This window comes from Rattus norvegicus, chromosome 4, assembly GCF_036323735.1.
Source record: "Rattus norvegicus strain BN/NHsdMcwi chromosome 4, GRCr8, whole genome shotgun sequence".
Taxonomy (NCBI): Eukaryota; Metazoa; Chordata; class Mammalia; order Rodentia; family Muridae; genus Rattus; species Rattus norvegicus.
Window position 1 is genome coordinate 78066940 of NC_086022.1, and position 260655 is coordinate 78327594.

The 260655-nt window shown below is 46.0% G+C and overlaps 7 protein-coding genes, 1 long non-coding RNA gene, 1 other non-coding gene and 1 pseudogene across 25 annotated transcripts; 8 read left to right on the plus strand and 2 right to left on the minus strand.

The window, feature by feature from the left end:
- Nucleotides 1-67204: 67204 nt before the first annotated feature.
- On the minus strand, nucleotides 67205-86252 carry Pdia4 (protein disulfide isomerase family A, member 4). Its single transcript, NM_053849.2, has 10 exons — nucleotides 85949-86252; nucleotides 81056-81230; nucleotides 80055-80260; nucleotides 78583-78721; nucleotides 75884-76089; nucleotides 75610-75768; nucleotides 73900-74051; nucleotides 70319-70475; nucleotides 69397-69630; nucleotides 67205-67947 (listed from the first exon to the last, which is right to left on the minus strand). Exons 1-10 carry the CDS (start codon nucleotides 86034-86036, stop codon nucleotides 67532-67534), a joined length of 1932 nt encoding a protein of 643 aa, NP_446301.2. The 5' UTR covers nucleotides 86037-86252; the 3' UTR covers nucleotides 67205-67531.
- Nucleotides 86253-89233: 2981 nt separating this feature from the next.
- Zfp786 (zinc finger protein 786) lies at nucleotides 89234-104949 on the minus strand. 3 transcript variants are annotated; one of them, XM_006236413.5, is made up of 5 exons: nucleotides 104812-104949; nucleotides 103188-103337; nucleotides 101565-101691; nucleotides 97397-97552; nucleotides 89234-94245 (listed from the first exon to the last, which is right to left on the minus strand). In XM_006236413.5, exons 3-5 carry the CDS (start codon nucleotides 101596-101598, stop codon nucleotides 92207-92209), a joined length of 2229 nt encoding a protein of 742 aa, XP_006236475.1. In that variant the 5' UTR covers nucleotides 101599-101691; nucleotides 103188-103337; nucleotides 104812-104949; the 3' UTR covers nucleotides 89234-92206. The 3 variants fall into 3 exon arrangements, with proteins under 3 accessions (XP_006236475.1, XP_006236476.1, NP_001121066.1); XM_006236414.5 differs by lacking the exons at nucleotides 103188-103337; nucleotides 104812-104949 and adding an exon at nucleotides 104452-104769; NM_001127594.1 differs by lacking the exon at nucleotides 103188-103337 and having other exon boundaries at nucleotides 91817-94245; nucleotides 104812-104863.
- Nucleotides 104672-106121, plus strand: LOC134486577 (uncharacterized). Of its 2 annotated transcripts, XR_010065791.1 has the most exons (3): nucleotides 104672-104898; nucleotides 105062-105266; nucleotides 106007-106121. It is a non-coding gene; the product is annotated as an uncharacterized LOC134486577 (long non-coding RNA). The 2 variants fall into 2 exon arrangements; XR_010065792.1 differs by lacking the exon at nucleotides 104672-104898 and having other exon boundaries at nucleotides 104950-105266.
- A 7559-nt stretch (nucleotides 106122-113680) lies between these two features.
- Nucleotides 113681-147428, plus strand: Zfp398 (zinc finger protein 398). Of its 5 annotated transcripts, none has more exons than XM_063286507.1 (6): nucleotides 113681-116524; nucleotides 118176-118571; nucleotides 130272-130398; nucleotides 130737-130850; nucleotides 134512-134625; nucleotides 137798-147428. In XM_063286507.1, exons 1-6 carry the CDS (start codon nucleotides 116510-116512, stop codon nucleotides 138952-138954), a joined length of 1923 nt encoding a protein of 640 aa, XP_063142577.1. In that variant the 5' UTR covers nucleotides 113681-116509; the 3' UTR covers nucleotides 138955-147428. The 5 variants fall into 5 exon arrangements, with proteins under 5 accessions (XP_063142577.1, XP_008761126.1, NP_001102700.1 ...); NM_001109230.1 differs by having other exon boundaries at nucleotides 113687-113940; nucleotides 137798-140248; XM_008762905.4 differs by lacking the exon at nucleotides 113681-116524 and adding an exon at nucleotides 118776-118925 and having other exon boundaries at nucleotides 118445-118571.
- Nucleotides 147429-149000: 1572 nt separating this feature from the next.
- On the plus strand, nucleotides 149001-174254 carry Zfp282 (zinc finger protein 282). The gene is made up of 8 exons (NM_001106592.2): nucleotides 149001-149209; nucleotides 151382-151801; nucleotides 160621-160747; nucleotides 161303-161422; nucleotides 162310-162429; nucleotides 164048-164161; nucleotides 164810-164923; nucleotides 171832-174254. Exons 1-8 carry the CDS (start codon nucleotides 149045-149047, stop codon nucleotides 172650-172652), a joined length of 2001 nt encoding a protein of 666 aa, NP_001100062.1. The 5' UTR covers nucleotides 149001-149044; the 3' UTR covers nucleotides 172653-174254.
- Nucleotides 174255-187642: 13388 nt separating this feature from the next.
- Zfp212 (Zinc finger protein 212) lies at nucleotides 187643-200078 on the plus strand. Of its 3 annotated transcripts, none has more exons than XM_006236446.5 (5): nucleotides 187643-187810; nucleotides 193931-194320; nucleotides 194445-194571; nucleotides 196355-196435; nucleotides 198144-200078. In XM_006236446.5, exons 1-5 carry the CDS (start codon nucleotides 187787-187789, stop codon nucleotides 198995-198997), a joined length of 1476 nt encoding a protein of 491 aa, XP_006236508.1. In that variant the 5' UTR covers nucleotides 187643-187786; the 3' UTR covers nucleotides 198998-200078. The 3 variants fall into 3 exon arrangements, with proteins under 3 accessions (XP_006236508.1, NP_001094309.1, XP_038964581.1); NM_001100839.1 differs by having other exon boundaries at nucleotides 187670-187810; nucleotides 198141-200078; XM_039108653.2 differs by lacking the exon at nucleotides 187643-187810 and adding an exon at nucleotides 187870-188305 and having other exon boundaries at nucleotides 198141-200078.
- A 7188-nt stretch (nucleotides 200079-207266) lies between these two features.
- Nucleotides 207267-231239, plus strand: Zfp956 (zinc finger protein 956). 8 transcript variants are annotated; one of them, XM_063286025.1, is made up of 8 exons: nucleotides 207267-207958; nucleotides 213131-213256; nucleotides 214634-214748; nucleotides 219202-219567; nucleotides 221723-222076; nucleotides 223385-223511; nucleotides 228346-228453; nucleotides 229200-231239. In XM_063286025.1, exons 4-8 carry the CDS (start codon nucleotides 219544-219546, stop codon nucleotides 230306-230308), a joined length of 1722 nt encoding a protein of 573 aa, XP_063142095.1. In that variant the 5' UTR covers nucleotides 207267-207958; nucleotides 213131-213256; nucleotides 214634-214748; nucleotides 219202-219543; the 3' UTR covers nucleotides 230309-231239. The 8 variants fall into 8 exon arrangements, with proteins under 8 accessions (XP_063142095.1, XP_063142093.1, XP_063142094.1 ...); XM_063286023.1 differs by lacking the exon at nucleotides 207267-207958 and adding an exon at nucleotides 216633-216837 and having other exon boundaries at nucleotides 210914-214327; XM_063286024.1 differs by lacking the exon at nucleotides 207267-207958 and adding an exon at nucleotides 216633-216837 and having other exon boundaries at nucleotides 210914-213256.
- On the plus strand, nucleotides 208170-210744 carry LOC103692140 (ATP synthase subunit delta, mitochondrial pseudogene; annotated as a pseudogene).
- On the plus strand, nucleotides 210099-216624 carry Znf783 (zinc finger protein 783). Its single transcript, XM_063286997.1, is given in 8 exon segments — nucleotides 210099-210149; nucleotides 210751-210934; nucleotides 211346-211474; nucleotides 213131-213256; nucleotides 215780-216037; nucleotides 216040-216228; nucleotides 216231-216483; nucleotides 216485-216624. Coding segments are annotated over 8 exon segments (1296 nt in total). The 3' UTR covers nucleotides 216591-216624.
- A 12975-nt stretch (nucleotides 231240-244214) lies between the features above and the next one.
- On the plus strand, nucleotides 244215-244286 carry Trnac-gca1 (transfer RNA cysteine (anticodon GCA) 1). The gene has a single exon. It is a non-coding gene; the product is annotated as a tRNA-Cys (tRNA).
- The last annotated feature ends 16369 nt before the right edge of the window (nucleotides 244287-260655 follow it).

The following is a 260655-nucleotide window of genomic DNA, read 5'->3' on the forward strand; positions in this document are numbered from 1 at the left end:
GAACGACAAGACTTTGAAACAAGAGAAAAAAAAGAAAAGAAAGAAATGGCACACGACAGAGGATGATGACCAGTCTCTTGCTAAATACAAATTGTCAAGCCTGGATAACAAAACTGGATAACTTAGGCTTGACTGGATTAAACTTTGTTCATCCGTGACAAGAGAATTATCGCCTTGGAGTTAAGTCGAACTGGTGGCGAGAAAGAAGGATGGGAAATGTTTGCTAAGGTGTGAGTGTCAAAACAAAAATCTGTAATCAATAAGTCCGGTGTGATTTCCTTTTCTGGAATGACTTTAATCTGGTTTTGGAAGGATATGTTTCTGTGCTGATGGCTTTTAGAGAATATGTGACATGTGTTTTCGAGGTGATCTTTTTCTTACACAGAGAGAGCGCGGTCTTAGGTGGTATGATGGGGCTGGGGGCGGGGGGTGGGGGAATAAGGTTCTCGGAGCCAGCTCCTTAGAGTTTGCTCTATCCACCAAATGCGGACATGTGGAAAGGTGGATATGTGGACATGGCTGAAACGGTTGGAGCCTGTTTAATGAAGCGTGCTCCATCCTCTGATGAGTCTGTCTGTCTGTGTCTCTGTGTGAATGTATGTATTTATATTTATGTGTGAAGCTGTTGGAATTTCTGGCTTTGTACACAGTGTGTGTGAGGGTGTGTGTGTGTGTGTGTGTGTGTGTGCGTGCGTGTGTGTCTGTCTGCCTGTGTGTTTGCCTGTGTGTTTGCCTGTGTGTGTGCCTCTGTGTGTGCCTCTGTGTGTGTGTGTGTGTGTGTGTGTGTGTGTGTGTGTATGATTTCTCCCTCTCTCCTTTGCTCTTTCTTTCCCTTTTCCAGGGTTAAGAGAACCCTCAGCTGGTCAGAGGGAATGCACATGCTTCCCCCACTCCCCTCCCTCTCCCTCTGCCCCTCCCCCTCCCCGTATAAATGAAAGTTTATCCCGCAGGGAAAAGTGGAAAGTAGGGCCCACACCCCTCCATCCCAGCCAATTCCACACTCAGCCTTCCTCCTTTAACCCTGTGGTGTCCCGAGCTGGCCTTAGACAGACTGTAAAGACAGAGTTGACTGGGTCCATAGAGGTGGGATGGTGGGTGGAGTGGTGGAGTAGTGGAAGGCTTGAGACTGGGGTTGAGGGGTGTGGGGTGGGGCTATGTTGTGTTGGGGGAATCTCTGCAAGCACCAGGGGCCCTGCCAGGCAATAGAGGAATCTGCTTCAACAGGACTCAGGAGCTGGCCTTGGTTCACACCTCCCTGGTCTTGACACCAGGCAACTCATTTTAGGCCTATTTAAGCACAGCAGAACTTTGGGAAAATGCTTCCTGATGATCATTCACACAGTCACGGGTATACCACAATGCTTCAGGCGTGTTTACATAGAAGCTCTTTACAAAGTACCTGTGACCTCTTTCTTAAAATTGGGTACCTCTGGCTGGGAAACAGTGCTCAAGGGCCCAGGGCAACAGTGCCACCCCTCCTGTGGGTGGAAGGACCCTTTCACCGGGGCCACCACCAGACAACGGAAAACAGGGACATGTGCACAACCCATCTCAACAGTGGCAACGTCACATTGAGGAAATAGAGACTAGATCCTTTTACTGTCGGTGGTCTCCACGAGGTGAGGAAGTTGTTTGAGAGCCACTGGACTAGGAAGACCGATTGAGGTGGACATAGAGGTCCGAGGGAGTCAGGTATGGCCCGGCCCTATACACAACAGGGCACAGAGGTCACCTAGCCTCTGCTCCATTTGCCCAGGACGTGTGACATCTCCATTAAGGATGGTTTCTCCTGACTTGGAACCAGTGTTCAAGATAAAGCTCTTGGGAGGGAGAGCCCAAGATGAATGAGTTGGTGGTGGGGTACGGGCGGGGAGGGCTGGGGGTAACACCACGGTGAGGGGATGGGGAGGGCTCAGGTGTGGTCAGGCCCTTCAGATACACAGGCCACCCTCGGGGCTAGGAACTAAGCCCATCCCCAGCCTTCTGGGCAGAGAACAGGGATCCATCCCTTCCCAGGAGGAGACAACCCTCTGTGCACACTTAAGCATCTGGACTCCCAAAAGCTTCTCTGGGAGCTCAAAGACTTCAGACCATCTTCTACAGGATGGCCTTAGGACTCTGACCTCTGCTCTGACCAGACCTCCTCCTTCCATCTACTCATTATTCATCCACCCACTCATCTATTCATCCATCCATCACCACCGCCACCACCAGCAACCACAGCAGCTGCAGCACACACAGGCACACAAACCTTCCCCCACGACCCTCCACCCCCTCCCACACACATCCATCTCCCAAAGAAACTGCACTCCTTCCAAGAAAGTTGTAACCACGTGTCCCTGTGACTTGAAGTTCACCTGGAACCAGAGATCAAGCTCCAGTGGGAAATGCAGGAAAGGACCTAGGTCAGAAGGTGTTTGGTAAATAGCTGGATGCTTGCCTGGTAATGGCCAATCCCAAGTGTTTCCCCTCCCTCCCACAAACCCGAAGCCTCCCACTGCCCTGAATTCTCCAGGCCCCGCAGCCCACCGATATAACCACCGCTGGGCAAGGCTTCTGCAGAGCAGTAGACACACAACAGGTTTCTTCCTCCATCCACAGCAGCGCACATCTGCACTGCCAGTGACTCCTGATGGCTGGTTAAACTGAAAATACACCCAGAGAATTCTAGCCAAGGCCTCATTGTCTGAAAGGAAACAAAACAAACTAATGAATGAGCAAACACACACACGCAAACACACACGCAAACACACACGCAAACACACACGCACAAACACACACACACACACACTCACACTCACAAGCCCGCACGGACACAAAGGCATGCATGTAAGCAGGAAGCAAGAAGAAAACCCTCAGAATTGAGCTTAGTAGTCAAAGGTGAGCAAAACCTATAGGTTTGCAACCTAACTCAATCCCCTGATAGCTGCAGTGGACTCAGGACTCTTTTGGTAGTCGTGCTGTTTTATAAACATGATCGGCCATTCTACGAACTTCCTGTAGGTGATGTGACAATGATCCTGGGCAAGGTAAGGTTCAAACACCTGCCTGGGAGTAGACTTGCAATAATGGTATTAGCTAGCCTGCTGGTGGGGTTGCTAGGTTGCTTCCTTGCTTGCTTGCTTGCTTGCTTGCTTGCTTGCTTGCTTGCTTGCTTGCTTGCTTGCTTGCTTGCTTCCTTGCTTCCTTGCTTCCTTGCTTCCTTGCTTCCTTGCTTCCTTGCTTCCTTGCTTGCTTGCTTCCTTGCTTCCTTGCTTGCTTGCTTGCTTGCTTGCTTCCTTGCTTGCTTGCCTGATGGCTAGCTTGCTATCTTCCCTCCTTCCTTCCTTTCTTCCTTCCTTCCTTCCTTCCTTTCCTTCTTTATTGCTTTCTTTCTTTCTTTCCTTCTCCCTTCCTTCATTCCTTCCTTTCTAAATTTCCTTCCTCCCTCGTTTCTTTCTTCCTTCCTTTCTTCTTTTTCCAGAAGGAAAGAAAAAAAGAAAGGAAAGAAGGAAGAAGAAAAGAAAGAGAGAGAGAGAGAGAGAAAGAAAGGAAAGAGGAACGAAGGAAGGAACTATTGAGGAAGAGGAAAAACTGGGGAGGGGGTGCAGTGTCTGAAAAGTGTTTAATAAAGGTTGGAGGGGAAGAGGCGCGGCGTGCGTTTGAATGCAAGCCCAAATGAAGCAAAGGGCAAGGTCAAGGGCGAGGGCGAGGCAAAAGGAGAGGTTGTGGCAAAGGGGGCGATGGGGAGAGCCAAAGAGTGTATGTTGTGGTCGGGACGCTGGGCCTCTTCCCCGCAGTAGGCGCCAGGGAGCTTGCAGGTAACGGGTCGGGGGCGGGCGTGGTGTGGCAGGAGAAGGCGCGAGGTTTTCGTGATCTGTTTGCAGCGCGTTTGTTTGTTGGTGGGGCAAAGGGAGGCGAGGCGAGCTACCGGTAAGGGCGCGAGGGTCCCGGTGTTGTGTGTTGGTGTGTGTTGTGGCGCGCGTTGGTCGGTTTTGTGTCCAGAGGCTGTTGTTAGGTATGGAGGGAGTGGAGGAGGAGGGTGTTGTTGGTGCCAGTGTGTGTATGCAGTGTTGGTGTTGGTGTTTGAGGGTGTGTGAGGAGCAAGTGGGCACGGTGTGTGAATAAGAGTGGAAAGAAGAGGAGGAAGAGGAGCTTGAGCGCAGGCCGGTGTTTTTGTCAAGTGTGAGGAAAGAGCGAGGAGCGTAGGGTGAAAAAAATGTGTAGCCCAGGCTGGCCTCGAACTCGTGATCCTCCTGCCTCTGCCTCCTTCAGCAAATCCTACCGGCGTGCGCCACCACAACCGGCGAGAGATCGCCGACACAACGGCCTACTCGAACGTCACCCACCGTGACGAAACACCACCCGACACGCCTCCACACTCACACCCGCCCACTGCCCAGCCAACAGCGCCCCAACCTCACCCCACACCGCGCTCACTCGCAACGCACGCCGACGCGCGCACACACGCACACACACACACACACACACGCGCAGCCACAACGACAACGACAACGACGACGACGACGACAACGACAACAACACCTCCTTACCCACGACCACAACAATGCTCCCTACGCCCGCCGAACCCTCTTCCCTCTCTCACTCACTCACTCCCTGCCTGCCTCGCACCGCATTCCGGCGCGACGCCGACACCTGGCGGTCGCGCCCGAAACTGACACTCGCCGCCGACCCGGACCCCGGAACACCCTCTTGCAGCCCCTTGCCGCCCCTTGCCGCCGCTTGCACCCCGGACCCGCGGACCACCGGACCACCGGACCGCGAGCCCACCCTTGTGTGGGTGTATCCTGAAGAAGCACGGCGCCAGGGCCTTTGGCCCCAGGATGCCTTCTTACTACCGACCTGCCTTCTCACGCCTCTCCTTGCTAGCTAGAGCCCTCAGAGTCCTGACAGGCCGCTGTCCTTGGGCATGCATGCCAAGACGCTGGCTGCCTACAGCCTGCTGGGATTTCCCTCCTGGCTGATGGCCGCTCCGTTGGGACAGAGGCCTGCGGATCAACAGGAAGAGGACCGTTCTTGAGACGATGCTGTTGAGATGAATTCATGATCTGAGGCCATTCCTGATGTGATCTATGCGGTTTTAGGAAGTTACCTGGATTTAAAGAATGTGGGGGAAGTTAGGCTAGTTGACAGAAAGTCTAAAAAGTCCGGATCGAGACCGGAACGTGCCCCTTCCTCATAGAACAACAAACAGCAAGAGACGCAGAGTTGAGAGAAGGAGTCCAGTGAGCTCCCCTCGGGCCTTAAAAGCACAGACTCGTAGTAGCAACAAAAGTAGGCCTGGGACAAGTTCATGCTCCGAGAGGACATCCCTTCAAGGTTGGGCTCCGATTCCTGCATCTTGGGATCTAGGCCCGTGGCCACAGGTGCCTGTCGGTGTGCACCGCCAAGAGACACCACACCGCTAGGAAAGAAGAGTTCATCAATCACTCTCTTGGGAGTGTTTGGGACAGAGGAGAGGTGATTATCCAGATTACCTGAACGACAAGACTTTGAAACAAGAGAAAAAAAAGAAAAGAAAGAAATGGCACACGACAGAGGATGATGACCAGTCTCTTGCTAAATACAAATTGTCAAGCCTGGATAACAAAACTGGATAACTTAGGCTTGACTGGATTAAACTTTGTTCATCCGTGACAAGAGAATTATCGCCTTGGAGTTAAGTCGAACTGGTGGCGAGAAAGAAGGATGGGAAATGTTTGCTAAGGTGTGAGTGTCAAAACAAAAATCTGTAATCAATAAGTCCGGTGTGATTTCCTTTTCTGGAATGACTTTAATCTGGTTTTGGAAGGATATGTTTCTGTGCTGATGGCTTTTAGAGAATATGTGACATGTGTTTTCGAGGTGATCTTTTTCTTACACAGAGAGAGCGCGGTCTTAGGTGGTATGATGGGGCTGGGGGTGGGGGTGGGGGAATAAGGTTCTCGGAGCCAGCTCCTTAGAGTTTGCTCTATCCACCAAATGCGGACATGTGGAAAGGTGGATATGTGGACATGGCTGAAACGGTTGGAGCCTGTTTAATGAAGCGTGCTCCATCCTCTGATGAGTCTGTCTGTCTGTGTCTCTGTGTGAATGTATGTATTTATATTTATGTGTGAAGCTGTTGGAATTTCTGGCTTTGTACACAGTGTGTGTGAGGGTGTGTGTGTGTGCGTGCGTGTGTGTCTGTCTGCCTGTGTGTTTGCCTGTGTGTGTGCCTGTGTGTGAGCCTATGTGTGTGTGTGTGTGTGTGTGTGTGTGTGTGTGTGTGTATGATTTCTCCCTCTCTCCTTTGCTCTTTCTTTCCCTTTTCCAGGGTTAAGAGAACCCTCAGCTGGTCAGAGGGAATGCACATGCTTCCCCCACTCCCCTCCCTCTCCCTCTGCCCCTCCCCCTCCCCGTATAAATGAAAGTTTATCCCGCAGGGAAAAGTGGAAAGTAGGGCCCACACCCCTCCATCCCAGCCAATGCCACACTCAGCCTTCCTCCTTTAACCCTGTGGTGTCCCGAGCTGGCCTTAGACAGACTGTAAAGACAGAGTTGACTGGGTCCATAGAGGTGGGATGGTGGGTGGAGTGGTGGAGTAGTGGAAGGCTTGAGACTGGGGTTGAGGGGTGTGGGGTGGGGCTATGTTGTGTTGGGGGAATCTCTGCAAGCACCAGGGGCCCTGCCAGGCAATAGAGGAATCTGCTTCAACAGGACTCAGGAGCTGGCCTTGGTTCACACCTCCCTGGTCTTGACACCAGGCAACTCATTTTAGGCCTATTTAAGCACAGCAGAACTTTGGGAAAATGCTTCCTGATGATCATTCACACAGTCACGGGTATACCACAATGCTTCAGGCGTGTTTACATAGAAGCTCTTTACAAAGTACCTGTGACCTCTTTCTTAAAATTGGGTACCTCTGGCTGGGAAACAGTGCTCAAGGGCCCAGGGCAACAGTGCCACCCCTCCTGTGGGTGGAAGGACCCTTTCACCGGGGCCACCACCAGACAACGGAAAACAGGGACATGTGCACAACCCATCTCAACAGTGGCAACGTCACATTGAGGAAATAGAGACTAGATCCTTTTACTGTCGGTGGTCTCCACGAGGTGAGGAAGTTGTTTGAGAGCCACTGGACTAGGAAGACCGATTGAGGTGGACATAGAGGTCCGAGGGAGTCAGGTATGGCCCGGCCCTATACACAACAGGGCACAGAGGTCACCTAGCCTCTGCTCCATTTGCCCAGGACGTGTGACATCTCCATTAAGGATGGTTTCTCCTGACTTGGAACCAGTGTTCAAGATAAAGCTCTTGGGAGGGAGAGCCCAAGATGAATGAGTTGGTGGTGGGGTACGGGCGGGGAGGGCTGGGGGTAACACCACGGTGAGGGGATGGGGAGGGCTCAGGTGTGGTCAGGCCCTTCAGATACACAGGCCACCCTCGGGGCTAGGAACTAAGCCCATCCCCAGCCTTCTGGGCAGAGAACAGGGATCCATCCCTTCCCAGGGGGAGACAACCCTCTGTGCACACTTAAGCATCTGGACTCCCAAAAGCTTCTCTGGGAGCTCAAAGACTTCAGACCATCTTCTACAGGATGGCCTTAGGACTCTGACCTCTGCTCTGACCAGACCTCCTCCTTCCATCTACTCATTATTCATCCACCCACTCATCTATTCATCCATCCATCACCACCGCCACCACCAGCAACCACAGCAGCTGCAGCACACACAGGCACACAAACCTTCCCCCACGACCCTCCACCCCCTCCCACACACATCCATCTCCCAAAGAAACTGCACTCCTTCCAAGAAAGTTGTAACCACGTGTCCCTGTGACTTGAAGTTCACCTGGAACCAGAGATCAAGCTCCAGTGGGAAATGCAGGAAAGGACCTAGGTCAGAAGGTGTTTGGTAAATAGCTGGATGCTTGCCTGGTAATGGCCAATCCCAAGTGTTTCCCCTCCCTCCCACAAACCCGAAGCCTCCCACTGCCCTGAATTCTCCAGGCCCCGCAGCCCACCGATATAACCACCGCTGGGCAAGGCTTCTGCAGAGCAGTAGACACACAACAGGTTTCTTCCTCCATCCACAGCAGCGCACATCTGCACTGCCAGTGACTCCTGATGGCTGGTTAAACTGAAAATACACCCAGAGAATGCTAGCCAAGGCCTCATTGTCTGAAAGGAAACAAAACAAACTAATGAATGAGCAAACACACACACGCAAACACACACGCAAACACACACGCAAACACACACGCACAAACACACACACACACACACTCACACTCACAAGCCCGCACGGACACAAAGGCATGCATGTAAGCAGGAAGCAAGAAGAAAACCCTCAGAATTGAGCTTAGTAGTCAAAGGTGAGCAAAACCTATAGGTTTGCAACCTAACTCAATCCCCTGATAGCTGCAGTGGACTCAGGACTCTTTTGGTAGTCGTGCTGTTTTATAAACATGATCGGCCATTCTACCAACTTCCTGTAGGTGATGTGACAATGATCCTGGGCAAGGTAAGGTTCAAACACCTGCCTCGGAGTAGACTTGCAATAATGGTATTAGCTAGCCTGCTGGTGGGCTTGCTAGGTTGCTTGCTTGCTTGCTTGCTTGCTTGCTTGCTTGCTTGCTTGCTTGCTTGCTTGCTTGCTTCCTTGCTTCCTTGCTTCCTTGCTTCCTTGCTTCCTTGCTTCCTTGCTTCCTTGCTTGCTTGCTTCCTTGCTTCCTTGCTTGCTTGCTTGCTTGCTTGCTTCCTTGCTTGCTTGCCTGATGGCTAGCTTGCTATCTTCCCTCCTTCCTTCCTTTCTTCCTTCCTTCCTTCCTTCCTTTCCTTCTTTATTGCTTTCTTTCTTTCTTTCCTTCTCCCTTCCTTCATTCCTTCCTTTCTAAATTTCCTTCCTCCCTCGTTTCTTTCTTCCTTCCTTTCTTCTTTTTCCAGAAGGAAAGAATAAAAGAAAGGAAAGAAGGAAGAAGAAAAGAAAGAGAGAGAGAGAGAGAGAAAGAAAGGAAAGAGGAACGAAGGAAGGAACTATTGAGGAAGAGGAAAAACTGGGGAGGGGGTGCAGTGTCTGAAAAGTGTTTAATAAAGGTTGGAGGGGAAGAGGCGCGGCGTGCGTTTGAATGCAAGCCCAAATGAAGCAAAGGGCAAGGTCAAGGGCGAGGGCGAGGCAAAAGGAGAGGTTGTGGCAAAGGGGGCGATGGGGAGAGCCAAAGAGTGTATGTTGTGGTCGGGACGCTGGGCCTCTTCCCCGCAGAAGGCGCCAGGGAGCTTGCAGGTAACGGGTCGGGGGCGGGCGTGGTGTGGCAGGAGAAGGCGCGAGGTTTTCGTGATCTGTTTGCAGCGCGTTTGTTTGTTGGTGGGGCAAAGGGAGGCGAGGCGAGCTACCGGTAAGGGCGCGAGGGTCCCGGTGTTGTGTGTTGGTGTGTGTTGTGGCGCGCGTTTGTCGGTTTTGTGTCCAGAGGCTGTTGTTAGGTATGGAGGGAGTGGAGGAGGAGGGTGTTGTTGGTGCCAGTGTGTGTATGCAGTGTTGGTGTTGGTGTTTGAGGGTGTGTGAGGAGCAAGTGGGCACGGTGTGTGAATAAGAGTGGAAAGAAGAGGAGGAAGAGGAGCTTGAGCGCAGGCCGGTGTTTTTGTCAAGTGTGAGGAAAGAGCGAGGAGCGTAGGGTGAAAAAAATGTGTAGCCCAGGCTGGCCTCGAACTCGTGATCCTCCTGCCTCTGCCTCCTTCAGCAAATCCTACCGGCGTGCGCCACCACAACCGGCGAGAGATCGCCGACACAACGGCCTACTCGAAGCTCACTCACCGTGACGAAACACCACCCGACACGCCTCCACACTCACACCCGCCCACTGCCCAGCCAACAGCGCCCCAACCTCACCCCACACCGCGCTCACTCGCAACGCACGCCGACGCGCACACACACACACACACACACACACACACACACACGCAGCAACAACGACAACGACAACGACGACGACGACGACAACGACAACAACACCTCCTTACCCACGACCACAACAATGCTCCCTACGCCCGCTGAACCCTCTTCCCTCTCTCACTCACTCACTCCCTGCCTGCCTCGCACCGCATTCCGGCGCGACGCCGACACCTGGCGGTCGCGCCCGAAACTGACACTCGCCGCCGACCCGGACCCCGGAACACCCTCTTGACGCCCCTTGCCGCCCCTTGCCGCCGCTTGCCCCCCGGACCCGCGGACCACCGGACCACCGGACCGCGAGCCCACCCTTGTGTGGGTGTATCCTGAAAAAGCACGGCGCCAGGGCCTTTGGCCCCAGGATGCCTTCTTACTACCGACCTGCCTTCTCACGCCTCTCCTTGCTAGCTAGAGCCCTCAGAGTCCTGACAGGCCGCTGTCCTTGGGCATGCATGCCAAGACGCTGGCTGCCTACAGCCTGCTGGGATTTCCCTCCTGGCTGATGGCCGCTCCGTTGGGACAGAGGCCTGCGGATCAACAGGAAGAGGACCGTTCTTGAGACGATGCTGTTGAGATGAATTCATGATCTGAGGCCATTCCTGATGTGATCTATGCGGTTTTAGGAAGTTACCTGGATTTAAAGAATGTGGGGGAAGTTAGGCTAGTTGACAGAAAGTCTAAAAAGTCCGGATCGAGACCGGAACGTGCCCCTTCCTCATAGAACAACAAACAGCAAGAGACGCAGAGTTGAGAGAAGGAGTCCAGTGAGCTCCCCTCGGGCCTTAAAAGCACAGACTCGTAGTAGCAACAAAAGTAGGCCTGGGACAAGTTCATGCTCCGAGAGGACATCCCTTCAAGGTTGGGCTCCGATTCCTGCATCTTGGGATCTAGGCCCGTGGCCACAGGTGCCTGTCGGTGTGCACCGCCAAGAGACACCACACCGCTAGGAAAGAAGAGTTCATCAATCACTCTCTTGGGAGTGTTTGGGACAGAGGAGAGGTGATTATCCAGATTACCTGAACGACAAGACTTTGAAACAAGAGAAAAAAAAGAAAAGAAAGAAATGGCACACGACAGAGGATGATGACCAGTCTCTTGCTAAATACAAATTGTCAAGCCTGGATAACAAAACTGGATAACTTAGGCTTGACTGGATTAAACTTTGTTCATCCGTGACAAGAGAATTATCGCCTTGGAGTTAAGTCGAACTGGTGGCGAGAAAGAAGGATGGGAAATGTTTGCTAAGGTGTGAGTGTCAAAACAAAAATCTGTAATCAATAAGTCCGGTGTGATTTCCTTTTCTGGAATGACTTTAATCTGGTTTTGGAAGGATATGTTTCTGTGCTGATGGCTTTTAGAGAATATGTGACATGTGTTTTCGAGGTGATCTTTTTCTTACACAGAGAGAGCGCGGTCTTAGGTGGTATGATGGGGCTGGGGGTGGGGGTGGGGGAATAAGGTTCTCGGAGCCAGCTCCTTAGAGTTTGCTCTATCCACCAAATGCGGACATGTGGAAAGGTGGATATGTGGACATGGCTGAAACGGTTGGAGCCTGTTTAATGAAGCGTGCTCCATCCTCTGATGAGTCTGTCTGTCTGTGTCTCTGTGTGAATGTATGTATTTATATTTATGTGTGAAGCTGTTGGAATTTCTGGCTTTGTACACAGTGTGTGTGAGGGTGTGTGTGTGTGTGTGTGTGTGCGTGCGTGTGTGTCTGTCTGCCTGTGTGTTTGCCTGTGTGTTTGCCTGTGTGTGTGCGTGTGTGTGTGTGTGTGTGTGTGTGTGTGTGTGTGTGTGTGTGTATGATTTCTCCCTCTCTCCTTTGCTCTTTCTTTCCCTTTTCCAGGGTTAAGAGAACCCTCAGCTGGTCAGAGGGAATGCACATGCTTCCCCCACTCCCCTCCCTCTCCCTCTGCCCCTCCCCCTCCCCGTATAAATGAAAGTTTATCCCGCAGGGAAAAGTGGAAAGTAGGGCCCACACCCCTCCATCCCAGCCAATTCCACACTCAGCCTTCCTCCTTTAACCCTGTGGTGTCCCGAGCTGGCCTTAGACAGACTGTAAAGACAGAGTTGACTGGGTCCATAGAGGTGGGATGGTGGGTGGAGTGGTGGAGTAGTGGAAGGCTTGAGACTGGGGTTGAGGGGTGTGGGGTGGGGCTATGTTGTGTTGGGGGAATCTCTGCAAGCACCAGGGGCCCTGCCAGGCAATAGAGGAATCTGCTTCAACAGGACTCAGGAGCTGGCCTTGGTTCACACCTCCCTGGTCTTGACACCAGGCAACTCATTTTAGGCCTATTTAAGCACAGCAGAACTTTGGGAAAATGCTTCCTGATGATCATTCACACAGTCACGGGTATACCACAATGCTTCAGGCGTGTTTACATAGAAGCTCTTTACAAAGTACCTGTGACCTCTTTCTTAAAATTGGGTACCTCTGGCTGGGAAACAGTGCTCAAGGGCCCAGGGCAACAGTGCCACCCCTCCTGTGGGTGGAAGGACCCTTTCACCGGGGCCACCACCAGACAACGGAAAACAGGGACATGTGCACAACCCATCTCAACAGTGGCAACGTCACATTGAGGAAATAGAGACTAGATCCTTTTACTGTCGGTGGTCTCCACGAGATGAGGAAGTTGTTTGAGAGCCACTGGACTAGGAAGACCGATTGAGGTGGACATAGAGGTCCGAGGGAGTCAGGTATGGCCCGGCCCTATACACAACAGGGCACAGAGGTCACCTAGCCTCTGCTCCATTTGCCCAGGACGTGTGACATCTCCATTAAGGATGGTTTCTCCTGACTTGGAACCAGTGTTCAAGATAAAGCTCTTGGGAGGGAGAGCCCAAGATGAATGAGTTGGTGGTGGGGTACGGGCGGGGAGGGCTGGGGGTAACACCACGGTGAGGGGATGGGGAGGGCTCAGGTGTGGTCAGGCCCTTCAGATACACAGGCCACCCTCGGGGCTAGGAACTAAGCCCATCCCCAGCCTTCTGGGCAGAGAACAGGGATCCATCCCTTCCCAGGGGGAGACAACCCTCTGTGCACACTTAAGCATCTGGACTCCCAAAAGCTTCTCTGGGAGCTCAAAGACTTCAGACCATCTTCTACAGGATGGCCTTAGGACTCTGACCTCTGCTCTGACCAGACCTCCTCCTTCCATCTACTCATTATTCATCCACCCACTCATCTATTCATCCATCCATCACCACCGCCACCACCAGCAACCACAGCAGCTGCAGCACACACAGGCACACAAACCTTCCCCCACGACCCTCCACCCCCTCCCACACACATCCATCTCCCAAAGAAACTGCACTCCTTCCAAGAAAGTTGTAACCACGTGTCCCTGTGACTTGAAGTTCACCTGGAACCAGAGATCAAGCTCCAGTGGGAAATGCAGGAAAGGACCTAGGTCAGAAGGTGTTTGGTAAATAGCTGGATGCTTGCCTGGTAATGGCCAATCCCAAGTGTTTCCCCTCCCTCCCACAAACCCGAAGCCTCCCACTGCCCTGAATTCTCCAGGCCCCGCAGCCCACCGATATAACCACCGCTGGGCAAGGCTTCTGCAGAGCAGTAGACACACAACAGGTTTCTTCCTCCATCCACAGCAGCGCACATCTGCACTGCCAGTGACTCCTGATGGCTGGTTAAACTGAAAATACACCCAGAGAATTCTAGCCAAGGCCTCATTGTCTGAAAGGAAACAAAACAAACTAATGAATGAGCAAACACACACACGCAAACACACACGCAAACACACACGCACAAACACACACACACACTCACACTCACAAGCCCGCACGGACACAAAGGCATGCATGTAAGCAGGAAGCAAGAAGAAAACCCTCAGAATTGAGCTTAGTAGTCAAAGGTGAGCAAAACCTATAGGTTTGCAACCTAACTCAATCCCCTGATAGCTGCAGTGGACTCAGGACTCTTTTGGTAGTCGTGCTGTTTTATAAACATGATCGGCCATTCTACCAACTTCCTGTAGGTGATGTGACAATGATCCTGGGCAAGGTAAGGTTCAAACACCTGCCTCGGAGTAGACTTGCAATAATGGTATTAGCTAGCCTGCTGGTGGGCTTGCTAGGTTGCTTGCTTGCTTGCTTGCTTGCTTGCTTGCTTGCTTGCTTGCTTGCTTGCTTGCTTCCTTGCTTCCTTGCTTCCTTGCTTCCTTGCTTCCTTGCTTCCTTGCTTCCTTGCTTCCTTGCTTGCTTGCTTCCTTGCTTCCTTGCTTGCTTGCTTGCTTGCTTGCTTCCTTGCTTGCTTGCCTGATGGCTAGCTTGCTATCTTCCCTCCTTCCTTCCTTTCTTCCTTCCTTCCTTCCTTCCTTTCCTTCTTTATTGCTTTCTTTCTTTCTTTCCTTCTCCCTTCCTTCATTCCTTCCTTTCTAAATTTCCTTCCTCCCTCGTTTCTTTCTTCCTTCCTTTCTTCTTTTTCCAGAAGGAAAGAATAAAAGAAAGGAAAGAAGGAAGAAGAAAAGAAAGAGAGAGAGAGAGAGAAAGAAAGGAAAGAGGAACGAAGGAAGGAACTATTGAGGAAGAGGAAAAACTGGGGAGGGGGTGCAGTGTCTGAAAAGTGTTTAATAAAGGTTGGAGGGGAAGAGGCGCGGCGTGCGTTTGAATGCAAGCCCAAATGAAGCAAAGGGCAAGGTCAAGGGCGAGGGCGAGGCAAAAGGAGAGGTTGTGGCAAAGGGGGCGATGGGGAGAGCCAAAGAGTGTATGTTGTGGTCGGGACGCTGGGCCTCTTCCCCGCAGAAGGCGCCAGGGAGCTTGCAGGTAACGGGTCGGGGGCGGGCGTGGTGTGGCAGGAGAAGGCGCGAGGTTTTCGTGATCTGTTTGCAGCGCGTTTGTTTGTTGGTGGGGCAAAGGGAGGCGAGGCGAGCTACCGGTAAGGGCGCGAGGGTCCCGGTGTTGTGTGTTGGTGTGTGTTGTGGCGCGCGTTTGTCGGTTTTGTGTCCAGAGGCTGTTGTTAGGTATGGAGGGAGTGGAGGAGGAGGGTGTTGTTGGTGCCAGTGTGTGTATGCAGTGTTGGTGTTGGTGTTTGAGGGTGTGTGAGGAGCAAGTGGGCACGGTGTGTGAATAAGAGTGGAAAGAAGAGGAGGAAGAGGAGCTTGAGCGCAGGCCGGTGTTTTTGTCAAGTGTGAGGAAAGAGCGAGGAGCGTAGGGTGAAAAAAATGTGTAGCCCAGGCTGGCCTCGAACTCGTGATCCTCCTGCCTCTGCCTCCTTCAGCAAATCCTACCGGCGTGCGCCACCACAACCGGCGAGAGATCGCCGACACAACGGCCTACTCGAAGCTCACTCACCGTGACGAAACACCACCCGACACGCCTCCACACTCACACCCGCCCACTGCCCAGCCAACAGCGCCCCAACCTCACCCCACACCGCGCTCACTCGCAACGCACGCCGACGCGCACACACACACACACACACACACACACACACACACGCAGCAACAACGACAACGACAACGACGACGACGACGACAACGACAACAACACCTCCTTACCCACGACCACAACAATGCTCCCTACGCCCGCTGAACCCTCTTCCCTCTCTCACTCACTCACTCCCTGCCTGCCTCGCACCGCATTCCGGCGCGACGCCGACACCTGGCGGTCGCGCCCGAAACTGACACTCGCCGCCGACCCGGACCCCGGAACACCCTCTTGACGCCCCTTGCCGCCCCTTGCCGCCGCTTGCCCCCCGGACCCGCGGACCACCGGACCACCGGACCGCGAGCCCACCCTTGTGTGGGTGTATCCTGAAAAAGCACGGCGCCAGGGCCTTTGGCCCCAGGATGCCTTCTTACTACCGACCTGCCTTCTCACGCCTCTCCTTGCTAGCTAGAGCCCTCAGAGTCCTGACAGGCCGCTGTCCTTGGGCATGCATGCCAAGACGCTGGCTGCCTACAGCCTGCTGGGATTTCCCTCCTGGCTGATGGCCGCTCCGTTGGGACAGAGGCCTGCGGATCAACAGGAAGAGGACCGTTCTTGAGACGATGCTGTTGAGATGAATTCATGATCTGAGGCCATTCCTGATGTGATCTATGCGGTTTTAGGAAGTTACCTGGATTTAAAGAATGTGGGGGAAGTTAGGCTAGTTGACAGAAAGTCTAAAAAGTCCGGATCGAGACCGGAACGTGCCCCTTCCTCATAGAACAACAAACAGCAAGAGACGCAGAGTTGAGAGAAGGAGTCCAGTGAGCTCCCCTCGGGCCTTAAAAGCACAGACTCGTAGTAGCAACAAAAGTAGGCCTGGGACAAGTTCATGCTCCGAGAGGACATCCCTTCAAGGTTGGGCTCCGATTCCTGCATCTTGGGATCTAGGCCCGTGGCCACAGGTGCCTGTCGGTGTGCACCGCCAAGAGACACCACACCGCTAGGAAAGAAGAGTTCATCAATCACTCTCTTGGGAGTGTTTGGGACAGAGGAGAGGTGATTATCCAGATTACCTGAACGACAAGACTTTGAAACAAGAGAAAAAAAAGAAAAGAAAGAAATGGCACACGACAGAGGATGATGACCAGTCTCTTGCTAAATACAAATTGTCAAGCCTGGATAACAAAACTGGATAACTTAGGCTTGACTGGATTAAACTTTGTTCATCCGTGACAAGAGAATTATCGCCTTGGAGTTAAGTCGAACTGGTGGCGAGAAAGAAGGATGGGAAATGTTTGCTAAGGTGTGAGTGTCAAAACAAAAATCTGTAATCAATAAGTCCGGTGTGATTTCCTTTTCTGGAATGACTTTAATCTGGTTTTGGAAGGATATGTTTCTGTGCTGATGGCTTTTAGAGAATATGTGACATGTGTTTTCGAGGTGATCTTTTTCTTACACAGAGAGAGCGCGGTCTTAGGTGGTATGATGGGGCTGGGGGTGGGGGTGGGGGAATAAGGTTCTCGGAGCCAGCTCCTTAGAGTTTGCTCTATCCACCAAATGCGGACATGTGGAAAGGTGGATATGTGGACATGGCTGAAACGGTTGGAGCCTGTTTAATGAAGCGTGCTCCATCCTCTGATGAGTCTGTCTGTCTGTGTCTCTGTGTGAATGTATGTATTTATATTTATGTGTGAAGCTGTTGGAATTTCTGGCTTTGTACACAGTGTGTGTGAGGGTGTGTGTGTGTGTGTGTGTGTGCGTGCGTGTGTGTCTGTCTGCCTGTGTGTTTGCCTGTGTGTTTGCCTGTGTGTGTGCGTGTGTGTGTGTGTGTGTGTGTGTGTGTGTGTGTGTGTGTGTGTATGATTTCTCCCTCTCTCCTTTGCTCTTTCTTTCCCTTTTCCAGGGTTAAGAGAACCCTCAGCTGGTCAGAGGGAATGCACATGCTTCCCCCACTCCCCTCCCTCTCCCTCTGCCCCTCCCCCTCCCCGTATAAATGAAAGTTTATCCCGCAGGGAAAAGTGGAAAGTAGGGCCCACACCCCTCCATCCCAGCCAATTCCACACTCAGCCTTCCTCCTTTAACCCTGTGGTGTCCCGAGCTGGCCTTAGACAGACTGTAAAGACAGAGTTGACTGGGTCCATAGAGGTGGGATGGTGGGTGGAGTGGTGGAGTAGTGGAAGGCTTGAGACTGGGGTTGAGGGGTGTGGGGTGGGGCTATGTTGTGTTGGGGGAATCTCTGCAAGCACCAGGGGCCCTGCCAGGCAATAGAGGAATCTGCTTCAACAGGACTCAGGAGCTGGCCTTGGTTCACACCTCCCTGGTCTTGACACCAGGCAACTCATTTTAGGCCTATTTAAGCACAGCAGAACTTTGGGAAAATGCTTCCTGATGATCATTCACACAGTCACGGGTATACCACAATGCTTCAGGCGTGTTTACATAGAAGCTCTTTACAAAGTACCTGTGACCTCTTTCTTAAAATTGGGTACCTCTGGCTGGGAAACAGTGCTCAAGGGCCCAGGGCAACAGTGCCACCCCTCCTGTGGGTGGAAGGACCCTTTCACCGGGGCCACCACCAGACAACGGAAAACAGGGACATGTGCACAACCCATCTCAACAGTGGCAACGTCACATTGAGGAAATAGAGACTAGATCCTTTTACTGTCGGTGGTCTCCACGAGATGAGGAAGTTGTTTGAGAGCCACTGGACTAGGAAGACCGATTGAGGTGGACATAGAGGTCCGAGGGAGTCAGGTATGGCCCGGCCCTATACACAACAGGGCACAGAGGTCACCTAGCCTCTGCTCCATTTGCCCAGGACGTGTGACATCTCCATTAAGGATGGTTTCTCCTGACTTGGAACCAGTGTTCAAGATAAAGCTCTTGGGAGGGAGAGCCCAAGATGAATGAGTTGGTGGTGGGGTACGGGCGGGGAGGGCTGGGGGTAACACCACGGTGAGGGGATGGGGAGGGCTCAGGTGTGGTCAGGCCCTTCAGATACACAGGCCACCCTCGGGGCTAGGAACTAAGCCCATCCCCAGCCTTCTGGGCAGAGAACAGGGATCCATCCCTTCCCAGGGGGAGACAACCCTCTGTGCACACTTAAGCATCTGGACTCCCAAAAGCTTCTCTGGGAGCTCAAAGACTTCAGACCATCTTCTACAGGATGGCCTTAGGACTCTGACCTCTGCTCTGACCAGACCTCCTCCTTCCATCTACTCATTATTCATCCACCCACTCATCTATTCATCCATCCATCACCACCGCCACCACCAGCAACCACAGCAGCTGCAGCACACACAGGCACACAAACCTTCCCCCACGACCCTCCACCCCCTCCCACACACATCCATCTCCCAAAGAAACTGCACTCCTTCCAAGAAAGTTGTAACCACGTGTCCCTGTGACTTGAAGTTCACCTGGAACCAGAGATCAAGCTCCAGTGGGAAATGCAGGAAAGGACCTAGGTCAGAAGGTGTTTGGTAAATAGCTGGATGCTTGCCTGGTAATGGCCAATCCCAAGTGTTTCCCCTCCCTCCCACAAACCCGAAGCCTCCCACTGCCCTGAATTCTCCAGGCCCCGCAGCCCACCGATATAACCACCGCTGGGCAAGGCTTCTGCAGAGCAGTAGACACACAACAGGTTTCTTCCTCCATCCACAGCAGCGCACATCTGCACTGCCAGTGACTCCTGATGGCTGGTTAAACTGAAAATACACCCAGAGAATTCTAGCCAAGGCCTCATTGTCTGAAAGGAAACAAAACAAACTAATGAATGAGCAAACACACACACGCAAACACACACGCAAACACACACGCACAAACACACACACACACTCACACTCACAAGCCCGCACGGACACAAAGGCATGCATGTAAGCAGGAAGCAAGAAGAAAACCCTCAGAATTGAGCTTAGTAGTCAAAGGTGAGCAAAACCTATAGGTTTGCAACCTAACTCAATCCCCTGATAGCTGCAGTGGACTCAGGACTCTTTTGGTAGTCGTGCTGTTTTATAAACATGATCGGCCATTCTACCAACTTCCTGTAGGTGATGTGACAATGATCCTGGGCAAGGTAAGGTTCAAACACCTGCCTCGGAGTAGACTTGCAATAATGGTATTAGCTAGCCTGCTGGTGGGCTTGCTAGGTTGCTTGCTTGCTTGCTTCCTTGCTTGCTTGCTTGCTTGCTTGCTTGCTTGCTTGCTTGCTTGCTTGCTGGCTTGCTTGCTTGCTTCCTTGCTTCCTTGCTTCCTTGCTTCCTTGCTTCCTTGCTTCCTTGCTTCCTTGCTTGCTTGCCTGATGGCTAGCTTGCTATCTTCCTTCCTTCCTTCCTTCCATCCTTCCTTCCTTCCTTCCTTTCCTTCTTTGTTGCTTTCTTTCTTTCTTTCCTTCTCCCTTCCTTCATTCCTTCCTTTCTAAATTTCCTTCCTCCCTCGTTTCTTTCTTCCTTCCTTTCTTCTTTTTCCAGAAGGAAAGAAAAAAAGAAAGGAAAGAAGGAAGAAGAAAAGAAAGAAAGAGAGAGAGAGAGAAAGAAAGGAAAGAGGAACGAAGGAAGGAACTATTGAGGAAGAGGAAAAACTGGGGAGGGGGTGCAGTGTCTGAAAAGTGTTTAATAAAGGTTGGAGGGGAAGAGGCGCGGCGTGCGTTTGAATGCAAGCCCAAATGAAGCAAAGGGCAAGGTCAAGGGCGAGGGCGAGGCAAAAGGAGAGGTTGTGGCAAAGGGGGCGATGGGGAGAGCCAAAGAGTGTATGTTGTGGTCGGGACGCTGGGCCTCTTCCCCGCAGAAGGCGCCAGGGAGCTTGCAGGTAACGGGTCGGGGGCGGGCGTGGTGTGGCAGGAGAAGGCGCGAGGTTTTCGTGATCTGTTTGCAGCGCGTTTGTTTGTTGGTGGGGCAAAGGGAGGCGAGGCGAGCTACCGGTAAGGGCGCGAGGGTCCCGGTGTTGTGTGTTGGTGTGTGTTGTGGCGCGCGTTTGTCGGTTTTGTGTCCGGAGGCTGTTGTTAGGTATGGAGGGAGTGGAGGAGGAGGGTGTTGTTGGTGCCAGTGTGTGTATGCAGTGTTGGTGTTGGTGTTTGAGGGTGTGTGAGGAGCAAGTGGGCACGGTGTGTGAATAAGAGTGGAAAGAAGAGGAGGAAGAGGAGCTTGAGCGCAGGCCGGTGTTTTTGTCAAGTGTGAGGAAAGAGCGAGGAGCGTAGGGTGAAAAAAATGTGTAGCCCAGGCTGGCCTCGAACTCGTGATCCTCCTGCCTCTGCCTCCTTCAGCAAATCCTACCGGCGTGCGCCACCACAACCGGCGAGAGATCGCCGACACAACGGCCTACTCGAACCTCACCCACCGTGACGAAACACCACCCGACACGCCTCCACACTCACACCCGCCCACTGCCCAGCCAACAGCGCCCCAACCTCACCCCACACCGCGCTCACTCGCAACGCACGCCGACGCGCGCGCGCACACACACACACACACACACACACACACACGCGCAGCCACAACGACAACGACAACGACGACGACGACGACAACGACAACGACAACAACACCTCCTTACCCACGACCACAACAATGCTCCCTACGCCCGCCGAACCCTCTTCCCTCTCTCACTCACTCACTCCCTGCCTGCCTCGCACCGCATTCCGGCGCGACGCCGACACCTGGCGGTCGCGCCCGAAACTGACACTCGCCGCCGACCCGGACCCCGGAACACCCTCTTGCAGCCCCTTGCCGCCCCTTGCCGCCGCTTGCCCCCCGGACCCGCGGACCACCGGACCACCGGACCGCGAGCCCACCCTTGTGTGGGTGTATCCTGAAGAAGCACGGCGCCAGGGCCTTTGGCCCCAGGATGCCTTCTTACTACCGACCTGCCTTCTCACGCCTCTCCTTGCTAGCTAGAGCCCTCAGAGTCCTGACAGGCCGCTGTCCTTGGGCATGCATGCCAAGACGCTGGCTGCCTACAGCCTGCTGGGATTTCCCTCCTGGCTGATGGCCGCTCCGTTGGGACAGAGGCCTGCGGATCAACAGGAAGAGGACCGTTCTTGAGACGATGCTGTTGAGATGAATTCATGATCTGAGGCCATTCCTGATGTGATCTATGCGGTTTTAGGAAGTTACCTGGATTTAAAGAATGTGGGGGAAGTTAGGCTAGTTGACAGAAAGTCTAAAAAGTCCGGATCGAGACCGGAACGTGCCCCTTCCTCATAGAACAACAAACAGCAAGAGACGCAGAGTTGAGAGAAGGAGTCCAGTGAGCTCCCCTCGGGCCTTAAAAGCACAGACTCGTAGTAGCAACAAAAGTAGGCCTGGGACAAGTTCATGCTCCGAGAGGACATCCCTTCAAGGTTGGGCTCCGATTCCTGCATCTTGGGATCTAGGCCCGTGGCCACAGGTGCCTGTCGGTGTGCACCGCCAAGAGACACCACACCGCTAGGAAAGAAGAGTTCATCAATCACTCTCTTGGGAGTGTTTGGGACAGAGGAGAGGTGATTATCCAGATTACCTGAACGACAAGACTTTGAAACAAGAGAAAAAAAAGAAAAGAAAGAAATGGCACACGACAGAGGATGATGACCAGTCTCTTGCTAAATACAAATTGTCAAGCCTGGATAACAAAACTGGATAACTTAGGCTTGACTGGATTAAACTTTGTTCATCCGTGACAAGAGAATTATCGCCTTGGAGTTAAGTCGAACTGGTGGCGAGAAAGAAGGATGGGAAATGTTTGCTAAGGTGTGAGTGTCAAAACAAAAATCTGTAATCAATAAGTCCGGTGTGATTTCCTTTTCTGGAATGACTTTAATCTGGTTTTGGAAGGATATGTTTCTGTGCTGATGGCTTTTAGAGAATATGTGACATGTGTTTTCGAGGTGATCTTTTTCTTACACAGAGAGAGCGCGGTCTTAGGTGGTATGATGGGGCTGGGGGCGCGGGGGGGGGGGGAATAAGGTTCTCGGAGCCAGCTCCTTAGAGTTTGCTCTATCCACCAAATGCGGACATGTGGAAAGGTGGATATGTGGACATGGCTGAAACGGTTGGAGCCTGTTTAATGAAGCGTGCTCCATCCTCTGATGAGTCTGTCTGTCTGTGTCTCTGTGTGAATGTATGTATTTATATTTATGTGTGAAGCTGTTGGAATTTCTGGCTTTGTACACAGTGTGTGTGAGGGTGTGTGTGTGTGCGTGCGTGTGTGTCTGTCTGCCTGTGTGTTTGCCTGTGTGTGTGCCTGTGTGTGTGCCTATGTGTGTGTGTGTGTGTGTGTGTGTGTGTGTGTGTGTATGATTTCTCCCTCTCTCCTTTGCTCTTTCTTTCCCTTTTCCAGGGTTAAGAGAACCCTCAGCTGGTCAGAGGGAATGCACATGCTTCCCCCACTCCCCTCCCTCTCCCTCTGCCCCTCCCCCTCCCCGTATAAATGAAAGTTTATCCCGCAGGGAAAAGTGGAAAGTAGGGCCCACACCCCTCCATCCCAGCCAATTCCACACTCAGCCTTCCTCCTTTAACCCTGTGGTGTCCCGAGCTGGCCTTAGACAGACTGTAAAGACAGAGTTGACTGGGTCCATAGAGGTGGGATGGTGGGTGGAGTGGTGGAGTAGTGGAAGGCTTGAGACTGGGGTTGAGGGGTGTGGGGTGGGGCTATGTTGTGTTGGGGGAATCTCTGCAAGCACCAGGGGCCCTGCCAGGCAATAGAGGAATCTGCTTCAACAGGACTCAGGAGCTGGCCTTGGTTCACACCTCCCTGGTCTTGACACCAGGCAACTCATTTTAGGCCTATTTAAGCACAGCAGAACTTTGGGAAAATGCTTCCTGATGATCATTCACACAGTCACGGGTATACCACAATGCTTCAGGCGTGTTTACATAGAAGCTCTTTACAAAGTACCTGTGACCTCTTTCTTAAAATTGGGTACCTCTGGCTGGGAAACAGTGCTCAAGGGCCCAGGGCAACAGTGCCACCCCTCCTGTGGGTGGAAGGACCCTTTCACCGGGGCCACCACCAGACAACGGAAAACAGGGACATGTGCACAACCCATCTCAACAGTGGCAACGTCACATTGAGGAAATAGAGACTAGATCCTTTTACTGTCGGTGGTCTCCACGAGATGAGGAAGTTGTTTGAGAGCCACTGGACTAGGAAGACCGATTGAGGTGGACATAGAGGTCCGAGGGAGTCAGGTATGGCCCGGCCCTATACACAACAGGGCACAGAGGTCACCTAGCCTCTGCTCCATTTGCCCAGGACGTGTGACATCTCCATTAAGGATGGTTTCTCCTGACTTGGAACCAGTGTTCAAGATAAAGCTCTTGGGAGGGAGAGCCCAAGATGAATGAGTTGGTGGTGGGGTACGGGCGGGGAGGGCTGGGGGTAACACCACGGTGAGGGGATGGGGAGGGCTCAGGTGTGGTCAGGCCCTTCAGATACACAGGCCACCCTCGGGGCTAGGAACTAAGCCCATCCCCAGCCTTCTGGGCAGAGAACAGGGATCCATCCCTTCCCAGGGGGAGACAACCCTCTGTGCACACTTAAGCATCTGGACTCCCAAAAGCTTCTCTGGGAGCTCAAAGACTTCAGACCATCTTCTACAGGATGGCCTTAGGACTCTGACCTCTGCTCTGACCAGACCTCCTCCTTCCATCTACTCATTATTCATCCACCCACTCATCTATTCATCCATCCATCACCACCGCCACCACCAGCAACCACAGCAGCTGCAGCACACACAGGCACACAAACCTTCCCCCACGACCCTCCACCCCCTCCCACACACATCCATCTCCCAAAGAAACTGCACTCCTTCCAAGAAAGTTGTAACCACGTGTCCCCTGTGACTTGAAGTTCACCTGGAACCAGAGATCAAGCTCCAGTGGGAAATGCAGGAAAGGACCTAGGTCAGAAGGTGTTTGGTAAATAGCTGGATGCTTGCCTGGTAATGGCCAATCCCAAGTGTTTCCCCTCCCTCCCACAAACCCGAAGCCTCCCACTGCCCTGAATTCTCCAGGCCCCGCAGCCCACCGATATAACCACCGCTGGGCAAGGCTTCTGCAGAGCAGTAGACACACAACAGGTTTCTTCCTCCATCCACAGCAGCGCACATCTGCACTGCCAGTGACTCCTGATGGCTGGTTAAACTGAAAATACACCCAGAGAATGCTAGCCAAGGCCTCATTGTCTGAAAGGAAACAAAACAAACTAATGAATGAGCAAACACACACACGCAAACACACACGCACAAACACACACACACTCACACTCACAAGCCCGCACGGACACAAAGGCATGCATGTAAGCAGGAAGCAAGAAGAAAACCCTCAGAATTGAGCTTAGTAGTCAAAGGTGAGCAAAACCTATAGGTTTGCAACCTAACTCAATCCCCTGATAGCTGCAGTGGACTCAGGACTCTTTTGGTAGTCGTGCTGTTTTATAAACATGATCGGCCATTCTACCAACTTCCTGTAGGTGATGTGACAATGATCCTGGGCAAGGTAAGGTTCAAACACCTGCCTCGGAGTAGACTTGCAATAATGGTATTAGCTAGCCTGCTGGTGGGCTTGCTAGGTTGCTTGCTTGCTTCCTTGCTTGCTTGCTTGCTTGCTTGCTTGCTTGCTTGCTTGCTTGCTTGCTTGCTTGCTTGCTTGCTTGCTTGCTTCCTTGCTTCCTTGCTTCCTTGCTTCCTTGCTTCCTTGCTTTTTTGCTTCCTTGCTTCCTTGCTTCCTTGCTTCCTTGCCTGATGGCTAGCTTGCTTTCTTCCTTTCTTCCTTTCTTCCTTCCTTCCTTCCTTTCCTTCTTTATTGCTTTCTTTCTTTCTTTCCTTCTCCCTTCCTTCATTCCTTCCTTTCTAAATTTCCTTCCTCCCTCGTTTCTTTCTTCCTTCCTTTCTTCTTTTTCCAGAAGGAAAGAAAAAAAGAAAGGAAAGAAGGAAGAAGAAAAGAAAGAAAGAGAGAGAGAGAGAAAGAAAGGAAAGAGGAACGAAGGAAGGAACTATTGAGGAAGAGGAAAAACTGGGGAGGGGGTGCAGTGTCTGAAAAGTGTTTAATAAAGGTTGGAGGGGAAGAGGCGCGGCGTGCGTTTGAATGCAAGCCCAAATGAAGCAAAGGGCAAGGTCAAGGGCGAGGGCGAGGGAAAAGGAGAGGTTGTGGCAAAGGGGGCGATGGGGAGAGCCAAAGAGTGTATGTTGTGGTCGGGACGCTGGGCCTCTTCCCCGCAGTAGGCGCCAGGGAGCTTGCAGGTAACCGGTCGGGGGCGGGCGTGGTGTGGCAGGAGAAGGCGCGAGGTTTTCGTGATCTGTTTGCAGCGCGTTTGTTTGTTGGTGGGGCAAAGGGAGGCGAGGCGAGCTACCGGTAAGGGCGCGAGGGTCCCGGTGTTGTGTGTTGGTGTGTGTTGTGGCGCGCGTTTGTCGGTTTTGTGTCCAGAGGCTGTTGTTAGGTATGGAGGGAGTGGAGGAGGAGGGTGTTGTTGGTGCCAGTGTGTGTATGCAGTGTTGGTGTTGGTGTTTGAGGGTGTGTGAGGAGCAAGTGGGCACGGTGTGTGAATAAGAGTGGAAAGAAGAGGAGGAAGAGGAGCTTGAGCGCAGGCCGGTGTTTTTGTCAAGTGTGAGGAAAGAGCGAGGAGCGTAGGGTGAAAAAAATGTGTAGCCCAGGCTGGCCTCGAACTCGTGATCCTCCTGCCTCTGCCTCCTTCAGCAAATCCTACCGGCGTGCGCCACCACAACCGGCGAGAGATCGCCGACACAACGGCCTACTCGAACCTCACCCACCGTGACGAAACACCACCCGACACGCCTCCACACTCACACCCGCCCACTGCCCAGCCAACAGCGCCCCAACCTCACCCCACACCGCGCTCACTCGCAACGCACGCCGACGCGCGCGCACACACACACACACACACACACACACACACACGCGCAGCCACAACGACAACGACAACGACGACGACGACGACAACGACAACAACACCTCCTTACCCACGACCACAACAATGCTCCCTACGCCCGCCGAACCCTCTTCCCTCTCTCACTCACTCACTCCCTGCCTGCCTCGCACCGCATTCCGGCGCGACGCCGACACCTGGCGGTCGCGCCCGAAACTGACACTCGCCGCCGACCCGGACCCCGGAACACCCTCTTGCAGCCCCTTGCCGCCCCTTGCCGCCGCTTGCCCCCCGGACCCGCGGACCACCGGACCACCGGACCGCGAGCCCACCCTTGTGTGGGTGTATCCTGAAGAAGCACGGCGCCAGGGCCTTTGGCCCCAGGATGCCTTCTTACTACCGACCTGCCTTCTCACGCCTCTCCTTGCTAGCTAGAGCCCTCAGAGTCCTGACAGGCCGCTGTCCTTGGGCATGCATGCCAAGACGCTGGCTGCCTACAGCCTGCTGGGATTTCCCTCCTGGCTGATGGCCGCTCCGTTGGGACAGAGGCCTGCGGATCAACAGGAAGAGGACCGTTCTTGAGACGATGCTGTTGAGATGAATTCATGATCTGAGGCCATTCCTGATGTGATCTATGCGGTTTTAGGAAGTTACCTGGATTTAAAGAATGTGGGGGAAGTTAGGCTAGTTGACAGAAAGTCTAAAAAGTCCGGATCGAGACCGGAACGTGCCCCTTCCTCATAGAACAACAAACAGCAAGAGACGCAGAGTTGAGAGAAGGAGTCCAGTGAGCTCCCCTCGGGCCTTAAAAGCACAGACTCGTAGTAGCAACAAAAGTAGGCCTGGGACAAGTTCATGCTCCGAGAGGACATCCCTTCAAGGTTGGGCTCCGATTCCTGCATCTTGGGATCTAGGCCCGTGGCCACAGGTGCCTGTCGGTGTGCACCGCCAAGAGACACCACACCGCTAGGAAAGAAGAGTTCATCAATCACTCTCTTGGGAGTGTTTGGGACAGAGGAGAGGTGATTATCCAGATTACCTGAACGACAAGACTTTGAAACAAGAGAAAAAAAAGAAAAGAAAGAAATGGCACACGACAGAGGATGATGACCAGTCTCTTGCTAAATACAAATTGTCAAGCCTGGATAACAAAACTGGATAACTTAGGCTTGACTGGATTAAACTTTGTTCATCCGTGACAAGAGAATTATCGCCTTGGAGTTAAGTCGAACTGGTGGCGAGAAAGAAGGATGGGAAATGTTTGCTAAGGTGTGAGTGTCAAAACAAAAATCTGTAATCAATAAGTCCGGTGTGATTTCCTTTTCTGGAATGACTTTAATCTGGTTTTGGAAGGATATGTTTCTGTGCTGATGGCTTTTAGAGAATATGTGACATGTGTTTTCGAGGTGATCTTTTTCTTACACAGAGAGAGCGCGGTCTTAGGTGGTATGATGGGGCTGGGGGCGCGGGGGGGGGGGGAATAAGGTTCTCGGAGCCAGCTCCTTAGAGTTTGCTCTATCCACCAAATGCGGACATGTGGAAAGGTGGATATGTGGACATGGCTGAAACGGTTGGAGCCTGTTTAATGAAGCGTGCTCCATCCTCTGATGAGTCTGTCTGTCTGTGTCTCTGTGTGAATGTATGTATTTATATTTATGTGTGAAGCTGTTGGAATTTCTGGCTTTGTACACAGTGTGTGTGAGGGTGTGTGTGTGTGCGTGCGTGTGTGTCTGTCTGCCTGTGTGTTTGCCTGTGTGTGTGCCTGTGTGTGTGCCTATGTGTGTGTGTGTGTGTGTGTGTGTGTGTGTGTGTGTGTATGATTTCTCCCTCTCTCCTTTGCTCTTTCTTTCCCTTTTCCAGGGTTAAGAGAACCCTCAGCTGGTCAGAGGGAATGCACATGCTTCCCCCACTCCCCTCCCTCTCCCTCTGCCCCTCCCCCTCCCCGTATAAATGAAAGTTTATCCCGCAGGGAAAAGTGGAAAGTAGGGCCCACACCCCTCCATCCCAGCCAATTCCACACTCAGCCTTCCTCCTTTAACCCTGTGGTGTCCCGAGCTGGCCTTAGACAGACTGTAAAGACAGAGTTGACTGGGTCCATAGAGGTGGGATGGTGGGTGGAGTGGTGGAGTAGTGGAAGGCTTGAGACTGGGGTTGAGGGGTGTGGGGTGGGGCTATGTTGTGTTGGGGGAATCTCTGCAAGCACCAGGGGCCCTGCCAGGCAATAGAGGAATCTGCTTCAACAGGACTCAGGAGCTGGCCTTGGTTCACACCTCCCTGGTCTTGACACCAGGCAACTCATTTTAGGCCTATTTAAGCACAGCAGAACTTTGGGAAAATGCTTCCTGATGATCATTCACACAGTCACGGGTATACCACAATGCTTCAGGCGTGTTTACATAGAAGCTCTTTACAAAGTACCTGTGACCTCTTTCTTAAAATTGGGTACCTCTGGCTGGGAAACAGTGCTCAAGGGCCCAGGGCAACAGTGCCACCCCTCCTGTGGGTGGAAGGACCCTTTCACCGGGGCCACCACCAGACAACGGAAAACAGGGACATGTGCACAACCCATCTCAACAGTGGCAACGTCACATTGAGGAAATAGAGACTAGATCCTTTTACTGTCGGTGGTCTCCACGAGATGAGGAAGTTGTTTGAGAGCCACTGGACTAGGAAGACCGATTGAGGTGGACATAGAGGTCCGAGGGAGTCAGGTATGGCCCGGCCCTATACACAACAGGGCACAGAGGTCACCTAGCCTCTGCTCCATTTGCCCAGGACGTGTGACATCTCCATTAAGGATGGTTTCTCCTGACTTGGAACCAGTGTTCAAGATAAAGCTCTTGGGAGGGAGAGCCCAAGATGAATGAGTTGGTGGTGGGGTACGGGCGGGGAGGGCTGGGGGTAACACCACGGTGAGGGGATGGGGAGGGCTCAGGTGTGGTCAGGCCCTTCAGATACACAGGCCACCCTCGGGGCTAGGAACTAAGCCCATCCCCAGCCTTCTGGGCAGAGAACAGGGATCCATCCCTTCCCAGGGGGAGACAACCCTCTGTGCACACTTAAGCATCTGGACTCCCAAAAGCTTCTCTGGGAGCTCAAAGACTTCAGACCATCTTCTACAGGATGGCCTTAGGACTCTGACCTCTGCTCTGACCAGACCTCCTCCTTCCATCTACTCATTATTCATCCACCCACTCATCTATTCATCCATCCATCACCACCGCCACCACCAGCAACCACAGCAGCTGCAGCACACACAGGCACACAAACCTTCCCCCACGACCCTCCACCCCCTCCCACACACATCCATCTCCCAAAGAAACTGCACTCCTTCCAAGAAAGTTGTAACCACGTGTCCCCTGTGACTTGAAGTTCACCTGGAACCAGAGATCAAGCTCCAGTGGGAAATGCAGGAAAGGACCTAGGTCAGAAGGTGTTTGGTAAATAGCTGGATGCTTGCCTGGTAATGGCCAATCCCAAGTGTTTCCCCTCCCTCCCACAAACCCGAAGCCTCCCACTGCCCTGAATTCTCCAGGCCCCGCAGCCCACCGATATAACCACCGCTGGGCAAGGCTTCTGCAGAGCAGTAGACACACAACAGGTTTCTTCCTCCATCCACAGCAGCGCACATCTGCACTGCCAGTGACTCCTGATGGCTGGTTAAACTGAAAATACACCCAGAGAATGCTAGCCAAGGCCTCATTGTCTGAAAGGAAACAAAACAAACTAATGAATGAGCAAACACACACACGCAAACACACACGCACAAACACACACACACTCACACTCACAAGCCCGCACGGACACAAAGGCATGCATGTAAGCAGGAAGCAAGAAGAAAACCCTCAGAATTGAGCTTAGTAGTCAAAGGTGAGCAAAACCTATAGGTTTGCAACCTAACTCAATCCCCTGATAGCTGCAGTGGACTCAGGACTCTTTTGGTAGTCGTGCTGTTTTATAAACATGATCGGCCATTCTACCAACTTCCTGTAGGTGATGTGACAATGATCCTGGGCAAGGTAAGGTTCAAACACCTGCCTCGGAGTAGACTTGCAATAATGGTATTAGCTAGCCTGCTGGTGGGCTTGCTAGGTTGCTTGCTTGCTTCCTTGCTTGCTTGCTTGCTTGCTTGCTTGCTTGCTTGCTTGCTTGCTTGCTTGCTTGCTTGCTTGCTTGCTTCCTTGCTTCCTTGCTTCCTTGCTTCCTTGCTTCCTTGCTTTTTTGCTTCCTTGCTTCCTTGCTTCCTTGCTTCCTTGCCTGATGGCTAGCTTGCTTTCTTCCTTTCTTCCTTTCTTCCTTCCTTCCTTCCTTTCCTTCTTTATTGCTTTCTTTCTTTCTTTCCTTCTCCCTTCCTTCATTCCTTCCTTTCTAAATTTCCTTCCTCCCTCGTTTCTTTCTTCCTTCCTTTCTTCTTTTTCCAGAAGGAAAGAAAAAAAGAAAGGAAAGAAGGAAGAAGAAAAGAAAGAAAGAGAGAGAGAGAGAAAGAAAGGAAAGAGGAACGAAGGAAGGAACTATTGAGGAAGAGGAAAAACTGGGGAGGGGGTGCAGTGTCTGAAAAGTGTTTAATAAAGGTTGGAGGGGAAGAGGCGCGGCGTGCGTTTGAATGCAAGCCCAAATGAAGCAAAGGGCAAGGTCAAGGGCGAGGGCGAGGGAAAAGGAGAGGTTGTGGCAAAGGGGGCGATGGGGAGAGCCAAAGAGTGTATGTTGTGGTCGGGACGCTGGGCCTCTTCCCCGCAGTAGGCGCCAGGGAGCTTGCAGGTAACCGGTCGGGGGCGGGCGTGGTGTGGCAGGAGAAGGCGCGAGGTTTTCGTGATCTGTTTGCAGCGCGTTTGTTTGTTGGTGGGGCAAAGTGAGGCGAGGCGAGCTACCGGTAAGGGCGCGAGGGTCCCGGTGTTGTGTGTTGGTGTGTGTTGTGGCGCGCGTTTGTCGGTTTTGTGTCCAGAGGCTGTTGTTAGGTATGGAGGGAGTGGAGGAGGAGGGTGTTGTTGGTGCCAGTGTGTGTATGCAGTGTTGGTGTTGGTGTTTGAGGGTGTGTGAGGAGCAAGTGGGCACGGTGTGTGAATAAGAGTGGAAAGAAGAGGAGGAAGAGGAGCTTGAGCGCAGGCCGGTGTTTTTGTCAAGTGTGAGGAAAGAGCGAGGAGCGTAGGGTGAAAAAAATGTGTAGCCCAGGCTGGCCTCGAACTCGTGATCCTCCTGCCTCTGCCTCCTTCAGCAAATCCTACCGGCGTGCGCCACCACAACCGGCGAGAGATCGCCGACACAACGGCCTACTCGAACCTCACCCACCGTGACGAAACACCACCCGACACGCCTCCACACTCACACCCGCCCACTGCCCAGCCAACAGCGCCCCAACCTCACCCCACACCGCGCTCACTCGCAACGCACGCCGACGCGCGCGCACACACACACACACACACACACACACACACGCGCAGCCACAACGACAACGACAACGACGACGACGACGACAACGACAACAACACCTCCTTACCCACGACCACAACAATGCTCCCTACGCCCGCCGAACCCTCTTCCCTCTCTCACTCACTCACTCCCTGCCTGCCTCGCACCGCATTCCGGCGCGACGCCGACACCTGGCGGTCGCGCCCGAAACTGACACTCGCCGCCGACCCGGACCCCGGAACACCCTCTTGCAGCCCCTTGCCGCCCCTTGCCGCCGCTTGCCCCCCGGACCCGCGGACCACCGGACCACCGGACCGCGAGCCCACCCTTGTGTGGGTGTATCCTGAAGAAGCACGGCGCCAGGGCCTTTGGCCCCAGGATGCCTTCTTACTACCGACCTGCCTTCTCACGCCTCTCCTTGCTAGCTAGAGCCCTCAGAGTCCTGACAGGCCGCTGTCCTTGGGCATGCATGCCAAGACGCTGGCTGCCTACAGCCTGCTGGGATTTCCCTCCTGGCTGATGGCCGCTCCGTTGGGACAGAGGCCTGCGGATCAACAGGAAGAGGACCGTTCTTGAGACGATGCTGTTGAGATGAATTCATGATCTGAGGCCATTCCTGATGTGATCTATGCGGTTTTAGGAAGTTACCTGGATTTAAAGAATGTGGGGGAAGTTAGGCTAGTTGACAGAAAGTCTAAAAAGTCCGGATCGAGACCGGAACGTGCCCCTTCCTCATAGAACAACAAACAGCAAGAGACGCAGAGTTGAGAGAAGGAGTCCAGTGAGCTCCCCTCGGGCCTTAAAAGCACAGACTCGTAGTAGCAACAAAAGTAGGCCTGGGACAAGTTCATGCTCCGAGAGGACATCCCTTCAAGGTTGGGCTCCGATTCCTGCATCTTGGGATCTAGGCCCGTGGCCACAGGTGCCTGTCGGTGTGCACCGCCAAGAGACACCACACCGCTAGGAAAGAAGAGTTCATCAATCACTCTCTTGGGAGTGTTTGGGACAGAGGAGAGGTGATTATCCAGATTACCTGAACGACAAGACTTTGAAACAAGAGAAAAAAAAGAAAAGAAAGAAATGGCACACGACAGAGGATGATGACCAGTCTCTTGCTAAATACAAATTGTCAAGCCTGGATAACAAAACTGGATAACTTAGGCTTGACTGGATTAAACTTTGTTCATCCGTGACAAGAGAATTATCGCCTTGGAGTTAAGTCGAACTGGTGGCGAGAAAGAAGGATGGGAAATGTTTGCTAAGGTGTGAGTGTCAAAACAAAAATCTGTAATCAATAAGTCCGGTGTGATTTCCTTTTCTGGAATGACTTTAATCTGGTTTTGGAAGGATATGTTTCTGTGCTGATGGCTTTTAGAGAATATGTGACATGTGTTTTCGAGGTGATCTTTTTCTTACACAGAGAGAGCGCGGTCTTAGGTGGTATGATGGGGCTGGGGGCGCGGGGGGGGGGGGGGAATAAGGTTCTCGGAGCCAGCTCCTTAGAGTTTGCTCTATCCACCAAATGCGGACATGTGGAAAGGTGGATATGTGGACATGGCTGAAACGGTTGGAGCCTGTTTAATGAAGCGTGCTCCATCCTCTGATGAGTCTGTCTGTCTGTGTCTCTGTGTGAATGTATGTATTTATATTTATGTGTGAAGCTGTTGGAATTTCTGGCTTTGTACACAGTGTGTGTGAGGGTGTGTGTGTGTGCGTGCGTGTGTGTCTGTCTGCCTGTGTGTTTGCCTGTGTGTGTGCCTGTGTGTGTGCCTATGTGTGTGTGTGTGTGTGTGTGTGTGTGTGTGTGTGTGTGTGTATGATTTCTCCCTCTCTCCTTTGCTCTTTCTTTCCCTTTTCCAGGGTTAAGAGAACCCTCAGCTGGTCAGAGGGAATGCACATGCTTCCCCCACTCCCCTCCCTCTCCCTCTGCCCCTCCCCCTCCCCGTATAAATGAAAGTTTATCCCGCAGGGAAAAGTGGAAAGTAGGGCCCACACCCCTCCATCCCAGCCAATTCCACACTCAGCCTTCCTCCTTTAACCCTGTGGTGTCCCGAGCTGGCCTTAGACAGACTGTAAAGACAGAGTTGACTGGGTCCATAGAGGTGGGATGGTGGGTGGAGTGGTGGAGTAGTGGAAGGCTTGAGACTGGGGTTGAGGGGTGTGGGGTGGGGCTATGTTGTGTTGGGGGAATCTCTGCAAGCACCAGGGGCCCTGCCAGGCAATAGAGGAATCTGCTTCAACAGGACTCAGGAGCTGGCCTTGGTTCACACCTCCCTGGTCTTGACACCAGGCAACTCATTTTAGGCCTATTTAAGCACAGCAGAACTTTGGGAAAATGCTTCCTGATGATCATTCACACAGTCACGGGTATACCACAATGCTTCAGGCGTGTTTACATAGAAGCTCTTTACAAAGTACCTGTGACCTCTTTCTTAAAATTGGGTACCTCTGGCTGGGAAACAGTGCTCAAGGGCCCAGGGCAACAGTGCCACCCCTCCTGTGGGTGGAAGGACCCTTTCACCGGGGCCACCACCAGACAACGGAAAACAGGGACATGTGCACAACCCATCTCAACAGTGGCAACGTCACATTGAGGAAATAGAGACTAGATCCTTTTACTGTCGGTGGTCTCCACGAGATGAGGAAGTTGTTTGAGAGCCACTGGACTAGGAAGACCGATTGAGGTGGACATAGAGGTCCGAGGGAGTCAGGTATGGCCCGGCCCTATACACAACAGGGCACAGAGGTCACCTAGCCTCTGCTCCATTTGCCCAGGACGTGTGACATCTCCATTAAGGATGGTTTCTCCTGACTTGGAACCAGTGTTCAAGATAAAGCTCTTGGGAGGGAGAGCCCAAGATGAATGAGTTGGTGGTGGGGTACGGGCGGGGAGGGCTGGGGGTAACACCACGGTGAGGGGATGGGGAGGGCTCAGGTGTGGTCAGGCCCTTCAGATACACAGGCCACCCTCGGGGCTAGGAACTAAGCCCATCCCCAGCCTTCTGGGCAGAGAACAGGGATCCATCCCTTCCCAGGGGGAGACAACCCTCTGTGCACACTTAAGCATCTGGACTCCCAAAAGCTTCTCTGGGAGCTCAAAGACTTCAGACCATCTTCTACAGGATGGCCTTAGGACTCTGACCTCTGCTCTGACCAGACCTCCTCCTTCCATCTACTCATTATTCATCCACCCACTCATCTATTCATCCATCCATCACCACCGCCACCACCAGCAACCACAGCAGCTGCAGCACACACAGGCACACAAACCTTCCCCCACGACCCTCCACCCCCTCCCACACACATCCATCTCCCAAAGAAACTGCACTCCTTCCAAGAAAGTTGTAACCACGTGTCCCCTGTGACTTGAAGTTCACCTGGAACCAGAGATCAAGCTCCAGTGGGAAATGCAGGAAAGGACCTAGGTCAGAAGGTGTTTGGTAAATAGCTGGATGCTTGCCTGGTAATGGCCAATCCCAAGTGTTTCCCCTCCCTCCCACAAACCCGAAGCCTCCCACTGCCCTGAATTCTCCAGGCCCCGCAGCCCACCGATATAACCACCGCTGGGCAAGGCTTCTGCAGAGCAGTAGACACACAACAGGTTTCTTCCTCCATCCACAGCAGCGCACATCTGCACTGCCAGTGACTCCTGATGGCTGGTTAAACTGAAAATACACCCAGAGAATGCTAGCCAAGGCCTCATTGTCTGAAAGGAAACAAAACAAACTAATGAATGAGCAAACACACACACGCAAACACACACGCACAAACACACACACACTCACACTCACAAGCCCGCACGGACACAAAGGCATGCATGTAAGCAGGAAGCAAGAAGAAAACCCTCAGAATTGAGCTTAGTAGTCAAAGGTGAGCAAAACCTATAGGTTTGCAACCTAACTCAATCCCCTGATAGCTGCAGTGGACTCAGGACTCTTTTGGTAGTCGTGCTGTTTTATAAACATGATCGGCCATTCTACCAACTTCCTGTAGGTGATGTGACAATGATCCTGGGCAAGGTAAGGTTCAAACACCTGCCTCGGAGTAGACTTGCAATAATGGTATTAGCTAGCCTGCTGGTGGGCTTGCTAGGTTGCTTGCTTGCTTCCTTGCTTGCTTGCTTGCTTGCTTGCTTGCTTGCTTGCTTGCTTGCTTGCTTGCTTGCTTGCTTGCTTCCTTGCTTCCTTGCTTCCTTGCTTCCTTGCTTCCTTGCTTTTTTGCTTCCTTGCTTCCTTGCTTCCTTGCTTCCTTGCCTGATGGCTAGCTTGCTTTCTTCCTTTCTTCCTTTCTTCCTTCCTTCCTTCCTTTCCTTCTTTATTGCTTTCTTTCTTTCTTTCCTTCTCCCTTCCTTCATTCCTTCCTTTCTAAATTTCCTTCCTCCCTCGTTTCTTTCTTCCTTCCTTTCTTCTTTTTCCAGAAGGAAAGAAAAAAAGAAAGGAAAGAAGGAAGAAGAAAAGAAAGAAAGAGAGAGAGAGAGAAAGAAAGGAAAGAGGAACGAAGGAAGGAACTATTGAGGAAGAGGAAAAACTGGGGAGGGGGTGCAGTGTCTGAAAAGTGTTTAATAAAGGTTGGAGGGGAAGAGGCGCGGCGTGCGTTTGAATGCAAGCCCAAATGAAGCAAAGGGCAAGGTCAAGGGCGAGGGCGAGGGAAAAGGAGAGGTTGTGGCAAAGGGGGCGATGGGGAGAGCCAAAGAGTGTATGTTGTGGTCGGGACGCTGGGCCTCTTCCCCGCAGTAGGCGCCAGGGAGCTTGCAGGTAACCGGTCGGGGGCGGGCGTGGTGTGGCAGGAGAAGGCGCGAGGTTTTCGTGATCTGTTTGCAGCGCGTTTGTTTGTTGGTGGGGCAAAGGGAGGCGAGGCGAGCTACCGGTAAGGGCGCGAGGGTCCCGGTGTTGTGTGTTGGTGTGTGTTGTGGCGCGCGTTTGTCGGTTTTGTGTCCAGAGGCTGTTGTTAGGTATGGAGGGAGTGGAGGAGGAGGGTGTTGTTGGTGCCAGTGTGTGTATGCAGTGTTGGTGTTGGTGTTTGAGGGTGTGTGAGGAGCAAGTGGGCACGGTGTGTGAATAAGAGTGGAAAGAAGAGGAGGAAGAGGAGCTTGAGCGCAGGCCGGTGTTTTTGTCAAGTGTGAGGAAAGAGCGAGGAGCGTAGGGTGAAAAAAATGTGTAGCCCAGGCTGGCCTCGAACTCGTGATCCTCCTGCCTCTGCCTCCTTCAGCAAATCCTACCGGCGTGCGCCACCACAACCGGCGAGAGATCGCCGACACAACGGCCTACTCGAACCTCACCCACCGTGACGAAACACCACCCGACACGCCTCCACACTCACACCCGCCCACTGCCCAGCCAACAGCGCCCCAACCTCACCCCACACCGCGCTCACTCGCAACGCACGCCGACGCGCGCGCACACACACACACACACACACACACACACACACGCGCAGCCACAACGACAACGACAACGACGACGACGACGACAACGACAACAACACCTCCTTACCCACGACCACAACAATGCTCCCTACGCCCGCCGAACCCTCTTCCCTCTCTCACTCACTCACTCCCTGCCTGCCTCGCACCGCATTCCGGCGCGACGCCGACACCTGGCGGTCGCGCCCGAAACTGACACTCGCCGCCGACCCGGACCCCGGAACACCCTCTTGCAGCCCCTTGCCGCCCCTTGCCGCCGCTTGCCCCCCGGACCCGCGGACCACCGGACCACCGGACCGCGAGCCCACCCTTGTGTGGGTGTATCCTGAAGAAGCACGGCGCCAGGGCCTTTGGCCCCAGGATGCCTTCTTACTACCGACCTGCCTTCTCACGCCTCTCCTTGCTAGCTAGAGCCCTCAGAGTCCTGACAGGCCGCTGTCCTTGGGCATGCATGCCAAGACGCTGGCTGCCTACAGCCTGCTGGGATTTCCCTCCTGGCTGATGGCCGCTCCGTTGGGACAGAGGCCTGCGGATCAACAGGAAGAGGACCGTTCTTGAGACGATGCTGTTGAGATGAATTCATGATCTGAGGCCATTCCTGATGTGATCTATGCGGTTTTAGGAAGTTACCTGGATTTAAAGAATGTGGGGGAAGTTAGGCTAGTTGACAGAAAGTCTAAAAAGTCCGGATCGAGACCGGAACGTGCCCCTTCCTCATAGAACAACAAACAGCAAGAGACGCAGAGTTGAGAGAAGGAGTCCAGTGAGCTCCCCTCGGGCCTTAAAAGCACAGACTCGTAGTAGCAACAAAAGTAGGCCTGGGACAAGTTCATGCTCCGAGAGGACATCCCTTCAAGGTTGGGCTCCGATTCCTGCATCTTGGGATCTAGGCCCGTGGCCACAGGTGCCTGTCGGTGTGCACCGCCAAGAGACACCACACCGCTAGGAAAGAAGAGTTCATCAATCACTCTCTTGGGAGTGTTTGGGACAGAGGAGAGGTGATTATCCAGATTACCTGAACGACAAGACTTTGAAACAAGAGAAAAAAAAGAAAAGAAAGAAATGGCACACGACAGAGGATGATGACCAGTCTCTTGCTAAATACAAATTGTCAAGCCTGGATAACAAAACTGGATAACTTAGGCTTGACTGGATTAAACTTTGTTCATCCGTGACAAGAGAATTATCGCCTTGGAGTTAAGTCGAACTGGTGGCGAGAAAGAAGGATGGGAAATGTTTGCTAAGGTGTGAGTGTCAAAACAAAAATCTGTAATCAATAAGTCCGGTGTGATTTCCTTTTCTGGAATGACTTTAATCTGGTTTTGGAAGGATATGTTTCTGTGCTGATGGCTTTTAGAGAATATGTGACATGTGTTTTCGAGGTGATCTTTTTCTTACACAGAGAGAGCGCGGTCTTAGGTGGTATGATGGGGCTGGGGGCGCGGGGGGGGGGGGAATAAGGTTCTCGGAGCCAGCTCCTTAGAGTTTGCTCTATCCACCAAATGCGGACATGTGGAAAGGTGGATATGTGGACATGGCTGAAACGGTTGGAGCCTGTTTAATGAAGCGTGCTCCATCCTCTGATGAGTCTGTCTGTCTGTGTCTCTGTGTGAATGTATGTATTTATATTTATGTGTGAAGCTGTTGGAATTTCTGGCTTTGTACACAGTGTGTGTGAGGGTGTGTGTGTGTGCGTGCGTGTGTGTCTGTCTGCCTGTGTGTTTGCCTGTGTGTGTGCCTGTGTGTGTGCCTATGTGTGTGTGTGTGTGTGTGTGTGTGTGTGTGTGTGTGTGTGTGTATGATTTCTCCCTCTCTCCTTTGCTCTTTCTTTCCCTTTTCCAGGGTTAAGAGAACCCTCAGCTGGTCAGAGGGAATGCACATGCTTCCCCCACTCCCCTCCCTCTCCCTCTGCCCCTCCCCCTCCCCGTATAAATGAAAGTTTATCCCGCAGGGAAAAGTGGAAAGTAGGGCCCACACCCCTCCATCCCAGCCAATTCCACACTCAGCCTTCCTCCTTTAACCCTGTGGTGTCCCGAGCTGGCCTTAGACAGACTGTAAAGACAGAGTTGACTGGGTCCATAGAGGTGGGATGGTGGGTGGAGTGGTGGAGTAGTGGAAGGCTTGAGACTGGGGTTGAGGGGTGTGGGGTGGGGCTATGTTGTGTTGGGGGAATCTCTGCAAGCACCAGGGGCCCTGCCAGGCAATAGAGGAATCTGCTTCAACAGGACTCAGGAGCTGGCCTTGGTTCACACCTCCCTGGTCTTGACACCAGGCAACTCATTTTAGGCCTATTTAAGCACAGCAGAACTTTGGGAAAATGCTTCCTGATGATCATTCACACAGTCACGGGTATACCACAATGCTTCAGGCGTGTTTACATAGAAGCTCTTTACAAAGTACCTGTGACCTCTTTCTTAAAATTGGGTACCTCTGGCTGGGAAACAGTGCTCAAGGGCCCAGGGCAACAGTGCCACCCCTCCTGTGGGTGGAAGGACCCTTTCACCGGGGCCACCACCAGACAACGGAAAACAGGGACATGTGCACAACCCATCTCAACAGTGGCAACGTCACATTGAGGAAATAGAGACTAGATCCTTTTACTGTCGGTGGTCTCCACGAGATGAGGAAGTTGTTTGAGAGCCACTGGACTAGGAAGACCGATTGAGGTGGACATAGAGGTCCGAGGGAGTCAGGTATGGCCCGGCCCTATACACAACAGGGCACAGAGGTCACCTAGCCTCTGCTCCATTTGCCCAGGACGTGTGACATCTCCATTAAGGATGGTTTCTCCTGACTTGGAACCAGTGTTCAAGATAAAGCTCTTGGGAGGGAGAGCCCAAGATGAATGAGTTGGTGGTGGGGTACGGGCGGGGAGGGCTGGGGGTAACACCACGGTGAGGGGATGGGGAGGGCTCAGGTGTGGTCAGGCCCTTCAGATACACAGGCCACCCTCGGGGCTAGGAACTAAGCCCATCCCCAGCCTTCTGGGCAGAGAACAGGGATCCATCCCTTCCCAGGGGGAGACAACCCTCTGTGCACACTTAAGCATCTGGACTCCCAAAAGCTTCTCTGGGAGCTCAAAGACTTCAGACCATCTTCTACAGGATGGCCTTAGGACTCTGACCTCTGCTCTGACCAGACCTCCTCCTTCCATCTACTCATTATTCATCCACCCACTCATCTATTCATCCATCCATCACCACCGCCACCACCAGCAACCACAGCAGCTGCAGCACACACAGGCACACAAACCTTCCCCCACGACCCTCCACCCCCTCCCACACACATCCATCTCCCAAAGAAACTGCACTCCTTCCAAGAAAGTTGTAACCACGTGTCCCCTGTGACTTGAAGTTCACCTGGAACCAGAGATCAAGCTCCAGTGGGAAATGCAGGAAAGGACCTAGGTCAGAAGGTGTTTGGTAAATAGCTGGATGCTTGCCTGGTAATGGCCAATCCCAAGTGTTTCCCCTCCCTCCCACAAACCCGAAGCCTCCCACTGCCCTGAATTCTCCAGGCCCCGCAGCCCACCGATATAACCACCGCTGGGCAAGGCTTCTGCAGAGCAGTAGACACACAACAGGTTTCTTCCTCCATCCACAGCAGCGCACATCTGCACTGCCAGTGACTCCTGATGGCTGGTTAAACTGAAAATACACCCAGAGAATGCTAGCCAAGGCCTCATTGTCTGAAAGGAAACAAAACAAACTAATGAATGAGCAAACACACACACGCAAACACACACGCACAAACACACACACACTCACACTCACAAGCCCGCACGGACACAAAGGCATGCATGTAAGCAGGAAGCAAGAAGAAAACCCTCAGAATTGAGCTTAGTAGTCAAAGGTGAGCAAAACCTATAGGTTTGCAACCTAACTCAATCCCCTGATAGCTGCAGTGGACTCAGGACTCTTTTGGTAGTCGTGCTGTTTTATAAACATGATCGGCCATTCTACCAACTTCCTGTAGGTGATGTGACAATGATCCTGGGCAAGGTAAGGTTCAAACACCTGCCTCGGAGTAGACTTGCAATAATGGTATTAGCTAGCCTGCTGGTGGGCTTGCTAGGTTGCTTGCTTGCTTCCTTGCTTGCTTGCTTGCTTGCTTGCTTGCTTGCTTGCTTGCTTGCTTGCTTGCTTGCTTGCTTGCTTGCTTGCTTCCTTGCTTCCTTGCTTCCTTGCTTCCTTGCTTCCTTGCTTTTTTGCTTCCTTGCTTCCTTGCTTCCTTGCTTCCTTGCCTGATGGCTAGCTTGCTTTCTTCCTTTCTTCCTTTCTTCCTTCCTTCCTTCCTTTCCTTCTTTATTGCTTTCTTTCTTTCTTTCCTTCTCCCTTCCTTCATTCCTTCCTTTCTAAATTTCCTTCCTCCCTCGTTTCTTTCTTCCTTCCTTTCTTCTTTTTCCAGAAGGAAAGAAAAAAAGAAAGGAAAGAAGGAAGAAGAAAAGAAAGAAAGAGAGAGAGAGAGAAAGAAAGGAAAGAGGAACGAAGGAAGGAACTATTGAGGAAGAGGAAAAACTGGGGAGGGGGTGCAGTGTCTGAAAAGTGTTTAATAAAGGTTGGAGGGGAAGAGGCGCGGCGTGCGTTTGAATGCAAGCCCAAATGAAGCAAAGGGCAAGGTCAAGGGCGAGGGCGAGGGAAAAGGAGAGGTTGTGGCAAAGGGGGCGATGGGGAGAGCCAAAGAGTGTATGTTGTGGTCGGGACGCTGGGCCTCTTCCCCGCAGTAGGCGCCAGGGAGCTTGCAGGTAACCGGTCGGGGGCGGGCGTGGTGTGGCAGGAGAAGGCGCGAGGTTTTCGTGATCTGTTTGCAGCGCGTTTGTTTGTTGGTGGGGCAAAGGGAGGCGAGGCGAGCTACCGGTAAGGGCGCGAGGGTCCCGGTGTTGTGTGTTGGTGTGTGTTGTGGCGCGCGTTTGTCGGTTTTGTGTCCAGAGGCTGTTGTTAGGTATGGAGGGAGTGGAGGAGGAGGGTGTTGTTGGTGCCAGTGTGTGTATGCAGTGTTGGTGTTGGTGTTTGAGGGTGTGTGAGGAGCAAGTGGGCACGGTGTGTGAATAAGAGTGGAAAGAAGAGGAGGAAGAGGAGCTTGAGCGCAGGCCGGTGTTTTTGTCAAGTGTGAGGAAAGAGCGAGGAGCGTAGGGTGAAAAAAATGTGTAGCCCAGGCTGGCCTCGAACTCGTGATCCTCCTGCCTCTGCCTCCTTCAGCAAATCCTACCGGCGTGCGCCACCACAACCGGCGAGAGGTCGCCGACACAACGGCCTACTCGAACCTCACCCACCGTGACGAAACACCACCCGACACGCCTCCACACTCACACCCGCCCACTGCCCAGCCAACAGCGCCCCAACCTCACCCCACACCGCGCTCACTCGCAACGCACGCCGACGCGCGCGCACACACACACACACACACACACACACACACACGCGCAGCCACAACGACAACGACAACGACGACGACGACGACAACGACAACAACACCTCCTTACCCACGACCACAACAATGCTCCCTACGCCCGCCGAACCCTCTTCCCTCTCTCACTCACTCACTCCCTGCCTGCCTCGCACCGCATTCCGGCGCGACGCCGACACCTGGCGGTCGCGCCCGAAACTGACACTCGCCGCCGACCCGGACCCCGGAACACCCTCTTGCAGCCCCTTGCCGCCCCTTGCCGCCGCTTGCCCCCCGGACCCGCGGACCACCGGACCACCGGACCGCGAGCCCACCCTTGTGTGGGTGTATCCTGAAGAAGCACGGCGCCAGGGCCTTTGGCCCCAGGATGCCTTCTTACTACCGACCTGCCTTCTCACGCCTCTCCTTGCTAGCTAGAGCCCTCAGAGTCCTGACAGGCCGCTGTCCTTGGGCATGCATGCCAAGACGCTGGCTGCCTACAGCCTGCTGGGATTTCCCTCCTGGCTGATGGCCGCTCCGTTGGGACAGAGGCCTGCGGATCAACAGGAAGAGGACCGTTCTTGAGACGATGCTGTTGAGATGAATTCATGATCTGAGGCCATTCCTGATGTGATCTATGCGGTTTTAGGAAGTTACCTGGATTTAAAGAATGTGGGGGAAGTTAGGCTAGTTGACAGAAAGTCTAAAAAGTCCGGATCGAGACCGGAACGTGCCCCTTCCTCATAGAACAACAAACAGCAAGAGACGCAGAGTTGAGAGAAGGAGTCCAGTGAGCTCCCCTCGGGCCTTAAAAGCACAGACTCGTAGTAGCAACAAAAGTAGGCCTGGGACAAGTTCATGCTCCGAGAGGACATCCCTTCAAGGTTGGGCTCCGATTCCTGCATCTTGGGATCTAGGCCCGTGGCCACAGGTGCCTGTCGGTGTGCACCGCCAAGAGACACCACACCGCTAGGAAAGAAGAGTTCATCAATCACTCTCTTGGGAGTGTTTGGGACAGAGGAGAGGTGATTATCCAGATTACCTGAACGACAAGACTTTGAAACAAGAGAAAAAAAAGAAAAGAAAGAAATGGCACACGACAGAGGATGATGACCAGTCTCTTGCTAAATACAAATTGTCAAGCCTGGATAACAAAACTGGATAACTTAGGCTTGACTGGATTAAACTTTGTTCATCCGTGACAAGAGAATTATCGCCTTGGAGTTAAGTCGAACTGGTGGCGAGAAAGAAGGATGGGAAATGTTTGCTAAGGTGTGAGTGTCAAAACAAAAATCTGTAATCAATAAGTCCGGTGTGATTTCCTTTTCTGGAATGACTTTAATCTGGTTTTGGAAGGATATGTTTCTGTGCTGATGGCTTTTAGAGAATATGTGACATGTGTTTTCGAGGTGATCTTTTTCTTACACAGAGAGAGCGCGGTCTTAGGTGGTATGATGGGGCTGGGGGCGCGGGGGGGGGGGGGAATAAGGTTCTCGGAGCCAGCTCCTTAGAGTTTGCTCTATCCACCAAATGCGGACATGTGGAAAGGTGGATATGTGGACATGGCTGAAACGGTTGGAGCCTGTTTAATGAAGCGTGCTCCATCCTCTGATGAGTCTGTCTGTCTGTGTCTCTGTGTGAATGTATGTATTTATATTTATGTGTGAAGCTGTTGGAATTTCTGGCTTTGTACACAGTGTGTGTGAGGGTGTGTGTGTGTGCGTGCGTGTGTGTCTGTCTGCCTGTGTGTTTGCCTGTGTGTGTGCCTGTGTGTGTGCCTATGTGTGTGTGTGTGTGTGTGTGTGTGTGTGTGTGTGTGTGTATGATTTCTCCCTCTCTCCTTTGCTCTTTCTTTCCCTTTTCCAGGGTTAAGAGAACCCTCAGCTGGTCAGAGGGAATGCACATGCTTCCCCCACTCCCCTCCCTCTCCCTCTGCCCCTCCCCCTCCCCGTATAAATGAAAGTTTATCCCGCAGGGAAAAGTGGAAAGTAGGGCCCACACCCCTCCATCCCAGCCAATTCCACACTCAGCCTTCCTCCTTTAACCCTGTGGTGTCCGAGCTGGCCTTAGACAGACTGTAAAGACAGAGTTGACTGGGTCCATAGAGGTGGGATGGTGGGTGGAGTGGTGGAGTAGTGGAAGGCTTGAGACTGGGGTTGAGGGGTGTGGGGTGGGGCTATGTTGTGTTGGGGGAATCTCTGCAAGCACCAGGGGCCCTGCCAGGCAATAGAGGAATCTGCTTCAACAGGACTCAGGAGCTGGCCTTGGTTCACACCTCCCTGGTCTTGACACCAGGCAACTCATTTTAGGCCTATTTAAGCACAGCAGAACTTTGGGAAAATGCTTCCTGATGATCATTCACACAGTCACGGGTATACCACAATGCTTCAGGCGTGTTTACATAGAAGCTCTTTACAAAGTACCTGTGACCTCTTTCTTAAAATTGGGTACCTCTGGCTGGGAAACAGTGCTCAAGGGCCCAGGGCAACAGTGCCACCCCTCCTGTGGGTGGAAGGACCCTTTCACCGGGGCCACCACCAGACAACGGAAAACAGGGACATGTGCACAACCCATCTCAACAGTGGCAACGTCACATTGAGGAAATAGAGACTAGATCCTTTTACTGTCGGTGGTCTCCACGAGGTGAGGAAGTTGTTTGAGAGCCACTGGACTAGGAAGACCGATTGAGGTGGACATAGAGGTCCGAGGGAGTCAGGTATGGCCCGGCCCTATACACAACAGGGCACAGAGGTCACCTAGCCTCTGCTCCATTTGCCCAGGACGTGTGACATCTCCATTAAGGATGGTTTCTCCTGACTTGGAACCAGTGTTCAAGATAAAGCTCTTGGGAGGGAGAGCCCAAGATGAATGAGTTGGTGGTGGGGTACGGGCGGGGAGGGCTGGGGGTAACACCACGGTGAGGGGATGGGGAGGGCTCAGGTGTGGTCAGGCCCTTCAGATACACAGGCCACCCTCGGGGCTAGGAACTAAGCCCATCCCCAGCCTTCTGGGCAGAGAACAGGGATCCATCCCTTCCCAGGGGGAGACAACCCTCTGTGCACACTTAAGCATCTGGACTCCCAAAAGCTTCTCTGGGAGCTCAAAGACTTCAGACCATCTTCTAAAGGATGGCCTTAGGACTCTGACCTCTGCTCTGACCAGACCTCCTCCTTCCATCTACTCATTATTCATCCACCCACTCATCTATTCATCCATCCATCACCACCGCCACCACCAGCAACCACAGCAGCTGCAGCACACACAGGCACACAAACCTTCCCCCACGACCCTCCACCCCCTCCCACACACATCCATCTCCCAAAGAAACTGCACTCCTTCCAAGAAAGTTGTAACCACGTGTCCCTGTGACTTGAAGTTCACCTGGAACCAGAGATCAAGCTCCAGTGGGAAATGCAGGAAAGGACCTAGGTCAGAAGGTGTTTGGTAAATAGCTGGATGCTTGCCTGGTAATGGCCAATCCCAAGTGTTTCCCCTCCCTCCCACAAACCCGAAGCCTCCCACTGCCCTGAATTCTCCAGGCCCCGCAGCCCACCGATATAACCACCGCTGGGCAAGGCTTCTGCAGAGCAGTAGACACACAACAGGTTTCTTCCTCCATCCACAGCAGCGCACATCTGCACTGCCAGTGACTCCTGATGGCTGGTTAAACTGAAAATACACCCAGAGAATGCTAGCCAAGGCCTCATTGTCTGAAAGGAAACAAAACAAACTAATGAATGAGCAAACACACACACGCAAACACACACGCAAACACACACGCACAAACACACACACACTCACACTCACAAGCCCGCACGGACACAAAGGCATGCATGTAAGCAGGAAGCAGGAAGAAAACCCTCAGAATTGAGCTTAGTAGTCAAAGGTGAGCAAAACCTATAGGTTTGCAACCTAACTCAATCCCCTGATAGCTGCAGTGGACTCAGGACTCTTTTGGTAGTCGTGCTGTTTTATAAACATGATCGGCCATTCTACCAACTTCCTGTAGGTGATGTGACAATGATCCTGGGCAAGGTAAGGTTCAAACACCTGCCTCGGAGTAGACTTGCAATAATGGTATTAGCTAGCCTGCTGGTGGGCTTGCTAGGTTGCTTGCTTGCTTGCTTCCTTGCTTGCTTGCTTGCTTGCTTGCTTGCTTGCTTGCTTGCTTGCTTGCTTGCTTGCTTCCTTGCTTCCTTGCTTCCTTGCTTCCTTGCTTCCTTGCTTCCTTGCTTCCTTGCTTCCTTGCTTCCTTGCTTCCTTGCTTCCTTGCTTGCTTGCCTGATGGCTAGCTTGCTATCTTCCTTCCTTCCTTCCTTCCTTCCTTCCTTCCTTCCTTCCTTCCTTCCTTTCCTTCTTTGTTGCTTTCTTTCTTTCTTTCCTTCTCCCTTCCTTCATTCCTTCCTTTCTAAATTTCCTTCCTCCCTCGTTTCTTTCTTCCTTCCTTTCTTCTTTTTCCAGAAGGAAAGAAAAAAAGAAAGGAAAGAAGGAAGAAGAAAAGAAAGAAAGAGAGAGAGAGAGAAAGAAAGGAAAGAGGAACGAAGGAAGGAACTATTGAGGAAGAGGAAAAACTGGGGAGGGGGTGCAGTGTCTGAAAAGTGTTTAATAAAGGTTGGAGGGGAAGAGGCGCGGCGTGCGTTTGAATGCAAGCCCAAATGAAGCAAAGGGCAAGGTCAAGGGCGAGGGCGAGGGAAAAGGAGAGGTTGTGGCAAAGGGGGCGATGGGGAGAGCCAAAGAGTGTATGTTGTGGTCGGGACGCTGGGCCTCTTCCCCGCAGTAGGCGCCAGGGAGCTTGCAGGTAACCGGTCGGGGGCGGGCGTGGTGTGGCAGGAGAAGGCGCGAGGTTTTCGTGATCTGTTTGCAGCGCGTTTGTTTGTTGGTGGGGCAAAGGGAGGCGAGGCGAGCTACCGGTAAGGGCGCGAGGGTCCCGGTGTTGTGTGTTGGTGTGTGTTGTGGCGCGCGTTGGTCGGTTTTGTGTCCAGAGGCTGTTGTTAGGTATGGAGGGAGTGGAGGAGGAGGGTGTTGTTGGTGCCAGTGTGTGTATGCAGTGTTGGTGTTGGTGTTTGAGGGTGTGTGAGGAGCAAGTGGGCACGGTGTGTGAATAAGAGTGGAAAGAAGAGGAGGAAGAGGAGCTTGAGCGCAGGCCGGTGTTTTTGTCAAGTGTGAGGAAAGAGCGAGGAGCGTAGGGTGAAAAAAATGTGTAGCCCAGGCTGGCCTCGAACTCGTGATCCTCCTGCCTCTGCCTCCTTCAGCAAATCCTACCGGCGTGCGCCACCACAACCGGCGAGAGATCGCCGACACAACGACCTACTCGAACCTCACCCACCGTGACGAAACACCACCCGACACGCCTCTACACTCACACCCGCTCACTACCCAGCCAACAGCGCCCCAACCTCACCCCACACCGCGCTCACTCGCAACGCACGCCGACGCACACACACACACACGCAACCACAACGACAACGATAACAACGCCTCCTTACCCACGACCACAACAAAGCTCTCTAAGCCCGCCTAACCCTCTTCCCTCACTCACTCACTTATTTCCTGCCTTGCACCACCGACCTGACACTCGAACCAGTTGGCGCACCGGCCATGCCCTGTAATAAGTTGGCTTGCTCTCAGAGCATGGCCTTCGCTAGCTGGCTGCTGTCCCTCCACAGCAAGACCAAAACCTCATTCTCCATGGCCTTCGTCTACATCGGCACTATTCCTTCCGGGAGCTCAAGCCTTCCCTGACGGTTCTTCTCCCCTCCTCAAGTCGTCTGGGAGGCTCAGCTTCAGCGCGAGCAGTTGGTCCTCCAACCCAGTGCATCCCTGTATCTGTTGTTTCAGGATTACCTCTCCTGACCTAGTGGATGCGGCCTGGGTTGCCTGGCTGCACCGCTGAGGGTTTCAGGGTACCAGGAAGTTTTTGGGTGGCAGGGAGACAGAGGGGGTGTCCAGGACCATAACCACCCAGCTAGGTACGACCAGACAAGACCAGACCAGCAAGCACCCGGTGACACCCTGTGGAAGACATTACTCACTCTCCCCCTACTCCCCTAACCTACATTTTCAAAACCACGACACTCTCCTCACAGATATCCCCAAGTTATGCATGAGGTGAGAAGACCATAGACAACGCAGGGGCTTCTTCCCAACCCGGCCCTGCTTCATGACAGAAGCACACCGGAAACACCTTCTTCTTCTGACTGACACATCCCTGGCACCATGCTTTTCTCTGCTGAACACCTCCATTTCAGCTGACCCTCCACCAAAGACTTTTAGACTGAGAAGTATTGGACAGAATTGTGATATCACCATTTTCGGCAAGAATAGAAATCAGAAGTTCAAGGATAGTCAGGAACTAGGAGAAAGAGAAAGCAGAAAGACAGCGAGAGACACCACCAGACACCCACACGGACACACAGACAGGCACACAGACAGACAGATTGACAGACGGACAGACTAGAGACAGAGAAAGACACAGCAAAGACATACAGGGCTAGAGAGTAGTAAAGAAAAGCAACAGAATGAGAAATGAGAGATAGAGACAGGCAAGGACAGGCAGATAGAGACAGAGACCGAGAGAGACACAGAGACAGTGATTTGGCAAAGAGTGAAGGGTTTGGGGGTGACCAGTGCAGGCAGAAGGCAGAGGCTGGGGACATCATCTAAAAGTCTATTCTAACTGGGTCTATCGTGCCTCTGTAAGATACAGTCTGGCGAAAACTGTGCAGACTGAGACCTTAAATCAAAACCAAAGCAAAGCAAACAGAACCTGGTGAAATATAAATATGAGAGTTGCAGAAAGGTGAAGAGTCACAGGAAGAGCTGGAAGAAAGGAGGTTCGAGAATCTGGTGGCTTGTGATGAGGAGATGGCTGAGGAGGAAGAAAGAGGAGCAGGGTTGAAAGGAAGAGGAGAGGAAGAGAGAGCACTAGGCAGAAAGGCTGGTCTGCTGCCTTTGCCTCTTCCCTCTTCTGCTCCTTCTCAGAGAAGGATGGCCTGGAAACTGGGAAGACACACAACTCTGATCTTCTTTCTTCCCTTTCTGGAAGGCCTGGACTTTGGGCCACAAGACCACCCTACACACAGTCAGTCTCCAGGGCCAGGAGCCATCACCTACACTTTGACCCACAGAGACCCCACAGTGGAGCCCAACGCCCAGGCAGACCTGGACTGGCTGTGCCAGCCTTGCAGAAGAGCTGCAGTGGGCAAGCGAGCCTTCTGGAATCGACCCCCCGGACCCCCAGACCCTGGCCACCAGGCCCACAGGCCCACCAGTCTCCAGCACTCCCCCACCCCACCCCCCCAAACTCCCAACCCTCCACCCCCTCCACCCCAGCTCACATTGTTCTGGCCTTTAGCGAGTGTATGCCTGCATACTGCCCAGCATCCAGGCAGTGGGTTTGAAAAGTGTGAAGAAATGCAGAGGACTGTAGGAGGAAAACATGTATCCCAGCAGGCTGGTCTAGAATGTTGTGCTATCCTGCCCCTCTACAACTTACTAGTTTCTCAGGAGTTTCCTGCTCTTAGCCGACTTTTTTCCAGTTTTCGAGGCCAGAGTTGGAGTACCTAGGATATGTGTGGTCATTTTTTTTCTGTCTTTGCCTTCATGTTCATCTTCCTGACTGGTCCCTTTCTGCAGCTAGTTTGTCAGTACCAAAGCTGATCCCTCTAGTGTCTGGTTGAACTCTGGCCTTTAGAGTGTTTTCCTGAGTGGTCACAGCTGTATCTGTCTCCAGGGAAGAGAGAGGTCCCCAAATCTTCAAAGGAGCAGTATCTGATGATACCCAGAGAAGAAAAATCAGGAAGACACATCAGGATGCAGTAGTTTTAGGCTTAGAAATCATGAATGAATACCTGCCCTGACCTTGCTGCAGGGAAAGCTGCCATGTGCCTGACAGCCCAGTGTGTTTTCCTGTGCTGTGGAAGAGGTGGAACTAGAGATGGGATGGTGGTGAGAAACAGGCCCACATGAGGAACGTGAGCAGCCACCTGAGGATCATGGTGCTCTCTGGGCCCTGGCCACTGCCAATGGCCGTGTTGGGTCCTAGGCTCCACATCATCTGGATCTGTGTTGATATCTGTGACCCAGGTTGCCACAGAAGGCCATTCAGATACCTGTGATCGGGGTTGTCATCTGAAGTCATGGTGATGTCCAGTCTCAGTTGCCCGCTGGAGGCCATGTTTGGGTCTGTGGTTTTACTGGAACAAGTGTCTGCATTGATATCCCAGGCTCATGTCACCACCAAATGCCTTATGGATTTCTGTGATCTGAGTTGCTGTCTGAAGCCATGTTGAAGTCAGAGCACAAAGTTGAGCTGTCTGGGACCCCTCTATGCCCATTGCATATGGAGACCAGGTATAGTCTTTTCTGGAGTGTCCTGGGAGTGGTGGCCCCATGCCTCAATGGCTTTTGGAGAGTTGATTGCCCCTCACAGGCGTTGTATAAGTAGGGGAGTCTCATGGGAGACCTGGGTTGATCAATTCAGCTGCCATCCAGGCCCAGGTCAAGAACCTTGAATTGCCCTGTCTATGAGTGTGTGAAGGTTGGGTTCTGCAAAACAATAGTGGCAGGATCTCCATGACAACTGGACAACAGGATAACCAAGAGGAGTCTCAGTAAGGGTCCATTATTGATGGTATAGCAGATGCAGAGGCCTTGAACCAGAACAATGATTCGTTGCACTGGGCATTTGCAAGTTAGGCTGTTTGTGCTGAACGGTGTACTGAGTTACACACCAAAGCTCCCAATGCCACTGTTACTAACACACATGTGACATTAGAGAGTCGACAAACACAGAGTAGTACAGGACCAGAGTGGTACAGGACCAGAGTGGTACAGGACCAGAATGGTACAGGATCAGTACAGAACTGGAGATGTGACAGCTATGACTTGTTGTGGTAATTGTTTTTAAAATGGGGTCTTTTATCCCGCACTAGTGCTGGCACCGTAGGGCCACATGGCATCTGCAGGATGCCTTCATGTCAGCGGTGGCCGGTTCTAGTGTGGCACTACACCACGTTACTATCCTCTAGCCCCAGGGAAGTCTCTTGGCCCCCATTGCTAGCTGCTCTCTCCTAACTGTCTCTCTGCCAGCAAGGAACTCTCTGGTCCCAGCTACCTGATAAAATCAGGACACTAGAGGTCCAGCAGCAGCTGACCTATCTCAGCTCCCTGTCTTGAACTCTGCCTGCATGCCCAGCAACTGCCCACTGGTGGTTAAAGTATAAACTCCCAACAACCTGTTAAAATCAAGACTGGATAAGCTATAATTTAGGAATCAGATTTATATATTAAATTCTCAATCCACGATACATCCACACAATAAACTTACAACCAATTGATAAAGATATAAACTACCCACCTTGATAAGATAAATTGACCTACAGAAATCCATTCCTTAAGAAATATAACTACCTATGGCCATTTAAGGCCACCCGGATCTGGGTAGTCGTCCTCTGTCTCCATCTTGATTCTTCTTTCTTCTTCTCTCCCGCCTTACAAAAACTTTGTCCCTGCCTTACTTTTTACTGTCCAATCATGGGCCTTGACCTAACTTGTGCCAGCCCTCACCTGCATACAAACATCAACCTGCAATGACTGGTATGAGAGAAGGCTGCAATTAATAAACAAGCAGGTCGTTGTCCAAAGGGGCCAGCAAGATAGCTTGTCTGTTCGTTGTTTATTTTAATTTTTAATTTTCTTTTGGGGGGAGGTAACAAGGGTGAAGAGGTGGATATGGAAGGACTGGAAATAAGTGGGACAGGGGTATATGACATGACTCCCCAAAGAATCAATAAAAAAGTGTTCAAAAAATGGTTAAAAGCAAAAATAAAAACTCACAAAATGTTAGAAACAGAGGAAAGCAGAAGTGACAAATGCAAAATAATTTTAACAGTGAAGATGGAAATTTAAGAAATTGAACAAAACAAAAAGTCAAGAGAATAGAAAGGAGATAAGTTCATTATATTTTTTCCTTCTAGTGGGTCTCTATGCACAGCAGTATCTGTTTTAGCTTATACATTGTATTTGTCTAGATATCACAGTGATCTTTTTGCCACTTCCTTCATGGGACTGGGATTAAAAACATGTCCACAAAATCCTTGTTTCCTTCTTTAATTTTATGTGTATACTAACTTACTTGAATTCTTTTTTTTTTTTCTTGAATTCCTTTTTAAATTAAGTAGTGTGTGTGTGTGCGGGGGTGGGGTGGGTGGGTGGTTTCTATGTCTGTCTTTCAGCTTATATTAATGTATAGTTAAAGGACTGGGAGGAATTTTTTTTCCTCCACCATTGGTATCTTGGTGTTAGCACTCTGGTTGTTATGCTACACTACTTGTCCATTAATTGCTGAGCCATGTGCTAGCCTCTGACTTTAGAATAGAACTTCTCTAAACAATAGGACTACTATTCCAGAAGAGTGCTAAGAATATCATATTAATAATTTTAGGAAAATGTCAAAATTTTGTGCTTTATATATCTTTGTCTGGTTTTCATTGCTTATTTTTTATTGTTTGTTAAACATGGATGGCTTCTGAAGGAAACGGCAAGAAAGTTCGTACTTTTTCTCCTCTGGTAGAGTTCCTATTTCAGCTGAGTGAGAAGCTTTGACCACAAGTTCATTTTTGTCCCCTGTACTGTTGAGTTGACAAAAGCCAGTATCTTCCCAAGCTGCCATGCTAACTCCGTTTCTCTCATTCTCAAGTAAATGCGTTTCTCAGTCGTCACATGCTCAGCTTCCTCTTGATTTAAAATTTACTTTCTTATTTCATCACTTTTAATACTCTCAGGATTCCTGCAATTGTAGCGGTGCGGGGGCGCCGCGGCGTGCTATTTTGCATATAAATTACCCAGGATGCTTTGAGCCAGAAGGTATCCGGAAGCCCTGTAAGTTCATTGAATTGGAAATATATTTTTCTTATAAATTAAATAATTTTCCGTGTTTTTATTCTTACGTGTGAGGCTCATATTTGGAATACGTACACATATTTTTAAGTTTGTTTCCGTAATCCACCATGACTTATAAAGGATCAATATTGTAAAGCTTATATATCTACAACCACAAGAACAACTTTCGGTTGGTCCGCGAGTAGTGGTGTTTACAACTAATTGATCACAACCAGTTACAGATTTCTTTGTTCCTTCTCCACTCCCACTGCTTCACTTGACCAGCCTTTTGTTGGATGAGCTGTTAATACCGGTTCCATCCTGTCCGTGGACAACCAAACATTTTTTTTTTTTTTTTTTTTTTGGTTCTTTTTTTTCGGAGCTGGGGACCGAACCCAGGGCCTTGCGCTTCCTAGGTAAGCGCTCTAGCACTGAGCTAAATCCCCAGCCCCAACATTTTTTAATCACTTTAAGAAATACTTATAACATCACTATCTGCCAGAATAATTAATTATAAGCATATCATCTACCGCGTTGAAAAGGAAATATTTATGTCAGATCCTCCTGTTTACTGAAAGCCTTAGGTTTATGTGTCAGAATGACCCATATTCATGCACCTCCCTGTCCCCAGTGTCAAAGAGAGGGCAAAACAGAGCAAACTGTAGAGCAAAATTTGCAGGTTGTAAAGTCATGTGCATATTGGTTTGCTTTCACTCCACATAGGAAATCAGTGTGTCTTCTGCATAAGTCTATTTTGAAGCAAAGTTAAAAAGATGAGGGAGGAAATGTGCAAGGCTGTTAACCTAGAAATAATTCTCCTTTCTCAATAGCAGGGAAACTGTGGTTTCCTTCTTTATTTCTTGGACTCTGATTCATGACCTTGGCGTCTTCCAAGCTTTTCTTTTAAAATGTTAACATCCTGAGACTGAAACAAAATTCCACTTCTGTTCTGAAATGATTGGCTTTTGCAAATCAGAATTCTTGTTTCAAGCTATTTTGTGTGCAACAATAGCAGGATATCTACTGTGCAACATTTGGGACATAATTATACTAAACATACTATTATTAACTGAAATGCAGACTCAGCTGGTGTGTAGTCTGAATGTGACCCTTTTTACCTTTGTGCATAGGAATCTTAGTCGCCAGTGGGAGAGTGTTGTGTATTGGGAGGAGTCCTGGGTATTTAGACTTTGAGACTTCTATTTCCTTGGATTGCTAGTGACTGTATTAAAAGAGCTCCAAGCAAAAGGTTCCCTCTCTTTTACCGTGCGAGCACACAGACTCCATCTACCTTTTGTCTTTCCAGCAGCTGCTCTGTGAGAACCCAGAAAACACATATCAGATGTTGTGCTTTCATTTAGTACTAGAAAGTTATATTCACATAAATTATCCAATCTAGATATTCTGCTAAAGTGACATAAGACACACACACACACACACACACACACACACACACACACACACACACACACGGTATGCATCTTGTATTTTATCTGTTGCCCCTGTCTTAGTCTGGGTATGGATGGTGTCACATACCTTTGATCCAGCCTTTGGGGTGCAGAAGCAGACTGATCTCTGAATTTCAGGTCTGATCTGCATAGCAATTTCCTTCTTAGCAAGGGCAACCAATTAAATCAACACAAAGTTCTTTACTTTTCAGAGTTAGCATATTATATTTTGGGGTGACTGGATAATGTTATTGCAATGGCCACTCAATGTTTTATGGACATCATTATTTGATTTGTTATCAAGTCTAAAGGGATTATGCACTCCCAACTGTTATAAATTAGGCACTTTGCCAACTCTCAGCTACTCAGTGACAGCAGCGAAAGTCACAATCTGCTACCTGACAAGTGTCTGGAGTTTCCACTGTCCTAGAAGTTGCATATTTTCCCTATGCAGGCAGGTATCTCCCACCCTAAGTGTCTCTGTTTGTCTTTGTCTTTCTCTGTCTACCCCCACCCCTCTGTGTCCACACAAGGAGATGGCCTTTCGCTCTCCCTCTCTCTCCAATTATCCTGTTGCGTTAGATTTGTTGTATAGCGTGACCTCTTAGTGACACACCTTGGACCTGGATGGCTAAAGGTACCTTTTCACCACTTTATCTTAACACCAACACCTGAAAATTTCATTGCTCTTAATATTTTAGTGTTCCCTCTAACACACACACACACACACACACACACACACACACACACACACACGCACACTGGCAGTAAAAAGAGCTATTGAAGAAGAGGTTGTTACATATTGTGAGTTACCAGTGTAGTCTCTCAGAATCATAGTTTCTCATTTGTCCTACTAACCTCACTAGATTGCAAATAAGATTAGATTATGGAAGTAATCTAATTACATAAATATTAGATTATGGAAGTAACACGAAGGTATTCTATACCTGATAAAGAAAAATACAGTTATAAAGATTTTTCTTACTTTAGCTGGCACAATTATTTTCTCACAATCATCATCCTTTGTTAATTGTTAATTGATCATACAGCCATTAGCCAGCTTTCCTTTTGATATAATCTAGGAGGTTTTGTTCTCTGTCAGCTAGAGAATTATAAGGCAGGAAATGTCCTTAGCCCCACAGTGGTATCATAGAAATCTCAAATACCTCAGACAGCAGCAAACAAAATAAACAGTTGACAAAAGGAGTTTGTTAAAGTTAAGAAGCCACAGACACACAGCAGACACACACAGCAGAAAAAGGGCTGTTGCTGTTGTTTTGGTTTGGGGGGAAGGTACTGTTTTGTTTTGTTTTATTAGTCTCTGAAGACTTAATTTGGGTTAATCAGTTTAAAGAAAGATGTCCTCAGGATTGCTACTGGTGGAAGACAAGTGCTTAAAAGGCCTTTGCTTTAAGTTGCCAGGCTTTTGTCTTAGTCAGGAGGAGGAGGGAAAAGCAGGCCATCTTGGAAATTCACCACCTTTATTAGCTAGCCATGGCTCCTTACCCTATCTGTCTGTCTGCCCACTAGGAAGTCTGTGGAACTTAATCTTGTTTAAGTCTTATTAAATATCAGCCTTTGACCCTACTGATACTACTTTAAAATTCTTAAATGTCTGCAAAGCTTTTCATTTTGCTCTTTACTTTTCCTAAATGATTCAACCATTGTAGAAACTAAATGAAGCAACTCTTACCTTAAAAAGTGAGCAGGAAGCTACTCATAGTCACCCAGTCTCCTACCTTAGCTATCTTGGGACATGTAATGTCTTTGTCAATTGTTGCTATTGTATGTCTGTTTACTAATCTTGGTCTGTGGTTGGTTTCAACAAATTCCTTTTGTTATCTGTCTTATAGCTGAACAATCATGGAGTATTTTCATGTATGCCTCAACGATATCATAAATATAATGCCATGACTAGTGCAATTTTAAGATTAGAAAAATTGTCCCCCGCTCCCAAAAAAAGAAAAAAAAAGATTAGAAGAAAGACACGTTTCAAAAGAAGACTAGTCAAGTGCAGTAGTGAGAAGGGGGGAAAGTGTAGAACAGGAGTTCAATCTGTAACTGACTGTGAACAATCAATTGAGATAACTCACTACCTTCGGACCAGCCAGGATCTCTCTACTCATTCTGAGCTAATTAAAGCCCAATTTATTCATTACCTTTCAGTTATGGTAATTTCTCTGTTGGGAGGGAATTGTGTATGTAATTTACATTCAAAATATAAATGTTATGTTCATATGTAAAACTCTAGAAGTATTTGGTCATTAATATATTTGGTGACTATTAACCATAAAGACTTGAAACCGATGATTTTGCTGAGCATCTTGGGAAAGACATGCAAATTTAGCATTCCGTCACTAGGGCGTTTCTCCTGGCCTGTGAAAGGTTCAGCGTCGTGCATTCCCAGATGACGTAGGGCAGATGGCCTCCTTTGTTGCTGTGGGTCTGCCAGGATCGGTCTTCCACTGGGGAGGAAGCTTCACTGGGCAGACCCTCGAGCTTTTTGCTCTAACTCCTTCAGCAGAACTGTGTGCCCTAAAACTAACCACTTTCCCGCGTGGGTAGTCTGCTTCCAGAATTACCACTACCTGCCCCTCCCCAAGCCCCATGTGACCAAACCCAAATAAAACAGGCCCCACCAAACCAGAGCAAGGCTAAATACCCGGGCACCTTGGATGCTTCTGAGGATTTAAGAGTTGATAAGGTCAGAAGGCAGAAACAAGACAGAAGCCAAGGCAAATGGAATCAATTGGGGGCGTGGGGGCGACCCAGAGAGGGACAGGGACAGAGAGATACAGAGAGAGAAAGAGCTCTAAAAGATCGGAGGTTCATCTGGATGCAAAAATTAGCCAACTGGACAGTAGGGGAATTTTGGAGCGAAGACAGAGTTGTAATGAAACAGGCTGAAAATTGTCAGATTGCATCGGTCATTCCAAATGGCAACACCATAAACGAAGAAGGTTAGGGACTCCTGTCTTATAACGAAGACTCTGTTGTTACAAATGTCCTTTTCCCAGAAATGTCCCTGGGACTCTTCAAACACCTACCTCAGCCCGAAACGGAAAACAGTGTTTCTTAGTCCAGTTAGGTGATGTCAGCAAACTTGTCCCATTTCCTGGAGACACAACATCCTTCATCTATCTTTACTTCCCTCCCAGGCTCTGCTCTCCGCTGACCCTCCTGAAACTTTCTAAGACCCTTCATGGTGCTCTGCAGTCAACGCTACTGTTTGCTTAATAAACCTCACTGTTCCGAAGCAGTCACAAATAAACCCTTCGCCTGAAGGGTGGTCTCTGCCTCTCTTGAACCCCCACCCTATCTAAAAACTCAACAAAATCGACAGGGAAAATATGAATGAATTTATAAAAATGATTTATTCAGGTGGGGCATTGTGACAGTCTCCATTGGTCCAGCATCCGAGGGAGGGAGAGAAATAGAGAGAGAGAGAGAGAGAGAGAGAGAGAAAGAGAGAGAGAGAGGGGCAGGCAGATCTCTGTGAGTTTGAGGCCAGTGTAGGGATTTTCAGGCCATCCAGGACTTTTTAATGAGAGCTTGTTTCAAAATAATAATACTAATGCATTATTTTATTTATTTATTTATTTATTTATTTATTTATTTATTTATTTAAGATCCATGTAGTAACAGGTAACCTGTTCTTTGCTGGGCTGCTGGGCTTTCCCTGGTAGTGGTAATGAAGCCCGCCATACCCATCTTCTTCCCTTATGTCTAATCTGTAACGCCCTATCCTCACCAGCATCTAAATTCTAGGGAGGCACGGTCACTGAATCTTCTTCCTTTGCCCAACACAATTTTTCGCTTGCAAAATCAGTGTGTTAACAGAGACTTGGGAGAGTAGGGGCTGAGGGAGTCAAAAAAAAAAAAATGAGCAAGTTTCTCTACTAGAACTCCTTCAAAGCTTCTCCAGCCTTGGGAATCAGCTTCTCTGAGGGCAGGATCTTTTGCCTGTTGCCCCATGAAATCCCCAAGAGAATGTCTCATTGCAAAAACAGGTAATGCTTTTAAATGGAGCAGTCTCACCTGGACAGTGGTTGTGTGTGCATTTAATCCCAGCACTTGGGGACAGAGACAGGCAGTCCTCTGAGTTTGAGGCCAGCCTTGTCACCACAGGGAGACTCTGGGACTGCGGGGCAGTTTCTACCCCATTTCCCTAAGTCCAAGCTTGATAAACCATCTCCCCACCAGTATCAGCATTTTAATAGAAGGAGCAGGGAGCAGAACCTGAGGGGCTGGGGCCATTAGAATGTCAGATCCAATTTGCTTCTGATGAAAAATCTTCTTCATTGTGCAAACAGCTCTCTGAGGACCTTGGGAAAGCAGAATTGCAGATTATATGGTACAGGCAGGTGTTCAATAAACATGTTGAAGGAATGAATGCATAAGTGAGGTTAAGGGATGTATTCATTATTTTTTCTTTTGTTGCTATGATAAACTACCATGGCTAACACAGATTACAAAAGAATGGTTTATTTTGGCCTATGTTATAGGGGGCTAAGAGTAGTCCCTCATGGCTGGTTCATTCACACTGCTTTGTGGGTGAAGCTTGAAAACATTATGCTATGAAAACCTGATACAAAGGACATGTGTTGAATGAAATTGTGTGCATTTCTGTGAAATATCCAGCATAAGCAAAGCAGAATGGAGATTGGTGGCAGAAATGGCAATTGTATAGCACTGAAAATTTACTGAATAAATGTTCCTGAGTTGTATGCCTAAAAACTCTTCATTTGGGACTGGCAAGATGGCTTAGCAGGTAAAAGTGAAAGCCCAATGACTTGAGCTCAATAATCCAACAAAAGAAGAGAGACTCCTGACATATTTCCTGGGGTACTGGCTGGTTTTATGTGTCAACCTGACACAAGCTGAAGTTGTCACAGAGAAAGGAACCTCAGTTGAGGAAATGCCTCCATGAGATCCAGCTTTAAGGCATTTTCTCAATTAGTGATCAAGGGTTTGAGGGCCCAATGTGAGAGGTGCCATCCCTAGGTTGAGAGTCTTGGGTTCTATAATAGAGCAAGCCAGTAAGTAACATCTTTCCATGGCCTCTGCATCAACTCCTGCTTCCTGCCCTGTGTGAGTTCTGGTCCTGACTTCCTTTGCTGATGAACAGCAATGTGGAAGTGTAGGCTGAATAAACCCTTTCCTCCCCAACTTACTTCTTGGTCACGATGTTTGTGCAGGAATAAAATCCTGACTAAGACAAATTGGTACCAGCATAATGGGATATTCCTGTGACATCTTTTTTTTTTTTTTTTTTTTGGTTCTTTTTTTTTCGGAGCTGAGGACCGAACCCAGGGCCTTGCGCTTCCTAGGCAAGCGCTCTACCACTGAGCTAAATCCCCAGCCCCTCCTGTGACATCTTGACCATACTTTGGGGAGGACTGTGGAAGGATTTTGGAACTTTGAGCTAGAAAAGCTATTGGAATGTTAAGAGCTCTGTGTGTGTGTGTGTGTGTGTGTGTGTGTGTGTGTGTGTGTGTGTGTGTGTGTGTGTGTGTGTGTGTGTGTGTGTGTGTGTGTAGGGGGGTGTTGAGGATTTAGCTCAGTGGTAGAGCGCTTGCCTAGCAAGCGCAAGGCCCTGGGTTCGGTCCCTAGCTCTGAAAAAAAAAAAAAAAGAAAGAAAAAAAATATCCAATTTAAAAAAAAAAAAAAAAGAGCTCTGAGGGATGTTCTGTAGGAGCTAGGACGATAATGTTGAGAACAGTGCAGAAGATGTAGGCCTGGCTCATGAAATTTCAGAGGAAAGATTAAAGACTCTTATCAGGGTTGTTGCTATCTTGATTGTGACGGTTCTGTGGTTTTGGTTAGCTGGGGCTGAACAAAATTAGTTGTGATTAAGAAGAGACCAGCATTGGGGTTGGGGATTTAGCTCAGTGGTAGAGCGCTTGCCTAGGAAGCGCAAGGCCCTGGGTTCGGTCCCTAGCTCCGAAAAAAAAGAACCAAAAAAAAAAAGAAGAGACCAGCATCATGGAGGTGAAATCTTCTGGGAAGTGTTTTCTGAGAGCACAAAGAGTCTGTGTTCCAGAGATAGCTGTGGCTGGACTTGGTAATGTGTCAGGGTCACCAGGTGGTACTGGTTTTGAAGGCATAAAGGGGTCATGAAGAGTTGCTGAGTGAGGCCTGGCACTGTGAAGGCCATTGGTGAAGGTACAGCCTCAGTTGCAATTGATGGCCCAGGACTCAAGGGGTCATGCAAAGGAGTTGAGTCTTGGCACCATAAAGAGAGCCTATGAGAAGCTATTGGTGAAGCCTAGTTACAGCAGAAGACAGCGGTGTTTTGGAGATGCCAGTACCATGAGATGACCAAGAACAGCAGCAGCAGTGGAGAACAGACATCTGGAGCCTAGAAGACAAGGTGTGTGCTACAAAGGGCAGAGCTGGAGAAGTGACCCGACATCTGGAGCCTAGAAGACAAGGTGTGTGCTACAAAGGGCAGAGCTGGAGAAGTGACCCAAGTCCTTCTGGAGCCCAGAAGATCATGCATGAGTGGATTCCAGACATTGGATGGTTAGAGTTTGATTTTTTTTTTAAATATGACTGTGCCCTGATATTTTTCCCTCTTGAAGGAGTAAAGTATTTTAGTGAAGCCCACAGTTAAGAGACTTTGAATTGTAAAAAGACTGAATTTTAAAAGAGATTGGATATTTTAAAGGGATTGAATTTTTAATATGTAAGAATTTATAAAGACTATGGGACTTTTAAAGTTATTTTGATCTTGGGGATGAATCAGAAAATAAGGGTTGAGGTTTAAGAGTGATGTGTTTGTGTGTCAACTTGACAAGGGGTCAATTATACTGGCTGGTTTTATGTGTCAACTTGACACAAGCTGAAGTTGTCACAGAGAAAGGAGCCTCAGTTGAGGAAATGCCTCCATGAGACCCAGCTGTAAAGCATTTTCTCAACTAATGATCAAGGTGGGAGGACCCAGCCCATTGTGGGTGGTGCCACCCCTGGACTGGTAGTCTTAGGTTCTATAAGAAAGCAAGCTGAGCAAGCCAGGGGGAAGCAAGCTAGTAAGTAACATCCCTCCATGGCCTCTGCATCAGCTCCTGCTTCCTGCCCTGTGTGAGTTCCAGTCCTGACTTCCTTTGTTGCTGAGCAACAACATGATAAGCTGAATAAACCCCTTCCTCCCCAACTTGCTTCTTGGTCATGATGTCTGTATTCAGGAATAGAAACCCTGACTCAGACACCTGTGGTATCCACAGAGTGCTGTAGCATGTTTTCACTCACACACATACCATATACCCCTACAACAACAGTAATTAAATCATTTTTAATTTTTTACCTTTTTTAAAGATTTAATTATTTTATTTAATTATTTTATATAATTATTTAATTTTTTTAATGTATATGAGTACACTGCCGCTGTCTCCAGACCAGATGAGGACATTGGACCTCATTACAGATGGTTGTGAGCCACCATATGGTTCCTGGGAGTTGAACTCAGGACCTCTGGAAGAGCAACCAGTACTCTTAACCACCAAGCCATCTCTCCACCCCTTTTATCTATTTTTCAGTTGTTGGGTTTTTTTTGAGACAGGGTCTCCCTGTGTGATAGCCCTGGTTGTCCTGGGCTCACTTTATAGACCAGGCTGGCCTTGATTTCACAGAGATCTGCCTACCTTTGCCTCCTGAAAGCAAGGACTAAAAAAAGGTACGTGCCACCACACCTGACCCTTAATGTCAATTTTTAATCACTGGTCAATTTCATCTCAATTTTTCTTTGAAAAATTCTATCACCTGGCTGGGAGGTTTCCTCAGTTAGAAAGTGGTGGCATATTGGATAGGTCTCTAACAAATACTCGATTTCAGTTGAGTATGGTCTCTAGTGCCCACCCTACATCCTATCGGTCATCTTATCTATCCATCTTTAACATCTGTTCTTTGGAGTTCTGGAAGTCCTGCCCTGATGGACGCTACATTGTTGCAGGAAGCCAATCTCTCTGGCTCCTAGTCGGGGTTTTCCTACCAGGAAGGTACAACAGTACAAACCAGACCTGCACTCAAATTCTAGCTCTCCTCTGACCAGACAAGCCCTGAGCTACATTAGTCTCACTCCTCTCTGGCTTCAGCCTGGAAGATGAACGAATACCACAGAGCCTCTCTACCAGATCACTTAGCCCTTCTCCAACACCAGGTCTGGCTTTTGCTAAGTGTCCTACGTTGTTTCTCTCTCTCCTGCTGATTGTATTTCTTCCCTGCCAAAAATCATTAGTAGTTCTCCACTTGAGGTCAAACTTCAGACTTGTAGTAGAAGTATGAAGATGACTTAGAAATTAGGATTTGTACTTTAAAATTGTCTTTCTTGGACCAATGAGCTAGTTCAGTGGTTAAGAGAATTTGCCGCTCTTCCAGAAGACCCAAGTTAAGATCCTAGAACCCACACCAGGTGGCTATAATACTAGCTCCAGTGTGTTCAACACCCTTTTCTGGCCTCAGTGAGCACCCACACTAATGTGTACATAAACACATGTACACACCTAAGTAAAAATAAAGTCTTTTAAAAATGTGCGTGTGTGTGTGTGTGTGTGTGTGTGTGTGTGTGTGTGTGTGTGTGTGTGTGAACTGTGACATGTGTGCCTGTGCCTGGTACCTGCTGAAGTCATTGGACCCCTGAAACTGGGGCATGGATGGTTGTGAGCCACCATGTGGGTGCTGGGAACAGAACCTGAATCCTCTGGAAAAGCAACAAGCACTTTAAACAGCTGAGCCATTTCTCCAGCCCCCCAAGCAAAATCTTTAAAACAAAGTTGTCTTCCTCAACTCTAGCTCTCAATAGGAAATAGCACGCTAGTAGTGAAAATGTCCTCCCCCACATTGATTGGCCTTTGGCTCCAGGAGTGTTGATATCAGTCTGTGCCCTGCTCTAAGTAACTCTACTGTATAAAACAGCAGTTTTTTAAAAGATTTATTTATGTATATGAGTGTTCTATCTGCATGTACACCTGAATGCTAGAAAAGGGCATCAGGTCCTATTACAGATGGTTGTGAACCACCATGTGGTTGCTGGGAATTGAAATCAGGAACTCTGGAAGAGCAGCTGGTGCTCTTAATCACTTAGCATTTCTCCAGGACCCTGTGGAAGGCATTTTTATCAGTTACTGTATGAATATGCCGGGTGTGGTGCACATGAGCCATGGCATGCCTGCAGAAGTCAGAGGACAACTTGCGAGAGTCAGTTCTCTCCTTCCACTGTGAGGATCCTGGGATCAAACTCAGATTGATACCAGGTTTGTCAGCAAGTAATTTTACCTGATAGGCCATCTCCTTGTGACTTCATTTTGAAGATTGTGTGCCTGTATAGGATAGCACTATCTGCCTAGCACTACCCACATGGCACAAACTAACAAATGACTTACTTCTGGGAGTAGAAAGAGTGCCATCTTATAAGTTTAGTGGAGGTGAATTTGGACTAGAGGAGAACATTAAGTGTACATATCATATCAGGGAAACCAGGCCCAAGAGCTTACTGGACACACCAGACTAAGGGAAGAGCTTAACTCTTCTACCTGGAACTCATAGAGATGGAAGTACCTAGCACTGTGATGCCAACAGTCCCCACAAACCTGTGTGTTTGTGGTGTGTCCCAAGAAATAACAACCTGGGCCTGGAGAGATGTATCACAGTTAAGTGATAACTGAGTTAACTGCTCTTCCAGAGGACTTAGGTTTGATTCCAAGCATCCAAGTGACAGCTTAAAATTGTCCTGTACCCTCTTCTAGCCTTTGTTGGTGCCAGACATACACATGGCACACAGATAAACATGCAGGCAAAGCACCCACACACACAAAATAAAAAATAAATCTGCCAGTGTTGATTTTGACATGGCCTACTGAAACTGGTGTCTCTCCAGTCTCTAGCTCAGCTGCTTGGTCCATGCTGTCCATACACCGACCTGTTCCTTTACCTAAAGTAGGACTGGGTGGGTCCTGCCCTTTCCCTTCTGCAGCTTGCTCACAAACCTGCCACACGTTGCAGTCACTGCAGCTGCTCCAGGGTATTTGACCACACTGTGAACCCTGAGACTGCGGTATTTACTGGGGGAAAAGACTTTCTAGCTACATGGCTTAGCCCTTAGCACACACCTTTTATCCCTCTGACTGGAATACAAATACACCCTAAGTACACACCTTTAATCTCAAACAATGAAGGTAAAGTTAGTTTGTAGAAGGATGCACCCATGTTTGAAAGTGATGTGTAATTGAGTGGCAAAGTGACAGGTTAGAGAAAGATTTCACAGAATAAGCTATGGCCAACTCTCACATGGAGAGGAAAAAGAAGCTATTTAAGGGACATAAACAGAGACAGGTTGCAGAGTACAAGCTAGACACAGATGAAGACAGAACAAGCCAGAGAATGAGGAGACAGAATAGAACGAATACCTAAGAGTTTGAGGTCAAGCAGAGCAATTCAGGAGAAGCTGAGAGAGAGGGAGAGGGGGAGGGGGAGGGGGGAAGGGAGAGAGAGAAAGAGAGAGGGAGAGTGTGTTAGTTTGTTTGGAGAGGTGTTTGAGCTAGAACAGCTGAGTTGAATCAGCCAGCCAGAGTTCAGACAGAACAAGAAAGGGTGAACTTATTTAGCAGCAAGTTTCAGAGGCTGAAAACATATTAGGCCTAGATTAGATTAGTACTAGGCCTAGGTTAGCAGAGAGACAGTAAGCCTTGAAGACAACCATTACTTCAGGTGAATAAGACACTTTTACAGATTCTTCAGATCACACATACATTGCATTCTTCTCATTTCCCAGCTTTGGTTTGGAGGCCTCTTCAAAGCTGCTTTCTCTGTTACTCTTTGTAGCCGTTCTTCAACCCACATATATACATGTATACAGCTATCTATAAATTTAATGTGATGTGTAATGTATAGTCTGAAAGTTCTAATTAGCAATGAAGATTGGAAATAAAGAATCTGCATTCACCATGGCCAGGGCTACCAAAGAATGCAGGACTATCTAGCTAACTGCTGTCCTTGAACCTATGTACCTTGAAAATGTGTTATACATTATGACACTGTGGAAAGAAACAAGCATATCCATGTTCATGCTTCTGTCATAGCACACTCACAAGGGAAAAGGATGCTTGTGTGTGTGTGTGTGTATACATATACTCACCAGAACAAGGGGCTCTGAATCAACTAAGCAAGGTCCATAGGAGCTCAGAGACTGAAGCAGCAAGCACATGATCTACAAGGGTCTGCACCAAGTCCTCTGTGTATATATTATACATTAGCTTAGTCATTTTTGGACTCCTGACTGTGAGAACAAGTGGGTCTCTGACTCTTGTGCCTGCTCTAGGGATTCTTTTCCTCCTGGTGGGTTGCTATGTCCAACCTCAGTATGACAGTTTTTGCTTCATCCTTTATTTTGTTACTGTAGAATTTTAGCAGACCCATTGTTTCTGCCATGAATTCGAGTGATGGCACCTAGGCTTTGAAGTAACCTTTTGTAAATAGTGATTGTTGTCTTAGGTTTTATGGAGTTGCTTTTCCTGAAAGATTAACACACCCTTTGTGTAACTTAGTCTGGAACATTTCTGGTGAACCAGGAAATCTTGTATGGCTGAGAATTCCTTAGGTAATGTTTCCTTCAGACAATTCCTAGATCAGGTAAGAGATTTTGGTATGTGGAAACTGACTTGCCTTTTGTTTAACAATAAAGAGCCTCTGTAGGCTAGAGTGATGATGGCTCAGTGGTTAAGAACATTGACTGCTTTTCCAGAGAGGTCCTGAGTTCAATTCCTAGCGTGGCTCACAACCACCTATAATGGGATCTGATACTCTCTTCTAGTCTGTCTGAAGATTATGTATTCATAATAAATAAATTAAAAAAAAAAAGGCCTGCAAGGCAGTTAGTTCATCAGAGGCTGATCTGCCCTGCTGCTGAGAAGCAGTGTCTCTCCCTGATCATGCTGTGTACCTCAGAATCTCTTAGAAGCTGGCTTTTTGTTTTTTGAGACAGGATTTCTCTATGTAGCCCTGGCTATCTTAGAACTCACTCTGTAGACTGGGCTGGCCTTGAACTCAGTTCCGCCTGCCTGTGCTGGGATTAAAGGTGTGAGCCACCACACCCAGCTTTCTATCAGTTATTGGGGTTATCTTATCTGCCCCTCCCCCCCAACACTATTAGCAGCCTACTACAACTTTTCTACCACCCCAAAGTTTCTAAGTTGTGTCAGATGATTTTATTTTAGCAGCGGAACTGGTTGGAGGAACCAGCAGTGGCCATACTCATTACTACCCGACATCCTGGTGTGTCAGAAGCTGGAATGGCTATGTCTGTCCAGCATGAGATACTGTTCAGTCTGGACACAAACATGGCTCTAACATCAGGCAGAAATACCATGCTAGCCAGTTGTCGGGGGTGGGGGTGGGGGTGGGGAGTGAGCCTGACTTGGTGTCATCAGCAGGGAGAAATCAGAAACAAACATACTGAGAGTCACCTACTTTTAAGCTAAAAGTTGTCTGAACAAGAAAATAAAAGGCAAACAACATGGTTTGGCAAAGACTTTTAAACTTTAAATTAAAAAAAAAAAAAAAGATTCTTAAACAGAAGATCCAAAACTTACTTGTTTGAAGAAATATTAAAGCAAATAGTTAAAAAAAAGACCCAAAATGATAAAAATAGATGTATCCTCCATAAAAATCTGATCTAAACTATCAAGTCATTCATGGCTATTCAGTATCAGAGCATGAGGTGGCATTAATAAAATATAACAAAAAAGGGTCAAGATCCTGCCATTTCAGTGACGGCTTGCTTGCTTGGTGGCCAAAGCTGTCCACTACAGTGTCTGATCCCTCCACCTTCTGCACACAGCCAGGCCTTAAAGCTCTTCCTTGGTCCTGCTCCTCTTTGTGGCATGTTCATCGATAAACTTGCTCAAATGCTCCAGATCTCTGTTGCCACCCTCAAACTTAATTGGGTTCTTTTTGTCCCCACTGGGGGCAAAATAGATGGTGGGGAAGCCCTCCACCTTGTATCGGTCGTTGGTGATGTCATTGGCAGTAGCATCCATCTTGGCGATGACCAAGTCCTTCTGGCCCTTGTACTTCTTGCCTAGGCTGGTGTAGACAGGCTCCAGCTGCTTGCAGTGCCCACACCACGGTGCATAGAATTCAATGAGGACGTCCTTTTTGGGGTCCATCACAATGGCATCAAAGGTCTTCCCCACTACCACCCTGACTGGTCCCTTGTTGTTCTTGGGAACTGGCTGTGATTTGATAACTGGCTTTAGTTTTCCTGCCAAACACAAAGAGAGGAGGAGACGTCAGTACACACCACACCATGGATCCTGCTACTCTGTAAGAACAAGGCACAGAGGTGATTTGAATTACTGGCTACCAGAAGTTATTAGTCCCACTCACGGTGGGGAATTAGTCCCTGTAAAACTGGAGAGATGGCTCAGCGATTAAGAGCACCCGACTACTCTTCCAGAGGTCCTGAGTTCAATTCCCAGCAACCACATGGTGGCTCACAACCATCTGTAAAGAGATCTGATGCCCTCTTCTGGTGTATCTGAAGACAGCTACAGTGTACTTATATATAATAAATAAACAAATCTTAAAAAAAAAAAAAAAAAACCTTCCCCAACAATGGGCAATATTCTATAATAAAACTATCTTCTATTCTCCCAGTCCCTACAAAGTCCAGTCTAACAGAGACACTGACCGATGCAGGAGAGCTACTGAGAGCTCTAGGACTGAGTCCAAAAACCCTGTGGGGAAAACATCAACTTTGTGATGCCAAAATTGAATACCCAAAATGGATAAGGGCTGTGGTATACTACCAAGTGGCCAGCAATGAGAATTAGGTGCTTTGCTCAGCCAGAACAATAAAGACCTGGAATCCCATAGCAAGTGTTCCTTGTGTTCAAAAGCTTGTTACAAAGAACTCTGAAAAGTTTCCAAGTCATACTTGCCCCTTTTCCTAAAAATAAAAGCAAAACCTATTAACTAAACCAAAAACAAATGAAAGGAATCATGAGGCACAGTGACACATAACTACAATGACAGCACTTTAGAGCTCAAGGCAGAAAAATCACAAGTTTGAGGCCAACAAAAGATACAGTGAGGCCCTGTCTCAAAAAGCAAAAACGATCAAAGAACAGAGAATCTGTCTTCATTCTCCCAAGCCTGAGGGAAAGGAGAGGGAAAACCTAGAGTGAGACTCCTGAGTACAAGTGGTGGGCAACAGAGAGGCTCTAAGTCAAGTTCTGAAGTCAGAGGCTTTAGCTGTACCCGACTCTGCATTATCGGGGATGGATCTGAAGGTGCCTCCTGGAATCCTCGTCTCACCATAGGCTGATGCTACTGAACGAGCCCTCATCTGGCTTTTGCTTTCAAAGCAAATACTAGAAGACTTGCCAAAACAAGGAAAAACTATCCTCCCAAATGTTCAAAATAACATTTAAATTGTCTCAGTTCCTCAGAGTTTGGGGGGGCATATTGGTCCTTCTTCAGGTTAAGTCAGAGAATGAGTTAGAGAGGACTTAGGAGTGGGAGGGGAGTAACAGGGACCTACTGCGCCTTTTCTGTAGGCTATGGAGAGATTAGGTGTCTCGGTGTCTTCCTCTATTGTGTGCAACCTTCTTTTTTAATCATTCATTCTTGACAAAGAGTTCTTTGCTGGCTTGGAAGTTCCAGGAAGTCACCTGTCTTTGTGATACAGACATGTGTGGCCCCAACTTACCTTTTTTGAAAGCCATGACAAATTCTCGGAGAGCATCTGAATCAAACTCCTCTGGCTCCATGGCAAACTTCTTCCCACTCTCATCTAGGATGGCTGCATTGACGTCCTCTCCACTCTCACTCAGTCCCAGGTCCTTCACCTCTGTGGCATAGTCTTCTTCATCAGCAATGGCGAATGTGTACTCAGGGAAGTCCTTGGCCACCTCTAGGACTTTGTTACGCCAAAACTGAGTAGCTGAAACAGACACAGGCTGAGGGCTAAGTGGCTGGGCAGAGTAACTTTCGTGCCCTGGACTGTGAGACTCAAGATTCTGACACTAATGTTCTCTGACAAGACCCAGAGGGACCTCAACTGGACAGAAAAGGATTTCTGGTATTGTGATACTGTGTGAGCAGGTGGCTTAAGGAAAGAAATCCAACTAAGTCCCAGCAGAGCTGGGTGCTGGCAACCCAGCTCTGTCTGAAGAGAGAAGCTAGTTCAGCATCAGATCTGCTATATCATCTCTAAGACAGTTCTAGACTCTTTTTAACCATCTATTTTCTTCATTGTTTATTTTGCTTTCATTTTTATTATACTATAAGTAATATAAATATGCTATTTATATTATACACTATAAGAGTACACGTGTGGAGATCAGGGAACAATTTGTAGGAGCTGGTTCTCAGTCTACCATGTAGGTCCTGGGGATTGACCTCTGGCCCTGAGGATTGGCCATGTTTTCACCTGTTGAGCAACTCTCTAACCCTAGTTTTGACTCTTAACTCCCCTTTTGCTAAATCAGGAAGGAAAAAGCGTACTATACAATTCAGAACTCAAAATCTTATGCTATAGGCAAAAATATGCCCACTGACTTTAAGAGCCCTAGAGCAAGATTTCTAAAAGTGATAGCCCCCACCCTAGAAAGGCATTGAGGGTCTCTCACCAGTTCTGTAATCAAAGCTGAAGTCCACACTGTAGTATACAACCACCAGGGGGCGCTTGCTGTACCGCTTAGCATCGTTAGAAGTCTTCCTGTGGCCCACTAGGGGCAAGGCATGTTTCACCACATAGTCCTTAATGGCTGATGCCTCTGTGGAGCCCTGTTTCAAAGAGGGCATAGATGAGAGCAAGCACAATGAAAAGGCGCTTTAGCTAACATGCCTTCAGCGTCACTGTCAGGCACAGGTGTTTGTTTTGAAATGTTCAGGAGGGCCAGGTGAGCTCACTTGCCCCCCAGCCAACACACCTTCTTCTGACTGGAACTCCAAAGCCCAATGAGAAAAAACTGCAGGGTCTTAGACAGTAATCACACATGGACTGACAGCAGGTCTTTCTACATTCAGATAAGGAGCTCCACAGGAGCCCTGAAATCTATTTTACAGAGGTCAAGGTGAGATAAAACTCCAGCTAAAAAGTGGCCAGGCAAACCTCTGCAGCTGGCCACAAGAAGCCACACCTTTAATCCTCAGATTGTACTAGAGAGCAGCGAAGCCTCACATTACAATTTAGAGCCAGACAAAGCTACACGGTTGGCAAACTGCTCAACCACCGAGACCACCTCTTTTCCCTGGGGCTTAGCACACTGGTGTTTCAGACACAAACAGCTATACTTAACTAGGCTCAACACTGAACTCCTTTAATGATGGCTCATACGGTTCTTCCGGTGAGATGTTTTATCAGTGTCAAAGGAACCCAAGCTTACATGGCACCTAAAATATGTGTCAGAGTGACAGTTTCTAAGGGGACACAACTCAAGTTTTGGAGACTGGAGGTCCCTAGGGCTCACACTTAAGACTAAATCAACTCCTTTCCAGATACTGTCTCACAACCACCAATGTAGGTACAGCCACTGTATAGCTGAAGAAACTTGCACAAGCTTATTAACCTGCTTTCTCAGAGTTCTACACTTGTCACACAGCAGAGACAACACAATGAGCCCAGGGTCCCTGTATAGATGGGGAAGTCAGGGAGCCGATGGCAAAGCAACCAGGAAGCTGCAACAAGGCATAAGTTTTAGATCCAGGTGGTGAAGGACCAAATGACGTCTTTTGTCTTTTTTTTTTTTTTTTTCCAGAGCTGAGGATTGAACCCAGGGCCTTGATGCTTGCTAAGCAAGCGCTCTACCACTGAGCTAAATTCCCAACCCCCCAAATGAAGTCTTTAATCACATCCCCATCACCTGAGACAGGGTTCACTCAGGAAGCAAAACCAAGAGCAGGGAAGCAGCAATGGGCTGCAAACTACACGGAACTTAACCTTGTAACCTTTCTGGGCTAAGCATCCCTTTAAGAATGTGCTGAACTGCTAGGAGCAGTGTGGTCTCCAGGCCCTGCATTTCAGAGGCAGAGGAATCTCTGTGAATTTGAGGCCAGCCTGTTCTATACAGTGAGTTCCAGAAAAGCCAGATACACATATTGAGACTATTTTGAGAAAAATTTTAAAAGATAACATACCAAGGTACTCCTGGCAAGCCTCTGGGGATAAACTACTATCCTATCCTTATGTCTCCTTCAATGCCTGCCCTTAGATCTATATTAAAATCTTTCCTTTTAAAATAAAATTTCAACTTCACCTCAAAATCCCAAAAACCAACCAACCAACCAACCAGCGACCTGGGCCCTATCCTGGGAGCACAAACATATGAGAGTAGTGTGTGACCATGAGGGTCTACAGTCTTGCACAGGAAAGAAACCAATGGGTCTGCAGACCATGCCAGGAATGAGAAGGATAAGGACCAAATACACTGTGATCTTTCTGAGGTTGTGTGGTGCTTTGAGGAAGAAGTGCCCCCATGGGCTCATGTATTTGAACGCTTGGCCACCAGGGAGTGACACTACTTGAGAGGGATTAGTCCTGGCCTTGTAGGAGGAGGAAGTTTATCACTGCGGCTTTGGGGTTTCAAAAGCTCAAGCCAGGCCTAGTGTCTGATTTTGTCTGTGGTCTTTGGATACAGATGTAGAACTCTAAGCTTCTTCTCCAGCACACCTGCATGCTGCCATGCTTCCTGCAAAGATGAAAATGGACTAAACCTCTGAAACTATAAGCCAGCCCCAATTTTAGAGCTGCCTTGGTTGTGGTGTCTCTTCAAGCAACAGAACACTGACCAAGACAGAAGTTCATAGCTGCCCACGTGGTGTTGACTGCTTCCCTTCCCCCAATTCTTTCTTTCCTCTCAGTGTTTTGCCACTGGGAGTGTTACTGCTGCTCAGGGGAGGCAGACTGCAGTTCATGATGCAGCCTCCAGGTGTCATTCTCTGAACCAGAAGAGATAACTTCTGAGGAGCTCTGGTCCTCCAGCTGGGGGGGCAAAAGGTTCCTTGGAGTTCCAATCTGGCTGGAACAGCCAAAGTGTTATAGCTCTCAGGTAGCAGGAGCCTTCTCCCACTACCAAAGCAGCACTAATGCAGCAGTGGCAGCCCACAGCAAGCAGCAGCAAGAAACAGAACCACCACTAGAGCTGCCTGCAGGAAGCAAGCAGCCAGCTGGAGTGGCAGCTGCAAGCAGGGTATGTGGGGGTGGAAAGGCACCAGCCCAGCCTGCTAGGTCAGTCCAAAACCTAGAGATGAATGCTTCGCCAGGAGACAAAACTCTAACCCAGAGTGTTACAGTTCAATAAAAACAGCCACTCTCAGACAATTCTTGGTGAAGTAACTCATGTACTTTATTCCATATGGATAGGGACCTTATAAATATTTTGGGAGAAGGGTGTGATCCAGGGGTAAATGCTTACCATTGGCTCAGCGTGAGATGTTAGGGATGCTCTATTTGTATGGGGAAGGACTCCAAGTGTTGTCATGGCTTCTCAATGGTTATGTGTTCTAGGACAAGTAGAGCTTGACAGGGAGCTAGCCCCATGCCTACCGTTCTCAATTCTGACATTTCCCAGGATTTTGGCCTTGCTCAATCTTACTAGTTCTTCTGTCTGGTGGCATGGTCCAGTTGCCCCAGAGGGTCTCATAAAAATCCAGAGCTCAAACACCAGGAGTCTCAGCACAATGGGACCAGCATCATTAGAGAAAACTACAACACACCTACTCACTGATTGGTTTCCTATCCTCTACCCTGAAGCTTACAAGTGGGGTGAGAAGAAAAGGCTGGGAAAGATGGGGTGAATGGAAAGGAGTGGAACTCTTCTAGAATTAGAATAAGAACCTTGGCCTTTTTGGATGAGGTGTATCACTGGGATGGGTTTTAAGACTATGAAAGCCAGGCCCAGTTTCTCTGCCTCTGGATGAAGATTTACCTCTCATCACCTGCTCTGATGTTTGCTGCCTCTCACCATGCTCCCTGCCAGGATGATAATGGACTAAACCTCTGAACCACAAGCAGGCCTCCAGTTAAGTACTTTCCTTTTTCAGAGTTTGGTGTCTCTTCACAGCAATACGAACAGTGACTAAGACAGGTAAGCCACACCCAGTAGGCAGAGAAAATTCTCCACAGTTCAAAGTCCAGATGCTGTGCAGGTCGAATGTCAGAACCTGGCATGGTACAAGTGCTTCCAACCTCTGACGAGCCCTCACTCACCTGAACATCCATCACATGCATCCTGGGCTCATACTTGGACTGGAACTTCTCAGGCTGCATCAGCACCAGTTTCCCCAGGGAGACTTTCAGGAACTTAGCTATTTCAGTGCTGAAAGTGTGGTGAAATTTGTAATCTTCTCTCAGGGTGTTAGCTGACAAATTAACAAAATATATTAAATCGATTAAATAAGTTTTATGATCCTCATTGGTCAAGCAAGTGCCTGAAGTGTAAATTCTGAATGGACAGTATGCAGCTCCTAAGCACACAAAGGAACCAGTTATAAAGTTCAGCACGAAGGCAGTGTCTAAGTGTCCATCTCTCAGAGAACATGCAGGTAGCACATACTCTTAGGACCTTACCCAGAGGTTCTGAGCTCTCCTCCTGAGATTAAGAATTCTGCATTTAGCTAAAGCCCTGGTGTACTGGCTGGTTTTGTTATTCAACTTGACACAAACTGGAGTTATCACAGAGAAAGGAGCCACCCTTGAGGAAATGCCTTTATGAGATCCAGCTGTAAGGTATTTTCTCAATTAGTGATCAAGTAGGGAGGGCCCAGCCCATTGTGGGTGGTGCCATCTCTGGGCTGGTAGGCCTGGGTTCTACAAGAGAGCAAGCTAAGCAAACCAGGGGAAGCAAGCCAGTCAGTTAATATCCCTCCATGGCCTTTGCATCAGCTCCTGCTTCCTGACCTGTGTGAGTTCCAGCCCTGACTTCCTTTGGTGATGAACAGCAATGTGGAAGTGTAAGCTGAATAAACCCTTTCCCCCCCAACTTGTTTCTTGGTCCTGATGATTAAGACACCTGGCTAGGCTGGACTTTCCCTGGGCAAATATTTCTTGATTAATCAAGAACAGATGGTAGTTAACTAACCAGTGAAGACCAAAAAAACATGAATTAAACTGAGCTCTAAAGTTTTGACAAAACACCAGACTGAGCTATGTGTAGCTCTTATCTCTAATCCCAGCATCTGGGAAGCAGCGGTAGGCAGATCTCTGTGAGCTTGAGGCTAGTCTGGTCTACACTGTACAACCAGGGCTACATAGAGAGGTCCTGTCTCAAAGCAAACAAGTCAGCAGCTTGAATTGAAAGCATGCACAACCATTGCTATGCCACAGAGAGATCAGCACAAGGTGACAAGTGACACGCTGAAAGGGCACTTAGTGATGAAGTAGACTACACTAGTGCTGTGTGAAGGGGGCAATGAGGAAAAGGTGGTTAAGGAAGATCCTAAGACTCACAAACACTGGCCTGATGGAGTCAGTCTGTGACCAGACTGAGAAACTAGCAAGAGCCAGGACCTTTTTCAGGCCCAAGTCAGAGGTGTTGTTCCAAGGTCTGAGCTGTTCTTTCCAGGAGAGGAGGAAGGCAAACAACTTGAATTAATGTGATTGTGAGATGGGGGAGTCGGCACAGTTGGTCTCACATTTAGCATGTGATTATACACTCCACCAACTATGCTGGCCACAGGGACCTGCCCAACAGCCCAACCAGGGCTGGAGAGCTTATGCCCTCACGTACTCACTCCCTTGGTTCTTCCATCAAGCATTTGCTACACCAATGCACTCTTAAGAGCTCTTGCTGTTTTTGTGTGCTACACTTTGAGTCCAGGACCTCAAGTACACTAAACAAAAACTCAACTATTATGCTAATTTTATGCAAAAACAGCCGACTTCCCCAAAGCCTCAGGAGTCTGGCAGGGCCATACTCACCAGCATCCTGATACTGCAAGTAGCCTGGGTCACCGACTCCCTGAAAGACTCCAAGGATGACTACATCATCTCCATCCTTCAGAAACTCCTGGACCTGCTTCAGGGTCAGAATCTCCTTGGAAGGAGGTCCAGACTGCTCAACCATGTAGTCAACAATTCCTAGGAGCAGAGCACATGTCTGAGGGAGGTCCTTGAAGCTGACCACATCCTCCAGCTCCCAGCTGTACAAAGGACATTCCCTTTCCACACACTGTGAGAAAGGCAGCAGCCATACCATATTTCTCTCGTGGACCATTGTAGTCAAAAGGCCTTCCTTTGCGGAATATTTTCAAAGTGGGGTAGCCAGAGACATCAAACCTCTTAGCCAGGTCTGTCTGTTCGGTGGCATCAACTTTGGCTAAGGGAATTGGGGGAGAGCGCTTGCTGAGCTCCTTGGCAGCCTTCTCATACTCAGGGGCAAGTTTCTTGCAGTGTCCGCACCTGCCAAAAGGAAGTCAATTCCATCAGGCATCTGTCCCACATGAATTCATTTATTAGCTAAACGAGGTACAGAAACCAATCCCACAGTCCCAAGGAACTCAGTTACATCCACCGAATCTTGGAATGTCTCCTCGGTGAGAATGATGAGACAGGCCCCACAGACATGCTAAATTGTTAGAGCATGAGATTCCTGTCATTGCCATTCACATCCTAGAGGCCTGTGTGTGTAGACAGGAGCAAAACACACTGTGGTAGAAAGACAAGGACAAAAGCAAGAGAGCCAATATCCTAAAAAGGGAGAAGATTTAGGACCTGGGGGCTGTCAAAAATATAAATCAGGAATGGCTTCATTGAGGAGGTGACAGCTAATGCTATTTTGGCCTTTATCTCACATTAAGTATAGACACGGTAACAGGTTAGCTGAGAGGTAACAATGTGAATGACACAGAGACTTAGAGTGTAACAAATTCTTAGTCTTCAAACCAACCAGAGCAGGAGATGAACAAGAGCAAGAGGCACTTGCAATTAAGATCATGATTGACACAGACTGTCAAGGGGCCAGAGCAGCAGAAGAGCACATGCCTATCTGACTGGCACCCAGGTTTATTTAACCTTTGGCAGCACACACACCACCATGCAAAATATTAATTAGTTAATTAATTCCACAATCTATACCATGAGACCCTGATAACTTGTATCTGCTCTTAGGTTCTCAGGTCCCCCTAGTTAACATAAAAACTGTCTTCTCCACATCCTTGGGAAACTCAATTAATTAAAGGGTACAACATGTAAACTATCTGCAAGTAAAGGATAACTCTCTTCTTAGGTACCACGAGCATAGGAGGTGCTTAATGAGCCTGCTAGGTGCACAGTTTGCTACACAGAGCTCCTGAGTGGTCATTGTGGAGACTGGAATGAAATGTCCCGTCTCCCATTTGAATGCTTGGTCCCTTTTTGGTGATGCTGCTTGGAGAAGCTTAGAGGCTCTAACCTTGTAGGAGGAAGTATGTCACTAGAAGTGGGCTTTCAGAGTTAAAAAGATTCCCACCATTTTCTACTTTGTCCTCTCTGCTTCGCTCTTGTGGGCCTCAGCTTCCTACCTCTGCTGCCAGGCTGTCCGCTGCCTTCATATGGACTCTTATCTCTCTGGAACCATAAGGCCACACACTCTCCTTCTTTTATGCGCTGCCTCTGTTATGGTCTTTCCTCACAGCAAATAATAGGAACAGTCATAAACCAGAATGGTGACCCACTAGTACAATGTCATGTCCCACCTACAATGTCAGGCCCCCTCTATAGCAATGTAAGGACTGGCATCTCTTCAGCACTGGAGCTGGGTTACGAAGGTGCCAATGGCTTGTCTGCTCCCCCAGGGCACTACATTATTTCCTTCCTTCTCCTCCATTTTTTTTTTTTTTTTTTGGCCACCCCTTTGTGTTGTCATTGCATCTGTATACCCAATAAGGAATAGATATAGTGGTTTTTGCTGCAGAATCCAGAAAGCCACAAGTTTGGGTTCACACAGGCCCTGCCCAGAGCCAGGGCAGACTAGCCCCTTGCTATGCATCAGCCACAGCCTCTGCCTGCTGATTCTAAGACAGCAAACTTCTTTCCCTTGCTGACACTCTGGGGCCTCATCCATGCAGACACCTGCGGGCACTCTTATTTTATTTATGCATTTATTTTTGATTTTTTGAGACAAGGGTTCGCTGTGTAATCCTGTCTTTCCTGGAACTCTCTGGAACCATAAGGCCACACAAATTCTATAGTGCAGGCTGGCCTCAAACTCCCAGAGAGCCATCTGCTTCTACCTCCCAAGTCCTTGGATTAAAGGCTTGCCCCACCACCCTTTAGCCCAGTGTTCATAGCCACAATTCATAATATAGACTTTATTCTAGTCTAAGTGACCCATGCAAACAAATGCTAAGTCTGCTCAAAAATCAAAGCCCCTGGCTAAGGAATGAAGAATTTACCAAGATGGTGCCACAGATTATTTCCTGGGAAGTCCAGAGGCTCTCAGAGTTATAGTCATCTCCCTACAAGTATTTTTCCATTCAGGTAACACATGCCTGAAATTCCAGGACCCAGGAGGTCGAAGCAGGAGAACTGCTCCAAGTTTTTAGGCCTATCTAGGCTATATAGCAAGGCCATCTTAAGAAACCAAAAAACAAGCTTACAAGATGGTTCAGCAGGTAAAAGTACTTGTCGTGCAAGGCTGACAACTTGAGTTCAATTCTCCAGAATAAAAGTGGGAAGAGAGCAAGTATTCCGCAAAGCTCTTCTCCTACTGCCACACACACTAATGAAGTTTAAAGTAAGGACTTGCTTCCTTCCATATGCATTCCTCCTGTGATTTCCCTTATAGTCCCAGACTGCTGCCTCAACCTTGCTTTGCATTAACCTTGCTGGCTGTGCACTGCAACCTTTCACCAGTGCTTAGCAGAGTTCTGGACACTCAGTATCATAATTTCATGAAGCTGACTGTCAACATACCATGGGGCATAGAACTCCACCAAAATGATGTCTGCATTATTTACAACATCGTCAAAGTTCTCTTTAGTCAATGTAAGAGTGACTTCAGGTGGAGGTGTCCAATCAGGCTGGGAAACTTCTCTGACTTTGGCAACAATTTCTAAAAAAAATAAAACAACAGAAAACCATGAGACTGAATGGATGACCAGGATGTCCTCTGAGCACCTGCTCCAGTGCTTGCTGCCTCTCACTGTGCTCCCAACCATGCTGATGGAATAAACCTCTGAAACCCTGAGCAAAGTCAAGTACCAATTAAATGTCTTTTCTAAGAGTCCCCATGGTCACTGTGTCTCCTCACAGGATCAGAACAGTAACTACACAGATACATATTAGTCAACCCCGCAGCATGTATAAACTATTTACAAGCTTAATCACATACATATTAGCACCAGGTCACAGGCATCGTGAAATGTGGGCAAAAATCTAGAAAATTTCAAACAGCAGAAGCTCCTACTGCTTGGCCTGCAGCAGAATCACCTGGGAATTGCGCCTAGGGACTGGGAAGATGGCTCAGTGGGAAGTGTACCTAGGGGCCGGTAGGATGGCTCAGTGGCTTGAGGCTCTTGTCACCAAGCCTGAACACCTGAGATCAATCCTCAGGACCCATATGGCAGGAAAACCAACCCCTGCAAGTTGTCCTTGGTCTTCATAGATACACTGTAGCATGCCCATAATCACCATACATGCAGATTAAAAAATGTAATAGTTTTTCATTCAGAAATGGAGTCAATAACTGGAGCAGAAAATAATACATTTTTAAAAATAGAGACTAGCCAGGCTAATGGCACACATCTTTAATCCCAGCACTCAGGAAGCAGAGGCATGGGGATCTCTATGAGATCGAGGCCAGCCTGGTCTAGAAAGCGAATCCCAGGACAGCCAGGGTTACACAGTGTGACCTTGTCTCAAAAATAAAAAATAAACAAAAATAGTTAATATAAATAAATAAATAGACAGATATATCTGGGCCAAAGCTCCAGAGGTAGCGTAAGGGTAGCATATTTACGTATCATGTGAGTTACTCTGGTTTGATCCCCAGCAGAAGAAATAAATAAAAATAAAAAATAAGTGGTTCTTAGGACAACGACTGTAAACTGTCCTTTTTACTACAGATATCACCAAGAACCAAGGAGACTGCACCCACACACAGAGGCCCTGAGCCAGTTTACCAGGAAACAACCATTATGAAAATCACTGGGGAAGGAATGAATGGGATGGCCAAGGGGATGGAGGGGCCCACTCTAGCACATGCAGCTCTAAAGGTTTCAAAGCAGGCTAGAAAGCCTGGTATCAAAGCTGGCTGCCTATTATTTTTTTCCTTCCTTTATATTTTTTCAAGTATGGATGCGTATTCAAAAGAGGGTCAGCTCACATCCTAGAGCAGTGGTGTTCCTTAGGTACCATTCCCCAGCAGCTCACATCCTGGAGCTCACCTTCCTGGGTCCTGGAGCCGTCATAGTCAACAGCCTGTCCCTTCTTCAGGATCTTGATGGTGGGGTAGCCACTCACATCGAATTTGCTGGCCAACATGGATGCTGAGGTCGCGTCAATCTTTGCAACAGCAATGGGAGGATCATTATCCTTCAAAGTACTGGCAATTTTCTCATATTCTGGAGCAAATTGCTTGCAGTGTCCACACCTGAGAAATTTAAGAAGAAAAAGAATTACCTACATCCAAAGAGACTGAAATCCAAGCAAGTCATTCAAAAAACAGAGGCTTTATTGGAACGACTTGTAGTTTAGATACCATACACACAACAAATTGCTTTTGCAATAAAAAAAGACGTAAAATAGCTGATATATAAAATACAAATAAAACTTCAAAACTGCTAAAAGGATCACTTACCTTCTAGAAAGTAATGATTTTAAATCACATACTAAATAAATAATGTGAGATCACCTCAGAAGTGAAACAGAGAGTGCACAGAAGGAAAAGAACAGAAGGAAGGGACTATGAAATGCAAAACAGCACAAGAGAAGCGGGAGGAATTTAACAGTTCCCATGCACGAAAGCATGAAGGGTAAAACAGGAAAAGAGCTCTGTAGAAAAGAACAAAAACAAGATGACAACATAACCCCTTGGCCAGCAGCCTGCACCTGGAGCTGCCTCTGCCAGCCTGTTCAGAAACTCACTACTATTCTATGATGAGTGCTGATGGGAGGCTACCCAATGCTAGTCTCCAGTTCCCAACACCTCGACATCAAGGTGAAGTTCTAGATCTGGTGAGATGGCATGGCAGGTAAGTCACTTGCCACCAAGACTGAAGATCCCAGTTCTAGACCCTGGACCCACAATGGTTGGAAACATGACTTCTGCACGTTGTCCTTACTTCTACAAGCATGCTATAGCACACGCACAAAATAAAATAAAAAAATCAAACAAAAAAGTAATAATAAAATACAGAACTGTCGAGCTGCAAGAGCTCGTGCTTACCACGGTGCATAGAACTCCAGGAGCACTGTATCTTTGTCAGCCACAAAGTTATCGAAGTTTTCATCGTTTAGGACCCAAACACCATTTTCTTCCTTAACTTCCAAGTCATCTTCATCTTCTTCATCTTCCTCCTCGTCGTCGTCATCCTCAATGGGATTTTCTGAATCTGAAGCATCTGACCAGAAAATACCCACGCTGGTTAGGAAACTCAGGACTTTCTCCTTTACAACTATGCCAAAGGCCCAAATCTTAATTAAAATAGTCGTGGTGGCTGTGTATCCTTCCTCTAGAGACCCTGCTCCACCTCTGTACACTAACCATATGGCTACTTTACATTCTGAGTAGGGACATAGATGTAGGGTCGGCATGCCATGAAATCAAAGCCCACTCTCCTGCCATTTTCCACAATCTCAATAAACCTTTCCCAGGACACTTTACTTGCCTGTCCCCTCTAAATGTGCAGATACCCAAGATTTACTCTCTGGTACATACATAAATTCTACTTCTGAAATAGCTGTTATTTCATATTCTTTAAAAAGAGCCCACAGAGCTGTTCCTTCAGGAGATGGCTGGAAGAGAAGCATGTTTTCCTTAGAAAGCCAGCCTTGAGTAATACTCTGAGAGGAAGAGACTTTGAAAAAATGGCAACTTTACAGACTCAGGGAACCATCGCGTATACCCACAAAAAAACTATACTGGGTTGGAAGCAACACACTGCCCCTCCCCACCCCGCACCCCCAGCCCCAGGATGCAGGAGTGTATTCCTGTGTTAATTTTTAATTCGTTCTTTCTAAACTGCAGATACAACAAAGCATGAGACTCTGGGGCTTCCCTGACTAGTTTCTCCGCTGCCTATCATGGCGGTCAATGGATCATGTGCAACAAGCACACTATTCCTTTCTCCCTGAAGCCAGAGTGTGTCAAAGGGCCAATTCTTTTTTCAGGAGCTCAGTCAAGAACACTGCCAGTTACTGTCTGGAACTGAGTCCACTCAAGGCCTGAAACCTGTTACCAGGATCCTGGAACCCCTGAGACTTGTGGAATGTATTAAGTAACCCAATGCTGGCTCTATAATTGTGGGTACATGGAGACTCTTCCTAGCCCTCCGTGTTTCATCCACACAGCCCCCACATTGATCTTCCACAACTCTGAAGCTCTGGGGTTGTTGGGTTAGCTTTGATCATGATTAACAGACTTGACCAACCTGCAAAATCAATATAAAAATCCTAGCTCCCTCTCACCTCTACTACTCATCTTACTCATTTTCCCCCACTCCATGACATTTCCTGCATCGTATACCCTTTCCTCAACTGAGGCCTACATTCTTCCTTTGTTAGATGTAAGAGAAATAGCTCTAATATGCCCACTTTCAGAGTAAAAACAAAGCTGGCTTGTGCTTTTCTTGCCCGTTGCTTCCTCCTTCTGGGCACCATCAAAACAGGTGTTGAGGACAGAGAGGAATTAAGGGGACAGGCTCTCAGGTATTCAGGAGGAGCAGAGAAGAGATGATGTGGGTCCCTGACTGAGTTTGACATTTGACAGTGCGAGGGCTCCATGATATGTGTTTTTTGGACAACTCCATAGGAAACAGAGAACAGCGTCCTCAACAATGTTCTGTTCACATCTTTCCAGAATGATCAGGAACCGGGGAGACGGGGAGGGTAAACATGTCGCACCAAATATAACAATCCTCTGCTCTGTGGTGCTCAGAAAACAGTGCCTGGTCTACTGACATACTTTGAAAGAACCAGAATTAAGTCATAATACACAGCTTGTGGATATTAGTGAAAGCCAATTGGCTGCTGTCCCAGGAGGCTGGTGTCCAAGCTTATTCTCTTACTCTCAAATCAGGCTGAATTCACTCTCGATCGAGACTGATAATCTATACCATATGTACTGACATTCACACCAACCAATCCTTGAGGGCCCTCAACATTTGACACTAAGTTCACCGAGCTCAATGCTGCTGGTACTTCAAGAGCTTTGCCTACTACAACCTAACAGGAAGCACCTACTGGCCAATGCCAGGACTTCACGGACCGTTACACAAGTAGCCCACTAATCATAGTGGCTTTCTAAAAGACAAACTGAATCGGTCCCACTCCCTAAGTGATCTGCTGGATGGAAGGATGCATTGCAACTTCTGCCTGGTGGCCACCACATCAGTGCATTTAGGAGGCTGGAGAAGGTAGGTAGGATTTATGGTCATCCACATTCATCCTGGCTGCAGACTATTTGTTCTAGTCAGGGACTAGAGAGAAAGCATGAAATTTTGTGCCCCCTTCAAGCTAGGGAACATGGCTAGGAGAGGAAGGGAATCTGGATAGTCCACCCAGTTACAGGAAAACTTATGTGTACCATGAAAGTAACCTAGCCTGGCGGTGGGAGGCATACCTCTCTCTAATCCTGGCACTCAGAAGGCACAGGCTGGAGGATCTCTTGAGCTCAAGGCCAAGAGATCTTGGAACAGAGTGAGTTCCAAGATAGTCAGGGCTATACAGAGAACTCTTATCTCCAAAACAAAACACCAAAAAAACAAAAACAAACAAACAAATATAAAGAAAAGAATCAGAATAAAAAAATCAAAAAACCTGAAACCATGCATGCTTGGTTATCTCAAATTAAACTTTTAAAATTTTAATGTGAGATTTTGTTTCTGAGTGTTTACCTCTAGGTTTTAAGTTTTATTTCTAAGATCTCGGGTAAGTATGTGCAAATGCGTGCAGGTTCCCAGAGGCTCCGTCCTGGAGCTACAGTTACAGGTGGTTGTGAGCTGCCTCATGTTTGTTGTTGGGAATCAAACTCAGGTCCCCTGGAGGAGCAGGAGACACTCTTTTTTTTTTTTTTTTCTGGAGCTGGGGACCGAACCCAGGGCCTTGCGCTTCCTAGGTAAGCGCTCTACCACTGAGCTAAATCCCCAGCCCCGAGACACTCTTAACCACTGAACCATTTCTCCAGCTCTTGGGGTTGTTTTTTGTTGTGATAGAGATCAAACTTAGGGTCTTGCACATTTGAGGTAACTGCTACACCACTGATTTTCATCTCTAACCACTAGTTTTTTAACCCTATCTACCTCCCCTTGATTGAACTTCACTTTTTTTTTTTTTCCTGGAGCTGGAGACCGAACCCAGGGCCTTGCGCTCTACCACTGAGCTAAATCCCCAACCCCTGAACTTCACTTTTAAGTCAAACATTCTAGCTTAGAAAGCAGATCCAAACCTTTCGAGTACCTAAAGGGATGTGATCTTTTTCAGCATAAACCAAATGAAATGTCTCATATCCATCTTCACACCCTGTCTACAACAACCCCGATGAGCACACTGCATCCCTGACCAGGCCTCACACTGGTAGTTACTTTCTGTAAGGATAGCCCCACTTCTTCATCTTCCTTGCCAAGGAGAAGCTAGTACTGGCTGGACAGAAGACAATCATCAGGCCAGCATCAAACAGTAAACAGTGAACAACAACAAAAAGAGAAAGTTAAGTAATGCTCAATCACTATAGATGACCCACCCTTTGCAGTGCTGGGGATGGAATCTGATACCTTGCACATATTGGGTAACTGATTTATCACTAAACCACATCGCCTGAGGACAGCCTGAGAGGGCTGTCTTTGGCCTAGACACTCCAGAGATTCCTGGGTTCACCAAGAACAAACTTTCCCCAGGAAAAGCACCAGTGACCCAAGGCCTTTGACATCCACTCACACAGGCCTCTGAAGAATTCACACCACCTGGCATTTGAACCCTTGCACGGAGGCAGGCAGAGCTTTTGGGTTCAAGGAAGCCTGGTCTATATGATGAGCTCCAAGCTACATAATGGACCCCTAAAATAGACTACGGTCTCACAACCAAGTTTTTTTTTTAACACGTTCTTAAAGTATACACTCAACTACACTGGTTTCATGTGCTACCCACAAAGTCTATTCTGCCATGAAAAGTAAAAAATTTGCTTAAAATGCAGAGTCTGCCTTCTTTCTGTTTCAATATATTTTGGGTCTCGATAGGAAATGAGCACTCAGTCAGCAGTCTCTTCAATTTCTACTCTTTCCTACCTGGGCAAAGACTCATAAATCAATGATCCACGTGAATCTTACTCAACCTAAGAGTATAAAGTTCACATTCCCCCTACACGCTAAACTTTAAAAATGGGGTTTATTTATATTAGACTAAACCTAGTAGGCAACAAGTTAGTGGTTAGAAGGGTAAAGGAAAGGTGTCGATCAGACCAGTTCTCTAGGAACAGTGGTTTAAATAGTACTTCCTAATTTCAAAGTTCTTATGTTTTCGATTAGAGGATTTGGAAAAAAATGGGTGCAGAAATAATGTCTAGGAATTACATATACTGTTCCTACTAGAGTACATGCATCGCCAGGCTCAACCCTCAAAACCCTGTGCAGCAACTGGCAAAGAGGCGCTGAATAAAGTGTTTGTATAAGGAATGGTAGCACCAGTTTACACAAAAGACAAAAACAAAGCCTGGGTTATTCCTACTTCTTGATATAGATGCCCAATATCTGCGACTGCCTCTACCAGGTCCTATTAGCGGCCATCCCGCCTACCCGCCTACGTCTCGTTTCTAAAACCGGTTTTAGAAAGTATTTCCTGGAGAGTATTCTTCAGGAAATTTTACTCGCCAAAGCGGCAAATCTCGAGGGTGAAGAGACCAGTTGCGAATCAGGCATTTGGCACGTCCCTCCACGTCCTAGTCTCGAGTAAAAACTCATGAGGCCCACACCCCTTGCTTGGGCACTACACTGAAACTCCAGCAAGTTCGTTGCTCCTGGGTCACTAATTCCGCAGAGGTGTGAGCGACGCACCTTGTCAGGCCCCAGCAAGGTTTGCAACCCACCAGAGCTGCTCCCACCCAGCTCCGGGCCGCCCACTCACTCACCTTCGTGCGCATCTTCGGCGCTCGCAGCAGCCAGCAGCTGTGTCAGCGCCAAGAGCAGGACCAACAGCCAAGCTTTCCGGAGCTTCATGGTAAGGTGCCGAGGGAGGCCTGCAGACACCCACCACAGCGAAGCACTCGCCGACCTCCCAAGCGACGCTGGAGCGCACCAAAACCTCCAGGAAGTTCAGCCCGGTGATTGGTTAGAGGCAAGGAAGCCGCAGGCCGTCCAATCCCCGCACGAATCAGGGCGAGAGCCGTGGCGCCCCGCCCACACCGGCCCCACCCCGCAGCCTGAGCCTTCAGCGCTGGCGCGCACCTCGGCTCTGCGTTTAAAACTCCGAGCCTTAACGTGAGGTGCCCCCTTCTGATTGGCTGCGCCGCGACCACCAATCACCGGCTGCCACTCGGTTTGCTTGGAGCGCCCAAGTCGGGAAAGGGTGCGGGGGAGAACAAAGGCAGCGAGCCCTGTACAGGGAGGCGGGGTTTGAGCTCTCCTAGAGGAAGGATTGGTTTGGAGGCCTGCTCCCTTTGGCAGGAACTTGGCAGGAAGAACACGTGTAAGAAACTCCGAAATGGTGGGCTGCAGGTGTAGGTGCTTTCTTCTGAGTCAGTCCTTGAGTGGGAAACTAAAATGGACAGAACTACTCTTTTGGAAAAAAGAGAGATCAGAGATCCTGCCTTTCCCTGTTTTTTTGGCTTCTTGGTTTTTCTGTTGGGCATATAAGAATTTGAACTTCTTACCTGGATATTAGGTTGGAAGAGGAATATGAAATAGATTAATTGATTCAGAGTTGGGTGTGCTGACTCCAAGTCTGTGGAGGCAGAGACCCATGACTTTTAGTGATATCCTGTTGTAAAAAGGGAAGAAAGAAAGAAAAAGAAGAAAAGAAAGAAAGAAAAATTAGAACTAGGACTCCACGACTAAGTCTATGACTAAGTCAGATTCTTCTCTGAACGTTGCCTTATGATTTTCTGGGGGGAAAAAAGAGAACCAATCTAGTGGTTTAGATCTAGAAACCGTTGAGTGTTTTTGGAGAAGAAACTAGGTTTGCATATCAGGAAAAAAGGCTGTGCTGGTATTAGGGTTAACACCTGTGGATTAACATCTGATAAGACATAGAAGACAAATGAGGCTAAATAAGTAAAACTCAGAGTCCTGCAGTATTTTCTTAGACATACAAGAGGAGAAAATGAGCTATATTTATGACTATTCTCCTGGGTTGTCGTTTTAGCACTATTAGGCTAGGTTCCTAGGCCAATTTGAATGTGTGTTTTCCTTTACACCAGCAGGTTTCTCTCTAGAGAAGTAGTCTATTGGGACAAAATCCTCACCATTTATATTGTCTATCTACTGGTGTATCTGTGACAATTCCAGCATGCATGTCCACAGCCAGTTCAGATGATATGTTTTGAAAACTAACAAGACCAAACAGGCACACAAACTATATGCTCTAGACTCATGAGGCATATGATCGATCCTGTCTAGTTAGACAGCAAGAGATGACTACAGTTTCTTGTATTTTCTGTAGAACTCAGTGATGGTTCTACTTTTATTACTATTATTATTCTTGATATAATTCTATTCTGTAGTCTCAGCTACTTTGGAGGCTAAAACAGATCAATTTAGCCCAGAAATTCAAAGCCAACCTGGGCAAGAGAATAATGCCTTGTCTCAAAACAAAACAAAACCAGATACACATAAATATACAACTTCTCCACACAAAACAAAAATATCTCCATTTTTTAATATTTCATTTAAGATTTATTATGTGTAAGAGTGTTTTGCCTGAATGCATGCATGTGTACCATGTGGATACACACACCTGGTGTATTCAGAGGCCAGAAGACGGCATCAAATTTTTTGGAGCTAAAATGTGGATTCTTATGAGCCAAACTTGATCCATCTCTCTAGCCCCTCATGTATATATGTTTGTTTGCTTTGTGGGTTTGTGTTTACTTTTTAGTTTTGTTGTTGGTTTAGTTTGGTTTGGGTTTTACATTTCATGACAGGATGTCTCTATGTAGCCATGGCTGTCCTGAAACTCACTTTGTATACCAGATTGGCCATGAACTCAGAGATCTACCTGCTTCTGCCTCCAAGTGCTGGGATTAAAAGTGTGTGTCACCAGGCCCAGCTTTAGAACATTTTTATTTTATTTTATGAGCATAGAAGTTTTGCTTCGCGCATGTCTATGCATTGTTTACATGCCTAGTGCCTAAGGATGCCAGAAGAAAGTATAGGACCTCCCATAACTGGAATTACAGAGGGTTATGTCCCATTATATGGGTGCTGCAAACCGAACTGAGGCTTTCTGGAGGAATAGCTAACCCACCTCTCTTTCTCTCTCTCTTTTTTTTTTTTTTTTTTTTCAGCGCTGGGGACCGAACCCAGGGCCTTGCGCTTCCTAGGCAAGCGCTCTACCACTGAGCTAAATCCCCAACCCCCTTAACCCACCTCTCTTAACTCTTCACTTTTATTTTTAAATTATATGTTATGTGGCATGTGAGTGCAGGTACCTGCAAAGGGTCAGGAGATGACACTGGTTCCCCTTTGGCTGGAGTTATGTCTTGTGAACCATCTAACATGGGTGTCATAAACTGAATTCAGGTCCTTTGCAAGAGCAGTAAATGGTCGAGAGCCATCTCCCCAGCCCCAAGTTTTGTTTATTTGTTTCTTGGATTTTTGCTTGTTTGTTTTTAGACAAGGTCTTAAAACATAACTCTGATTAGCCTTAAACTTGCTACATGGACCAGGCTGGCCCCGAACTCCTAGAAATCAGAAAGCCTCTGCCCCCACAGAATTGGGATTAAAGGTCACCAGGCCTGCCCCCACTTCTTTAAAAAAAAAAAAAAAAGATTTGTTTATTCTTATTTATTTAAGTACACTGTAGCTGTCTTCAGACACACCAGAAGAGGGCATCAGACTTCATTACAGACGGTTGTGAGCCACCATGTGGTTGCTGGCAATTGAACTCAGGACCTCTGGAGAGCAGTCAGTCAGTGGTCTTAACCACTGAGCCATCTCTCCACCCCACCCCTCCCTTTTTGGACATACCTTCAAAGCTAGCTGCTTAGAAGCTGTCTGAGCCTATCTACGGTGTTCTTTTTCTTCATACTCACATTCTGTGTTCGTGTTTTAGAATATAATAGTTCAGCAGATGCCACTGTAATTGCATTTCCCTATAGCTAAATACTAACTGCTTTTAATGTTATAGGTCAAGATTACCCAACTACTTACTGTAACACAGGGCTGGCAAACCTGATTGTTTTTGCAGAGGATCACTCTTTCTTTCTTTCTTTTTTTTTTTTTCTCTCTTTTTTTTTTTTTCCCCCGGAGCTGGGGACCGAACCCAGGGCCTTGCACTTGCTAGGCAAGGGCTAGCGCTCTACCACTGAGCTAAATCCCCAACCCTAGAGGATCACTCTTGATTAGCTACTTCTAACTTCACAGAAATGAATTGTTGGCTCAGTAATTTTCTTTTTTCTTTTTCTTTCTTTTTCTTTTTTCTTTTTTTTTGGAGCTGGAACTGAACCCAGGGCTTTGCGCTTGCTAGGCAAGCGCTCTACCACTGAGCTAAATCCCCAACCCCAGTAATTTTCTTTTTGTTCCAGAGGTACTGATCACTAATGTTTTTAATCTCACAAGCTGAATTAATCCTTAAGTTTCATTTTGTTTTCAACAGTGCTGAGGATGGATCTGGGTCTTACTGTCATGTGTACTACCACAGAGCCAAATCCAACCTCTTAAGATCATACTCCTTAAGTTTCATTGTTATTAAATGGCAGAGTATTCTAAGTATTCGGTATTTTTACTAAAAAGACAAGCGCTATTGGAATTGGTAGAAATGAAGCATTGAAATATAAATAAAACCTAGTAATATTGTGAAATTTTACCACTTCATTTGCTCATGTGGTATCTATTAAAAAACCTGTATGCCAAGTAGTTTTCAGGGTATAATATTATATATGTTTAATAATATTTTATGCTATCTGAGGAAGCATTTTAAAAGTCAGGTTCTGTACACTTAGATATTATGTATTTATGTCAATAATAGCCCCAATAAATAAAATAAATATTTAAAAAATGTAAGATTCCTGGATTGGGGAAATGGCTCAGCAGATTAAGACATTCAACCTGATGACCTCAGTTTGGATCCTCAAAACTCAAATAAAAACTGCATGCAAAGGTGGAGAGATGACTCAATGGTTAAGGGTATGTAATGCAAGCTGGGGATTTAGCTCAGAGGTAGAGCTCTTGTGAGGGAGCTGAATTCCACCACCAGCACTCACAGCGGGTGGCTCACTCCCTGGAACTCTGCATGTAGAGGACTCTGGCCTCCTAGAGCACACGCTCTCAGTTGAGTAGAGCCACACACATACATATAATTAAATAAATAATTTAAAAATAAAAAGCTGGACACCGTGGTGCATATCTGCAATCCTAGCATTTCCTCTGTGAGGTATGAGGCAGAGGCAGGTTAATCCCCCTAAAGTTCACAGGCCTACTCATCTGGAGTGCACAGAACAGAGACAACAAAGGTAGAAAGAGAAGGCCAACACCAGTAGTCCTCTAACCTCTATACAAGCACCATGGCACAGGCACTGTCCCCCCATACACAAACACTACAGATGAAGAAGTAAATATGAAACCAACAAAGAAGGCTGGAGAGATGGCTCACAGGTCAAGAATACTTGCTGCTCTTGAGAAGACCTAGGTTTGAGTCCTAGGACCCACATGACAACTTGAAACAGTCCATAACTCCAGATCCAGAGCATAGGACACACTCTCCTCTGGCCTCTGTGGGCACATAATTGCTAAAGTCAGTGTCATGCAGTCTGACTCGAAAGCAGATTTAAATTTTCATAATTTTCTTGTTTTTAATATAAAAATATGTTGGAGTTTATATTTCAATGTTTCATTTCTACAAATTCTAATAGTGTTTGATTTTTAGTAACAATACTAAATCCTTAGAATACTCTGGCATTTAATAACAAAGAAACTTAAAAGGTTGAGACTTGGCTCTGTCAAGTGGAGTTAGGTTTGGTTTGAGGTTTTTCCTGCATACAGACCATGACATGGTTTCTAGATTTCCAATTAAGTGCAGTACAAGAATCCCTGTCCGGGAGGGAGGCCTACAGAAAGTCTCAGGGAGTTGTGTTTCCTTACTTGGGGGACAGAGGCAGTGGGTATCTGAGTGGAGGCCAGGTTGGTCTACATAGTGAACTTCAAGCCAAGCAAGACTATATAGTGAGAACTGGTTGGTAGGTGAGAGGGGGGGACTTCAACATGGGGGAACCTTGACACAGTAACCCACTGGGTCTGAGGCTGAGGGGACACTTTATGTAACAATAGAGTTTAAAATATAAATTTTAAAAAATCCTTTCTGATCTCTATAGTTCTACAAGATGTGAGAATATAAGTAATTTGCATATTGTGATACCTCTGTTTTATGCTTTGCCTATCCTCTAGTCAGTTGCTTAAATATTTATTCCTTGAGAGTCTTTCTTCTGCTTCAAATAGCATCTCCACGCCAGAACTCCCAAATCTAGCCACTGATTCAGCCCCTGATCTGCATCCAGACCTCTCAACTTTGGTTTTTTGTTTCCACAACTCAGATTATCATTTTTTTTTCTTTTTTCTTTTTTTTTTTTCGGAGTTGGGGACTGAACCCAGGGCCTTGCGCTTGCTAGGCAAGCACTCTACCACTGAGCTAAATCTCCAACCCCCGTGATTATCATCATTTTAAAAGCATGCTACACATTAATCATCAAGAACCCCGAGGAGAAATTTCAACAGTCACATAAAATTCAGAGAATTCATCTTACCAGTTTCAAAATAAATGAATCAATAGCAAACTCAAAAGCATATCACAAGAGAAATAAAATTCACTGTATTTCACTCTGGAAAGAATGAAAGAGTAGAGCTGATATTAAATAGACCTCCCGCCCCTTTGTAACTTTGACAGTGGTACTGGAGGAACTTCTTTCTGGCTTAAGATGGGACTTCTTGAATTAACTGCATTTGGGTGAAATGCACTTAAAGTAATAAGAAAAACAAATATCACTTTTTACCAAGGAGGAGGAAATATAATTGGTGGTATTCAAAAAAAAGGGGGGGGGGCATCCTGAAGGCCCTACCCATCCAAAATATAAATTTAAAAGCCCCTGTTCCTAGTGTTTCCCACTAGGCTTAGCCACCATTCTTCAGGCTGCCCCGGCAATTAAACTTTGGTCCTAGAGCTGACAACCCCGCCTACCTCAACTCCAGTCAGCCTCTATCATTGCAAACAGTTGGCTAAGCCTTTTCTTAACTTCAGGCTCACTTGGAACCTGACAGGATTTTGTGTGTACTCGGATGTGCTCAGCCAGTTTGGACTTATAAATGAAGCCCTTCCCACAGTCACTGCAGGCAAAGGGCCTCTCAGGCCTGTGGATACGCTGGTGCCTGAGCATGTGACCCCTTTCCCGGAAGTTTTTATCACATTCAGGGCAGTGGAAAGGTCTCTCGCCTGTGTGCAGGCCCTGGTGGCTGAGCAGCTGAGCCTTCAATCGGAAGCTCTTGTCACACTTGGGACACTGAAAAGGCTTCTCTCCTGTATGTGTCCTCATGTGTTCCACGAGTTTAGACTGTTTGGCAAAGCCCTTCCCACACTGGCAGGAGAACGGCATCTGTCCGCTGTGCAGCAGCTGGTGCATCTTCATGTCGGCCTTCACACGATAGCTCTTGCCACACTCTGGACACTGGAAGGGTCTTTCTCCTGTGTGTAGGCGCTGATGGCTAAGCAGCTGCCCCTTTAGGCGAAAGCTCCTGTCACACTCAGGACACTGGAAGGGCCTCTCTCCACTGTGGACACGGAAGTGCTCTGTGAGCTTAGATTGTCTTGTAAAGCCCTTGCCACATTCCCCGCAAGAGAATGGCCTCTCCTTGCTGTGGGTGCGTTGGTGGGCCTTCAGGATGCCCTTCAGGCGGAAACTCTTGTGGCACTCAGGACACTGAAAGGGCCTCTCTCCACTGTGCACGCTCAGATGCTCCCGGAGCTTACACTGATAGGCGAAGGCTCGGCCACACTCGCTGCAGGAGAAGGGCCTTGCTCCACCATGTTGTAGTTGGTGGGCCCTCAACCTGCTCTTCAAATGAAAGCGCAGCTCACACAGTGTGCATTGAAAGGGTTTTTCCTCTGTGTGAAGCCGCTGGTGCTTCAGCAGCTGTGCCTTTTGGCTAAAGTTCTTTCCACATTGGGCACACCAGAAAGATTTCTCCCCGCTGAGGATTCGGGTGTGTTCTGTGAGTCTGCAATGTCTGGTGAATCCCTGATTACATTTTCTACAGCAGAATGGTCTTTCTCTACTATGCACATGTTGGTGGACATTCTGTAAGCCTCTCAGGCAGAGGCACTTGTTGCTTTCTGGACACTGCAAGGATTTTTCTCCTGGGTGTTCCCTGCAGAGACCTGCCTGCTTAGACTGTGAGAGGAAGCAACTGCCACACTCTGAGCACGAGCAGGGTCTGTCTTCACCTAGGATGCAGTCACACTGCAGGTACTTCAGCTTGCTACCAGTGTGGCAGCAGTCCTCAGAGTCTAGACTGGGGCCTGGCTTCTGTCTTGAAGGCACACTGGTGTCTTCTTTCCAGAAGGCTGGCCTTTCTTGAACCTGCTCGCACGGGTGAACATTGCTATCTATTGGGAAGCTCGTGTCACATTTGGGGTGCTGAGAAGAGACTTGCTTGAGGTGGTGGCTACAAAGGAGATGCTCATGATGGAAGCACATTTTGCACTTAGGGCACTGGGGTGGTCTCTTCCTTAGATGGAGATCTAGATGTCTCACCAAGGACTGCTTCAGGCAGAAGCTCTTCCCACATTCAGGACATGAGACGTCCCGCTGCTGTTTAGCATCAGCCTGTCTGCTGAACTTCTTCCAGACCCTACATGACAGGCTCTTGGAGTGGCCCTTTTGTTGCTTCACTAAGTGATTCTTCTCCCAAGAGTTTTCCCCACAGACCGAACAAGAGTGCTGGGTACTCTGCCAAGAGGAAACTTTCTGCAAGCCAGGGAGAACCAGAGTTTTGTGACTTGAGAGCACTTTTCTTTGGGCAGCCTCACTGGAGCTCTGCACTGAAACCAAAGCCTCACCATGTTGGGTTTGTGCGTTTACAAGACTGATGCCTTGATCAGGTCTGAGGGAAACATCTTCCCTTTCTCCTAAAGCAAGTCCTAAGGAATGCTGACTCTCCAGAGGATGTATGGGAAATGGGAAATGGCATGTGACTTCTCTTGACTTCACAGCTTGCTGGCTACCTGAAAATAAAAACAAAAATTCAGTAAATCTTTTATGTAGGGCATGACTGAAAATCATCATCAGTAAAGTGATTCATAAACCAGTCAACCTGTGGTGGTCAGAGCATTCGGTTCCCAATCACTACAAAACCACAATATGTGCTCCAGCTTTCTGACCAAAGTGAGTTTGGTAACCATTTGCATAAACTAAACTGAGCAGGTATATGTTATAATAAAAGTAAAAAAAGATGAAAACGGGGCTGGAGAGATGGCTCAGCGGTTAAGAGCACCCGACTACTCTTCCAGAGGTCCTGAGTTCAATTCCCAGCAACCACATGGTGGCTCACAACCATCTGTAAAGAGATCTGATGCCCTCTTCTGGTGTATCTGAAGACAGCTACAGTGTACTTATATATAATTTAAAAAAAAAAAAAAAAAAAAAAAGAAAACGTCAGTCTCGAAGATGGGGTCTAATGGCTAGAAACGGACTTCTCAGGTATGAGTCCCACTTGGCCACAGTGGAAAACTTGCCACGCTAATTGCTTCTGGTTTAGGGCTCTTTATCCTGTAAAGAGCGGGAAATCGGGCAGAAGAGATAGGTGGTTTAAGAGTACTGACTGCTCTTGTAGAGGACCCAGGTTCTGTTTTTTGGCACCCACGTGATGGCTCTAATTCCAGGGGATTCAACTCCATCTCCTGGTTTTTTCAGGCACTGAATGTACAAAGAGGATATAAAGTCACTCAGGCATACACACCACATACACAACTACTAAAATAAACTGTTAGTGGTTTGTTTTTTTTCTTTTGAGACAGGGTTTCTCTATGTAACCCAGGCTAGCCTGGAACTCGATAAGTAGCCCGGGTAGATTCAAATTCGAGAGATCTGCCTGTCTCTGCTTCCCAAGGGCTGGAATTAAAACCATACACTACCATGCTTGGCCTAATAAAATAAATTTTAAAAATAAAAACAGGAAAACAAAAATGCATAAAGAGGGTTGTGAATAAATTAATGTGGTACCAGCCGTATTGTATCCTCCATAACTGCTGAACAGCATTACGACTGCAGGAATATAAATGTTCCATTTTATAAAACAGTCTCCTTAGAGTCACAATGTGAGGGTAGCAAAAATATCCTAACAGAGCCCTAACAAATACCATAATCTACCAATATAACAAATTTTATGACTTGACCAAGGAAGAGTCACCCTGAATGTGGATGGCATGATTTTATGGGAGGGGTCCCAGACTGTATAAATGAAAGTGGGGAGTATGGGGAGAAAACACCGAGCACAAGCATTCACCTGTCTCTGCATCCTGACTGTAAATACAATGCGGTCAGCCATCCAACATTCTTGCCACCATGGTCTTCCCAACACGATGGACTGCATCTTGCAAATAGTGAGTCAAAATAAACCCTCTATCTCTTAAGTTGCTTCTTGTCATGGATTTCGTCACAACGAGAAAAGTAACTAATACAGAAAACTGGAACCAAGGACTGCTATCACTGCTGGAGTAACCTGAGCACATGGCTCTTAGGCCACTGAAACTGGTTTATGGAAGGAATGTGTAAGAGTATTGCATTTCAGACAAGTGAAGTCACAGAATGACATTACCAGAGCTTAGCAGGCCATTCTGCTGAGAGTCTGGAAGACCAAAATGCCAACAAAAATACAGTCAGCACACAGAGGCTGTCGTAAATGTGATCTAGAGGAGACTAGCTACATCTCAAAGTTGGCAACGGAGCTTGGCAGTGTTATTCATGTAGTAATGGTTTCTACCAGCATGAATGATACAAGAGGGGTCATGAAGGCTTGCGGCACAGTTCTACACAGCTTCTGAGGTTAGGCAATGTGTGGCAGGGCCAGATTCCTGCAAGGAATCTCTGAAAGATCATGGTGTGAATCTGGGAAGATAAATTCTAGGTTGTAGTGCAAACCCAAGTAAGTGTAAGAGATGGAAAATTGCAGGAAGAAGCCAGAGCTGATCCAAGAAAGAGTCAATATGAACTATAGGGGCAGAGCTAGAGAAATGATGATGCTCAAAGCCAATGGAGCCCAGGTGACTCTTTCATACCCCTAGATGATAGATTTACCATTTGCCCTGCTAGATATGGTCTTGCTTTGCTCCTCTATTTTTTTGCTATACCCCCATTCCTCATTTTTGGAATAGGAATGACTATACTGTGCCATGCATATTGGTAGGATCTGACTTCTCTTTCGACATAGGGGCTCATAGCTGAAAGACTGCTTTGGTCACAAACCCAGCTTTGTTCTTTCTCATTCATTACAAACAACAGCTTCCATCAGTGTCCATTTCAGCACCATATACATTATTCCTTCCTAACGCTATGTTGTAGGTTCTTGTGTTTGCTGCATTGTATACACCAAGAGTTTAAATATTCTGCTCAAAGTCACTGTGATGCTTTAAATGAGAATGGCCCCATCGACTCATATGTTTAAATACTTGGTCCCCAGTTGGTAGAACTGTTTGGCAAGGATTAGGAGGTATGGCTTTATTGGAGGAGGTGTGTCCTGGTGGTGACCGTTGAGATTTCAAAAGTCCATACCATTCCCAGTTGGCTCTCTTTACCTCTGCTTGTGGACTGAGATGTAACGTCTCCATTACTACTCTAGTGCCAGGCTTGCCTGCCCTGGTACCACATTCCTTGCCATGATGGTCATGGACTCTAACCCTCTGCAACCATAAGTTTCCCCACTCCCCAAACAACAGTAGAAAAGAAACTATGACTGTCCCCTAGAAAAGGAGAGATCAGACTCAGGCTTCAGAGTTCATGTGCCTAATCACTATGCTTCACAGCCCTTCTCTAAAATGTATGTAACATGAAGCCTCAGGAAGAAATAGGAAAAAAAGTCAGAGAAGGGGGAAAAATCTGAATGTGATGTGTTTAGGTTAAGACCATAGTTTCTTTTTGCTCCTTTTTTCTCTCTTCTCCCTGCCCCTTCTTTCTCTCTGTCTCTCTCTGTCTCTGTGTCTCTCTCTGCCTCTGTCTCTATGTCTCTGTCTTTCTCTCTCTCTGAGACAGAATCTCATATAGTTCAGGCTGGACTGGAACTCACTGTGCCAGTGAAGATAACTCTGAGCGTCTCCCCAGTGCAGAGACTGCAGGTGTGCATCGCACCATCCATTAGGATGATGAGCTCTTAGTACTCACTCTCGGGTAACTGTTCCTCAGTGACTCGATGAACACACACATCATCTACAGAACAGCGAATTCCTCTGTCTACTTTCTGTCCTTCTCCCCAGCTGCCGAAGTTCTCTCTCCCAAGTTCCATCCAGGATATTAGTTCTGGTTTGGGCAGTCCATTATCTGTATAGAAAAGTCAGATAGGATAGTTTGGCTTGAGTGTTACAAAGCACATAATTTTTTAATTTCTCAAAATCTACTTATGGAGCAATATATGAGATGTCAACAAATAGACTCTAGGTTTTCATGAAGAGAAATACAACTAGCACCCCATCTGTCAGCACTTCCTGGCCTGTCTAGAAATTACACCAATTGTGACCATTTTTTGTAATCTCCATGTACAAAATGATTTTATATTTAATTCAGAAACAAAAGGGTAAATGCTTAAGTATTATTATTACTACTACTATGTAGATCAGGCTGGCCTCGAACTCACAAAGCTCTGCTCTTCCATGTTCTTCTAGAGGACCTGGGTTTAGTCCCCAGCACCCACACGGCAGCTCACAACTGTCTATAACTCCAGAGATGAAAATACTCAAGAACAAATAAAATTTTTTTAAAAAAAGATGATACAGAGAAACCCTGCCTCAAAAGAGAGAGAGAGAGAGAGAGAGAGAGAGAGAGAGAGAGATGCTAACTGTGTGTGTTATTAAGTTTATCAAGTCCACAAATTGTTTTTCAAAGTGGCAATTTACTACCTCACTTGCGTCATATGTTGGCCATATGGATGCTGTCAAATATTTTCCTATCTCTAACACAGTTTGGTATCTGACCATCTTCCATTCTCTAAAAACAAAACAAAACAAACAAACAGCAAGAGTAACAAAACCTGCCTCCCTTGCTTTTGGTCCTTTGTTCTGTGCTTCTAATAACCAGTTTAGAGACCTTGAGAAGTCATTCTGAGACTTCGAGTGGAACTGTTGAATATACAGATTGTTTTGAAACAAACTGACAGAGGCTTAAAGGGTCTACATAATTGACTGTATGACAGAGAGGAGGGACAATCTGAGGGGATCAATAAAAGCCCGAGTAAAGGAGAAAACAATTACAAATCAAAATCATAGCAGGTCATGGCCTAACCATAAAGCAAATCAAAATGAAACATGATTTTTAATAACTGAGGAGTATGATAAAAAATAATTCATTGAACTTGATGCTCTGGAGGCATATTTGGGGACAGCAAGGCTGACAATGTAGACTATATTTCTTTCTATATCGACAACTTTTACTGGTTCTGTGTAAAATAAAATTAATGTCATAGGTTACATGTTTTAGGAAAAATTCATAGACAGAGCCTGGGAAAGTTAACAATGATGAATGAATATGTTTCAGAAACTTTATAATATGAAGGCAGATACGCTGTTATGAGTAAACAGGAGATATGGAGGGAGTGTAGGAGAAGGAATTACCTTATTTTTAAATACTGAAGGAGTTAGGAGATAAAGAGTTAATGGAATATGCATGTTTTACTGTTATCCCTTAGAAGCTTGTTCTTTTTTTTTTTTCTTTTTTCTTTTTTTTTTGGAGCTGGGGACCGAACCCAGGGCCTTGCGCTTGCTAGGCAAGCGCCCTACCACTGAGCTAAATCCCCAACCCTCTTGTTCTTTTCCTAATGAGAGACAGAAAGGGAAATGGACTCAGATGGCAGGGGAGGTGGGAAGGGGCTGGGAGGAGTAGAGGGACGAGAAACTGTGATCAGGATATATGTGAAAAAAGAATCTATCTTCAATAAAAGGGGAAAAATAAAAAGGAAAAAATTAACAATACACTAAATTTAATTTCTTCAAATCCTTTTAAAATTAATCCAGGGGCTGAACAGATGACTCAGAGGTTAAGGTCGCTTGCTATTCCTTTAGAGGACCAGGTCCTTTTAGTTTCAAGTCCCAGCACTCACGTGACAACTCACACCATCTGTAATTTGAGTCCAGAGGGATCTAACGCCCTCTTCTTCCCTCTGTGTGCCGTATACATGTGGTACACAGACATACATGCAGGCACTTATACATTTATACACATAAAACCACTTATACACATAAAATATTAATAGGAAAATTTAAATTATTCTGGCACAAAAATAAAGTTAATAACACATGATCTAGACATTTAAATATATTATTTTAAATTATAAACCTATTTAATAGGCACACATAAAAAACTAGGAAGGTGAAAAATAAAAGAGGGATGGTATAAGTAAGACAATATTTCATATTAAGCGATCAGTACTACTAAACTTAACAAATAAAATAATGTGTTGCCGTTTTTTAGCACAGACGAAAACTACTTTACCAATGAAAACAGAAATGATTAAAAGCGTCTGACTTGGAGCTGGAGCAGTGTCTCAGTGGTTAAGAGCACTGGTTGGTCTTCCAGAGGATGACAGTTTAATTCCCAGTGTCCACACATGGCTCACAACCACCTGGAACTACAGTTCTGGAATGTAACACTCTCTTCTTGCCTCTTTGGGTTCTGGGCGTGCGTGTGATGCACAAACATACACACGGCAAAACACGCACACACATACATTTAAAAAATAAAAAAGCAAACCCAGAATCAAATGGGAGGCTTTCATCTTTTACTTTATGCTTCTCCCAATAGGCTCACTTCACGCATGCTTTTTCATGTGTGCACGCTGTGAGGGGCTATATGGCATGTACACAGAAGGCAAGGAACAGCCTGGGGTATTGGTTCTCAGGACACTGTCCACCTTTTAAATTTTGTGACGGGATCTGTCATTGATCTGAGACTTTGCCATGGAGGTCAGGTTCTGCCAGGGAGCCACCTGTCTTGACCTTTGACCCTGCCCATCATGGTATTACATAACAGATGAGAGCTGCTGCACTCATCTTTTTAGGTGTACTCTGGGTGTGCAAATTCAGGTCTTCATGCTGACAAGGTAAGTGCTTTACCTCTTACTTACCGAGTCATCTCTCTAGCTCCAGATTCATTTTAAAAATGCATTTGATAAGAAAAACGAGCCAGGTGTAAGCAAGAACATCCTTTTTGAGGCAGGGTCTCTTTGTAGCCTTGCGTGTCCTAGAATTCTCTATGTAGACCATGCTGGCCTGAAACTCACAAGATTCACTTGCCTCTGGCTCCCAAGTATTAGGATTAAAAAGTGTGCACCACTAGGACCCACAAATGTGTAGATGTGTAGCACAGGCTAGTCTCAAACTCATAATCCTCCTGCCTCTGCCTCATCAGTACATACCAGGGTGCACCACCACCACCACCACCACCACCACTGGCTGGTAAATACCTTTAACCCCAGCACTCAAGAAAAGCAGATCTTTATGAGATTAAGGCCAGGTTGGTCTCTATAGTGAGTTCTGGGACAGCTTCAGCTATACAGTGAGACCTTGTCTCACAAAAACTATGAAACAGCAACAGAAATCCAATAAACAAGAACTTTAAAGGGGCTGTAAGTACATGTCAGTGGTACAGCCCTTGGGTGGTACACGCAAAGACCTTGGTGTCATCTCTAGAATCACACACAAGAAGAGGAGGGAGGAAGGAAGAAGGAGGAGGAGGAGGAGAAAAAGGAAAAAGAAGGAGAAGAACTAAAGGAGTACCAGAGTCAGGTACTCTTAAACACCTCAGTGTACACTCTTCCAGAATCACACTACAGGGAAGACCATTTGCTTCTTGCAATCTTCTTTTTCTTTTTTCTTTTTTTTTTTTTTCAGAGCTGGGGACCGAACCCAGGGCCTTGTGCTTGCTAGGCAAGCGCTCTACCACTGAGCTAAATCCCCAACCCCTGCTTCTTGCAATCTTAACTCCACTAGAAAACTGCAAGGAAGCCAATCTCTAGGTTAAGGCACACGGGTACTTTATGGGCACAAGACAGGTGTGCTTCTCAGTGGAAAATCGGGCAATCTCAGAGTAAATTGTGATGTTTCAACATACATCTTGGCTACCTCTGACTATGATATTACATGTTACCTTAAATACTTTCCTGCAAGGTCTACCTCTAAGTAAAAGCAGGTAATGTGTATTAACAACAACAGCAAAGAGATTTAAAAAAGCCTTTCTGGGTTTGTATGGAAGCAATCTTGCTACTTAACAGGAGTATCAAAGTGACAGGGGCTCTCAGCAGATCCCGTTGCAAGACTCGCCACAGAAGTTGAAATCTCCTTACCTAGAGAGATGAGAGTCTCATAATTGGTTCTCATGACTTGCTTGTAAAGTTCCTTCTGCCATGTCTCTAGGTGCTGCCACTCTTGCTCAGAGAAATAAATGGCTACATCTTCAAAAGTCAGCGGTAACTGAAGTGAAAGACATCATACAGATACAGTCGTGATTGCTACAGAAGACCGCAGTTCCTTCTCATCAATAATTTGAGACCCAGGGAGTGGACAACTGTTTTTATTTTGTTTTGTTTTGTTTTTCCTTTTCTTTTTTATTTTCCGGAGCTGGGGACCGAACCCAGGGCCTTGCGCTTGCTAGGCAAGCGCTCTAAAACTGAGCTAAATCCCCAACCCCAGGACAATTGTTTTTAACTCAGCAGACTCTTGCAGAAGTGATTTGTGGGTTGGAGAGATGACTCAGCATACCCAGCTCCCACATAGCTCACAACCATTAGCGACTCTCCTCCTAGGGAACCTAATCCCTTTTTCTGCTCTCCAGAGACATTGCATGCGCATGACATACAGACACACATGCAGACAAAATGCCTATATGAATAAAATAAAAATGAAGAAAACGTTTAATTAAATAAGTAAATGAAGCAATTAGTCTCCCCCAAATCTAAGCTGAGACCCTGCTATCACCTTTACACTCATCTTTTACATGTCTCAAACTGAATATCTGTATGTATGGGTGGAATATTCACTACAAAAATGAAACCAAACCACTGCAAAACTCCATTCACTTAATACGTCATGGTCATTTATTCAGACCAATACAAGTGAGTAAACTTACACTGTGGTAAATTGCATTATTACATTATATTCCACAAGGGACAGAAACACCCCCCCAGTGGGCCATATACATATACTGCTTGTTTCCTCTCTGTAAATTTTATTTATTTATTTATTTATTTATTTATTTATTTATTTATTTATTATTCATTCATTCTAAGGCAGGCTCTCACCTGCTTAGGACTGGCCTCCCTGTCTCTCCAGTGCTGGGATTAAATACATGTGCTGCCATGTTTGGCTCCCTTCATTACAGACAATGCTCTGAGGTGTTTCTTTGTATATCAGCCCTTTTACTGTTGTAGAGTCTGAACTCCAGTGTTACTAAATCAAAGGATATAAATAAACAACCTGAGTTTTATTTCGTGCATGTGTGTGTGTGTGTGTGTGTGTGTGTGTGTGTGTGTATAGGGAGGGTTCTCTATGTGAGACTGAACCCAGGACCTTGCACCTTGCACAGGCTAGGCAAGTTCTCAACCCTTGAGTGACGTCCTAGCTCAAAACTGTTTAGTATTTGTGTTTATCATGGCTGACTAGAGAAGCAGATACTTCCTGATTCTCATAACACAGCTATGCAAATTATATGTTAGTCGAAAGACTCTCTTTATAGGACTGTAACCCCACATTTGATGACCTTTTAACAAGCTTAGCTTTGCTATTGGTATGCCTGCTTTCGGTGGCTATTAAAGTATGCATTGTTTCAATTTCTAAGTTTATATTCATCTTTTTGTTAAAGTCAAGATGGTCTTTAGAGTTGAATTTAAAAAGTCTATTGATTCACTGACATTTATATAAGAAAGCCAATATTTTAAGTTAATGCAAGTTATTTGTATTATAACATTTACTTTAAACCAACGATTTTGTCCTGGGTGTAGTTACATAGGCCTTTCTTTATTCTGAGCATTCAGGAGGCAGCAGCAGATCAACTTCTGGATTCTAGGCCAGCCTGGTCCACAAAATGAGTTCCAGGACAGCCAGGACGGTGTAGAGAGATCCTGTCTCAAACAACAAAGAACAAAACCCACTAATTTCTGATATATTAAGGAAAACAAAACAGAATTTTATATCTGCTTACATGCAGTGTTTTTCTATGAGAAATACTAGGTTAATGGTTTTCATTCAGGGCAATTAACACTCCTTAGGATCAGGAGGAGTGCTACTGGCATCTAGTGGTTATCAGCTAAGAAAGCACAACCTAAGCCCCACACAGAGAAGTAGCCACTCTTCTATACCAGAGTGTGTTCACACACCCCAACTTTCCCCCACTAAAGTGCTAACGTATGTATTCTGGTGGATCAGATAGAAATATCAAAGAAAAACTGTAAAGCTGTAATTGGTTTTGGTTTTTGAAACAAGGTCTCAATTTCCAGGGTTGACTGGCCTAAAACTTGCAGCAATCCTCCTGCTTCTGCTTCCCCAGTACTAGGTCCAGCTTCCAAGTGTTTCCTTTAGGAGTAGAGTGAAAGTTTCCCCCTTTCCTACCTTAAAAACAAAACAAAACAAAACACAAAACCCTACGCTGAAGTCATTAAAATTTGTAGTAAGAATGAACCTTCAACATTTGAAATGTAAATAAAGAAAAGATCCAACTTAAAAAAAAAAATGAGCCTTCAACCTGTGAAATTGTGATGACGACGACAACAACAACAGATTCGTGCGCATTTTGCTGTCATAATTTAAACTGCAAGGGTCCCACAGCAATAGTGTACTGGCACATGCCTAAGATACTAAAGTATTACATTAGAGCATACATCCACATAGCAGGAGAGTTGGACAACATATCCTCTTAATTAGGAAGAAGTATTGCAACCGAGCCTTATTATCTATCTTTTAAAAATTCACAAATATCTGTCATTTCGTGAAACGGAAAGTGATTTTATGTATTAATTGGAAGAATATTTTATTACGCTTATTTTTCCATCTATAGGTATGGCCACCTTCCATTTACTCAAAATTCTGTTTATAAATGTGCTACCTATCTTTTACATACTTAATCCTGAAAACCTGTACATTTGTTGAGAATGTACAAGGTGTTTTATCTCAGCCTTACTTAATAACCAAGAATGCTTAATAGAGCAATAGTAACACCATAATAAAAACCCATCATACCCTTTAAATCCTGATTTCAACAAAACATTAAATAATCAAACAGTACGTGCTCCGAGCAGATTTTACTACCCATTTCTACCCTCCTAGTGTGAGATCCTCTCTCACACACTCAACGCGAACGCAATGGGCGGCAGTCTGCGTGCGGTCAAATTATGACACTGTAAACCCGCAGGACACCACTGTAAACGTGCGGAAACCCACCCCCGAAGGCGTTTGCTCTGCTGGTGAGAAAAGGCTACGAAGCCGCTGCGACGGTGGCGCAGACAAACGCCGCGCAGAGGAGGCTTTGTTGGGAAAGGGGGGAATCCCCGCCGCCCCCGCCCTACCCCTGCCTAAGCTCTGTCCGCTCCGAGCCCTTACCGGAGCGGGTCCGGCCATGGCCAGCGCGGACGCGCCTAGCCTGAGCTTTGTCCCCGGCGACGCCCACGTTCCCCGGCGACAAAGGAGGTACCCGCTTCGCCGCGACCCCAGGTCGTCACTCCCACTCGCCCCAAACCCACCTCCCAAGAACGCGGCCGTCGCCCCGTCCTACAGCGCCCCCTGCGGGCAGGAGGAGCAGCACAGCTCAGCATCGGAGCCTCCAGTGGCCACAGCCCACTTTTCTTTACAGTGACAAAGAGAACACAGAGTAGAGAGAAGGCTGAGACCTCCAGAACGGCTTAGAGACAAGCACTGGGCGCACAGGGTCCATCTTTGCAATGGGCTCTGGAGTCAAGACGGGGAGATGAGCACTAAGACTGACAAGAAAATGACCAGAAAAGGGGCCTCCCCTCGGAACAGGTTACCACTAAGGGATACACCTGGCAGGGCCAGAGGTACTTTTTCACAAATCCTGTCCATCCATGTTGAGAGCACTCCACTGACCTGAGCATGTGTGTAGTTCCTTCCCTTGACTGGAGAAGCCCTAGGAAATAAGGGCAACCACTTCAGGCTTCTGCTGCAGGGCACAGGTGTGAATGAGGACAGAGCACCCATAGCATCTAAGCCTTGGATTCTAAGGGAAATACACAAAGGGATAGAGAAAGATACAGAAGGGACGTGGGAGAAATGGAAGCCCAGGAAGAGAGTAAGACACAGAAAAGTAAGAAATGGAGAAGCAAAAATAGAGGACAGCTAATATCTCCAGATAATTAACTTCAAATTGTTTCCTGATGTGTTATGGGTCTGGCTCAAGTATCATAAAGAAAAGGCATTGGCAGAGAGTAAATAGAGAAATTAAATACTCCCTGAGTAGTTATGTCGGAGTATAAACGTACCTATTTGGCATAGAATAATGACATGAACATATAATACATACCAATTGAATGGTTTCTTTTAGAAAATATCGTACGGGGGACTGGTGAGTTAGCTCTGTAGGCAAAACACTTGCTGCTATGGCCTGACACTTCAATTTGATTCCAGGGATCAGTGTAGAAATGAAAGAAGAAAAACCATTCTATAATGTGTTCTCTCTGATTCCCACAAGTCATCACCCTCCAGCACACCCCCCACCCAAAGCACACCATTACAATGAATTTAAATGTATAGTAAAACTGACTTTTTTTTCCTTCTTGAGGCATGATGTCACCATGTAGCTCTGGCTGTTCTTAACGATGTATTCCAGGCTGGCCTTAAATTTCAACATCCACCTGCCTCTGCCTCCCTGGTGCTATTAAAGGCATGCGCTACCACTTGTTTGTTTTTATTTTTAAAGATTTTATGGATAGGGTTTATGCCTGTAAGTATGTCTGCATACTGTTGGGATTCAGGAAATTGCCACATAAATCATACACACACCAATTTCAGTTAAGCAAGAATAGTTTATTGAATGCACACCATGATACTGGATGGTGGCCAGGACCACAAGAAGGAAAAACCTAATTGTGGTATCAGTCTGCTCTCAGGGTAGACTTTTTATAGGAAAAAAACAGGTTCAAAAGCTTAAAGGGCAAGGAAGGGAGCAGTTGGCTTACCAGGAAAAGTATTATCAGCTAATCTTTAAGCTGATTGATCCTGAGTAAGGTTAGAGGGTGGTGGGATGGGGGTGAACAGAGTAATTTCAGAATATTGAGATAACATACATTATAATGTTATATTATACTACGTTATATTATAATCATAACTTTTTGGTTTATTAGTAGCATCCTTCAGTGTTAGCCACAAAACCCACAGTGAGCTCATATGTAGGTAACGGGAAGGGCTACCTGGTGGTTGGCTCTGACTCAAGCTATTTTAGACATAACAGTTCATATTGACCTTTGATTTGATGGGTCCTACATAAAGCTTTGTGGAATTTCTTAAGATTAACAAACTTCATACAGATCATTTAAAGAGAACAAAACAGGGGGTTGGGGATTTAGTTCAGTGGTAGAGCGCTTGCCTAGCAAGCACAAGGCCCTGGGTTCGGTCCCCAGCTCCGGGGAAAAAAGAGAGAGAGAGAGAGAGAGAGAGAGAACAAAACAGGGTATATGGTCAGGATGTCCTTGCTGTAAGCTTTCTCTGTGTCAGTGACTAGCAGGCATGTTACAGCAACAATATGAAATAACTGGCAGGCATGAACAAAATGGCTACAACTATTCTGGGGCATGGGGAAAGGTCAGAGCATATCATGTACCTCATGTAGGCAGTGCCGTTGGAGGCCAGAGAGGTCAATGAATCCCTGGACTGCAGTTAAGCCAGTTATGAGCTTCCAGATAGGTTCTGGGAATCAAAATCACAGAGACATTTCTCCAGAGCCCCAAATGTCTGAAGTTTTTACGAGGCAGTGTCTCATTTAGGGGAGGCTTACTTCAAAGTCACTTTGTGTTAGATGATGTCCTTAAACTTCTAATCATCCTTCTCTGCCTCTCAAGTGCTGGGGTTACAACTCTGTACCATGCATCTGACTTGTTTCCCGTTTCCTCAGTACAATGGGTTTGTTCCCATCTTTGAACATCAGTTCAAGGGGGCTGAAGAAGTGGTTTAGTGGTCCTGAGTTCAGTGCCCACATGGTGGCTCACAATTCCCAGCACTCACATGGTGACTCACAGTCATATGTGATTGTAGCCTCTCCCCATGGGATCCAATATCCTCTTCCTGTGGGTACACATGCAAACAAAACACCAGCTGAGACATCTTATTGGCTTATTTATTTATTTACTTATTGAGATCTATGTAGCCCTGGTAGGCCTGGAACGCACTGTGTAGACCAGACTGGCCTCAACTCACAGAGATCCTGCCTCTGCCTCATGAGTGCTGGGATTAAAGGCAGGCACCACCATATCCACCCCCTTTTTTTGAGACAGGGTCTCTCTACATCATCCTAGCTGTCCTGGAATGCACTATGGCAGACATCGTGCTATAGTAAGTAAATGTCTTAAAACACACAGAAGCTAAAATGGACCAGAGTTTCTTATTTATTTATTTTTCTGTGTAACACTAGGATGTTAATTGTAGTATGTAGGGGATAAATGTGTTACCAGATAAATGTTTGGAAATTATGGAGAAGGCCCCCCCACCCCCAGGTCATTTGAGACAGATCTCTCTACATGGCCCTGGCTGTCCTGAAAATTACTATGTAAATGAGGCTGGCTAGGAACTAAGAGATCCATCTGCCCCTGCCTCCAGAATACTGGAATTAAAGATGAACCACAACCACACCCAGTGCCCCTCTCATTTAAAGAAAGATTTGCTTATTTTATGTATGTGAGTGTTTGACCTGCATGTGTGTATGTGCATCATGTGCCCTCCAGAGGACAGAAAATGGCATAAATAATATGGAACTGGGGTTACAGCTGGTTGTGAGCTGCCATGTGGATGCTGAGAACTCAACCCAGGAGTTCCAACAAACCGTTTCTCCCATTTCTGCAAACCCTCACCCCCACCTGCCTTTGATGCCAGCACTCAGGAGGCAGAAGCAAGCTGCTCTTAAGTTCAAGACCAGCCTGGTCTACCTAATGAGTTCCAGGCTAGTGAAGGCAAGACCCTATCTCAATACACAAGTAAGTAAATAAATCTGTACATATGTGCAGAGGCACGGAAACCTTGCCTATCACTCTTAGGAAAGCAATACAGAACACACCACACCTTGCAATTTTACATGGATTCTGGCTTGTCACCATGTCTGGCATTTTTATGGAGGTTTGGGGATCAAACCCAGGTCCTTTTTTTTTAAGGCATTTAAAAATATTTAATTTTTTGTCAGATATGGTAACAGATCTTTTTAAGCCTAGTAGTTTGGCAGCAGAGACAAAATATCTCTGTGAGCTGGAGGGCAGCTTACTATGTAGAGAGTTCCATGCTAGGACTAGACAGGGAGGCTTGGTGTCCAGAAAACGAAACAAACTAGTCAAACAAAAACATTTCATATTAATTCTAACCAACTATCTAGGGAGAAAAATCCAGGAAACAAAGTTGGAAAAACTCATCTTACTTTTTTTTTTTTCTTTTTTTTCGGAGCTGGGGACCGAACCCAGGGCCTTGCGCTCGCTAGGCAAGCGCTCTACCACTGAGCTAAATCCCCAACGCTAAAACTCATCTTACTAAACAGGATGAGTCACCTGTACTTTTCAAATTTGATAGCTCACCATCAGTAGGGCTAATTGCCTTTTTTGTTTTGTCGAGATATCCCTAGTCTCTGCCTAGTAATATCATACTTGATTGCTCTGTCTAAGTAGAAAGCTTTAGCTTCAAGAAGTGCAGCCTGCAATAAGCTTACCAGATATGATCCAAAAACATTCTCATTTTAAATTATTGTGTGTGTGTGTGTGTGTGTGTGTGTGTGTGTGTGTTGGAGGAGGAAGAAGAGGTCAGAGGTCAGAGGGATATCAAATCACCTGGAGTTACAGGCAACTTTCCTGATATGGGTGCTGAGAATGGAACTCTGTTTCCAAGAGGAGTTTGTGCTCTTAACCACTGAGCCACATCTCCAGTCCCTAAGAACTGTTTTCACAATTGACCTTATTGTTTCTTCTCTCTGTCAAGAATTCTTTTCTCTCTGACTTCAAATTGTTGACTATTATTCATATTTCTGAGAAAATGAAATATAAGTCCCCAAACAGGAATAAAATCTTCAGGCTAGACTGAGATTACATATTAAATTTTTACCATTAAAAGTGGCCTTAATAGTTAGTACAAGAATGAAGTAGTGAGTTTGAGAAGCAGTGAGGTATAATTTCCCCAAATTTCTCTTTAATCTACTCCTCAAGTGAAAATTAGTCTTATTCTGGCAACATGGGCAGGCATCAAAGTATTAGTTAAAGAAATCAAAAGAATACACTTACTGGGACAACTACATAATGTTGCAATCTCTCCTGCCCCCCACTCCAAGACAAGACCAGGCAAGCCTTAAACTCATAGAGATTCACCTGTCTCTGCTTTCCAGGTGCTGGACTTAAAGGTATGGCCTACCATACCTGGCTTAACTCTGAATTGTTAATCACTCACCTTGTCCCATTTCATGTTTCCCACCATTAGAATTGCTAGGTAAAAGCTGGGTGTGGTGGTCCAAACCTTTGATTCCAGCACTTGGGAGGCAGGGATGTAACTCTGAGTTTGAAGCCAGCATCATCTACATAGTGAATTCCAGGCCAGCCAATGCTATACAGTGAGATCCTGTTTCAAAAAATAAAAAACAAATTTAAAAAAAATCAGAGTATTGGGGGATGGGGAGATGGCTCAGTGGCTAAGAGCATTTGTGGCTTGTGGTGGTTTGAAGGAGAATGGCCCCCTCAGATACACTTGTTTGGAAGTTTGGGCCTAGTTAATGGAACTGTTTGGGAAGGATTAGGAGGTGTAGCCTTGTTGAAGGAAGTCTACCACTGAAAGCAGGCTTTGAGGTTTCAAAAGATGCTGGTCATTCTTTTTGTAGACCTGGATATAAGCTCTCAGGCACTGTACCAGTGCCACGCTTGCCACCTGTCTGTCTGCCTGCCTGCCTGCTGCCATGTTCTTTGACATGATGGTCATAGACCCTAAACCTCTGAAATCATAAGCCTCAAATAAACACTTTCTGCTATAAGTTGCCTTGGTCACTGTGTCTTTTCTTTTTTTTCTTTTTTTTTTTCGGAGCTGGGGACCGAACCCAGGGCCTTGTGCTTGCTAGGCAAGCGCTCTACCACTGAGCTAAATCCCCAACCCCTTGGTCACTGTGTCTTATTACAGCAATAGACATTGCTTTTGCAGAGGATCTGGGCTTGGTTCCCAGCACCAATATGGCATCTAACAACTGTTTGTAACTTCTGTTCTAAGGCCCTCTTCTGGCCTCCAAAGGTACCAGGCATGCCAATGATGTACATACATCCATGCAGCCAAAACATTTATATACATAAAATTAGGACAAATAAGTAAAAGGCATGAAGAAAACATACTTATGCTTATATTTATATATAATAGCAATGGCTGCCTTTGAATAGTTCCACACAATGAACACATAGTAAAAGAATCATACATATAAAGCAAGGAGAGTAATCGAGTAGCCAGTCTTGGAACATACATTCCATCTAAAAGGAGATACCTTAGTTAGGGAAATAATCTTTGCTATGCAAGACTTGTCTCAGTATTCACCTCATGTGCTAATTTAAAAAAAAAAACCTTTTCTTTTGGAATATTTACAGATTTACAGGAAGTTACATAGATTGTACAGAAAATGTCTTCTGAACCAAGTTTCCTCCAGAGGTCACACTGTATGTTATGTAGCAATATCAGACTCAGGGAACCAATACTTTATTTTATTCAATATTTTATTTCCTTTATTTTGGTAAGCAATTTTAGTTTTCCCAGCATTTCTCTTTTTTCAAACTTGTATGAACCAAAGTCTTCTCAGACCTTTATTTCAGGAAACAAAGAGAAAAGCTGATATTAAATTTACCAGTTTAAGTGACTGTTCTCCTCCGTGGGACATTCTGGCTGTTTCAAGTTTCTAGTGGGCACAAAAACCAATACAAACAGTCACTGGAGGTCTTTGGTAAGTGTATGCTTTCACTTTTCTGAGATGACAACCCTCCACTACAATTATGTGTTGTAACATGAGGGTATAGTTAAGATTCTTTTTAAAATATTTACTTATTTTTACTTTATGTGTCTTGGTTTTGCCTGCTTATATGTCTGGAAATAAGTGCATGAAGTGTCCCTGGAGGCCCAGAAAAAGGCATCAGATCCTCTGCAACTGGAGTTACAGGTGGTTGTTACTATCTTGTAGGTGCTGGGAACAGAACCCAAGTCTTCTGCCAAAGCAACAAGTGCTATTAAACACTGAGCCATCTCTCCAGTCCTATTTGCTTGTTTTCAGATTTATTTTTTATTTTCGTGTGTGAGGTTTTGTAAGTTTCTGTGCATCGTGTGAGTGCAGGAGGTGGAGGCCAGAAGAGGCCATTGAATCCTCTAGAACAAAAGTTACAGATGATTGACAGCTGCCATATGGCTATATGCCATATATATATACATATACATACATATATATATATATATATATATGCCATATGCCTGTGCTTAGGTACCATACATCTCTCATCACATCCATTTTGACAAATCTCATGCCCAGAATCCTTTCTGCCTCCCAGATGTTCTACCTCCTATTAAGGCCTTGGCTTTTTAATTGGACAGGTGATGTATCCATACAATACACAAGATATTCTCTCTACACCACTGCTTTAGAGAAAGAAACATTTAACTGCTCGGTGATGGTACCATTATTTTGAAAAGACAGAGCTAGTCCTATTGCTTGATGGAGCTCAGTTGAAAGTATCTTACTTATCCAACCTTTGGGAGGTAGAGGCAGGAGGACCAGGAGTTTATGGTCATCCTCCATTACCTGGGCTACATGCCTCGAAAAGTTAAAATAAATAAGAAGCCAAGGATTATTTGTTAATACAAATGTTCGTGTTTAGTGTCCATAGGAGTATCTAACAATTAACAGGGAAACAGAGAGCTTGGAAATTACCCTTCCCCCTTAAAACAGGGTTCCACTGTAGAGCTCTAAATGGCCTGGAACTTGCTACATAGTCCAGGCTTGCCTTAAACTTACTGAAATTTTCCTGCTTCTGCTTCCTAGTGTGTGGATTAAAGGCAAGTACCATCATATCAGGCCTTCTTCTTGCCTTCTAAGGCCACTTTTTTTTTGAGACAGGGTTTCTCTATGTAGCCTTGGCTGTCCTGGAACTCACTCTGTAGATCAGGCTGGCTTCAAACTTATAGAGACACCTGCCTCTGCCTCACAAGTGCTGGGACTGAAGCTGGTTCAGGTTGAAGGCCACAGTTTAAATCGTGCCTTTTAATAATAAAATCATTTATTATTTTCCTGAAGTCAGTATTTCTTTCTGTCTCTGTCTCTCTCCTTTTTTCTCCTCTTCTTTCTTCTTTTTCTAGTTCATTTTGTTATAGTGATGTTCTAGTTTAGAGAATGGTGGTTTTAACTCCCAATTATGCACCATCTGACCACAGTTCATGCTCAAGTAGACTCAAAGTGCTTTGTATGTACACTATAAAATATCACAGTGTACTCAAGTGGTAGTAGCCCAACAGGATGATGTAGTTCCAACTTTGGGGAACTATAGACATTCTACTGTGGAGGGCATTAAATGGATTCATTTTCTCAACTAAAGGTCTGAGAAGACTTTGGCTCATACATGTTTGAAAGAAGGGAAATGCTGGAAAGCTATGGTTTTGTGATTATCTTTCAGCTACACATGCTGTTAAACACACAACTCTGTTTTCCCTTGGTCCTTAATCCAGCAGATCTAACCACAAGCTTTATTTTTGTTGGCTCAAACAATCCACTTCTCAAGGCTGGGTTTGGTTCACAACTGTCTGTAACTCCAATTCCAGGTTATCCTTCATCCTATTTTGGCCTCCATAGGCACTAGACATCCAAGTGCAGACAAACACTCATAAATATAAAATTAAAAGAAACAAATCTTAATAAAAATTCCACTTCTCATCCAAATCCAAGAGAGGAGATAATCCAAATAATCCTAATCTCTGGTGCCAATACAAGCCACATTTGTAATTTCGACGAATGATACAATTTCATCATTCCCACGTAACTCACTCATTTCTCCTTTGGTAATAGATTGTGCTATCGTACAGCCTAGACACGGCTCCCTGGACATTTGCTGGTTCTCAGAGGGATGGGAAAACCAAGTAGGTGGGGTTTGTGTTCACCAAAACTCTCAGAAGCTCACCCCTGGGAAGGAGCTCCGGAAGCGGGGGCCGCCAGGGGGCGCGCTGGCCCGGGAGGACCGACAGGAGGGGGGCGCGTCTAGGCCGGCAGAGTGCCTGCAGTACTCGCTGCCCACAAAGCGCCAGCTGAGGGGCGGCTGCAGCCGGTGCGGCGTAGGCTGCCAGCTACTCAGCTACTCAGCGTCCCAGCGTCCCCGGAAGCCGGATTGCCGCGCGAGTCCTGTCAGAGCGAGCACCGCGAGACCGCGTCTTGCTGTCTGCAGAGAGCACTGAGCGGCCGGGCCTGCGTGTGGTGGCGACTCCCGGGACAGGACCGGGCAGCGGAGGGCCATGGCTGAGGCGACCGCCGCTCCGGTAAGGGCGCTGATGCACGGGCATCTCTGTCACCCGGGCCTCGGGGGGAGGCGAGGAGGCTGGGGACGGCCGCGGGCCTGGTCGCCCGCGTGGGTCTGCGGCTGTCGCTTGCCCTGAAGGGCCACCGCGGACCGCAGCGCCGGAGGACGCCGGGGCACCCGTGTCTGGTGTTTCTAACCTACACGCGCCGCGGTGCTTCGCGTCAGCCCGCGGAACGGGGAAGTGGGCTCGAGGTGTTTTTGAAATCCACGAGCCATTCTGTACAGCGGTGAGAGCTGTCGTTGCTAGGTGCGGCAGGACAGTCACCTGCGAGGCGGTGAAGGTAAAAGCTAAGGTGTGTCCTGACAGACTGCGGGACGACTGACAGCATCGCGCGCCCGACAAGCGGAGGCGCTGCGGGGACCTTGGAAGGCCGACACAGCGTAGGCTTAGCCATTCGTGCGTGTGCTCGTTTGCAGCAGGCCTGCAGTGGGCCCAGCCGTGCACGCACCAGATAGATGCCAGGGCTACCAGGACAACCGGCACAGTCCCTGCACACAGCCATTAAGGAAGAGGGTGTTTAACAGAACGTTCTGACTGGAAAGTATTGCTTTTGTTTGCCACCTAAGAAGCCTTTGGTCGGCTCGAAGAGACTTTTTTAGTAAGTCAGAAGTCAGGCGGGTCTGCTGAGGAGTAGGTAGGAAGTAAGAAAGGAAGAAGAAACCAGGGGAGCAGTGGGGAGGGGTGGGGAATAGAGCAGAGGGAAATCCTTACCATTAAAGTTTAATTTACCAAGCGCAATACTTCCCCCCATCCCCCAAACCCTTAGAGACCATTGTGCATGCTATAGGTTTATGCTGAAAACTATGCACATACTTTTAGTTCTCTAGTAGTCATGTTTAGTAGGTCAAACCATGATGGTGGCACGGTGGCTCACTCAGGAGTTTGAGAGAGGAGGATCAGAAATTTTAATATATGCTTGGCCAAATAGCCAGATTGTCTTTAAAAAAAGAAAAGAAAAAAAGAGGAAATTAATTTCAGTGAATTCAGTGAAATGTTATTTAGCCCAATGTATGAAAATATTTTAATAGTAATTTTATAAAACTATTAATGAGATTTTATACACAACACATCTCAATTGAACTGACCACATTTAAAATCCTCAGTAATCACATGGAATCAGTGGCTATGGTTTTGACGAGGGCAAGTCTGTTTTATGAAGAAGATTTTGAAAATACTGATATTTTTAATTTTAATTTTAAGAAATATTTTTAGGGGATGGAGAGATGGCTCAGCAGCTAAAAGTACCAGTTGCTCTTGCAGAGGGCCCTGGGTTGGTTCCTCACATTCACATGGTGACTAACAACAATCTGTAACTCCAGTTCCAAAGTATCTGATGCCTTCTTCTGACCCTTGAGGGCACCAGACATGCACATACATACATGAAGGCAAGGCACTGATGTACATAAATAAATCTAAATGATTTATTAATTTGAAAATATTTTTATTCTTTGAAAATTTAATAGAATGTATTTTTGATTGTTTCACTCTACTGTTCCCGACTCCTCCCAGATTCACTCCTCCTTCCCTCACAGTGTCCCCCGGTTTCTTGTCCTTTTTTAAAAATGACCCATGAGGTCCAATCTGTGCTTCTCATATATTCCTTGGGGTAGGCCATGCACTGGAGTGTCATTGGCCACCAGGAACCACATCCTTAAAAAATGGACTTTCCCTTCCCCCAGAAGCTATCAGTTGTCCATAATTCTGCAGTTATGCATGGGGGCTCATGAACTCCCCACTTCTCTTTCAGTGCTATAGTGTTGACTAGCTTGATTTCATGCAGGCAGCCACAACTGATATGAGCTCATCAGTTCAGTAGCCCTGTCACATCCAGAAGAAACGATTTGGATCCAGTCTAATCCTGGGTCTTAGAATCTTGCTGCCCTTCTTCCTCAATGGTCCCCAAGCCTTGGGATTTGGGCAGTGGTGTGGATGCCTCATTTCTGGTTGAGCACTTCATTGACAATTGTAACCCTAACTGGCCAATGTGTAGATCAGGCTGGCTTGAACTCACAGAAATATTTCTGCCTCTGCAAGTGTCACCACACTAGCTATTGTTTTGTTTTTTAATGTATCTTATAAGTTAGGAGGGTTGGTATTCAGAGTTTAAGTGGAGAGCCTGGCTTTTAAATAAGAGGAAACATTTTTCTTTGAGAAAGAAAGAAAGCATGTATTATTACTGGTAGGTTTGATGTGGGAAGAAATATGAAAAAGAAAAAGAGTTTAGGTCTAATTACTCCAGTTTCCTTTTTCTTCTTCTGGAGACAGGGCTTTTCTGTGTAGCCCTGGCTGTCCTGGAACTCTCTCTGTAGACTGGGCTGATGTTGAACTTACGGAGATCCACCTGTCTCTGTCCTCCTAGTGCTGGGAATAAAGGTGTGTGCCAACTGGCTTACTTCAGTATACTTAAGTAAGATAATCATGTCATCTCTGGAGAGTAAGGGTTCTGTCTGGATCAGTCTCCTCCCGGTGTGCTCCCTGAATCAGCAGATGCAGCACCCATCACCTAAGAGCTCTCTTAAAGTACACCATGTCCATTTCACAGGTACTGGATGAAAATATGTATGTTAACTAGATTTGGGGGGGTGCGGATCAGGTCTTGCTATTGTAGCCCTTGCTGACTTGGTACTCACTCTATAGCCAGACTGGACTGAAACTTAATAGCAGTTCTCTTGACTCAGTTTCCTCAGTGCAGAGGAAAACTTGGGGGAGTTGATTCTCTTCTTCTGCCATTTGGATCCCAGAGATTGAGCTCAGATAATCAGGCTTTATTTACTGCAAGTGCCTTTATCTGCTAAGCCATCTCACTGGCTGATTGACCAGTCTTTTCGAGTTGTTGTTGCACATTAGTTCGAGAGTTTGTAGAAGCCTGGAGATACTAGGTAGTGTAAAATGCCCCCACTGAGCACTGACCATTGGAATATGCTGACAGTATCTCACATGGTTGTGTGATTTTCTTTTTTAGGTTTACATGACTGCTTGTAAAAGCAAACAAAATGTGAATTGTTCAGCTCATTCAAATTAGGAAGTCAGCTGAGCAAGTGAGGCTTAGAGACAGGAGTGAAATGGCGTTGAAAGTGGCTGAAGTGGTCAAGCAGGGAAGAAAGCAAAACCATATACGGGTGGTAGACCAGGAGCAAATGGAATTATCATAGGGCTACAGTTATAATTAATGGGTTGGAGATCAGATGAAACGAGAATAAGATAGTGCAAAAATAGAAGGCTCTGGCCAGAGAGTGGTTTATCAAGTTCAGAGAATTAGGCTTAGTCCAACCTCCTATTTGTCCTACAGATTCCTTCCTTTTATGATACTCTTTGTTTCAAAGTACATTCAGTAATGAACAGACAGCCTGTGACTTTCTTGGAAAAAAATCTAATTCAAACATTGTTACCAGTCTGAAATTTTCCATGTATTTTTCTAGTCTGTCCTTGGAGTATAAGATTAAACAAACATGTTCTGTCTTCTATTTCATAACCCTCAAATACTTGAAAGTAGTTGTTATATTTTCACTAGACTAGACACCCTCAACTTGTTAAATTATGGTACAGTTGTAGTGTATAAACTGATTGATAGACAGGGCTAGTGTAGTGTATCAATTCATAGGAGATTTGTCAGAGAGCCCCCTGAGGTCAGTGAAACCTGGAGAGAATTCCTGTGTACATTTGCCTTTTCCAGAGATAGAGAAGGCAATAAGAAACCTCAACTTCTGGGCCTTATATTAGAGGAAATGGGCCAGACTAGCCTTAAAGTGACAATTTATTATTCATTATCTTTCCCAATCCATCCTTGAACCATCAAAGCAGTTCCTTGGCTTTTGATGTCAATAGGCTTCAGAACAACAAGGCACTATAGATATACTAAAGTTATTTTGGTTAGTATCAGCTGAACAGTTAAGTAGGGGTGTGTGTGTGTGTTTATGTGTATACACACGAGCGTGCATGCATGTGTGTGTTCCCCCACCTCTCACCCCCCCCACAAAGTTTCTTTGTGTAGTCCTGGCCATCCTGGAACTTGCTCTGTAGAGCAGGCTGACCTGGAACTCACAGAGTTCCACCTGCCTCTACCTCACAAATACTGGCATTAGAGGTGTGTACCATCATTGCCTGGGAGATAAGTAGTTCTTATTTGGTTGTAGTTTAGAGTCTGATTTCCTTCTAACGCTCAATGTCTTGCCCCATCTCTCCATTGCACATAGACTTCTGAATGGGACTCGGAATGCCTTACATCCCTGCAGCCCCTTCCTCTTCCTCCACCTCCAGCAGCAAATGAGGCACATCTGCAGACTGCAGCCATTTCCCTGTGGACAGTGGTGGCTGCTGTGCAGGCCATAGAGAGGAAGGTGGAAGTCCACAGCCGGCGACTCCTCCACCTAGAAGGCAGGACAGGGACAGCAGAGAAGAAACTAGCAGGCTGTGAAAAGACAGTGACAGAGCTTGGGAACCAGCTGGATGGCAAGTGGGCCGTGCTGGGGACCTTGCTGCAGGAGTATGGGCTGCTGCAGCGGCGGTTGGAGAACTTGGAGAACTTGTTGAGAAACAGGAACTTCTGGATCCTGCGGCTGCCCCCAGGTATTAAAGGAGATATCCCAAAGGTAATAATACCCCGCTTCTAGGTTACATCAATACCACTAGCTCAGTCACTTGCAGTCAGAAACAGTCAGTTATTTAGACATTTTTATTTCCTCTTAAAATTTCTTAGGTTAATAGAATTGTGAAGGTGTTTTGTGTTTGTCTCTTTGAGAACTATACTGAGTTGATGATGATATCTTTCCTTTTTTTTTTTTTTTTTTTTTTAGATAGTAATGTAACCCAGGCTGTCCTTGAACTGCTGGCTTTCTGCCTCTACCTCCCAAGTGGTAGGACATGGGACACCAGTGGCTCAGTACACATTTACAATGTCAAGCTTCCAGTGAGAAAACTCTTTCTAATCCATAGTTGGCTGTATGGTAAATGAATTTTTTCTCTTAATTTCTTTCACTTTTACATGTGTATGAGTCACTTCTCTCTTTGTTAGGCTGCAACAGTCTCCGTGAAACAACTGAGACAGTTAATTTGAATTTTGTTGACAGTTTTAGTGAAAAGTTAGAGGAAAGACTATGCATGGGATTATTACAGTCATGTGGTTATTACAAGGGCCAGGGTCATCTGTGAGTCTAGGCTGTCATTTATAGAACAAGTGTACTGAGATGCTAGTGTTCTGTCTTCTGAAGAAACTAATTTAGAAAACAGGAAGTTTCGATGATTACTGTTTGACAGTGATATGCCTAGTTTCCAAACATACTTGCTCACTCATAAATTTTTTCATAGACACAGACTTTTTAAAATTCTTTAAAAAAATTTTTTGGGGGGTCATAGGCATGCCTTTATTCCTAGCACTCTGGAAGCAGAGAAGGTTCTTTGTGAGTCAAAGGATAGCCTGGTCTACATAGTGGTTCTGGGACAGCCAGGAATACATAGAGAGACTCAATCTCAAAAAAAAAAAAAATATCCAAAGCAAGCTCGCTCACTCTATCTATCTATCTATCTATCTATCTATCTATCTATCTATCTATCTTTTCTTTCTTTCTTTTTCTTAGGTATAAGTATCTATCATCTGTCTATCTGTCTATCTATCTATCTAGAGGACATAGGATTTTGATACGTAATCCATACCTGTCTACAACTTAGAATCTTGCCTCAGCCTCTCAAATAATGGGATTGCAGGCATGGGGCACCACCCCTGGAATCTACAAGTATTTCTTGAATACATTTTTGCTTGTTCTATATATTTTCCTGAAGAAAAAAAGCTGTAACACATAAAACACATTTAAATACTTTAATAAAGGTAAAGTCAGGTGCTTTCTAGTGTTCTGTTTCTAAATGGATACCTGAGATGGTCTCACTAAGAACCCTTTATCCCCATCCCAACCCCTGTCCAGAACACAGGGTGTTTTTAAAGGCAGAAATTACATCCGGGCATCTTGGCTCAGCAGCTGCTGGAGAGCTTTGCAGAAGTACTCAGTTTGTAGCAAGGAATTTTAACAGAAGCTGAGATAAGTGGAGGGGTTCCCTACAAACAGGCAGTTTTGTTTTTTTGTTTTTTTTTCCCCGGAGCTGGGGACTGAACCTAGGGCCTTGCGCTTGCTAGGCAAGTGCTCTACCACTGAGCTAAATCCCCAACCCCTCAAACAGGCAGTTTTAAGGAACACTAAGGTAAGTTAGCTAGGACATTTTGACCTTTGGTTCCTAGAATAGACTTGGACTGTTTTCTGTGGGATTCTCCATCAAGGAGATCAGATTCTGGTTAAACCTAGGATGGCTTTAGCAGGAATATAAAATGGAGGAACCTCTGCACTGTCTTGCTTCATCAGAATACTACAGGAGATAGAAGGAATGAGTAGTTAGTTACCCCTGGGCAGTGTTAGGTTCAAGAAGCTCGAGGAAGAGTGAAGGGCCATTGGCATGGAGATTGTATTGTTAGTTATGAGATGGAAGAGATGGCTCTAGTGAGCATGGATAACGAGATCAAGCTTCAGAGGTGAAAGGAGGAGTGAGCAGAGGAACCTCAACAGGATACACCGGTGAGGTAGTAGGAAAACAAATCGGAAAGTAGGAGGTGCCACAGAGCTAACATGAAAAACAGCATTTCTAGTAGAGTTATGATTTGCCAGTTACCATACTGGGAGGACTAGAAAGATAAGACAGTGAATATGATTGTCAACATGGCTGTCAGAGATCCTGACCTAATTTGTTTGAGTGGCAAGATAAAGATAGAAGACAGAATACCATAGTTGTAGAGTAAATAGAAAGTGGAAAAAGAATAATAGGAATAGAGTTTCTTTTTTTCTTAGGTGTAAGTATAGAACTGTTAAAAGTAGGGGGCTGGAGAGCACTGGCTGCATTTCCAGAGGACCCAGGTTCTATTCCCAGCATTTACGTGGAAGCTCACAACCAGTTACAGGGGATCTGCTGTGGTCTCCACAGGTACAAGGCATGAATATGGTACACATACATGCAGGTGAAATAACTATATACATGTAGAAAAAGTTGTTTAAGGTGAGAGTAGAATCTTAGAATACACTCTAGGACTCCTCAGAAGCAAGTAATGTTTTTTCTCCTTATCTTTCCAGAGAGAATTTATTAAGACTGCAGCAGAGGGGTTGGGGATTTAGCTCAGTGGTAGAGCGCTTGCCTAGGAAGCGCAAGGCCCTGTGTTCGGTCCCTAGCTCAGAAAAAAAGAACCAAAAGAAAAAAAAAAAAAAGACTGCAGCAGATACACACACACATACACACACACACACACACACACACACACATATGAGTGAATGATATATTTTACATGATTAATTGTATATGATATATATTACTCATGTTGTCTTTATTTAGAGCATGATGTTTTATTATTATAAAACCCTAACATCCTGGTGTATGGCATTGGGACATAACCATTACTAACTTTAGTGAGCCATACAGAGTTATCCAAGGTGTCATAGCAAACGAAATTTCAAATACTTTTCCTCATGAGTTTTAGCTAGAGCCTCATTAAGTATTAAGTGCTGTGATGGTGTTCTTATATTTCACTTAGTATAATAATCCTTGAAAGTGAGATCTGATAACTTTTATTCACTATTTTACAAAGAAATGAAGGCTTGAAGTTTAACCAGAGTCAGGCATGGTAGCACATGCCTGTAATCCCAGCATTCAAGAGGCTCAGGCAGAAGATTTTTATGTATGATCAAGGACAGCCCAATCTACTAATAAGTAACAGGCCAATCACAGCTCTACAGAAATACCAATACACACACACACACACACACACACACACACACACACACACACACACCACACTGGACAAAAATATTGCTCAATTGCCAGAGATTGCCAAGTAGGCATGAGGTTGTGGCAGTATATAAAACTGAATATGATAACACATACATGTAATTCCAACACTCAAGAGTCGAGATGGAGAGAAGATCAGAAGTTTAAGGTCATCCTTATCAATACAGCAAGTGTGAAGCTAGCCTGAGCTATGTGAAACTACTTCAAAAAAAAAAAAAAAGAGTGAAAAGACTGGATGTGATGGCTTATGCCTTTTAATCCTAGCACTTGGGAGGCAGAAGCAGGCAGAACTGGGTCTTGATATTGTACTCCCTACTGTGTATTTTATTTTCATATTTTGGGCCCTTCAGAAGTCCTCTGGGAATCACTTAAATTTAGTTTTTATTACTAGAATAGCGTTCATTTAAAGTTAGTGTCAGGCCTAGAGAAATGCATAACATTTAAACTGTCTTAAATTCTAAAAGCATATATAAAATAATACAACTTCTTTCAGATATTTCTTTTTGAAATTAAAATGTGTTTAGTTCTAGTCAAAACATACTGAAAATTTAGACTGGGAGATATGGTTCTGTTGGTAGAGTGTATGCCTCGCATGTACTAGGCCCTGCATTTAATGGATATCTTATTTATTTATCTAATCATTTTTAATGAATGTATTTTTTAAAAATTACATTTTGTTAGATGGGGCACATGTTTGCCACAGTCCATTTGTAGAGGTCAGAAGACAACTTCTTCAGGTGTCAGTTCTCTTCTTCCACCTTGTTTGTAAGGCAGAGTCTCATTGTTTCTCTCACTGCACTTATATCTTGTACCAGGAATCCAACTCAGAGTGTCAGGCTTGTCACAAGCATCGGGCATGTCACATGCTGCTCCATTTTCTTAGTCTTAAGTCTGTGAATTTTTTAAGAGGTTAAAGATGCCGAGACCAAAAGGTTTGAGAATGTCTGTGTTAAGATTTTAATTGTTTCTATTATTATTATTTTATGTACAGGTGTTTTGCCTGTATATGTTTGTGCACTGTGCTTGGTGACTATTGGGAAACAGAAGGGGAGAAGGGGACCAGAAGAGGGCATTAATCCCTGGGACTGGAGTTACAAATAATTGCAAACTGCCATATAGGTGTTGGGAATCAAACTTAGGGCCTCTGGAGCAGCCAGTGCTGCTGCTGCTGCTGCTGCTGCTGCTCCTCCTCTTCCTCCTCCTCTTCCTCCTCCTCCTTTTCTAAGATTTATTTATTTATTCTATATAAGTACACTGTAGCTGTCTTCAGACACACCAGAAGAGGGCATCAGATCTCATTACAGATAGTTGTGAGCCATCATGTGGTTGCTGGGAATTGAACACAGAACCTCTGGGAAAGTAGTCAGTGCTCTTAACCACTGGGCCACCTTTTCCCCTTGCAGCCATTTCTCTAAGGGCTCAAGATTATAGCTCTTGTGCCTTCTGGTAGAGATGTTCCTTTTCTACTAAATACTTTGACTGTATTTTCAAGTCTGAAAGTTCTTCATTATGTTGTGTATTTTGTTACTTAATATTCTCTCTTCTCTAAGACTTCTTGGTGTCCTTTCCTGACCTGGATTCATATTCTGGGTTTTCTTCAGATCTTAAATCTAATCTAGATTCACTGCTTTCTTAGCCTACTATATGTATGTTGTGCTAGGACTACCCCTTCTCATTCCTTTATGGCATGCAGTGTGTCCTAACACCAGTATACTTTTTTACTCATTTGTTTCCTAGAGTACATTCTCAAACTTATTAAGAAAAGACCCATAAAAGGCATATGTGGGAGTGCCAAACACAGTATTACATACCTGTAATTCCAGTGCTTAGGAAACTGACGCAAAAGAATTGCTATGAGTATAAGACTAGCCTGAGCTACAATGGCAAAAACATATCTAGAAAAACCAAAATAACAAAACACAAGAAAACAACAAAAATGAAGAGTAATAATAATTTAATGTGAGATTGTTTTTTTAGTTAGTTCTATGATTTTTGTGAAAATACTTCTTCCTTAAGAGATTTTGAAACATTGCTTTATGCTCTCTCTGTTTGGTTTATTGGGGCAGGGTCTCATTATGTATCCTTGGCTAGCTGCAATTCACTATATAGACCAGCCTCAAACTCAGAGACTAAACTCAAACTCCATCTCTTTTAGGGTCATCCCACCTCTATTAGATATCTGTTTGTAAAATTTCACATGTCTATTACCAATTACCTATGATCATATGCCTTTTTGGACAGAAATCATACTTTAATTTTGGTGCTTAAGGAGAACTTTGTATGTACTGGATATTCAGAACTGCCTTGCAGTTGTTTCTACTCTGGGCGACTGTAAGTAATGGTCCCAAAGTGCAGAGCTCTAGAGTTAACTCCTTGTCCCCTAAACCCATCTTCCAGCATCTGTTCTGATATATCAGATAATACTTGGCAGCTAAGTAGATACTAATATTTACTTAATGAAGTCGCAAGTGGTGGCATAGACCTGTAATCCTAATACTCTGGAGGCCGAGACAGGAGGATCATGAATTTCAGGCTAACTTAAAATATATAGTGAGTTCTAGGCCAGCTAGGCTATATAATGAGGCCTTCTATGAAATAAATAAAACAAATGAAACATTATTGAATAAGGAAATTGAAGGGAAGGACAGTAGTCTGAGGTAGTGCCTCCTGTGGGAGCTGGTCTACTAAGAAGGAAAGGGGCTTTTCTTCAGTGGCGTCTTCTCTTCCTCCAGAACTCTCTGGGGCAGCAGCCTGGCTCTCTTCTGCCTCCTGTTTTCTGTGACGCTTCCCTCTTGCTGCTCTTCCTCACGTCTTTGGTTCTTTTGGTACTTCAGGTTTTTTCTACTCTACTTCTTCTGCCTTTCTCCTTCTTGCTACTCTGCCTCCTTCCTAATCTGTCTCCTTGTTGCCCTTGCTTGCTTGCTTTATCTCCTGTTTGTTGGGAGACCTGGCAGGTATGGTGGGCTGAACCAAACTTACCAGGATCTTACCACATCATTTAACCTTGGTGCCTCATTGCTGAAACGCCCCCCAGCCCCCATTGGTGAGATGGGTTGAGTGGCTGTGAGTGTCCTTCTCTACCTTGTGGCAAGCCTGAGTGTGAATCTGGCACAGTTTGGCCTGCTGTGTGTTCTGTCTTAGTAAGAAGGAAGTGGGAAAAACTTCTAGAAAGAAAACTGAAAAATAAGAAAACCAGAAATTTTTTCATGATGGTCACCTCACTTTTTTCTTTCAGTTTTCCTCCTGGAAGAGAGAATGGGTTGACAGATTCTTAGTCAGAGTTCTAATGGTATCAAGTGGCTGGTGCAGGCCTTTAATCCCAGGATTCAAGATAGAGGCATACATATCTAAGTGAGTTCATAGCAAGGTCCAGGGTTACATAGTGAGAACTGTTCTATAAAATAAAATAAAATGTAATCAACTGTCAAAGAGTAAAATAAAACTAGTATCAGACTCTAAAAGTGGATATAGAATGCATCCACACACAGCTTTATAAAGTGAATCAACTGTCTGCTGGTGAAAAGCAAACTCAAATTTTCAGTTTTTCTTGAAGAGCTGAGGGGCTGGGGGAGATTAGTACAAAACTAAAATCTAAAGTCTTAGAAGAAATGATGCTGCAAGGTATTATCCCAATAAAAACTGAAGTTGTTATAAACTCCAAACCACAAGAATTAGAAGCTCTAGTGAGAGACTGTAGGAATCTGGTTGTAGAAATGCAAAAGAGAACACAGAACTAAATATCCTTCTAAATAAACCTTCTCTGTGCACTTACGTTTCTTTCTTTCTTTCTTTCTTTCTTTCTTTCTTTCTTTCTTTCCTTCTTTCTTCCTTCCTTCCTTCCTTCCTTCCTTCCTTCCTTCCTTCCTTCCTTCCTATCTTTCTTTTCTTCTTTCTTAGGATTTATTTATTTTTACTTATGTACACTGTCACTGGCTTCAGATACACCAGAAGAGGGTATCAGATCCTATTACAGAAACCATGCAGTTTCTGGGAACTGAACTTGAGACCTTTGGAAAAATAGTCAGTGCTCTTAACCACTGTAAAAATTCCAGTGACCTGGGCATGGTGGCATATATCTGTCATTCTAGCACCTGAGAGGTGAAGGTGAGGGGACCACAAGTTTAAGGCCAGTCTGGACTATATGAGACTGTCTCAATTACTAAGTAGATAATAAAATAGAGTGGAATAACTTGTTAAGTCTTCTAGAAACTAGAATGTCCAGAGGCTGAAGTGTCAGAATTAAGAACTGAAAAAGAATTCTGCTGCTCAAGAAGAAAATCTGCAAAGAGCCTGGGCCTGGTGGCACATGCCTAGAATCTAACACTCAGGAGGTGGAGACAGGAACATCAGCTTAAGCCCATCCTTGGCTACAAAGCAAGTTCTAGATCAGACTGGGCTTTAAATATTCCATCTCTACAAAACAATCCAGAATGTCCTTCAAAGACTGTGAGAATAATGAGTTTGCTGTCTAATAACTAAAATGTCAGTTAAATTATAGGCTAACTGCTTGGGGGAAAAAAAGCTACAAAACAGTATTGTAATATAGCTCAGTGGTACAGCATTTGTGTAGCAGGTGTAGCCCTAGGGTTGATACCAGGTATTACAAAAAACAAAAATTAGGAATGTCAGACAAAATATCTTTTAAGTCAGTAAATCAAATAAAATTGGACAAGAAATCCATGAACTTTAAAAAAATTTCAAGCTAGATACAAAAAATTGGAGGTAACAAGATCTCAACATGAGCTGGGAAGAAAGGGCAATAGGATTCAGGATGAACTAGATAGTCAGATAAGGAAGTTCTCAAATCAGCTAATGAATACCACACAGCAATCTTAGTAGAAAGGTAGTTTAGGGCAGTTCTGTGCACCTGAGTTCAGGAGTCTGAGGGCAGCCTTAGCTGTGTAGTAAAATCTGCATTTCTGAAAATAAAGACAGATCATGAATTTTATGTAAAATAATTGCTACAAAAGAAGCTCATCAGAAATTGTGGCACTGGGGGCTGGGGATTTAGCTCAGTGGTAGAGCGCTTACCTAGGAAGCACAAGGCCCTGGGTTCGGTCCCCAGCTCCGAAAAAAAGAACCAAAAAAAAAAAAAAAAAAAAGAAATTGTGGCACTGAATTTTACAAATGAGAACAAATTTAAAGGCCAGAGAAATGGTCCAGGCGTTAAAGGCTAGGCTTGCATCTAAAAAAAGTTAATTAAGAGTTTGGTTCCCATCACCCATGACTCTCTTTCAACCTTACCCCCAAAAGAAAGAAGAACTAGAGGTTAAGAACAGATTAGTATATTTAGAGAAGATGAAAATGAAGCATGATGTTTGGAAGCAATCTGAGAAAGATCAGTGTGAAGAAAAATTGTTGATTTTACAGATGGCATAAGAGTTAGCCAGAAAGGAACTTTAGAGTGTTCGTTAAACATCAACAAGTTGCAAACATTGAAATTCAGAAAATGGAAAAATGCATTGAAAATGGGAAAAAAATGAAAATTCCCATCCAAAACAGCATTTAGTGGATTTAGGTGACATCTTTTTTTAGTCAGAGAATGAATTGCTGAACTCAAACCAAACAGTGGAGGAGGGTGAAATAGGGAGACTAAAATTTAAGAAGCCAAATTGAAAAATTGTAACCAGAAGTCTAAAGATACCAAAAGAAAAAGATACAGTGGTTGAAAGAAAAGCATGGGCTGAATGAATGCATCAGAGAAGAATCATGTAGTCAAGCTGAAGACAAGCGCAGTGAGTTGCAGTGGACCAGAAGAGAAAATCTTTTCATGAATACAAATTGGAGAGCTTGAAGGAGAAAGTGAAAGAGACACATAAAAAAGAATTAGAGGGATGGAGAGATGACTCAGTGCTTAAGAGCACTTGCTGCTTTTCAGAGGGCCCAAGATGAAATCAGTTCTCAGCACCCACATAATGTGATTCACAACCACCTGTGACTTCTGCTTCTGGATCTCACCCTCTTCTGTCCTTGGAAGGATACCTGTATTCATGTGCACATACACATAAATAAAAAATCTTTTAAAAAAAATGAAGCTAGGTGTGGTGGTGCACTCTTGTAATCCCAGCACTTGGGAGGCAGAGGCAGGCAGAGCTCCATGAGTTCAAGGCCAGCCTGGTCTACACAGTGGGTTTCAGGACTACCACAGCTATGTAGTGAGGCCCTATTTTGAAAAAAAAAAATAGATAAAATATTTCATTTAAGGCTATAAAGTTAACATGTGGCACATCCTGTCTTCTTTCCCCTATGAGAATTCTGAGTGGAAAACAGAAAGATAGAGGGGGTATGTCATTGGAAGACATGCAAAGGAAAAGATTAGGTGAACATATTCAAAAATCAAAAGCCTAGGCAAGTGAATAGCAAATGTTCATGATCCTAGTATTTGAGAGGATAATGAATGAAGACGGAGAATGAGAAACCAACTTAAACTATATAGCTAGACACTGTTACAGAAGTAATTCCAGAGTCTTGAGAGGGGGACTTTCTGAGCTCCTTCTGCATGCTCTTGAAAATGGCAAGCATTTCTGTGGTCGTGGGGACTGGCGCTGACATCAAAGCTTTTCTATTTCTAGATCCAGTATATAAGAACAGAGGCAAAAACCTAATGGGAATCCTTCCACAACTCTTTCACCCACCGAAGAAACTTGCAAATGAGTTGACCAAGTACAACTATGTAAAACATGAAGTTGTATTGTCAAGTGGCAAAATGTATAAAAGAAAATGTGAAGCTGGGCAGTGGTGGCTCCTACCTTTAATCCCAGCATTTAGGAGGCAGAAGTAGAGAGGCAGAGAGGCAGAGGCAGGTGAGTCTCTGAGTTCAAGACTAGCCTGGTCTACAGAGTGAATTCTAGGACACCAGGGCTACACAGAGAAGCCCGGTCCCCCCCCCCCCAAAAAAAAAGATCTGTGTATTTTTTTTGAGATAATTACATGCAACAGGCTGACCTTCAAGTCATTAGATAGGAATGACCTTGTTTCTCCTTCTATATCCTTAGTGCTGGGATTATAAGAGTATACCACCATGAATGACTATTTTATATAGTTCTGGGATTGAAACCAGAGTTTTATACATGCTAAGGTAAATATCCTACCAACCGAGCCTACACCTCATCCCAAGAATATACAAGTAAAGTACAGTTACTGTATACACATGTGTTTATATAAACTAAATCATATAAGACATCAAAAGGGTGAAGGTTACGGTTAAGAGTTGACATTTTGAACCATACAACACTTAGGAAAAGGAAAAGGAAGATTTTAAGTAGTTACTAAAAAAAAAAAAGCAAATATGGAATAAAATGTTTGTAAAAGCAACAGAAAGAAAGAATATGCAGAGGTTCAATAAGAGTTAGGATACATAGATTATAACTTAATTTTAGTTCAATTTTTCTATTCTAAAATAGTCTTCTTGGCATTTCATTATGAGCCATGGGATGTTCCTGTCTTCCATATGCAGGAGAAACTGCATCAAGGGGAAATCACCTTGGCAAAAGATTATAAGAATTAGAGAGACACACAAAACTAGAGAAATCAGATATTCTAAGAAATGGTGTTTTGAGAAATGGCAGATTAAAACAGTTGACATGATAGTACAGCCTGAAGTTTTAACATGTAGCACTGAGATGCTTTTACATTGCTTTCAAGACAACCAAATGTGCTTCAGGGAGGGTTCCAGTTCATGTTATTTTGTTTGGATCAGAGTTTTAGGGTTTGATTATTGACAGGTGGAACGTTAAAAGAAATAGAATGACCCTTGATAGGTCAGCCATGCTTCTGAGGAAGCTCTATACCCAAGACTATTTGAGCAACACAAATTAGACTCAATGGCTTTGAGAGAGGGAGATGGGGAGAGCAAACACACAAGTTGTGTGTGTAGGAAGGTAAGGATGGATCTGTGAGGAGTTGGAGGATAAATATTAAAACATTGTATAAAATTCTCAATTAATAAAAATAGTATTTAAAAACTCAAAAATGGCATTAGATATTTAAAATTTTTTTTGTTCAAGCCAGGTGTTTTTTCTGTAGCCCTGGCTATCCTGTAACTCACTCTGTAAACCAAAATGGCCTTGAACTCAGAGATCCACCTGTCTCTGTCTCCCAAATTCTGGGATTAAAGGTGAATGCTGCCTTAAGTGGATGCCTGGCTTAGGATATTTTTTAAGTATTTTTAAAATTACATCTGTTTTTTGTGTGTGCATGCCTGGTGCACCACAGCACATGTGTAAAGGTACAAGGATACTTAGGAGAAGGCATTTCTCTCCTTTTTCCATGGGTTGTGTTCATTGAACTCAGGTTACAAGGCTGGATGGCAAGTGCCTTTACTCACGGAGCCATCTCACTAGCCCTAGAGTACTTACTGACCTCCCTTTAGGTTAGTAAAAACTAAGTAAAACAGCTAATGAGGGGAGGAAAGGATTTATTGGGTGACTGGATGCCTGGGAGGGACTGACTAACCTATGTGATTATAATTTTAGGTGCCTGTGGCATTTGATGATGTCTCCATCTACTTTTCCACTCCAGAGTGGGAAAAATTAGAAGAATGGCAAAAGGAACTTTACAAGAATATCATGAAGGGCAACTACGAGTCTCTCATCTCCATGGGTGAGGCTGAGTGAGCACCTTTTGAATGAGGTGCTACAGTCCCAAGTGGGCTCAGACACTTTCTCCAGTGTCCTCACTCTCACTCTTCTCATACACTGCAGAATCTAGTTTGAAGCCGAAGAAGGACAGAGCTAACCTACTACGTGTATTTCCCATACATTACATTTCTTTTATGTGCTTTCTTGAGTAGCTTTGTTGTAAATAGTTGGAGGTGGATAGATGGGAAGAAGTGATAGAGAAAAGAAATTAATTCCCTGACTGTCCGCTGCCTTGATGGCAGTTGCTGTCATACTCATTTATCTCGTTGTCATGCCTGCTTTCCTTTTTTCCTCTTCCAGATTATGCCATGAATCAACCTGATGTTTTATCCCAGATTCAACCAGAAGGAGAACACAGTACAGATGACCAACCAAGGCCAGAAGCAAGTGAGATGCCTGCAGACCCCAGTGAAGGTAAATACGAGAAAGGGTTCTATATACCCTTTTAAAAAGATTTACTGGGGCTGGGGATTTAGCTCAGTGGTAGAGCGCTTACCTAGGAAGCGCAAGGCCCTGGGTTCGGTCCCCAGCTCCGAAAAAAAGAACCAAAAAAATAAAATAAAATAAAAAGATTTACTTATATGAATACACCATAGCTGTCCTCAGACACACCAGAAGAAGGCAACAGATCCCACTACAGATGGTTGTGAGCTACCATGTGGTTGCTGGGAATTGAATTCAGGATGTCTGCTACTGAACCATCTCTCCAGCCCTGGTTATATACTCTTAAGGTCCTTTTCTTGGTCAGAGAAGGGGACTCAATACAAAGAAAGCAAGACTTAGAGCTCTTCTGTGCTAAAATATTTACACTTTGAATAGACATTTAAATACTAGAGGGACCTCTGTAATCATTTTGTACTTTACCCATCAATACCTTATATATGCTAGTGAAGTACTTCTTGTACCACGGAGTGATATCCCCTCCCTTTTGTTCTTTTAAGGTACATATTTTTCTTTTTTGTATATATTTACTTCAGTACATTTTTTTGCTGAAAATGATCAGTGTGTTTGATTTTTTTTTAATACTGTTGTTACTGTTTATAGTTTTAGCTTGCATTGGTGTTCATCAGCCCACACTTGAGAGTATGATTTATGTAGCTTGAACCAATATATATGTAATGTTAAAGAAAACAAACTCACAGGACTAAGCATACAGTCATACTTACAGCTAAGATTTATTGAAGCAAATGGATATCAAGCAACAACATCAAAAGATACATGGAGGAAGCCAGAGGCAAGCTTCCCAGAGTCCCCTCACTGTGGAATCTCACAAGGCACATTTAATTCCAGCAGTGAATGTGACAACACATACCAAATACTATTATAGAAACTTTATTAGATACTCAGTGCCTAGGGTTTTCTTGGAGTTATCACCATAGGTACTCAAATTCCAGATTCCCAAAAGGAAAACAGTCAGAATAAAACACACGTTTAGCGATCGAGGCATAGTAAGATACTCTTGTCATTTAGGGAAACTTGTATATATAAAGAACAGTTCTCCAGATCTTTATACCCACCAACAGTTCCTTCTCAGGATAAGTGGTTTTGGCTTGTGCTGAATTTTTCTTCTCTTGACACAGGGAAGGAGCCCTGGCTCCTTTCAGTGAAGTAGACTACTAACCACTTGTTTTAGTTTCATTTCTATTGCTATGATAAGATGTCCTGACAAGGAGGCTGGAGAGAGGGCTCAGTGGTTAAGCACTGGCTGCTCTTCCAGAGGTCCTGAGTTCAATTCCCAGCAACCACATGGTGGCTCACAACCATCTGTAGTGGGATCTGTTGCCTTCTTCTGGTGTGTCTGAAGACAGCTACAGTGTACTCAGTCATTAAAATCTTAAAAGAAAAAAAAAACAGTAAGAAAGACAATAAAGAAATTAAAAAAAAAAGATGTCCTGACAAAACACAAGTTAGGGGAGAAAGCACTTATTTTAGCTTCAGTTTCAGGCAGTGGTCCATCATTGTGGAGAGGCTGCAGCATAGAGCTTAAAGTACCCAATCACATCATTCATAGTCAATATCAGAAAGAAAGGAATGAATGCATGCAGGCTCACACGATTGCTTTCTTATGCTTAGCTTGACTAATTCACTTTACACAATTTAACATGACCAGAGGCTAATTCAATATAGACATTCTCTCATTAAGACTTTTCCTCGGTTTTGTCAAATTGACAAGGCTAATCATCACACCTGATAATCTTAAATATGAATCCAAAATATTAAAATGAAATCATGATGCCTTGTCCATTGAAAAGATCTAAAAGCAAAAGTAACTGATTAGCCTCCTCCTCCACCTTGTTTTTTGAGATAGGATCTTCCTGTGTAGCCTTGGCTGTCCTGAAACTCACTATGTATATCATGTTGGCCTTGAACTCACAGAAATCTGCCTGCCTCTGCTGCTTTAATGCTGGGATATACCACTTGCTTTACCTTTGTTTTTATTTTGCATGTATGGGTCTTTTGCTTGAATGTTTCTTCATGTAACATATGTGTGCAGAGCCTGTGGAGGGCAGAAGAGGGCAATGGATCCCCTGGGACTGGAGTTACAGACAGTTATGACCTAACACGTGGATGCTAGAAATTGAAATCAGATCCCCTATAAGAGGAGCCAGTGCTCTTAACTGCTGAGCCATCTTGCCAGCTCCCTTTAGTGTCTTTTAAATCAGCCAGAGACTAGTGGAATATACTTGGCCACAGCAGAAAAAAGAGGTTGAGAGATAGGAAAGTGCAGATTTCAGCAGACAGCAACCTGCTTTTCTTATTTCCTACTGTAAGCTACAAACAGGGCTAGTAAGTTAGTCCATCTTTATCTCTGGTCCTTCCCTGATTTTGTATATACATTTATATATGAAGAAAAGGATGGACATGGTGATAGGGGCAGATGGAACTCTGAGTTTGAGGTTAGCCTGGTCTTCATAGAGATCTAGGCCACCCAGGGATAGATAGGCACAGAGGGTTATTATCTCACAAACAAACAAAAAAATTGAGACCTCTCCCTTCCTCCCCACTAGAGAGAGAGAGACAGCGACAGAGACAGACAAACAGACAGACAAAAAAGAGAGGGAGGAGGCAGGACCATTGAGACAGTGGGTAATAGTGCTTGTTGCCAAGCCTGATGCTCTGTGTTTTATCCACAGGACCCACATAGTGAAATCAGAGATTCAACCCCTACAGGTTTTGCTCTAAGGTACACATGCACACACAGATAAATAAAAGTGTATTGGGGCTGATGGCTGTAAAGAGAAGGTTCTAAATGAATTAAAATTTTATTCATCGGAAATATGATTTTTTTTAAATTTTATTTATTTTATGTATAGCTGTCTTCAGACACACCAGAAGAGGGCATCAGATCCCATTACAGATGGTTTTAAACCACCATGAGGTTGCTGGGAATTGAACTCAGGACCTCCAGAAAAGCAGCCAGTGCTTTTAACTGCTGAGCCATCTCTCCAGTTCCAGAAATATGATTTTTATAGTCATGTTTCACAGCTATGATGACAACAATCTTTCATTCTCAGCAATACAGGTAGAGCAGGGACAAGGAGATTAGGAATTCAATGTCATCCTTGGCCATATAACAAGTTTGAAGCCAATCTGGGTTACATGAGATCATGTCTTTAAAAGAAAAAATAAAAGAAGTAGCAATAAACAGATGTGGTGGTGCCTTTAATCCCACTTCAGAAGCACTTTAGAAGCAAAGGCAGGCGGATCTCTGTGAATTCAGGGTCAGCTAGAGCTGCATAGCAAAAACAAAAACAAAAAAGAAAAAGAAGAAAGTTTAAAAAAATCAATAGTGTTATGTTCAACAAATGAACATAGTTATATTACCTTTTAAAGAGATTTATTTGTTTTATGTGTATGAATGTTTTGCCTACATGTATGTAGGTAGGTTGGTACATGCCCAAGAAGGTTAGAAGAGGCTGCTGGGACTGCAATTACAAATGGTTGTATACTAGGAATCGAACCCAGGTTCTCTGCAAGTGCAACAAGCGCCTTAACCTTTGAGCTACTTCTCAAAACAATTTCACTATCTAATTCAAGTCCCTGAAGACCGTTCTCTCTTTTTCTCCACAAATAGAGCCTGGCCTTTCAACCTCAGACATTCTGTCTTGGATTAAACAAGAGGAAGAGCCTCAGGTTGGAGTCCCCCAGGAGTCTAAAGAGAGTGAGCTGTACAAAGGTACCTATGCCGGTGAGTAGCAGAGAAACAAATACTCAGATCCAGCTCATACAAAGGGATACTGAAGAGTGCAGCTAAAAGTGTGCTAACTCCAGGGACTAAGCCACTACCCAAAGACTATACATGGACTGACCCTGGACTCTAACCTCATACGTAGCAATGAATAGCCTAGTAAGGGCACCAGTGGAAGGGGAAGCCCTTGGTCCTGCTAAGATTGAACCCTCAGTGAACGTGATTGTTGGGGGGAGGGCGGTAATGGGGGGAGGATGGGGAGGGGAACGGCCATATAGAAGGGGAGGGGGAGGGCTAAGGGGGATGTTGGCCCAGAAACCGGGAAAGGGAATAACATTCGAAATGTAAATAAGAAATACTCAAGTTAATAAAAAAAAAAAAAGCAGTCACACACACACACACACAAAATTGTACTGCCTTCAGAATTAACTTTTTAAAATGACATCAAGGGGTTGGAGAGATGGCTCAGCAGTTAAAAGCATTGGCTACTCTTCCAGAGGAACCTGAATCTATTTCCAGCACCCACATGATAGCTAACAATTATCTGTAATTCCAGTTCTAGGAGATCTAAGCTCCTCTTCTGGCCTCTGCAGGTTCTGCATGCCTATGGCACACAGATAAACATGCATGCAAAACACAAATAGAAATAAAATAAATCTTTTTAAAAGATTAATGTTATTAAATTTGGTTGTCTTTTGAAAGATAAGCCTACATAGGTAAATGGACTTCGATTTTAATCCCAGCACCCCCATAGGGTGGCTTGAAGTCACCTGTATAGCCCCAGCTCCCCATACTTGGATGGATGCCTGCACTCACATAGCCACCCACACGCATAGACACATATGCATATGCATAATTTCAAATAAAAATATTTTTTAAAAAAGTGTGCTAACAAGGAACAGAGAGGAAGAAAACAAAGATATGGTTAGCCAAATTAGAAATGAAACCAAAAGGCCACCAAGATAAATTTTAAGTAGAAAACCACATTGTTTAAAAAGCATTAATTTATTAGTGTGTGGGGAGGAACATACACAGATCTGAGGACAGCTTATGGGAGTAGGTCTCTTCTACTACTATATAGGTCCCAGAAGTTAAACACAGGTTGTCAGGCTCGATGGCAAGTGCACTTATCCACTGAATCATCTCACCAGCTTAGAAAACTTACTCTAAATTAGAACTGTTGGGGCTGGGTATATCAGTGAGAAGAGTGTGGTTACATGCACAAAGCCCTATGTTCAACCTCTAGCACCATATTTAAAAAAGAAAATCAAGATTGCCAGGGAAAGAATCATACATGTATATAAATGAATAAAAAAATACAAGAGTTAGAAAGACAAAGCATTTGAAGATCACTTTGAAAAGATAGAACAGAGCCAGGTGTGATGATGGCCTATAATCCCAGTACTCAGGAAACAGAAGTAGGATCACCTTAAGCAAGAGGATTGTCTGCTCTACCTAGTAAGTTTTAGGCCAATCAGGGTTATACTGACTCTATGCTCTGTCATCAACTATTCAAAATAGAATAGCACAAAATGGGGGAACGGGGTAGAGAGAAATAGGCAATAGAAATAAAAGTGTTTCACTCACATGGTGGAAGGAGAGAACCAACTCCTACAAGTTGTCATCTGGCTTCCACGTTTACAGTATGGGATGCACATGTTCCCTTCCCACAAGATAAAGAATGTAATTTATAAAACAGTGTAGGCATAATGCTTTTGAACACTGTTTAAAGTTTATCCTTGTGTTATTCAAAGGCTGATTTCTCTGCCCTCATATCTTGTCTGATCATAGCTTTGTTGTGTTTATTCTTAGAAGAACCTGTCTCAAGTTTGTATAAACATTGCTCCTCATTCATTCTCTGCCTTGCCAATAAAAGCCAAAGAACCAATACAGAGCTTTAGAGAGGGAATAGGTGGGACTTCCAATTCTAGGAGGGGTACAAAAAGAGAGAGAAAGGGGAAGGAACCATGAGGGAAGTGGAGAAAAACATCAGGAGAAAGAGAGTAGAATCAAGTAAGGATGAACTTTTTCATGTAAGATAGGATTATATTCTGAGAGGAAGCATGACTGACTAGCTTGGAGGTTTAGAATGGAGTAACAGTTATTCAATATTTGCTTCAAGGCAACAGTAATAAATCTTAGCCTCTCTGTGTGGTTATTGGGGAATTAGCTGATTAAGAAATATAGCTGCTTAAATTTATCTTCAAGATAATTCCTTTTACAAAAGAGAATCTGAAGATCAGAAGGGACTCAATTGTTTATATAGCTTAATAGAATCTTGGGGGTGTTTGTTTCTTTTTAGTATGTTCTGTGCCTCAGTTTTTTTAGATTCTGGGAAGTGCAGCTGAGAAATACCAGTTTCTACTCTTTAGAAAATTTACACCACACACATACATACCAATCTAGGCATGTCTGTTCCTAGGTGCAGAAGTGAGTTAGATGGATGGAATAAGACATTTGAGGTTTAGAAAAACATGTGTCAGTTTTAGTAGTTTAAGTATGTGGATAATGTATAAACAAGGATGTGAAAATCTAACCTGTAGTTCTAGTACTTGAGGAATTTAAGGCTAGACTCAGCTATATAATAAGTTTGAGGCAAGACTGAGTTACAGAACCCCATCTCACCCCCTCCCTGATTCCATCCCGAGTTAAAGAGTATGAGGACAGAATGGGCCTAAAATATTGACTAGTTTGTTTTGACTATGATTTGGGAAGACAGGAAGGGAGATGGGGAACACCTTAGAAAAAGGAAACCAGAATGACCAAAGATGCAGAGGTGGCAATATGTTATTTCTGGGAAGATAGAGTCAGCCTACTTCAAGGATGGACTTTTATCTCATAGAGTGCAGACTAGGAGTAAAAAGTTGATTTTAGGCCCTGACACACATGGGCAACAGAGAAAGTTATTGAGTAGAGGTGAAACATAAAGAAAATAATGTGGGGAAGATTGGCATCAAAGCTATCCCTTTTCAAAATGGAGCATCAGAGTACAGTCTTATATTTGTAATGATTTGCCACACAGCCCACAGGTACCTTATTAGTAATGAGAGCCCTTCCCCAGGTTTATCTGAACATTTAGCTGATTAGAGCAACCTGCAAGAGCTGGGCAGGAATATGAGAGGTACTGATGAGATGGCTGTTGACAGGTGTAACTCTGAGTCCCTTCTTTCAGATGAAGAACTTGTCATCAAAGCTGAAGACCTTGCTAGAGCTTCCTTGTGTCCTGAAGTTCCAGTAGCCTTCTCTGCTCCACCACCAGCAGCAGCCAAGGATACATTTTCAGATATAGCTTTCAAAAGTCAGCAGTGTACACCCATGGCACCTTTTGGACGAACAGCCACTGACCTGCCTGAAGCCTCAGAAGGACAAGTGACTTTTACTCAGTTAGGAAGCTACCCACTCCCACCTCCAGTTGGAGAGCAGGTGTTCTCATGCCACCATTGTGGCAAGAATCTCAGTCAAGACATGTTAATGACACATCAGTGTAGCCATGCTGCTGAACACCCCTTAACCTGTGCCCAGTGTCCCAAACACTTCACCCCACAAGCAGATCTTGGTAGCACCTCCCAGGATCATGCCAATGAAACACCACCCACCTGCCCTCACTGCGCCCGGACATTCACCCACCCCTCACGACTCACTTACCACCTTCGGGTCCACAACAGTACTGAGCGCCCTTTCCTCTGTCCTGATTGTCCCAAGCGCTTTGCTGACCAGGCTCGACTCACCAGCCATCGGCGAGCTCATGCTACTGAGAGGCCCTTCCGTTGCCCACAATGTGGTCGTAGCTTCAGCCTTAAAATCAGCCTCCTGCTTCATCAAAGGGGACATGCACAGGAGCGCCCCTTCTCCTGTCCTCAATGTGGCATTGACTTCAATGGCCACTCTGCATTGATTCGTCACCAGATGATCCACACAGGCGAGCGTCCCTACCCATGCACAGATTGTAGCAAGAGCTTCATGCGTAAGGAACACTTGTTAAACCACCGGAGGCTGCACACAGGTGAGCGGCCTTTCCAGTGTCCACACTGTGGCAAGAGCTTCATCCGCAAACACCACCTCATGAAGCACCAGCGCATCCACACAGGCGAGCGGCCGTACCCCTGTGCAGTGTGTGGAAGGAGCTTCCGCTACAAGCAGACGCTCAAGGATCATCTACGGACCGGTCACAATGGAGGCTGTGCGGGTGATAGGGACCCTTCCGTACAGCCACCAGACCCACCTGGTCCACTCTTAACTGCCCTGGAAACCTCTGGCCTAGGTGTTAGCACTGAAGGTCTAGAATCTAGTCAGTGGTACGGGGAAGGGAGTGGAGGGGTAGTTTTATAGATCTGAGGCCTGTTGGTTATTTATGTTCACAGCAGAGCAGAAAGCCCAGGAGAAAGCCCACAAGTTCCAAAACCTATAGTAATTATATCTGTTACATAAACGAATTTGAGATCTACACTCAACTAGAGACATGCTTGTGCTTTGGAAATCCACAGCAGTACAAGAATACCGTATTTTGAAAACTGGAAGAGAATCTAGCATCCCTGTCTTTGGGTGCCACAAAGACAGAGTTACAAAGCAAGATATGGCTTCTGATCATCCTGTCAGAGTAGCAGAGTGAGAGTAGAGACAGGTGCATGGGAGGAACCTCAAACCTTGAAGCCATCAGGAGGCATGAGAATGCTCAGAGCCTTTCTCTAATTGCTCAGTGGTAAGATGATTGTTGGAAGAAAGTGCTTTAGCTGCTTGTTATGTTGCCATGTGTCTGAAATGAGCTAAGGTCTGTTCATACCAGTGCAGTCACCTTTCCCTGAAATGTGGTGACTGAGGCTGCATTCCTAGGCCTAGATTTTGTCTGCTAATATATTTTGTTTAATGTTGGTGAACAAGAACTGTGACTTTGATAGTTTATTTAAGGGGACAGTTCTTAGTTTTTATAGCTTAATTTGAAACATTCAGATTCTTGTGGCAGCTGTTAAAAGAGTAGAGAACTTTGCCACAGTTCTGGTTAGGAAATTACGAGGAGAGTTTTCTCTCCAGGTTTAGGAGCTAAAGATCCCAGAGATCCCAGGCACACAGTGCTTGCATGGCCTAAAACATTATATCAACTTATCCCTTATTTTTTCCAAGCCGGTGATCTGGTTTTTCCATTTCTGGTGTTTGGTTTTTTTTCTCTCTTTTAACACTGGGTCTCGCTGTGTATCTTGGCCTGGAACTTTGCTTTGTAGACCAGGCTGGCTTTGAACTTACAGAGATCTGCCTGCCTCTGCCTCATGTTCTGGGGTGCACCACAATTCCCAATCTGATTCTCTTTACAGTCCTCAGCAGCAAAGATCACAGTACTTTGTCAAGGCATCAAGCACTTCAGAAAGTACCGCTGAGCTTATGGCTTTTGTTCCCTTGGTAGTATAATGCTCTTAGGGAAAGGATTTCTACTTTGTCTGCCTTTGCCTCACTGGCAGTGAGCAGACAAGAGACCTCTCTCAGCCACCAAGAGCTAAGTATCATCTATCTTACCTGTTGTGCTAATTTTTTTTAGACAGGGTTTTACTGTGGAGTCCTGGCTGGCCTGGAACTCAGAGATTTGCCTGTCTCAGTGTCTAGAGTGCTAGGATTAAAAGCATGCTGTCATGCCCAGCCACCTGTTTTACTTTAAGGGGTTGTGGCTACCATATGTTCTTCTCTTGGACTTGCTTAGTCATCTGAGAGCACCTGGACCTAGTTCCATCCCTAAGTGTCTGTGCGGCCAGGTGTGTGTCTTCTCTTTTCAACTCTCACATTTTTATCACCAAAATGAGGCTGTTGAAAGAAAAGGTGAGCCTCTAGAAACCTTAAAAAGAAAGAAAATCTTGTGATACAGTTCTCTGCCAAAATCCTGTCCTTCCTTTGGCTTCTGTCCAGACAGATCCAAACAAGACAGGAAAACCAAAGCAGAGAAACTTATGTAGAAACTTGGTGGAAATCAGCTTGCCTTGTTGTTCTGCTCTTAGTGGGTCTAGAAGTAGACAGAAAATGTAGAAGCCTACATTTGGTACAGAAAGCTTTTGTTCCCACACTCCCTTTTTACCTCTTCTATGATGTCTTCTATGATGTCTAGAATGAGATCTGGAACTGCTTAGACATGACACTTTTGGATAGTGGGGGGGGTGCTTTCCCCTTATTACTAGGCCCAACCTTCAATCTGCATAGCTAATGTAACCACAGTATGAAATGGTGTTTGCCTAATTAATGTGTTCCTGGCAAAGTTCTGTCTAAACATGTTGGTCTTCAGAATATTCACACACATAAAACTCTGTTTCGACATTAATAACACCAAGGATCCTAGAAGACTTAAGAAGTCAGGGTGAGACCTGGTCTGCTGACATAACTTTCAGCCTGTAGGCAATAAAAGCCCCATGGATGGTACCAGATGATGATAGATCCATACTATATTGGAATAAGGAGCCACATCCCTCAAATCAGCCTTCCAGGTTCATTAATGACCCTTAGGGTCTTGAATGTAAGATCTGCACCTCAAAAAAAGTGACAAAGCTTTATCCTCGGGGTGAGGGGAGCATTTGTTAGAACTGAAGCAATGCTACTGGACCTATGGTGTAGAGCTAGATAACAGCTAAAATTCATCTGAACCCAACAGATTTATCAAATATACACAGTTAATGATTGGAGGCTTGTGTGCCAGAGTGCTTCAGACGCATCCTAGTGTCTATTCTATAAGGAGCCATAGCCAGCAGGGATCTAAATTGGCCAAAAGTGAATTATAGTTCAAATAACCACAAGAGCTATAAAACCAGCTGGGTGATGGTGCTGCATACCTTTAATGCCAGCGCTCACAGGAGGCAGAAGCAGGAGGATCTCTGAGTTCAAGCCCAGCCTGGTGTATAGAAGAACTTCCAGGATAGCCAGGGCTACCCAGAGAAACCTGTCTTGAAAAACAAAAGCCGTAAAACCAAATAAAAGGGAATGTGCAGGGCCATCCCCAAAACATAAACAACATAAACATGCAGGATCCTAATCTCTAGTATAGTTGATGTATAGTCTTTTTCATTAGCCAGTCTCCTGTCAAGTAGAACCCATTTGTTGTCAAAGATTCAGAAGTGGCTCATTGGAAATTGTACCATCTAACAAAAGTTTCAGCAATAGAATCTCTTTGCCACCTAGTGCCTTGAGAGAAACTATACCTTTACTCCTGTAATTAAAGAGGCACCTGGGGCCTGGTGCTCATGACCAGTCAGTCCCTGTAGAGAAGAAGAAATCCCAGAAGAGTCCTATTCATCTGTCTTCCCCCTATATGGTGGCACAAAGACTTCCTCAGAGTGTATCCAGAAGTTGTCACCAACCAGATTTACTCTTTGTTTGCTAGATTTTTTTTTTTGATTGTGGACATTAGACGAGCCTCAGGTTCAGCCCCAGATATAAAAATAAATGTAAATTGGTTAATTGTTTAGAAAGTGAAATATGATTGATCCCTTTCTACTGGGTATTTGGTAATGGAAACACCTTAGTCATGAACTCTAGAGAGCCATGTTCTACTTACTTCCCTCATTAATAAACTTGATGAAGTTTCTGATAGGGATTCCCTTAGGCTTCTCTTGAGATGATATATATCTCAGCCAGACCCTGTGGCTTATGAGACAATAGCAGATACTATCTCAGTCCCAAAAAGTCTCACTGAAAAGCACCTGCGTTCCTTTATCCATTTCAATGGGACGGAAGACCTAAGTTTATGTCATAAACTTGAGAGAGACAGGACACTCCTTCCCTCCACTTATGCTTTATCTTCTTAGACAACAAAACAGCCTTTGCAGTTGCCTGAGTATCAAGGAGATATTTTCAGATGAGGATCTGGTGTTGTTGTGTACATATATATGTCTATTTGAATTGATATTTTTGACTCTTCACTCTGGTTCTCTGTAGCAAAGAGGCAGTAGAGACTCATATGGGATGTATACAACAGGCTGTTCTTTAGTCAAGTTTCAGGCTTCTGTAAACAATATAATTGGGAGTTCAAACTGAGGAACTGGAGTGATGTCTCAATCAAGTGCTTGCCATACGAGCATGAGCATCTGAGTCTAATCCATAGAACGTGTGAAAAAGCCAGAACTGTTGCCATAGGCTTGATTCCCAGCACTGGGAAGGCTCTTGCTGGCCTGTCAGCTTAGCCTAATTGGTGAGCCACAGGTCAGTTAGAGCCACAGGTCAGTGAGAGACCCTGTCTCAAAGATCAAAGTCAGTAGCTCCTGAGCAATAATTCCCAAAGTCCTTTGGTTTTCACATGAAAGTACATACAGAGGTCAGATTGATTGTGGGTTGGGGTTATGGAGGGTGCAGGAACTTAATGCCCATCATGCATTAGTACAGTATTAATGGCTAAGAGCAGGGCTTCTGATGTCAGACCTAGATTCAAGTCTCAAGTAATATAACATTACTTTACCTTCTGAAAGGTAAATTTTGTTTATAAGGCATCTCAGAGGCATTAGAGCTTAAAAACCTACAACACAAGATTTTACAGCACCAGTGTGAAAGGTAATCACACAGCCAGACTGAACTGGAAGTGGCAAGTGTTAAGAACTAAGGTTTGGCCAAGTATGATGGTTCACTCCTGTTATTTTGGCACTTGAGAAGCTGGGACAGGAGGATTGCTGGGAATTTAAGGCCAGTAGAGCCTACAGAAGAATACTTTGTTTTTAAAAGTGGGAGGAGATGAGAAGTGCGAGAACCTGTGTTCAGTTCCCAGCACTCATATGGTTATTTTTTTTTTTTTTTGGTTCTTTTTTTCGGAGCTGGGGACCGAACCCAGGGCCTTGCGCTTCCTAGGTAAGCGCTCTACCACTGAGCTAAATCCCCAGCCCCACTCATATGGTTATTTAAGGGATCAGATGCTCTCCTCTAGCCTCCACAGCCACTAGACATACATGTGGTACACATATATACATGTAGGCAAAACACTTATACACATAAAAAATCTTAAAAAAAAAAAAAAAGAAACACTGTTTTCACAGAAATACATGACTGCTAGCAGACTCAGCCTTTTTCTTTTTTTCTTTTTTGCTAGGCAAGCGCTCTACCACTGAGCTAAATCCCCAAGCCCAGATCCAGCCTTTTGCTAGCATCTTTTGCATATATTTAGTATGATCTCTTACTGATTTCTTTCTACACCTACCAGCCCCCATAAGTTTCTGATGCCACAACCCCATATGACTCTGATTCTCTCTTGATTTTTCTTTCTTCTCCTACTTCTCTTTTAAGTTTTTTTTACTAGCTTTTATGTGTCAATATTTTGCTTGCATGTATGTATATGCACCACATACATGCCTGGTGCCTGCAGAGGTCAGAGAGGGTGTTAGATTCTGTAGAATTGGAATTATGGATGATTGTGAGTTACCACGTGGGTGTGGGGAATTGAACCTGGGTCCTCTGTAAAAGCAGCAAGTGCTCTAAGCCATTGAATTAAAAAAACTTTTTTTTGGTTATTTTTATTTGTTTGTTTCAAGAAAAGGTCTACTAAGTAGCTCTAACGGTCTGGGAACTCACTCGGTAGAGCAGGTTGGCCTTGAACTCACAGAAATCTGAGTCCCTCTGACTCCCCAAGTGCTTGGATTAAAGCTGTGTACCACAATGCCCAGTTTAAAACAAAGAATTTTTTAAAAAATTATTCTCTCTTATATTACATCCTGAACACAGTTTCCCCTCCCTCCTATCTTGCCAGCGGCCTTCCTGCCTGCCATCCACTCCTCCATTTCCAAAGAATTTTTTAAAGTATTCTTTTAAATATTTCTCAGTGTTTCTTAGTTTAGAGTCTATAATGGGAAATCTAGGCCAGCTACTCTCCCATGCTCATCTTAGTTCAGTCAGCTGCAGTCAGCAGTAAAATTCCTCCAACCTCTACACCAGGGCCTGTGGACTTGCTGGTTCAGGAATGGGACCAATACAGTATTTAGTGCTGTCAGAAGAGACAAATTCTGTTTAATGTCTATCAAGGTTTTGTCTACTTCACAAACACTACCTTAAGGCCAAAGTGTAGTAACCTTGTTCAAAGAACCTGGAAGATGCTGTTTATTGCATGAAAGAAGTCACTTGTCACTTCAAATCAAGGGATGGAGAGATGGTATTTTCTGACCCTGTTTCATGGATCCCAGGCTGACTGCAAACATGATCTGTGGTCTAGATTACTTTGGACTTCTAATCCTCCTGCCTTTTCTTGGTGCTAGGGCATGCTAGGGATCAAACCCAGAGCTTTGTACGCTAGGCAAACACTCTACCAACTTAGCTACATCCCCAGCCTCTTTTTCTTTTTATAGACGTGAGCACAGTCAGACATCTGATGGCTTTGGTCACCTTGATCAGTTAAATGTCCCTCCATATCATGTCTAAGACCACCAAGGAAGGCAGATAATACAGTCTCAAAAGCAGTACAGGTTCTCAAGTTAGTCAAGTTACATTTCAAATAAAGGGCTTGATAAAAACCTCCGTGAACTATGTGGGTTTGTGCTTATTAGCAAAGCAGTATTTATAGTAAAATCTTGAAATTGTCCCAAAAAATGGGACCGGAGACATGTCTTTAGTAGTTAAGAGCACTTGCTCTTGTAGAGGACTAGAGTTTTGCCTAGTGTCCATGTTGGGAGCTGATAACTGCTTATAATAATAGCTTTAGGATTGCAACTTTTGCAAGCAAACTTTTAGTTGGTTGGTTGGTTGGTTTTGTTTTGTTGTTTTGTTTTGTTTTGTTTTTCAAAACAACTTTTCTCTGAATAGCCCTGGCTGTCCTGAAACTCACTGTATAGACCAGGCTGCCCTCTGATGCCTGTTTGCCTTTGATGCTTCTACCACCACCACCCAGCAAGAAAACTTCTTTAAAAACAGTCATTAGTGCAACATGGTCTTGAACTTGACATATAGCTAAGGATGACCTTGAACTTCTGATCTTCCTATCTTCACCTCCAAGTGCTGGGATTATAGGCCTTTACTACTACATTATATACCTCATGTAATATTCATAAATATGAGTAAATGTATGGAGAATAACAGGTCAGAAAAGTGGCAGGCACATTCCTGGAGACTTGGTTTTGTTTAAACCAAACAATTCAAAATTAAGTATGTATCAGAACTAATATATGCCAATCAGTTCTTGGCTACTAGTTTATAACTTAAAAATTAAAAATAGCACAAGAATTATAAATACCTACTAACCAACTTTAGTGACTAAACAGAAAGATAAACAGTTACCAAGGATAATTAAACCATCCTTATGTGATTAGCTGTAGAACTCAGGGTTATGCTCTTGTGGGGTAAGGCAAGGAGATGTACAAATGACTAGTGCACTAGTTTGTTCTTGACTGAACATGAGAATGACCTGGGGCCCTAGGAGATACTTAAAAGCCAGGGCCCATTCTGGAATGGCTTCATTGCTTTGTGACAGAGAAACTATTTTTTCAAGTTCTCTCAAGTGATTGCTGAGTGCCTGTGAGAATTAGAAGATCACGGAAAAAGAAAGTTAGTTATTGAACTGGAAATAGCCTAAGTTAGCCTGCTTTCCTGGAGCAGAGAGAGTGGGGATTAGAGGATAATAAAGGGTCTTTGACTCCATAGCGAGAAGCCATAATTTGATTCCAGCCATACACATTCCAGCAGGAAGGAAAGTGGCTCTTGTTTCTTAATCCCACTGGCCACATTGGCAGTCCATAGCCTTTTTTTGGATTGTTTAATGTCTATCAAGTTTTCGTCTACTTCACAAGCACTATCATTAGGCCAAAGTTTAGTATCCTTGTTCAAAAAACCTGGAAGATGCTGCTTATCTTCTGAAAGAAGTCACTTGTCACTTCAATTCAAGGGATAGAGAGGTGGTATTTTCTGACCCTGTTATTTGGTTTTGCTGTTGTTTTTTGGCACTGCCTCAAGGGTAGCCCAGGCTAGCCTCGATCTCTTGATCTCCCTGCCTCAGCTTCCAGAGTGCTGAGATTATAGGTGTTTAATATCACATGTGGAGAGCCTACTTGTTAAATTAGGCATGGGGAAATACCAAGATAGACATGTTATCCTCTTAGCTGAGAGTAAGCCTAGATATTTATTTTTATCAAATAAATCTCCACCTGTCTCTGTCCACAGAGTGCTGGGATCAAAGGTGTGCATCCCCCATGTTGGCAAAGGGATAAGAGTAACTACCTTTCCTGAATGCCTATTATGTGCCAGACATTAATTTATAATTTTTCTATATTAAAATAGACTAGCATACCCCCTATTTATATATAATATGAGAGGTTTGGAGAGCTTTGGGAAATGGTAGATAAATGTTCTGGTATATGTAAGACTCCAACCTAATCTTGTCCTGTCTTGTATCCATTATTTCAAATACACTGTCCAGAGCACTAGCTGTAGAATTTTTAGAGAGAAGATGGGAAATAGTCAATGCCCACCTAACAGATCAAGGGCCCAGGCCTGAATCTGTCTTTTGTAAAAAGTGTACATTAGCTATAACACTTTAGCCAGTTGTCCATTTTGCTCCTCAGGGAGCTCACAGTTAACCAGTGATTGCTCAACGCTGCTCTAATAAATGACTACACATTCCCAGTGCAGGCTATCTTGCAGGTTGGGGTATCTCAGCCTCCTCAGTCCCTTGGTCATTGGAGTACCTATTATAGGGTCTATAACCAATGTAACACCAACAACTCTCCCTTCATGCCCTTGTTTTCCTTCCAGAAGTGTACCTTAGTTACCCCATACCCTTCTGCTTGTATAGGCTTTTGTGCCCTGTAGTTGGTAGGCTTGGTGGTTATAAAATAATGCTAATATGATGAAAATGTACATTTGAACCTGCTTAAGTTGAGTTTTTTTGTTCCTATAAAACTGAACTGGACCTCCAGCCTAAGCAGAAGCTCTGCTGCACAGTAAAGGTGTGAATGGCTGTGTGAAAGTCCACCTGCAGAGAAAACTGGATTAGACACACTGTGTTGGTGTCTTGCTATATAAAAAGGAGCATTGCTGTGACTCACTACATACTTAAGAAGGAACATAGTATTCATTTTATCCTGAAAAGATAGCTTAAACACTTGGGACTAACTTAGTCCTCTGTTTCCCATCTCTAGAAAAGAGGAAATCAATATTGATATCCCATATGTCAGAAAGTGTCTTCTCAGATGTGAATTGCTGGTAGAAAAGCATTTGTCTGGAGCTTTCTAGGCTGGACTTACTCAGTTCCTCTACTAATAGTGGACATGATATTTGCAATGAGATATATGCACTGGCATGCATGCACAACCTGGATCCAGGAAACAGGGAAAGAAATCACTGACCTCTGGAGCATAACCTTCATTAGCCTCTAAGCTTCTAGAGGATAATATGAGTCTATGAAATACTCATTTATATATCCTGGAAGCATACCTAACAAAACTGTCCTTCTGAAGATAGCTCTTCTGGCATCCCACCCCTCCCCATAGCCCCATACTGTTCTCAGTTTCAAGAGTAGTAGAATTCATGGCTTCCACCAGGTCTGACTTTCCACAAGGTGATAAGCCTTGGAGAGCTCTGTTCTAGACAAGATAAGGACTGATCATTTAGGAAGACAAAGTGGACAATATGCTACAGATAACTACAGGGATTTATCTCTGGTGGTTAATTGCCCTTTTTTTGTTGTTTGTTTGTTTGTTTGTTTGTTTTTAAGACTGGCCTGGAACTAACTATGGAGGCCAGGCTGGCGCTCAATTCTACCTGCTTCTATCTCTCAAGTGTTAGGAATAAAAAGTGTGCACCACCAAATCTGGCAAAAGGGTTAGTAGTAGCTGAGAGCCTACTATGTTCCAGGGATTAGTTCCTAATTTTTCAGCAATAAAATAAAACTGCCAAACATAACACCCCCATCCGCACCCCCATTTATATAGAACAAATGAGGTTCAGAGACAGTAAATGTTAAAAAAAAAAATCACAGCCAGTGGCGATGTTGCAATTTAAACCCAAGAGTATGCAACCACAAAAAACAAAAACAAAAACAAAACCTACCTAAGTAGAATCTGACACATAGTAGGTGTTCAGTAAATATTTCAGTAAAAATTGTTACAAGGGTGAGGCACCATTTTCTCCTGGGATGTCCAATACATTCATAAAAGTAACAGAAAGCAAGCCCACAGTCCAGGCTGTAGCATGGCTTGGGACCTGAAGATTGACCACCTCAGCCCGACCTAGAGGCCGGGGGTCGCTGTCACATCTCTGGGGGAGGCGGTGGCCCCCAGCCTGGAGTGGCCCCGGCCAGCCTTGCAGGCGGGCAGGAGCTCCGAGGCCATTGGCTGGCGCGCCGGCTGAGAAGGGCGGGGAGCGCCACCGAAGGGTACTGTTTGCTCCTACGGGCTGTAGATGGAGCTGTCCGGCCCCGGCAAGGGGGAAGGCGCCTGGAAAACGTTCTTCTTCTCCCTGGCCGGCCCGAGCGGGGAACAGCACTCCCAGGATGCAGTTTGTGTCAACACGGCCGCAGCCTCAGCAGCTGGGCATCCAGGGTCTGGGGCTGGACAGCGGGAGCTGGAGCTGGGCCCAGGCTCTGCCCCCGGAGGAGGTCTGCCATCAGGAGCCAGCGCTGCGCGCGGAAATGGCCGAGGGAATGCCGCCCATGCAGGTGGGTGCAGCGCCCGCGGGCGCCATGGCCGCGCCGCTGCCGTGGGGGCGGGGCGGGGCCGGGCCTCAGGGAGCCTCGCGGCTGCCGGGGCCCCGGGTGAACCGCGGAGCGGGCCTGGTGCAGGCCCCGAGCGCCAGGCCATGCCGCGCTGCCACGGTGCAGCTGTCCCGGCCGGTACTGCCGAAACCCAGGGCCCGCAGGATGCGGAAGCAAGGCTGTGTTGCCCAGGACCTTGCGTGGCGGTGGCCGCTTCACTGAGCGGGGACTCGGGTTCCTCTTGGCGTCCGACTCGCCTGGGTTTGCGGCAGGCCTTTCCCCGGCCCACAGAGGGAACAGTTCAACCATGTTTACACTGTAGCCAGATTAATAAAAGGGTTTAAAGCTGTTTTATTGCTGTCTTTCTCCGACCATAAAGAGCAGCCCACTTTTCCTCTCTAGAACGGATGAGCCAGGCAAGGGTCTGGGAGGGGACTTTGTCATCTTGGGTTGGCAAACTTGCTTGCATATTGGAATCGCCAGAGCAGCCTAAGACAACTGACTACGCCCAAACCGCATCCCTGAACGTTGTCTTTGGATCCTGGGGGTGAGAGAGAAGGCTCCAGTTGTTTCTTTAGGCACTATACGTGATCTCAGGATGCCTAGGGCTTAGCTGGCACGGCCCTGGGTATAAAACACAAGGGGAAGGATCAGAGTGGTTTAACATCACTGTTTCAGAAGGGAGACTTGAGTTGCCCGGGGACTGGACTCTGAAGAAGGACACCCCCACACCCCCGTGTTCCCACCTGATTCTCAATCAGGACTTAAGACTTGACAAGTCAATATGAATTCGCTTGGGGTTGTTTTTGAGCAAAATGACCAACTGAAGGTCTTCAAACCTGCTGAAATGCAACCAGCCTCAGACTTCCTAAACTTCCATTGTCAGTCTTATCCCCTTCTTTAGACAAGGCCCCAGTGAAGCCTCCGAAAGCTCTATGGATGGCACTAATAGTCATCCAGCCACCAGGACCCAGCAGGGGCTGGCATTCCTAGGGCCCTGTTCTCACTCCCATGTCCGAGAGGAATTCTTAGACATGGTGGAGTAGTCTTCTGGCTATCACAACTTCTCAGAGTTTGAGAAAATAATTTGTATGATTGTCCAAGGCCAGTCCGGCTCACTTCAAAGGAATAGGATTCCACTTTTCCCAACCGGAGGGCCCCTTCAGCAGAAGCAGAGAGAGCATGTCTTCCTGTTCTGTTTGGGACAAAACATCAGTTATCAGCCTGTGTTGTCATCCAACACACCCTGACCACCCTCCACTTTTCTTTCTCTGTTGTAGAACTCAGCACCCAGCCTATACCTAATGGAAGATAAAGAGGGAGGCTCTGGGCCTTGGGGAGCCCCCTCATCAGGAAGCAGGGAAGGGAGCCATGAGTTTTTTCTTGTAGCCCTCCCAGGGGTGAAGAATGTCCCCTCTTCCTGTCTAATAATTGGTATTGTCTAGTAAACCTATTTTTCAGTTTGCATAGTTATGAAAAAGTAGCTGTGTGTGGAATTTAACAATTCCTGGCGTGCTGTCCCAGCATCTTCTGTCTGGTAGGCCTAGTAGAAATGGCAGTGATTGCATGTTTGCAAAGTGTTTGTGTTACCTGTGGCACTTAGAACCCTGCCAGTTGGCAGGGCAGGGCAGCGCTGAAGAATGACCAGCTGCTTCTTTGTTCCTCAATTTCATCATCTTTAAAGCAGAGATAATCATTCTTGCCCCAACCTGCAAGAGAGATTGCTCAGAAGATTAACTTCAGTCAACGTACACGGAAATTCCTACCTTGAAACAAAGAGTGAGAGCCAAACGGGAAGCTTGCCATTCAGTGTAGTCCCCAGAGAAAGCAGCTGCTCTGTTCAGAGAAAGGGTCTGTGATATGTTAGACAGGGGGCATGACCTACACTTGCTAGAGGCCAAGGCAGGTGAACTAGTAACCAGCCTGGCTCTCCTAAGGGAAGTGGAAGAGTGGTTAGTCGGATGGGTGGGTGACTGCTCTAGCTATTACTGAGATCATTAATGAGCCCAGCCAGAGGCAGAGGCTTGGTAGAAGAATGGTACTGCATAGTGCTTGGCTGGTTATCCCATTTTTAGGCCACCTTCTCTCTCACACATGTTCTTATCCTGAGCTGTCACTGTCTTCCCTCGCACACAGGCTCAAGAATGGGACATGGATGCCAGGAGACCAATGCCTTTTCAGTTCCCGCCCTTTCCAGATAGGGCCCCTGTCTTTCCAGACCGCATGATGCGTGAGCCCCAGTTGCCCACAGCAGAGATCTCGCTCTGGACCGTAGTGGCTGCCATTCAGGCTGTAGAGAGGAAGGTGGATGCCCAGGCTAGCCAGCTGCTGAACTTGGAGGGACGCACAGGCACAGCCGAGAAGAAGCTGGCTGACTGTGAGAAGACAGCTGTGGAGTTTGGTAACCACATGGAGAGCAAATGGGCCGTGCTGGGGACCCTGCTGCAGGAGTACGGGCTGCTCCAACGTCGGCTGGAGAACCTGGAGAACCTGCTTCGAAACAGGAACTTCTGGGTCCTGCGGCTGCCCCCTGGCAGCAAGGGGGAGGCCCCCAAGGTATGTGGTGAGACGGTGCAGAGGTAGGGGAGGACTGACACAGGTGAACAAGTCCTTGATTTCATCTTGTCAAGCACTGAAGACTTCACTAGTTCCATGTTGTCTCAGTGGCTTTGTAAAGCCTGTCTTAGACCCTTAACTTGGTCCTGCCTATTGTATCCAGCAGAGCTGGCCCCACAAAAACCCTATGTGCTTGTCTTGGAGTCTTTGATCTTGCTGTCCTCCAGCTTCCCTGAGTTGTCTGTCTGCCTATCTGTCTGTCTGTACAACTGGTTTTTAATGCTTGGTTTTATTCACTTGACAATGCACGTGCTTGTCTGAACCATACCTGGAGAAAGGCTCCAAACCAAGCTGCCTAGAATCATTTTCAAGTTACGGTCACTGATTTCAGTTCAGCACTTCTAGGATTTAGAATTTTGATCTATTCCTGTTTCCACCCTTTTCCTGGTTCATCAATGCTGCATTTTTTTTTTATTTTATTTTTTATTTTTCCAGAGCTGGGGACCGAACCCAGGGCCTTGCGCTTGCTAGGCAAGTGCTCTACCACTGAGCTAAATCCCCAACCCCATCAATGCTACATTTTTAAGTTTGATGGCCCTGTGTCTATTTCTCTTGAGAGTATGGAGGCTTTGGGAGCTGGGTATGGTGGCTCACACCTGGAATCTAAGCTCTGAAGGAACTGAGGCAGTAGTGTTCAAGGGCAGTTTGCGCTCCACAGTGAATTCAAGACCAGCCCAGGTCTATAGAATGAGACCTTGTTTCAATAGAACAACAACCAGACTCGAGAAATGGCTTAATGGTTAGGAGCACTAGTCTCTCTCTTCCAGAGGACCTGGGTTTGATTCCCAGCATCCAGAACTGAGTCCCACAAGTTGTCCTCTTATATGCACATGTACACAAATAAAAGTAGCAAACAAAAAATACTTCTTCCATAAATAGAAGTATACAAGCTTATTCCTTGGTCTGCTGTCTTGGGTGCACACAGATTGTATGTCTTGGGCTGTGTCTTGGGCTCCATGATTATGTCCATCCATCCTTGCCCTTCCTCTTCCTTAGCTGTCTCCTCCACCCTAGATAATGCTCACCATCGTGTGAACACTATACTCCTATCTGGACCTAACACCTTCCCCCACCTTACTCTCATTCTCACCATCATAACAGGAAAAAAATGCCTTGAGTTGTCTATATTTGTTACATGCAGTTCCTCCCTACCTTTTCAATATCGACTCTTCAAATACATAACAAAGTAGATAGGATATTGTAATACCCCTGAGTACCCATCATGAGCTTCAACCAAATGCTTCCCTGACCCTGTTTTTTCTACTCATTTCCCAATTCTTGCTTTTATTTTGAATCCTAGGCATCAGTAGTTTTATTCATACTGGCTGTGGTGGTGCATGCAATTTATCCCAGCCATTGTGGGATACAGAGGCAGGCAAATCTCTAAGTTTGAGATCATTCTGGTCTACATAGTGAGTTCTGGTCAGCCACAGCTACCAAGTGAGACCTTATCATCCCCATCATCATTGTCGTTGTCGTCGTCATCGTCCTCCCCATCATCACAGCATCTTACTCGTAAATATTTCCGTTTTCACTGTAAAAATGTAAGGACCGTTTTAGAGTATGAGAAGCACCACATTACCCTGTCTCTGTCTCCTCCACCATGTTGCTCAGATTTTAAATCTATTCCTTTTCTCTTTTGTTTGTTTGAATCAAAAATTTAAAAGTCATACACTGTTGGATGACAGTTTTCAGGACTTGGGTCTCTTCTTGTACTGTAGGTTCTGGGGTTAAACTTAGGTCATCAGGCTTGTGAGGCATACATTTTTACCTGCTAAACTATTTGCCAGCCTGGGACTTGTTGAAATCTGTAGGCTCTTCCTGCATTTCTTATTCTTCCGTGTACTTTATGTGGTGGAGGAACTGGGCTGTCTGGATCCTCTGTTCCCATTGAACAGGCTCATCTATTCTTAGTATTCCAGTAAATTGGTGACTAGATAATTCTCTCTGGAGCCAACTCCAGTCAGACTCTTTCTCCCCATCTTTCTCTCCTGTTGGTCCTGTTAGGTCCTCATTCTGTCCACAGTGTACAGCCATTAGTCTGCCTTCATCCTTAAAGTTCCATCATCAGTAGCAGGTGGCCGCTTCTTCCTTGGAACACCTTTCATGTGGCTTCCAGGTGCCTCGATCTTGATTCTTTGCTCGGTCTGCTTTATTCTCTAAGTGTTTGCAGAGTTGTCCTGGCTCAGTCTCGGCCTCTGTGCTCATTTGCACCCCTTCGCTCCTGACTCCATCCAGACCCATGCAGTCTGTAGTTCCCCAATGCACCCTAGCCTATGTCTCACCCAGATTTTCTTCTTGGATGTCAGATTCACAATTCTTCCTGCCAACTCGGCGTCCCAACTTTAACTTGACCAGCCTGAACACTGGCTTGTAGCTTGTCTTTTGCTACTTGGTGGGTTCTTCTTCCTTTCACCCCTTTCTTCCACTCTTTCAACCCCCCAACACTAGATAAGAGAGAAAAAAGGATAGAGAAGAAAGGAAAGAGATCCCTGAATAAAGTCAATAAAGTCAAGGGATGGAAAGGGGGTGATGATGTTATCGTTAGACTATGTCCTGCTAATTAGAGTCATCAAGTTCCTTGGCCCAAGTTTGATCTTTGCTGTCAGGATATCTAATTTCTTCTTGTTTGTGCATGACTACTTAACAAACTGCAAACAACAACAATCAATCAACAGCCCACTGCCTCTCAGGGCCCTTGCATTCAGATCCCCTTTGAAAAGTCCTCAGAATTCCAAACACAATCACAGAAACCATCTGCAGCTGGCAAAAACCATGCCTCTGCTAGAGCACGAGACAAGTCACAGTCAGCTGCTGTGAAGCAGTCCCATCTCCCTGCACCGGGGATTAAAATGAAGATATATTCTTATATAAATATTTTTTGTGTTTTTTAAAGAAACCAAAACTCCAGATTTGTCCCAACTCTGGGTCTTCTGTCAGAAGCTTGTTCTGCTGATGACAGCTCCATCCTTTCAGTCACTCAGACCCAACTCCTGGGACCCTCCCCAGCCACTGCCTTTCTCACATCCCACCTCTGATGCACCTCCATGGTCTGACCAGCTCCATCTCGCTTCCAGCCGTTCTCATCTTACCTGATTGTTGTTCCAGCCTCTTAGCTGTTCTCCATCCTCGGGTAGGCCCCACACTTCAATATATTCTTAAAATCATAGCCACAGTGACCCGTCTCAGACACCTCATTTATGGCCTTAGGATGTGGCTCAGTTGGTAGAATGCTTGCCTAACTTGTACAAACTGCTCCCTAGCACCTCATAAAATTGGGTGTGGTAGCACATGCCTGTAATCACAGCACTTGGAAGGGGAGGTGGGGAATCTGAATTTGAAGGTTATCCTAGGCTACATAGCAAATTCAAGGTGACACCAGAGGTAGATGCCACCCTGTCTTTAGAAAAAAGAAAGTGTCACACTATGCTATCTAAATCTCCCAAATGGCTTCTCATCTTTTTCTTTCTTTTTTTTTTTTTTTTTTTTTGGTTCTTTTTTTCGGAGCTGGGGACCGAACCCAGGGCCTTGCGCTTCCTAGGTAAGCGCTCTACCACTGAGCTAAATCCCCAGCCCCATCTTTTTCTTATTTACATGTAATCTTTTGTTAAAGTTTTAAAATTAGGTTTTATCTAGAGGGATGAGGGATATGTGCCACAGCATGTCTGTGGAGGTCAGAGGACAACCTGTGGGAATTGATTCTGACCTTCTACCATGTGGGTCCCAGGGATGGAACTCAGGCTGTCAGTGCTGGTGGCAGGTGACTCTACTACATACTGAACCATCCCATCAGACCCCGACTTCCCATCTTGTCCCAAATAAATGTCCAAGCTTGCCACCTTCTTGACCTCATCCCTATCATGCTCCCTTTTGCCCAGTACCTGCCAGCTGTCTGGCCTGCTGCTATTCTCCAGCATCTCCAGAACCTCCCACCACAGGGACACTTCCCCAGGAAGCCCCTTCTCTGGTTATCTGCCTGCTTCTCTCATCAATCCCCCACTTCCATGGGGGTGGGGGGGTTGCTTAGCTGTTACTTAATCAGTGTGCCCTCCCATGGTCCCCTTATACTGAGGAATCGAGCCCCAAGCTTTGTGTGGTAGCGCACTCCTGTAATACCAACACTTGGAAAGCAGGAAAATTTTGTGTTTGCAGCCAGCATGGGTTATATCCTGAGTTCAAATCCAGCCTGGGTTACATAGCAATACCCTAGCCAAATGAGCAAACAAGGAACAGTACCAAGTTCCTCCTGAATCTTGAATATTTGCTTTTTGGTTTCTTTTGGTTGGCTTTCCCTAACCAGAATGTCTATTGACAGTACCAGGAGAGCTACCAGACGTCTGTGTATCTAGGCTGTAAGACATTGAGTTGTAATATCCCCAAAGTGGATCCTGCCTTAACTGTGATTTGGGGTGTGTTACTGTAACAGCATGTTCAGCATGTCCCTTGATTCTCCTGCTTCCCTTTGCTCTTGTCTACGCTAGGTCCCTTAACTCAGTATCCTTACCTAGCTCTGCCTTATGTTCTATATGTTGACTAAAGTGGTAGGAGTCTCAAGTCGCCACGTGCCATTGCATGATAACAGAAATGTTATGGGACCTAGGATCAGCAGGTTTGCTTTATTTGTTTTTTGTTTTGTTTTGTTTTTTAACTTTTTTTTTTATGTGCATTTGCCTTCATGTATATCTGAAATTGTCATAGTTGTAAGCTGTCCTGTGAGTACTGGGAATTGAACCCAGGTCCTCTGAAAGACCAGTTAGTTCTCTTAACTGCTGAGCCACCTCTCTAGCCCCAAGACTTGGGTTTCTATCTTGACTGTGCCACCTTCTGGCTTTCCTACTATTGGGCAAGTATATTTTTTGTTGTCTCCAAGCCTCATCAGTGTCTCCTTAAAGTATAAGTAGTTTAGCGAAATTCTAGCTGGTCATTTATAACATGAAGATGACATTGTAATTGCCTTGTGGAGTCATGAGAAGTCACTGATTTTGTCTATGGGAAAATACTATGTAGTCATTGTTAGTTATTTGTTGCTGGGCAGTAAATGACCCCAAAATGATAGCCTAGTAAATATATCAGCTGATAGTTTCTGTGAGTGAGGAATCAGAAACAGCTAGGGTGGTACTGTTCAGTCAGTCCTGTGAGGTTCCAGTGTGGCTTTTGATTAGTGATGCTGTTATTTGAACATTGACTATAGTTCCCTTACCTGGTCATTAGTCCTCCCCAAGGCTGCTTGAACCTACTTATAACATGGAAGCTACCTCTAGGTTTCCAACTTGAGGGATTCAGAGAAAGAAAATGGGATGGGGCCTGTATATTCTGTGCCATACAATATCAGTTCACTTGCTAGATGTGAGTTACCAAATCCTGCCTACATTCAAGAGGCAGAGAATTGGACTCTTCTACTTGTAGGAACTGCAAAAGTATTTACAGGCTAGGGAGATGGCCTGGTCTGTAAGATGCTTGCTATGCAAGCATCAGAACCTGAGTTTGATTCCCAGAACGTATGAAAATAGCCAGGTATGTCATTGTGTGCTTGTAACCACATGCCAGGGATGTAGAAACCAAAGGATTCCCTTGGGCTCCATGGCCAGCCACCCAGTTTATCCTCACTGATGAGATCCAAGCCACTGAGTCTGTCTCAAAGGACATGTGTACACAAGTACATGCATACCCACACACATATGTGAAACTGCACAGACATGAACACATATATGCACAAAAGAAACTCATGGGTGTGTTTTATAATCACAACTCTAAGTGCCAGGAGAATGTTCTTAAATGGGGTTCACCACAGTTAATGGCTCATTGTATGTTCTTGGGTGTTCAAGATGAAGAGCATTCTCTTTTTTTATTAGGCCTAGGAAGGATATTCTCTCTGATCCTTTAAATCTATTGTGTCTACTAATGGATTCCTAACTAATTCATGGGTAGTCTTTCCTTTCTGCAGCAAGTGTGCAGGCTTTTGTCTATCTCAGACCATGTCTTAGATTTCTGTATTCTGTCACCATGACACTTTTAAAAAGTGAAGTCTGTTTCCAACTGTATAGAAATTATTCTCAGCCAGGTGGTAGCAGCGAATGCTTATAATCCCAGCATTGAGAAGCAGAGGCAAGTGGATGTCTGAGTTCGAGGCCAGCCTGGCTTACAGCATAAGTTCCAGTACAGCCAAAGCTGCATAGAGAAAAAAAGAAGAGGAAGAGGAAGAACTGACTCTTAAAAGAAATGGTTGGATAAGATGAAGAAGCCACCATACTGCAGAAGATGGTGAACACATCTGGGATATACTTAGTTTTAGCCACTTATAGCTGATTGAAAGGAATGGCTTAGAAGGACGTGGAACTTTGAAGGGAGCAAAGAAAGTTTAAGTCATCCCCAAAGAGGTAACAATTGCAGTAAAAACAACGAAATTGCCAGACTTGGGTGAAGAAATGGCAAAGGGTAAGGGCAGTGACCAGCTTAGTAATTTCCGTGCAAGCCAGCTGTGTAACAGACAATATAGTCACAGGAGCCAAACCAGAAAATTCTGGAAAGCTGGTCTGCCTACCAGAAAGATTTTGGCAGCAAGGCATTGGTGAATTTCCAGGAAATGGTTTGGCTCGAGTTCTGTAGACCAGGCTGGCCTCAAACTCAGAGAGCAGCCTGCCTCTGCCTCTCAAGTGTTGAGATTAAAGGTGTGCACCATGAACAGCCACCAGCTAGATGTCAGGGAACTAAAATGTATATGGATTTTGAAAAAGGAAAAAACAGGCTTCTCTGGATGTGCCAAGTGAACTGAGGTAGAGTTGGGTGAAGGGTTTTGTTAAACATTTGGGGTGTGTGTGTGTGTGTGTGTGTGTGTACGTGTCAGTGTGTCATAGCACAAGTGGAGAGGTAACAGTTCTCTTCTTCTACCATGTGGCTTCGGGAACTTGAACTCAAGTCATCGTGCTTGGTGGTAAATGCCCTTACCCATTGAGCAGTCTTTCCAGTCTGAGTGAACAAAGGTCTTCACTCCATAGAAATGACCCTCAGGAGAAACAGCCAGTGAGAGGGAGAAACTGAGTCGTTTGGAATGAGTTTAGCAGACGGGAGGTGGAGGAAAGCAATAGAACGAAGGTGGCAGGTTTGGCTTAGCAGGAAGAAAGGGGTAAAGGAGGAGCTCTGCTGTCACACCCGCCTGAGGTCAGAGAGGAGCAGGAGAAGATGGAGGGAGGCCAGACAGGGCTTGGGGAGTGAAGTCTGCAATAAGCTTCCTGGGGAGCATGGCAAGGTGTGAAAAAGAGGTCAACAAAAGGCTTCCAAAGCAGCCGTGGACAGCTGGTATGAATTTGTGGCAGGTGTTACTGGAGAGTTTTGTGATTTCATCTAGCAACAGGGAAATAAAATGAAGAAAGGGGATTGAATGTTTTCTCAGACTGAGGGTTTGTCCATGCCTCGGAGGAATTCCAGTTCTAGTTCTAGTGATGGACTGGAGCTGCCAGTCAGTGGGCACTGCACACACTGCGCATGTCACACCTGCACAGGGTCCCCTTGCAGTGCCATGCACCTGGCTTGTGGACTGACAGTCCTGGCTTTTTATCCTTCACACAAACGCACCACACAGGCCAGCTTTAGCCCTGAATAGGCCATGGAGAATAGGGCTTGGTTGAGGTTTGAGACACTGGATTTCAGAGTAAGAGTGAGCCACTGATTCAATAGGGATGTGAGAGGGAGAGAGGAAGGAAGTCTGTGTGGTCAGAGAGGGAAGTTCAGTGATTAATTAATGGAAGTGAAACAGCTTGGTCCAACTGGTGCTGGCGGAGGCTGAAATGAGTATGGACAAGGCTCCTGGTCAGAACCAAACAGCAGCTCAGAATACCTTCAGTAGCGGTGACTGAGGGGAGCCACAACTACAGCAGGACTTCCTCATAAAGATAGGGCAGGCTTCTGGAGCTGAGGCACATGCTCCACATGTTCAATATGGATTGAGCGTATTTTAGTGACAAAATTTAACTTTTGGGGCTGGAGAAATGGCTCAGTGGTTAAGAGCACTGTCTGTTCTTCCACAGGGCCCTAGTTTCATTCCCAATATGGAAATTGAGGCTCACATCCACTGCAACACCATTTCCAGAGGATCCTTGCCGCTCTTCAGGCCTTTGTCAACACTGCAAGCTCATGGTACACAAACATAAAACAGATAAAGCATTCATGTGCATAAAATAAATATAATTAAACCTTGAAAAATATTTAACTGTGCACACACGGGTGACCTGAAGTACGGTGTTGTCACACACAATTGCACTGTACTTGGGCTCTCTGCTTCCCACACTTGGTGTCACTCATATTCCTGTTACCCTGAGCCCCCAAAGAAGCACACTGACTATGGCTTCTCCCTCAGTGTTCTGAATAGCAAAGGACAAAAGAGAGAATCGAGGGCTCAGTAGGGAAGGGCCCTTGCCACTGACGACCTGGATCCTGGTAGAACTTGAGAATGAGTGTCTGCAGCTTGTCCTCTGACCTCCACATGGGTGTCATTGCATGAATGCCTCTACACATAGACACACAGTACACAACTAACAAAATGTTTTCAGAAGAAAACAACAAAAAGCAAGTGGACAGTATTGACCCACTGCTATTGGACACTTAGGAAGGCCAGTCCACAGAAATGAAGGGATGCGACCTAGGATGTAGAAATCGGGGTACTGGGAAAAGAGGCCAAGCTCTGAGCTAGGCTGGCACTGTGGCCCCCAGGAGAGGGGTGAGGAACAGTAGCAGCCTGCTGACTAAAACCCTTGTCGGTTCAGGTCCCAGTGACCTTCGTCGACATTGCTGTTTACTTCTCTGAGGACGAATGGAAGAACTTGGACGAATGGCAGAAGGAGCTCTACAGCAATCTGGTGAAGGAGAACTACAAAACCCTGATGTCCCTGGGTAAGGGTACTCCCCTCCATTGGCGAGGGCTCTCTGCCGAGAGCTTCAGGATGCAAAGGGACCTGATGGGGAGTAACATGGAACTGACAATAGGATGACTGTCAAAGGGTGGCATCGCTGTGGCAGTCTAGACAGCACTACCACCATTATTCTAGAATACTGTAAAGCATCAAGTTTATACCTCCGTGCGCTGTATCCTCACAGATCGGGGTCAACCATGGACTGTGCTCTTGACTCTCACAAAGAGCCTGGGTTTCTGTTACCTTGCTTTCAAGAGTCTTTTTTTTTTTTTTAATTTTATTTATCTAATGTATATTACAGATGGTTGTGAGCCACCATGTGGTTGCTGGGATTTGAACTCAGAACCTCTGGAAGAGCAATCAGTGCTCTTAACCACTGAGCCATCTCTCCAGCCCTCAAGAGTCTTTCTGTACATAATGGCTGCTGTGCTGTGGGTACTTGGTAACTGAGAGCCCTGCTCCATCACCTTGATCTGAATTTACATGTCAACCTCATACAACCCCTTTCCCCTCCTTCTCTCTATCTCATTCACAGACACGGATGGCCCAGTGTCCAAGCCAGATGCTCCAGTGCAGGCAGAACCCAGGGAAGAGCCTTGTGTGTGGGAGCAGCATCACCCTGAAGAGAGAGAGATCCCAGGGACTGCAGACACAGGTAATAGCTGGTGAGCTAGGCATGGGTCAGAGAGGGGCAGGAGAGGAGGGATGAGCACCCTACACACACACAAGGAGTCGTTACCGTGTAGGTCTGGAGAGAATAGGTCTTAATGCACCCAAGAACCACTTATGCCACAGCTGCTGTGTGGTCACTTACAGGACATGCCCTCAGGGCCTAAAATCATACCATAGGCATTGGCTTTTGGTAGCTCTGAATTTACAGGGGAGCTAGGGAAGAGGCTGGCGGTGGTACACATCTTTAATCCAGTGTTCAAGAGGAATATGAGACAAATGTATTTCCATGAGTATGTGGCCAGCCTGGTCTATATAGAGAATTCCAGGCCAGCCAGGGTGACACAGTGAAAGCCTATCTCAAAAAATAAAGAAGTAAGGAAGGGCTTAGGCTGGGACACGTCCCAGATTCCATGGGGTACATGAGGCCTTAGGCTTGGGAACAGCTAATGGCCCCAGTCCCAGTCTCAGGGAGACTAACAGAGAAGGTGTGGCTTCTCAGACTTCATATTGCTGTTGGCCTAGTCTCTTTTTCCAGATCAGGTCTCACTCTGAGCCCAACCTGGCTCAGAACTCACTATGCAGGTCAAACTGACCTCCAACTCATGACAATCCTCCTGTCTCAGCTCTTGACTGCTGAGACTGCAGGCACGAACCAATCGTATCCTTTTTGTTATCCCTTTTTCTTGAATATTGGTCACTTCTCTGCTACTGGGACTTTCTGCTTCACAGGGTGACACATGGCTCCAGTAGGAACCTAAGATTCTTGTACTATCCCCTGGAAGTGCTGGCAACCACGGTTCTGTCCTCAAAACATCCTGGTGACCAACACACTGAAAAAACATTCTAGGAAGTGTGGTTCTCTCTCCCCAGGAACAGAGCCTCTGGTGCCTGCACAGGACATGTCCTCCCAGGTGAAGCGAGAAGAAGCCATGTGTGTTCGGAGCCAGCGGAGCCTGGAAGAAAGAGCCATCCCCACAGAATCCATCACTGGTAAGTGAGTCAAATAACTACTTAACCAAAGAGGGGTGAGGTATAGTCTGTAAATCCCTGGAGGGTGTCAGGCTAGAGGGCTCTGCCATCAAAAGAAGAGTGGTGGATGCAGAAATGGACTAAGAGAGGCTCCCACCCAGGTGCAAATGTGGTGTTTAGCATTCAGGGCTTATAGCTACATTCAACATACCTTGTTCTGGTTTCTTTCCCTCTCCTTTGTCCAGTAAGTTGTCCCTCTGTCTTCTATAAAAAGAAGCTTAGTTAATCTAAGTACTTTATTAGACTCTATGGGTGCTAGAATATTAAAACTGGTAAACCGGCTCCCAGACCACAAAGTTAAATTGCACAAGTACTTCTGAGCTGACACTTCCAAGCTGGGCTCCCCTGACTTGTATGCATGCTCACGGGGAGCTGCTCCCAGAGGCTCTTTCAGCTGGGTTGTGTTTAGATGAGAAGCTACTATGGCAGGTGTGTACATGAGGCCCAGTTCTCCAGAGAGACAGAACCAATGGTTTGCGTGTATACCATGTGATCATGTGAATGCATATATGTACAGGGATTTGTTTTAACGAACTCGTGAATGTGATTATAGTGGTGTGACAGATCCAAAATTTGCTAGCAAGTCAGCTAGTGGGGTGGGAATGGGAAAGGATTGGTGTTGCAGCTCTATCCACAAGGTGGTCTTCTGACAGAATCTCTTCTTTCCTGGGGTTGGCCATCTTTTTTAACTCAACCCTTATAGGGTTAGATGAGACCTATCCACATTATAGTGGGCCATCTGTTTGATTTAGTCTACTGACTTAAATATTAATCTCACCTATAAAAAAATCCCTTCATAATAACATCCAGAATTATGTTTGATCAAATATCTGGATATTGTTACCAAGTTGCCAAGTTACCATACTAGTAAGTGCTCCTACCTCATCCCTCCCCCAGGAAAGCCTGAGAAACACAGGCAAGTGATAATAGCCAAAGGGCAGGAGCCAGGCCTTCTCTGGTTACCAAAGGGTCCCTTAAATACATCATTCCTGCTGCCTCTAGAAGCCTTGACTAGATAGGAAGGCAATAGATGAAGGATAGGTTGGGTTTGGTTAAAAAGAAAAGAGAATTGATATAGAGTCTAATGGACTAGCCTCGACTTTTCTACGTAGTCAAGGGTGACCCTGAACTTCTGATCCTCTTGCCTCTACCTCCCAAGTGTGCGGTTACAGATTTAGTAGCCTCTGATAAAAAGGATGTTTTGTCTTTGAGAAGTTCCATTCAGATAAAAGGCTTCCCTGAAAGGGCTGTTTGCATGGGAAATACCCTCCTGAGAATCCCTTCTTCTGTGGAGGAATCTCTTCTCTTTTGCCCTAGAGCAGAGACCTCATCCTGGTTGGTTAAATCTCTGGAGATATTTTGTCTCCTATTCACTGCCCTGTGACACACACCAACCTTCAGCCACAGCTCCACTCATTGTGGCCAGATGGGCTGGAACTGTTAGTTAATTGGGATACTTTATTCTTATCCTTGACTTTAGGGAAAACAAATGATTGCATGAAATCTGGTTCACTAAATACAGAGACTGGTGGGATTTCCCCTTCTCTAACATGTTTGCTGTTTTTCTTCCCATGAATAGACTCCCCCATCTCTGCCCAGGACCTTTTGTCCCGGATTAAGCAGGAGGAGCAGCAGTGTGTATGGGATCAGCAGGATTTGGCAGAGAGAGATATTCCCACAGACCCTAATTCAGGTGAGATGTCAGAGTGAATTATTAAGCTTAGCATTTACTGTGTCAATAGAATGGATAAAAAATTACCTTAACATTGCTTGTTGAAGATTCAAAACCAGAAGCCTGCACAGTGCGTTGTGTCAAAGAGCAAGGAATTCATATTTTCTGGAATTTCTTTTTTTTCTTTTTAGAATACTTAGGGCGGTCCTTCATTCCCCCTTCTGGAGTTGTGTTTGTATGGTAGCTCCCATGAAAATTCTGGGGAGGTTCCAACTGTGTAGGGAAGCTCACTCAGGGACTGGAGATGGGTTTGTGTATGAGTTTGTACACCTGAGAGGTCCAGTGGCGTTCCTTCTAGAAGTTCTGACATCATCATCTCATCCTACCCTTGGCATAAAGGAGAGAGGATAAGAAACTGACTGTAGGAGCTGGATGAGGGGATTGGGAAGATGGGCAGTCCCCTCACTGAGTGCTGAGGTCTTGCCATGGGCTTGTCAGTGGCTCTGCCTCTACACAGTAGGTCAGACCAGCTAGCTGTGGCCCTACATTTCAAGGCTGAGTTTTCCCTTAGCATGGCTGGCCCTACGGTCTCTCTTGGAGTTCGGTGTATGGTGGATGCTCAGTGGAAATGAATGAAGTCTTAAGATTGCCTTTTCCCCCTAACAACAGAATCTCTCATCTCAGCACATGACATTTTGTCCTGGATCAAGCAGGAAGAGCAGCCGTACCCATGGGGCCCACGTGACTCAATGGAAGGAGAGCTTGGACTAGACTCTGGGCCCAGTGAGTAATATGTACCTCTGCTGGATCCCAGTTGTTTTCACTCAATGGGAGAGGTGTGAGTCCTTGTTTGGAGTGGAATTTAGAGCAGTCTGCTTTCTAACCTGTTGGCAAACCAGGATAATGTTCAGGAAAGCCAGAAGATTGACTACTGGCCTTGGAAGCAATGATAATAGCAGCCGCCTCCATAACCCCTGGCCACCACTTCTCCATTTGTCATTTTAAATTTACTTTAATTTTGAATTTTAGGGGTTTTTGGGGAGGGGGCAAAAATTCATGGAACACAGTGTAGCTGGTCTATGCTGGTCTATTTTTCCCATCTTTTATCCCTCCAATTTCATTCTCTATCACTAGCTAGGAAGGAGAGAGAGAGAGAGAGAGAGAGAGAGAGAGAGAGAGAGAGAGAGAATATCTCCTAGAATCTAATTTCTTTCCTTTTGTTTCTTCTTTGAATATGACTACCAACAAATCACAACCAACCTCCCTGAATGACCAACAACAACCAACCCCACCTATCAGGGCTCTAGCATTTACATACCCTTCAGAAAGTTCTCAGAATCCCAAGTGTCACACAGTGGCTGCAGCTGGCAGCACCATGCCCCTGCTAGGGCACAAGGAAAATCACAGCTCCTGCAGTCAGTCTGAAACAGCCCCATATCCCCACACCTGGGATTAAAATGAAAACACTTTCTTATAAAAAAACAAAACCAAAATTCTAGAAATGTCACTACATTTTCCCCTTCTGTTTTAAGCCATTAATTGTGCTATATACCAAGGGAAACTAGAAACAGAAACATTTGCAATGAAATAACTGCTTTTTGAGTTAATGGCCAATGTTTTCCCGAGACCTCTCCTGCTCGATTCTAATCTGTGTCAGTTTTGATGTATCCATGACTTTCCACTTCCTGTGGAGAAGTAAGCAAATCCCAGCCCTCAGCACAAAACTCGTTGGCTCCCATTCTAATGTTCACATATCCTTACTGTATATAGGTTAATGCCACAGCTTTTTTCTATAACCCCCATGTTCTTCCTACTGGAGCAGGTTTGCCTTTGTTGTGGGGAAAGAGTAGCAGCAATCCTGTCACCTGTGTTGAATTGCATCTCTTTTCACACAGGCCATAATTTTAATTTCTTCTTTGAAACTGTCATCTATAATTCCTGGATCCTCTCCTTCCCAAGATCATCCCTGCTGTCCCTAAGGGCAAAAGACCATAAACTCCAGTGGTTATTCTATAACACTGAATTTTGGGGATAGAGGAAGATATTTATCTGTGGCCATGTCTAGCACAGCACTGGTGGCATGCATTGGTCTGAAATACTTACTTGAGGTTTTCTTCCTGCTTGTTATTTCCTGGCTGACAAGAGGCAAACAGCTCATACTTTTTACTGAGTGGCCTCGAGTCAGGTTCCCAAGGCCATTTCCCGAGGACAAAAATTACCTTGAATATCTCCTTTTGGATCTGCATTCCTAAATCCAGTAGTGGTCTGTGCTGTATCATATACACTCCCCAGGATGCTTAGGCATTCTTTCTGTTTGAAATTTAGGAAAACCATTGTCTCTAGAAATGACTTGTTCACTTTTCCTGCACAGAGTACTGTATTTCTCATAGTTAATGCACTGGGTGTTTGAGTTCTGAGGCTTTTGGTTTGGTTACAGCCTCTTTGCAAATGACCATATTTCCTGCAATTGAAGCACTGGGCATTTTGATATTAGAGATCTCTAGCTATAGCTTGACCTATTATATTAGCATGGTACTTGTTAGAACCAATATCGGTCATATCCCTTGCCCTTGTCCATAGATGCTGCCCATGCCTTTAATGATCAAATAACTTTTTTACATTCGGTATTTGAATTTTCAATGCCAAGGTTTCTATCAACACCTGCCTTGCCTAGTGTCAGAGTCTGATTTGGTTTTGTTCATAGCTGAGATTAATCTTTGTAAAAAGAAAAAAATCAATGAAGGCTTCTTCAGAGCCTTTATAATCTTTGTAAATGAAGTGGACCTTTCCCCAGGCTCCTCAACTTTGTCCCAACCTCTTAAAGCCATTAATGACTATCGTATTATCTATAATACTATAGTAATATCATCAAATTAAATCTGTTCTTGTATATTAGAGTACTGCCCTTCAACTAACAACTGATCGTTATTACTATATTTACTGTATTCATTCCGCTCACTCTATTCCACTGTTTAGTATTCATGGCTTCTTCCCCTCCACCATGTTAACCATTTCAATTGTGGACCAGGCTCTGGTACAGCTGTTAACAATCCCTTCCAGTCTTGAGAAATAATTCTATTTTGAGTAGCTCAGTTATTTAGAATTCGTTTCACATAAGGTGAGTGTATCCTATATAAAATCATGGCCTCTTCAAAAACACTTATAATTTTCTTAGGATGCCATCCTATCTTGTCATAATCTTGTCCCACACCATTAGCAGGCACATGCTGTGCAAGTACTGGGAAAGCTGATGGTGGTCTCATGACTCCAGGCTGCCCCTCCTCTAACTCTGGCAGTTCAGTTGTTGATTAACCCTTTCTTTTGAAATGGCTGTTTCTTTAGATTGTCCTAGGGTTTTTTTTTTGTTTTGTTTTATTTTGTTTTTCTCTCAGTTTTTCTCTGGCCCAGATGCCCTACAGCATAGTTTCTTCCCCTCTTCACTACTGTGGGAAATTCCCACTCTGTAAAGTTAGGTCTTAGTTCTTCCTCCCAGCCCCATGTTCTCAGAATTAAGACTCAGATTCAAAACATGTGTATTCAAAGTATTTACAAATACTTTGGCCATAGAGTTGGCTCTACTCTAACTAGATTATAACTAAAATAACCCAATTATTTTAACCTACAATCTGCCACATGGCTGGTTTCCTGGGCTCAGGTGCCATGCGTCCATCTCTTCACATCTTTGCAGATAAATCCTTTGCCTGACTCTATCCCAGAATTTTTTTCTGTCTCCCAGATGTCCCACCTTCTATTTCCTGCCTATGCCATAGGCCATAGGCTTGTTAATTGACAGGTGATGCATCCATACAATGCATAAGATATTCTCTACACCGCTCTTGCTTAGTCACTATGATGTTTGTCCTCTCTTTTCTGGTGTTCCGTAACTCCCAAAAGCTTCTATCTCCACCCATATCCTTTCTAATTACAGAGTCAAATCTGTAACCTTTTCAGAAAAGATAGTCTAAGGTAACCCTTTTTGTTTTCCTATTTCAGTCTTTTTTTTTTTGTTTTGTTTTGTTTTGTTTGTTTCTTAGGCCTCTCCATGACCACTGGCAATTTTCCCAACTTCTCAGCCAGTCTTCCAAACTTTTTTGAATCAAAATATTCGAAGAAGAAAAAGTAAAACCATAAAATCCCCTCTGGGAGCAAAGTGGGTGGGTGGGGGTGGGCTGAGGGCTATCTTAGTAGTAGCAGCCACAGTAAACTTTTTGCTGGCCTCTTGAAAAATAAAAACCCATTCCTTCATCCCCTGCCATTTCCTCTCTGGCATTTCAAATCAGATTTCCTATTTGTATCCTTAACTTTCCATCCACTACTTGTAATTTGACTAAACTCTTTTGTGAGTTCTTTTCCAACCCTTCACTCCCTACTCCTGTTTCACCCCATCAATAAAAGAGAAAGATCTCTGAATTTAAATTCTTTCCTTCTGTTTCTTCTTTGAACATGACTAAGAAACTACACCCATCCCTGTGAACAGCCACAAACCACCAACCTGCCTCTTGGGGTCCTAGCATTTATATCGCCTCTGAAAAGTTCCTAGAACTTCAAATGTCACACAATTGCAGCTCGTAAAACATCTGCTAGAGCATCGGGCAAATCACAGTCATCCTACATCTGGGACTGAAACCAAAACATTCTCATAATATTTCTGTGGTTTTTTAAAAAAAACAAACAAACAAACAAAAAAAAAACCAAAATTCCAGAATGCTCACTACTGTTGTAATTATTTAATCTCAATCGGGAGTTTCTCGTCTACCTTTGATCATTCTGTTCCCAGATAAAAGACACAAAACCTTCATATGTATTGTAAGTTTTTAGTGCAAGGTAGCAGTATCTACCCTCTAAGCTATTAAAATCCACTTCCCCATCAATAACCCTGAGTTATAACTTGCCGTGCTCCATCTGGGCCACTCTTAACTCCAACTGGCCAGCCCTCATGGCCATGTTTTCATGAGTCACCTACCCCACGGCGTTTTCTCCTCTCTCCACCTTCTCTCTTCTCTCCCCTGTGGTCCTGCCCCAGACCCCAAGCCTGGGAACCAAAATGCCTCTCTTCTGCCCAGCTATAGATTATAGGCATCTTTATTCAACCAATCATTTTAAATTAAGGCGCAAGGTCACAGCATTACTTGGTGTACGTGATGGTTCTCTCCCCTGAGGCAACCAGGGCCAGTAATGAGCATTACAGTACATGGCAACAAACCAAATCTTAACACACTGCACATTGGAAAACACAGATATTTAAAAGTCATACCAGTAGAAAAATTACAGTTATGACATAGCAATGAAAATAATTTTATGGTTGGGGGGTCACCACAAGAGGAGGAACTATATTAAAGGGTCACAGCATTAGAAAGGTTAAGAACCTCTGCTCTCAGGGCTAAGGAACCTTCCAGAAATCTAGCCAACTACTCACACCAAATTACCAGATCACTTGCTCATTTCTGAGTCAGTTAGCAGCGGTAGCCAGAAGGCAAAACCTCTCATGCCCATGCAAGAGGAGACTCAGAAGAGGAGGAAGAGGAGGAAGAGGAGGAGCAATGCAATAATTGCAGAGTGGAAACCAAAAGTCACTAAAGACAAGAGCCAGGGCCCCAGTCTGTGAGGAAGGGCACCTAGGACAGAAGGGTAGTTTTCTAAAGCAGTATGCAAAGAATGGGATTCTCTAGGCACCTGAACTGTGGAGCACCAGGGTGTGTTGCCATGGAGTAATCGTTCTGCTAGACCTCGAGTGCTGAATTGGGCCAGGCCAAAACAAAAACAAAAACAAAAACAAAACAAGCCAGCGGTGGGGATCAAAGCATGATGGAATATGGAGAAAGTGGACTGCTGGTCATGCTGAAATTCAAGAATTACCAGAATAGGATTGTAGGTGGGTTTCCTGGGAAGCATCCACAGAAACTAATGAGCTTGTGGAAAGGAGTGAAGTCACAGGCCTTGGTGGAGCAGCAGCAAAAATCCACATTCTAGTTGGTACAGGGGCCACAGGTGCCTTGGAGCCAGTATGGGTGCATTCGAGCACCTGGAGTCGAGGTGAGAATGAAGATGGCGTTTGCTCTTGGCCGCTCCTCTAGAAATAGTAGTGAGGTTAACTAGGCCAGAAGGGAGGGCAGAGCCTGGTCTGCATACGGTAGTATTTAAGAACTGACTTTATAACTTAAAGAGTGGGGTAGAAACATGACAGTTGAGACCCAAAGTTGAAAAAAAAAATGGTTTCTCTTTTTTCCTGGCCTCTGCCTCCCTCTGAGGCTAATTATTTATTAATAAATAGCCTAGGCCACAAGCTTTGGCTCATTCCCCGACTCGCTTGTAACTGATTTAACCCATTCAAACTGTTCTGTGCCTTCCACATGGTTAGTTTCCGCTCCTTCATTCCCAACTGCTTCTTCCTTCACATCTTCCTTGGCATCTCCCCCAGCAGCTTGCTCGAATCACTCCCTTTTTAATTCTCTATTTCCCAGAATCCTCTCTCTTCCTGCCAGTGTCCCACCTCCTATCTCCTGCCTCAGCTCATTGGCCATATAAGAGATTCTGTCTATAAGAAGTAGCTCCCATTTGCTCCCAAATGGGAGTACTGAGGAGAGAAAGGAGTGGATAAAGTTTACCTTCTTCACCATCTTCCACAGGCTGCCTCTGAGTAGGGGTTAGGCTCCTCTTGGGGAAGGGAGGACCAGAAAGTGGTACAATAACAGAGGAGGAGGAGGCATAAGAAGAAGGGACTTGAGGTCATTGTTCTGACACAAAGAGCCTGGACTCAGCCCACTGCACACACATATATATATCCCTCCATGCACACACTGGTACCCAAAGCAGTGGTAAGGTTTGGGACTTATGACCTAGAGATGCTAGAGTGCAAGGGAAAGGCACTTTAGCCTGAGAAGAAGCAGTTCCCTGGAGAGCATGTTGTAAAATGACATCATAGGTTTGTTAGAGGCCAGAGCCCTTTGGGCAACATCCCAGTTACCCAACCTCTTTTGGCCTGGTGCCCTAACTGCACATCCCTCTAAGGTTTGGACCCAAGCTCTGAGTGTTCCGTTCTGGTAAATCTCTAAATGGGTTTTCACATCGTGCAAATTCTCTCCCTCCTATAGAATCTCCAAAGAAAAATTAACATTATCCCTCTGACTACAACTAAGTTTTACTACTTCAGGGCAATTGACACTTAATTTTTTTTATTTTTGAGACAAGGACTCACTATAACCTAGAATTCACAGAGATCAGCCTGCTTCTGCCTCCTGAGTGCTGGGAGTAATGGCGTACACCACCACACCCAGTTCAGTCTACCTTTACAAATTTTTAAAAAATGTATATGTTTATTGGTGTTTTGCCTGCATGTATATCTGTGCTCCATGCACATGCCTGGTGAAGAAGAGAATATCAGATACCCTAGAACTGGAGTTAGACTGCTGTGAGCTGCATTGTGGTTGCTGGAAATCCAACCCAGAAAGAGCTAGTGCTCTTGACCCCTGAGCATCTACCTTTGAAGGTGACTTCTGGGGTAGCAGAAGCAACCTGGAGGGCTTTCTATTCCTGATCCCAAATCACAGGGCATTGATGAGCCATTAAGCCCATCTTATTATTAAAGAAAATGAGGCCGGGAGGATCTAGCTCCCCTCCGGGACACTGAAGATCCCGGGATCCTGAAGATGAGCGCTATCAGTTTGTCACTTCTGTCTTCTCCCCGCCCCCAGGTGACAGCCTACTGCTTGTAAAGAACCCACCTCCAGCTTCTGCGCAGCCCCAAACCCAACCTCACCAGCAGAGCCTGCCCGCCTTGGCCGTGCCGGAGAACCCTGGAGGACCCGGGAGCCGTAGCCTCCTGGAGGACGGCTTCCCTGCGCTTCCAGGCGAGCGCAGTACCGGAGGCGAGCCTCAGCCCGGTGGAGAAGGCAGTGCAGGCGGTGGCGGTGGTGGCGGCAGCGGCGGTGGCGGCGGCACTGGTGCGAGTAGTAGCACAAGTGCCGGTGCGGGTGCAGGCAGTGGCTGCGGCAGCTGCTGCCCGGGCGGCCTCCGGCGGAGCCTCCTGGCACACGGCGCGCGCAGCAAGCCCTACTCTTGCCTGGAATGCGGCAAGACCTTCGGAGTGCGAAAGAGCCTCATCATTCACCACCGCAGCCACACCAAGGAACGGCCCTACGAGTGCGCGGAATGCGAGAAGAGCTTCAACTGCCACTCTGGCCTCATCCGCCACCAGATGACGCACCGCGGTGAGCGGCCCTACAAATGCTCGGAGTGCGAGAAGACCTACAGCCGCAAGGAGCATCTGCAGAACCACCAGCGGCTACACACGGGCGAGCGGCCCTTCCAGTGCGCGCTCTGTGGCAAGAGTTTCATCCGCAAGCAGAACCTGCTAAAGCACCAGCGGATCCACACGGGCGAGCGGCCCTACACGTGTGGCGAGTGCGGCAAGAGCTTCCGCTACAAGGAGTCACTCAAGGACCACCTGCGTGTGCACAATGGCCCGGGTCTAGGGGCCCCGCGGCCGCTCCAGGTGCCGCCAGAGCGAGACTAGGGTTGGGCTGGGGGGCGGGGAGGACTGGACTGGAGTTGGGGCGGGCTAGGGTTCTTGAGTACCAACCCTCCTGCCCCACCGTTCTCAGCGCACCTCCCCGCCCTCTCCTCACCTCCTGCTGGAAATCGGCACAGGAATTGCACTCCAGACAGGGTATTCCAAGGGGTGGACCTGGGTACCCCAGTACTGTCCAACCCTAGTGGACAGTCCAGCTCATCTCATAGGGTGGACCCAGTGGCCAGGGAAGGTTCCAGAGGGACAGCAAGGCAGCAGGAATCGTTTGGACACACGTTGGACTTCCTAGTGTGTCCACTGGCCACCGGGGTTACAGATTCTGATCAGGGAAAGCGACCAGGGAGTCTCAAATCCCTTCTGAAATAAGGAAATATGATCCATCCTAAGGTGAGGAGACGTCCTGAAAAGGAAAGCAAGGATGCAATGGGGAAGCTGAGGGAAGCGCTAAGGGTAACATCCTCATGACAACACTGCCTCGCGCTCTAATAGCGCCTTATACTTTTTTAAAAAGTGTTTTCTATCCGTTATCTATTTACACCCTTAGCTTATCCCTTCGAGATAGGTGGAGTAGGGTTTTCCTGATGTGGTAACTGAGAAAAGTGAGACACAGGTGAGATGTTTAACAAGACCACATGAGAACAGTGTGGCCAAGCCGCACCAGGGCTCCAGCCCAGTGCAGTGTCCCCACCGCACACACTGCCTACCTCTGTCGGTCTCAGACCGATCTCACCTGGCCTTTCTGGTCTCTCTCCTCTTCCACTCCCCTCGATCCCCCAAATCTTCTCAGACGCAACAGGGGCCAACTCCTGGGGTAACTGGGAATGGGGACTTGATAGGCTGTAAAATGTCTAGGCTTGTTCTTCGGAAGGCTCTTCCTTGACATGAGCCTGGGCCCTAGCATCCTGTTCCCCTAGCCTGTATTTCTCAATTCTGATCATTCAGTCAGGTGCAGCAGCAGCTTTTCACTGCACAACTAAGGCCAGGCCCTCCAGAGGCAGCTGGTGCCCTGCGGCAGACCTCACCCTGATGATTTACTCCGGTTTCCCAGGGCACAGGGTGAGGGAAGACTGGCTGCCAGAGTAGCCACCAAGGAATGAGACTCTGCCCAGGAGGGCTGGGCAAGTGGGTGCTAGAGCCTGAGCTCTCCTGCCCTGGGCATCCCAGTTGGTGCTATCTGTTAACTGATTGTGCTCATGGACATGGACACAGACCTACTATGCTCTGACCCTGCAGGCGCCTTGGGAAGCGCCCAAAGGACTCCCTTTCATTTTGGTGCATCACTCCACGGCTCCCAGCACTGCAGCCTGGTGGGCCAGTCTCCATTTCAGCATCTTGCATGGCCAGGCACTGGGGTGGGGTGGCATGCCCCAGGACCCTTGTTTGTGTCAAAAATGGCTTTCCTGCTCCTTTTGTGGATCCTGTTTCTCTCCCAGCTAGGGAGTGTGGTGGGTAGCCAGCATTTCATGGTACCACTTTTGTGAGCACTCTGCTTCTGTCCCGCTCATCTGCGCTGCTCTGCTTTCCTCAGACCCTTTTTTGCCGTGCAAAGGGAATTCTTGAAATTAAATAAAAGGTATCCAGATTGCAGATTGCATGTTCCCAAAGATGGAGGGTTCTCTAGCGTGGCATCCGACAGCAGACCTCCATGAACTGCAACCCAGTAAGCTGGGGTTTCTTTCTTCTCCCCTTCACTCGGCATTTTGAAGGAGACTAATCTTAGGAAAACAATTTCTCATGAGATAAATGTAAGAGAGGCTTCAGTGGAGTTCTGCTAGAGCAGGAGGGGATCCTCCAGTTCAGGTATTGTTTGGGAGGGAACAATATACTACTTCTCAAAAGCATACAAAGAAAATAATTCATAATCTAAATCATGGAAAGTAAGATCCAAATATTTTTGGCTGCTATAAGTGGGAGGGGGATAGCTACTGAGATATAAGTTTAAAACATTTAACACATAGCTTGAGTTTAATTCCTTTATTTTACCCCCAAGAAGCTTATTCCCAAAGAGGTATTGTGATGGAGCTACTAACAGCCAATACTCCAGTTCTCGGAGTCCAGTCTGGTGGGTTGTACTGCCCTCCACTACACTCTGAATGAATGGGCCCCTTCTTAATGTGGGTGCTAGGAACCAAATCCAGGTCTTCTGAACGAGCATCAAGAATGCATCTCTCCAGCCCCAAGTTTGTGTCTGTCTGGTCTTGGGGTGTATGTGTGTGCTTGTTTAAATATAAGGTCTCAAATAGTGGGGGGAAAAAGACCCAAGAGACTAAAACATCTAGTGCTCAGAGCTGCTTCTAGGCCCTTCCAGATCTGTGCTCAGTCCCAGGCAGCTGATTTGACTTCTTAGAATGCAGCATTTCTCTGCACTGCTACCACATACTCCTGGGTACAGAGCAAAGGCCACACTACTCAAAAGTACAGAGAGACAAGGGGTGCTAGGGAGCCATAATGGTAGAGTCTATTTTCTCCAACAAACCAAAGATGGATTCCACCCAGTGCAGCTTGGTGAGCTCGCTCGCTAAGTAAGGTTAATTACAGAAGCATGGGCAACACAGGCAAAACACCACTGATGTGTTCTGCCACCAGTCAGTTTCTACCTCTTATACACACACACTGGCATGTCTACGATTATATACAACTGGGGCAGGTAGGAGGGCTGATGGATTCCCTTGTGAGGTCAGTTGTGACCCTTCACCCTCCTTCCACAGGTAACAGCCTCGCCGTCATTACCACAGACTCAGCTATTGGCTGTATTATTTTATTGTGGCTGTGACCAAAGTCTCCTGAAGGCTACCACAGCAGCTCTGCCTCATGATAGTGATGGTTATGTCTATCTTCCTGAGAAATGCTATGTGACACTGCTCAGCCCAGGGCCTGAGCCTCCATGGTCCAACCCCTACCCCCCATTTTAGTCAATGTCTTACTATGCAGCCTTGGCTGGCCTGAAACTTGCTGTGTAGATCAGGCTGACTTTGAACTCAGAGAGATCTGCCTGCCTCTGTCTCTTGAGTGCTGGAATTAAAGGCATGAACCACCATGCCAAACCTGGTTCCTTAACTTTTGGTGATTTGTGTCATTATATAGAAAAAGTGTTTAGGGAAAAAGATTGAAGGTAGATAGGCCTTGGATCATTATTCAACAGTTAGTGACCATGTATAAGACCCAATCCTTGTCAAGCTTGAAATGTAATGGGAAAGAGAAGACATTTGTGAGAATGAAACCATGTGACTGTAAACCATGAAAATAGAGTGGGGAACACATGCTTGATCTTCCCTAGGGCTTGCCACAGTGACATGATACAGAAGGCTGGAGAACAATGGTGTAGAGAAGCCATACACAGCCAGTGAGCACCAACTCCCACAGTGCCTACCTATGGGTTCCTGAACCATATTCCAGCGGGTCTCACTATATTGGTGTGTTCAGCTACACCGTGAGAGGCCCCAGTCTCTGAGACAGTAAGCTCTACTCTCAGAACTAACCAAAGGCAGTGACTCTTGGTATGTTGAACTTTGCATATAATTCACTATATTACCCATTTTGATGTTTAGCCCATGCCAGTTAAGATATGTTGGGGGATGGTTTACATGTGACTAGAGTTAGGGAGATAGGAGATTGATCCACATGAAGAATAAATGGGCCATCCAAGGTAGGAATGCTGGTCTATGTCAAAAGTGCCAAGTTCATGCTGCATGAAGCGGCAGGTTGCAACTTCATATTGAAGTCAGGCTTGAAGCAGGAGCTGCACAGGGCAGAAGGAAAGGAAGCACGGAGACAGGGATTGTAAGGCAAGGAGGAGATGGGTGTGGCCAGAGAGTTATGAATCTTTGGTTATACAGTTAGATGGTGAGGCATATAGTGCAGGCCATGGAAGACCCTGAACACTCAAAGTGTCCTATAACAGACCATCAGCAGGCTGGGATCCACTGTAGTGCAGCCCTGTAGAACTTAAAAGCAGAGCAGGCATAGCTACCAAAGGAGGTCAGGAAGGATTCGATGAAGTCCTGAAGACGTCAGGATAAACCAGAGACCATTGAAAATGACACAGAGACACAGGTAAACCTTTTTTATTTAAATGGACTTTCCCATTTCTGAGCAAATAAATTTTGTGTGCGGGTGCACTCATGCACATGAGCAGAGATTGCTGGGTCCTGGTTTGTTTGTTGTTTTTTTTTTTTTTTTTCCCATTCTCTGCCTATTCCTACAAGAGAGGGTCTCTTACTAGACTGGGGCTAAGCTGGGAGCCAGCAAGCCCCAGGGGTGTTGCCCTCTCCCTTGCTGTCCAGGGCACACTGGGCTTACAGGTACACTTGGCTTTTTATGTGGGTGCTGAGGATTTGAACTCTGGTCCTCATGCCTGCACTGTAAGTGCTCGTGCCCACTAAACTATCCCTAGCCTTCCCCCTCTCCCCTTTTTTGAGGGTGGTGGTTGCGGGGAAGGTGATGCTGAATTTTGGACTCAAGGCTTCCTAGATGTTAGGAAAACACTCTTCCACTGTACTGTCTTCCAGCCTTTCCTTCCTTCTTTCCTTCCTTCCTTCCTTCCTTCCTTCCTTCCTTCCTTCCTTCTTTTTCTTTCTGAGATTGTCTCATGTAGTTCAGAGTAGCCTGCAGCTTCCTATGTAGGCAAAGACAAGCTTTGATTTCTGACCCTTCTCCCTTCATCTGCTGAGTACTGAATCACAGGCATGCAGGCATGTACCACCTCCCATGCTTCATACACTGCTTCATGTGTGCTAGGCAAACACTATCCACTGAACTACATTGACAGCTCCAAACTATGCTATCTTATCATCAAGGATTCTACTGTCATAATTGTCTTTCTGAGACCTGGTCCCTGGGTATTGGACATTGTTGGGAAGTAAGGGAAAAATAGCAAAAAATTCACACCAGCCCTGACTAATCAGCCTGGGCCTATAACTTTACAGTGGCGGATCATTTGGCCTTTAGTGTTATAAAAGCACCCTACAGGGCAAACTGTGGGCCCAGGGCTAGTCTCTCCTCTGGCTCTGCATTGATATCTCCCATGAGACACTTTAGCAGACTTTTATACTTTTTGAGTCAGAGAAAGAGCCTCCTTTCAGCCTAGCACAGCAAATGCCTCAAATTACCCCTAGCCCGTGAGTCATCTCTGTTCATTTGTTGCTGGTTTCATTATATAGCCCTGGCTATCCTGGACCTTGCTACGTAGACCAGGCTTGAACTCAGAGAAATCCACCTGCCTCTACCTCCTAAGCACTGGTATTAAAGGCGTGTGCCACTAAGTCTAGCCTCTGGCCTCTGTCTGTTCTTAGAAGACTTTGACCATTCTCAGCACCAGAACCACCACCTGGATCTTTCTCCATCTTGCATTTCCCTTGTCTCACTAGGGCCCGCTTTCTTCTGTCCTGAGGCCTCCTCAGCCCTCTCTCCGGATGTACTGGGGCTCTGCGGTACAACTTGGTTCCATCTTTGCTCACCTTCTGTCTCCTGAGCCATTTCCCGTGGCCTCTCTTTCCACAACTCAAATGGCTAATAAAAAGTTGGTGAAACAAAATATTAGTTGTTCTTTAAGAGGAAGTATGTATCATTTTTTCCAAACTAACAGTCAATGAATAGAATTTTGAAGGTTTCATCTTAATATATTCAAAATAAAAAGTATAAAAAGGAGATACACATGGGGGGGATCTAGCAGGGCATGGGGGTGGCCACAACTGTAGTCCCAGCTACTCTAGAAGACAAGACAAAAAAATAAAATAAAATAATCTTGTTACACACATATCTGGTTCTCCTTCGAGGAAACATTCATGTTATGGGTTCTAGGAAATACTCTCTAAAGTGTTACTTTCGTAGGGATGATACTGTGCTCTCTATGCCATTTTCTGTCTTTCATGAAGCTTTTGAGAAGTCATTGTGATGGGTACATAGGTAATGTCTTTCCTTTTCTCCTTTTGGGGGGGGGGTTGTTTTGTTTTGTTTTTGTTTTTTAAATCAGGATCCAATCATGTAGCCCCAGTTGGCCTGGAACTCAATATGTAGAACAGACTGGCCTTGAACTCATCTCTCTGCCTCCCAGTGAAAAAGTCAGGCTGCTACTGTGCCCTGCTGAGCAGTTGCATATTGTCCGTGGAATGGGTGGACTCAATTTATTTACTAGATCCATATTGATTACCTTGTGGTTTTTATTGGGGGTGCTTTTCGTTTGTTTGCTTGCTTTGGACACAAGGCCTTATGCAGCCTAGGCTGGCTGCAAACTCATTATGTAACTGAGACCGCCTGCTTCTACCTACCAAGTCCTCAGTTAGGTTTCTCTTCCAAATCAGCTCACTCTGAGAGACAGGGGGTGAGGTGAGGTGAGGAGAGGGGAAAGGAGATAAGAGGCAGAGGGGGCGGGGGGGGGGGAAGGAGAGATCGATCTCCTGACTTGCTTCAACCTACCAAGAACTGGGATCACATAGGTGTGTGTCACCAGGCCTACTTGGTTTTTAATTTATTATTATTATGGAGGGGCATGTTCCATTGTACACTGTGGAGGTCAGGGACAATCGTAAAGTCAGTTCTCTCTTTCCACCTTTACCTTGGTTCCAAGGAAGGAACTCATTACCAGGCTTGTGAGGTGAGTGCCTTCGCCGGCTTAGCCACCTGAGGGGCTGCACCAGGTCTGTTTTTAGAGCAGTGTGAATTGCTCCACAGTGCACCTGTGAAAACGATACACACGATACACACGTTTCACCCTCTGGCAGTCTCTCACTGTCTGTCCTTTACTGTCCCAGCTTCCCTCTGTGCTGATGAGCCAGCCTGGATCTTCAGTGTGACCAGACCAGACCCCATTTATGTTCATCCATGCTCTCCTGAGGCCCTGGCCTGGGAAGTTGTGCTTAAGTCCTGTTCTCTCAAACTCCAGCTCTGCCCTCACCTCCTCACTAAAGCCTGTCCTGCACTCTACCTTACAGCCTTTCCTTATTGTGAGCAGAATTTTTCAAAATATCTCCAGGAACTAAAAACTGTGTCTGAGAAAAGTACAAGGACAGGTCAGGGGGCCATCTGAGTCCTTACATTTGGTTTGATCACACAAAGCTGTAATGTGTTTTTTAAAGGTGGTGTGTGTAGCCCACTCAACATCAAACTTAGTACCTTGCTTTAAGACAAGCATGGTGATATGGGTATATAATCTTAGTACTGAGTGGGGATGAGGCAGAAGGATGACTGAGTTTGAGTTGTCCTAGGCTATATAGCAAGATGGTGTCTCAAAATAGAGAAGAAAAATCTTGCCTCAACATTCCCTTCTTAGATCTCTGCTGGGATTACAGCATTACACCATGCCCAGCAGTTAAATTCAGAGAGAGAGAGAGAGAGAGAGAGAGAGAGAGAGAGAGAGAGAGAGAGGGAGGGAGAGAGACCAGATCTGGCATGTTGACTACTGACATTCCCTCAGAATAGAGAGAACCTGAGATCCCAGCAGCTCCCTCCTGCACCTCCCAGTCATCTGAATGCAATTCTCCTCTAACAGCATATGGCTTCAGTTCTCAGGGAGGGCTGGAGCACACAGAGTGTAGAAGGTCGACTGAAGCAGGGACTCCATCTATGCAGCTGTAATGAAGTGGCTGTCTGTGCTGGAGTGCGACTTTCCAGTGGTGCAGCTGTTTGAGGTTCACTCCTGTAAATAACCTTTCACCCAAGCTCTGTAAATATGCTCAGTAAATGCATTGCTTCCCCACACTGGAATCCTACTTTGGTTTGCTGTTTGTGCTCTCTAAAGAGTAGGCAGATGTTTGTTTACTTCAGCTCAGGGAGAGTTCCTCGAGCTTCCTATAATCCTTAATTTAAAAAATATGTATATAGGGGTTGGGGATTTAGCTCAGTGGTAGAGCGCTTGCCTAGCAAGCGCAAGGCCCTGAGTTCGGTCCCCAGCTCCGGAAAAAAGAAAAAGAAAAAAAAATATGTGTATAGGTTTTTCACCTCCATATACATCTCTGTATATATGTGCCTGGAACCCACAGAAGCCAAAATAGAGTAGATCCCCTGGAACTCAAATGACTGTTATGGGCAACCATGTGGATGTCCCATCCTCTGGAAGAAGAGTCAGTGCTCTTAATTGCTGAACCATCTCTACCATAATACTTTTATCAGTTCAAGTACTTCTTTCTACTTGTAATCTCAGAAGATGGCTGATCAGCAGAGAATGAGAAATTTTCTGGAAAGAACCTGGAATCATTCACAGACTCAGAGGTGTAGTTGAATTAACTCAGGATACACAGAAAATCACCTCTGATTCTCTGTGTTAGGTTTCTCTTCCAAATCAGTTGACTCTGAGAGACTAGGGGTTGGTGGAGGAGAGATAGAGGGGGAGGGGGAAGAGAGGGGTTGAGGAAGAGGAGGGCAAGGAGAGGGAGAGGGAGAGAGAGAGGGAGAGAGAGAGAACACCCCCTATAGTTTGTTTCTGGTGAGAAGAGCTTTATTTGGTTCAGCCTGTACTGTACTTGGTGCAGTTCATGTTACAGGCCCACTCTGACTCAGTGACTGTGTCTGTAGGTTAGGATGCTATAATGGGGTCCAGCTAGGTCAGTTGCTTGCCCTTTAGTCACTGCCCAGGCTGGGGATGCCACCTAAGAAGATGGCAATAATGACTTGCTCTCCTGGCAAACAACTATAATCTGGCTATTTAGGAGGTTGACAGAGGAAAATCCTAAATTCAAGGCCATCCTAAGCCAGTTGAGTTCAAGACCAGCCTGGATAATAAAGTGATACTATGTCTCAACAAACAAAAGCATTGGGTGGGGGGGTTGGAGATTTAGCTCAGTGGTAGAGCACTTGCCTAGCAAGCGCAAGGCCCTGTGTTCGGTCCCCAGCTCCGAAAAAAAGAAAAAAGAAAAAAAAAAAAAGCATTGGGTGTGGGTGTGGTGGGGGTGGGGGTGGGGGTGGGGGTGGGGGTGGGGGTGGGGGTGGGGGTGGGGGGTGGAGAGGTGGAGGGGTGGAGGGGTTGGGGGAGCTGAGGATATAGCTCATAGTGGGGTGGTCCTCATCTTATAGACCTGAGCAGGGGTGACTGAACAGGAAAGGTCTCAAAGGAGTAAAACTAAGGCCATTGTCTATAAAGTTTCTTGAATTTTAAAAACTGTCTCTGCTGGCTATGGTGGCAACCACTTTTAACCCTAGCAATAAGGAGGCAGAAGCAAGAAGATCTCTGCAAGTTTAAAGCCAACCTGGTCTACTGAGTGAGTTCTGGAATAGCCAGGGCTATGTAGACAGACCCTGCTTCAAAAATTAAAAAAAAGGGGTTGGGGATTTAGCTCAGTGGTAGAGCGCTTGCCTAGGAAGCGCAAGGCCCTCCGTTCGGTCCCCAGCTCCAAAAAGAAGAACCAAAAAAAAAAAAAAAAAAAATTAAAAAAAAGCAAAAAGAAGTCTAGGCAGAGGTATAGCTGCGTACATATGCCAATGCTACAACCCAGGCACAAAATCGCAAATGAAAGGACAGAGTTACTTAAAACATTATTTTAAACTTAAGATTATGTAGTGGTACATGCATGCAATCCCAGCCCTCAAGAGACAGAGGCAAGGGGATTAGGAATTCAAGGACACCAAAGCCACCAACACAACAAAGAGGTATTTGTGGCTGCAGGTTATCATAGTTACTCCCCAGGTGGCTGCCATCTTGCAGCGTAGTCAACAACTACTCTTCCAAAAATCAACTTTTGTTTGTGCTGCACAGATTTCTCTGTTGTAATTTCCAAGCCTCTCTCTACGTTCACACTCTACAGACACAGAGATGAGAAGATACAAATCCCAACAGTTGCATGTTTCTCACTTCTCTAATAATGCCACCATTTGTAGTGACTGGAAGCCTCTTTTAAAGTTTGTATTTAGTGCTGGGCAGATGGCTCAGTGGTTAAGAGCACTTACTGTTCTTCCAGAGGTCATGAGTCCAATTCCCAACAACCATATGGTGGCTCACAACCATCTGTAACAGGATGCCCTCTTCTGGTGTGTCTGAAGACAGCTACAATGTATTCATATATTTTATTTATAATAAATAAAATCTTTAAAGTGTTTTTCCTGAGCATGTGTAAACATCTAGTGTCAGTAGAAAAGAGCAAATGGAGCTTCTGAGAGACATTTTTCTTGGTGAGTTCCTTGCAGTACAAGGCTTTGCTTTTCCAAATATAAAAGCAAACCAGAAGCCAGGTATTTTGTTATTGGGTGTTTGCTCCATGTCAGCCACACAGCTTCTACAAAACACCTCACATGAATTGCTTCACACTCTCAATGAGAAGATAAGGATCGAAACTAGAGAGCATTAGCCAAACTGTCTAAATGTTTGTCTTTATGTGTGCCGGCTTGAGTTTATATGCACCATATATGTGTAGGAACCCTTAGAAGCCAGAAGAGGGTGGTCAGATCCCCTGGAACTGGAGTACCAGGTAGTTATGAGCCACCATGTGGGTGCTGGTGTATCTCTCCAGCCTTTGTGCTTTTTTTTTTTTTTTTTTTTTTTTTTGGTTCTTTTTTTTCCGGAGCTGGGGACCGAACCCAGGGCCTTGCGCTTCCTAGGCAAGCGCTCTACCACTGAGCTAAATCCCCAACCCCCTTAACCCACCTCTCTTAACTCTTCACTTTTATTTTTAAATTATATGTTATGTGGCATGTGAGTGCAGGTACCTGCAAAGGGTCAGGAGATGACACTGGTTCCCCTTTGGCTGGAGTTATGTCTTGTGAACCATCTAACATGGGTGTCATAAACTGAATTCAGGTCCTTTGCAAGAGCAGTAAATGGTCGAGAGCCATCTCCCCAGCCCCAAGTTTTGTTTATTTGTTTCTTGGATTTTTGCTTGTTTGTTTTTAGACAAGGTCTTAAAACATAACTCTGATTAGTCTTAAACTTGCTACATGGACCAGGCTGGCCCCGAACTCCTAGAAATCAGAAAGCCTCTGCCCCCACAGAATTGGGATTAAAGGTCACCAGGCCTGCCCCCACTTCTTTAAAAAAAAAAAAAAAGATTTGTTTATTCTTATTTATTTAAGTACACTGTAGCTGTCTTCAGACACACCAGAAGAGGGCATCAGACTTCATTACAGACGGTTGTGAGCCACCATGTGGTTGCTGGCAATTGAACTCAGGACCTCTGGAGAGCAGTCAGTCAGTGGTCTTAACCACTGAGCCATCTCTCCACCCCACCCCTCCCTTTTTGGACATACCTTCAAAGCTAGCTGCTTAGAAGCTGTCTGAGCCTATCTACGGTGTTCTTTTTCTTCATACTCACATTCTGTGTTCGTGTTTTAGAATATAATAGTTCAGCAGATGCCACTGTAATTGCATTTCCCTATAGCTAAATACTAACTGCCTTTAATGTTATAGGTCAAGATTACCCAACTACTTACTGTAACACAGGGCTGGCAAACCTGATTGTTTTTGCAGAGGATCACTCTTTCTTTTTTTTTTTTTTTTCTCTCTTTTTTTTTTTTTCCCCCGGAGCTGGGGACCGAACCCAGGGCCTTGCACTTGCTAGGCAAGAGCTAGCGCTCTACCACTGAGCTAAATCCCCAACCCTAGAGGATCACTCTTGATTAGCTACTTCTAACTTCACAGAAATGAATTGTTGGCTCAGTAATTTTCTTTTTTCTTTTTCTTTCTTTTTCTTTTTTCTTTTTTTTTGGAGCTGGGAACTGAACCCAGGGCTTTGCGCTTGCTAGGCAAGCGCTCTACCACTGAGCTAAATCCCCAACCCCGCCTTTGTGCTTTTTTAAAAAATAATTTACTCTTTTGAGACTGGGTTTCACTATATAGCTATGGCTGGTCTGGAACTCAGAGATCTACCCGCCTCTGCCTCCCAAGTGTTAAAATCAAAGGCATGCAACACACACACACACACACACACACACACACACACACACACACACACACACACGAGAGAGAGAGAGAGAGAGAGAGAGAGAGAGAGAGAGAATTTTAAAGAAGAAAAGCAAAGAGAAGTAATTAATATGGCCAAAACCAAACTGGGAAGAAGAAATTAAGGGGTCCAGTGAATTAAATCAGTCTTTGGGGGTACTCACAGAATTTTTTGGCTTATATAAGATTAGAACAAAGGGAAAGAAAGCATGCATAATTGCTGAGCCCGGCATGGCCATGTACGAGACACTATGATGTTGTTTCCTGCCCCTGGAACAGAGCCAGCAGGGCATGGGCCTCCATGAGTGTTAATGGTTGCTGTGGGCATTAGGCTTGTTTGTATAACAGTGCACACACTTTCATGTTCCTCCTTCAAGGACTGTCCTCTCTGCCAAGATTAATGACTCCATGATAATCACCTCCGGGAGGTGAGGGTGTGTCTATGTCTCAGCAAAATGGTAGAATGCTGTGCCCTTTAAGACAGTCCTTAAGACTGTGGGAAAGAAAGCTGAAAACATGAATACAAAATTAAATAATTTCCCAGCTATGCAAAATATAAGGATGCAAAATGAATTATATAAGGATCTTCACAGATCTAAAGGAACAGAGGCATCTCCACTATGAGCCAGTCTGTCAGAATGATACAAAGACAGGCAGATACAAAGATAGGCAGATTCCTGAGTTCAAGGTCAGCCTGGGGCGGAGAGAGTTTAGGTCCAGGCTCAGGAGTGGTAGTGTAGTGCCAGAGAAATATTAGTGTTCCCCTGCAAAACAGACAGGAGCCAATCTGATGTAACTCACAGCAGGGTCTTTATTTGAGCTAGCTCGGGCCTCCCAGCACACTGCTGTCACACAGGATGGTTTTGGTGGTGGGGGAGCCCCCAATATCTACAGGGCAAGGTTTTATAGTAAGCAGCAAGCAGGGAGTACATGTGCAAGCATCTAATTGGAAAGCTATTGTGGCCTTTGACATAATTGGCTGCTGCTGGGAGTCATATCATAACCTTAATTTCTGCCCTCTCCACATTGCTCATTAGACAGAGAATGGGCTTGACCTGGGGGTACAGGTTTGTTGGGGGAAATAACCTGAGACACTGGTCTTGTTGAGGGTATAACCTGGAGATGCTGGTTTTTGTTGGGGATTAGTCTAGAGACTGGAGCTAGGTTTGGGTTTTGTTTGGGGGCAACTTGGAAACTAATGCTAGGTACCAACCTGTTAGTTTACCAGAATTTAAACTTAGGTCAGGTTCTCTAAAATGGAGTCTAAACTTAAAAGATTTGGCCTTTCATTAGGAAGGGTAATTTCAAGGCAGGGTCCTGGGTCCCACCCAGATATCTTATTGCCTGTGCCTGTGCTTGCTGTCTCTTTCTAAGAAGAATTGAGGGGCTGGGATCATGGAATGCTGAAATGTAAATAAAAAACTGGGCTTTTGATCTGCAAGAGGTGAACTATCCAGAGAGTTTTTAGAACAGCATGAGAAAGCTGTTTCGAGCAGAGCAGAACACAGGGATCTGAGAGGCTGTTCCAAGCACACAGAGAGAGAGCAGTCTGGAAAGCCAACCACAGCAGAGCATAAGCATCAGTTTGGACCCACAATTTGACTTTGAGTCATTTGTTTCGCTGCTCCCAGACACCACTTCTCTCAGAAGCCCTCTCCAAGCTGAGGCTGGTCCTTGGGACATAACGAAGCAGTGTCCCAGTTCTTATTCTGTGAAGGGGTCAGAAGTCCTTATTGCTGCCGCGGGATTGCTTAGAAGGATCCTCTGGCTCCGGCAGGACGGTTAAGTCTGCTCCAGTTACAACTTCACACACAAGGATACCTGCCCTTATCTGAGAGGTGATCTATCCCTTACAGTTCTGCTCTTCCTGGGATTCAAGGTGACTGCTGGTTCAGGACAATGACTTAAGTCTGTGCCTTCAGCTCAAAAGGGGATGAGATGGGTCAAGTAGACCCACTCCTTGAATGATTAATACAATTATGGAGGCAAGCAGGAATTTGATCCAAACAAAGGCAACAAAGATAAAATGAAGGCATAGGCAAACCCAGACTTGCCCTGGGGGCTTAAATGAGTCAGTGCTCTTTAAAAAAAAATAATACAAATGTAGGTTTTTAAGAGCCTGTTAAGCGGATGCTGAGAAATTTCTTTCAGCAGGTCATCAGCTTGGGTCCTGGAGAAAGTTGTTAGTTGTAGTCAGTGTAGACTGGGATCCCTTGTAGAATCTTACCCCAGCCCTAACACAAGAAGGAACCAGTCTAGTGGGAGTAGTTGAATTCTCAGAGGAAACTATTCATGACTCCTGTCCTGTCATTCTCACTCAGCATCTCCACGACAATGTAATGGAAATGAGGCAAAAATGCGTATTACGAGTACTGGTTTGGGGGGTGTTATTTGGAGTCCAGGTCTCTCTAGATATTTCTAGTTAGCCAGAAACTCACTATATAGCTGAGGCTAGTCTCAAACTCCTAAGCACTGGAGTTAAAGGTGCTACTGGTGATGTGGCCAGATGTTTACAAGACAGAAGGCAGAACACACTGCCTCTAACACTCATCCCTGCATGAGGACTACGTTAATTATTTGCGGTTAAGGCTACCTTGAATTCTGCAATGCAAGTGATTACTGTATTTAACATTCTACAGTGGATTAACCTGAAAAAGCCACGTAACAGGTGAGCATTTGGAACAAAATCACTTGCTTATGAGACTCACTTTTTCATCAGCTTTAGCTGTGTTCATCTCTCACAGTAAAGTGTAAGTGTACACACTTTAAAAAGCTATTTTTATTTTTGACAACTGCCTGCAAGTACAGAATGTACGGTGATCACATCCACCCCCATTAGCCTCCCTTTGCACTAGTCCCACTCTCTCTTTCCCGCGCCTTTTTTCCCTCTCTCTCCTTTCCGCGCCCTTTTTTTTAAACTTACGCATATTTGAATCTCTTAAAGCATTTCGCGGAGTGCAGGGCTTAAATTCAGAAAATGCTCTTGATTTTGAGAATCTTTTCCTTGCGCTTACACCCCACATTCAATGACTGAATTTCCAGGCTGCTGTTCCCCTTCCAGGAGCACAGTGGCGCAACAGATATACCGCGCGGTAGGAGGAGCCGCTGCCGCTCTTCTTGGTGGGGGCGGGGGCGCTCCCATAATGCACCTTGTATCAACACGGCGGCTGTGGCGGCTTCCAGGAGGGTCCGGGCGACTGGTGGAGCAACACAGTCCGAGCACTCTCCCGCCAGTCGGTGTTGTGGGGCGACTGTGACCATGGCGGAGTCGACGCCTGCTCGGGTAAGGGGCTCCGGCTGGCCCGGGAGGGCCTTAGGAAGACAGCGCCCTGCCCGGGGCGGGGCCTGAGGCGCTCGGTCGCGGGCTCGGTTTCCTCCGCGGCCGTTGGCGCCGGCGGATGCCGACTTTCCTCCCGGCTACGCTCGCCCTCCGTCCGCTCGCTCTCTGGGTCCTTCTGCGTCAGGCTCAGAGGCTGGGTACTCTGCGTCTTTCCGTAGAAACTTCTGCGAGGCTTTTTAAGTTGTTTGTGACTGTGCCCTCATATTTTCCTGCTTCGTGCCAACTAGGGACTCGTTTTCTGAGTTGGAATGATGGCGCGGGATAAAACCCTAGATTCCGGTTGTTGCCTTTGGGCTCAGCTGCTTAAGACCCCAGGAGTTATGGCTTCTCTCGGACCAGTGGGGTTCTGATCCGGGTGCCATGTTCTGCCATAGCTATCTGTACTGAGTTTGCAGCCACAGGTTGAAGCCAGGTGGGGCCTTCTCTCCTTGGGGACAGGTGTGTTTGCTGTTTTTGTTTGCTTGCTTTTTAAAAAATAACTGTAGGTGCACACTATTACCCTTCCCTTCTCTTCCAGCTGTCTCTATTCAGGGAATGTGAAGACACTGAAAATTGCTTTGAGGAGTATCTTCTATAACTCAGTGTTCATCTATTCAGTACATTGTCTTCGGAAGGAAGCTCCTGTGCTCAGCTCTCTAGGCCTTTGTCTCCTTAACTTGAATTGAGAATGTTGAGTTCCTTGTTAGAGCATTTCTACTTTTTTTTCTGGCTCCAGTCTCCTCATACTGTGTCACAGTCGAAATTAACATAGGAAAAGAGTAGGATGGATGGCCCTGAACTGGCTTTTTGTCATTGAGACAGCCTCACTCTGTAGCAGAGGCTGGCCTCAAGCTGGTGGCAATCTTCCCGACTCAGCCTCCCCAATGCTGCATTTACAGGCATGAGTCGTTATGCAGGGTTTTGTTTGGTGGGTTATTTTGTTTGTTTGTTGTTTTTTTTAAAGATATATAATAAATAAAAGTACACCGTAGCTGTCTTCAAACACACCAGAAGAGGGCATTAGATCTCATTACAGATGACTGTAAGATACCATGTGGTTGCTGAGACTTGAACTCAGGACCTCTGGAAGAGCAGTCAGTGCTCTTAACCGCTGAGCCATCTCTTCGGCCCCTTGGGGCAGATTCTTAAGTGCCCCAGCCTAGCCTATCTGAGAATGACCTTAAACTCCTACCTCTGACTCCCAACTTGCAGAGATTACAGGCAATTTTTTTTGTCTATTTTTTTTAAAGATTCATTTATTTATTATATGAGTACACTGTCGCTGTCTTCAGACACCAGAAGAGGGCATCAGATCTCATTACAGATGGTTATGAACCACCATGTGATTGCTAGGATTTGAACTCAGGACCTCTGGAAGAGCAGTCAGTGTTCTAACCCACTGAGACATCTCTCTAGACTGTCTATTATTATTATTATTATTATTATTATTATTATTATTATTATTAATCTTTCAAAATAAGGTCTTGTTGTATAGTCCTGGCTACCTGGGACCAGTTTTGTAGACCAGGCTGGCTCTGAACTTGGAGCAATCCTGCTTCTGCATCACAGTGCTAATGAGAGACCAGGAGTTAGACATACTTTCCCCAGGGTAAGCAGATAGGGGAGGGGCCACGGGTAGGTAGGCAGATTTCAAAGATGGACATCTCTTCCTGATGCTCTTGACTTGAGTAAAGACTGGCAGCAAAGGCTTTGTCACCCACCAGCAGGTCCCCTGCTGATGGACTGGCCCAACCAGTTCACAGCCTATTGCAAAACAGTTCTGGGCCAGTCAGCCATCTTCAAACTGAACAGCCCTAAATTAGAGGATGAAGAGTCTTCAGAAGCTGTAAAGCCACAGCCCCCCAAATCTAGTAACTCCCCGAGTTGCCCTCTGCTTTGAAGAGCATCCTTTTCTCTGTGTCTGCTGCATATGTGTTTCCACACTACCAATAAACACTTTTCTTCAACTGTGGATCCTGTCAGTAGTGTTTGAGATCTCTTTGATGCTACCTGTGGGGCTTGGGTTTTTCCTGCCTTTTAATTTTTAGCTGGCAGAGAAAACGCACACTATCCAGACCCCTAGAGTGGCTCATTTCCAGACTCCTAGACTGTACCAGTACACCAATGTTATGCACTTTGGCTTTTTGGGTCCAGAAACACTTTGGGAACCCTGAGGTCTTTTTGTGGAAAAGAGATCTAATAAAATTAATGTTGAAAGTTTTGCATTGATTGAAATTCACTATGTTTTTTCTAGGAAGTGGGTTAGAACTAATTAGAATGAATGGACTGAAAGATTTATCGGTGTTTATTTTCAAGGAGTTACCACTTAACAGAAAACAGGACACTTGTGATTATGGTGTTCTGCATCTGACTCCCTTGAGACCCAGATGCAGTCTATAAAGTGTTTTCTCTAGGTAGATTAGTTTTAGCACAAAAGTGAGGTGAGAGGACCAACACACTCCATTCCTGGGTATTCCACTCTGAGTTATCACCAGCCGACCTCACTAAGAAGCAGCAATAAAGGTCAACCAAAATCTAAAAGTAAACTGGAACTTACAGTCTTGACATTGTAAGATTTATTTAAACTGTTCTTGAACATACTTTGAATATATTTGTATTCTCACACATCTCTTCAGGTGAGGATTCTGTACTGCTAGGCCAGATACATGTCCTGATCATAACAATTAAAAATAAAAAATATTGAGAAAAACCATGTAAATAATATTTGAAATTTATAGTAAATCATAAGCCCATTATTTTGTGCAACAATCCAAAATAAGTAAAAGTAATACTTATGACTCAAAGACAGAAAGTGGGAACTCCTAAGATACGAACAGAGTTGGGAAGCCAACTTTGAGAGCATTTGTTGAACAATCACATTTAATGTTTATGAAATCAAGTGACTGTTTTTTTGAGTCAGAGCTTTACTACATAACTCTGGCTGTCCAGGAATTCAATATGTAGACCAGGCTGGCTTTGAACTCACAGAGATTGTCCTGGCTTTGCCTCCCAAGTGCTAAGATTAAATGCCTGGCTGAATAGAATAGTAATTTGTTGAAGTAATGACAGGTAATTAAACTATTTGTCAGCATTGATGTAGAAGCTAGGAAGAAGAGATCAGAATTCAGAAGTCTTGTGGCCTTTTAAATATACTTTTTATAATTTCTAGGATAATTGCTAAAGACTAAAGAGTCAGTTACAATAAATATAATTGAAGTAAAAGATAAAGACTGCCAGTACAGAAAAATCCGACCTTCTGGCTTATAGCAAATACAGCTAGAAGATGTCTATACATATGGTTAACTATAAAAGGACATGAGAACAATTTGTCAACAATACTAATTAAAAGTAACTAGGCTAAAAAATATATTGTTGCCAGAGATTGAATGCATTTCTTGGAAAAAGATTCAGTTCTCCATCTTGAAATGACATCTTTAAACTAATTTGAGGCTAATTACTTAGCTTTGGGTAGATTTAAAAAATGACAGTCAAAGCTCATTATAGAATATTCAAATATAATGTATTTTATTTAGTAGAAAAAAGTCATGAGTATTATTGCTCACCCATTAGAACCTGTGGAGAGGACAGAGATTTTCTGCCCCATTTGCTGCTGTTGTCCCTAGATACAAGGACTGTCAAGTCTTAAGATGTAGCTAGTATGAACAATAAAATGAGTTTTAATTAGATGAGCTAATCATGATGACTCTGCCTTTAGTCCCAGTATTTGGAAGGCAGAACAGATGAATCTCTGAGTTCAAGGCCTGTCTTTTTTTTTTTAAGATTTATTTATTATATGTAAGTACACTGTAACTGTCTTCAGACACACCAGAAGAGGGCATCAGATCTCATTACAGATGGTTGTGAGCAACCATGTGGTTGGTGGGATTTGAACTCAGGATCTCTACTGGAAGAGCTGTCTAGCCCCCAAAGCCTGTCTGTTCTATATTGTGTGTTCCAGCATAGCCAGAGATGTATAGCAAGACTTTGCCTCAAAAAAGAGAAGGGAAAAATCTTCCCAAAAATAGGAATAGGGTAGTGAGCTGAAGAAAAGCATATGCTCAATGTTATTAATACCATATCCATTTTCTAGTAGCATATATCTATGTATATTGATAAAATATAGATTAAAAGAGAAAGAACTAAGGAAAGGGGCTGGAAAGATGGCTCAGTGGTTTAGGCCCTTCTTGCTCTTGCAGGGGACCCAGGTTGATTCCCAGCTGCGATGTGGTGACTTAAAAACCATCTGTAACTCCAGCTTTGGGATCTGATGCCCTCTTCTGGTCTGCATTGGTACTAGGCACACTATGTTAAAATGTTGAACGTGCTTTGTGTATGGGTCAAAACATTTTATCCTAAAAATGTTATTTCTCAAATTTATCTGTGGAATTTGACACATTTCCAAACGTCTCTGGAGATATTTTTGTGAAACTCATGTTTGTAGGATGTCTGTGGGTCAAAAGTCAAGGTACTACTATAAAATAAAGAGATCATCAGTAACTACTGTACAGCTAAGATTATATTGGTAAAGTGACAGAACAATTAACAAAAAGAAAAAAATGATGGAAACAGGCTGACAGCAAAATTTGGCTTATGGTAGAGAATGATATTACGGATTAGTGGGTAACTGTTGACTACTTTTTTTTTATTTCTTTTTTTTTTTTAATTTCTTTTTTTTTTTTTTTTAATTTCTTTTCTTTTTTTGGAGCTGGGGACCGAAACCAGGGCCTTGCACTTGCTAGGCAAGCACTCTACCACTGAGCTAAATCCCCAACCCCAACTACTTATTTTTATTTATTATTATTGCACTTTCTGAGACAAGGTCTTACTCTATGTAGCTCTGGCTGGCCTGGGACGCACAATATAGACCAGGATGGGCATAAACTCAGAGATCCACCTGTGTTGTGATTAAAGGAATGTGCCAACATGCCTGACCCTGCTTTATTTATTTTGTGGTAATATATGTATGTAGGTGTGAGCCTGCCATCATACTCGTGTGGTCAGATGGCAGGTGGTAGGAGCCAGTTCTCTGCTTCCACCATGTGGGCTTCAGGGATCTTAGGTCCTCAGGTTTGGCCATTAGCTGATGAGCAATCTCACCAACTTAAAATGACTTAAAGCTGTTTTTTACATTTCTTTACTTACTTTGTGTGTATATGTGCATGGATATGTATGTACACATACATTTGGAGGTCAACAAATTGAGGAAAAAGCTTACTTAACTCTGTATGGTGGTATTTTGTCTATTTTTCTAATACTTTCAAAATTACTATAAAATATACATGTCTTCCTTCCCAGAAGTCCCCATCCCCCTTTTTCTTTTGAGACAGGGTTTCTTGTAGCCCACGCTTGGCCTTGAACTTTTGATCCAGCTGCCTCCATTTTGAGTGCTGGGATTATAAGCATGCACCATGGTTCATGGGGTGCTTTAGATAGAAGTCAGGGCTTTGTCCGTGCTAGGTGAGTATGATACCAACAGAGTTGCATACCCAGCCACACATGACATTTTCCGTCTTAGTTAGGGTTTCTATTGCTGTCCATGACCAAACGCAAGTTGGAGAGAAAAGGGTTTATTTGGCTTACACTTCCATGTCACTGTTCATCATTGAATGAAGTCAGGGTAGAATCAAACAGGGGAGAAACCTGGAGACAGGAGCTGGTAAAGAGGCTGTGGAGGGGTGGCTTGTTCCCGTCGTATACTGGCTTGCTCAGCCTGATTTTTTTTTTTTTTTTTTTTTTTTTTTAAGAACCCAGAACCACTAGCCTAGGAATGGCATCACCCACAATGAGCTAAGCCCTCCCCCATCAATCACTATTAAGGAAATGTCCTACAGGCTTGCCTATAACCCAGTCTTATGGAGGCATTTTCTTAATTGAGGCTCCCTCCTTTCCAGTAGCTCTAGCTTGTTTCAAGTTGGCATAAAACTAACCAGCACACTGTCAGAATAAGTACATTTGGGTATGTTGTATGTTTTTGTTTGTTTTAAGAAAGCTAGGTAATTCTGAGTCTTTGACTTGGACTTGTTTTCTTTATTTGATATTTGGAAATGACCATGTCTCACTGGCCTTGTATCCTCAATCCTACAGCACAGGAGGAAAAGGCGCTCCACACCGTTAGCTCCAGCCACACCACCTTCACAGACAACAGAGAAAAGCCAGTACTTCCAGACCACAGAAATCTCACTTTGGACAGTGGTGGCTGCTATTCAAGCTGTGGAGAAGAAGATGGAATCCCAGGCTGCCCGACTGCAGAGCCTGGAGGGACGCGCAGGGTCAGCGGAGAAGAAGCTGGCTGACTTCGAGAAGACAGCTGTGGAGTTCAGCAACCAGCTGGAGGGCAAGTGGGCCGTGCTGGGGACCCTACTGCAGGAGTACGGCCTGCTGCAGCGACGGCTGGAGAATGTGGAGAACCTGCTTCGAAACAAGAACTTCTGGGTCCTTCGACTGCCCCCAGGCAGCAAGGGGGAGACCCCAAAGGTAGAACCTCTACATTTAAAAGTTAGGCAAGAAGGGGAACCCAGCCTTGACTAATCAAGATGTTGGTATCTGGATGGTACTCCTAGGAGTCAGAGTGCTCATTTCTTGTGGCTTACAATTGCAGGTGTCCGGGCCCCTTGAGAATGATGGGGTCTGTTTCTCAGAACAGGAGTGGGAGAACCTGGAGGACTGGCAGAAGGAGCTCTACAGAAATGTTATGGAAAGCAACTATGAGACGCTGGTCTCTCTAAGTGAGTGAAAGTTTTCTCCCTAGAATTCTCTCAGAGCCCTCCTGACTCCACATGTGACTGCCTGGCTCTCATCCTCTGAATCCTCTGCTGAGCTGAGGACTGACATTGCAGGTTCTCTCACCTGCAGAGACATGAAACTGTCCCAGGGACCAGTCTTTTGTAGTTCTTTTCTGGTAACACAATGACTTCTTAAGATTATTTGGATATTATTGTTAAAGTATAATATAGGTTTTTAATAACATCTCTAGGAAGTATTTTATTAGTTACTTTTGTATTGCTGTATAAGAAACTATGACCAAGGCAACTTAGAGAAGAAAAGATTTATTTGGGGTTTATGGTTTCAAGGGTTAGCGTCCTTGATAGCCAAGCAGAGATAGCAGGTGGCCAGTGGCTAGAACAACCCTGAGTTCATATCTTGAACCTTGAGCAGGATGCACAGAGGACTAACTCAAATTAGCCTTGAGACTTTTGAAATCTTAAAGCCTGCCCTCATTGAGAAGCCACCTCTAATAAGGCCACACCTCCTATTTCCAAACAGTTCTACCAACTGGGGACCAAGTTTTCAAACATATGAGCCTATGGGGGCCATTCTCCTTCAAACCACCACGTGTATAATGTACCTTTGTATTTTGAGACAGAATTTCTATGTATCCTTGGCTGCCCTAGAAAATGCTATATAAATAGGCTGGCTTTGAACTCTTAGAGATCCTCATGTCTCAGTCTCTTGAGTGCTGGTACCAACGGTATATACCACACCACTACGTCCAGCTAATGTGCTGTTTTTAATATGTAAGATTGTTTGATAAGAAAACTTAGGAACTGTTAAGGTGGCTCAGTGGATAGAAGTGCTTTCTATACAAGCCTGATAACCTGCATTCAATCCTTGGAACCCATGAGGGGAGGGGACAACTGACTCCTTAAGTTGCTCTGTGCCTCCACATGTGCACTGGTACAGGTGTACCCAGACTCTTATGTAGCATATACTTACACATAGAAATAATAAAATAAAATGAAAATGTAAAGGAATTTGAATCTTGAGATGAAACATGCAGCACAAGCTGAGAAAACCTTTTTCTTGGGAATTAGCCAGAGTCATCACCAGCCACTGTGGTCTGCACATTGTTACTAGAATAGTAGCACTGTGTGTGGAAGTGTTTTCTATAAAACTTACTAATGCGGGGTTGGGGATTTAGCTCAGTGGTAGAGCGCCTGAGGCCCTGGGTTCGGTCCCCAGCTCCGAAAAAAAAAAAAACAAAAAAACAAAAAACTTACTAATGCATACTATATAACAAATGTATATTTTTCTTCTAAGATAAATTCTTTTCAAATGTGGGTCCTTGCAGAAATACCAAGGAGGCCACTGGCTAGACCACAGTGAGGGCAAGGGAAGTCAGGGTGGGTCAGAGGGGTGGCCATGTTACCTCAGATGGGTTCCATGCTCTCTTTGAGACTGTTGCCTTGTGTCGCAGGGCCTCCCTCACCTGGCAGTGCCTCAGCAAGAATAGAATTAGGCACTGTGGAAGGAATCCTTGGCAAAACTTGAGTTGTGTGGGCAGAGGTGGTGTGCTAGGTAGGCAGTGGCACCTGAGCCTAGTTGGCCTAGTGAAGGAGCCGCAGAGCAGCAGCTTGGCAATCCACTGACATGGGGAAAGTGACAGTAACATTAGCTTTTATATCTTTTAGCTGTTAGTATCGATTTGCTGACATTGTTTGTTCATCGGCTTCTGACCAGCATGCAGTAAGTTTGTATTCTGCGTTTACACTCTGTCTTTTTCTAACCCAGAGGTCCTTGGCCAGCCAGAGGAAGAAGTGGAGTTGGGCGCAGAGATGGTGGGTGACTTGGTGGAAGAAGGTACCCACCTGGGTGAGTAGTTCTAGAATGTTCTTCTGTGTTGTTTCTCCATCCCTCTGCAGGTTCCCACAACTAACAGGGAACTTTCCCACAGCTGAGCTGCCAAATGCTGTCAGTAACCGCATCTGGTGTGCAGGGGGTGGACTTTGGGTTTTAAAAGTTTATTTTTATAGGTATGCATGGATGTCTATATGACTGTATGGTGTGTGTGCGTGCCGGGGGGTATCCACAGAGGACAGAAGAGGGGATTGGATCCCCCAGAGCTGGAGTTACAGGTAATTGTGAGCCACCTGGTGTGGGTGTTGGAAACAGGTGCTCTTGTTCTGTGGGCCATCTCTCCAGCCTCTGCTTGTTTTCAAGACAAGTCCTATGTGTAGTCCACAATAGCCTAGACTCACTAGGGAGCTCAGGCTGACTTCGAACTCACGATGCTCTTGATTTTACCTCCGGAGTGGGATTATAGTTAAGAACCACTACAACCTTTTTAGGTGACTATAATAGCAGTTCTCACCTGTGGGTTGTAACCCCTCTGGGGATTAAACAACTCTTTCACAGGAGTCATCTAAGACCACTGGAAAACACAGACATACATTATGATTCATAACAGTACCAAAATTATAGTTATGAAGTAACAATGAAGATATTTTTATAGTTGGTGATCACCACCTGAGGAACTGAAAGGGTCACAGCATTAAGAAGGTTGAGAACCACTGCTTTATAACTGTCAGAGGTGTTTCTTAACTCCTGCTAGCCTTTGGAATGGTGTGGATTGTGTAGCATGCTTTTCCATGCTCTACAAGTAGTAGACATAACAAGCTGTGCTCAGAGTGGGAGATGGAGGATGGGCAGTGAGTCACAGGGCCAAGAGAAAGAGACGCCAGGAAAGGCATTTGAGCAGAATATCCAGGGAGAAAAGAACTGGATATTCGATCAGTTTATTTATTATTTTCTGTGTTTTACCTGTATGAGTACTACATGCTTACGTCGAGGGTATCAGGTCCCTTGAAGCTGGAGTTACTGATGGTTGTGACCCCCCACATAGGTGCTGGCTATTGAACCTGGTCCTCTGCAAGAACAGCTGGGACTCCTAACTGCTGAGTCATCTCTCCTGCCCCAGATGTGATTTTTAAACCGTTAGTTCAGTGGGTTAAATGTAGGGCCTTTGCTGGGCATGCATCTGCAACTGGGCTTTATTTGCAGCCTCTTTTATAAAAGACTTTTTAAATTTTTGAGATAGTATCTGAGTTGCCCACAGTGGTCTTGAACATGCTCTATAGCCTAGGCAATCTATTGTGATCCTCTTGCCTTATCTTTCTGAGTAGATGAGCGTACAGGCCTGCATCACCAGGTTCAGCTTCCAATTTGTTATTTTAACTTTTTTTTTTTTGAGCTGGGGACCGAACCCAGGGCTTTGCGCTTCCTAGGTAAGCGCTCTACCACTGAACTAAATCCCCACCCCCAACATTTTTTAATTAATCAGTCATTAGTGTATTTTGTCATTTTTCCACATAGAGATTAAGTACCGGTTTATAGGCAGGTATGGAGAAATTACAATAATGTTGTTCTCTATGAGTAAGATATTCTGATCCTCCTCCAGATTGTTCTGATTCAGCTGTTCCTAAGGAGTTTTGATTTGAGCCTTCTAAAGTCCCCAGTGTTTTCTCTGGAGATACCAAAAATGCTGGAATGTGATCTTTGTTGGTTTTTTCCCTTGCAGCAGACAGGGCCATGGTTAAACAGGAGATGCTGTACAAGCAGGAGGGCCCCTCAGGTCTTCCCAGCATGTTTTCCAGTGCTGCTGAACCTCAGGCTTGCTTTGGCTCAGAACAGGCTGTGTTCTGGAATAGTCCAGGAGATTCTGCCCTCTTGGAATCAGGCCCTGGGGACTCAAACCCTGAGTCTGTTGAGAGCAGTAGAGACCCTGCCCCTGGTAGAAATCTGGACTGCCCTCGAAAACAGAAGTCTCACAGACAGGTGCAACTGGGTCAAGAGTGTGGACAGGGTCCGAAGGTGAAAAGGGACACCAGCCCGTACAAATGTTCCGAATGCCAGATCAGCTTTCGCTACAAGCAGCAGTTGACTGCACATTTGCAGAGCCACACAAGCAGAGAATCTTACTCTGCCACAGAGCCAGAGGAGAGCCTTAGACCCAGACCCCGGCTGAAACCACAGGCCAAAAGGTCGAAGCTGCATCAGTGTGATGTGTGCCACAGGAGCTTCAGCTGCAAGGTCAGTCTTGTGACCCACCAGCGGTGCCATCAGCAGGAAGGCCCCAGCACCAGCCCACAAATCCAGGAGAGATTCTCCCCAAACAGCTTAGTTGCTTTGCCTGGCCACATCCCTTGGAGGAAAAGTCGAAGCTCTCTCATCTGTGGGTACTGTGGCAAAAGTTTCAGCCACCCATCAGACTTGGTTCGGCACCAGCGCATCCACACGGGTGAGAGGCCCTACAGTTGCCCCGAATGTGAGAAGAGCTTTGTCCAGAAGCAGCACCTCCTGCAGCACCAGAAAATCCACCAGCGGGAACGGGGTGGGCTGGCTTCAGAGTCTGCAAGACCTAATGGTCTGCTTTAAGGTTGCCAGCCCCTCACCGTCGTCCGGGGGCGGAGGGGGGTGGCATCAGTCCCCCGAAGGTACACTATAAAGTCTGGCTGACTTCTTTCTGAGAATTGCTTCTGCTTTGCCCTCCTTGGCTAAGCACAAAGTCTAATCTGAGGGACAGGAGAGAAGGATCTGTGGCCCCAGCCTTTGCCGTCTTGGTCTTGTTGCTGGGTTTATTGTTTCCGTAGCCCCTGCAGGTCTCTGGTTTTCTCTTTTCTGGTGCACTGTCACACCACAGGGACTGATGGCCCGTTCCAGGGCCCACCCTAGCATTTCATACATGTCTTCCCACAGTAGTATGGGGTCATAGAGATATGTAGAAAGTTCCAGGAGGTATTACCCTCAATTTCTCTTCCTTTTGTAGCCTCCTTGTTAATAACTAGTATAAATAATTTAAATGACTGTTTAGCTTGTTCTAAAAAACCCCTTTTTGGAGTTAGATTCTTGGTTTTTTTTTTTTTTTTTTTCTTAAATAGCTCAAAACTTGTTTTCTAAATTTCAAGAGTTGTAGAAGTTGTTCCTAACATGGGAACTGAGCCTACCCTCCAGGAGGGAGTAGTTTATGGGGCTCTTTTAGCCCACCCACGCTTAACATAGGCCAGAGAGTGAAGACACATTGCTGGGTTCCCTCACTGTGTTGCTGAGTCCACGCAGGTGGGGCTAATTTTCTCAGGTGGAGTAAGAGGAAGCCCCTGAAACCCCTGCTGAGTAAAGACTGGTTTGAAGTAGCTAAGAGTTCATTCTGGGAGCTGTTGGTGTCTCAACATACTTTCCCCTCCCCAATGTTTTCTGCAGCCCTGGGTGTGGGATAGGGTGTATGTGAAACACTGAGCTTGATTCTCTTAAGCCAGGCATCACTTGAGGTTGTTCAGATTAGACTTTCCAATGGCTGTACCAGGGACGAAGGAGGAAAAAGCACAGATGCTTATCTCAGGAGTGTTAAGTACCTGCCCCACTGTCATTTGGGGAGGGAGGTGAGAGTGGGTTCTTTGGTCATATGTGAATGTACTCTTGTCTGGAATAAATCTTGTTACTTGTATTTCAAAAAAACAAAGTGTTCTCATAGGGGTTTTTTTTTGTTTTGTTTTTTTTCTTTTCTTCTCCGGAGCTGGGGACCGAACCCAGGGCCTTCCGCTTGCTAGGCAGGCGCTCTACCGCTGAGCTAAATCCCCAACCCCAGGTGTTTTCTGTTTGTCAAGAATTCTCACCAAGAGTCGGCGGGTAGAGGTACTTCATCAGGAAGCCTAGCCTGATCGGTCCTGTGACCGTCTTGCCTCAGAGCTCACACACTGAACCAGGGGTTCTATTACTTCTATGGTTTTATACCTTAATGTCAATTAAGATCCTGAGTCCCTGTCTCCAGGAGTTTGTTCTCAGCACCTGCTAGGAGCTTGAAGGGAGTACAGGCTCGGGCTCCATCCTAGACCTCTAGTTGGAATATTTTTTTGTTTTTGTTTTTCCAAGGCAGGGCTTCTCTGTGTAGTCCTGGCTGTCCTGGAACTCACTCTGTAGACCAGGTGGCCTATCCTCCTGCCTCTGCCCTCTGAGTGCTAAGATTAAAAGTGTGCACCACTACTACTTAGTTTGAAGGGGTCTGTTTTAAAGGGCAGACAGTTTCAGAAGGTGGGAAGGGCTGCCAGAGGCAAAGGCTTCCTTCCTCCCTACTTGAGCTTTGGTAGGGTTTTGGATGTAACAGAATGACCTCAAATCTGCCATGGCTTTGCAGGGCATCTGCAAGATTATTTTAATATATAAGAAGTTCATTCAAAGAACAAAATTCCTGCATCCCCACCCCAAAAAGCAACTCCTACTTGAGAGTTAACTTGTCACTTGTGCTGTTAATTCTGTACAGTAGACTTCATTGGGAACCTATATCCAAAAGACTGAAACTCTTATTTTCACTCAGCAAAATGAGTAACTGGGATTTATGGCATATAATATAGTTTTATGTCAACACACAAGAACAGGAAGAGGACATGGAGGTGTCTGAATCAAAAATGAGTGGTGAAACATAGGTAGGTATCTATACCAAGAATCCCCAGAGTGGGGCATTGGGGAAAACTCATCCTGGGCCCATCCTCACGGGTTCATGTGCATATAACAATTTAATGTATTACACATTTTGATTTTGTTTGGTTTGGTTTTGGGTTTTGGGGTTGATTTTTTTGTTGTTGTTCTGTTTTGTGTTTTGAGACGGGGTTTCTCTGTGTAGCTCCTGCTATCCTGGAACTTGCTTTGTAGACCAAGCTAGCCTCAAACTCTGAGATCTGCCTGCCTCTACCTCCTGCATGTAGATTAATGTAGAAAACCTTAAATGGCTTGGCCAGTTAAGGTTTTAATGGTCACTCACCTGGCCCTAGCTGGTCCCATCACCATATAGTATTGTGGAGCAGTTGGAGAGACTTGCCATATCATTTGCTGTAGTGAGAGCTTTGGTTTCTTTGAAAAACACATAAATTTTATGGAATGTATTCTCATTTTAATCCCAGGTGTGAGATATGGAACTGTTTCAGATTGTCCACAGCAGCTGACTGATTTGCTTTGTGCTCCATCAGGGGTGTGATTTTGCCAGCTGCAGACAGTTTCTGCAAGTGTGTGATGTCTGGAATTCTGGGGACTTTTCAGATGGAATATAAATACTAGGGTCCCTAGACGGGGGTTGTGGCTGTTGGTTGGTTGCAGTTTGTTAAATTGTAATGAGCAAAGAAGAAACAAGAAATTTGATATCTTGACAGCAAAGATCACACTGCCCCAAAGAACTTGATGACCCTAACCAGCAAGAAGTCTGAGGTCTTCCTCTTTCCCCTCTTCCCTTTTTTCTCTCCTATCTAGTGTTAGGGGGTTGAAAGGGTGGAAAAGGCTGCGGAAGGGTGGGAAAGAACCCACAAAGTAGTCAAAAGACAGCCTGCAATTCCTTCCTACGATCAAAAGCAAACTCCTGCGCATAGCCTTGGAGGCTTCTACAGCTTACCTCACCATGCCTCTCCAGTTGTTGCTGTCCCATTCTTCTTCTTCCTGTCCAGAACAAGTCATCTTTGTTTTGTTTTGTTTTGTTTTGTTTTGTTTTGTTTTTTGGTGTCTAAACACCTTTTGAGAGCTTCTCTCTTGTCTGTAGGGTTTTACTGCTGTGAACAGACACCATGACCAAGGCAACATTTAATTGGGGCTGGTTCAGAGGTTCATTCCATTATCATCAAGGCAGGAGCATGGCAGCATCCAGGCAGGCATGGTGCAGGAGGAACTGAGAGTTCTACATCTTCATCTGGTCTGCTAGCAGAATACTTCCAAGACAGCTAGGAGGCTCTAAAAGCCCACTTCCCATAGTGTGACACCTATTCCAACAAGGCCACACCTTCTAATAGTGCCACTCCCTGGGCCAAGCTTATACAAACCATCACACCACCTCTTTTGCATTTATTGTGTATGAGCACATAGATGCCCCCGTATGCCTCTCAAGATCAGAAGGCAACTTTTTCCACCATGTGGGAACAGTGATCAGACTCCAGGTGTCAGGCTTGGTGGCAAGCACCTTTACTCACTAAGCTACTTACTTTTACCATCCCATTTTTTAGTGACAAATAATGGTAAGTGCCTGTTACGTGTTCAGTGTTAACACTTGGGATATACTGAACAGAGCGTGTTGGCTGTAGTTTGTATTAAAATCTAGTGTAGCTGGTCTTTGCTACTTCATGAGGCTTTTCCCACCCTTTATCCCCCTGACCCCATTTCACCCCTAACAACTAGATAGGTGAGAAACAGGCTAGAGGGGAGAGAGAAATTAGGAAAATTGCTGAATCTAATTTATGTTTCTCCTTTGACCACAGCTATTAGCAACCTCCCTAAACAACCACTGACCTTGTCTCTCAGTCCCCCTCACATTTATGCATCCTCTGAAGAGTTCCCAGAATCCCAAATGTCACACAATCGTAGAGGTTATTCGTAGCTGGCAAAACCACACTTCTGCTAGAGCAGGAGGCAGATTATGATGAGCTGCTTCAGACAGTCCAAAGTAGCCCCGTGTCTCCACACCTAGGATTAAAACGAAAGCACATTCCTAAAATACTTATGTATTTTTTTGAAAGGAACTGAAATGTGTGAATTCTCATTATGTTCTAGTTTTTTCTTCTCGATCTTTATACAGACTTCCTCGGACTAACACCATACTATAATCTGCATTCCCAAATGACTGATAGTTTTCATGTGAAAAAAAAAAAAGTTTTTGAGACAGGCTTTTACTGTGTAACCCAAGCAGACACGGACCTTTCCAGTTTCCCTGCTCCAGCTCCTCAAGTGCTGAGATTACAGGAAAGTGCACATACCCAGATAGATGGTCATGAAGTTGTTGGCTTGTTTTGGCTTTTTGAGGCAGGAATTCTCTGGAGCCCTGGCTGTCCTGGAACTCTGTATAGGCCAGGCTGGCCTCCAACTCAGAGATCAACCTGCCACTGCCTCCCAAAAGTACCACCATCCCCAAAATACAACTAAATTTTAAGTTTTACTTGTGTGTGTGTGTGTAGGTCAGAAGAAAACTTTGTGAAATCAGTCTTCTCTTTTACATGGGACCTGGGAATTGAACTCAGATCATCAGGTTTGCATCATCTTGGGCAGCAAGTGCCTTTACATACACACTGAGCCATCTTGCCAGCCTCTGAACTAATTGTTTTAAAAAATGTTTCAGAGGGGTTGGGGATTTAGCTCAGTGGTAGAGCGCTTGCCTAGCAAGCGCAAGGCCCTGGGTTCGGTCCCCAGCTCCGAAAAAAAAAGTGTTTCAGATCTATTTTATGTGTCTGAGTGTTTTGCTCAAATATATATCTGTGTGCCACATGAGTACCTAATGTACAAGGAAGTCAGAAGAGGGGTTTGAACCCCCCTGGAACTGTGGATGCTGTGAATCAAATCCTGATCTTCTGCAAGAACAAGTGCACTTAAACCACTGAGCCATTCTCCAGCTTCTCCACCAACCACACCCCTACTCCCACCCAAGACTGATTCTTACCCAGCTTCTCTATCCTGTGTCCACCTCTCCTTGAAAAGCTTTTACTTAGCCCAGGATGGTCTCGACTATTTTATATAGCTGAAAATGACCTTGAATTTATAATCCTTCGAACCTCCATTATTTGACTGCTAGGATTATAAGAGTGAGCCACCATGCCTGGTTTATGAAATGCTAGGGATTGGACCTAGGCATTTGTGCATGCTAGACAGGCATTCTGTCAACTGAGTTGCATCCCTGACTGATGTTTTTGAGACATTTGGTTGTAGCCCAGGTTGTGCCTGAACTCCTGGCTCTCTTGCTTTCACCTCCTAAATATTAGTAGTACGGTCAGATGGAAAGAAGATGTCGTAAATAATGGTGGTGGTGTGGCCAAAGCAGTTAAGGGGCAGACAGCAGTCAAACAGTTATAACCTGGCTGGAAAGTGGGGAGTATGTGAGGAGTGAAAGAGTGGAGACAGGGCTGGGGCCAGACTTTTGGTAATGGGCTAAGGAGTAAGCTTTGCAAAGACTGGCCTCGATTCTAACTGATTTGGGTTGGGATTGGGGACTGGTGTGAAGAATAGGATCTATTGTCATGTTAGGTTTTTGAGTCAGACAGGCAGGAGCCTGTGAAGATCTGTTTGCAGCTGTACGAGGAAGGGCGAAGGACAGGATCATTAAGATTGAGTCAATGCAATAAAATACAGGGAGAGTTGTTAACTGAGTCCTACATGAGGTGCTTACCAATGTTCATTAATGAGCATGTATAATGGGTGTCCTCAGAACAGAAAGACAATGTTGTCAGAATTGTTGGGGGAAAGAGGCCTGGTTATACATAGAGTCTCTGTTTTGTGTCCTTTGAGCACCCATGTGTCACTGGGAGTGAATCCCAGGGATTGAACTCAGGGCTTAGTGTATGCAGTCTCCCAATTGGGCTACATCCCTAGTTTGAACATCTACATCTCATATTACTGTAACAGGCTTGGATTGTAGGATGAGGTGGGTCATGGCAATGCTCTGAGCTGTCCCTGCCTCTTAGTGGGCGCAACAATACTTGAATGAATATCCTGACCCCACTCCTTGAGTTATGTTAGGTGGCTAATGGCTTTTAGTGTAGAGTATTTTAAAAATATATTTATTTTGCATTGAATGGTAGTAAATTCAGTAATTGATACACAGAACTGTAACCATTGACTCTGTAAACCAGTAGTTCCTGGGAACCAGTTAGCAATGCCTGTCTCAACACTCAATGCAGTCTCTCTCAGTAGACCCCTAAGGTAGACTAGATGTACAATGACATCTGAGTTAGTGCCGTTCAAAGAACTTTTGTCTTCATTTTCTTTTAGTTTTGTTATTTCAGAAAATGTCTTGCTATGTGGCTCCAGCTGGGCTGGTACTATATGTCCTGGGCTGACCTCGAACTCAGGATAATCTTTCTGCCTTAGCTTCCTGAATGCTGGGATTACAGGCCTATACCAACATGCCTGGCTTTAGAGGCAGCTTCTAAAATATTAATTCTAGTTGTCAAAAAGTTAGTACTTAGAGTGCTGGAGAAATGATGATGGCTCATGGGTTAAGACCTCTTGCTACTCTTCCAGTTGAGCCCAAGTTCAGCTCCCAGTGTCCATGTCCATGTTATGTGGCTTACAATTACCTGTAACTCTAGCTTCAGGACATCTGACACTCACTCTCTTTTGGCCTCTTCAAGCAACCTGAATGCCATGGTATACACACACACACACACACACACACACACACACACACACACACACACACAAATATATATATATATACTACAAAAAAAGATCATACTTATCCTATTGTGATGGCTAACGATTTGTAACTCAATTCTAAGGAGGCCAACTCAAGAGGATTGACTGCCTTGAGTTCAAGATGAGTTCAGGCCGTATAGAAGTTCACCGGGCATATGGAGATTTCATCTCAAGAAGAAAACAACAAAACAATACCTCCCCCTTCCTTAGCAAAGCTCAATGTTTTCTATTTTGTAATCTGTTTTCAGATTCGTCTGGCTGTAACATTAACAATGATTATTATTATTTTCTGGAGGCAAGATCTCAGTCTCACATGACTATACTCATATAAGGTAGTGTGGTGGTTTGAATATCCTTGGCCCACTATTAGAAGGTGTGGCCTTATTGGAGGAGGTATAGCCTTATTAGAGGACTTGTGTCACTGTGGGGATGGGCTTTGAGGTCTCCTAATGCTCAGTCTCTGCCCAGTGCGGAGAGAGAACCCCTCTGCCTACCTTGGATCAAGATATAAAACTTACAACTCAGCAATGAAACCCTAAGACAGGTAGTCTGAAATCTAGGAGGCTGGCCTGCAATTCACAAACATCAATTCTGCCCCAGCCTCTAGAGTTACTAGGATTAGAGGTGTGTGCCACCATGCCTTAACTATTATTTTAAAGGACACACTTTATTAGTGTTTTATAACCTTAAATATCTTAGACTGACCTTTAATGAGCTCCTACTGAAGCTCCTGTTTTATGAGCATATACTTGCAGTTTTGTCTTTTAGGTGGGGTTCCTTAAGAATTTTCAAAATGAGGAGCTGGTTATGGTGACACAAGCCTGTAATCCTAGCACTGGAGAGACTGAGCCAGAGGGACCATGAGGCCAGCCTGTGCTACAAGACTCTATTTAATAATAAATCAAAAGGAATAGTGCTAAATGTTGACTTGGATCTTGTTATAGTTAAATGTGATTTAACTCTTGTTTTGACATAACTCAAAGTAGCACTTTCTGGCCTTGCCCTAAATGCCAAGGATGCAGTGATGTACTTTAGAGAGAGTATCTAGTTTCTTTGTATCCTTACTATGTCAGCTTGCCCATGTTTTGTTTAGAGATAATCCCCAATACACACACACACACACACACACACACACACACACACACACACACACACCCCAAAACAAACCCAGAGATTCATAACACCGTTGTCAGCTGGAAGTTTATTGACTTGTTGGATAGTGACCATAGAATGACTGGAAAATTCAGGAAACGAAGAAAAAGGTTTTATTTTTATATTCCATGGTTAATTCCGGCTTTCCTGCGTAAAGATTTCTAGTTTCAGAAGGAAATGGGTCTTAAATGGAACCCGGTAGCTGTGGTTCTGTCCATTGTCTCTTTGGAAGCCCACTAGCAGGGAGAGCAGGATGGCCAACCCCAGCTCCCCTCCTGGAGCCAGCGCTAATAGGATGTCCTGCTGATGCCACAAGTAGTAGGTGCAGACTAGGTATGGCAGAGAGGCTGGAAGAAGGGGCTCTGCCCCGTTTGCATGAAGGCTAAGAGCCTGGAAGGTGAGTACAAGAGGGGAGAATACCCCGGAAGTACCTCCCTCAGGTTCTGTCCCAAGCCAAGCAAGCGCTCTACCACTGAGGAACACACCAGTCCTGGGCTTGCATTTTGTTTTAAACGCACCATTTCCCTTAGCGCTTCCTACTTGTTCTGAAAAGCCAAAAATGGAGTTCAGAAACCTTTATTTATGTGCCCTCCCGCCCCGATTCCCCTCTTAGCGACCCTAGAAAAGGGAATCTGAACACCCTTGGGTTGAGGGCGTTCCGCCTCAGCATGGAATCTAGGAATTGCCCGAGGGCTTCCCCCACGGGCGTCTCTCTCAAATTCACGGGAGGGTGGGCTTGCTGGCCCAGTGGCAGGCTTGGTGCCGCAGGCTAGCGGCCACGGCGTGCGGTCCGTCTGACTTCAGGGGGCGCTCTGCGCGCCCGACAGCGGCCTCAGCAGCAGCTCTGTTAAAGGACCTGCTTGCTGGGCGCGTGGCTTGGGACCGTGTGGAGTTTGCGGCCGCTAGACAGCAGCTCCGAAGTTGGGCGGCTTCGACTTCTCACCGACGAGCAGCCCGCGCCTGGCTATATCTGTCGGCGGAGGACCGCAGCCCTGCGACGACGTGGTAGCCATAGCTGAAGCGGCGCCTGCCGGGGTAAGCACCCCGGCCCACGGCCGCCGCGTGCGAGGGTCTCGGGCCACCCGGCCCGGAGCGCCCCCTTCTCTGGTCCCAGCCCAGCCTGCTGATGTCAAGGAGCCACCAGCCTGGAGGCCACGAAGGCCACCGAAGCCATCAGCCTACACCTGGCGGCCGGAGACCTAAACACAGGCCCGGTGGGCTGGGCCCTAAGACCGGTGACCGCGACATGGCCTCCATAGCCCCTCTAGGCCAGGCGCTCACATTTCTTCAGAAAGCCTGGAAGGACCAGACAGATAACACAGTCCAGAGACCCTGCCCATTGTTTCTTCTGAGATCTGCGGCCGAGCCAGTGTCCCCTACCTGCCGCATCCGCAAGGTTGAGGCTGCGAAGGGTCCTCAGGCCAACACCTTAGGATAAGCCCACCATTAAAATACCTAGTGACTCTACTTTTTCGTAGGAAACAATACTGAATCCAGTCAGCAACAGGTTTCTGAATTTCGTGACTGGTTTTCCAATATCTAGCTGTTCTCAACCCGTGGGTCGAGACCCCCTCGGAGTCACGTATCAGATATTTACATTACAATTCATAACGATAGCAAAATTACAGTTGTGAAGTACCAACAAAACAATTTTATAGTTAGGGATTGTACTGGCTGGTTTTGTGTGTGACTTGACACAAGCGATAGTCCTCAGAGAGAAAGTAATCTCAGTTGAGGAAATGCCTCCATCCAGGTGTGTAAGGCACTTCTCAAGTAGTGATCAATGAGGGGGAGGGAAGGAGGAGGGGGAAGGAGATAGCGGATTGTGGGTGGTGCCATCCCTGAGTTTGTAGTCCCAGGTTCTATAAGCTGGCTGAGCAAGCCATGGGAAGCAAGCCAGTAATAGCACCGGTCTATGGCCTCTGCATCAGGTCCTGCCTCTAGAAACCCGACCTTTTTGAGTTCCTGTCCTGACTTTCTACAGTGATAAACAGAAATGTGGAAGTGTAAGACAAATAAACCCTTTCTTTATTTGGTCATGGTGTTTTGTTGCAACTAACAGGGATCACCACAACATGAGGGCCACCAGCTATGGAAGGTTGAGAACCACTGAAAGTTTAGCAGGGTTTTTATTTATTTATTTTTATTTACGTGAGTACACTGTATCTGTCTTCAGACATACCAGAAGGAGGGCATTTGATCCCATTACAGATGGCAATGGTTGTCAGCCACCATGTAGTTGCTGGGAATTGAACTCAGGACCTCTGGAAGAGCAGTCAGAGCTCTTAGCCACTGAGCTATCTCCCTAGCCCTAGCAGTAGGGTTGTTTTTTTTTTTTTTTGTTTTTGTTTTGTTTTTTTGTTTTTGTTTTTTTTTTGTTTTTGTTTTTTTTGTTTTTTTTGGAAGGGTGTCTTGGATCCTTGTGGAGGAGGAGAAGGTGGAGGCTGATGGTGGCGCTGCGATTAAAGACATGTGCCCCCCCCCCCAAAACCCACCAGGCTCCCACTCAGGTGAATTTTTGATTGTAGACCTGCAGGTACATGGGGCAAAGTGCCTTTTAAATAACAATGGTCATCCTCCTCGCCGTCCCTGAAGACCGCCTCGCTAGCCCAGTGTGTCTGCTGTCTGCTAAGCTAGAGTCCACTGACACTTCCACCACCATGCTGTCTGCCGCACTGTCACCCAGGTCTGCGCCACCTGGTGCTCCAGGCACCAACATATGCCAAGGCTGCCGCTGCATCTGCCCCCACCGCCGGACCTGGACAGATGTCCTTCACCTTCACCTCCCGGATGCAGGTGTTCTTTGATGGTGCCAGTGTCCGGCAAGTGGACGTGTCTACTCTGACTGGAGCCTTTGGCATCTCATGTCCCCACACTACAGGTCCTACGGCCTGGGCTGGTAGTGGTTCACGTGGAAGACAGCACCACAACTAAGTATTTTGTGAGCATCGGCTCCATCACTGTGAACTCGGACTCCTCTGTGCAATTACTAGCTGAAGAAGCTGTGACACTGGACAACCTGGAGGCAGCCCGGGCCAACCTGGAGAAGGTGCAGTCAGAACTGTCAAGTGCAGCAGATGAGGCAGCAGGGGCTGAGATTCAAGTCAGTATTGAGGCCAATGAAGCCCTAGTGAAGGCACTGGAGTAGGCATACTTGTCTGTCACACACAGGGAAATGGAGGCAGGTCCAGGGGCTGAAGTCAGCACCAGGGGCAGCAGTGCACTGGTTACTGGCTTAAAATTTTCCTGGTGCTGCCCGCCAGGTCATGGAGGTGTTCCCCAAGCTTCCAGAGTCTGGGATCCCCATGATGCCTCTGGAGAGCTGGCTTTGATTGCCCCTCAAAGCCACCCCAACAGTCAGCTGGCCCAGCCTGTCTGCATTAAACACCAGGGACCGAAACAAACAAACAAAACAACAACAAAAAACAACAACAACAAATAACAAAAAACCCCACAAACCAGTGTTATGCTATGTAGCCCTGGCTACTCTGGAACTTGCCATTTAAATGGGATCTGGTTGGCCTTGAGCTCACAGAGATCTACCTGCCTTTAGCTCCTGAACACCGGGATTAAAGACACATGCCACCATGTCTGGCTGACCTCAGTCTAGGCTAGCCTGGAACTCACCGTTTAGTTCAAGCTGCCCTTGAATTTGAGGCAATCTCCCTGCCTCAGTTGGTGAATGTTGAGATTATAGCTATGTGAACCATGCCTGGTTTACAATGTGGATATTTTGATCATAGAGTCTCTTGTCTCTTGAGCAGCTTTCTGAGAGGGACAGTCAGATGTGTAATAAGAGGCCTCCTACCCCTTCTTTTTCCTTTCAGCCAAATGCAGAGAAGAGCGCATACCTCTACTCCACAGAAATCACACCGTGGACCGTGGTGGCTGCTGTTCAGGCCTTGGAGAAGAAAGTGGATTCTTGCCTGGCCCGCTTGCTGACTCTGGAGGGATGCACAGGCACAGCCGAGAAGAAGCTGGCTGACTGTGAGAAGACAGCTGTGGAGTTTGGTAACCACATGGAGAGCAGGTGGGCCGTGCTGGGGACCCTGCTGCAGGAGTATGGGCTTCTGCAGCAGTGACTGGAGAACATGGAGAACCTCTTGTGCAACAGGAACTTGTGGATCCAGCAGCTTCCCCCTGGCAGCAAGGGCGACATCCCCTTGGGAGCCCAGGGGTGGGGAACCTGAGGACCTGTGTCTGTAAGCATATAGGTGAACAAGTGTGACGCTGTGGTTTCAGGCGGCCCTGACCTTTGATGACGTGGCTGTGTGTTTCTCTGATCAGGAGTGGGGCAAGCTGGAAGACTAGCAGAAGGAGCTCTATAAGTATGTGATGAGGGGCAACTATGAGATGCTCATTTCCCTGGGTAGGGCTGCAAAGGATCTTTCTCCATATGGGCCTTCCCCAATCTGAATGCAGATTACATCATCTCCAAACCAGACATACTTACCCAGATAGAGAGGGGAGAAAAGCCTTGTCCTGCAGGCCCCTGGGGCCAGGAGAATGGGAGTGAGGAGGAGACAGAATGCTTAAGGAAACCAGACATCGGTAAGTATTGGTACATCCCGAGACTGCTAGGGCAAAATGCCTTCCTGGGTAGACTGGACCATTTTGAAGCTGGAAAAGGGAGAGAAGACTTTTCCTTAGAACTGGAAGGATTCTGCCTCTGTGTAGGAGGCACCAGTACAAAAGGGAGGGATGCTTGTGAGGTCAGAGGTGGCAAACGGAGATCAAGGATCTAAGAGGCATCTTCGGAGTAGGCTGGTGGTCAGTTATGGTAAAGCACCTATGATGTGCCACCTGCAGTGGTGTCTATTCCATCTGCCATCACTGTTGTTCAGCTGGCAGCAGCAGGAGACTACTGATGCCTTTCTGCTTTTTTCTAGGATGGGTCCTTGGGGACAAGGCTGGGACTGCTCCATAGCCAGTGTTTGACAATGGCTCCAAAGGGACTGTTATTGACTCCTCTGGGGGCTGGGACGGCTCAGTGGTTTGGAGCACTCATTGCACTGGCAGAGGACTCGTGTTCAGTTCCCAGCACCCACGTGGCAACTTAGAGCTGTCTGTAATTCCAGTTTAGGCAGCCTGGTGCCCTCTTTTGGCCTCTGTGGGCAGGAGTCATACATGCAGTGTATATACATACATGCAAGCAAAACACTCATACACACTCACACACATACATGTCTATTTACCTCTTTTATTTTTTGATATTTAATTTAGGGTCTCACTATTAGGTAGCTCTGGCTGTCCTGGGATTCACTATGTAGACCAGGCTGGCCTTGAACTCATGGAGATCTGCCTGTTTCTTTCTCCCAAGTGCTAGAATTAGAGACTGGAGCCACCGTGTTTGTCAATAAAATAAATATATCTTTAAAAAAAATTAAACATAACCCAAAGTAGAACAAGACAGTAACCACCAAATCATTATCACAGCAGTGAGTTTTTGGCAAGCCTAAGGTATAAGGTGAGACCTTGTGTCAAAAAGAGAAGAAAGAAAAAAAAATCAGTAATAGAAATTTGCCACCCATCTGTCTTCCTAGATAACCACAATATCATCACCCACCCACAGAAAATCATCGAACACCTGGTCCTTATTCTCTAGTAACTTGGATCTTAATTTTAATAACCTGAAGTCCCATACTGCACTTGGTTTATGTCTTTTAAATCTATAAAAACTCCATCCAAGTCTGCCCACATTTTCAACAGTTTTGTGCAATTTATATACCCTGGAATCCACCTATTAAAATATAACCCTAACTCCTCAATGTCTGTGGTGGAAGGATTATAATCTAAAACAATCAAACAAACAAAAAACAAATAGGAAAGAACCAAGAGTACACATTTAAATGGGCTCTATAGAATAGGCTTGTAATCCAAGCTATTCTGGGGCACAGGAGACTCATGGGTCAGAGCCTGCTTAGTCTTCAGAATGAGTTCAAGGCTGGCCTCGGCAACCTAGTGAGACCTTGCATCAAAAGTGAAATTAGGGCTAGTGAGATGGCTTAGCAGGGAAAACGGACATGTGAGAGACACACACAAATAGGCTTTAGACAAGAATTGAGCTACAGGCAGTTGGCCTGGCCACTGTGTCTTTACATTCTGTCTTTGGTTTGATATCCCAGAGATAGTGTGGCCCCAGAGTCACTGGCCTCCTATCTGAGAGACCTTAGTATTGTGCTCAATGACATTGGTTTGTGTTTCTAGGCATTTCTCTGAGTCCAGAGCAGGCCCCAAGTCCAGCTGGCCTTGCCCAGGAGGAACCAAATCCAAGGCAGACACCTGAGCAGCAGCAAGAGGAGACAGGCATGACGCCACCTGAGCCAGGCACTGGTGAGTGAGAAAGCTGGACAGCAGCGCCGGCATTCTCAGCATAAGAGGCAAGCCAAATGTTGAACTATGCTGGTAGGCTCTTGGGAGCTGGACCTTGAAGAGGTAGGTTTAGCCTTTTCAGTTCTCAGATGTCTGAATAGATAACACTGAGGGGGCCTGCACATACCCATCTGCCTGGAGTAATGGGAAGAGTGTGGATGGGGCTCGCTGCAGCTTTTTACAGTGGCCATGTTGACAGGGTGGTCTCTGTCTCACCTCCCAGTGTGGCGCTAGGTTGGCACGCTGCAGTTTCTCAGTATTCTGTCTGAAAGCTTGTTGAGAACGCCGACGTTTGTCTTTCATCCAGGATTCTGTGTCTGCTTCTGTTTCCATGTGGTTTCTGCAGGCCCTTTTCTGAGACCAACTCAGAGGACATGAACGCCATGCTATGCACAGAACTGGGCTTACTGCATTCCCTTATTCTTCTCTTGCTGATGGCCTCACTCCTAATCCTAGTTGCTTTCCTTCTGGTGATTTCTCTGCATTCCCCCACAGCACATGGCTTTTCCCTCACTGGCAAACTCACTGGAAACCCAGCCAGTATAAGCTCACGCCGTATGCATGCAGTTTGTGAGATGGGAGCTGGGGTAGGAGGGTAGTGTCCCCACCCATTGCAAAGCTGGGACTCTTCCCAAACCTTTATTATTTTGAGGCTGATGAAGGTGACAGATGTGGATGGGCAGGTTGTCAGCCTGGGCGTATATGAGATTGGAGAGGTGGCCTTTATAGCTAGCTCTATTCTCATCTCAGAAGCCCTACAGATGGAGCCTGAGGATCTCTTCTTCCTGCCAGACCCTTAAGCGTGCGTGTCTAGGGCCTGCTGAGGAAATGGCCATTATGTTCTCTGATACTTGTGTCAAGAATGGCCCTCATCAATAGGACCCCCGTTGAAGGAATCAGAGAAAGAACTGGAAGAGCTTGAAGGGGCTCGAGACCCCATATGTACAACAATGCCAAGCAACCAGAGCTTCCAGGGACTAAGCCACTACCCAAAGACTATACATGGACTGACCCTGGAGTCTGACCTCATAGGTAGCAATGAATATCCTAGTAAGAGCACCAGTGGAAGGGGAAGCCCTGGGTCCTGCTAAGACTGAACCCCCAGTGAACTAGACTGTTGGGGGGAGGGGGACAATGGGGGGAGGTTGGGCAGGGGAACACTGATAAGGAAGGGGAGGGGGGAGGGGGATGTTTGCCCGGAAAATAGGAAAGGGAATAACACTCGAAATGTATATAAGAAATACTCAAGTTAATAATAAAAAAAAATAATAATAAAAAAAAAAGAAGAAGAAAAAAAAAAAAAAAGAATGGCCCTCATCGGATTTTCCCTTCTCTCAGGTATTCCAGCATGTTCCAGCACTTAGTCAATTAAACAGGAGGGAGAATCTGCAGAGGGAGGAGAGTTGCCACCCTCCCCTCCCACAGATAGCCTGTCTGAGTCTACCTGGGCCAGGTGAGTGACAAGAGAAGACACTTGTGATTGTGACAGAGCCTCACAGAAGCTCAGAGGGCTGTTTGGCAGTAACAGTCAGCCTGTGGCTAACTGGCCTTAATGGAAAGTTAGTGCTTGAAGACATGCTGCAGCTATCTGCTAGTGATAGATAGGCTATTCATATGGTCTGCTCCAGTCCCACAGGAACCCTGTGAGGTGGCCCACCTAGATTCACAGCCTGTGGTATCTTGAACTTTTCGTGTTGACCTAGAATTTCAGTGTAGGGCCTTTACCTGAATTCCATATATTTTTTGCTAGGGCTCAATGCCAAGACCTTTTATTTTCTGTACCTGGGGACCACTATCCTCACCTCAGCCTGTGCTTTTCATGGCTCAGTCCCTGCAGTTACACTATCTCACTTACACTTTTGCATCAGGTGAGACCTTCCCTGAGACCCCACAGGAATCACAGGCTGACAGGGCAGCACACACCTTGGTGGATTTGTTTGGGATGGGTGACATACAGGCAAGTCACTCCCCTCATCTAGGCCACAACCCCAACCCTGTTTTGAGATGGGGTCTATGTAGCTGGCTGGCTTTAAAATCACTGTGTAACTAAGGCTTGTCTTGAATTTGTGGCAATTCTCCCATCTCACTTCCTGAGTGCTAGGATCACAGCTACATGTGACCTAGGCCACCTGGTCTGGAAGCAGGTGGGGCCCATGGGCTCCTGATCCTTTTTAGATTGTCACTATTCTCATCTTAACATTTAGGGTCTTGGTAGCATCACTGCCATGGCTGGAGTGTCTTCCCCCACAGTCTCAGCCATCGTCTTAGAATCAAATTATGGACTGACTCTGCAGGGTGCCTGGCTGCTGGCTTCTGCAGCTTCCTTCCTCTGACAATCTTAGCTCAGCTTCCAGGAATGAGGCTAAGACAGCAAACAGTTGAATAATACATGAGACACTGCCTGCCCCATGGTGTTTTTGAATAGGACCCGTGGCCTGTTCTGATGGCACTCACAGAAACTGGGGAGGGAAGGAGAGCCTTGAACCTGGAGCAAGACCTGGATCAAATGGCGAGGGAAGCCCTGTGGTCCTCTTGGAACCAGTAATGATGCCATTGCTGAGGGTGGTACTCTGACCATTAAGACAGAAGCCCCAGCTGAGGACAAACCTGAGAAGCACCTTCTGGAGTCCTCAAGCCAGTCCATATTTAGAGTCCACAAAAGACTCAGGATTAGGACTAGAGGCCAGAGACAGCATCACATCCAGGGAGTGCCTAGGGTGTGGATTGGGGAACCCCAGCAGCAGAGGCAATGGGAGAGCTACCCTGTATCCTTCCTCTACCATGGAAGCAGGCATTCCCATGCCCTGAATGTGGGCAGAGCTTCCACTTGAAGATCAGTCTGACAATCCTTCAGTGGACCCATGTAGAAAAGGAACACAGGGATGCTTGGAGTCGCTTGCCTATTAGGTTAGGGAAAAGCCACTCCAGACTGGAACTAGAGAAGTGGTGGTGCTGGGCCCTGTCATCAGCTGGCTACCTGAGGAGTCCACCAGCCACCAGTCCCTAACAAGTCATGCCTTTCTGGGACAAAGGCCAGCAACTAAGGTTTACTACTGTAGCAAATGCCTGCACTCCTTTCAGCAATGGAAGAGCCTGGTACTGCACCAGCATCAGCACACAGGCAAGAGGCAGGGCTGATCTGCCTGTCCCTACTGTGGCAAGACCTTCCACCAGTCCTCAGACCTCTTGTCACCAGCGCATCCATACTGCTGAGCGTCCCTATCAGTGCCCTCAGTGTGGCAAGACCTTTAACAGGAACCACCACCCGACTTCCCACATGCAGACTCATTCCTGAGACCAGACAATCCTGCATTTCCTCTTGCCTTCTGTCCTCCAGGGGAGTCCAGCCCTGCAAGGGCCCAACCCTAAACAAGAAGACTGACCAAGAGCCTGCCATGATACCCTCTGGCTCACCTGGCAGGACCTGCACTATCTTGGGGCCTTTCCCCTTGTGCCTGACCTGAAATGGGTTCCTCAATCTGGGATGGCTTTGGAGAGTCTGTCTTTGTTTTCCTTTCAAATGAGAAGAAGCAGCTCTTTTGGTGAGTGTGTGTGTGTGTGTGTGTGTGTGTGTGTGTGTGTGTCTGTGTGAGAGAGAGAGAGAGAGAGAGAGAGAGAGAGAGTGTCTCTATCTCCTAATTCCTCCTTTTGGACATTCCCGAAAAAGATTCTTAAGATTTAAGGTCAGGGCTTCTTTCTCAGTACTGCAGGCAGTAGGAACAGAAATTGTGTCTCTTCCAGGTGGACAAGAGAGGTCTGGGGGAAAGGGTTTGAATGGAGAAAAAGCCTGAGAAAAGAAAGCAGGAATTGACAGATGGCTCAGGGAAGCAGGGGAAATTTGCATTGGTTTGTTTACTTTGTTACTTTGAGGTTTTTCTTGGAGACCAGAAGCTGCTTGTGGGTTAGGAACTTTCTGGTGCCTCCTCCATGTGGGGTTGACAGGGTGGGAGGACCAGCTTAGTGTAGACCTGCTTCAGTGGGGATGCCCTGAAAGCAAAGTGCTGGGGGTCTGAATGCCTAGACTGGCTCACAGTCTTGTGATCCATGTGAGGTTTCTCCCTTACATGGCAGGCACATCCATTACTGCTACTTGTGAGGGAAATGGAAGCGAAGAATGGATTACTCCTCGCAAGTCAGTGGCAGTGAAGTTGTGTGGCTGGACTTTAGCTACTTTGTGGGTTCTTCTTTCTTCTATCCTTCACCCATTTTCTTCCCTTTCAAATAACAATAGATAGGAGAGAGGAAAAGATACAGGGGAAAGGGGGTGACACTATCATTAGTCTACTTCCTGCTGATAAGTGGTGTTGAGTTTCTTGGGGCAAGTTTGATCTTTGATGTCAGGATATCCAATTTGTTCTTTGTGTACAACTACATAACAAACCCCAACCAACAGCAACAACAACCAACTCTTGGGGCTTTAACATTTACCCTCTTGAATAGTTCCCAGAATTCCAAATAGTGCACACTTGCAGAAACTATTTGCAGCTTTGGAAATCACACTCCTGCTAGAGCACAAAACAAACCATAGCTACTGTGGACAATCTGAAGCAGGCCTATATCCCACACCTATAATATTCCTGTGCTTTTCAAGGAAACTAAAACTCCACTATTGTCACTATGTGATTGATCTATTGTGACAGGCCTTCAAAAGTGCCTGAAAGAGAATGTTAGAGCAAGCCCACCTGTCTATTAGCTCTCTTGGTGCTCACGTTCCTTGTGTGACAAGGAGAATAGCTCCAGGATGTCACCTTGAGTTGTGTCAAAAGAGGCACTAGACAAATATGCATGGTTTTGTTCTTCCTAGTAAGTCTGGGACGCTGTTCTTGACCCTGTGTCCTTCATTCCCAGACAGGAAGACCTGTTCTTCCTGCCAAGTGGTAGATGTTCCTTTGCTTTCCAGCTGAGCTGGTACTTTAGGGGCCCTTCAAAAGCACAAGCTTGAGACCAGGGATTTGAGCTGATAGTGTCCTGCTCAAAGTCATGAGAGCAGGTGCTTTGCGTGCCTCTGTCACACACCTTGGGTGCTGCCTAGACAGCCTGGTGGGTGCTTCCAGAGCTGGGGTAATGGATTCCAACTCTGATGGTTTGTTCTCTTGTTTGGCACTCAGACACCAGAGCACCTCAGGCATGCTCCCAGGTGCCTTCACTCCTCGCTGTGCTATTTCCTAACGTCCTTCAGACTATAGCCATTCGAAAGTCCTGCATAGATGAGGCAGAGGGTAACACTGCCATCATTCCCAGGGTGGGGGTAAGTAAGCAAGTCTGTGGCATGCAGCCATGGTGCTGGACTCTGCTTGCCTGCTCACCCAACGGTTGTTTAGCAGTTGTCAGTAAGCGCCCAGACAGGGCATGGACAGTATAGCTGTCCCAAACTTAATCCTCAACTGCAAGCACACAAGCTACTGTTCTGGAGGTTCTGAGGCCTCTCTTCTAATTCTTTAGATGTTCTCTGGAAGCAAGTATTCTATGTTTGAAGCACAAATTTAAGTGCTAGGGGTGGGCAAAGAGGTGCTGGATAATCCTGGCTGGCCTTGGGCTTGAAGTGATTTTTTTCTTCCTACCTCTATCTCCAGAGTACTAGAATTTACTTGCCTGTGCCATTGTGCCCAACTGGGCTTACTGCATTTATCCTGGAATTCAATAGGGCAGGTTAAAGAGTATTTTAAATTAATAAACAAAGACCGCTTGATTGCAGGAGCTCAACGACGGTGGGTCCCATATTCTTCTGACTCATTTTGTAAAACAAAGATATAGTTGGGCCACAAGGCCCTACAAAATATGGAGGTGGAAATTTTAGCCTAATCTATGCTTTATAAACACACTGGAATAAGCAACTGCATGTTTTTGGCCTTGTTTGTTTTGGGAAGTCTCAGCAGGTGACACTAGTTGTTGGTTTGTCTCCGCAGTTCATAGGTGAAAGCTGCTGAACACCTGGAGCACACACCTGCGGGCTGGGACGCCAAGCCTGCGAACGCTGTGCGGCTTGTGCTCCCAGCTAGCCAATAGAGCTTGGTTTCTCTACCGCCAGGGGCGGAACCTCCAGGCCTAGCCAATGGGGAGCCGTCTTGTGGAGGGTGGGGCCTGCATTTCAGCCGCGGGAGCAGTGGAAGAGCAGCAAGGACGCAGCGGTCTCAAAACTGCCAACCGCGTCCAGGACGACCATCCGGATTCCGTACCGTGGGGCCAGGAAGGGCCGCCAGTAGGGAACACAGCGGCTACAACGAGACGAGGCAGAATCGCGCGCAGCCATGACTGAGGCAGCCGCTGCACCGGTAAGGGTGGCCCTCACCCCCTGCGGGGGTTGTGAAGCGGTTCCTGACTTCCCCGGGAGGATCTTACCACCTCCTTAAATTGGGTAGAGCTCAGCCAGGGAGTCAGGGAGGACTAGAAGGCCTGCTGCCATATGATAAAGTCCTTGTCTATTTTGCCACGGTTTTGCTCATTCGTAATAAACGACCGTTGAGCTTAACCAGGAAATATCTGGGCCCGGTGCACCAGATGTGGACGTTTTTACCCCACATGACTCCTTTTTTCCAGGACCTCTCTGCTTCACCTAGCACGTATTGGCCATCTCCGAACCAATCCCGAGCTAAGGCTCCTCCAGGTAGCTCTCTTGGTCCAGGGACCTAGAATCTTGTTCCTGCCTAGGAGGGTTTTCAGGCCTTTCAGGCCTGAATTCAATTCCATTCAGGGTGTTTACATACTTCCTCGCCTGCTGTTTTCTGATAACCACCAGGAAGCCTTCCCGACTGCAGTAGTTAGGGAATCGGTATTATTAAAGACATTGGGTAGGCGTGTTTTAGGCTCAGGTTTGAGATATACTGACCCTGAAGGTAGGAGGCATCCTGCTAGCAATAGCTTTGCAGTGACTTCAAAGACATCTCTTGATGTGGCAAGGGATCACAGAGAGACGAAGATATTTGACCTTTATGTGTGAAAACTGCCTCCTCCCAGTCACATTTTGTTTATGGATGATGCTGAAAAAGGAGTGGGGGGAAGATAGGTGTCTGGTGACAAGTATATCACTGTGTGGACCACTTTGTTGTGTCTTTTTATGGAAGACGAGAAGTGTCATGTCACAGAATTGTATTAGTTACAGTCTTTGGTTTATAACTTATAACCAATGGTCAGGGACCTTCATGTGTATTGGTAATACAGTATATAATAATGTCATACACCCTGAGTGCTTTTTCATGCCTGTAGCTTCACCACCTTAGAGATAGAGAAAAGTTCCAGGGTTTATCTGCTGTCCCCACAGCTCCTCATTTTATTTACAATTATGCCTGGTGACATTGTCCCCCTTCTTTTGACTAAGATGCTGGCTTTCAGCTTTCTCTGGCTCTGCTTACTGGCATCTAAGATCTAACTTCCAGTAAAGTGACTGTTCAGGGCAGCGTAGTGACTGTTCAGGGACTGTTTGTTGAGGCGCATAAGTCACAGAGACCTAGTGTCCAACTTGAAATAAGCTGAAGTTACCTGAGAAGAAGGAACCTCAATTGAGAAAACACTTCCGTAAGATCTAGCTGTGTGGCAAGCCTGTAGGGCGTTCTCTTAATTAGTATTTGGTGTGAGAGAGCCCAGTTCATTGTGGCCCACACTTGGGCTGGTGGTCCCCAGGTTCTGTAAGAGAGCAGACTGAGAAAACCATGAGGAGCAAGCCAGTAAGCAGCACTCCTCCATGGCCTCTGCATCAGCTCCTGCCTCCAGGTTTCTGCCCTGTTAAGTTCCTGCTCTGACTTCCTTCAGTGATACATAATGATATGTAAAGTGTAAGCAGAATAAACCCTTTCCTCTCCAAGTTGTTTTGGGTCATAGTGATTCATCAAAGCAATAGAAACGCTAAGGTACCTAGTAGCAGGTTAGGAATTTGCACAGTGTTATTTGAGTCACAGACCTTAGAGATCACCAAGGAAAGAACAGGCTCTCACTTTTAGGGAAGCTGCTCTAGGAGATGGTGAAGGTGCAGGTGGTGGCCTTTAATCCTAGTGCTCAGAGGCTGGTGGATCTCTGAGTTTGATGCCACCCCAGTCTACAGTAAGATAGTGTTCCAGGGCTACACACAGAGATCCTGGCAGGGGTTGAGAATTGAGTTTGCCATTGGATAGACAGGTTTGTGGCCTTGCTGTTGGGCTATGTCCCCAGAGGAAGAAAATGTGGTCAAATAACTGATGGAACTAACGTAAGTAGAAGGGCGAGATTAAATTGCACACTTTGAACGCTATTTTATTTTCCATTGCAATGGATCTAGGTTCAATATTATTTCCATGAAGGTTCTGAAGGGTCTTTGTGCCTGTGTCTTTGGTCTTGACTGGGATCTGATCAGTGAGGAATCTGAACCCATTCCAGAAGATACTGTTCTTCCTATATTTGAGAACAGTTCTGGGCCTTCTTCTGGAAGCCAACAAATCTCCTTGCCTCTGTTTCCAGGACTGGCATATGGGGCCTGACCTCCAACAACAGGCCCAGATCCAGTGCACAGAGACCTCCCTTTTAGCTCTCCTAGCTGCTATTCAGGCAGTGGAGAAGAAAACAGAGTCCCAGGGTATCCACCTTCAAAATTTGGAAGTGCGGACAGGATCAGCCGAGAAGAAGCTGACTGACTTTGAGAAGACAGCTGTGGAGCTCAGCAGCCAGCTGGAGGGCAAGTGGGCCGTGCTGGGGACCCTGCTGCAGGAGTACGGGCTGCTGCAGCGACGGCTGGAGAACCTGGAGAACCAGATGCAAAACCGGAACCCCTGGGTCCTGAGGCTTCCTCCCAGCAGCAAGGATGAAGCCCCCAAGGTATTCATAGAGTGAGGAGAGGCCTCCAAATCTGAGTTCTAGTGCTTAACACTAGTCACTATGGACTTTAAGGAGCTTTAAAAAATGTCAGAAGTACAGTGTGACATTGGAAAGGTAACAGAGTGGGTTGTTGGGAGGGATATGTTTAGGCAGCAACAGTTGTATTATTCTAAAATGACCCTTTTTTTTTCTTATTGAAAAGAATTTTGCTAGGTGGTGGTAACCTTTAATCCCAGTACTTGGGAGGTAGATGTAGTCTGATCTCTGGGTTTGAGGCCAACCTGGTCTATAGAGTGAGTTCCAGGGCAGTCAGGGCTACACAGAGAAATCTGTCTTGATTAGCCAAAAAATGTTTTCACCAAGCATGGTGGTTCATGCCTTCAGAGGTAGGCGGATCTCTGTGAGTTGGTGGTCAGCCTAGTCTACATAGAGAGCTCCAGGATAGCCAGGACTATAAGGGAGACCCTGTCTCAATAAATAAATAAATCAATAAATAGAAAAGAGAAAAAGAGGTGCGGGAGAGATTGCTCAGTGGTTAAGAGCACTGACTGGTCTTCTAGAGGACCGGGGTTCAATTCCCAGCATCTAATGTCAGTTCACAACTGTCTGTGACTCTAAGATCTGACACCTCACACAGATGTACATGCAGGCAAAACAAGACAAAGTCTACAAAAATATCATTGAGCCTGCTTTATGTTGGCCAACTACTCCTCGATATGGGGAGCATGTTATTGACTGCAGATAGCTTTTTAGTTAGAGATAGGAGCCCTTAACTACTTTCCTTTCTCAGTACTGGGACTCCGTCTCCCTTTCTTCCTCCTTTTTCCACAAAGATCCCTGAGCCTTCTGTGATGAAGACATTCCATTCAAGACTAAGTGCCCCAAAGTCTCTCACTCTCCACACATTGTCTATTGTGGGTCTCTGTGTTAGTTCCCACATACTACAGGAAGAAGCCACTCTTGATGGCTGAGCCAGGCAGATCTGAATCTCAGCCTGGTGTGGCCACTGGGGGCCCCCATAGAGAGTGTTTCTGAGGATGGGCAGCTGACCTACAGGAATGGAGGAGGGCTAAAAGGGAAGGCCCCAGAAAGACTTTTTGAGAGTGAGAACTGGTTTAAGTAGAGGAAATCAACAGAAAGCATCTCCATTCAGAAAAGATACAAGTGTGCACAGGCGCTAGAAGGACCATGTGCACCCGTCTTCCTTTCTATAAAAAATGTGGGCAGAAGCTAGCATTTAGTCCACGGTGCCCACAATTTTGAAAGCCGGTTTCTGAAGGGATGTGGGGGGGACTTGTGTTCTTCCAGGTTTCTGTGATTACTGAAGAGGTGACTGGGTGTTTCCCAGAGCAACAGGAAGGCAGCCCGGAAGACTGGCAAAAGGAGCTCTGTAAGCATGTGGCAAAGGAAAGGCGTGAGGTGCTGGGCTCTCTAGGTAAGAGACATTCCCCGGGCTTCCAAATGTCTTTTCACTCTTTTCCTCAGTAATTAGACCTGGGAGGTCTAATTTAGAGTTAAGTGTAGGCATGCTTCTATTTGTGAGTGTGAGTTGTTTTGCCTGTGTGTATTCTGTGCTTCCATCCGATGTTTGCCTGGTTCCTGCAGCGGCCAGAAGAGGGCACTGGATTCCCTAGATCCAGTTACAGGTTATTAGCTGCCGTGAATGTACTCAGAATAGAACCTGGATCCCAGCAGTCCATGTTCTTAACCACTGAGCCATCTGTCTAGCCCCATGGGCATGTCTGAGAAGTGAGGACCAGCATTAGATCCTCTGGCCAAGTCTGCAGGACTGAGTTTGTGTGAGACTTGATTAAATTTTGTAGCTATGTCCCCAGCTCTTGAATTGTCCTGGAGCTTGCAGAGAGGTTAAGTGGCTTATCCAGACCCACAGGTTAGAGTCTGCTCCCCACTCTCCAGTTCTTCCCAGTTCACTTCTATAGAATAGAGGCTGGCTTCCTCTACTTATGTTTGTCCCTCTGGGTCTGTAGTGAGGCAGATAGTTTACCACCTCTATTAGACTTCTGATACTCTGTTTATGCCCATGGCCCAGCTCTTTACCCTGCTTCCACCATGGTGTGCTCTCTTCAGAGAAGGAACTAAGTCTTAGTGTGATGTTTCTCTTCCCCTGTGCCTGGCGCACTCTAGGATGATAACAATGAATGAGTACTGGGTCAGTATGGGAGCTGAGAGCTTAGTTTTCATTCTCTGTTAGTTAATAGCACCAAGTTGGAATGCAGATTGTAAAGCCATTTGCATTAATAAGAGATCAAACCTTGCAAATTCTAAGGGAAGCCCCTCCCATTGAGTTATAGCTCTAGTCTTTTGTTTCTCTCTCTCAGACAGGACCTTGCTATAACTCAGGCTAGCTGGGAAGTTACTGGGTTGCTCAGGCTAGTAAATTTGTGCCTTCTACCTCAGCCTTTGGAGTATTGGGATTATAGGATTATTTTTTTTTTCTTTTTTCTTTTTTTTTCTTTTTTCCGGAGCTGGGGACCGAACCCAGGGCCTTGCGCTCGCTAGGCAAGCGCTCTTCCGCTGAGCTAAATCCCCAACCCCTAGGATTATATTATATTGCTTTTTGAAACTTTTTAAAGGTGAAGAAACCCTTAGTTCAAATGACAGAAACAATAGAAGGGATTGCTCTTTTATTATTATTATTATTATATAGTTTATTTATTTATTCTATATAAGTACACTGTAGCTGTCTTCAGACACACCAGAAGAGGGCATCAGATTTCATTGCAGATGGTTGTGAGACACCATGTGGTTTCTGGGATTTGAACTCAGGACCTCTGGAAGAGCAGTCAATGCTCTCCAACTACTGAACCATTTCTTCAGCCCCCAGAAGGGATCATTCTTATTGAAAGAGAATAGATTCCTGTTTACTCAGAACACAAAGGTACCATTCCCTCCATGTATGTGTGTAAAGTTATTACTATAGATTCACAAGATTAGTCTGACAGTTATTCTAAGATTTTTAAAAATCGCTTGAGCCAATTACTGAGCAGTTATTCCTCCCTTCTAAACCTCCATGCTGGTCTGACTTCCTCCAGACAAGATTCCCATCTTCCTTGCATTTTTTCATCCTTCCTTCATCCAGCTCTCTTCTGATGTTTTTTTCTCCACTTCTCCTCCTGGCTTCCTCCTTCATTTCTGTCCCTTTCTCCATCCCTTTTTAGTATTGGAAAAAAAGTCCCACCTTATTTTCTTTAAAACTCTGTATTGGCCTGTGGCTTTTTTTGGCAAGGCAGAAAATGAATGAGGAGCAATGTTTATTCAAACTTGAAACAGTTGCTTCTAAGAATAAACATAACAAAGCCATATCCATATTAAAACAAGATATGAGGCACTAACCTTTACACATTGCACACACACACAAAATCATACCTTCTTGTCTGTCTGTGCCTGTTGAGGTACTGCACACTGATGTTAGATCCCCTAGTAATGAAGTTAGTCGGTGGTGAGCATCTCCATGTGGGTGCTGGGAACTGAACCTAGGTCCTCTGCAAGAGCAATCTCTCAAGCCCCTTTCCTTGCTTTTAGATTTTTACTGTATTTGAGAAGAAAAGCCCTCATTTAAAGGGGTCTCTGGGTGGGTAAATTAAGGAAGAATTCACTGAGTGGTTGGCAAGTTGCACTAAGATTAAAAACTTTTTGGGGTCCCTGCAGGGGTAGGGACAACAGAGAGACCAGAGTGCCAGCATACAGAAGTCAGTGGGAAGTGCTTGGAAGATACAAAGGATCATGAGGACGTGCTTGGTGGGTGGTAGCACTTGTTGGCTCACTGAGGACGCTTCTACAAGAGCCAGATGGCAACCCTTCCTGTTGTACAGAAAGGCCTAGGACCCTGTGTTAGGCATGGTCAAGAAGCAGATGCAGGAGAGGCTGCTATGTCCCTGGAGGGACCCACAACTCTCCTGTGGAGCTTGGCATGCTGTGGAATTGTGGTGACCTCAGAGCTCAGGACTGCCTATCCTTTGATAGTCCTGGCTGTTACCCACCCTCGGTTGGCTTCTCACTGTCATTTGATATAAACTTGCTTAGTTTCCTAGAAGTTTCCAAAGGCAGCTCTTCCTGCCAAATTTCCAAGGAAAGCATAATTGGGAATCTTCCATCAGTAAGCATGAGCATTACAGTTTCAGCATGTACAAGTGGCTTGGGTACCTCAGAGTCTGAGACGTTGGTTATAGGGACCCCCTTGGACAGGGACAGCTGAGCCTCTAACCTTTGATTATATAAGTACATTCTTACATAAACGTGTTTTTGCTCAGCAGTGCAGAGGTCAAGCATTTCTCTCTCTGGATAGGGTTTTCCTTGTAGCCCTGGTTGGCTAGAACGTACTATAGAGACCAGGTGGGCCTTAAATTTGGAGCCATCATTCTGCCTCTGCCTTCTGAGTGCTGGGATTACAGCTGTGCCCCGTTTAAAAGGCTTCTCGTGGGCTGGAGAGATGGCTCTGAAGCTCAGAGCACACGCTACTATCCAGAGGTCCTAAATTTGATTCCCAGCACCTATATTGGACATCCGTATCAGGCAGCTGTTAGCTGCTGGTTGCTCCAGCTCTAGGGGATCTGACTCCTGTGTCTTCTGAGCACACTGCACTCATGTGCAGATACATATACACAGCCTAATTTTTTTTAAAGCCTCTCTTTACTGGGACCTCCCCCATCTCAAGCCTCTCCATGTAGCTGATAATCTTATTACAGTCTGTATACAGAGACCTCACAAAGTACTCTGGAAGTCAGAGGACAGCTTGTAGGAATCACTTTTCTCCTCCTATCTTGTGGGTTCCAGGAATCTAACTCAGGTCATCAGACTTTGTGGCAAGCACTTTACCCGGGTAATATGTTACTATTGACTTCTTTCTCCAGAGCTTGAAGTGCTACTTGCAAAAAACTTGGTTTCCCAACTGCTTGGTTAAAATCACAGAAGCAGCCTGTTTGGGGAGGCAGGCACACGTGGCTGGGCAGCGTCTTCTCTGTGTGACTGGATCTCAGGTGCCTTTGGAACAGTGGGAAGCTGACCCTGTATTTCTGGGTCAAAACCTAGCACAATGTTGAACCACATGGTTAGTAGCTCTGTAGTTGTGGCTTGAAATTGAAATGTTCTTCACTTTTAAAACTTTTAACACTTATTTTCACATAAAATAAATAAATTTATTTATATAACATAAATTTATGCACTGGTTGCTGGTTCCCCCTGCAGTGGGGATGCATGATTGCTGTGGTGTGGATGTAGAGCTTAGATTGGCACAATTAGTGAAGTCACTTGTCCCTTGAAGGACACTTACCCTAGGGTGCTGTGCTACATAGGCTGCCAGAGAGAGATTGCTGGCGACCCCAGCTGCTTGGTTAAAATTACAGAGGCATCCTGGGTAATGCACATCAGCTTAGACAAGATGGTTTTTCTTACTCCTAATGGACTTGTCTGAAGCTCAAGATGTCCGAGACCCAGGGACCTTTACCTTGTTGCTTTACCTTTCTATGGAGTAGCCTTGCTACTGCAGCTCTAGGTGACCGTTAGGAAGCTTAGTGAAGCTGGGCATGGTAGCAAACACCTTTCACCCCAGTACTAAGGAAACAGAAGCAGGTGGAACTTTGTGAGGCCAGCCTGGTCTACATAGTGAGATCCTGTCTCCAAAAAGAACCAAACAAAACTAGTAGGAGCTGGGTGTGGCAAGTTCCAGGATAGCCAGGGCCACTTAGAGAAACTCTGTCTTGAAAAACAAAACTGAAAGGTTCTAGGAGGGAAAGAAGAATTGCCCTTTCTCTTAGGATGCTACATTTATTTCCAATTTAACAAGCCAAGTTAGTACTTATGCACTATAAATATTAATTCATTTATATCCCTTGTAGGTTTTTGTCTTTTCCTATTTGTAAATGAAGAAACTAAGACATAGAGAGGCTAGGGAAATTATAGCTGGAAAAGTCTGAGCCCTTACATCTCTTGGTTATCTGCTTGAAGGAGTATTTTAGAAACATGGTCTGTATTCTGGAGCGACTGTGGCCTAGCCTAAGGGGTGGTAGTGATGGAAGGCTATGGGCCCTTGTGCATAGACTACTGCTGGCTGTTCAGAAGCCATGTATCCCTGCTCTCCTGACTCCCTACCACACCTCATGTTAGCCTTACCAGAAATCCCAGTATTTGTTCTGTCTTTGATGGCCTCTGGTTCTTTTGAGAGTGCATGGTGGTCACTGGTCCTGGACAGAGATGGTGACAGGAAAGACCATGACATTTGATCCCCTCAGAGCTTCTTCTCTTTTCCGCAGAAACAGGCCAGCTGGAATCTGCCCCGAGTGTTCTTCCCTGGATCAAGCAAGAGGAAGAGGTGTGTGAGAAGAGCCTGCAAGAGACAACCAGTGCATCCCTATGCTCAGGTGAGGCCCAGGGTAGGCTGCATTTCTGGGCCTCTGAACCATATGGGGCCTTCTGTATGAGTGTCTGGAAGTGGCATCGAACAGATATCCCGAGGTGTCCTGTGGTCTCTGGGCCATATTTGCTGTGGACGTCCTTCCACAGAGTTGCATGAAACTGTCATTTTGCCCCCGGTCTCCTGGCTTTGCTTTATGAACTACAGCTGGCATGTTACTAGGTGTGCCCTGCAAGGACTAACTGCCTGGGGCACAATTCCCCATTCCCAGAAGGACTTTTCAGTTAGAAGAAAGATTACCAGAAATTAACAGTGCAACATAAGAATAAGAAACCATGTCTGTGCCAGAGAGCCCTTTCAGAATGGTAAAAATTTCGGACAGTATCCGCAGAAGACACATACAGTCAGTGTGTTTACACCTCTGTAATCAGGGTGTTATAGGCAGCCCATGTCACTCATGGTCTTGATGGCACAGATGAGTGGTTGTCAGACAGCAGCATCTGAAGGTATAGATGAGAAGAAGCCTTAAGCAGAGGCCCCTGGCTTAGCTTAAAGGGCATCTGGGTGTCATGTAGATGACTCAGAGTGGGCCTCTGGCAGAAGACAAATGGGAGAAAGGTTAGTTCCAGAGTGAGAGCCTTCAGTAACAGGCTCTTGTGAGCCTCAGGCCTTTGATACCAAAGAACAGAGTCCTGTGTCTTAGATCCAGAGCTTGTGACAGAGATGACTCATGTTTGTGTCTCATCCCACCAGAAACATGGCTGGCTAACAAGAAAAGGACCCTGGAGGGGATGTCCCTGGCACCAGAGCCATCCTGGGTGACTGAAGGGGGACCTGGCAAGGAGGATTTCAGCGAGCAGGGTACCTGTGGTGATCTGCTCCCTGTTTGCAGAGAGAGAGAGGCCTCCTCCCTCCCTCGAGGCTCTCAGAGTCAGTCAGTGTCCGCTGCTGAGGGCACTGAGAATGGCCAGAACTTTAATGTGCAGGAGCTCAGCAAGCAGCTCGAGTACTCACACCATGGATCGCAGCCCTTTGCCAGTCTCCAGTGTCCCCAAAGTGCTGCACAGCAGGTCACTCTCACTAGGAATCGTCGTGCACCCGCAGCCCAGCGTGCCTACACCTGTGTCCAGTGTGGCAAGAGCTTCGTCCACCAGTCGACACTTACCACACACTACCGCACACACACTGGGGAAAAGCCTTACAAATGTGCTGAGTGTGAGAAGCGGTTTGGCCGCCTGTCTACACTGCTGGAGCATCAGCGTACCCACACTGGAGAGCGGCCCTTCCCCTGCGCACAGTGTGGCCGTCGTTTTGGGCGCCTGTCCACTCTGGTGGAACATAGGCGCACACACACGGGTGAGAAGCCATTTCCATGTACCCAGTGTGACAAACGTTTCACACGCCTGGCCAACTTGACCGTGCACCAGAGTGTGCACTCAGGTGAGCATGCTTTCCAGTGTACCCAGTGTGGCTCATGCTTCACGCACAAGCCCAGTTTCCTGCGACATCTGCGTAGCCACTCTCAAGAGAAACGCTTTACCTGTGGCCAGTGTGGCAAGAGCTTCACCTGCCGCTCCTGGCTGGTACGCCATCAGAGCAGTCATGCGCACTCAGCATCCTCTGCTTATGTGGCTTGTGAGAGGAGCTCACCAAGTTATGTGCCACCTACAGGTCTCTTTAAAGGTTCAGCCAGGGGAAAGTTCTCCAGTGACCCTTCTGTCTCGCCCAGATCCAAGGACACTAGAGTCAGTCAGGACCACAAGGCATATGGCGGAGGTCAGCAGCTCAGCGACCATGATCAGGAAAGTCTAGTGGGGTCTCTGCATAGTTGTCTGTCTGTAAAGATGGAGAATGCGGGGTAGCACCCAGAGAGCTCTGTAACGAGGCCACTAGGACACAGGGCTTCTTCCCTGTGATTCTAAGTTTCTCCTGGGTCAGATGTATGGTGCCTGCCATCTTCTTGGCTTCCCAGGGCTTGGACTGCAGGTGCTAAGTGCCCCTGGGATTCTTCCTACAGGGAAGCTTCATGCACACAGCAAATGTTGCAGAAACAAGCAGCTCGACAGTCCCCTGAGACCTTGGTGGCTCCCACCACCATCTTAGCAATTTATGCAGCAACAAAAGACGTGTTAGGAAAGTCACAGTTTTGAGAGTTGCTCGGCCAGAAGCTGAACAACTCAAGCTAGTTTCCAGGATTTCCCTAGGACAGAGCTGAGGCTGTGACTCAGTAGTGTTCATTGAGCATGCATGGACGGAGCCACGGCTAGATCCCCAGCGTCAAATTATCTGGCCATGACGGTATTTGCCTGTAGTTCTTGTATTTTTGTAGAGGCAGGAGGAATGGAAGTTCAAGGTTGTGTTTGGCTACGTGAAAACCCTGTTTCAAAAAAATATCCTTAGGAGTTCAAAGTCCGAGTTGTCAGATAAGCATCTCATCAGTGGCCACATATATAACAGCATGTGTGTTTCCAAGGACTCCCACTGGAGGGGCTGGGACTGTTAGTGTCATTGTCCACACTTGGGAGGAATGTGGGAAAACAGGCCTGTGCTGCTGCTTGCATCTGGGGCTGGGTTTTACTGAAGGTCTGATTACCCTTAATTTGTTGTTCTTTTGAGACAGGGTTTCTCTGTGTAGTGTCAGCTGACCTGGAACTTGCTCTGTAGGCTGCCCTTGAATTCACAGAAATCTACCTGTCTCTGCCTCCTGAGTGTTGGGATTAAAGGTGTGTACCACTACCACCTGGCTCCATATTCACTTTAAAAACCTGTAAAAATAAACGTGTTTATGAAGAACTGTGACGTCTTCTCCTTGCCTTGATGACCCTACCAAAGTTGGTTATTGTTTGTGATGCAGTAATCTTATTTTGCTCAGATTTTGGTAATGGCGATGATTAGTCACTTTCAACTGTGTGACCCTATTGAAGTGCTGAAAGAAAAGGATTGTTGGGAAGCACCAAGGAGATGGGCTTGGGGCAGGGCCAGCTGGTTTTGCATGGATGACACTGGGCCAAACAAAGCCCAGCCCTCTTCTGCTCTAGCCCTCTTTTGGTCATGATGGACACATAACACATGGCATATGCACATTGACATGTGCACATAAATAAAAGATCTTCAGCACTCAGTGGAGGGTGATAAGTATGTTCCCATAAGGTAGCACCGCAGTTCACCACTTATGTGTAGTGTTTATACATTAATTTTCATAAATCCTAAGGTCCATTGACTATAAGGCATACATTTATTTTCTACTTCTATAGGCGAGGAAAAGTTGTAGCCCTGTCCTCATGCAACCAATGCAGGATGTTAAGTGCTGTAGCCATGTTTCCAAGTTGAGCACAAGTGTCAGGCTGTCCTAGGTAGGTCCTGACCAGAAAATGTCTTCCCCTCTCCAGGTACTGGTGACATTTTGTATTCTTCTCCCTCACCATTACTCTGTACCAGACAAGCCCTTTCCATAACACACATACCCTACACACTCCAAGCATAGACTCAGCAGGCCCCCAGTGGCTCTGTTTCACACCTAAAGAGACAGGACTTTGAAACAAGACCTTTTGTGCAGTGCTTCAAGCATCATGGAAACATTGTTCTTAAACACCATCAGGGTAAGGACATCATGGGTCTAGCCTGTGCTACTACTCAGGGACTCACAAAGAGCCTGCATTTGGTTGCATAATCTCAATGAGCAAATGTCTTGGGATAAAACAGAGCTGGGAGTAGAGCCTGGTAGAACATTTGTCTAGCTTGCGTGAAGTTGTGGGTTTGATCCTTAAAACCATAGAAACCAGTATGCATCCATAATCCCAGCACTTGGCACGTTGAGGCGGGATGAGCAGTTCTAGGTCATCCTTGGCTGCATAGGGAATTCAAGGTCAGCCTGGGTTACATGAAACCTTAAAGTTCTGAAGCCAGCCTGGGCCACATAAACTATCTTTAAAAAAAAAGTAACAAGAACTGAATATTTGGAAACCAGAAGTGGAAGTGCCTGAGGGCAGGGAGCAGAAAGGAAAATCCAGTTTTGTGCAGAGGGTCCTGGAGTTTGAGGGTAAAGTAAGTCAAGATGTTGAGCTCTGGGGATCATCTATGAAGAGACCAAACAGGTCTTGTGTCTAAAGTCATGCAGCTGGTGATGAAAATCCTTTCCTTCTCTCTACTTCTCCATCTGCTCAGAAATGAAGTCCTGTGTTGCTAGCTCTCACTGCCCCAGATACATGCCATCCCAGATGCCATGCTTTCCTCCCCATGAAGTCTAAAACCCCTCCATTAGACTGCTCCTGTAGATATTCTGACAGAGGATTACAAAGATCGCCACTGTAGTCCCCTTCTCTCTTTTGTTACTTAGATACTCTGGCCTGAAGCTCCTGTCTCAGCCTTGAGTGGTCGGATTAGGTCTGAGGACTATGCTTGGCTTCATCAACTCTAGCCCTTCCCATTTCCCTTATCCTTTCTTTTGTTTCCTCATAGCCATTCATCTGACTCACAATCGTTTGATTAGTTCTTTGTCCATGACAAAATCTACAAGGCTAGGACTTTTTGTTTCTGAACAAGACTTTCTGGCATCTCTTAGATGGTTACCAAGTGTTTCAATGAATGACTAGATAATTTAGTTTGCATTGAAGTAAAAAAGCACTGAGCATGGCAGTGCTCACCTTTAATCCCAGCACTCCAGAGCTGAGGCAGGTAGATCTCTGGAGTTTGAGATTAGCCTGCTCTGCAATTCCAGGTTAACCAGACCTACACAATAAGACCCTGCCTCAAAAAAGTGTGAGAGCGTGGCTGGAGAGATGGCTCAGCGGTTAAGAGCACTGACTGCTCTTCCCGAGGTCCTGAGTTCAATTCCCAACGACCACATAGTGGCTCACAACCATCTGTAAGGGGATGTGACACCCTCTTCTGGTGTGTCAGAAGACAGCTACAGTGTACTCACATACATAAAATAAATAATTCTTAAGGGAAAAAAGTAAGTGTGAAAGCTGCCATAGCTAAGATTTGGGATGATTTCAAAAGAATCAGTTATAGATCTTCATCATTCTCAAGTTATTACTTTTGTTTTGTTTTTCCAATACAGGGTTTCTTTGTGTAGCTTTCGCTGTCCTGGAACTAGCTCTGAGGGCCATGCTGGCCTTCAACTCACAGAGATACCTGCCTCTGCAGGGACTAAAGGTGTGTACCACTGCCATGCAGCTCTCTCCAGTTACTTTAACTCACCTAGTTTTGTCTGATATCTGTTATAAGTCTCACCCTCTGTGGTCATCTGGTTGATTAGTTGGTTAACTTTAGGCTTGTGTTCACAATTGAAGACCATTATACAAACCAGGATTGTCTATATGCTGTTTCTTTGTCCCTGTACTATTCCTTTTTAAATTGTGTACCTGTCAAATTTCTACAAAAATACAATTAACAGAATAATGGTGTTCTAGTGCTTTGAATGATGGCAGCACCTATGGAAAAGTGAAACTGGACTTAGTAAGCTTTCGGTAGGCACAGATAGACTTGTTTCTTCTAAACTCTGTTGCTCAAAAATGGCTAAAAGCCATGACAGGGACTGGAGAGATGACTCAGTTATTAAAAGCTCTCCAGATATACCTGGGTTCGATTCTCGCACCCACATGGCTGCTCTTCTCTATGACTCCAGTCTCCAGTTCCAGGGGATCTGATGCTATTGCTTCCTCTCTAGGCACCAGGCACACTAGTGGTGCACAGGCATGAGTGCAGACAAAACATCCACACCCGTGAACACAGTCTTTTCAAAGGGGTCTTGAAGCTGACGCTGCACACCTTTAATCCCAGCACTCAGAAGGCAGAGACAGGCGTGTCCCTGAGTGCAAGGCCAGCCTAGTCTGTAGACTGAGTTCCAGGACAGCCAGGGCTACACAGATGAACCCTGTGGCAACAAAACAAAACAAAACAAAACAAAACAAAACAAAACAAAACAAAAGGGTCTTGACAATTGATATACAATTGTTATGATCTGATCCCACTCCCACTGGGATCCCAGGATAGCCATTGTCCATGCCTGCCATCTAGCTCATATTGTTGCTGTAACATGCCTGCCAGTCACTGACACAGAGAAGCGACTTGACTCAGAGTGAAGACATCTCGACCACATATCCTGTTTTGTTTCATATATGTATAAAGATGTATTTATTTTATGTATAGGAGTATACTGTAGCTCTCTTCACACACAACAGATCCCAGTACAGATGGTGTGAGCCACCATGTGGTTGCTAGGAATTGATCTTACGCCTCTGAAAGAGCAGTCAGTGCTCTTAACCACTGAGCCATCTCCCTGTTCTGTGTGTTCTAAATGTTCTGTATGAGGTTTGCTAATCTTAATTCCACAAAGCTTTATGCAGGACCCATCAAATCAAAGGTCAAAATAAACTGCTGTGTCTTAAATATTTTGAGTCAGAGCTGACCAAGCACTTTCTGTACCTGTATAAGAACTCATCGTGGGTTTTGTGGGTTTTTCTTTTCTTTTATAAGCTGACAGAAAGGAAAAAAAAAGATACTGTTGTCAACTGATGGGACTGGTTCAGTGGTTAAGAGTACTGACTGCTCTTCCAGAGGTCCTGAGTTCAAGTCCCAGTAACTACATGGTGGCTCACAACCATTTGTAATGGGATCTGATGCCCTCTTCTGGTGTGATGACAGAGTACTCAGCGGTTAAGAGCACGGGCTGCTCTTCCTGAATTCAATTCCCAGCAACCACATAGTGACTCACAACCCATCTGTAACGGGATCATGCTACAGTATGTCTGGTGCCCTCTTCTGGGCTTCAGGAGTATATGCAGAAGACTGCTGTATAATAAATAAATCTTTTAAAAAAAATACTGTTGCTCATATAGCTCTGAGCTATTCTGACCATTCAATAAACTATTTTTGCTTAACTGAGATCAGTGATTATATATTTTGTGTGTTGATTCCTGAACCCCAACAGTAATTACTGTTCGTTCTCCCAACATGCAATTCCACTGAGGTACAATCAAAACAATTACCTGTAGGGTCTGGTGGCACACTTCTTTAATCCCAGTTCTCAGGAAGCAGAAGCAGGTGGATCTCTGTCAGTTCAAGGCCAGCCTGGTCTATACAGTGAGTTCCAGAACAATCAGGACTACATGGTGAGGCCCTGTCTACATTATGTGTGGATCCAGGACTACACATAATGCCCTGTAAAAAGCATTACGGAAATGGCTCAGGAAAAAAAGAAAAGAAAAACAAAACAAAAACCACAACCAGCAGCTGACTGAGACAGACACAGATACTCAACCCTCTGATTCCTATGGTTGAATTAGGGGGAATATGGGAGAAGATGAAGCTGAGGGCAGTCCTATAGGAAGACCAGCGGTCTCAACTAACCCAGACTCCTGGGACCTCCCAGTCACTGAGCCACCGACCAGGAAGTATATACAAGCTGCTCTGAGGCCCCCAGTACATGTGTAGCCGATGACTGCCTGGCTGGTCTGGCCTCAGTGGGAGAAGACGTCCCTAATCCTAGAGAGACTTGAGGCTCCAGGGAGGGGGGAGACCTGATTTGGGGGGAGAGCATCCTCTCAGAGATGGGGGGGAGGATAGGATGAGGAACTGTGGAAGGAGGGATGGGGGCAACAGCTGGATTATAAATAAAACAATAACAAAAGCCCACTTAACTAAAAGTAACAGGATTAGTGATACTTTGGGTGAAAAAAATCTTGATCAAAAAGGAAGACTTTACCATGCTTGTGACATACCTGTAATCCCAAAGGCAAGAAGATCAGGAGTTCAAGGCCAACTTCAGCTATAGAGTGAGCTAGAGATCACGTCATCAGCTTGACTATATGAGCCTTATTTCAAAAAAAGCAGGAAAACTTAGCTGGACATGGTGATGATAGACACCTAGCATTAATCCTAGCATTAAGGAGCCAGGGGACAGGGTCTCGTGTTTGTACATTAAGGACAAGAACAACTGCGGTTTGTCCAAAAGGTCCTTCTACATAAGTGCCAATGGAATAGAGGCACAGCACCATAGGAATCCTTCAGCGGCTTGCCATCTGTTTGGTTTTGTCTATATACACCCTCTCCCTTATAACAATGCACACTGCAGTTTAGCTCCTGCATCTGAAGGTATTAACACACACACACACACACACACACACACACACACACACACACACACACACACACACCACACACACACCCTTCTGAACAATGCATCCAGCAACTTCAGAATTCCTCAGGCACCTGCCCACATCAGGCTAAACCCCTCCCTAACATTAGTATGCCTCTGCACACCTAACAGCAATCAAATGTTTTCCCAGCCTATGTGGGTAGGAAGAATACGTGGGTCTGTCCAACCTAAAGTGGTTTTGAGTGTATGGTGGCTTAAAAAAACCCTCCATATATGTTAGGCATCCCTCTTGGTAGCCGCTTCTATATCCTCAGTCCCTGAAGATAAGTGCCCAGTAGCCTTGATTCAGTGACCTCCGCTCAGAAATGTATATCGGTGACCATCCACTTACGACCAACTGCTGTTTTGTTTTCTGTACTTTGCTTATGCAGACACCCGAGGACGGTTTGTGAGCCTGTGAGTAAGGAAGCTGCTGCTGGCTGTGAGGGTGAATGGGCGGAGTGAACTCCGTAGGCTGGCCAGCTGCACTGTCCCCAGCTGTACTCAGTGTCCCTGTGGACATTCCCAGGAATTTGCTGAACGCTGCAGATGCTGACAAGGACAGCTTAGCTTTCTATCAGGATTCTGCATTGTCCTCCCTTGTTACTTTAGAAATATTGCTGATCTTGAGTGGCGAGCCAGGCTGTGCTTGGTAGTGGAGCAACACAGGTAACTGGGACATGGCAGTAGTCCTAGAAGGAAGACGGGGAATGATGGAAGCAGATGTACAATGTTCTACTTTGACTGGCCTGGTGGGACATTCTGTAAATAACGATAGACCACACTAGACTAGAAACTGTATGTCTGCAAATTTAACTCACTGTGCCTGAATATTTCTAGTATGAATCCCCTTTTTTTCTCTCTCAGTGTTCAGGATTAAAGCCTAGGTCTCACACATGTAAGGCAGGCTGACTACCACTGAGCTGCACCACCAGCACAAACAGACATTTTTCACCGCTGAGGATCAAACCTAGGACCTTAGGTATACTTGGCAAGCACTTACTACTGAGCTACATCCATGACTCCTGATCCCCCTTTACCTGTATTTTATAATAACTCATAAGTAACTGGGTTTGGAAACTTTATTAGTCATATTACCTTTAAACATAAGTGTTTTTGCCATGTAATAGTTCAATGAGTAATGGCAGTTGCCACCTTGCAACACAAGCCTGATGATTTGAGTTGGATCCCTGGAATCCACCATAAAGGTGGATGGTGAGAACTGACTCCAGGTGGTGAGAACTGACTCCACGTGGTGAGAACGACTCCACGTGGTGAGAACTGATTCCAGAGTTGTTCTCTGACCTCTGCACATGTGCCATAGCATGCAGGGCCTCCCATCACGCTCGCACATACACGTGTGTGTGTGTGTGTGTGTGTGTGTGTGTGTGTGTGTGTGTGTGTGAGCACACATGTGTTGCGTGCATTTAAGTGTATGGGTAAATGTGCCGAATGTAGTGGCCTGACCAGGATATATGGTGTCTTCTTCTAGCCTTTCTGCCTTGCCTTGATGCAGAGTTGTTCATTAAACCAGAAACTTGCTGTTTCCACTAGGTTCTTGAGATCTCCCCTTCTCCACCCCTCAAGGCTGGGTTATAGGTACATGCAGTGATTCCTCGCTTTGGTTTCTGGGGATTCAAAGTGCTAGGGACTGGGCTGGAGAGATGGCTTAGCCGTTAAAGGCTAGGCTCACAACCAAAGTGCTAGGGATTATGAACTTAGGTCCTTGGGTTTGTGCTCTTACCACTGAACCATCTCCCCAGTCCCTGTTTTAATGTGAGCCTCCTGTCTTGGCCACTGTGCCTGGCTCTGTATTTTGTTGTCTGTTTTGAGGCAGGGTCCAATGTAGCTGAGGCTGGCCCTGAATTCACGATGTAACTGAAGATGACCTTGAATTCTTGGTCTCCTGCCATTGTCTACCCAGTGCTGGGATTATAGGCATGTATCACCTAGAGCTTCATACTAGGCAATCACTCTACCCACTGAAACACACCCAGTTATTTATATGTTAAGAGAATCTACATGTTTATGTGGGAACACAAATGGCCAGTGGGGAAAGAACAGAGGAGAAAGGGACAAGGTGTTTATTGCTGTAGCGCACAAAAAGCGATTCCTGGGCTATGTTGGAGCTTTTACTCTTTTTACACCTTTTTCCCTTTAAGATGGGTAATCAGGATCTGGAAAGACAATCTTTAAGATGTCTAAGTCTTGGGGTTGGGGATTTAGCTCAGTGGTAGAGCGCTTGCTTAGGAAGCGCAAGGCCCTGGGTTCGGTCCCCAGCTCCAAAAAAAAGAACCAAAAAAAAAAAAAAAAAAAAGATGTCTAAGTCTTTAAGGTGATTAAGAGCACTGGCTGCTCTTCCAGAGGACTTAGGCTTGATTCCCAGCACCTACACGGCAGCTCACAACCATATGTAACTCCCATTCCAGAATATCCAGTGTCCTCTTCTAGCTTCTACATGCAGTGGTTTACATGTGCACATGCATGGTGCACATACATCCATGCAAAATGTCATGCACATAAAACATTTTTAAAGATTTATTTATTTTTATTTATATGAGTACACTGTAATTATCTTCAGACACACCAGAAGAGGGTGTCGCATCCCATTACGGATGGTTGTGAGCTACCACGTGTGCTGGGAATTGAACTCAGGACTTCTGGAAGAGCATTCAGTGCTCTTAACCACTGAGCCATCTCTCCAACCCAGATAAAACATTTTGAACTTAAAAAAATTACTTTTTTTTTTTTTGAGATAGACTTTCTCTGTGTAACCTTGGCTGACCAGGAACTCACTCTGTAGACTATGCTGACCTTGAACTCAAGAGATTCATCTGTCTTTGCCTCCCATGTGAAAATAATAGACTTTAAAAATTATAAGATATATGTGTATACACATACACACATACATGCATACAGACATACATACATACATTCAAATGATATAAGACTATACAGGGGAGCCAGGTGTGGTAGGCCTACCCTTTAATCCCAGTACTGAGGAGGCAGAGGATCTCTGAGTTTGAGGCCAGCCTGGGCTATATAGTGAGTTCCAGGAGAGCCAGGACTTTGTAGGAGACCTTACCTCTACAAACCAATAAGCAGTACGCAAAGAGAGCCCTTCTAGCGCTGACTTACCCCCTGTAAGGGCCAGCCTTGCCAGGCCCTTATGTCTTTCCAGACTTTTTCCACACATATAAGTCACTCTTTTCCCTGATTGTCAGTTGCACACTGTGAGGGACTTGCACTGTCCTAGAGCTTTCTTGTTTTCTTTTGTCTCACTTTTCATTGCAATATAATGTTTTTGGTTTTGCAGCATTGAGGATCAAACCCAGCAACCTGTGCATGCAAGGGAAGCACTCTGCCACTGAGCTGTATCTCTCAGCACCAGAAGATCCAGACTTCTGGTTTTCTCATCTCAGTGCAACCACTAAGCTCTGTCCTCATAGATCATAAAGAGGCATTGCTTGGGTTCCAGGGAAACAGCTCAGGGACTTTGAATTTTGGGTTTTTTTGATTTTATTTTTTGCTTTTATGTGACATGGAAGTTTTGGGGTTCTTTTGGTTTGATTTTGTTTTTTTTTTTTTTTTCAAGACAGAGTCTTATTATATAATTCTGGCTGTCCTGGAACTCACTATGTCGACCAGGTTGGACTTGAACTCACAGAGATCCTCTTGCCTCTGCCTCTCTGCCAGGATTAAAGTTATGTGCCACTACGTTCTTCTGACATGGAGTATTTTTAAAAACTGACATTTAATATTTATGGAGCACTTATCTCCATTATTAAAACATTCTCTCTGAGGATTGGAGAGAGAGGGATGTCTCAGAGGTTAGGAGCCTTGACTGTTCCCTGAGAGGTTCTGAGTTTAATTCCCAGCACCCATATGATGGTTACCATCTGTAACTCCATTCCCAAGGGGAATCCACTACCCTCTTCTGACCTCTACAGGCACTGCATGTGTGTGGTATAAAAACATACATATGGGAAAAATATTCATACATGTAAACCCCCATCCCCCAAAATAGGTCAGGATTGGTGGTACACATTTTTAATCCCAGCAGTCAGGAGGCAGAAGGCAGAAGCAGGTGGATCTGTGAGACTAGCCTGGTCTACAGAGTGAGCTCTGGTACAACCTGGGTTACAAAGAGAAACCCTGTCTTGGGAGAAATCTCATGTTGGGGATGGTAGCACAGGCTAGTGAGCCCAGCTACATGAGAGACTAAGACCACTCACCTGCTCACCACCACCTTCCACCACCACCACAGAGTACTATAGCTTGCTGCTCTCATTCTGGGGTAGGTTGGCAGGAAGAAGGCCTGAAGCTTCCTGGTCCACACTCCTGCCTTCGGATATGAGGATGGGTTGCACAGCATGTGAACACTTAGCATCACATGTTGTTAATGCCATGTGTTTTCCTCGGAGTTAATTTTTTTTCTCTGGTGCCACTTACTCAGCTTCCACCTGTTTGGGGAGTAAGGCTCCAGGGAAAGCTCTTTTGTGGTCATGTAGGGCCACCAAGAGTCTCTCACATCTGAGTAGCTCAGTGAAGCTGGAGAAGCTGGTACTTAGCATTCAGAAGACACCAAGTCGGCCTCACTGTTCTTGGTACAGGTCAAGGCTCTGGCCAGAGAACCCCCACCTGGGGCCAAGTTTCCTAAGGTTGCTGTAGCAAAGTATCAAATTAGGTGGCCTGAACAGTAAAAGTTTAATCTCTCATTTCTTGAGGGCAGCAGAAGTGTGGCATCGGGTGAAGGCGGCCCAGCTTCTTTCCTTGGCCCCTCTTCCTCGTTCCTGGGGATGGCTAGCAGTATCTTGGGATTTCTTCCCCTGCCCCCAGAGCTGGGGACCGAACCCAGGGCCTTGCGCTTCCTAGGTAAGCGCTCTACCACTGAGCTAAATCCCCAGCCCTGGGATTTCTTGCCTTAGAACCTAGGTGTCAATCCCATATGCACTCTCATCTTCATGTGTTACTCTTCTATGACTGAGTCTGTGCCCCCCCACCCCAAGGACACCGGTTGGCCTATTGACTCCATCAAGCACAGTTGTGCATTGCTATGTCCAAAGAAGGGCACAGTCAGAGACCAGAGATTCAAACTTCAACATGTTTTGTTGTTTTTGGAGACAGTCACAGGTAACTCAGAGGGCCTTGAACTCTCAATTCGCCTAAGGGCCAGGAACAGGGGCATGCCCCATGTGACCTTGACAAATCTTTTTAGGTAACACTGAAGAAATAAAGTTTCATAGATATGAGAAACAAAGTTATAAAAACAAGGTTTTGAGAAATACATCTGGTGGTCAGGATGCCCAGTGATATGATAAAGTTTTGGTGATCAAGATATTGAGGTAATTCTGACTAAGCTAATTAAGACAAAAAAATAACAACTGTTCTCAGAAAGACCCCTTACCCCTCCCTGTGGTAAATTCCGAGAACAACTGCAAGATGTTATCCTGACCCTGCCCCATGACCCAGTTCACACCCCTTCTAAGAGACGTGCCAACTTAGCCCTTTCCCAGTAATTCTCCAAGGCCAGGTGTAGAGCTGGATGAGGAAAGTGATCAACTGAGCCAAGAACAGCCCCTTGAGCAGGCCAGCCAATACCTGACCAGATCCTTTGTCCTGTGTACCACCGATGAGGATGAACCAGCTAACCCTGTTGCTGAAGTCTGCCCTCTGTAACAAATAAAAGTTGTGTGCTTTTTGGCTTCGGGGTTGCCTCTCCCTGCGTGGATGAGCAACCCCACGTACGTGGATTAAAAACCTTACACCCTCATGCTATTGCAGCGGTCACTTTGTCAATCTGTGCTCTGTGGGTGGTGCTCCTGAGGTAAGGCCACTATGGGGTCTTACAACAGCACAATTCAAAGCCTGACAGCGATCTTGCCCCATGGGGACACAAGTGTAGACACTGCTTGGTTGTCCAGAAGGCTGTAGTGTGACTGAAGCACAAGGACACTCAAGTGGGAAACCCAGGATGGAGTAGAACATCTGGACTTCAGAATATCTGGACTCTAGTCCCAGTTTCTGAACATGTAGTTCAGAACTCCAAACCACTGGCCGGTCTGGAGGCCCTTTTTCTCCTCAGAATTTCAGTGAAGACTCAGATACTTATTAATTCTATCTTTTAGGGGGTAGAGTCCTCACTGTACCACACACACTATGCCTGGGCACCCTCCTTTTTAGGTTCCTCTCCTACCTCTCAGAAGTGCACAGCTATTCCAAGCCTCTTAAATACTGCATTGTTTCCCCTTGTTCCCCTTAAACCCTCCCACCTCACTATCTGTTAGGTAATCTTTTCAAAGTGTGAGTGAATAGCCTGGTGTCCAGCCATGCTCACCGCTAAAGAGCAGCCCCTCTTCTGTGTTCTCCATAGCACCTAACTCACAACTACCTCTGCCTTTGCGTCCCATCAGGCACTTTCCTCTCGGCTGTTAGCTCCTGATACCAGGAACTGTGTGGATGGTTCAGCTAGGCACACGGTAGGCATCACTGAGTGTTTGTTGAGTAAATGAACGATGACTACCAAGGAATGTGGTAGTGGGCTTTGGGCAGCTCCATGAAACAGAACAACAGATTATTTTTTTAGTCTTCTTTAACATAGTATATAATCTCAAAGGAGTTTTAGGGATGGCCTGCTCTAGTCTCATCTTGGTTACCCCTGACTTCTTTTGGAGATTAACTGTTTCTGTCCATTCCATGAACTCATACTGTAAGTGGAACTGTGTCCAGGTTGGTTTTGTCAACTGACAATGTACTCAGGAAGAATGAATCTCAGTTAAGGAACTGGTGGGGCCGTCATGGGGAGGTAGTACTGGGCTGTAAAATAAAGGAAACCGAGCAAGGCAGTAAGCAGCATCGCCTTTCTCTGCTCCAGTTCCTGCCTCCATGTTTCTGTCCCTGCCCTGTCATGCACCGACATCCCTAGAATGATGGGCTGTGATTGGGACATAGAAGCCAAGGTTTCTTCTCTCTTGGTTATAGTATTTTTTTTGTTTGTTTGTTTTTTCTTTTCTTTTTTTCGGAGCTGGGGACTGAACCCAGGGCCTTGGTTATAGTATTTTATCACTGTGATCGAACCTCGAGGCCTTTCACATCACTCCTATGTCCCTGTGCTTGCATTTGTGCAACATGGATAGGAGCAGAAACCACACCAGATCAACCAAAGTCAGGCATAAACCTCATTTCTGGAGGCGTAAGTATGAAGTGCGAGCTTACAAATGCTGGAGGTTATCTCTACTGAGTGGAGAGACGCCTGTGAGACATTAAAGCTGACTTACTACGGACCCAAAGCTGGGTTCAGTGGCATAGATATACCTATAACCCCAGCACTTAGGCAGCGGGAGGAAAACAGTTAATAGGACTCTGTCTCAATAGCTCTGGAAAAAAAAAAAAAAAAAAAAAAGTAGGGAAGCAAAGCCCGAGAAACAGAGTTTTAACAGCACTTGAATACTTGAATTCCATATTCATTGGTTTCTCTGATATTTCCACTAATGGGCCTAGTAAATTCCTTTTATTTTCAATCCATTGAAATTTAATGTATCACCTGTAGCCAAGTGATACTGGCTGTTTCAGTTTCAGCCAGGAAAATGAAAGTAAATAGGTTTAGAGAGAACCCAACCCTACCAGCAGGGGGTATAGCTCAGTGGTAGAGCATTTGACTGCAGATCAAGAGGTCCCCGGTTCAAATCCGGGTGCCCCCTTCCTTTCCCATAGCCTCAAAGCCAGGGCGACTCTATTTTGAGTATGTAGTAGGTAATATTTGAGAGAAAAATAATGATGTGGGAAAAGAACATTTAAGGTATTTCTTTAGAGCTGAAGAAAGAGAATCGGTAAGTAGGTGTCCACCAGAGGGAGTGAGAGAGCAGGTTGGAACTGGAAAAACAAAACCAATGATCAACAAAACACAGATGACCTGGCTCCTTGACACTTCACTTCCCTTGCACGGGGCTCCGTCTCATTACCGTTCAAGTATTTTTCTTTTCCCAAATAGCTGACAAAAGCAGCAGCCGAAATAGTTTCTCCTTGTTGATCTACACACCTTGCTTAAGCTCAAAGATCCCTTGGCCTGGGGTTTGGTAAGAGCACAATTGAGGTAAAAACCAAGAAATCCAGCTTAGGTTTACTGTGGTGTTTGTTTATTCACAATAGCAGAAATACAGAAGCAACCTGGGCTGCAACAATAATGGTCAAGCAAAATGTAGTCTACATATGCGACAAAATATTAATTCAAGTGTTGTTTAAAAAAGAATGCACTGAGGGTGGTGGTTTGAATGCGAATGGCCCCTATTGGCTCAAATATTTGAATGCTTGGTTCCCAGTTTGGTGGAACAGTTTGGGAAAAAGTAGGAGGTGTGGCTTTGTTGAAAGAGGTGTATCACTGGGGGCAGGGGAAGGCTTCAAGGTTTCAAAAGCTCATGCCAAACCCAGTCTCTTTCCCTACCCTCAACTTTTGAAAAATATGTAAGCTCTTAGTGGGCCTTTAATCCCAGCAGTGGTAGAAGCAGGCAAATTTCTGCAAGTTCAGAGTTCTAGGCCATCCTGGACTGCATAGAGTCCTAGGACAGCCAGAGCTACAAAGAGCCCCCCCCCCCGTGTGTGTGTGTGTGTGTGTGTGTGTGTGTGTGTGTGTGTGTGTGTGTGTAAGCTCCAGCATTATGCCTGCCTGCCTGCCTGCTGCCATGTTCCCCACCATGATGATCAGGGACTCTAACCCTCTGAAACTGTAAGCAAATCAGTAAGCAGCACTCCTTGATGGCCTCTGCATCAGCTCTTGCCTCTAGGTTCCAGCACTGTTTGAGTTCCTTTTCTACTGCTATTGATGATGAACTCATATGTGGAAGTGTGAGTGAAATAAACCCTTCTTCCTCAAATTGCTTGTTATCACAGTGTTTCATTACAGCAATAGAAACCTAGTGAAGACACTTTGTGATACACACCTTTAATTTTAGCACTCAGGAGCAGAGGCAGGTAGATCTCTGTGAGTTCAAAGCCAGCCTGATCAACCTGGGGAGTTCTAGGCCAGCCAAGACTACACAGTGAGGCCCTGTTCAAAACAGCAATATAAAGGAGGACATTCAAATACATGCCCCAGAAAGGGCATTGTGCTAAGTGAAGAAAATTTAATGGCACAATGACTAGTGTGGGTGCTAGGAAGACTGCCCAGTTGGTAAAGTGCTATAAGCACTGAATTCAAACCTCTGCACCACATTAAGGGAGAAAAGGCCAGGTGGTAGTGGGGCACACACCTTTAATCTCAGCCCTCAGGAGGCAGAGACAGGCGGATCTCTGTGAGTTCAAGGCTAGCCTGGTCTACAGAACAAGTTCTAGGAAGGATAGTCAAGTCTACACAGAGAACCCTGTTTCAAAAATATAAATAAATAAATACAAACAAAATTAAAAGCTAGGTAAGAACTGACTCCCATTTAAGTTGTCTTCTGGTCTCCATGTGTATGCTGTGACTGTTGCGCACGCACACACACACACACACCAATAAGTGAGAAAATAAAAGGTGTACAATGCAGTGCACACGCAAACTGCATGGTTCTATTTATATGAAGTACTTAAAGTCACCAAAATCATGAGACAAAGTATAACGCTGGCTCTGAGGAGCAGGGGAAGAGGGAGGCTGGAGAGTTGCTGGTTAATAATGTCTCAATTTTGCAGGATGAGTTATGAAAGGAGATGTGATGATGGTGCTAACAGCTACAGAACATTCTGGATTTTCAAAATTGTTATTGTTTTTACTTATGTGTGTGCTCCAGGTCACATTATACTTTTATTTTTAAAAGTGTATTTTTAGTCTATGTGTATGAATGTTTGTATATGCATATGTGTAACAAGTGTGTTCATGATGCCCTCGGAGGTCGTGGAACCATAGTTATTAGTGCCTGTGAGCCACACATATGTGGGTTCTGGGAACTGAGCCTGGTTCCTCTGCAAGCGTAGGAAGTGCTCCTGACCATTTCACCTCTGCGCCAACATTGTGAAGTTTTTAAAAATATCCCTGAACTGTGCACTTACATTTGGTAAGGATGGTAAATTATATGTTCTGAGAATTTTACCACAGTAATGACAATCGAGGAAGATCTCATCTGTATATCTATATTTCAGGCACAATAGAAAACATAAATTGTATAAAATTACATTCATTATAGAATAAAACATGAAGCATTAGAAGTAACTCAATCAAAATACTGACAGAATTTCCTCCACCTGGGAAAGTATAAAACCTTGGGGGATATTGAATAGATGAAATAAAGCACTCTGTATTCCATTTATAAAATGCCTTAAATCTCACAGAATTAAAAGATTCTTTGAATTCCAACCGAATTACCGACAGACTTTGCTTGGGGTAAGGGAAATCAAACTTAATTCTAAGGTTCGTTTAAAAATATTTTATATATATAATATTTATATTGTTATTGGATATATTATATATATTCCAGCACTCAGGAGCAGAGGCAGGTAGATCTCTGTGAGTTCAGGGAACCCCAGCTTCGGCCTCAACCTGTGCCATTTCTCATCCAGGCTGAGATCCACATCTTAGGCTACATATTCCCACCCACTGAGTGGTGCTTCCCACAAGCCCAGCACCTCATGGCAGCACAGGGTATCCAATGGCAGCACAGGGTGATAGCGGTACAGGGTAAATGCAATCTAGCTTTCTTGAGTCATCTGCCTGGTGGAGTTCCCACACCCCAGAGCAAAGCAGAACAGGGAACCACAGATTCCACTTGGAATTTCAGAATTTTAATAATAAATTAAAATATTTTATTTTAGCTTTCCTGTGGTATATTCTGACAAAGCAGGCTCTGAGCCTTGGTTACCAGTTGGACATCCCAGGGCATGTTCTGTGTCTAAGATTCCAATGGCTCGGAAGGGGGGCAGGCTTACCTTGGTGGCTCTGGGTTCTCATGAGGATGCAGACAAACAGTCAGCTGTTGCAGGAGGAGCCCTTCTAAGCTCCCTCTGGTATGTCTGTTGGAAGGAGATCTCCCTTCTTGCTAAGTGGGGCTCTTCACAGAACAGCTTGATGTTCCCCAGGCCCTCACTTGACTTCTCAGAGACCCAAGGAAGCTGTCACCAGTGTGTTCAGTGACCAGGTTCAGAAGTGACAGTTTCACTTCTGTTACATCCTAGTCATTAGAATGGTGTTACCAAGGCAGCTTACATTCAAAAGGAGGTTAATTGAGCTTCATAGTCTTCAAAAGGACATATCAAAGTGTACTTTAAAGCCACCACAGTTAGTGCAAAGTCACAGGAGTATAAGGTGGATCTCACTGATCTTTCCCAAATGGACTTTGAGCTGAGCTTCCTAGCCTGATGTGTTAGCTCCAGGGGCTAAAATGGCTCCAGAAAGATCCATTCAAAGGTAGCATCTGGATTTGAACTAGGGGTCCCTTAGTAATTATTGGCATATATTAGTTGTATATAATTACAGAATGATAGTTTCATGATGACATGTTCACATAGATATATAGTAATATTGTTTGATCATATTCACCCCTCGCCAGCATCCTCAGTCCCTCTGTTCCCACTGACATCCCTTTTCTTTCTAACTGGTCCCATTTCTACTTTCATTTTTTTTAAAAAATGATTTCTTTTTGTTTGTTTCAGTTTTTTGAGACAGGGTTTCTCTTGAGTATCCCTGGTGTATGAGTATCCCAATATGTCCTGGAACTTGCTTGCTATGTAGACCAGGCTGGCCCTAAATTCTGAAATCTGCCTGCTTCTGCCTTCTAAGTACTGGGATTAAAGGGGTATGCCACCATGCCTGACTATGGTTTACTGTTTACTTTCTTATTATCGTGTGTGTGACTATTATGTGTTCATGTGTCTATGTCACAGCACATGTCCGGAGGGCAGAGGCAACTCTAGGGAGTCAATTCTTTCTTACTGTGAATTCTGAGGGTGGCACTCAGGTCCAGACTTTTCAAGGTAACACTTTTATCTGCTGAGCCACCTCAGTCCCCACAGACTTTGGTCACAGGACACAGAAAAAAAAAATCAAGCCGGAGAATTGAACTAACAGCTTCCTCAAAGATCAAGAAGGTGCTATGTAGACTTCGGGAGTGTGTGTGTGTGTGTGTGTGTGTGTGTGTGTGTGTGTGTGTACTGAATTGTCACTAACAGTCTTGCCCAGCTGTAGCCATAAAAGCAGCAACTGTACCAGGAAGTGACCTGAGGACAGTCAGAAGTCTCCCATGAGGAGGTGCCCAAGCTGGTGCGTGATGCTAGGTGTTGCTGACTGGAAGTACTGCACAAGGCAGAAGCTGTGGCAGCTGCCACCTGCTGAGGTAGGCAAATAAAGAATCGCTTAGCAACCCGGACTCCATTCCGTTTGGACTATGCACACATCCCTCTTGGAATAAAGCACCTAGTAATCTGTTAGCAGCCTCTGACCTCAATTTGTGCAGAGCTGCAGTATACCTGCGTTAGAAATGTCCAACTATGAAGAAGCATAATCCTCTGCTTTCTACATTACTCTCGATCCTTAGGAACCTTTGTTTGCTTTCTATGGCTTTGATAAAGACTGGAACCGAAAGCAAGTTAGGGAGGAAAGGGCTTTTGTCCCCTTACAGTTTAAAGTCCATCATGAAGGGAGGTCAGAGCAGGAGCTCAAGGCAGGAACTTGGGGGCAAGGACTGAAGCAGAAGGTATGGAGAACACTAACTTGCTCTTCTTAGCTCGCTCAGGTCTCTCTCTCTCTCTCTCTCTCTCTCTCTCTCTCTCTCTCTCTCTCTCCTTTCCCTCCCTTAACTCGTCTAACCATATAGCTCTGGCTGCTGGACCTATGCAGACCAGGTTGGCTGATTAGAGGTTTGCACCACCACACCTGATTCTTAGCTTGCGCAGAGCCGCCTGCGCTGGGATGGTCCCTTCCATTGTGGAGCTATAATCATCAATCAAGAAAATGCCCACAAGTTTGCCCAAAGGTCCATTTGATGGAGACATTTCTCAATTGGTTTCCTCTTCTCAGATGACCCTAGCTTGTGTCAAGTTTACAAAAACCAACCAACCCTCCTTCTCCCCCAACAAAAACAAGCCAAAAAAGTCTATCCACCCTTTGATAATACCCCACTCTATTCAAACACTTCCTTTTTTTTTAAATTTTATTTATCTATTATATGTAAGTACATTGTAGCTCTCTTATGACACACCAGAAGAAGGCATCAGATCTCATTACAGATGGTTGTGAGCCACCACATGGTTGCTGGGATTTGAACTCAGGACCTCTGGAAGAGCAGTTGGTGCTCTTAACCGCTGAGCCATCTCTCCAGCCCTAGTCAGTGCTCTTTTTTTTTTTTTTTTTTTTTTTTTGGTTCTTTTTTTTTTTTTCCGGAGCTGGGGACCGAACCCAGGGCCTTGCGCTTCCTAGGTAAGCGCTCTACCACTGAGCTAAATCCCCAGCCCCTCAAACACTTCTTGGAACTCGAGGTATACTCTTAACACTGCAAACTCCTAGGAAGAATCCCCTAGTTATCATCTGATGCCTATTCATAGGTGGGCATGTACAAGGTTAAAATCAGATGCATTGTGGGATGGGACATATGCAGTAAGCAAGGGCTTGGGTTAGTCAAAACAGAGAACCACCAAACTAAACCCTAGCAAACCAACTCCTTTTTCTTTTGTACGACAAGGTCTCATTCTGTAACCCTCGCTGGCCTGGAACTCCCCATGAAGGTTAGGCTGGCCTCCAACACACAGAGATCCTCCTGCCTCTGCCACTATTGTGCTGATATTAAAGGCATGTGCCACCACAGCCAACTCCTCCTCCTCTTGGTCTCCATCCAAGGAAACCCCAAATAATAATGGTGATCATGGTCACTCTCCCTCATGTGGCTCGCTGACAGTCTTAGCAGGGTGTTTCTAGTCTGCTCTTCTGATTTGCTGTAAGCTTTCCTTGCTCCATGGTAGTTTGAATGAACTTTTATTGTCTTTAACAACTGGTTCAGACCTTGAGCACCAGTACCACTGCCATAGAAAGTGCACAGCCATCAGGAATTTAGATTCTTCCTCCTCTGGGGCCCCTGTGCTCTATGACAGAGCATAACATTATGTTAACTGATTAGAGAGGTACACTCCCTCTGTACTTCTCAGAGCAGTGAGTGGTGTGTTTTAAATCAAGAAGCAGGACGTTGATAACTGCTGCGGGAAACATCTGACCAGAGATTTTTCACCACTCATCTTAGGGCAAACAAACAAACAAACCAACCAACCCCATCAGTCCTAGCTTTCCCAGGGCCCCAAATGCCAGACAGGCCCATCTGTGCATACCATTGTAAAATCAACTTTGCAAAGAACTCTGCTGTCAGTTTAGTGGGACGTGCCCTTGACACCTGCTCATTACACATCTAATCAAGGTCTTCATCCTTCACAGCCTCTCAGGTACCATCTAGCCGCTCACCTGACTTAGCAGAAATTCCACTTTCTTCTGATGCTACCTTTTAGGATTTTTCTTTAAAAAAAAAAAAAAAAAAGATTAGCCAAGCATGAGAGCAGCATTTGGGGGGAGGTATAGACAGCTGGATCTCTGTGTGTGAAGCCAGCCTGGTATACATAGTGAGTGCCAGGCCAGTCAGAGCTATATAGTGAGAGCTGCCTCAATAAATCATTTTTTGGGTTATGTGTTTATATGCACATATGTGTTTTGGAAGCCCCTGGAGCTGGTGTTACAGGTGGCTGTGCATAGCCTAATGAGAGTGCGGGGAACTGAACTCGTCTGCAAGTGGAGCAAGTGCTCCTACCCGCTGAGTCAGAGCTCCCCCACTCTTTGTTCTTTTATAAGACAGTCTGTCACATACTTCAGGCTGGCCTCCATCTCCCTAGGGAGTCAAGAGGTTTGGTTAGGTTTCCATTGCTGTGATAAAACACTAAAGGAAGCCAACTTTGGGAGTAAATGGTTGATTTGCTTACATATCCTGAGGTATATACTCTGTTGAGGGAACTCAAGGCAGGAACCTGAAAGCAAAAACTGAAGGAGACGTCATGAAGAAACAAAGGCTGCTTACTGACTTGCCCAGTTTGCTTTCTTATACACCTCAGGACCATTTGCTTATAGCACCACCCACATTGGGAGGAGCCCGCCCATATTAATCATCAGTCAAGAAAATTCCTACACATTTGCTTACAGGCCAGCCTTAAGGAAGCATTTCTCAGTTGCAAGTCCTCTTTGCAGATACTCTAATTTGTGTCAAGTTGACAAAAAAAAAAAAAAAAGAGTAAACAAACAAACCTAAAAACCTAACCAAGAAGCCAAAGATGACCTTGAACTCCTGTTTCTACCTGTACTGGATTAGAGGAGAGTGTCGTACACCTAGCTTTATAGTGGAACATTTGTGAAAGTAGATGGTCTTCAAGACCCTGAGTAAGCAGTCCCCGTGACCTTCCTAGGTTCTCCAGTTCTGCTAACATCTCACTCCACTCTTACATACCCTCCTTTCCCTCAACTACGAAGCCACAACTTAATGGACCACATAGATGCCTCTCCTGTCATCCAGGACAGCCTTTTCTATGGCCCAGCCTCCTGTGAAAGGAAATGGAAACAAATGGGAGGTAGAGAAAGATGCAAAAGAAGTAAAAAGTGTAGTAAAGATCTTTTTGTATCCAGGAGTGGTGATAATGGGGGAGTGAGAAGCAGGCAGGGGTGTGTAGCGGGTGGGAATACTCAGGAAAGGAAACAGATCTGACCTTGGTAGAGGTGTGACGCTGATCTGTGCTACTTTGTTGCAAAAGAAAGTTTCCTCGGTCTCTGCCCCATCCACCCCTTATCCCTAGATAGGAGAGAAAGGATAGTGCGGGAGAGAGATCCCTGAATTTCTTTCTTCTTGTTTCTTCTTTGAGCGCGAAACTAACCCCCCTGAGCAACCAACACCCCCTGCCTATTGGGGCTAGCCTTGATAGACTCAGTATCCAAAATTCCAAACGCTACACAATTGCAGAAACTATCAGCAGCAGGCCAAACCAGCCTCTGCTAGAGCAGGAAGTAAATCACCATCAGCTGCTGCCAACAGGCTGAAGGAGCCCACATCCCTACACCTGGGATTAAAACAAAAAACAGTCTTAGAATAGTTTTTGTTTTAAGAAACCAAAAATCCGGGTTGGGGATTTAGCTCAGCGGTAGAGCGCTTGCCTAGCAAGTGCAAGGCCCTGGGTTCGGTCCCCAGCTCTGGAAAAAAAAAAAAAAAAAAAAAAAAGAAACCAAAATTCTAGAATTCTCACAACAGGTGTGAACATCTTGGGTAGTCCCTAGAGGATAATGAACCTAAAGCTCTGCTGAAGAGGTCAGTGATCCTGAAGACAGTGTTACTAGACAATATTCCACAGCTAGGGGGCGGGCAGGCGGGGGGGGGGGGGCGGGGGGGGGCGGGGTAGAGTCTGACTACAGATCAGGAGACCTCTGGTCAAATCCAGTAGGCCTGTTTTTCTTTTCCTCCGTGTAGTCCTTTTTGTCTGGTACACTGACTTGTGAAATTCTTCAACCAGCATCAAAGATTAACAGGATGAGCTATTATTGTGACAATTCTCATGCTCCACCCTTACCACTTTGACCACAGTAATTTTTTTGAAGGACTTGAGAAGATCCGTCCCAGGCATTGTCAGTGTTCCTTGTGTCTAATAATTACTATCCTGACTTTATTTGTTGATACCAAGCTTGCTTTTAAGGGAGATGGGATCTGGAGCTTACAATAAAATACTAACCCGTTTAACAAGTACATAAAAACAAGAGCTGACATTCTCAATGAGCTAATAGACAACATTTCAGGAGTCTTGGTTAGAAGTTACCACAGTGAAATACCTTTTCTGACCTCAGGCTTTTTGAATTCAAAGAAAATATATCTCCCTTGTTCAAACCACCCAGTTTGGGGATGATGGTGGTCTGAATGAAGATGGCCCCCATAGACCCAGAGGGAGTGGTGCTCCTGGAGGTGTGGCTTTGTTGGAGTAGTTGTGGCTTTGTTGGAGGGAGTATGCCACTAGGGGTGGGCTTTGAAGTTTCAGAAGCTGGAGTCAGGTCCAGTGTCACATTCTTCCTGCTGCCTGCTGATCCAGATATAGACTCGGCTACCTCCCCAGCACCGAGTCTGTCTACATGCTGTCAAGTTTCCCTGTAACTTTAATTTTTTCAAATCCTATTTTTAATGATGGTTCTTAAACATTTTAACCTCCCTTGTAGCCCACCACCCACCAGAGGTAGTAGAAAAGAAAGATGGGAGTGGGGGGAGTAGACCGGTTTAGAAAGGTTCTTTGGAGTAGCTCCCATCTGTGTTTTCTGGAAATCAGCAGTTTGGTTTACAGGTAGCAGCGGCAGCTTGCTCTACTCACAAACACCTCACGGATACACCAGCAGTCCAGTTCAGTAGAGTCAGGTAATCAACTGCTGTGACACAACCTTAAAGAGACAGCCAGGCCTCAGCCTTGGCTTGAGTCAGCAGGAGGGACCAACAGGAACATCAGAAGTTTTCTGCTGTGCCTCTCTCAGGGAAGTGAAGGTCAGCAAAGACACGATACCAACAAGTGTTGCACAGCTAGCTGTACCAGCAAGTCAAGCTCTGCCTCTGTCACTCCGTGGGGTCCTCCAAACATCACGTGTCCTCCATGTGCCTTGCCTCAGCATGGGGCTTACCTCACCACATGCACCCAATCAGCCAGAGTCCTTAAGCTGCAGCACACCAGCAGACATTTTTGGTGCATTTCTCTCTATGGAGTCCTGACAATTCAGCTCAACTACACAGTGTAAGGTGGACCAATACATGCATGTCATTGGCCAAGAATCTTTTACCACATGTCCTTTCACATGCTTGCTTTAGCAGAACACCCTCTCTCCTGTGTCTGCTTCAGTGAAATGTTCCTTCTTGAATCAGATTTCACACCTGTGTTCACTTAACTACACATTCCTTCACGTGTTTGCCCCAGCAAAACGCCATCCAACTGACTTTCCAAAGAGCCCTCAGTTTCCAGTTCCTTTCCCTCCATGCCAATAATGGGCCAGCCCTCTGAATTGCCTTCCTTTATAAGGACTGCTATGGTCATGGTATCTCTTTACAGCAGTAGAAACCCTAAGACAGGACCCTTCTTTTAGCAGTCGTGGGAAACTAATGTGCCGGAACCACATTTTTTCCCCTGTAGCAGCAGGGATATCCATGATTGAGCATTCTTCTAGGTAAGTGAGGTGTTGCATTTATCCTAGGTTGAGTTTTGCCTTACAAGGGCAAGTAGGAAGAGAGAGGCAAGGAATGAAGAGCAAAGAGTCATGACAGGGGATTAAAGAGTTGGTGGGTAACAGTGCTTCCTGCTTTCCCAGAGGACCCAAGGTCACTTCAACTTCAGTTCCTAGCACTGACATGGGGCACCTCACAACCACCAGGGACTCCAGCTCCTGGGGATCTGAGCCTTCTTCTGGCCTCCATGGGTACTGCACGTATGTGCACAAACCCACACAGACAGGTACATAATTAAAACGAGAGTAAGTATAGGGCTGCAGAGGGCTCAGAGGCTAAGAACACATCTTGCTCTTGCAGAGGTCCTGAGTTCGATTCCTGGAACCCAGTCATGTGGCTCATGACCATCTATAACTCCATCTCTAAGGGAACCAGTGAGTCCGGTGTCCACACCCCATGGTCACCTGCACTCACATGCATACACACATACACAAAGAGTGATATCGAGTGAATTATTTTTCCAATATTATGACCATCACTTTAATGACTTTGAATACATCTTTCCCTATATCAGACTATATCCCAAAGATTGACTTTTTTCCCTTTCTTGTTCTTTTGAGACAGGGTTTCCCTGTGTAGCTTGGGCTGTTCTGAAATTGCCTCTGTAGACCAGGATAGCCTACAACTCAGAGATATACCTGCTTCTGCCTCCAGAGTGCTGGGATCAAAGGTGTGTGCTACCACCACCTGGCTCAGGATTTATTTCTTAATGTGAGAATTTCAGGGTTCAAGGCTGCTCGTACTAATGTGTCGTACAAGTAAGTCTCAGGATAAACTCTTGAGAGTTCCTGGTAGTTCTCTTTCTCCCTCACCATTGTCTTCTGGTTCTCGAATTCATTCTGCCCTTTGTCCTCATGAGAGTGCTAACAATTAGCTTAGAAAAAAAACCCAGAAATCCTGACCTAGCAGACCTTCCGCACAGCCATCTGGGAGTGGATTTGGAACCTTGGATTTGCAGCCAGATCCCTTGACTTGTTCAGGAACCCGATTTGACTGTATTCTCAAGACCTCCTTAATTACATTCTCAAAGACTGATACATAATAAGCCAGAATGCCCTTCAGGTTACCTGGGAAACCAAATTAGCCAACAGAAGGTTGCTTAGTGAGGCTGCCATCAGAGCAAATGGAACTGAATGCTCTTGAGACTATTTTCTCAGGCTGTGGAAAATTAATATGAACCATTCATGTTGCAAAATACCGGCCCCTCTCTAGAGGCCACAGTGCCTTCTCCCATACACAAATTCTAACCCCCAGTTGATCAACCCTGCTTTCCCAGTTCTGTGACCTGCTCTGCAGGTCTAAATCTTCTGGCACAAGGTGAGGGATAGAGGATAAAGAGGATAACTTTATTCTTTCATAGTAGAAACAACCGGAAGCTAGGCTTGATGGCACACATGAGCACTAGGGAGCAGAGGCAGGAGGCTGTCAGTGAGTAAGCCTCCTTGGTTTACATAGTGAGTTCCAAGATAGACAGGGCTACTTAGTCAGTCAGACCCTGTCTCAGATAAAAGAATAAAAAATAAAACAACTTAATCTAAAGTTTGGGTTTACCAGAAACTGAATGGTCCAAACTTAGCAACTTCATTCTGAATTTCCCCACGCTTCTCTCACGTCTGTAAATTCTGAAGTGGCATTCTGTGCATGATAGTGGTGAGGTAGTGATGGGGCTCTGGTCTCCCAGCTTCTCTCAATCTCATAGGGACACGAGTGCCTCTGGTCTCCTCCTGCCTGCGTTTAGGTTCTTTTCAGTGTCTTTTCGTTATATTCTTGAAAATGTCTAGCTGTGTGCAGTTGTTTCTGCTACTGGCTGTTCTCATTTCAACATCAATTTCCTGAATCCCCCAGCATGCAGTGTCTTAGGGTTTCTGTCTATTACTGCAAAGAACATGATCAAAAATCAAGTTGGGGGAAAAATGTTTGGCTGACCCGTCCACATTGCTGTTCATCACTGTTGGGGTCCAGGAATCGCCTCACAAAGTACTCAAAACACTGACAGTCAGACAAGGAGAGTTTATTTAGCATACAACCCAGGACTGATTGACCAGGGCCATCATCCAGTTTCAGAAAATGGCCCTGTGTTAAGATCCTACAGTGTTTTTAAGCCCCAGATCCACAAACATTTGTGCCAAGTTATTTTACCAATCAGGATTTAGGGATGGGGATTTCCTTAGGAACATGTCTTTGTTGTACACTTATCCTGCCCTGGTTGGGGTATTCAACTGTGGCAGGGGACTTGCCTTGTCTAATGTTCATGTCCTAACTTCTAATGTTCAAGTCTACCAGGATGGGACTTGTGTAATATTCATGTCTTAACTTGCCAACTAGGAAGTCAGTTTCCAGGGAGGTTTTGGGAACTTAAACTTTACTGGACCACTACTCGAAATGGAAGTCTTATTCCAAATAGCTTCTTTTTTTTCTTTTTTTTTTTTGGTTCTTTTTTTCAGAGCTGGGGACCGAACCCAGGGCCTTGCGCTTCCTAGGCAAGCGCTCTACCACTGAGCTAAATCCCCAACCCCTCCAAATAGCTTCTTAAATTGGTACAGGTGTCTCTTATTTTGGTCCATCCCAGGGGCAACTAATACCATAAAAGTAGGAAATGCTGTTGGGTGGTTAGTTCTGTCCAAGCTTGTTGTGGGTAACCATACAAAACAGTTGTATCGATTTTTATTGTAATTGGTTTCCAAGGACACAGAACAAAACAGAATATGTAACCAATCCTGGAATTAGAAAGTTCCCTACTAACAGCAGAAACATCCGAGAAAGTTTCCTTAAAAAGGCAGCCAAGTAACTGTTACCCAGGCCTTAACATTTTACCTAGACCTTAACATTCCATCTAGGCCTTAGTATTTCACTTAGGCTTTAACAATCACCAAAGGAGTCAGGAAAGGAAATTAAACAGTCCAGGATCCTGGAGGCTGAAGATGATACAGAAACCATGGGATGGGTGGGGGGTTCTTACTGGTTTGTTGCCCATGGCTTGCTCAGCCCCCCCGTTTTTTCTTTCTTTCTTTCTTCCTTCCTTCCTTCCTTTCTTTCTTTCTTTCTTTCTTTCTGTTTTTTTGAAACAGGGTTTTGTAACTGTGAGGTTTCCCACACAGGCATAAGTTCCCCAAAATAACAACTCTTGAGACTTTATATATGTGAATAAATGCCAAGACCAATAGCTTTGGCCTGTTCCCTGATTAGTTCATGATTCAATTATCCCATTTCAAGTAGTCTAAGTCATGCCATGTGGCTGCTTACCTAGTCTTCAGTTTCATGCAACCATCTTCCTCTGTGTCAGGGTAAATCTCCATGTGCTTGACTCAATGCCAGAATTCCCTTCTCCTCACTGAATGTCCCAGTATAACTTTTAAGTTTTTCAAATACTATTTTTAATTAATGATGGTTTTTAAATGTTTTAACCTCCTTTTTAGCTCACCAGCCACCAGAGGCAGTAGGAAAGAAGGGACTCAGGGGTGGGGGGAAGGGACCTGTTTAGAAAGGTTCTGTGGAGCAACTCCCATCTGTGTTGTCTGGAAATCAGCAGTTCAGTTCACAGGTCAGCAGCAGCAGCTTGATCCACTCACAAACACTTCACAGATACACCAGCAGTCCAGTTCGGTAGAGTCAGGATAGCAACAGTGGTGATAAGATCTAGCAGAGACAGCCAGGCCTCACCCTCAGCTCAGGTCAGCAGGAGGGACCAACAGGAACACCAGAAGTTCTCTGCTGTGCCCCTCTCAGTAAAGACGTGAAACCGACAAGCATTGCACAGCTGGCTCTATAAGCAAGCCAAGCACAGCCTCTGTCACTGTCAAGTCCTATGTATACCCTCCAAACATCACATGTCCTCCACAGGTCAGGCCTCAGCAGGTGCATCTGTCTCAGCTGACATCACTCTGCCAATCAGCCTCAGCAGCAAGAAATGGCAGCACACCACCAGAAGATTTTTGGTGCAGTTTCTCTCTATGGAGTCCTAACAAATGCAGCTCAAATATGCAATGTAAGGCAGACCAATACATGTGTGTTGTTAGCAAAGGCACCTTCATCAGGTATCCTTTCACACATTGCTTTAGCAGAACATCCTCTCTCCTGTGTCCACTTCAGGAAAACATTCCTTCACGTGTTTGCCCCCGCAAAACACCATCCAACACAACTGACTTTCCAAAGAATCCTTATTCCACTTTATCCCACTTTCTAATCCTGCCTCAGTTCATTGGCCAATTAGCGATTTATTGACAGGTGGATGCTTTTACACACTGCACAAGAGAGTATCTCTACAGGGTTTCTCTGTGTAGCCCTGGCTGTCTTGGAACTCTCGCTGTAGACCAACCTGGTGTAGAACTCACAGAGTTCTGCCTGCCTCTGCCTCCAAAGGGCTGGGATTAAAGGCGTGAGCCACAACTACCCAGATCAGCCTGCTTTCTTATAGGACTTAGGACCACCAGCCCAGGAGTGGCAACTCCCTCCTTGGTTACTAATTGAGAATGCCTTACAGCTGGATCTCATGGAGGCTTTTTCTTGACTGAGGTTCCTTCCTCTCTGCTGACTCTTGCTTGTGTCAAATTGACACAAAACCAGGCAGTACACTCAGCTTGCTAAAATTTAAAAGTGAAGCACTAGGTGGGGCCTGGTGGTACAGGTTTATGACAGCAATAAAAACTGAGGTGTGAGGAAAACAAATTCAAAGACCTACAAGGGCTAGAGTGGATTGCCTGGGGGATTTAGATTCTCAGAACAACAGCAGCAGCAGCAGCAGCAGCAGCAGCAGCAGCAGCAGCAGCAGCAGCAGCAACAACAACACAAACAGCAAATAAATAAAAAGACGAAACATACAAATAAAACACAACAAAAAAAAAAGAGAGAGAAGGGGGAAAGGAGGAGAAAGTGAAAAGAAGAGAGAGCAAGGCAGTGATAGAATACTTAGCTAGCATTCTTTGTAGATGGTTTGCCTCCGTGTAACTATGTGCAGGATGTGTCTGAGGACATCAGACCACTACAACTGCAGTTACAGATGGTTGTGAGTGTGGGAATAGAACTTGTGTAGGCTTAGATTTTTCAAAGACTACTTTCATAAGGGTTCTTCTTTTTAAAGATTTATTTATTTATTATATGTAAGTACACTGTAGCTGTCTTCAGACATACCAGAAGAGGGCATCAGATCTCATTACAGACGGTTGTGAGCCACCATGTGGTTGCTGGGATTTGAACTCAGGATCTCTGGAAGAGCAGTCAGTGCTCTTAAGAACACTGAGCCATATCTCCAGCCCCAAATAAGGGTTCTTAAATGTTTCAACCTCCCTTGTAGTCCACCACCCACCAGAGGTAGTGGAAAAGAAAGATTAATAGGAAATGGGGTTGTGGACTGTTTAGAAATAGTTCTTTGGGATGATTCCAATCTTCATTGTCAGCAGTCCAGCCCACTCAGCAAACAGCATTTACAAATCATTAATGGCAGTTCAATTCGATCCAGAGGAAACTGAGAGGCTCTGCCAATCTGCCCTAGTCTGTGGAAGCAGCAAGAAGCCACTGGAATATCACAAGAAGTTCTCTGGCAAGTTACTCTCTATGAAGTCACAACAAGGTAAGCTAATATAAGAGCGCCACTGGTGAAGGCTAGCGAGGCAGAGCAGTGCGGACCAATGGCAGAGCCTCCTCCCACTGCCCACGGGGTTACATTTATATTCTTTCTAAACATTACACGTGCTCTCGTGAGTCTGCTTCAGCAAAACATCATACGACATAACTGAGTCCCCAAAGAAACCAGAATTTTCTACTTCAAACCTGGGTCCTTTGCAAGTGCAGCAAGGGCTCTTAACCACTGAGCATGTCTTTGACCAGCATTCCTGAGTTCCTGGGTTCAATC

Excerpts from the sequence above, each read along its gene's own strand:
- Pdia4 (NM_053849.2), bottom strand. The coding sequence starts at position 86,036 with ATGAAGCTCCGGAAAGCTTGGCTGTTGGTCCTGCTCTTGGCGCTGACA. Across the intron at positions 70,476-73,899 it reads TGCATGTGATGGATGTTCAG|GGCTCCACAGAGGCATCAGC; the intron begins GTGAGTGAGGGC and ends TCTTTGAAACAG. Across the intron at positions 69,631-70,318 it reads CAGCTTTGATTACAGAACTG|CTACTCAGTTTTGGCGTAAC; the intron begins GTGAGAGACCCT and ends TGTCTGTTTCAG.
- Zfp786 (NM_001127594.1), bottom strand. Across the intron at positions 97,553-101,564 it reads TGAGACTCTCATCTCTCTAG|ATAATGGACTGCCCAAACCA; the intron begins GTAAGGAGATTT and ends TTTTCTATACAG. Across the intron at positions 94,246-97,396 it reads TGAGGAACAGTTACCCGAGA|GTAGCCAGCAAGCTGTGAAG; the intron begins GTGAGTACTAAG and ends TTTTATTTTCAG.
- Zfp398 (NM_001109230.1), top strand. The coding sequence starts at position 113,917 with ATGGCTGAGGCGACCGCCGCTCCG. Across the intron at positions 130,399-130,736 it reads CGAGTCTCTCATCTCCATGG|ATTATGCCATGAATCAACCT; the intron begins GTGAGGCTGAGT and ends TTCCTCTTCCAG. Across the intron at positions 130,851-134,511 it reads GCCTGCAGACCCCAGTGAAG|AGCCTGGCCTTTCAACCTCA; the intron begins GTAAATACGAGA and ends CTCCACAAATAG.
- Zfp282 (NM_001106592.2), top strand. The coding sequence starts at position 149,045 with ATGCAGTTTGTGTCAACACGGCCGCAGCCTCAGCAGCTGGGCATCCAG. Across the intron at positions 151,802-160,620 it reads GCAAGGGGGAGGCCCCCAAG|GTCCCAGTGACCTTCGTCGA; the intron begins GTATGTGGTGAG and ends TTGTCGGTTCAG. Across the intron at positions 164,924-171,831 it reads TGGACTAGACTCTGGGCCCA|GTGACAGCCTACTGCTTGTA; the intron begins GTGAGTAATATG and ends CCCCGCCCCCAG.
- Zfp212 (NM_001100839.1), top strand. The coding sequence starts at position 187,787 with ATGGCGGAGTCGACGCCTGCTCGG. Across the intron at positions 194,321-194,444 it reads GCAAGGGGGAGACCCCAAAG|GTGTCCGGGCCCCTTGAGAA; the intron begins GTAGAACCTCTA and ends TTACAATTGCAG. Across the intron at positions 194,572-196,354 it reads TGAGACGCTGGTCTCTCTAA|AGGTCCTTGGCCAGCCAGAG; the intron begins GTGAGTGAAAGT and ends TTTCTAACCCAG.
- Zfp956 (XM_063286025.1), top strand. The coding sequence starts at position 219,544 with ATGACTGAGGCAGCCGCTGCACCG. Across the intron at positions 219,568-221,722 it reads CTGAGGCAGCCGCTGCACCG|GACTGGCATATGGGGCCTGA; the intron begins GTAAGGGTGGCC and ends CTCTGTTTCCAG. Across the intron at positions 223,512-228,345 it reads TGAGGTGCTGGGCTCTCTAG|AAACAGGCCAGCTGGAATCT; the intron begins GTAAGAGACATT and ends TCTTTTCCGCAG.